Source organism: Eptesicus fuscus, chromosome 12, assembly GCF_027574615.1.
Source record: "Eptesicus fuscus isolate TK198812 chromosome 12, DD_ASM_mEF_20220401, whole genome shotgun sequence".
In the NCBI taxonomy this organism is placed as follows: domain Eukaryota; kingdom Metazoa; phylum Chordata; class Mammalia; order Chiroptera; family Vespertilionidae; genus Eptesicus; species Eptesicus fuscus.
Window position 1 is genome coordinate 33,804,652 of NC_072484.1, and position 288,358 is coordinate 34,093,009.

Genomic DNA, 288,358 nt, shown 5'->3' on the forward strand with positions numbered 1-288,358 from the left:
GTTGTCCTGTGCACCAAAAGGTTGCATGTTTGATTCCCTGTCAGGACACATACCTAGGATGCAGGTTCAATCCCCGGTCAGGGTACATGTAGGAGGAAACTGATCAAAGATCAATGTTTCTCTCACATTGATGTCTCTCTCCCTTCTTCCCTTCCTTCTTCCCTCCCCCCTCCCTCCCTCTAAAATCAATAAACATATCCTCAGGTGAGGATTTAAAAAATACATTTTGGCATATCCCTTTCATGCTTAGCAGCTCAGTAATGTATGTTTTTAGATTTTACCCACCACTTTTAGATTTTTTAGGGTTTTGTTTTTTGTGGGTCTTTTTGCAAGAGAGTTGTTCAGATTAGCTAATCCTCTAAACTGTTAACTGAGCACTCATCCCAACCTCCACCCTGGGCCTGTGCCCTAACAGGGAATCAAACCAGCGACCCCTCAATGCACAGGATGACACTCAACCAACTAAGCCACACTGGCTAGTGCTGATTTATATTTTTAAAAGATCCCTTTGGCCACTAAACAAAATGTGTACAAGGTGAAGGGGAATGGACTGATTGGAAACGAAGAGATCATTTAGGGAAGTATTCAGATTATATATTACTGTATAAAATATAACCCCACTTAGAGGCTTAAAACAGTGACAGTCAATTATACACTGAGTGGCCAGATTATTATGACCTCTGAATGCATAATAATCTGGCCACTCAGTGTATATCCTATATAATAAAAGGCTAATATGCAAATTGTCCCCTTGACCAGGAGTTCGACCAGCAGGCAGGCCGGCCAACCGCCCATGTCCCCTCCCTCTGGCCAGACCCCATTCATGCACGAATTCATGCACCGGGCCTCTAATATATATATATATATATATATATATATATATATATATATATATATACACATATATATATATATATATATATATACACACACACACACACACACACACACACACACACACACACACACTGAGTGGCCAGATTATTATGTGTTCAGAGATCGTAATAATCTGGCCACTCATTGTATTTCTCGCTGTTTGCCTAAGGCTCAGTGGGGACAGATCATCTCTGTTCCACATAATGTCAGATGGAGTGGCTTGACTAGAGAATGAAAGATCTACTTTTCAAGATGGCTCACTCACATAGCTAGAAGCTCAGGTGTGGCTGGGGACTGGGGGCTTTTAGTCCTCTCCATGAGCTGCTGGGCTTGCCCACATTATGATGGTTGGGTTGCAAGTTCAAGTGTTCAAGAAAGCAAGGTGAAAGGATATAGTGTTTTTATGATCTAGGCTGAGAAGCCATATTAACATCAGTTCTGTTGTACTCTATTGGTTAAGACAATCACAAAGGTCTTCCCAGATTCAAGAAGAGGGGAATTTGACTCCACCTCTTGATGGAAGAATGACAAGATTCCAGAAGAGCACATGGCATGGGAACTATTGTTGCTGCCTTCTTTGGAAAGTCCAATCTGTACAGAGACTGTTGAAGTTGAGTATGGCAGATGGTGGTGACCTGGACTAGGGAGGTGGCTGAAGAGAAAATGGAGAGGAGTAAATATAATTAAGAGGTAATGAGGAGGTTAAGACTTTCAGATGGCTTGTGTGAAGATTAGGGAGAGTCAACAACAGAAGACTTTAAAGCAGTGATGGGCAACCTTTTGAGCTTGTTGTGTCAAACTTCGCCAAAAAACTGAGCATAACTTGGGTAGTCTGTCACTTTGAGGAAAAAACATTATTTCGCAAATGTTTCATCCTCAGGAGCAGCAAATGTTTCATCCTCGGCATGCGGCCGCCTCAGCGGCCGTGTGTCATCAGAAATGGCTACGCGTGTCAGTGTGTCAGTGCCTACGTGATAGGTTCGCCATCACTGCTTTAAAGTGTGTGACAGTCTAAGATAACTTAGGAAGAGAATGTAGAAAAAGAAAATAAACCAAGGATTTGAGTCCTGAGTTAGAAATCAAGAAGAGGAGAGTAAGAGTAGATGATCATCTCAGGAAGCAGGACATTTGCTGTTGGGTGTTCGTTTTTTTTGTTGGTGGGAGGTTTTAATTAAGAGAGGGGTTTCCGGACTCCACCAGAGTTGCCAGCGACATGTTCAAGGTAATCCAGAGGTCCAGCCAGTCTGAGTCTGCTCACCTTCAAAGTCTACGCATCACAGAAAAAGGACTCAACTCACAAAGCTTCTGTGAACGTGAATGAGCTTTCACTCTACTCTGTTCCCGAAGTTCAGTCTAAATATGTGGAGGAGCCAAGGACTCAACTTGAAGAAAGCATCTCACATCTCCGACAGTGTTGCAAGCCATATACAAGTTGGTGTCAGGAAATGTATTCCCCAAACTAAGCCCAAGATGCAAAGTTTGGTTCAGTGGGGGTTAGACAGCTATGAATTTCTCCAAAATGCTCCTCCTGGATTTTTTCCAAGACTTGGTGTTATTGGTTTTGCTGGCATTGTTGGACTCCTTTTAGCTAGAGGTTCAAAAATAAAGAAGCTGGTATATCCACCTAGTTTCATGGGATTAGCTACCTCGCTTTGTTATCCACAACAAGCCATCGTATTTGTCCAGGTCAGTGGGGAGAAATTATACGACTGGGGTTTACGAGGATACATAGTTGTAGAAGATTTGTGGAAGGAGAACTTTCTAAAGCCAGGAAATGTGAAGAATTCATCTGGAAATAAGTAGAATACTCCAGGTTCAGCTCATTTTAGTCAGTTATAGGTAAACATTGGAAACGCCATACAATAAACCAGTGTTTCTACAGAAAAATGGAAGAGATGTCATTATTGAATGAAGTAAACAGGCTTTTTTCTTCAGGAAAAACTACACTAGGCCTCATTGTTACCTTGGTTGATGTCATACTACAAAGGGACTAATCTGAAATCTTTTCACCTCCAGATAATGTACATGCCTTTGAACTTCTTCTTCACACATTGCTATTTATGTACATAATTAAAATTCCAAGTTAAAAAAAAGAGAGAGAGGGGTTTCCTCTTAAACCAGACAGTAATCCTAAGCTCTCTAATTCTGGACCCAGGACAATAAAATAAAGCTTGGGGATGGGGGTGGGGGGAGATAATGGTGATGGTTTGAGCTGGGCTTTGAGGATGCTCATGTGAGGATCAAGAGGCTTTCAGAAAATCGAAGTATAGGGAACAGGAACCAGGGCAATGGGTTTGTTTTTTTCCCCTAAAGATAATGAGGAGCCAGGAAGGTGTTAACCTTAGCAGAAGGAGATTCATAATCATGGCCTAAGAATTTTTATCCCAATCCAGCATTTGATGAAGGAGGAACCAGAGGCCCTAGAGGGTTTCGCTACCCCTGTACCACTAGCCCACTATTAGTCACTTGAAAAAGACATTTGTCAATGAACTGGAAACAGCCTGATGCTGGAGCCATATAGATTCAGCATCCTGGCGCCACATCTGATAGATGGCAGCAGAGGGCAGCAGAGAGTCAGGGCTGCGGGGCCCTAGGTAACTGGCCATCCAGCCTCCGTAGAAGAAAGATGGGAGTCTAGAATGGTGTGGGAAGTGGGGATCCTTAAACTTGCCACTTCTGAAGCACTTTCTTCCCTTCCTTATATGAGGATTACACATCCATTTCAGAGGTGAGATTATTATTATGGTTACCATTATTATCCCAGCTACCATTTACTGAGCCCATCCCATCTCAGCACCTGCACCCCCCCAGTCACAGACCCAGCCAATGGAAAGAGAACCAGTTTTGGGGTCAGGCAGATTTGGCCTCAAACCCTGGCTCTTCCACTGACTCAAGTAACTCACTTCCCCTCTAAGTCTCACTTTCCACATATATGAAAGGGGGATAGTAAAACAAAAGCCTGGAGGGCTCTGAAAGAATTTTTAAAATTATATTTATTGGGGTAATCCGGCCAGTGTGGCTAAGTGGTTGAGTGTTGACCTATGAACCAGGGAGTCATGGTTCCATTCCCAGTCAGGGCACATGCCCAGGTTTCGGGCTCGATCCCCAGTAGGGGGTGTGCAGGAGGCAGCCTATCAATGATTCTCTCATCATTGATGTTTCTATCTCTCTCCCCTCTCCCTTCCTCTCTGAAATCAATAAGAATACATTTTAAATTTTTTATTGTGGTAACATTGGTTAATAACATTATATAAATTTCAGGTGCATAACTTTATACTATGACCTGAGAAAATTAAAGGGCCCTAATCCCCAACATATACACACACAGACCCAAAGTTGGGAGTTCTACACACTGCCCCGACCACCTAACCTTAACTGATTCCAGGAGGAGTCACCACTGTGGAGGGAGCACCCCTGGGCCCAGAGCTCACCCACCCTCATGTTGCATTCAGAACAATCCTTTATTCCTTTCTTCCCACAGATGTTTCACTCACACTCTTCTCTGCTCTGAAGTCCCCTCAAAAGCATTCGCCAGTAATTTTTCCAAATCACAGTAATTATCTCATTACTTTGATATTAATAGATTTCACCTGCCATCAAGAAGCCAACTGAAAAGTTCCCAGGCCTTATGTGTGGGGAGGGACTCCTGGAGTCAGCTTTGCATGAAAGCTGGCCTGGCAGCAACCCTGAAGTTCATTCACCCCACCTCACTTCCCTACCATCCATCTTTCCTCACTCATGCTCTTGCCCATGTCAGAGACAAGCCTGACTCCTGAGAAAGGTAGAAACCAAACTGCCCAGTCTCCAAAGGCCTAGAGTCATACAGCAAAATACACTGTAGAGGCAGCACCTAGAAGGTGATCTAGGGTTGCTGGTCACCCAGGAACTTCCCCCCAGCTATACTTCAAGACAGATCTGACTTGGAGGCACTACAAAGTTTAGCTAGAGGAGGAACGTCACAGATGACAGGTGTTAGGGGTATCCAGGGCCCACCTCCAAAAACTCCTTGGCAGACCTTCCCCAAGCTCCTACCCTTACCTCCCAATAATAACTAATATTTATTGAGTATGGTCCATAACCATTTGGAGGGGGGGGATAACTTACTTAATCCTCATAGCATCATTGTTATTGGACCTATTTTACAGGTGTTTTTTTTTTTTTTTAATTTCGTGATTGATTTCAGAGAAAGAAAAAGGAGGAGTGAAAGAGAGAAACTTCAATTTATGCATTCATTGGTTGCTTCTTGTATGTGCCTTGACAGGGGATTGAACACACAACCTTGGCATATAAGGATGATCCTCTAACTAACTGAACTACCTGGCCAGGGAAGGACTCTTTTCTATGATAAAGGTTTAATTAGCCCCATGTTAAATGAGGAATGAGAGTTTATGTAACCTGCCCAAAGACTTACTCTCTCAGTATCAGATCTGGAATTAATTCATGTGGACCTGACTCCCAAGCCTATTCTCCTAACCATGAGACTCTTCTGCAAGCACCCTCCTCTTTAGGCCTCAGTTTCCCTATCTGTAGTTATCACAGAGACCATTCATTGATGAGAGCTCACTGTTTGCCAGATACCAGTTTGCCACAATCCCTCCTGGCCCATTGCACTTGATCTTATTAATGAACTAGAGGCCTGGTGCATGAAACTCAGCCCAGCCTGCACCCTTTCACATCTGGGATTGCTGGCTCCTAACTGCTCGCTTGCCTGCCTGATCACCCCTAACCACTCACCTGCCTGCCTGATCACCCCTAACTGCTCACCTGCTGCCTGATGGCCCTAACCACTATGCCTGCCTACCTGATCGCCCCAACTGCTCTGCCTACCTGCCTCATCACCCCTAGCCACTTGCTCGCCTTCGTGGTTGCCCCTAACTACTCACTCACCTGCCTGATTGCCCCTAACCACCTCTGCCTCAGTCCCGCTGCCATGGTTTCGTCTGGAAGGATGTCTGGAATGATGTCTGGAAGGTCATTCGGCTGTCTGGTCTAATTAGCATATTATGCTTTTATTATTATAGATTTGAATCTATAACCATTTTAACCACGAAGTAACACTGCTTTAGTCATACCCACTCTCAAGTGGATAAGTGGGTTTCCAAGTCCAAGGCTCCCAGGAATATTGCCTAGGATGGGGGAAGGGACAATCTCGGCAGAAAGGCTGCCCAGGGCAAGGCAGGCCAAGGCTGACTGATTGGGCAATCAGAGACTAGACTAGCCAAGCTGGTCAGGGTGGGGAAGCAGAATAGAGGATCCTTTGTCAGGCCAGAAACTGCAAGGCTGCCCCATCCCCACCATCTGGCTCCAGCTACAGCCCAGTGATGCATGATGGGGAAATGGCGGGAGGGGGGGTGCTGGAGGCTGCCCACCTGCTCTGCCTCCTGGGATAAGCCAACCTAAGACCTCCCAGGCCCATCTGGCCAACACATCCCTGAGCCCTGACCACCCCTAGGGACTCCTTTCGACAGGCTAAAATTGGCTGGGAGTATGGCCAGCCTGTTGGGGTCACAGGTCACTGTTAATCTGCTAGAACAAGAGAGGACAGGCGGATGGGCAGGCAGCCGGTGTGGGCAAAGCCCTGGCAGTTCCTGCTGTCTGGTCTGGTGGCCCTGGAGGGAAATCTTCCTCTTCTGGGAGTCAGGGAAGTGGGCTAGAAATACAGGCCTCGAGGAAAATTGCAGATGCTCACATCTTGCTACCTAGCAATTTCACTTCTATATGGGGACTTCAGAGAAAAGTTGAGGCACATGTTCAAGGTGTCATTGCAGCCCTATGTGTGATAGTGAAACACTGGCAATAACATGATGCCAGTAGAGACCAGAATAAATATAAGAACCTAGACTATCTTTCTTTTTTTGTTAATAAATATATTTTTATTGATGTCAGAGAGGAAGGAAGAGGGAGAGAGAGATAGAAAGATCAATGATGACAGAGAATCATTGATAGGCTGCCTCCTGCATGCTCCCCACTGGGAATTGAGCCCGCAACCCAGGCATGTGCTCTGACCGGGAATCAAATCGTGACCTCCTGGTTCATAGGTGCACACTGAATCACTGAGCCAAAACGGATAGGGCTAGACCATCTTTCTTTCTTTTTAAAAAAAAAATTATTTATATTTTTTTATTGCTTTCAGAGAGAAAGGGAGAGGGGTGCCCTTGACCAGAATCAAACCCGGGACCCTTCAGTCTGCAGGCTGACACTCTATCCACTGAGCCAAACCAGACAGGGCTAGACCATCTTTCTTAATGATACTCAACTATTGGGTCTAAGAACTGAAGCCCCCATGTCAACATGACTTGATTGTTTGTTCCAGGAAATTCTTACCCTAGAAGGTAAAATTGTAAACCAATAAATAACTTCACTAATTGCCTCAGGAAATTCTTGCAAACCAATTTGTTTAGGCAAATACTTTGCTCACCTTGGCAAACACCTTTCTTGCAGTCATTGCTATTATTAATAACTAGAGGCCCAATGCATGAAATTCGTGCAAGAGTAGGCTTTCCTTCCCCTGGCTGCCAGCACCGGCTTCCCTCCGGCACCAGGACCCGGGCTTCCCTCCAGCCACCAGCAGGCACCCAGGACCCAGGCATCCCTCACAGCCCCAGCTTCATCTAGAAGGATGTCCGGTCTAATTAGCATATAGTGCTTTTATTAATAATAATAATATTGGGAAGAGCAAAGAATAATAAATGTGGGGGTGGGGAGAAGAATGAGTCTAGGACAATACCATATTATAGTTAAGACTCAGAAGGGGAAGAGGTAGAACTGAAGCCCAGACACAGTCACTCCAGAGTCCTCTGATTCCATGCAGCAGAGAGAGGACTATGCAGGTCCCAGACCTGATTGGAAGAAAATCTGGATATAGGACTGACTCAGCCCAGGTGTGCCTTTGAGCATTATATTTTCACCAGACTGTCTGCTGTTGAAACTCTGGTGTTAGTACTCAAAGGTAGAGAAATGGACCCTCAAAGGTTGTGTAACCAATTGAATGGCTAGGTGAAGGACAGGTTCCAACTCCCAACCTCTCCATCCTTCTCAACAGTATCCTTGTGCATGCTAATTACATGTTCCCTCCTCCTGGGCATTCTTCCTCCCTTACCTGGTTAACTCCCACTGAACACTGAGAATTTAGCTCCCCAGCTGCTTTCACAGGGAAGGTTCCTGATTAATTAGAATTTCATGGCTTCAGAGTTCTATTAGTTGGAATTCACAACCAGAGAATTCTATTGATTAGAATTTTATGGCACCAGGGAACTATTGATTAACATTACATGGCCCCAGAATTCTATTACTTAGAATTTTATAATTTGAGAATGCTATTGATTCTAATTTCATGGCATCTTAGTGTTCCAGCGATGCATGCCTCCCCCAGATAGCCACATAGGACACGCAGCTCTCAGCTCAAACTGCGACCAAGAAAGGAAGGAAGGGAGGAGGGAGGGAGGGAGGGAGGGGGAGAGAGAGAGAGAGAGAGGAAGGAAGGAAAGAAGGAAGGAAGGAAGGAAGGAAGGAAGGAAGGAAGGAAGGAAGGAAGGAGAGAGAGAAAGAAAGAAAGAGAGAGAGAGAGAGAGAGAGAGAGAGAGAGAGAGAGAGAGAGAAAGAAAGAAAGAAAGAAAGAAAGAAAGAAAGAAAGAAAGAAAGAAAGAAAGGAAGAAAGACTGTCACCTTCTCACCCTCACCTATTTCAAATTGTCTGTCTGCTACCCGCTCCTGCTTGATTTTACTCCACGGCGGTTGTCGCCACTTCATATCAAATACATTACTTACTGCTTCCTACACTAGAATGTAAGAAGCTCCACCAGGGCAGGGATTTTTATCAGCCTTGTTCACTGCTATATCCCCAGGGCTGGAACAGTGCTTGTCAGATACTCAATAAATATTTGTTGAATATTTATAAATGAATGAACTGCAGAATAAACTGTTGCAATTATTACATAAAGGTACCATATAATCATTTTTATACTTGTTCTAATCATTTTTTATTTGTTTGTTTATAATGTATTTTACTAATGCTTTAATTTTTAAAAATTTAGCCTGGCCAGTGTGGCTCAGTGGTTGAGCATTGAACTATGAACCAGGAGGTCACAGTTCAATTCCTGGTCAAGGCACAGGTTGTAGGGTCAACTGATCCCCGTTTGGGGGTGTGAGGGAAGCAGCTGATCAATGATTCTCTATCTTCACTGATGGTTTCTATCTCTCTCTCCCTCTCCCTTCCTCTCTGAAGTCAAATAAAAAAATATTTTTAAAAATTTGATTTTAGAGAAAGAGGAAGGGAGAGAGAGAGAGAGAGAGAGAGAGCGAGAGAGAGAGAGAGAGAGAGAAACATTGGTTGGTTGCCTCTCGCATGCACCCCGACTAGGGATCAAACCCACAACCTGGCTATGTGCCCTGACTGGGAATCAAACCCACCACCTTTGGTATATGGAACGATGCTCCAACCAACTGAGACACATCAGCCAGGGCTCTAATCATTTTTTTAAAATAATGACTGTCACCCTGGCTGGGTTGCTAGATTAGTTGGAGCCTTGTCCTGTACAACAAAAATATTTTAGATTCGATTCCTGGTCAGGACACATACCTAGATTGTGGGTTCAGTCCTCTGTCAGGGCTCTACTGGAGGCAACCAATAGATGTTTCTCTCTCTCTCTCTATCTATCTATCTATCTATCTATCTATCTATCTCTTTCAATAAACATATCCTCAGGTGAAGATTTTTAAAATTAAAAAATAAAATAGTGACTGTCAACTTATGCATCTACCTTCTCTAGCATGCTCTGTCTCACTCAATGCTTAATTTATGTTGTAAAAGGGATTATCTCTCCCCTTTCTCAATGTGCCTCTCTCCCTGAAACAGAGAGATCTCAACTGAGTTAAGATCTAGGCTCCTAGGAGAAGGAAAGGAATTATAATGAAGGGGGTTGGGGAAAGGTGAGTCTCAAAGATCTGGAACCTACTAATTTTTCAGACTTCCAAATATTACCATCACCTATAGCAGTGATGGGCAACCTTTTGAGCTTGGTGTGTCAAACTTCGCCAAAAAACTGAGCATAACTCGGGTAGTGTGTCACTTTGAGGAAAAAACATTATTTCGCAAATGTTTCATCCTCAGGAGCAGCAAATGTTTCATCCTCGGCATGAGGCCGCCTCAGCGGCCGCGTGTCATCAGAAATGGCTACGCGTGTCAGTGCTGACACGCGTGTCATAGGTTCGCCATCACTGACCTATAGGAAGCTCTCTCTGATGGCCAGATTAATTTGGCTCTCCTGTCAAGTGCTCTTTAACCTTTTGCACTCAGATGTCGAGTGTGACAGTTATTGAATGTATCAATAATTGAAATATTAAAAAATCCAAATAAATAAGTTTGTATGAAAAGGAACTCCAGTTTTTTATTCTACTGCCGCACTTTGTAAAATCTGGGGTGTTTAAAAAATGAAATCCCAAGTAGAATAAAGGAATCGAGAAAAAAGCAAGCGAGTGCAAAGGGTTAACTTCCAAGATCCCTGTTCACAGCTTTCTCTATCTTTTGTATTTAGAGATGTGCTGGATGATTGTTTGATATCTGCAGATAAGGACCCTATCTGCTTTATCTCTCATGCCTCTACCAGTGTCTGGCACACAGTAGGTGCTCCAGACCAATTTGTGGAATGAATGCATGAATACCATATCATACTCCTGCTGACAGGATGGATCAGGACCTGCTAAGGGAAAGAGCTGCCAAGGGTCAGGGAATGCTAGAGAGAGGAGGACCCTTGGGGGACTGTAAGTGTGGGTCCCCAGCCTGCCCTCAGGAGCCATCTCCAGGGTTAAGAGGTAGGGTAGGGATGGGCAACTTTTTCTATAAATGGACAGTAAAACATAGTCTGCCTGCTGTTGGAGCAATCAACTTTAAACAATATTTAAATAAGCATGGCTGTGTCTCAAAAAACACACACACAAAAAAAAAAACACACCAACCCTTACTTAAGGATGTTAAAGCTTAAATTTAATGTTTCACACGTCACAAACAACATTCTTCTTTGATTTTTCCAACAGTTAAAAAGTGTAAACACCTCATAAATTTCCAAAATCCCAAAATAAGGCTTTATTAAGTAGAAAGTAAGGATGGGAAACTGAGGTGAAGAAGTTTGCTCTCTAGTCTGTGACATTGGGCAAGTCACTTGACCACTCTGAGCCTTGGGCTCCCCCAGTGGAAAAGGGAGATAATAAAAAACTTTAGTTCCTAAGGTAGCCTAGAGCATTAACTAAGATAAAGCCTTTAGCTCCAGCCAAGCCAGGTCAGCATGAGCCACTTGATTACTATTGTTGATAATGATCATTATTATTATTACCAGGGGAACTTGGGGAGGAGCAAATGGAAGGAGGCAGGCAAAACCCCCAGCTCCAAATCTTGCACACCAAGAAGACCTCCAGAAAAGCTCCTAACCTCCCCTGTCTCCTGCCCTAAGTCACTCCAGATAGACCTCCCCAGCATTCTCCACCAGCCCACAGGCCTCAGCTGAGACCAGAGACGATGCCCATGGCAGCTGGCCAAGGTGGGAGGAGAGGGTCTGGTGTGGAGGAAGAGGGTTCTGATCAGGCCCCCTACTCATTGTCTAAGCCTGCCAGACCATCAGCCCGCTAGCCAGCTGATGTTCTCAGTTGTCGACACCAGCTGGCCGGCCCCACCCCCACCCAACACCCTTTCCTCCCAGGTCCCTCCCTGTCACTCAGCCTCCGCCCCCACCCACCCACAGCCTAGAAAGACTCCAGGTCAACCAGAGGGTCTGAGCTTTTGTCCCTCAAATATAGGCTGATTTGCATTCCTTTAGCAATTTGCACACCTCATTCATTTGTAGAGAGCTAGATGCTGCAAAGCCTGCAGGGACCTTTGGGTTTCTTTTATTTGAGTGGCGTTTTAGGATGTGATCTTGGGCGTTCCCTTTCACCTTCAGCACTTCCTTATTCTGGGACTTTGGCTAAGTGACTTTGCCACTCTGATCCTCAGTTTCCTCATTTGTAATAATAATACCTTTCCTCTAGAGTGGTTGTGGGAAGTAAATAAGAAAACACATGCAATGTACCTGGCACAAAGGATGAGCTCAACAGATGATAGCTGCTATTAAACATATTATCAGCATCCTAATGTCCTCCACATCCAAATGTTAAAACCTATGCTGTCCAACAAGATAGCCACTAGGTGCATGTGGCTACTTAAATTAAAATTAAATTGAATTAAATGAAATTAAATGAAATAGAACTTTAGTCCTTCAGTAGCACCAGCCACATTTTAAGTGCTCAATAGCCACATGTCCTGGTGGCTGTCCTACTGAGCAGCACAAATATAGAACAACTTCAATTATCCAATAAAGTTGTATCAGACTATGCTGATTCACACTCTGGATTCCCTTGAGCTTTTCTTCCTTTCTCTCCCATCTGCAGTCTTTTTCCCCACCCCCATCAAGGTAATGACCTTGGTGAGTGGGTGTTCTTTTGTTCTCTGCACCTGGGCAGGATGGTGGAGAACAGGTGTGGAGCTGTGCCCTGGAGCACGTAGGGGGTGGGCGCAATTGTCTATGTTGTAAAGCAAACAGCTGCACCCAACTCCGCTGCCACCAGCTGGAGCCTCCTTGGGCCCGGATGTGGATGAGGGCCCTGTCCTCACCACCTCCCAGAGGCAGTTTAAGGTCACGCAACACGTCTGGGCCTGGATGAGCAGTTTCCAGCACAGCTGACACCTGGGGAAGGTGTACCAGATGGGAGGCCCAGTGTGGAGCGGAGGGGAGGATTAGCAACCTCTCAGTGCCAAGGCTTAGCTGCAGCAGAGGCTGAAAGGAGTAAATGGGTCACATTCAGACTATTTCAAATTATATACACCAACCTTACTGCTGGAGTTTTAACCACCACAGCAAGAATTGTAAAACATTCCCATGTGATGGTCTATTACAGCGACATTCAACCAGTGTACCACAAGAATTTTTAAAACATGCAATACCTTACTATTTAGTCAGGGACACTGACCTCTTTTCCCTTAGACTGTCAAATTAAAAAATGACAACAGCCAACACAACAACAGCAGCCCTGTGTGAAAAATCAAAAGTTTTTTTGTCAGGTCGGCAAAAAATATATTTTTTGGTGTGCTGAAGAATTCAGTACATAATTAGTTTATGTGTGCCATGAGATGAAAAAGGTTGAAAATCGCTGGCCTAGCCCTGACCAGTTTGGCTCAGTGGATAGAGCATCGGCCTGGGGACTTAAGGGTCCCAGGTTCAATTCCAGTCAAGGGCATGTACCTTGGTTGTGGGCACAGCCCCAGTGGGGGAGTGTGCAGGAGGCGGCTGATCAATGTTTCTCTCTCATTGATGTTTCTAACTCTCTATCCCTCTCCCTTCCTCTCTGTAAAAAATCAATAAAATATATTTTTTTAAAAAAAGAAAAGAAAAAGAAAATCGCTGCCCTATTGGCATCTCTAAACCTGAAGTCTTGATATTGCTCCCAGGATGTGTCTGTTAATCCTGCAGTTATTCCCATCTAAAGGATTGCTGCCCCATCCTTCCAGCTGTCCAGCCCCAAACCTTAGAATCATCCTTCACCTTTCTCTTTCCCATACTCTAAGGAGCCATCAGCAAATCCTATTGAGTCCATCTTCAAAATTGTGGATGAAAAGGGGCCACATGCTAACCTGACTAGCTCAGTAAAGGCCTGTGTGGAGACCCTGCAAACTCAGAGACCTAAAGTAACCACAAAGGATAATCTGAAATGAAAACTTTTTATTTTATTTTTCAGGGCCCTTTTTGCTTTCATTTATTCTCAGTATTCTTGTGTTTTTAATAGGTTTTATCTTACTGTCCTTGCACAATACGGTAACAAATCATCTATACTAATAAAAGGGTAATATGCTAATTATACCCAAGGCAGAGGCAGTTAGGGGCAATCAGGCCAGCAGGGAAGGGCAGTTAGGGGCAATCAGGCTGGCAGGGGAGCAGTTAGGGACATCAGGCCAACAGGCAGAGGTGGTTAGGGGTAATCAGGCAGGCAGGCAGGTGAGTGGTTAGGGGCCAGTGGTACCGGATTGCGAGAGGGATCGGGCCTAAACCGGCAGTCTGACATCCCCCAAGGGGTTCCGAATTGGAGAGGTTGCAGGCCGGGCTGAGGGACCCTCCCCCTGTGCACAAATTTCATGCACCAGGCCTCTAGTCCTATCTAATAAAAGAGTAATATGCAAATTGATCGTACCTCCGCTACATCATCAAGCCACGCCCATCATCCAATCAGGAGTGAGTATGTAAATTAATCCATCCAAGATGGCTGCGGCCACGGAGCAAACAGGAGGCTTGGGTTTCCCTGGCAATGGAGGAAGCCAAGCTTCCTGCACACACTGGCCGGCCCAGGCCTCCGCTCAAGGCTACAAAGTTTCAATTATAGAAGATAAATAAATCCCAGATACCAGGGCCTCTGCTTGGGTCGCCGGGGGGCATGGCCGGCCTGCAAACCACCACAGGCACCTTGCCCAGGCTGCCCCACGCCCCAAGGGAACCCCCACCCTGATCCAGGACACCTTTCAGGGCAAAGCAGCTGGCCCCCACCCATGCAGCCAGCCTCTATCCTATCTAATAAAAGAGTAATATGCAAATTGACTATCACTCCAACACACAAGATGGCTGCCCCCATGTGGTCAAAGATGGCTGCCTCCATGTGGACACAAGATGGCCATCACAAGATGGCCAGCAGGGGAGGGCAGTTGGGAGGGACCAGGCCTGCAGGGGAGGGCAGTTAGGGGTGACCAGGCCAGCAGAGGAAGGAAGTTGGGGGCTACCGAGCCTGTAGGCGAGGGCAGTTAAGGGTGACCAGGCCTGGAGGGGAGGGCAGTTAGGGGGACCAGGCCTACAGGGGAGGGCAGTTAGGGGCAATCAGGCTGGCAGGGGAGCAGTTAGGCATCAATCAGGCTGGCAGGGGAATGGTTATGGGGTGATCAGGCTAGCAGGCAGAAGCGGTTAGGGGCAATCAGGAAGGCAGGCAGGTGAGCAGTTGGGAGCCAGCAGTCCTGGATTGTGATCCCAGGATCGGGCCTAAATGGGCAGTCGGACATCCCTCAAGGGGTCCCAGATTGGAGAGGGTGCAGGCTGGGCTGAGGGACACCCCCCGCCCCGTGCATGAAATTCGGGCCTCTAGTATATTATAAGATCTGAGCTGAAACATGCTTAATCTTTAGGAAGAAATATACAGCTGCTTTATTCTACTGAACGAGCAGCACTGTAAAAATACATACAATAAGATATGGTGGCCCTAACTGGTTTGGCTCAGTAAATAGAGGGTTGGCTTCAGACTGAAGGGTCTCGGGTTCAATTCCGGTCAAGGGCATATGCCCAGTTACGGGCTCGATCCCCAGTAGGGGTCCTGCAGGAGGCAGCCCATTAATGATTCTCTCTCATAATTGATATTTCTATCTTTCTCTCCCTCTCCCTTCCTCTCTGAAATTAATAAAAAATATATTAAAAAAAAAGATTTGGTGAACACTTGCTTCTATGCATAAGGAGTTATTGGCTCCATCCAATTCATAACCCAGCCCATCAATGGGAGACTTCTTTCAAAGAGCCAGTCTGGCTAAGACACTTCCCTGGCTTTTAAAAAAAGAACAACAAAACCTTTACTAGCTACCTGTTACTTGCAAGGTATAGTTCAAACCATTGAAGAGGGCAAAACTCCAAGACAGTACATAAAGCCTTAAGAATGCTTTCCAATCACAATGCCTTTTCTATTTTTTTTAAAATATATTTTATTGATTTTTTACAGAGAGGAAGAGAGAGGGATAGAGAGCTAGAAACATCGATGAGAGAGAAACATCAATCAGCTGCCTCTTGCACACCCCCTACTGGGGATATGCCTGCAACCAAGGTACATGCCCTTGACTGGAATCGAACCTGGGACCCTTGAGCCCACAGGCCGACGCTCTATCCACTGAGCCAAACCGGTTTCGACAATGCCTTTTCTATTAAAATCAATCTCAGATCTTAATGATTTGCAAAACCAGGTACTTCAAGAGAAACCAGTCCTGGCCACCTCTTTTTTCTGCAGCTCCTGGTACGGCTTATGTGCTTGTTTGGTGCGGACCTGGTACCTCTTTTGTTTTTATTATTATTATTAATTATTATTATTATTATTATTATTATTATTATTATTATTATATTTCCTGGTACCTCTTTTGTGAAGCAGTAGCTGAGGAGACTCGTCAAGACTGAGAACAATGAAGGTGGTGGGGCAGGATGGTTCTGGGGTGCAGATTAATATTAAGAGGCAGACACCACTTAGCAAACTAATGAAAGCCTATTGTGGACAACAGGGTTTGTCAATGAGGCAGATCAGACTCCGATTTGACTGGCAGTCACTGCACAGTTGGACATGGAGGATGAAGATACAGATGATGTGTTCCCCAGCAGACAGGAGGCATCTGATAAAAAGGAAACTGCTACCTTACTCCAGAACTTGGTTCCTCCAGACCAAGAAGATACTCTCAATTAGAAAACTGCAATTTGGTTCCACTACATCCTGATTATTACAGTATAGTTTTCTCTTTTTAAAAAATGTTTGTGATTGAAAGTTTTACCAATATCCCCCTTTTTTCCCATTGCCTCCCCTTCACCCGGTTCCTGCCCTGCCACGCTCAGGCCTTCACCACCCTACTGTCTTGTGTCCACAGGTAAGATCTTTGGTTAATCTCTTCCCACGTCCCCTCCCTACTTCCCTCTGAGATTCATCAGTCTGTTCCATGTTTCCATGCCTCTGGTTCTATTTTATTCACCAGCTTATTTTGTTCATTAGATTTCTTGTTCATTTATTTTTATTTTTAGATTAAATTATTGATAGATATGTATTGATTGCCATTTTATTGTTCATAATTTTTATATTTTCTTTCTTCTTCTTCTAGAATACCCTTCAGCATTTCATATAATATTGGTTTGGTGGTGATGAACTCCTTTAGCTTTTTCTTGTCTGTGAAACTCTTCATATGACCTTCAATTCTAAATGATAGCTTTGCTGGTAGAGTAATCTTTGTTGTATGTCCTTGCTATTCATCACTTTGAATATTTTTTGCCCCTCCCTTCTGGCCTGCAAAGTTTCTATTGAGAAATCAGTTGACAGTCCTATGGGCGCTCCCTTGTAGGTAAATAACTGCTTTTCTCTTGCTGCTTTTAAGATTCTCTCTTTGTCTTTAACCCTTGGCATTTTAATTATGATGTGTCTTGGTATGGGCCTCTTTGGGTTCCTCTTGTTTGGAATTCTCTGTCCTTCCTGGACTTGTAAGTCTATTTCTTTCACCAGGTAGGGGAAGTTTTCTGTCATTATTTCTTCAAATAGGTTTTTAATATCTTGCTCTCTGTCTTCTCCTTCTGGCTCCCCAAAATGAGAATGTTGGTACACTTGAAGTTGTCTGATAGGCTCCTTACATTATCTTCATGTTTTTGGATTCTTTTTGTTCTTCTGATTGGGAGATTTTTGCTTTCTCATATTCCAAATCACTGATTTGATTCTCAGAATCCTCTATGTTGAAACTCTGTAAATTATTCTTTATTTCAGTTAGTGTATGCTTAATTTCTGACTGGTCCTTTTTCATGTCCTTGACATCCTCACTAAGATCTTCAAAAGTCTCACTAAGTCCCTTGAAAGTCTCATGAAGATCCTTGAGGAACCTAATAACCATGGTTTAAACTCTGTATCTAGTAGTTCGTTTGCTTCCATTTCTTTCATTTGTGACATGTTTCTTTGTCTCCACATTTTGGTTGCTTCCTTATGTTTGTTTCTATGTATTAAGTAGAGCTGGTATGTCTCCTGGAATTGGTAGAGTGGCCTTATGTAGTAGGTGTCCTGTAGGGCCCAGTGGCTCAGCCTCCCGAGTCACCTGAGCTGGGTACTCTAGGTGCGCCCCTGTATGGGCTGTGTGTACAGTCTTGTAATTGAGCCTTGATTGCTGTTGGTGTCACTGGGAGGATTTGACCTCCAAGCCATTGGCTGTGAGGACCAACTGTGACTACAGTGGGAAAGCTGCTGTGCATGAAACACTCCTATGGAGCAGGACTTGCTTCAGTGGGCATTGGTGCTCACTGAGTCTGCCCCTTGAGTGTGTCACTTGTGGATGTGTAGAACTGTGGTCTGGTATGGTCTGAAGTTGTCCACTGGGTGCGCTGGTTCTAGGGGCTTCAGGGTGGTGCAAAGTCAGCTACTGCCTGGGGCCACCTGGCAGATGCTACAGAGAGATCTGCAGATGGCTGCTATTTGTATTAGGCTTGGAAATACCCAGGACAGGCCCAACTCTGAAGCAAGGCAGGCTGGTGCTAGTAGTAGGCCTTGGGCCTTTTATTGATAGGTTTGGGGCATGCTGACACCAGCTGCAACTTGTTTGAGAGATTTTAGAAAGTCTGAAGCCTGATCCAGGACAGACCATTCATATGGAAAAGCTGCTTCAAACAGCTTGGGTGGGGCTGCAAATTGGATGGGGCAGGGTCTCAGGAAATCATGAGGGCAGAGCAAACAGTATGAACCAGGCAGATGGAGACTCAGATATGGCCCCTGCCAATCAGCTCTTCAACAGGGGAGGTCCCAGCACAGGAACAATGACCCGTGAGCACTCCTGACTGGGAGAAAGCTGCCCCTGAGTTCCTGCCCTGATGCCAGACAACCCAGTTCCTCCCCATATGTGTCTGGGTCACCCAAAGCTGTCCAGCACTGGAGCTCAGAGGGATGGGGTCCAATTGCTGGCCCTTTAAAAGGAACATGTGGGTCTCCAGCAGCCTCCATGTCACTCAGCCACAAACCCCACTGCTTTTTACAGCCTGTAATTATGGGGACTTTTCTTCCCAGTTCTGAAACCCTGGGCTGGGGGGCTGCATGGGGCTTGGCCCTCATAGAGATGATCGCCTTCCCGAATAAAAAAAACAGTACAGTCATAGCTGATTTGGCTCCATGGATAGAGTGTCAGCCTGCGGACTGAAGGGTACCAGGTTTAATTCCAGTCAAGGGCACATGCCTGGGTTGTGGGGGGCATGCAGGAGGCAGCTGATCAATGATTCTCTGTCACCATTGATGCTTCTAACTCTCTCTCCCTCTCCCTTCCTCTCTGAATCAATAAAAACATATATTAATATATACTATATATATTTAAGAAAAATAAAAACAGTACAGGTGGGTGTTGGACCAGCCCATTCCGCCCCTCCTACCAGTTTCAATGTGCTTTCTTCTTACTCCTCTAGTTGTAGGACTTCCATTCAGCTAGCTTTCAGGAGGTTCTGAATGATGGTTTCTCAGTATTTTAGTTGTTATTTTGATGTGGTTGTGAGAGGTGGTGCCTACCAACATTTACCTATGCTGCCATCTTGGTTTTCTCTGAAATTTAAACTTTTTAAACTAAAAAGCAGTTTATGGTGGGTAGTCATGTCCCAGGCCAGTATCATCCCTGACAAAGGTCAATCTTTACTTTTTAAAAAAAATATTTTTTATTGATTTCAGAGAGAAAGGAAGAGGGCGAGAGAGATAAAAACATCAATGACAAGAGAGAATCACTGATCGCTGCCTCCCCCGCACTCCCCACTGGGGACTGAGCCTGCAACCTGGGCATGTGCCCTCAACTGGAATCAAACCTGGGACCCTTCAGTCTGCAGGCCAACACACTATCCACTGAGCCAACCCGACCAAGGCATGGTCAATCTTTACTTTAACTGAGCCTGTCTATTGTCTTTTTGCATCTACAATAACATATCGTTGGAATATCAAAGTAATTTCCTTTTTCTGACCCCTCAAAGCATAGGCTCTGTGGACACCACAATTCCCCTCACTGTTATTGAGTTAACTAGATGCCCGGTGCATGGAAATTCATGCAATGGAGGGGGCATCCCTCAGCCCAGCCTGCCCCCTCTCATAGTCCAGGAGCCCTCAGGGACGGGAGGCGACCTGGTGATCAGGGGAAGGCGATGCCCCATCACACCTCTGCTGCTGCCACTGCTGGCAGCACGAGACTTGGCCAGCCCTGGTTACCTGAGCCTCAGGCAGCCCTGGGCAGCTGGGCAGCCACCATCTGAGGCTTGCTTGAGCCTCGGGCCAGCCCTGGGCGGCTGGGCAGCCACCATCTGAGGCTTGCTTGAGCCTCGGGCTAGCCCTGGGCGGCTGGGCAGCCACCATCTGAGGCTTGCCTGAGCCTCAGGCCGGCCCTGGGCGGCTGGGGGGCTGAGGGGACTGGGGGACTCTGGAGACAGGCACGCAGAGCAGCCGGGCCCACCCAGGCCCGCCTTGCCGAACACCTGCTACCCCAGCGGGGCTGAGGGGACTGGGCGCTGCCATCTTATGGCCATGGGCGCCACCATCTTTGAGGGTGGGGCAGTCAATTAGAATATTCCCTCCTTATTGGCTGTGGGCGCCGCCATCTTTGAGGGCGAGACAGTCAATTAGCACATTCCCTCCTTATTGGATGTGGGCGCCACCATCTTTGCGGTGGGGTGAGGGTCAATTAGCATATTCCCTCTTTATTAGGTAGGAATGTTGACTGTTAACTCTCCTGCCCCCACCTAAGTAAAAGAAGTATATGTCTATCATTTTATTTTTCTTCAATACCAAAGGTTTCCCTGCTTTGCTTTCTCCTGCCTCCCTAATCTATTACCAATGGATTTCATGTAACCCACTTACGTCTCCTCTTTTGATTGTAGTGTATAAAACAAGGTGCGTTACTGTGATTTTCCAGAGCATTATTTCAATACGTTGAGATATGTTTCCCTGAATTTGTGGACAGTTTGGCTCAAATAAACTCACAAACATTCTTTATGGTTTGACTGTTTCTTACATTGACAAAATACATCTCAAATTCAACCCCTTCTTATCATTTCACTGCCTGCCACCACTCTGGTCTAAGCCACCATTGTCTCCCTCCAGGATTAATGGCAGCTTCCCACCTTTGCCTCCTCCAGTGTACTTTTTTAACATTAATTTTTATTTATTGATTTTAGAGAGAGAGGGAAAAACATCGATTTGTATTTATGCATTCATTGGTTGCTTCTCTATGTGCCTGAGAAGAGATCAAATCCAAAATCGTGGCATCATGGGAAAACTCTCTAACCAACTGAACTACCTGGCCAGGGCTGTGTTGAATTGTTTAAATTTGGGGCCAGAAGGGAAAGCAAATCAGACCCCTTTAAGGCACACTTGAAACCTTTTGCATTCTCTTACCTCAGGCTGTGACATACCTTCCAGGATCTCCAAATGGCAGCCTGGAGCCCAGCTGTCCTAGCCAAATCATTTTCTTTCCCTGTAGCCGGAACTTGCTGAAAGCGGTGTGACTGACAGTATAAAAAGCTCTGAGGGTGGGGTAAATAAAGAAGTGGTAAAAGGGGCCCTGGCTGGATTGCTCTGTTGGTTAGAATATCATCTGGATATTCTAAGGTCGTGGATTAGATCCCTAGGCAGGGCACAGGCAAGAAACAACCCATGAATGTACAAAAAGTGGAACAACAAATTGATGTTTCTCTCTCTTTTTCCAAAATCAAATAAATTTAAAAAAAAAAAAAGAAGAGGTAAGAGGGAGGAGGAGGTCTGAAAGACAGGCAGAGGTCATGTAATTAATATAGGACTTTATAGGTCCTCATTGGCAATTTAGATCTTAATTTTTATTTTTTACTGATGTTAGAGACAGGAAGGGGAAGAGAGAAAGAGAGAAACATAGATTTGGTTGCCTCCTGCACGAGCTCCAACCATGGATCAAACTGGAAACCTGGCTATGTGCCCTGACTGGGAATCTTGGGAGTATGCTCCAATCCATTGAGCCAGGCCTGCCAGGGCAATCTGGATCTTACTTGAAGTTCACTGAGGAGTCTTGGAGGTGTTTGTTATTTTTGTTTGTTTATTTTATTACTTTTTATTTATTTTTATTTATTTTTAATAAATCTTTATTGTTCATATTATTACATTCCTCTTTTTTCCCCTCATAGCTCCCTACCACCCAGTTCCCACCCCTCCCCATATCCTTACCCCCCCCACTGTCCTCATCCATAGGTGTATGATTTTTGTCCAGTCTCTTCCTGCCCCCCCACACACCCCTTTCCCCGCAAGGATTGTCAGTGCACGCCCTTTCTATGCCCCTGATTCTATTATATTCACCAGTTTATTCTGTTCATCAGGTTTTTTATTCACTTGATTTTTAGATTCACTTGTTGATAGATATGTATTTGTTGTTCATAATTTTTATCTTTACCTTTTTCTTCTTCTTACTCTTCTTAAAAGAATACCTTTCAGCATTTCATATAATACTGGTTTGGCGGTGATGAACTCCTTTAGCTTTTTCTTATCTGTGAAGCTCTTTATCTGACCTTCAATTCTGAATGATAGCTTTGCTGAGTAGAGGAATCTTGGTTGTAGGTTCTTGCTATTCATCACTTTGAATATTTCTTGCCACTCCCATCTGGCCCACATAGTTTCTGTTGAGAAATCAGCTGACAATTGTATGGGTACTCCCTTGTAGGTAACTAACTGTTTTTCTCTTGCTGCTTTTAATATTCTCTTTGTCTTTTGCTCTTGGCATTTTAATTATGATGTGTCTTGGTGTGGTCCTCTTTGGATTCTTTTTGTTTGGGGTTCTCTCCCCTTCCTGGACTTGTAAGTCTATTTCTTTCACCAGCTGGGGGAAGTTTTTGGTCATTATTTCTTCAAATAGGTTTTCAATATCTTGCTCTCTCTCTTCTTCTAGCACCCCCATAATTCGGTTGTTGGTACACTTGAAGCTGTCCCAGAGGTTCCTTACACTATCTTCATATTTTTGGATTCTTTTTTCTTTTCTGGTTGGGTGTTTTTTGCTTCTTTGTATTTCAAATCTTTGACTTGATTCTTGCGATCCTCTAGTCTGCTGTTGGATCTCTGTATATTATTCTTTATTTCAGTCAGTGTATGCTTAATTTCTAGTTGGTTCTTTTTCATATCCTCGAGGGTCTCACTAAATTTATTGGCCTTTTCTAGAAAATTCTTGAAAAACATTATAAACGTGGTTTTGAACTCTATATCCTGTAGTTTGCTTTCCTCCATTTCTGTCATTTGTGACCTGTTTCTTTGTCTCCGCATTTTGGCTGCTTTCCTGTGTTGATAGAGTGGCTTTGTGTGCTAGATGTCCTATAGGGCCCAGTGGCTCAGTCTCCCCAGTTACCTGAGGTGGACACTCTTGGTGCACCCCTTTGTGAGCTGTGTGCACAGTCTTGTTGTAGATAAGCCTTGATTGTTGTTGGTATCACTGGGAGGAATTGACCTCCAGGCCAATTGGCTATGAGGATCAGCTATGTCTACAAAGGGAGAACTGCTGTGCTAGAGACACCCTTGTGAGGCAAGACTTGCTTCAGTGGGGCTTTAGTGCTCACTGAGTCTGTCCCCTGAGTGTGTCCCTTATTGATCTGAGGAGTTGTAATCTGGATGTTCCCACTCTGACCACTAGGTACACTGGCTCTTGGATCTCCAAGGAGGTGCTAATTTAGCCTCTGCCTGAGGCCACCCAGCAGGAGCTATGTAGAGATCTGCAGATTCCTCTTCTTTGTTTGGGTTTTGAAGGTGGCCAGATGAGGCCCAGCTGTGAAGCAATGCAAGCTGCTGTGGGGCCTTGGGCCTTCTTTTGGATGTTCTGGGTCTCTCTGACTCAGCTACAGTTTGTTAGGTAATTTTAGATTTCAAAGGACCAGGCCATTCATATGCAAAAGCCTCTACGCACAGCTTGGGTGGGGAGGGGTCTCAGGGCAGAGCAAACAGCAACGGCTTCCCATCAGCCCTGCCCTAAGAGGCCCCCGGGTCTCAGTGTCCCTCGGTAATCGCTGTAAGAACCTCTGAGAAAAAGCCGCCCTCGAGTTCTGCCTGCTGCCAGACAGTCCAGTTTCTCCCTGTATGAGTCTGGGTCCCCAGAGTCTCGCTAGGAACTGGAGTTCAGAGCAGTTAGGAGCTTGTGTCTCCCTCCCACTTGAAAAAGACAGCTGAGTACTCAGTTGCCAGCCCTCTCCGAGCGCACGCCTCCATACCTCTGCCTTTACTTCCAAAGCTCCTCTGAGTGTCAGTGTGCTTTTCTCTTTCCTTCTAGTTGTAGAATTTCCACTCAGCCTGCCTTCCTGTGGTTCTGGATGATGTCCATTTTGTCTTTTAGTTGTAGTTTTGAAGTGGTTGTGCAAGGCAGCAAGTTCAGGTGTTTACCTATGCCGCCATCTTGGTTTCTCTCTTATTACTTTTTATTTTTTTTTTTTTTAATTTCTTTATTGATTAAGGTGTCACATATTTGTCCTCATCCCCCCATTCCCATCCCACCCCTCTCCCCACGCATGCCCCAATCCCCTGTTGAACTTAACCGTTGGATAGGCTTATATGCATGCATACAGGTCCTTTGGTTGAACTCTCCCCCTCCCCCCACCCTCCCCCTATCCTCCCCTATCCTCCCTCTGAGGCCCGATAGTCCGATCGATGCCTCCTTGATTCTGGTTCTGTTCTTGTTCCTCAGTCTATGTTGTTCATCATTTCCTCTAGATGAATGAGATCAAATGTCACTAGATATATACTAATAAGAACTGAATGTGAGACGAGCAATAATATTTATGCTTACAGGCAAATGAATCAATCTGTAGTGAGCTTCCCCCTGGACCAACAGTTCTTTTGAGACCCAATTTCGATGTCCAGTAGTTCCTTATGTGTACATGTCAGCACTGACCCCTCAGCTCTGGATGGTGGACAAATGGTGGTAATGGAGGTCCGACTCCCTCTGGTTTGGTCTCGGCCGAACCCAGGGGCACGGCGTCACCTGGACTAAGGGGCACGTGGCCTCACCCATACCCAAGGGGCGCGTGGTCTCACCCGGGCCTGGGACCCAGCCTCACCCGGATGGATCCAGGGGCGCACGGCCTCACCCGGACCCAGGATCTGGCTTCACCCGTACCCAGGGACGCTTGGCCTCTCCCAGACCCAGGGGCACGTGGCCTCACCCAGGCTTAGTTGCACAAGGCCTCACCTGGATCCAGGGACACATGGTCTCACCCAGACCCAGGAACGTTTGGCCACTCCCAGACCCAGGGCCACTTGGGCTCACCCGGGCCTAGGTGCACGAGGCCTCACCCGGATCCAGGGACACATGGTCTCACCCGGACCCAGGGACGCTTGGCCTCTCCCCGACCCAGGGCCACTTGGGCTCACCCGGGCCTAGGTGCACGAGGCCTCACCCGGATCCAGGGACACATGGTCTCACCCGGACCCAGGGACGCTTGGCCTCTCCCAGACCCAGGGCCACTTGGGCTCACCCGGGCCTAGGTGCACGAGGCCTCACCCGGATCCAGGGACACATGGTCTCACCCGGACCCAGGGACGCTTGGCCTCTCCCAGACCCAGGGCCACATGGGCTCACCCGGGCCTAGGTGCACGAGGCCTCACCCGGATCCAGGGACACATGGTCTCACCCGGACCCAGGGACGCTTGGCCTCTCCCAGACCCAGGGCCACTTGGGCTCACCCGGGCCTAGGTGCATGAGGCCTCACCCGGATCCAGGGACACATGGTCTCACCCGGACCCAGGGACGCTTGGCCTCTCCCCGACCCAGGGCCACTTGGGCTCACCCGGGCCTAGGTGCACGAGGCCTCACCCGGATCCAGGGACACATGGTCTCACCCGGACCCAGGGACGCTTGGCCTCTCCCAGACCCAGGGCCAGTTGGGCTCACCCGGGCCTAGGTGCACGAGGCCTCACCCGGATCCTGGGACACATGGTCTCACCCGGACCCAGGGATGCTTGGCCTCTCCCAGACCCAGGGCCACTTGGGCTCACCCGGGCCTAGGTGCACGAGGCCTCACCCGGATCCAGGGACACATGGTCTCACCCGGACCCAGGGACGCTTGGTCTCTCCCAGACCCAGGGCCACTTGGGCTCACCCGGGCCTAGGTGCACGAGGCCTCACCCGGATCCAGGGACACATGGTCTCACCCGGACCCAGGGACGCTTGGCCACTCCCAGACCCAGGGCCACTTGGGCTCACCCGGGCCTAGGTGCACGAGGCCTCACCCGGATCCAGGGACACATGGTCTCACCCGGACCCAGGGACGCTTGGCCTCTCCCAGACCCAGGGCCACTTGGGCTCACCCGGGTCTAGGTGCACGAGGCCTCACCCGGATCCAGGGACACATGGTCTCACCCGGACCCAGGGACGCTTGGCCTCTCCCCGACCCAGGGCCACTTGGGCTCACCCGGGCCTAAGTGCACGAGGCCTCACCCGGATCCAGGGACACATGGTCTCACCCGGACCCAGGGACGCTTGGCCTCTCCCAGACCCAGGGCCACTTGGGCTCACCCGGGCCTAGGTGCACGAGGCCTCACCCGGATCCAGGGACACATGGTCTCACCCGGACCCAGGGACGCTTGGCCTCTCCCAGACCCAGGGCCACTTGGGCTCACCCGGGCCTAGGTGCACGAGGCCTCACCCGGATCCAGGGACACATGGTCTCACCCGGACCCAGGGACGCTTGGCCTCTCCCAGACCCAGGGCCACTTGGGCTCACCCGGGCCTAGGTGCACGAGGCCTCACCCGGATCCAGGGACACATGGTCTCACCCGGACCCAGGGACGCTTGGCCTCTCCCCGACCCAGGGCCACTTGGGCTCACCCGGGCCTAGGTGCACGAGGCCTCACCCGGATCCAGGGACACATGGTCTCACCCGGACCCAGGGACGCTTGGCCTCTCCCAGACCCAGGGCCACTTGGGCTCACCCGGGCCTAAGTGCACGAGGCCTCACCCGGATCCAGGGACACATGGTCTCACCCGGACCCAGGGACGCTTGGCCTCTCCCAGACCCAGGGCCACTTGGGCTCACCCGGGCCTAGGTGCACGAGGCCTCACCCGGATCCAGGGACACATGGTCTCACCCGGACCCAGGGACGCTTGGCCTCTCCCAGACCCAGGGCCACTTGGGCTCACCCGGGCCTAGGTGCATGAGGCCTCACCCGGATCCAGGGACACATGGTCTCACCCGAACCCAGGGACGCTTGGCCTCTCCCAGACCCAGGGCCACTTGGGCTCACCCGGGCCTAGGTGCACGAGGCCTCACCCGGATCCAGGGACACATGGTCTCACCCGGACCCAGGGACGCTTGGCCTCTCCCCGACCCAGGGCCACTTGGGCTCACCCGGGCCTAGGTGCACGAGGCCTCACCCGGATCCAGGGACACATGGTCTCACCCGGACCCAGGGACGCTTGGCCTCTCCCCGACCCAGGGCCACTTGGGCTCACCCGGGCCTAGGTGCACGAGGCCTCACCCGGATCCAGGGACACATGGTCTCACCCGGACCCAGGGACGCTTGGCCTCTCCCAGACCCAGGGGCACGTGGCCTCACCCGGGCCTAGGTGCACGAGGCCTCACCCGGATCCAGGGACACATGGTCTCACCCGGACCCAGGGACGCTTGGCCTCTCCCCGACCCAGGGCCACTTGGGCTCACCCGGGCCTAGGTGCACGAGGCCTCATCCGGATCCAGGGTCGCATGGTCTCGCCCGGACCCAGGGACGCTTGGCCTCTCCCAGACCCAGGGGCACGTGGCCTCACCCGGGCCTAGGTGCCCGAGGCCTCACCCGGATCCAGGGACACATGGTCTCACCCGGACCCAGGGACGCTTGGCCTCTCCCAGACCCAGGGCCACTTGGGCTCACCCGGGCCTAGGTGCACGCGGCCTCACCCGGATCCAGGGACACATGGTCTCGCCTGGACCCAGGGGTGTGTGGGCTCTCCCTGACCCAGGGGCGCTTGGCCTCGCCCGGGCACGGGATCCAGCGTCATCCGGGTCCAGGGGCACTTGGCCTCACCCGGACCCGGAGTCCGGCCTCACCTGGACCCAGGGGCATGTGGCCTCACCTAGACCCAGGGACGTGCGGCCTCACTTATACCCAGAGGCGTGTGACCACACCCGAGCCCAGAGGCGCGCAACCCCGCCCGCACCCGCGTCTCAGTGGGGCCCCGTCTTCCCGATCCCAATTCCTGCCGGTCAATCCCCCCTCAGCAATTCCCCTGGCCATCCTTCCGGAGCTCCAGTATGGCTGCTGCAGAACTCGTCTGGCGGCGGCTCGGCGAAGCTCCGGTGCACCCGGTGCATGGCGGTGGGCCAGTCTGGCGTCGCTGTGTCGGCCCTTGCGTCTGCATCGGTGGCCGGTCGCCGAGCATGCGCACCTGGCCGCTTCCGGGGCGTTGAGATTCTTGACGGACTCAGAGGTCAGCAAGCGCGGAGTCTCCCACCCCATGTCTCATAGGGGCTCGTCTGTCCGTGCTTGGCTGCCAGTGGAGCCGTCCCCTCAGCCGGAGACCGCCGGGGGAACTGCGCCGAGCACGTTCCAGGCCGCTGTTGTATCGCCTGAGCCATAGTTCTTTTGTGTCGCCTGAGCTGTAGTTCTTAAAGTGTGGTCTTTGGGTCACCGGCATCAGCATCATCCCACATCCCCCTCTTTTATTCTAGTTGTAGAGCATCTACTCCGCCAGCCCTATGGTGGTCTTGGATGGTGTCTGCTCTGCTCTCTTGTCGTAGTCTCAAAGTTGTTGTGGTAGGCAACAATCAGGCTTCCGCCCTATGCCTCCATCTTGGTCCTCCTTTGTATAGTTAAGTCTTGATTGGTGTTGGTGTCACTGGGGGGGCTCTCTTTGTCTATAAAGGAAGAGTTGCTGTGCAGGAGATACGTTTATGGGCCGGGTCTTGGTGCAGCAAAGCTTTGGCGCTCACTGAATATTCCCGTTGAATGTGTCCCTTATGCACGTGGTTGAAATCTGGTGTCATCTCCCACAGACCACTAGATGCCCTCCTTTCTGGGTCTCCAATGGGGTGTAGATCAGCTACTGCCTTAGGCACTCAGCAAGGATTACAGCAAAAACTGTAGTTTCTTCCTCCTGTCTTGCTCACAGTTCTTATCTCCAGAAGTGAAATTACGTTTATTTCCCTTCTTTGTAGTCTTATGCAATTGCTACATTTAGAGCAATTAATATGTATTACTTTGGTAATCAGAAAAAATTATGCTATGTCACAAGTATAATTAAATAATAAATAATAAGTGCCATAAGCTTAATTTATTTTTATAGTAGTTCTTAATTATCCCTCTTTTTTCAACAATTTGCTGGAAAATTCCAACTGGGTTCAATGAGAATGATAAAGGCCTCCATTCTTTGCATCCCTTGTCTGTCTCTCATTCTCTTAGGTGCGCCCCCTTGGTACCTCCGTTAGAAGACCCTGCTGGCCGGGGCATTTCTGGCGCCCAACGTGGGGCCCGAGGGTCGGCCTTCTGGGGAACATTTGCACATCGGTCTGGCCGGACACCCTCTTGAGTTGCCGCGGAACACGCCGTGAGTGAAGACTCATCCCTTGATCGCCGCGGAGCTGCCCGTCCATGAGTATGATCGCAGTTGAGTTTTGCAGATGATCTTGGACTCCAGGAGAGGGAGGGCAGAGTGAACTGGAGCTGTGTCAGGAGAGCCCAGGGTTGGGGGCTCTGAGGTTGGAACTAGGAGGGCAGCCACCCTGGTTTTCCTGTACTGAGTCATTCTCTCATACTGCAGAGGTCAGCTTTCTCCATGGACCTTTGCTATCCAGGTGGTTTTGGCCTGGGGGAAGGCAGTCAATCTCCACACCCTGTGCAAAGAACTCTTGCCTCCTCTTATTACTTTTTATCAAGGAAAAAAATACATATAAAACAAATCCCAAGTGTGAATTTTCTTAAGCTCAACACCTCCCCACCTCTTATGATGGTCCAGCACCCAGATCAAGAATCAGAACTTCACCAGCTTCCAGAAGCCCTCTTGGAGTGCCAACCTATTTGATAGCCTTCCCCCAACCCAACGGACACCACTATCCTGACTTCTAACAGTATAAATTAGTTTTACTTATTCTTAGAACTTTACATATAAACTAGAGGCCCAGCGCACGAAAATCGTGCACCTGGGGGGGGGGGTCCCTCAGCCCAGCCTGCACCCTCTCCCAATCTGGGAGCCCTTGGGGAATGTCCCGACTAACAGCTTAGGCCCGCTCCCCACCAGCAGCTGGACATCCTTAGTGCTGCTGTGAAGGCGGGAGAGGCTCCTGCCACCACTGCTGCACTCGCCAGCCTTGAGACCGGCTCAGGGCTTCTGGCTGATTGGCACCCCCCCTGTGGGAGTGCACTGACCACCAGGAGGCAGCTCCTGCATTGAGCATCTACCTCCTGGTGGTCAGTGCGCATCATAGCAACCGGTCATTCCTCCATTCGGTTGATTTGCATATTAGCCTTTTATTATATAGGACTAGAGGCCCAGTGCCTGAAATTCGTGCACGGGGGTGTGTCCCCTTCAGCCCAGCCTGTACCCTCTCCAATCCAGGACCCCTCAAGGGATGTCCGACTGCTGGTTTAGGCCCGATCCCAGGGATCAAGCCTAAACCGGCAGTCAGACATCCCTCTCACAATCCTGGACCGCTGGTTCCTAATCGCTCACCTGCCTGTCTGCCTGGTCGACCCTAACTGCCCCCCTGCCGGCCTGATCGCCCTTCACTGCCTCTGTGTGCCTGCCCTTCCTGCCAGCCTGGTTGCCCCCAACTGAACTCCCCCCCACCCCGCCAGCCTGGTTGCCCCTAACTGTCCAACTCTTTTGTGTTGGCATCTTTCACTCAATATGTGAGTTTCATCTCTATTGTCTCTATAGTTTATTCATTTTCATTGCCCCTAACTGCCCCCCACTGCTGGCCAGGTTGCCCCCAACTGCCCCCTCACTGCCGGCCTGGTTACTCCTAACTGCCCCCTCCCCCCGCTGGCCTGGTCACCCTTACGGCGCCTCCCTCCGGCCTGTTCACCCTCAACTGCCCCCCCCCCCGCTGGCATAGTTGCCCCTCACTGCCCCCCCCTGCCAGCCTAATCACCCCCAACTGCCCTCCCTGCCAGCCTGGTTGCCCCCAAATGCACCCCCCCACCAGCCTGGTCGCCCCTAACTGTCCCCCTACCAGCCTGGTCACCTCTTACTACCCCCTCCTGCCAGCCTGGTTGCCCCCAACTTCCCCGCCCTGCCGGCCTGGTTGCCCCATGCAGCCTGCTGTTCAGTCGTTTGGTCGTCCCTCACTAACTCTCCTGCCGGCCTGGTCGCCCCACACAGTCTGCTGTTTCAGTAGTTTGGTGATCCCTCACTAACCCCCCTGCCAGCCTGGTCGCCCCACGCAGCCTGCTTTTTAAGTCGTTTGGTCGTCCCTCACTAACCCCCCTGCCAGCCTGGTCAAAGGCAGCCATCTTATGGGGGCATGATGGTCAATTTGCATATTACCTCTTTAATATATAGGATGGAGTTTGTAAATACTTTTTTGTGTTGGCATCTTTCACTCAATATGTGAGTTGCATCTCTATTGTCTCTATAGTTTATTCATTTTCATTGCTATGTAGTATTCCATTGTGTGAGTATAGCACAATTTGTCCTGTTGACAGACATTTTGGAACTTTCTGGTTTGGGCTTTTGTAAATAGTGCTCTTTGGAATGAACTCAAAGTGTCTGGAGGCTTTGGCTAGAAATAAGTGATAAAAATTTGTTCAAGGATCTTAGAGTTTACAAACAGCTAGGCATATACTCAGAAGTGCTCAAAAAAGAAAGAAAAATTAAGAGTTCTTATATAGTAAGAAGTACATGCTAAAGAAATATCAGTCTTGCATTCTTAGCCCTAAGGTTAGTCCAGGATGGTTATCAGTAAAATGTCAGGTAGTCTAGAAGATGGATGCCAGGTGGTCTGGTCACATCCAGTGGTTGGGATAATAGATGTCAGGTGGATGTCTGTTGGCCTGGATGCCTGAGTCCTTCAGGGGGTAATCAGAGGTCTGGTGTATGTCCAGATGTATATCCAGGAATTGATGCAGAACTGGGAAGTTCAAAAGTTTAAGTTCCCAGGCTAGTTAGAGCAAGAATAGTCTTTCTTCATGCCTCAACCTTCAGATGTTAATAATTTTAGCAGCTTGGTTAAAGTGACTCCATTTCATTTATCCTCTATCTTTACTCATTCTTAGCTCCTATAAACAATTGTGTACATGTGTTTTCATGCACACATGGTAGCATTTCTCTCCAGTATCTACCTAGAAGTGGAAATGCTGGGTCATAGAACAGGCATGTGTTTAGCTTTACTAGATACTGTTTTCCTAAGTGGTTGTACCATTGATACTACCACCATCAGAGTATGCGAGTTCATGAGGATTTTAGGCAGAAAGTGATACAATCTGAATCCTGTTCCACCATCAGAAATATCAAATGTTTGTTGGGTGACTGAGTGAATACACAAGCACAAGCTGAAAAGGGAGACAGTTCTGACTGAGGCTGGCCGAACTCTCCTGAGTGGCACTTTCTCATCAGACCCTTCCTGGGCCCAAAGACCAGACATAAACAAGAAAATGTCCTTGATGCTAAGAAACACACAGCCTATATGGAGGATTTAAAATTGTGTTCCAGGCTGGTGTGGCTCAGTGGTTGAGCACTGACCTAAGAACCAGGAGGACACAGACAGAACACATGCCTGGGTTGCAGCTCCACCCCAGGTAAGGGACGTGGAGGCAGGCGATCAATGATTCTCTCTCATCATTGATGTTTCTCTCTCTCTCTCCTTCCCCCTTCCTCTCTGTAATCAATAAAAATAATAACAAAATGTCTAAAGGAAGACAAAAAATTATATAAAGAGGCAACAAGAACCTCACCCTGGAGAGTGGAAGTCAATATAAGAGTAAGACATGGATTCTAGTGGTATTTATCAGTGAAGTCGCTGAGATGATGTGGCACTTCTGAGTCTCATGACTTTACTTAACCATCAGGGAACAATATTGGCCATTAGCAATGTGCCATATTTTCATCTATAAATCTGGAAATGTAAAATATTTTTAATACTCATTGTTAAGGGTGTTGGGAGATGAGCATGCTGAACCAATACTGGTAGAAATATGATTTGCTGAAACTGAAAATGTTGTTATAATTGACCCAATAATACTGTAGTAGGCAGTTAGGCATGAGCAGAGTAGGAACCATAGACCAGATAAGGAAGGTCACCAGGGAGGAAAGCCCTGTGTGCCTAGCAACAGACTACTGTAGGAAGGGACCTCCTCCCCAGAATGACCTTTCCTCCCCATCATATTGCTGATCATGCAGTTTAGACCCCCTGACCTTTCATATCCCTAGTCATGTGGTAGAACCTGTTAGAAGAAGCAAGGAGGCATCGATCAGACTATCGGGCCTCAGAGGGAGGATAGGGGAGGGTAGGGGGAGGGTGGGGGGGAGGGGGAGAGTTCAACCAAAGGACCTGTATGCATGCATATAAGCCTATCCAACGGTTAAATTCAACAGGGGATTGGGGCATGCGTGGGGAGAGGGGTGGGATGGGAATGGGGGGATGAGGACAAATATGTGACACCTTAATCAATAAAGAAATTAAAAAAAAAAAAGAACCTGTTAGAGTTGGAACAAGGAGACTGGAGAATAGCCTTATATGACTCCCTTGTGCAACTACTCTTTTACATTAAGCCCTAAAGATAACATCTGGGCCTCAGTTGTGTTTCAGCTCCAGGCCCAGAAAAACAGCAAAGCCAGGTGGGGTGACATCATGGCTGGCATCAGGACCAGCTTCAATGACTAATGACCCCCCTGTCCTGGCGTGGACCAAGACCCTGAAAGGACACACCTGAAAAGCTGATGAATAGTCTATTGAGATCCTCCCCTGAGACCTCTAGATAAAACTCTTGAAGAGGAAGGACCCATCACTGGAGCTCCATCTCTCTGTCTCTGGAGCATACCCATGCCTTTCCCCTCTCATTCCCCCAAGCACATTCGTTCTCTGTTTTTCTTTTTCCTAAGCTCCAAGGGCCCTTCTTTTACCTCTGTGACTTGTTTCCTGAACCCATTTCTTCTATGATGCACTTCTTGCACCTCTGTGACTTTCTAAATAAACTTGGTCTTACAGTTTGAGTCTTAGCTCTGAATTCTTTCTTAGCCAGAACTCAAGTACTGAGGTTGCTGGGCTGAGGTCCAGTTGCTGTTTTACATTCTGGTATTCTTTTGCCCCTAACAATACCATTTTGAAAGCCTACTGAGCCCAGCTAGCGTGGCTTAGTGGTTGAGCATTGACCTATGAACCAGGAGATCACGGTTTGATTCCCGGTCAGGGCACATGCCTGGGTTGTGGGCTTGATCCTCAGTGTGGGGTGTACAGGAGGCAACCAATCAATGATTCTCTCTCATCATTGATGTTTCTATCTCTCTCTCCCTCTCCCTTCCTCTCTGAAATCAATAAAAATATATTTAAAAATAAATAAATAAATAAGGTATATAAAGTATTATTTTTAAAAAGCCTATTGAAAGAATCAAAAAAGAGGAAAGTGTAAGACATAATTTATAATAGAAAAAAAGAAAAAGAAAAAAGAGCCCTAATGGCTATTCATTTCAGATTCTACCAAATATAGAATGTCATGTGGCCATCTATCAAGTGATATTTATGAATAATTTTTAGTGACATAACAAAAATGCTGACGTCTATAATAGTGAAAAAAGAAGCAAGGCAGGATGCAGAAATGTATTATCAGTATGATCTCAGTTATATAAATACCCATGAATAAAAAATAGTTGAGCCCCGGCATGGTGGCTCTGTTGGTTGGAGCATCATCCTGTACACCAAAAAGGTTATGCGTTTGATTCCTGGTCAGGATCATACCTAGGTTTCAGGTTCAATCCCTGAACCCACAACCTGGGCATTGCATACAGAAAGCGACCAATCAATGTTTCTCTCAGAGGATGTTTCTCTTGCTCGCTTTCTATTTCTCTAAAAATCAATAAACATATCCTCAGGTAAGGATTAAAAAATAGTTGAAAAAAAGTAGCTGAGGGGACTCTTTCCCCCTCTGCACGTGGGAGTCTGTGTTGTGAGATTCTTTCCCCCTCCCCACGTGGGAGTCACTATTTGTTTTTCAATAAATTTCCACCTTTGCTATAAAAAAAAAAAAAAGTAGCTGAGAAGGATATTTAGTAAAATGGTGAAAGCAATTTATTTATTCATTTAAATTTTTAAATCGATTGTTAGAGAGAGAGGAAGGTAGAGGGAGAAAGAGAAACATCAATGTGTGAGTATAATATAAATCCAATCGGCTGCCTACGGCGTGTTGCCTACGGAGGATCAAGCCCGAAATGGGAAACGGAACAGGCAACCCCCAGGTGCACAGGACGATGCCCGACCAACTGAGCCACACTGTCCAGGGCAGCAATTTATTTTTTAGTGTCAAGAATTAAGAGTGGTTTTCATTTACTTCTTAATCTTGTTGTGTAGTAACAAATTCCTCACCATTAGTATGCTCACATTCCTCTCACAAACAATAATGAATTTTAATAATAGAACCTGTGGTCAAGAAAGTCAACGTGTTTATCTCTCCCTCTAAGCTCCGGGCTTCTTCAGACTCCTAGAGAGAAAAGGCCTTGCTTATTGGAAAAGCCCCACCCATGCCAAATACTTCTCTGGTGCACAGAAAGGCTTTCTAAAGTGCCATCGCCATTACAGGCCCCTACTTACACAATAAAGACCATACACCTTTAAATTAGCTTTCCTTACACTCAACTGGCCGGTCCTTGTGTGTATCATTCATTAGCAGAAGGGGCATGGCCAGGGCAGATGGCAGGCAGCATGCACTTCTCCCTGCCACCCATCTTTATCCTCTTTGTTACTGAAGAAAAACAATTACTTGGTTTGGACAAGAAACAGACAGGGCTCTAAGCAATTTCCTCAGGTCTATGGAGACTATAATTCCTTTACAAGGTTGTGAAAAGAATGTCAGAATTCAATTTTGTCACCTGAGACTAAACTTCTGACACAGGCAAACTTTATGGTAAGTCTCTGAGTCTCAGTATGATCATTATCAGTATGATCTCAGTGTCTTTAGCTGGAAAATGGAACAATTGCAAAACTGAAGTCAAATTGAGGTTGCAAGGCACCCAGCCCAGTCTCTGACTCTATTTTTTTTGTTGTTAATCCTCACCTAAGGATATTTTTCCTTTTTTTTTTTTTTAAGAGAAAGTGGGCCGAAACCGGTTTGGCTCAGTGGATAGAGCATCGGCCTGCGGACTGAAAGGTCCCAGGTTCGATTCCGGTCAAGGGCATGTACCTTGGTTGCGGGCACATCCCCAGTAGGGGTTGTGCAAGAGGCAGCTGATCAATGTTTCTCTATCATCGATGTTTCTAACTCTCTATTCCTCTCAGTAAAAAATCAATAAAACATATTTAAAAAAAAAAAAAAAAAAAGAGAAAGTGGAAGGGAGGGGGAGAGACAGAGAGAGAGAAACATGGATGTGAGAGAGACACATTGATAGGTGCCTTCTGCATGCACCTGGACCAAGGCGTGAATCTAGCCTGCAATCCCTTAACTGGAATCAAACCTGGGTCCTTCAGTCCAAGGGCCAACACTCTATCCACTGAGCCAAACCGGCTAGGGCACCCTGTCTCTTACTCTGTTTTTTTAAAAATATATTTTATTGATTTTTTACAGAGAGGAAGAGAGAAGGATAGAGAGTTAGAAACACGATGAGAGAGAAACATCGGATCAGCTGCCTCCTGCACACCCACTACAGGGGATGTGCCCGCAACCAAGGTACATGCCCTTGACTGGAATCGAACCTGGGACCTTTTTCAGTCTGCAGGCCGACGCTCTATCCACTGAGCCAAACCGGTTTTGGCTGTTGTTGTTTTTTTCATTGTTATTTTTTTTATTGATTTCAGAGAGAAAGGGGGGAGAGAGAGAGAAACATCAGTAAAGAGAGAATGATTGATCGGCTACCTCCTGCAAGCTCCATACTGGCGATGGAGCCCACAACCCGGGCATGTGCCCTTGTCCGGAATCAAACCCGGGGCCCTTCAGTCTGCAGGCCAATGCTCTATCCACTGAGCCAAACTGGCCAGGGTCTGTCTCTTACTCTTAAATGTTAGTGTCTCAGACCCTGTAGGCCTTAGGTAACCAAAGAATACTGGCAGTGAATGGAGGGATGGGGGAAGTTTTGGACAACTGGAAGACTGGACATTTTTTGCTATTACTACTACCATCTCTTTTTTTTTAATTATTGATTTCAGAAAGGGAGGGAGAGGAAGAGAGAGGAAGAAACATCAATGATAAGAGAGAATCATTGATGGGCTGCCTCCTGCACGCGCCCCACTGGGGATTGAGCCTGCAACACGGACATGTGCCCTGACTGGGAATCAAACTATGACCTCCTGGTTCATAGGTCGATGCTTAACCTCTGAGCCATGCCAGCTGGGTTGTTGCACATATTTTATCCCAATTTTTTGCTTGTGAAAGAACTTTGTCATTGTACATAGAGGAGTTTGGCATTTTTAACCTTTTGTTTTAATTTTAGTTCCTATTTTTGAGTCCTTGGAGGCAGAATAGTTCAGAGTAGCTCAAAGTAGCCGCGCACAAGCTGGCTGGTGGGAAAGCCCTTCCCATTTGTGCAGAAAATGAAAAATAATACCTCTTTCCTTTATTGTGAGGATTAACCTGATGGAATGTATAAAAACAGGACCTGAACAATGATAATAATGAAAACTAAACGATATTAATACAATGACCATGACATTTTGCACTTTTGGGACACAGTAGACCAAAAAGAAGTGACTTACCCAGTAACAAGCTCAAAGGCGTCCAGGCCTTAATGTGGAGAACTCAGGTGAGACGCTGTCTCCTTTCCCCTCCCCTAAGCTCCGCCCCTAGGACTCCGCCTCTGTCCCGGGGCCTCGCCGACGCTAGGGCCTCCGCGAGAAGCTAGGTACCTGAGAGGGAGCCTAGGGTGTGACGAGCGCGAGTGACGCAGGAGGGGCGGGTTTGAGAAGCAGGATGCTCCGGGATAGGGCGATAGGTTCGCGCGGAAGGGGCGGGGCAAGTCAGGGGGCGGGGTTTAATGGATGCTGATCTTTGGGCCGGGCTTCTGCGTGCGTGGGTCTGGCGGGCGGGAGCGCGCGTTGGGGGCGTGCCCGGTGGGCGGGGCGGAGCCAACGGGGGGGGGGGGGCGGGGCGGCGCGCGGCCTAACGGCGGCGGTAGCTGCGGGTGAAGCGGCTACGCTGGGGTTGGCGAGCTTGGCGGCCACAGGTCCCGCGGCGGCGTCTGTGAAGGACCCTGGCCGCGGGTGGCGGCGGGAGGCTCGCGACTGAGGCCCTTGGCGATGGTGGGTGTCCCTGGAGCGGCCGCCTTCCAGCGTAAGTGGAACGGAAAGGCGGGCGGCTGAAGGGGGGCGTGTGAGAGGCCTGTGGTTCCACGGGCGCGAGCTCCGAGAGGCCCCTGGCGCGAGGCCGGGGTGGGGAAACTGAGGCCCGAAGCAGGGCGGCAGATCCAAGGTCATGCGGCGGGCGGGGCCTTCCTGGGCTCCCGGGGCCGCCCGGGCACTTGCAGCGCCTTCGGGACGGCTCGGGGCTCACGGTGAGAGCGAAACTGTGTGGACCGCGGCCTCGAAGCCCAGGCTGGGCCGGCGTCCCTCGGACCTGCCCACGGACAAGGATTGTTTTGTTCTCCCGGCACTGGGGCCACTAAGTCCGGCTCCTGGGGGAATAGGACACACTCCTAATTTCGAGGGGCATGGGGCCTAGGGTGGCGATGAAGATGGTTCTTCCGAGGAGCCTGTAGCGTGCAGGCTCAGGGGTCGGACTGCCGGGATTCACATCCCGGCTCCCCCACTTACAGTTGCAGGCTGCGACCTTGGATCTCCACGAGCCTCACTTCTCCCATCTGTACAACGGGGGCGTGAAGATCACCTCCACTACCCCATCCGACCCCGGTGGTTGGGTTTTGTGAAGCCAATAGAGTGCTTCGGCACGTAACCCAAGCGTGAAAACTGTCATTGTGATCGCTAATAAACCTCATCCTGGGTGAACCTTACTCCAGAAAGCCCGGGATTGGGCTGTGGGCTGTATATTTAAGATTTTATTTTGTTTTTGTTTAGTCCTGTTTTACAATCCAGTTGATTTTCTTACCTCCATTCCCCCATTCCAGCATTTATCTAGTGTTCCTCCAGGAATTGCGAGATCCTTGGGTGAGGGGTGGGGTCTCTTAATACAATAAAATTTTAATTGTTTCTCGCCAACGTTTTTTGAGCAGCAGGCATTTTGCATTTCATTCGTTTAATATTTATTAAATAATCTATTAAGTAAAAAGTACCATTCTTGGCCCTGAGAATATAGCAGCAGACTAGATAGATCAAACTCGGACTTTGAATTTACTAGTAGTTGGGGGTGGAGGGAAGACATGGTAAATGAGGAAACAAGTCCATTTTGCATGCTTTCTCTCATTTAATCCTGGTGACTTATTTATGAGTTAAGTACTTGAAAATGCCCATTTTGCAGAGGATGAAACTGAGGAACAGAAGAAACCCTGCAATCTAATGTAGCCTCAAAGCTCATCTTCTTCAACACCTAAATAGGAGGCTTTACACAGCCCCTCTCCTTTGTGTGATACCCATTCAGTGCTGGATTGAAGAAATGCAAAGTAGTTGCCCCCAGCTGACGTCTCTTCATAGTCAAGTTTGCAGTTGCAGCTTTTGATAGTTTAATTCCTTCCTCTTGGAGGTTATAACTAAAGAAAGGCAGACAGAGGTGACCTTTAGGGCTGACAAAGGTGCACCACCTCTGTAATGAAAGAACCTTTAATCTGAACTTAAATTTTTTATGTCCAAATCTCTTTCATGCAGTTTTGAGTTTAAATTATGCTCCAAAGTACAATTTTTGATTCTATTATGTAACTAATGAGGACATAATATTTATTTATTAAATTTTTTTTGGTGTTTCTAAGGAAATTCTATATTCCTAGGCAGTGTGCTTAGTATATATTTTCTTTTAATCTGGAAGCATATAGTAAGTTACATTAAAATATTGAGAGGATTTTATTCAGTGAGATTCTCATGATACAGTTAGATTCAGCATTGACCATCTGCTAAGCACCAGGCCCTGTGCTGTTGTAGGGCTTCAAAGATGAATGAAAGAGCAGACTCTTGCCTCTAGAAGCTTACCTATAGTCTAAACATTTGGCTAATGTTTTTAACTTAAGTACTGGGCAGAGAGAATGTAGGAGCTCAGAGTCCCTGGGGGAAGTAATCTAGAGCAGTGGCCTCAAATGTTTTTAGTGTTCTCTCAGTAAATAGGGTTGAGTATTACACACACATTAGTGAATGCTTGTTTTAAATTACAATTATGGTGTTGACTGTACTCTGTACTATGTACATTTTTTTATCCTCACCTGAGGATATGTTTTGTTGTTTATTTTTTTAAATTTATATATATTTTTTTATTGATTTTAGAGAGAGAGGAAGGAAGAGGGAGAGAGATAGGAACATCGGTGTTTGAGAGAGAAACATCAATCAGCTGCCTCCTGCACACTCCCTACAAGGGACTGAGCCCAAAACCCAGGCATGTGCCCTGACCAGGAATTGAACTGGTGGCGTCTTGGTGCATGGGACAACGCTAAACCACTGAGCAACACAGGCTGGGTGGGAGGATGGAGATATGTCTTACTGATTTTTTAGAGAGAAGGGAAGGGAGAGAAACATTGATGTGAGAGAGACAGAATTGGTTGACTCCCATTATGTGCCCCAACCAGGGTCAAACCTGAAGCCCAGGTATTTATGTGCCCTGATGGGGAATCAAACCCGAGACCTTTTGGTATATGGGGGATGCTCCAACAAACTGAGCCACACTGCCCAGGGCTTATTTATGTATACTTTATAATGTGCAAAAATAGACATTTTACAAAAGGCTGAGCTAATACAAATATGGTTAGAGGTTCCAATATTGTCCTTACATCCCCCAGGGGGTAAATAATAACTATGCCCTCTGTGATGGAGACCATTGGTCTTGTAGTGAGACCTTCTCAACTCTGTTTATATTCAATTCGGGAGTTGTGGCTAGGTTGAAATCTTGGGGTCTAATTCTTATTAGCTTCGAGACTTTGAGCACTTTAGTTACTTAACCTTTCTGTGCACTTTATTTTCCTCATCTATAAAATTGAGATGATGAGAATTCTAACCTCATTTGTAGTTTTACTGTGATAATTGATAATATGTATATGTTAATATAATGTATTTTGGTAATACATGTAAAGTACTTATACTGTGTTTGACACATTCTATTTTGGGCGCTGTGAGTGGCTGAGGATATAAAGCTGCTTTAAAGATCTCACAGTCTAGTCCTGGCCAGATAACTCAGTTGGTTAGAGCAAAGGTCGCCAACCTTTCAGACCTCATGGACCACCAGTGGTCTGGTCGCCGACTGGTGGGTTAGAGCATCATCCCAAGGGCACATACAAGGAGCAACCAATGAATGCATAAATAAGTGGAACAGAACAACAACCTGGTTGGTGTTGCTCAGTGGTTGAGCATCAACCTATGAACCTGGAGAGATCGGTTAGATTCTGGTCAGGGCACATGCCCGGGGGTACCTCATCGATGATTCTCTCTCATCGTTGATGTTTCTACCTCTCTTTCTCTCCCTCTCCCTTCCTCTGAAATCAATAAAAATATATTTAAAAAAAATAAGTGGAACAAATAGATGTTTCTCTCTCTCTAAAATCAATAAATAAAATCTAAAAATAAAAAGATTTCTCAGTCTAGTGGGGACCCTGCACAGGTACACATGGATAATAAGTGCTTTAAGTACTTGAAGCAAAGGCTTTTGGGATTGCAGAGGAGGCGTAAACTAATTGTTCCTTGAGGGCCTAAGTAAGGTTCAGGTAAGGAGGTGACATTTGAACCATCCTTAGGAAGCAGAAGGGCTTTTTCCAGGAGGTGGAAGGGTTGATTTTATTGGCTGAGGGTACAGTGGAAATTTGGAGGCTGATGGGGGCTTGATGAGTAGTACTCCAGATCTGGACCTGCAGGGAACCTGACTGAAATGTCTATAGTTTGTTAGTAGGATAACAGTGAATTCTGGCTGGAGTTGTGCCTGGCAGGGGCCAGATGGCTAGAGAGCCTGTTCCAGAACTTTTCACAGTACCACAGCTCTTTTCTCTCTGGGGCACTTACCTCATTCTGCCTTCTTTTTTTTTTTTTTTTTTTTTTTTTTACAGAGAGGAAGAGAGAGGGATAAAGAGTTAGAAACATCGATGAGAGAGAAACTAGAGGCCCAGTGCACGAAATCGGTAACGGTTAGGGTCCCTAGGCCTAGCCTGCGATCCGGGTTATCTTCCGCCCGCTCACCAGTCCCCAGTCCTGCCCCGCCACCGCCGCCACCCACCCAGTTCCCCTTACCAGACCCCAGTCCCACCCCCTTGCCATCCACACCGGTTCTCTGTTTGTCATTCGGCAATCGGAGCCTGTGGTCTGGAGGGGAGGGACCAAAAGGTGGTCAATGTACCTCATAGCGACTGGTCGAGCAGTCGTTCTGGTCGTTACGCTGTTATGGTCTTTTATTATACAGGATATAACCCCCTAAATGTAAGTTCCTTGAGGGTTCTGATAGTATCTGCATTTTTGTGATTTTTATTTTGCCTAGCAAGGTAAGGGAAAGTTCATAAGCATGGGGAAAATCATTGGACCTTCAAAGAATTCTGAACAATTATGAATGGAATTGATAAATGACAATATTTACTAGTTAAAAACATGCTTACATAAAAACATGCTTACATATTTTATGGTAGATAGGCCCTGTACATTACTATTTAAAAGGGGTGAGAGCCCTAGCTAATTTGGCTCAGTGGATAGAGCTTTAGCCTGAGGACTGAAGGGTCTTGTGTTCGGTAGTGGTTAAGGGCACATACCTCGTTTGCAGGCTCAATCCCAGGCCCCGATCGGGTTGGGGCATGTGCGGGAGGCAATCAATCGAAGTGTCTCTCTCACATAGATGTTTCTCTCTCTAGTCCTCTCGCTTCCACTCTCTAAAAATCAATGGAAAAATATCCTCAGGTGAGGATTAAAAAAAAAAAAGGTGAGAAATGTCCTGTTCAGTAACTCTTTCCTTGTCTGGCACTTACCTATTAGGATAAAGAGATGTGAAAGTGCACCAGAAAGGCCTCTATGAGGTTGAATTAGGTGCCTTCCATTTGCTCTTTTAGATCCACTCTCCTTCCTTTCCCACCCTGTTCTTTGCCCTGGGATGCTGACTTACCTACATGGACTATTACTTCAGTGGGCTTCCTTTCCATCTGAGGTTGTGGAATTTAATTACCCTGATTCATTTTTATGGGTTTTGTCTTTGGCTGGCTATGTCCCTTGGTTGAAGATTGCTTTTCCACTAAACGTGGTTCTTTCCACATGACTCGCTCCTAGGTTTGTTTGGAAAGTTCTATTTCCTTTGTTCCTTGGGTTTAGAGGTGCTCTAGTCCCAGGGTACTAGACCTGTCCCTTGTGATTATCTTATATCCTGCCTGCCCCCACCTTTCTTTATAGTAACCTTATTAAAACCTCCATGAATTATCCTTACTGGAGTATGCTATCTTTCCTGGTGGGACCACAACTAATTGAAACCTATACCTTGTTAATAGGATAACTCCTCAAACTTTCACTCAAAGCTTGCTTTTATTCTGCACATACTTTAAAGGTACTTGTTTCAGCCCATCTTAAAGCAGCAAATCAGATGGAGAGGAGAAGAGCTATCCCAGATAAGCATACTGGCAATGAGAGACAGGGTCTCATTCTCTCCTGTGGTCCTTACCTACTGTGCCACATTGATGTGTTTAGTCACCAACTCCCCCTGCCCCCACCATACTATTGGGTAAGAAAAACAACGAAAAAAAGAAGAGAAAAATCAAAACAATGGAGTAAGAATAAAAGTATTATAATCTGTGACTATACAATCAAGACAAGTTAAATTGCAGTTAGTAGCCTGTCAAAAAAGGCAGATATGTATACGTCACAAGTGGTTTGGCATAATGGAAAAAGAATTTGGAAGCAGACTGGGTTTGAGGCCTAGTTCTACTGGGAAGTTTTCAACCTTTGAGACTCAGTTGTTTGTTTAATCTATAGTTGGGGTAATTCCTGCCTGATAATTATAATGACTAATATTAAATGTTTATTTTGGGTCTCACTGTGCCTTTTAATCCTTCACTTTTTTAGTTAGGTATAAATCCTTATTTTACAAATTAGGAAATTGATTCAGATGTCATAGAGGTAATAAATAACCAAGCCTATATTAAAATCTAGATCTTTCTGACTACAGAGCCTGAGCTCTTAACATTAAGGTAGCTCTTATTTAAAATGTGTTGCCCCTGGCCGGGTGTATTGTCCTATGCACACAAAAAGAAAAAGAAAAAAAAAAAGGTGGCTGGTTTGATTTCCAATCAGGGCACATAATTAGGTTGCAGGTTCAATCCCCAGTCAGGGCCCTCCCTTCTTCCCTACCTCTTTCTCTAAAAAAAACAAAAAACCAAAAATAAAATAAAATGTGTTGGGCAATTAGTAAATGGGAAAATCCAGTCCTCATTCCTGTACTGTGTCACTGTGAAGTTCCTACATTTTATTTTTTGTTGTTCATTTTTTTTTTAAGTTCCTACATTTTGAAAGGTCACTTAAGTTATAAAAATGCGGAGTTTATAAGGTGGAGGAAACAGTGCTTATAGGTATCTATTCATTACTGCATTACAGAACTTTTCCTGTCTGTTTTTTCCCTTTTCAGGAAGGATATTCAGAATCTGTTGCCTCATGTGTTATACATCCCACCCTCACCCCCCACCTCCCACATCTACCCTGTGATAGAGTTGAGTGAAATGAGCTGAAGGCTTTGAGAGTACACGTAATATTGTTACAAAACCTTAATTACTTAATTACCTGCTGTCTTGCATATTAATTTAGAATTGACATTTTAGTGAGTTCTTGTGTAGAATTGGGCATAAGTTTTCTTATTAGGAACAAAGTTATCCTTTGAGGGTTTTTTTAAAAATTAAAAAAAATTTTTTTTTCTTAAATTTATTGGAGTGACATTGATCATCATGAATATATATGTTTCAGATGTGCGTTTCTATGTTACAAGCTCTGTATATTGCACCTTGTACCCGCCACCCTAAGTCAAACTTCTCCAATCATCGTATATTATGATCCTCTTCTCCCCACCCCCTTCCCTCTGCCTTTGATGATGTTTTAAAGGTTTTTGACTTTGCTTATTTTGAGAATTGAGACTTACTAAATGGAATAATGTTTTAGACACTTGTTATGCTTTTTGGTCTTTGTCTTTTACTTTATTATTATTATTTTAAATATGTTTTTACTGATTTCAGAGAGGAAGGAAGAAGGAGAGAGAAACATCAATGATGAGAGAGAATCATTGATTGGCTGACTCCTGCATATCCCCTATTGGGGATCGAGTCTGCAAATTGGGCATGTGCCCTTGACTGGAATCGAACCCAGGACCTTCAGTCCGCAGGCGGATGCTCATCCACTGACCTATCCAAAAACCAGCTAGAGCTGTCTTTTACTTTAGAATACATTTATGCTGGTTTGAAACTGATTGGCTTTTCTACATAGCAATAGATTCTAAAAATAAGCAGAGAGACTGACTTTAAGCTTGTTCTTGAGGATTAAGCCTGTTGTGTATGGTATACAAATCTAGACTTTATGATCAGTTTATTTGAATTTAATTTAATGAGTACTTTTAGGCAGGAAGGATCATTTAAATGAGTACAATGAATGAATGCAGCACTAGGATAAAGATGAGTTAATATAATAAGCTTATACCGCTTCCAGGTTAAGGAAAAAATAGGAGGAAAAAGATAGGGAAGAAAGATTTCTCAACTGCCAGTTTTATCCTCATTCCTTAGTTTTAGAGCAGGGGTCCTCAAACTTTTTAAACAGGGGGCCAGTTCACTGTCCCTCAGACCGTTGGAGGGCCGGACTATAGTTTAAAAAAAAACTATGAACAAATTCCTATGCACACTGCACATATCTTATTTTGAAGTAAAAAAACAAGTTGGCAAAAACACCCGCATGTGGCCCGGCCGTAGTTTGAGGACACTTGTTTTAGAGTATTGTTTTGAACCTCATATTACAGATAGTGATTACTCAATTGTAAAGATTTACTTTAAATTCCTGAAAGTTTGAAAGTTAACGAGGGAGAATCTTTCCCCTGGTTATTGTTTAAGCTTTGGTAAGAATACCAAGAGGGGTCTCACTAGCACTGTACTGACTGGCCCCATATGCAATATGAGCTAGTGTAAGTACATGTGACTGAGCCTGTCTCTGGGTTTTATTATAGTTGGTTAAGTAGCTTTTTGCCTCTGTCTCTGGTTTCTGTCTCTGGCCCATTGAAGGCTTTGAGGCTATCTGGAATTATAGGGCCTGGGACACCATAAATTAAACTTGTGAACTGAATCTATTGCAGATATGTCAACTGAATCTGGCTTTTAAGTCCAGTTGAATTCTTTAAAAAAAGAGTCTTTGCTAGATTTTCTGTTGGGTGATTTTCACATAAGTCATTTCATATAATTCTTAGAACAACCATGGGAGGAAGTTAGTATCTCTGTTTTACAGATGAGGAAATAAAGCTCAGAGAATTAAATAAATTGCCCATGGTCACACAATTAATCAGTAGCAGATGCACTGTTTAAACTTAGTTCAATCCTGGTGTTGAGTTCATTCATTATACATTGAGATCTGAGCCCAGAACCCACTATTTTTTTAACTCTCTATCACATGGTTCCTTCTTTTTACTAACTAAACAAGAGGTTTTTAGATCTATGTTCAAGAGGATTCCAGAGCTCCCTGAAGATATTTGATTTTCCATTTTCGACAACTTTCCCTAACATCTTTTTTTTTAAAGAAAAGATGTTTTTATTGATATTTTCAGAGAGAGAGGAAGGGAGAGGGATAGAAAGATAGAAACATGGATGAGAAACATCGATCAGCTGCTACCTCCTTCATGCTCCCCACCAGGGATTGAACCTGCAACCTGGGCATGTGCCCTGAGGGAATCCAACTAGCAACCTCTTGGTTCATGGGTTGATGCTCAACCACTGAGCCACACCAGCTGGGCTCTAACATCTTATTAAAATACTAAGGGCCCAGTGCACGAATTCGTGCACCTTGAAAGGAACTGTGGGCCAGGAGGCTGTGGTGGGCGCAGGGGCGGGTCTTGTCCCATCCTCCACGCCCCCGCCCGGCCTCTCCTGCCATGGCCCCTGGTCCCCTGTCTGCTGGCAGCCCTGCTCCCACCACTGCCACTCACACGCACTGATGGTGCCAAGTGATCCGGTCCAGTGCCAGGTGCCGGCAGCAGGTGCAAGCAGCGGCTCTGGCACCGGGTGCAAAGTATTTTCAGTAACCACCAGAGGCTTGCCCCAGTGACAACAATTGGCACCCCGCCTTGGTCTGGTGCCCTAGTTCACCTGCTCCACCATCCTGTCGCGGCCGAAGCCCACTGTGCTCTGCTGCCTGCTGCTGACACCCGCCATGTTCCGTGCGCACCCCCTAGAGGTCATTGCATGTCATAGTGACCGGTTGTTCAGTTGTTTGGTTGTTCCGCTGTTTGGCCTATTTGCATATTAGGGTTTTATATTTAGAGATATCCTGTGGCCCTGGCCAATGTGGCTCTGTTGAGCATTGTCTCATGCACCAAAATGTTGATTTGGTCAGGGCACATGCCCAGGTTGCTGGCATGCAGGAGATAGCCAATCAATGTTATGCTCTCACATTGATGTTTCTCTCTCCCCCTCTCCCTCTCTAACAATCAATAAAAAAAATCTTTAAAAAGCCCTGTCCAGCTTTGCTCAGTGGTTGGAGTGTGGCCCTCAGACTGAAGGGTCATGGGTTTGATTTCCTGTCAGGGGCACATACCTCAGTTGCAGGTTTGATCCCTGGCCGGTCAGGGCACATGCAGGAGGCAACCAATCTATGTGTCTCCCTCACATAGATGTTTCTCTCTCCCCCTCCTCTTCCCTTCCCCTCTTCCTTCCCCCTTCTTCCCTCCACATCCTCCTCCCGCTCCCTCCCTTCCACTCTGTCTGAAAATCAATGGAAATAATATCCTTGGTGAGGACTTTTCAAAAAAGTCCTGCCCTAGCTGGTTTGGCTGAGTGTCGGCCTTAGCACTGGAGGGCCTCTGGTAGAGGGCGTGTGCCTCAGTTGCAGGCTTGATCCCTGCAGGTGGGAGGCAACCAATCATGTGTCTCACATCTATCTCTCTGTCTCTGCCCCTCCCTTACATTCTCTCTAAAAATCAATGGAGAAAGTATCCTCAGGTGAGGATTAACAACAACAACAAGTCTAGGAATGGGGATGTGATTTATAGGTCTTGTTCTTGTTCAGGGGTGTCCTGAATTGGTCTTAGAGATGAATTAAAAAAAAAAAGGTAGAAACTCTTCAGAGCCTTTACCAGTGCATCCTGTGTATTTACTGATCTTAGCAGTGAAGCAGATAGATGATGGCAATGAACATCGAAAGCCTAGGAAATGTCCATGCTAATTTTGCTAGGCCTTGTGAGGAACTGTCAAATATGGATCATCAAATATGGTATATGGACTATACAGTGAATCTTTTACTCTGTGGCTCTTCAAATTTGATTCTGCCCCTCTATTTTGTATTGCTTTAATTAAATGCAGAAATCAAAGTAAAATAACCCAGAGCTGGGTATCCTTTTGTCTGAATTTATAGCTTTGGAGTTGGCTAGATCTTTCAATTAAATTAGTTGATGGTGACAAATATGTAATCTGACTTCTCCAGCAGCTCAAGTGAAATGTTAATACCAGGCATTGCACAGCTCCCTTGACACACTACTTTGACCTTTTCCTCTCTTACAAATGTTTCCCTTATCCTTTTGTTAACTTAGCCATCTCCATTCAGACATCCTGCCTGCTTTCAATTTTTTGGGGCCATGTAAGAAGTTTTTCAAACAGCACAGATGTATTTTTTACCTTATATCCCTAGAGCTACACTAATCATGCCATTTCCTCTAATTTACATAGTAGTTTTTAGCTAGTTTACTGTCTCCTTACACTACCTGTTCCTCCCAACCCTCTCAATAAAAGCTAAAATAACTACAGACATTTTCCTCCACCAAAAATACACCATGTTTGTTTTTTTTGTTTTGTTTTGTTATCCTTAATATTAAGAAAGTGATTGTCTTTTATTTTGTTTTCCTCTGGAGAAGTGGAGCCAAGAGGAGGATGCAGGCAGAAAAAAGCAAGTCCTCTTTATGGCTGAGATTAAAGGTAGATGTAGTTTAGGAGAGGGAAGTTCTGAGTGGTGATGGAGAAGTAGGGGAAGAGGCAACTATTATCTAAGTTCCTCTGGCATTCATTCTCCTCTAGCAGTCTAGAGCTGCTTAGAGCTCAGCAGCTCTAGTTCTCAGAAGCTCTCCTTTAATCTTCCCTTGGTGGGTTGGTCTGGCCAAGTAGTTTAAACTATACTCTTACCTCTTCTTAAATATATTACCAAATACCATAAGCTGCTTTAGGAAAACAAATATATGCAAGGATTGTGATCTGCATTATAAAAAATACTTTTTATACTCCTTTTTCTTTTTCTTTAAACTTTGTATTTTGACATTTCAAACTTAAAAAGTTGCAAAAGTAGTGTTAAAATTCCTGTATGCCATTCTCCTTGAGTTCCCAAATGTCAACATTTTACTATATTTTATATATTCTTCTTAAAAATTTTTATTGATTGATAAGAGAGAGAGAGAAAGACAGTGGGAAAGAGGGGGAGGGAGAAAGAGAAACATTGATTTGTTGTTTCATTGATTGATTCTTGTATGTACAAAGTGCAGGGATCAAACCCACAACCTTGGCTTATCAGGAGTATCCAACTGAACTACCTAGCCAGGGCTTTATATTCTTTTTCTCTTTATATAAATACTAGAGGCCTGGTGCATGAAATTCGTGTGCAGGTATGGTCCCTAGGCCTGGCCTGTGATCAGGGCCATCTTCCCTGGCTGCCAGCAGCTGCCCCCCCCCCCACCCCCTACCCTTGGTTCCCCATTCACCATCGGGTGATCAGAGCCTGCTAGCCGGGGGGAGCGACCAAGAGGTCAGTCGTTCCTGCCTGCTCATTAGCCCCACGCCCACCACGGGTCGCCCTCTGTGTGTGGGGTGACCTGCAGGGCGGGGGCCTTGGCCTGGCACCACCCGTGTCACCCACCCCCCACCCCCAGTTTCCTGTTCACCATTAGGTGATCGGAGCCTGCCAGCCAGGGGGAGAGACCAAGAGGTTGGCTGTTCCACCCGTTCGCCGGCCCCACCCCCACCCCACCACCACCCATCCCTGGTTCCCCATTCGCCATTGGGTAATGGGAGCCTGCCGGCCGGGAGAAGGAACCAAGAGGTGGTCAATTCACTTCATAGTGACTGGTCAAGCAGTCGTTCTGCCATTAGGGTCAATTTGCATATTATCCTTTTATTATATAGGATACTAGAGGCCTGGTGCACGAAATTCATGCACTGGGGGGTGGGGTTCCCTCAGCCAAGCCTGCACCCTCTCCAATCTGGGACCCCTCGGGGGATGTCTGACTGCTGGTTTAGGCCCGATCCCTCTCACAATTCGGGACTGCTGGTTCCTAACCGCTCGCCTGCCTGCTTGCCTTATTGCCCCTAACCGCTTTTGCCTGCCAGCCTGATCACCCCCTAACTGCTCCCCTGCTGGTCTGATTAACACCTAACTGCTTCCCTGCCAGCCCGATTGCCCCCAACTGCCCTCCCCTGCCGGCCTGGTTACCCCCAACTGCCCTCCCCTGCCGGCCTGGTTACCCCCAACTGCCCTCCCCTGCCGGCCTGATCTCCCCCGCAACTTTCCTCCCCTGCTGGCCTGATCTCACCCCAAATTGCCCTCCTCTGCTGGCCTGATCTCGCTCCCAACTGCCCTCCCCTGCTGGCCTGATGGCCTGCAACTGCCCTCCCCTGCCGGCCTGGTCGTCCCCAACTGCCCTTCCCTGCCGGCCTGGTCCCCCCCAACTGCCCTCCCCTACCGGCCTGCTTGCCCCCAACTTCCCTCCCCTGCTGGCCTGATCTCGCCCCCAACTTACCTCCTCTGCCAGCCAATTTGGTTCTGATTGGTCGGTTTCTATGCAGCGTCAAAAGCTCCGCCTTCTAGGCAGCCATTGGCTCCTCACAGTTGATCCAGATTTGGTTCTGACTGGTCATTTTCTATGCCAGTCAGCGTCTCTGGTCCTATCAACAGGGCCTGATCAGAAAGGCTGGGCTGATCAGCAGCCCTGATGGAGGCCTGGAGAGAAATGGAGGCGCAGCTGCTGGACAGGCCCGGAGAGAAAGAGAGAGGCAAGTGCTGATCAACAGCTGCCACTGAGGCTACAGGTCAGATCCTGCTTCTCTCTTCGGGCCTGATTCACAGCCCCCTCAGCAGTCAGTGCTGGGTCACCACACCTGCTGCCATAGCAGTCAGTGCTGGGTCGCCACAGCAACCCAGCACTGACTGCAGGACTGACTTCCAGTTGGTCGAGCCTCCAGTTGTGACGGACACAAGGTTTTTATATATTGAGATTTTTTTTTTTAAGTATTGTTGAATAAATTACAGATGTGCTACCTCTTTACTCTAAACTTAGTGTTTATTTCCAATAAACTAGAACATTCTCTTATGTACTTAAAATATACTTATCAAAATTAGGAAATACAGCTTTGATACAATATTTCTAATATCCAAACCTTACTCAAGTTTAGCCATTTGTTCCAATAATTTTTTATAGGAAAAGATTTTTTTCTAGTCTAGGGGCCAGTCCAGGAACATATTGTATTTAATTGTCCTGTCTCTAGTCTCCTTCACTTTGGGAGAATATACTTCAGTATTATCTTTCATAACCTTCACTTTTTTTTAATGGTATAGGCCATTTATTTTGTGGAATGCCCCTCAATTTGAATTTATCCTCTTTTTTTTTTTTTGAAAAATTTTTTTTGAATTTGTCTTCTTTATGAGTAGGTTCACATTATACACTTTGGAAGGAATATTACAAAGTGATGTTTCTTTCTCAGTGCTTCATATCAGGAGGCACATGATGTCCATTTGTTCAGTACTGATGATATTAAACTTGATCACTTGTTTAATGCAGCTATTTTCAGTTGGTTTGCCCCAAGAGGCACACTGGTGTGCTGCAAGAATTTTTAAAACATACAGTACCTGACTGTTTAGCTAGGGCACTGACCTCTTTTCCCATATATTGTCAAATGGAAAAATGACAACAGCCAACACAACAATAGCCATCCAGTGTGAATGAATCAAAATTATACCTATTTTTTGTCAGATCGGCCAAAAGTATATTTTTTAGTGTGCTGCAAAATTTTAGTAATTAGTTTATATGTGTCGTGAGATGAAAAAGGTTGAAAATAGCTGGTTTAAGGTGATGTTTGCCAGATTTCTCCACTATAGGGTTATTATTTTTAACTTTTTAATTAGTAAGAATTATGTGGGTGGACGCTGAGCCCATATAAATATCTTTTCCCTCCAATTTTTATCCATTAATTTTAGCATATATTAATGATATTTTCATGAGTCAATTATTATGATAGTCATACTATGATTTTCTGTTTTTATCAGTTCTTACAAATCATTCTGCTGCAGAGCATTTGATTAAGTTTATTTATATGCAGGGTGGAACAAAAGTAGGTTTACAGTTGTGAGTACATGAAACATTCTTGTATTATTATTTACTAGAGGCCCAGTGCACGGATTCATGCACATGGAAAGGAAATTAATTAGAAGGTGGCCAGCAGGGCAGGACTGGTTGAGATGGGCTGGACATGCCGGCTGGCCGTACCTGGGGTGGTGCCGGGGCTCGAAGGGCATCTTCAGAGTGAGTGGGGTCTCTCCGGCAGGTGGGGTCCTTGGCCTGGCCTGCGGGGATCGGGCTGAAACCGGCAGCCTGACATCCCCCAAGGGGTCCTGGAGTGCAAGAGAGCACTCTGCAAAGTTGCTGTTGCTTGGCAGCTCCTGTTTTGAGCGTCTGCCCCCTGGTGGTCCGTGTGCATCATACCTATCAGCCGGTCGGCCGGTCACTTAGCTTTTTATATAGATAGATTGTATTTTTCATATGAACAACTGTTGTGAGTACACAAAACATTATTTTTGTATTATTATTTATTGTATTTTTCATATGAACAACTGTACTTTTGCCTCACCCCTGTATGTTTTTAAAACTTAAGCAATACAGGTAAAGTAAAAATCCCCTGCCTAGTTAAGTGAAATCATTCCTTTAACAACTGTATTGTGATCCTGTTAGATGCAGGGACTGTGCTAAGTGCCTTGGGGCTGGTAAGGTGGGTAAGCTTTTGTCCCAGTTCTCAAAGGTGTTCCAATTGATCTTTCCTTCTGTGTCCTAACACTTTGTCAGTTGCTCTTCTAATGAAAGCCTTGAGAACTGGATTTAATTAATCCTTCTGGGGCCAGTTGTATTGGGAAATAGTAAAGCAGAGATTCCTTCAACCAATGAGGCAGAGGATTTCTTAGGAAGGAGCTAGGATGCCAAACATGCCTAGAGCCCCTGAGCACCTAGCTGCAGCTGTGGGCATCGACACTTGGCTTGCTGGGAGTTTTCTTAAGGTCTCTAAATAATACATGCTGATTTAGTGGCTGTTGAAGTCTGAGGAATGATGTGGTAAATGAGGAGAGTTTCCATAAAAACCATGATTATTAAATAGTGATTTGAAATCCTAAAATCAATTCTTGATCATCTTTATGTGAATGCCCCCCCCCCCTTTTTTTTTTGCAGTATTATTTTAATTCATTTGCCATATCAGTCCCTTAGCTTTCTTTACTATGGTAGTTGAGTTCAATAAATCATTTATATGAGGGGCCTAATATTTGTTTTCTCCTGGAAAGACAGACAAGCAGCTGATTATACTAGAACGTAGACTATAAGAAATTATCATTACAATGACTCAAGATCATTGATTTTCTAAGATACTCTTGACTTCAAATACTCATTTACTTTTACAAATATTTTTTGAGCCCTTAGTCCCAGATGCTGAGGGAAATAAAGAGAGTCTAAAGCCTACTTCTAGAGAAGTTTAGATGTAGTCAGTAGTGGGGAGAGACAGATTGATTGAATTTCAGGTCTAAATGGTAAGCAGTGATAATAGCATGTTAAGAAGCACTCAAGATAGCCATTTGACCTAATGTGTGGGCATGCATGTGTGGCTGTGTTTCAAAAAAGACTTCTTAGAGAAATGATACCTGTCTTGCTCCAAATCTGTTTCTTGCTTTCAACAAATTTTTAAAAATTAATTTTGGACTGACATTGGATTTACATAATTCAACATTTAAAAGGTAAAATAACAGGTTCCCTCACTTCTGTGCTCCAGTCACTCTTCCCCTCCTTGGAGGCAACTAGCATTATCGCTTTCTTCTGTGTCCTCTTTTCAGGGATATTCCTGTAGGCCATGTAATATCATACATAAAAACTTCCTCATTTTACATTGTACTAGTATATCACTGTATGGTTCCACAGTATTTTTTTCTATAATCCACTGCTGATGGACATTTTCATGCCAATTTTGTGCTGTTACAATGTTGCATAATTTTGTAAAAATATGTCACTTCATAAATCTGTAGAATAAATTCCTAGAAGTAAAAGCGCTGGGGCAAAGAGTACTATCATGTAATTTTGATAGATTTTGCCAAAATACTCTCGAGATGGTATCAGTTTTTGTACTTCTACCAGCAAAGCATGTAAGGCAAGTTGGAGAATGGGGGAAGTTAAGACTGGACCAGGTTTGCAGGGGACTAAAAGTATTATGTTATCCTATCTAATAAAGAGGGAATATGCTAATTGACCACCACTCCATCACAAAGATGGCTGCATCCACAGCTGAGGCCAAGTTCCCATAAGGAGCCTTAACAAGCAATCAGCAGGGACCTGAGGCTACGCCCTCCCCTTCCCCCGTGGGGCTTGACAGGGGACCTCAGGCTGTGTCCCCCACCTGGCAGGGCTTGACAGGGGACCTCAGGCTGTGCCCCCCGCCCAGCAGGGCTTGACAGGGGACCTCAAGGTGCGCTTCCTGTCCTGGTGCTGGGCTAGGGGACCTCAGACTGTTCCCCCTGCCCCAGCGCCAGGCCAGTGGACCTCAGGCCGCGCCCCCCACCAGGTGGGGCTTGACAGGGGACTTCAGGCTGCGCCTCCCACCCTGGCACCAGGTCGGGGGACCTCAGACTGCACCCCCTGCCTGGCGGGGCTTGACGGGGGACCTCAGGCCGCGCCCCCCATCCTGGCGCCAGGCCAGGGGACCTGAGGCTACGCCCCCTGCCCAGTGGGGCTTGACAAGGGTGGGACTGGCCGGGTCTGGATCTAGCCCAAATGGGGGGGGGGGAGGCGGGCTGGCCGGGTATGGGTCTCATGCGATTTTGAGGCACATGTGGGTAGGCGGGGACTTGGCTCTGGGTCCTGTGGTGCGCCCCAGACTCTGACAGGAGGAAGGTTTTCATATACATTTTACTACTTTTCTTTCATCTCTGACACTTCTATTATAGAGAAAGGGCAAATAGCAATATTAAATTATTTCCTCTAATTAATCCCCTTTTAATGTGCACGAATTTCATGCACCAGGCCACTAGTTGGAGTATAAAGTACTAGGTGAAGAATGGCAGGAGCTGAGACTAGAGGAGCAGGCAGGGGCCAGGTTTTTATGCTGGATTTTATTCCTTAGCTAATGAGAGCAAAAGAAAGAATGAGGGAATAACATATTTAAGATTGTGTACTAAGTAGAGCACTTGGTGACCCATGAAGATGGATTTGAAGGGGCAAGACTGGAAGCAGTAAAATAATTAGATTAATGCAGTAGTCTTGTCAGACCATGAGTCTCAATTTTGGGTTTGGAAACTATTCTTTGTGACTAAAAGGGATACAGTGTGCTAAGGAAGATAGAGATAAATTTAAGAGAAAGAGCATATCTCATTGAAATTAGTAAGAAAGACTTGATTGAATAGTCAGTTGCATTTTGATGGATGTGTAGATCTCAGATTGGTGCTTATGCAGAAATGGGATAAAGGAAATAATTTTCGGGTCCTGATAATGGAATAAACTAGAGTGGGCAAACTTTTTCTATAAAGGGTAAATAATTTAGGCTTTTTGGAATGCATATAGTCTATCATGTATCCTCTTTTGTGTTTTCCCCTTCAATCCTTCAAAAATGTAAAAGCTGCCGTAACCGGTTTGGCTCAGTGGACAGAGCGTCGGCCTGCGGAATGAAGGGTCTCAGGTTCGATTCCGGTCAAGGGCATGTACCTTGGTTGCGGGCACATCCCTAGTAGAGGAGGTGTGCAGGAGGCAGCTGATCGATGTTTCTTTCTCATCAGTGTTTCTAGCTCTCTATCCTTCTCCCTTCTTCTCTGTAAAAAATCAATAAAAAATATTTAAAAAAAACTGTTAACTACAGTTCTTAATTGAAACAGGCGTTTAACTGGGTTTGCATGTGACGGGCGGGGGGGGGGGGGGGAGTAAGTGGTGGGGTGGGGATGGCGTTAGTTGCTAACTCTTGGAATAGCCAAAGCATCCAGGCTGGAAGGTGCAGGATATATTTAGTGAGTAAAACAGTACAGTAGTCCCTCTTAGTTCAAGGTTTGGTGTTTTGTGATTTTAATTTCTCGCGGGCAACTGTTGTCTAAATATATTAAATGGAAAATTCCAAAAATAAGCAATTCATTAGTTTTACATTTCTTGCCTTCTGAGTAGTGTGAAATCTTGCGCTGTCCCGCTTTGTCCACCCATTGTGAATCATCCCTTTGTCTAGCATATCCATGCTGTATACACTACCTGCCCGTTAGTCACTTAGTAGCCCTCTAAGTTATCAGATTAGCTGTTGAGGTACCTCAGTACTTGTGTTCGGTAACCCTTATAGTGGCCGAATGCTAGGCCACAATGCCTAGATCACAATGCCTATGCCATTTACCTCACTTCATCTCATCTTGTAGGCATTGTATTATTTCACATCATCATAACAACGGTGAGTCCAGTACTATAAAATACTTTAAAAAGAGAGACAGACCACATTCACATAACTTTTATTACAAGATATTATTACAGTTCTATTATATGATTAGTTATTGTTAATCTCTTACTGTGCCTAATTTATAAATTAAACTTTATCATAGGTATGTAGGTATAGGAAAAAGCATAGTATACATATGGTTTAGTACTGTCCACTGTTTCAGGAATCCATGGGGGGAGCTGTCTTGGAATGGATCACTCTCAGATAAGGGGGTGGGGGGTGGGAATCCCTCTCGCTGTCTTGGAATGGATCTGTAAAGGCAGGTTGAGGCAGAGCTGTGGGAAACTTTGAATGTTAGGCTAAAGAATTTGTCCCTAAGGTTAGATGCATTGTGGAGTCACCTATTGTATTGACACCAATGGTGACATTTTGCCTGGTACTGTAAACTTAACTGTATTACAAGCTATAAAAAGCCTGGCTGGCAAAATTGCCTTGTTTAGACATTTGTATTACATATGGTGCTGCTGATGTGGTGAATTGCCCTTGGCGTGAAATGCTGAAGTCTAATAAACTCACTGGGGCTATGAGTGTGTTAGTGAGTGACTTAACTCAGAATCAAGGAAGTAGAAGAATATTATAACTCAAAATTTCAGAAATTCTATAGTTATTGCTAACCTTCCTCACGATTTTTTTTTTCACTTGAAGTTTTGAAGAAGCGTAAGTGAAATGTACAGCAATTTAACTGATTGTTTCATTAAATAGATCCCCTAACTATATAATCTCTTAGTAAACTTTCCATTGTTTTAAGCCTCTGGTTGAAGGCAACTAGAAAACTGCTTTTCCTCTGGGGTGAGAGTCAGAATTACCTCGGGAATTTATTAGAATATCAATGTGACACACATATTATGATATATTCTGAGGGAGAATGCCTGGTATATTTTTTGAAATAGCCTATCAGGTGATTTTCTATCATGTGTTCCCCATTTAAAAGCCACTGTTTGAACCAATTCCTGTCCTTGCCCTTCTGCTCTTACTTTGTATCCAGTAATGCTGGTAGGGCTACATTTCTTTATCTTCTAGCACGAAGGAAGAGTTGACATGGAATTTTGCTATCCCATAAAGCAGGGGTGGAGGAACGTCCGGCCTGAGGGCCATATAAGGCCTGAGAAATCATTTGGTCTGGCCCTGCCAAGGCATCAGGGATGAGTTAATTAAATGTTTGACCAATATATAGCAGGCTGATTTTTTCCCCAAAAAATATATTTTTATTGATTTCAGAGAGTAAGGGAGAGGGAGAGACAGAAACATCAATGATGAGAGAGAATCATTGATCAGCTGCCTCCTGCGTGCCCCACACTGGATATCGAGCCCACAACCCAGGCACATGCCCTGAGCAGGAATCGAACTGTGATTTCCTGGCCCATAGGTTGATGCTCAACCACTGAGCCATGCCAGCCGGGCTGTGTGATGGTTTTAAACTTGTTTTAAGAGAAGGATCTCTCTGTATGTTTATTCATTTGCCAGATCAATTCTGTTTACATGTGAACCTTCTGGATTACAGGGAAAACAGGCAGATAGGCAAATAATCCATGTCAATTCAATATTAGAACTGATAGCAGTCCCACAGATTAAGGGGGAAACAGGGCTTCTTGTTTTATTAAATTTAGCCTGAATGATGACATTTAAAACAAGAAATTTTGGGGGAAAGATCTGTTAGTAACAGATGAATCAATTTTTTTTATTTAAAAAATTCCTTGTACCTAGGTAGACAGTATGTCATATTGAGAAAGGATCTTTAAATTGGCTTTCTCAACACTTGGATTCCAGTTTATAGGTGACTAAAGGTGTGGCTTTAGCCAATTACTTAATCTTATTTTTTTCTTGATTTCACAGATGAAGTGGGAGAGAGAGAGACAGATAGACAGACAGACACATCAATGATGAGAGAAAATCATTGATCAGCTGCTTCCTGGAGATCGAGCCCGCAGCCTGGGCATGTGCCCCAACCGGGAATCAAACCGGGACCTCCTGGTTCATAGGTCAACACTCAACCACTGAGCCATGCTGGCTGGCCAATTACTTAATCTTGAATAATATGTATATTTTTCTAGAAGCTTATCAAATATTGAATTATATTTTAAATGAAAAAATTTTTACTTATGGCTAATCATAGAAGGATTTTATGAAAATATTAGCTGTAATAGCTGTTTGGAAGACAGCTTGACAGTGTTTCTTTTTCTTTTTTTTTTAAATATTTTTTTTTTATTGATTTTTTTACAGAGAGGAAGAGAGAGGGATAGAGAGTTAGAAACATCGATGAGAGAGAAACATTGATCAGCTGCCTCTTGCACACCCCCTACTGGGGATGTGCCCGCAACCAAAGTACATGCCCTTGACCGGAATCGAACCTGGGACCCTTGAGTCCGCAGGCCGATGCTCTATCCACTGAGCCAAACTGGTTTCGGCTGTTTCTTTTTCTTATAATTTTTTTCTATCCAAACCTTTATTAAACAAAAATGCATAAATCATAAATGTATAGCTCAATGAGTTTTCTAAAAAAAAAAAAAAGAAATTAACAGCAACTACTTCAGAAGCCTACTTCTCTCCTGCCGGTTACTATCCCTCCTTCTCCCCAGGATAACCAATGTGCTGACTTCTATCACCATACATTAGTTTCGACTTAAAAAAAAAACCACAAAAAAACATTATATAGAATCATATACTGTGCATTCTTTTATATCTGACATGTTTTGCTCTACAGTAATGACACATGTGCTGTCAGTAGTTCATTCTCATTGCTGTATAGAATTCCTCTATAAAACAATTCCTCTATACCACAATAACATTCCTCTATACCACAATTTATCTGTTCTATTGTGTGTTTTTTTTGTTTTTGTTTTGTTTTTTTAATATATATCTTATTGATTTTTTACAGAGAGGAAGGGAGAGGGATAGAGAGTTAGAAATATCGATGAGAGAGAAACATCGATCAGCTGCCTCCTGCACACTCCCCACTGGGGATGGGCCCGCAACCAAGGTACATCCCCTTGACTGGAATCGAACCCGGGACGCTTGAGTCCGCAGGCCGACGCTCTATCCACTGAGCCAAACCGGTTAAGGCTATCTGTTCTATTGTTGATGGATGTCTTGATTGTTTCCAGTTTTTGGCTATTAGGAATAATGCTGCAAAGAACATTCTTCTATGTCTTTGAGTATATACCTAGGAGTGGAATTGGAGGATCTTTGAATGTGCATATATCTAGCTTTAATAGATAGATAACTGCTTGAGTTTTCCAGAGTTGTACTAGTTTATACTTGTATCAGGAGTCTTAACATTTTGCTGAGCCTCTACTTTGTACAAGGCAGTAGTAAACCAAACACAACCCTCTCACAGATCTTGAAATTTAATATGATGAAAAATATATTTTATACACACGTTTTAATATTCAGGTGGTGATAAAGTTTTAAGGTATGTTGTATATAGAGAGGAGGGTGATGGGGAGTAATATTAGATACAAAGGTTAAAAAAGACTGATCAAGCCCTGGCTGGTTTGGTTCAGTGGATAGAGTGTCGGCCTGCTAACTGAAGGGTCCTGGGTTCGATTCCAGTCAAGGGCATATGCCCAGGTTGCAGGCTCGATCCCCTGTAGGGGGCATGCAGGAGGCAACCAATCAAGGATTCTCTCTCATCATTGATGTTTCTATCTCTCCCTCTCCTTTCCTCTCTGAAATCAATAAAAAAAATATACACTGAGTGGCCAGTTTATTATGACCACCCCATCAGTACTTCGTTGGGCCACCTTTTGCCTTCAATACTGCGGCAATTCTTCTTGGCATTGACTCCACGAGTTGTTGAAAGGTGATGCGAGGAATCTGACACCATGCCTGATGAATAGCACTGTCCAGTTCTGTGAGATTTGATGGTTGTGGAACCAGCCGCCTGATGGCTCTTTTAACTTCGTCCCACAAATGCTCAATTGGATTGAGATCTGGTGATGGTGGGGGCCACCTAAGCAAGGTAAAGTCTCCCTCATGTTCTTGAAACCACTCCTGCACAATACGAGCACCGTGGCATGGCACATTGTCTTGTTAGAAGAAGCCATCTCCATTGGATACGCCATCAACATGATAGGATGAACTTGATCAGCAACGATACTTAGGTATGTTGTTCAGACATTGTTCCACACAAATTAAAGGGCCCAAATCATGCCAGGAAAACATGCCCCAAACCATAACACTGCCCCCATCTGCTTGAAGGGTTGTACTCATGCATGTGGGGTGCATGCTTTCATGCTGTTTCCTCGAAATTCTCACTCTGCCATCTGCATGATGCAACTGGAAATGTGATTCATCAAACCACATGACTTTTTTCTAATGCTCGACTGTCCAATCCTTGTGTTCCTATGCGAATTGGAGACGTTTTATCTTGGTAACTGCAGACAGCAAAGGTGTTCAAACAGGCCTTCGGCTTCCATATCCCATATGAAGCAGTGTATGGCTAATTTGCCTACAAACGTCAGGTGGTCATAATAATCTGGCCACTCAGTGTGTGTGTGTGTGTGACTGATCAAGTAACATTTGTGCAAAGATGTGAAGGAAGTAAGCTAGCCATGTAGATATATGGGAGAGGAACAGTCCAGGCAAAGGGTCAAAGCTTGCTTGATATGTTCACAAAACAGCAAGGAGGCTGGTATATCTGGAGCACATTGAGCAAGGGTAATAGTGGTAGAAGCTGATCTGAGGGAGGTAAGTAGGGGCCAGAACATACAGGACCTTAAGAGTCAAGGAAAGGATTTGGGGTTTTCTAAATGAGGTGGGAATCCATTGGAGGGTTTTGATCAGAGTGACATTATCTCCTTTACCTTTTAAAGAGATCATTCTGTTCTTGGAAAAAACACTCTAGTAGGACAAAGATGGAAGCAGGTGAATTTAGAAATTATTGCTGTAGGCCAAGAGTGGGAGGTTGGTGGTTTACGTAGATCAGAATGTTAATGGTGGAGGAAAGGAGAAATAGAGGGAATCAAGCTATTTTGAAGGTAGAGTTGATAGGATTTGCTTAAGTGGATTGGATATGGGAGTTGTGTGTCAAGGATAACTCTTAAGTTTATTGGCTTAAGTTGCTAATTTACTGGTTTGAGAAAAACTGGGGAGAGGTGAAGGCCCCACGTAGGTTTGGACTAGGGGTGGGAACCAGGAATTTGATATGGGATTATGAGATATCTGTTACATATCCAATTAGAGATGCTGAGTAGGCAATAGGATACAGAGTGGAAAAATTGGTTTACAGTTGTTCCTATGGAAATCAATACAATAAATAACAATACAAGAATGAACTCTTGTGTTTCGAGTATTCACAAATGTAAACCTACTTTGCCTACCCTGTATAAATGACATGGTGAGTGAAAATAGAGGTAGGGCCTAACATGGCCTTTGGAGTGATACAGAGGAAACAGATAAATTCTCTTCATCATTTGAACACTTTTAAAGCTCATTATTTAGAATTTAAATTGTACACACTTTTATTTTTTTGTGAGAGCTATTTGACATGAAAGTAAAATATCAGGAATTTATTTATTGAGAAAGTTCCTGGGCCCTGGTCCATGTTGCTCAGTGGTTAGAGTGTCGGTTTGGATTCCTGGTCAAGGGCACATACCTGGGTTGCAGGTTAATCCCTGTCCCAGGGTGCATGCAGGAAACAACCAGTCAATGTGTTTCTCTCACATTGATGTGTTTGTGTGTCTCTCTCCCCACTCCCTCTTTTCCACGCTCTCCAAAAACAAAATCAATGGAACAAATAATTTTGGGTGAGGATTAACAACAACAACAAAAAAGTTCCTTGGTTCTTCTTTGAATGATTCGTTACTGAAATTTACTAGACTTTGTATAAATTTATTCTAGTCATTTCTATTATTGTTATTTTGTGTAAAATGATCATTGCTGTGATGACTTAGGAAGATGAAGAAAGCTTTAGCTCTGTAGTGCTTCACATTGTATTTTAAAGTATATATGTAATACGTAATTTAAAAAATAATAGTTTACATGGGTATTTCACATAAATTATTTTTATTCACTGCTTACAACATCCTGTGAATTGAGTACTATTACCATCTTCACTTTATAGTTGAGGTAACAGACTGCATCGCTTGGGTGATTAATTGACTCATGGAGAACATGTCTCTATGGTTAGTAGTAGAGACAAGCTCTAAACCAGATTCTAACTCCATAGCACTACCACGTTCTATTTCTCAGTTATACTGAATGAATTGTAATTTATTGTAGAGTATCCTGCTTTGATGCTGTAATTTTTATTGAAAAATATCTTTTACAAAAGTAATATAAGACATTCATATAAAAATTGCAGCAAATAGAGTAAAAAGTAAAAAATCCCTTTTATGTCATTACTGAAAGTTGGTATATTTTCAGACTTTTTAAATTTTTTTTTATTTTTTTATTTTTTAAATTTCTTTATTGATTAAGGTGTCACATATTTGTCCTCATCACCCCATTCCCATCCCACACCCCTCCCCACGAATGCCCCAACCCCCTATTGATCTTAACCATTAGTTAGGCTCATATGCATGCACACAAGTCCTTTGGTTGATCTCTCCCCCCTCTCCCCACCCTTTCCTACCCTCCCTCTGAGGCCTGATAGTTCGATCAATGCCTCCTTGTTTCTGGTTCTGTTCTTGTTCATCAGTCTATGCTGTTCATCATTTCCCCTAGATGAGCGAGATCATGTGTCACTAGAAATATACTTATAAGAACTGAATGTGAGACGAGCAATAATAGTTATGCTGACAGGCAAATGAATCAGTCTGTAGTGAGTTTCTTTCTGGACCAACAGTTCTTTTGAGACCCAATTTCAATGTCCACCAGTTCCTTATGTGTACATGTCGGCACTGACTTTTCAGCTCTGGATGGTGGACATATGGTGGTAATGCAGGTCCGACTCTCTCTGGTTTGGTCTCGGCCGGACCCAGAGGCACGGCTTCACCCGGACTCAGGGGCACGTGGCCTCACCCGGACCCAGGGGTGCGTGGCCTCACCCGGACCCAGGTGTGCGCGGCCTCACCCGGACCTGGGACCCAGCCTCTCCCGGATCCAGGGGCACACGGCCTCACCCGGACCCGGGATCCAGCTTCACCTGGACCCAGGGGCGCGTGGCCTCACCTGGACCCAGGGGCACGTGGCCTCTCCCAGACCCAGGGGCGCGTGGCCTCACCCAGACCCAGGGTCGCGTGGCCTCACCTGGGCCCGGGACCCGGCCTCACCCGGATCCAGGGGCACACGGCCTCACCCGGACCCGGGATCCTATTTTCAGACTTTTGGATGCCTTTACACTTACCTGTAATACACAAATAGTGTTTTTCACAAACAAAATCATACTGTACATAATTTTGTGCAGAGTCTTTATAATTTTCAGTCCGATGGGAAGTCCACCAAATTGTTCCGTCAGATCTTTGTTTTAAACAAGAGCAAAGGCATTTATCTCTTTTGTTGTTTTAAGTACCTTGGAACAGATTTTATGAATGACAGCAACTTTCAGTATTGATTTGTTCAATGTTAGTAGTGAGAGCCCTTTAAAATCATCACACCTTTCATTTCAGAGAACTTTCCAAATGCTCTGTAAAAAGACAGATATATGATTGATTGCTTCATGGAGCTGCCAAGCACTATTTCAAGTCCTTTTCCCTTTTCCAGAAAGTGCTAAGTTGTCCATTTTGGAACATGTGATGCACCTATTACCTGTGGTTGTAGGAGATGATGTTTTCCCATCTGTCTGATAGGAATTAATGAACCTGTAACTAGACCAAACTGTCCTGGAAATGAAAATAGGTATTTTCTGCTATTGATGCCATAGAAGAAGAAAAGCTTCAGGTGGATCAAACTCTCCAGATTTTTTTTTTTTTTTACTCCAGATATTTTGGTGATTATTTCCACCACTGTAAACTAATACATATGACAGATAATGCATTTTGCTTTTAATGTAACTTTTAATGATGCAACCACCAAATATCCATGCTGTTAATACTTTCCTCAGAAGGAAAAAAAAATTGAACTGCTGTTGTGGGATAAGTTCAACATTTACACAAAACCTGCTCTGGAGGAGAGAGTAGACTAGGAATTCATATTGGAAAGATAACGAAATAGGTAGGCTCTTCATTGGAAGTGATTGTATGTGTTTCAGAATTCCAGAGTAATGAAGGTGAATTAATGTCAAGTAACTGGCAAATGTAGGCTGATATTAAAATAGTGGTTGAGGAATGAAAAATAACTGTATTCAGTGTATACTTTGGTGTCCATTTGGAAAGCTTGTTAAATGCAGTGTCTAGGATTTTACCTCCCAGAGGTTTAAATTCTGGAGGCTGGGAGAGGGCCCAGGAATCTGCATTTCCATCAAATTTTCTAAGTAATTAATTATCTTCCATATAGCCTGAAGACTAATTTGAAAACACTGCTTTAGGGCGTCTACACCATCTAAAACAAACACCATCTAAGTCTAATCAGAGGAAGAGTTACAGGGAGGAAAAACTTTCTATACAGGACAACGTGAGTAGAGTGATAAATGGAGATGTCTGAGAACATATTAGGGAGAGAGATATTAGATAATGCTGACTGAGGTAGGGAGGAGGAGGAGGAACTAATGTTTGATTTTTTAAAAATATGTTTTTATAGATTTTTAGAGAGAGGAGAAGGGAGAGGGATAGAGATATAGAAACATTGATGAGAGAGAAACATCGCTTGGTCTGCCTCTTGCTCATCCCCTACTGGGGTTCGATTCCAAAACTGGGCATGTGAATCAAAACCTGTGACCTCTTGGTTCATGGGTCAGATCTCAACCATTGAGCCACACTGGCTGGGCTGATGTTTGATTTTAATTTTCACTTGAGGAGTATATCTTTAATTTGATTGTTTTGTCTTCTATATATATTAGATAATGCTATGTTGTCTTTTGGTAAGCAAGCTCTCTTATCTGTAGTTTACTATATTCCTGGGACATCCTTAATTTCCAGTATTTCATACCATTTTCTCCATAAGCCATCAAAATATCCTCAAAAGTATGACTTCAACATACAAACTAACTCACAGACTATTGCATAAAATAATCACTTCATGAGTGTTTTTGTTTATTTGCTCAAGAAATAATCATTGGCTTTCTTTACCAATACTGATGAATCTTCCTTAATGGGGAGAAAATTCCTGAGGATTTAAGCAGAGGTTAAGTTAAGGTTCCATGTGGAGAATAAAAAAATTCTGGGTTGTAAAGTTTCTTAGGTATAAAACTAGGAAGAAATTCTTTTTCTCACACATTCATTTAGCACATTTACTTGTATTGATATTACCATTCTTAATATGAATCACTGATTGTTGGGCAATAATAAGACCATTTTACTTATCTATATACTAGAGGCCCGGTGCACGAATTCGTGCACCAGTGGGGTCCCTTGGCCTGGCCTGTGGGATCGGGCTGAAACTGGCTCTCCGACATCCCCCGAGGGGTCCCAGATTGCAAGAGGGCATAGGCCTGGCCGAAGGACCCCCACCGGTGCACGATCGGGGCTGGGGAGGGACGCGGGAGGTTGGCCAGCTGGGGAGGGACTGCAGAAGGGCTCCAGGGCATGTCTGGCCCATCTCACTCAGTCCCGATTGGCTGGACCCCAGCAGCAAGCTAACCTACTGGTTGACTACCCCATGGTGGCCAGTGCACGTCATAGCAAGTGGCTGAACGGCCTGAGCATATCATTAGCATATTATGCTTTGATTGGTTGAACGGCCGACCAGTCATATCATTAGCATATTAGGCTTTTATTATTTATACTAGAGGCCCAATGCACAAAGATTCATGCAAGAATGGGCCTTCCTTCCCCTGGCTGCCGGCACCGCCTTCGCTCTGGCCGGAGTCGCCTTTCTGCCCCGGCCTGGAGCCACCTTTCCACCTTCCCACGCTGCCCAGAGACCCAGAGCGGCTGGGCAGAACACCTGCGTTGTTGCCATGGCAACGACGTAAGTGTCCCGCCTTCCCCCGGCCGCTCCCGCCATCTTTTTTTGGGTTAATTTGCATACTCACGCCTGATTAGCTGGTGGGCGTCACGAAGGTATGGTCAATTTGCATCTTACTCTTTTATTGGTGTAGATAATAAAGAGGTAATATGCAAATTGTCCATTATGGTGTCACAGTAACGACCAATTTACATATTGGCAGACCAGCAGGAGGTTGCACGCGCAACAGGGTACTTGCATGAGGCTCACTTCCCTTCCCCCGGCGCTGGAGTCCTCTTTTTCTCCTGGGTGCACGCGCCCAACAAACACCCCCGCGACACCACACCCCATCCGAGAGCACTCTGCCCGGGGACACTACCAACCCCACTGCTGAGGTGGGGGTAGTAGCCAAGGGGCGACTGGTTCTTGGGGCGCGGTCAGCAGACACCAGGGGTGCGCGCATCGGCAGTTACCCCAGGAGGGGTCATGTACTCAAATTGAGAGGATGTGGACCCAACACCACGAAGGAAGGGCCCGGGCGCAACAACATAGAGTGCACAGGTGACCCTCACACCACAGGGAAGCCACCGCAGCTTTTTCCAGTTGTCCATTCATTCATCTGCCCAGTCCGACCCGGATGGGGGCTTGCATCCTGGGTGGAATGCCCCCTGAGGACAAGCCGGGCCCAACCGTGCCTGTGCAAGCATGTTTGTCGCCTGCGAATTCCAGAGGGGAGTGGACAGAGAGCTGCTCGAGGCGTGGAGCAGGCATGCCGGGTGGGGGGCAGGGGGCGGCAGGAAAGGCCTCCGTGTCCCCCCCTTCACTCAATGGGAGAAAAGCCTTACGTGCACATGAATGCACATGCGCGCGCATGTAACGCAGTGGTTCCCGCAATGGACACCTGCCCGGGCTGGCTGGACCCTCCCCCAACTTGGAGAGGGGAGGCGCAGGCCACAGTAGGCAAGACATAGCTGCGTTGTTGCTCGGCCCCTCAAAGCCAGTGCGAGAAGCACCTGAGTGCCCAAACAGAGGCGGCTATAGGTCCCAGAGAGGAAAGCAGTCAGTATTAAGGACGAAAAGTATAGAATTTTTAATTAGCCTGTAAAAAGAGGAAAAGACTGAGGGAGGAGGGGGGAAGATGGGGAAGAAGGGAAGGAGGGAGGGAAGAACTATATAAAGGAGTCAGTAGAGAACAGAGTTAAAGAAGGAAAGAGGATGTATGAGTGAACTGTAGGAGCTATAATGAAAATCAAGTATAGTTGTGTACTGGGGACAGATTTTAAAAGTAGGAGTAAGAAAAGCAAAAAGATAAATGATAGTGAATAATTAGGCAGGTAGGTAGATAGATATTAAAACAGTGGAAGTAAGTAGAGAAGAATGTATGGGAAAGGTAGGATGAGAGAGAAAGAGGGAGGGAAAAAGTTTTAAAGGGAGCCGGTAGAGCCTAAAAGGAGAATGGGAAGAAGGAAGAGATGGGGCAGGGAGCAAAGCAGGTCCGAGGGAGAAAGTGAAGAAAAAAGTTAAGGTGGGAAGGAAGGAAAAGGGGAGGAAGGGAAGGGGTAAAGATAAAGGAAAGAAGGCATGTGGGGAGGGAGGGAGGGTAGGAGAAAGATGGGAAGAATGATGGAACGGAAGTAGGAAATGAGGAAAGAAAAGTTTATAAATGATGAGTCACTAGGAAAAAGTGTTACATAAAGAAGAGAGAAAAATTGTGTGAGAGGGAGAAGCCAATAAGGAAGTCAAATACAATTGTGTGTGAAGGGGATAAGATTAAAAAAAAGAAGTTAATAGGGGTGACCAGGTCAGCAGGGGAGGGCAGTTAGGGGTGACCAGGTCGGCAGGGGAGGGCAGTTAGGGGTGACCAGGCCGGCAGGGGAGGGCAATTAGGGGGATCAGGCGGCAGGGGAGGGCAGTTAGGGGGATCAGGCCCGGCAGGCAGAGTGGTTAGGGCAGGCAGGCAGGTGAGCGGTTAGGAGCCAGAGGTTCTGGATTGCGAGAGGGATGTCCAAGAGGGATGTCCAACTGGCAGTTGGACATCCCCCGAGGGCTCCTGCTTTGGAGAAGGTACAGGTCAGTCTGAGGGACCCCCCCACCCCCGTGCACCGGGCCTCTAGTCTATATATAAAAGCCTAAGTGACCAGAATGATTGATCACTATGACACGCATTGACCCCCAGGGGGCAGATGCTCAATGCAGGAGCTGTCCCCTGGTGGTCAGTGCACTCCCACAGCCAACCTCCCACGGTCCCTCCACCCGGCTGGCTAACCTCCTGCGGTTCCTCCCCCCAGCCAGCAAGCCCCTATTGCCCAATCAGGGCTGGACCCTGGGCTGGGACAGGGAAACGGGTGGGTGGTGGCAGACGCGACCCCTTTCCCAGGGGGGCCGAGGGCCAGCTCCCTCCTCGGGGCTGGCGGCCAACCTCCCCTGCCCTATCCCTCCTCCCTGCTGGCAGGCCCCAATCAGCCTGCTGCCCGCCTGCCACAGTGGCTGCGTGGTGGAGAGGGAAGGAGAAGGGGTGGAGGCAGGGAACTGCATGGTGGCTGGGCGCCGACGACGGCGATGTTGGCATCCGGCATCCAGCTTCCATTCCTTCTGCGCCTGGCCCGGTGACCATTGCCTCCTCTCCAGCCCAGCCCTGATCGGCCTGGCCCCGATCAACCTGGCCTCAATCAGCCCTGATTGCTGGCCCAGCCTAGGGACTCCACCCATACATGATTTAGTGCACTGGGCCTCTAGTCTATATAATAAAAGCCTAAGTGACCGTTAAGGTGGAATGACAGGAATGACTGTTGCTATGACGCGTACTGAGCAGGCAGGCAGGTGAGCGTTTAGGGACGAACAGATAGGCAGGCAGAGTGGTTAGGGGCAATCAGACAAGCAGCAGAGTGGTTAGGGGCCATCAGGCAGTCAGGCAGGTGAGTGGTTAGGGGTGATCAGGCAGGCAGGCAGGTGAGAAGTTAGGGGCTGAACAGGCAGGCAGACCGGTTAGGGGCAAGCAGGCAGAGAAGTTAGGGGTGATCAGGCAGGCAGAGCAGTTAGGGGCCATCAGGCAGGAAGGCAGGTGAGCGGTAGGGGTGAGCAGGCAGGCAGAGTAGTTAAGGGTGATCAGGCAGGCAGAGCGGTTAGGGGCAAACAGGCAGGCAGGCAGGTGAGCAGTTAGGGGCGAACAGGCAGGCAGGCAGAGCAGTTAGGGACAAACAGGCAAGCAGTAGAGCGGTTAGGGGCCATCAGGCAGCCAGACAGACAGAGTGGTTAGGGGCCATCAGGCAGGCAGAGCAGTTAGGGGTGATCAGGCAGGCAGGCAGGCCAATGGTTAGGAGCCAGTGGTCCCAGATTGTGCGAGGGTGCAGGTCGGGCTGAGGGACACCCTCCTCCCCCGCCTCCCACACAAATTTCATGCACCGGGCCTCTAGTCTATACTAATAAAAGGGTAATATGCTAATTAGACCGGGAGACCTTCTGGACAAAGCCATGGTGGCGGGGCAGAGGCAGTGGAGGTGATCAGGCTGGCGGGGGGGCGGGGCAGTTGGGGGTAAGCAGGCTGGCGGGGGGGACAGTTGTGAGCAATCAGGCTAGCAGGGGAGGGCAGTTGGGGTTGATCAGGCTGGCAGGGGGGCAGTTGGGGGCGAGCAGGCTGGCAGGGGGGCCAGTTGGAGGCAATTAGGCCGGCAGGGGGGCATTTAGGGGTGATCAGGCTGCAAGGGGGCGCAGTTGGGGGCGATCAGGCAGGCAGGCAGGTGAGCGGTTAGGAGCCAGCAGTCCTAGATTGCGAGAGGGATGCAGCGGGCCACTAGTAGGATATAAAAGCCTAAGCGACAGTTCGACCAGTAGCTATGATGTGCAATGACCACCAGGGGGCAGACGCTCAATGCACAGGCATGGAAACATGGAACAGATTGATGAATCTCAGAGGGAAGGGGGAAGGAGGGAGGGCAAGAAGAGATTAACCAAAGATCTTAAATGCATACTAGAGGCCCTGTGCATGGATTCATGCAACGGGGGTCCCTTGGCCTGGCCTGCAGGGATTGGGCCGAAACTGGCAATCCAACGTCCCCCAAAGGGTCCAGATTGTGAGAGGGAGCAGGCCAGGCCGAGGGACCCCACCAGTGTATGAATCTGTGCACCGGGCCTCTAGTCTCCCTATAAATGTTCTAAATTAAGTAGTTTAGGAAGTGGTTAATGACAATCATATTTGTAACCTAGGATTCCCACTATTTATAATAATACTTTTTTTTTAAATCCTCACCCAGGGATATGTTTTTTATTTGGTTATTTATTTGAGAGAGGGAGGGAAGGAAGAGAGAGAGAGAAAGAGAGAGACATGGATGTGAGAGAGAAGTATTAATCGGTTGCCTTGTGTGCCCACCAGCTGGAGATCAAACCTGCAATCTTTTGATCAACTGAGCCACCTATAGCTATAACAATTTTTTTTACATTTTTGTGACTTTTGTTGTTGTTAATCCTCACTCGAGGATATTTTTCCCCCTTAATTTTTTAGAGAGAGTGGAATGGAGAGGGAGAGACAGAAACATCGATGTGAGAGAGACACATTGATTGGTTTTCTCCTGCATGAACCCCAACCAGGGTCTGGGGCCCAGGGATCAAGCCTGCAACCAAGGTATGTGCCCTTGATCAAAATTGAACTCAAGATCTTTGAGTCCTCGGGCTGACACTCTAACCACTGAGAAACAGGCTAGGGCTATTATTTTAACTTCTTTGACATTGTCGTATTGGGAATTAAAGGCATATTTTAGCATCCAATCCTTAAAAATGATGTTGATTTTACTCTGGGCAAAAAAATTGAAAATGCTGACTTGGGCTTGCCTGATGTGTAGCTAGCATTGTTCTAGCAAGTTTCATGAAATGGATGTACACGAAGCAGGTGTTTTACTTAAACTGCAGCTGTACCATCTGTGGGAGCAGGTGGACAGATTCTTTGTCCTCAGGAAAACACAGCCGATGAGACTTAAGAGAGCTAATTGATTAGTTTTTGCCAGCTAAGCACAACTTTTGCTTGTGCACAGTTGTTGACACTGGTGAGGACAATAGCAAAGTGAACAAAAAAAGGTGTAAGTTTGGCTGCGTGTGTGTGTGTGTGTGTGTGTGTGTGTGTGTGTGTATGTGTATGTGTGTGTTTTAAATATATTTTATTGATTTTTTTACAGAGAGGAAGGGAGAGGGATAGAGAGTTAGAAACATCAATGAGAGAGAAACATCTATCAGCTGCCTCCTGCACACCCCCTATTGGGGATGTGCCCGCAACCAAGGTACATGCCCTTGACCGGAATTGAACCTGGGATCCTTCAGTCCACAGGCCGATGCTCTATTCACTGAGCCAAACCAATTAGGGCTGCTGAGAAAGATAATTTAAGGGTTTTTTAAGTTTAGTTTTTATTTTTGTTTTTAGTTACTTTAGGATATTTCTAGCTCATTATATTAACTTTTGAGAGTTCCTTTAAGGATAGTTAAATATGTATAGTAATATGTGTATATAGTTTATGGCAGGCTCTTCTCTCTGGAGAGCTGGGAAGTAAGCAAAAGGGACTTTTCATTAGGCAAAACAGGGAGTAAAATAAAGGTCCTTGATCACATGCACTGAATAATAGAAGGAAAATATAGACTGTAAGTTATAGATTCTTGGAAGGAGAGATTAGAGTGCATTCATGACCTTCATTTCTATTTCACAGATGAGAAAACTAAGACCTAGAGAAAATACTTCCTCCTATACCAGGGCTTGGTTCCTTGGAGAATTGGGTTAAAATTCAAAATAACTTTAATTCTGAAAAATTGGATCAAATCCAGTGATATTTTAAAAAGAAATAGCAAAGTGAGTAAGCTAATTTAATATAGTGAACAACCAGCTATGTACATAATTTCAGCTCATCTGGGACTACGCACTAAAAATGAGCCTGCCGTAACCAGTTTGGCTCAGTGGATAGAGCATTGGCCTGTGTATTCAAGGGTCCCAGGTTCGATTCCGGTCAAGGGCATGTACCTTGGTTGCGAGCACATCCTCAGTAGGGTGTGTGCAGGAGGCAGCTGATTGATGTTTCTCTCCCATCGATGTTTCTAACTCTCTCTCCCTCTCCCTTCCTCTAGTAAAAAATCGGTAAAATATATTTAAAAATAAAAATAAAAATGAGCCTGTGTTACAGTGTTGTTTCAGAAACAGTCATTATACTACTGGGCTGAATGAAGGAGCCGAGAGTTTGCTCGATCATACTTAAGGTTTAATTTCATGTTTATGTACCTCAGTTTAGGAGATATATGGGGACAGCATTTGAGACGGTTCAAAGAAGATCCCAAAATATAATTAAGAAAAAGAAACTTCAATTGAGAAGTTTAAGAAGCTGGTGAAGAGAAAGCCTAGAGGATTGATAAGCCTTTAAGGATTATTTTGCAGAAATTAGCTAGATGTAAACTTAGTCCCTTTAGAACTAGTCAGGCAGGGGTAGGCACCATCAATTTTACCTTAGCCATAAGGAAAGTAGATACACATTGTGTATTCTAAGGAACAGCTACATCTGTGTCACTAGGAGCTTGTTTAAAATGCAGGCTCTAAGACCCTGTGAGGCCTTGGGTCCCAGGGTCATCATGAGAGTCAGGGTGCCAGGGGCCCTCATGAGATGTCAACCAGCTTCTTCTGGCCATGTTCCTGTCCCTTTCCACCCCAGTAAGTTTGGCATTGCTCCCACACCTACACCCAGCAATTTCAGAAGCTCTTCCAACTGCCCCTTCCTCCTGGGGAAAAAAAAAAGCAAGCTCTGGCCCAGATCTGCTGAATTTGCATTTTAATAAGACTTCCCCCCCCGCCCCCCTCCCCCCGTGATCCATATGTACATTAAAATTTGAGTTGCCCTGGCCGGTTTGGCTCAATGGATAGAGCGTCGGCCTGTGGACTGAAGAGTCCTAGGTTCGATTCTGATCAAGGGCATGTATCTCGGTTGCAGGCTCCTCCCCGGGCCTGGGCCCATGCAGGAGGCAATCAGTCGATGTGTTTCTCTCTGTCTTTCCCTCTCTCTTCCACCCTCTAAAAATCAATGTAAAAAATATCCTCAGATGAGTATTAAAAAAACACACAGAGCTGTTTGGAGTTAAACCATAGTCTTTGTAATGAATTAAGATGATTAATTCTCATTTTCCAAGAGCATTTTAAAAAAAATGGGGATTCTTACTTGGATGAGAGAAATAAGAAGCCCTTGACTGGGAATTGAACCTCCTACTCTTCAGTGTATAGAACAATGTTCCAACCCACTGAGCCACACCAACCAGGGCTTCTTTAAAATTCTTAACCCATTATTGCTCAAAGTCTCCTAAAAACCAATGTAATAGATTCATTTTAGAGTTCAAGGCCAGGATGAGCTGGTATTGGTGTCCTTGCTTGGAAAAAGAAAAACTGTGTTTATAACCCATAGTTTTCACAGTGGTCCCTACTCTGCCTTCCCTGATTAGAATCTCTTGTGCTTCATATTTAATTATTGTATTTTTACTCAGACTAATATTATTTCCCTTTATCATCTCACTCTACTACTTTATCCTTCAAGAAAGGTGTAAATATTCAAAAAATTAAAAACTTGTCGTGCCATGAGTCATGTGGGCTAAATTCTTAGGTAGGAAAGAAGGATGTGAAACCTAGGTAGACTAGGTGACCTTTAGATGACTCTTTGAAGTTTCTTCTTTTGTTCCCCTTTTCATATTATTGTGACTTTTGGATCCTTGAAAAGGGTGTTGGAATCCAGAATTTGAGAGTTTGAACAGAAAAGTATTCCCTCACTCCTGTTGCTTAAGGAACCATCTATATGACTATGGCTTTGGAATACTAAGGGTTTTCAGACTGGGTTTTTGAGTGATGGGAAACATTTCCCTTCTTTGTTCTCATTTTCTTCTGGAACTTGCCTAGATGGGCAAGCTACCAACTTGAAATGTTCTTATTTTCAAATAATGTCAAAAGAATCTTGTTGCAAATTTGTTTTTAAGCATTTTTTTCCTTATTTAAATGTTTAATTATATACCTTTCATTTTATTTCTTATCCGGGATTAATTTAATTTTAAAAACAAATAGAAACTATCAGTCACTCTTCTCAATTTAACTGGACAGTCTGTCTACTTGTGATATAATATACATCTTTACAACTTGGTGGTCCCAAGTTTTTTTTAAAAAGACATTTCACAGAAAGGAAAGAAATAATATGAAGAAATACACTAGTAAGCAAAAATATATGGGGAGGAAAGAGGAACATATAGCTTTGACACAACTCAAGAAACTGGTCTACATAGGAAAATGTGCATCCTGGAAAGTCAGGTGTGAAGATTTTAGAGAAAGAATTTATATTACTTGAATTTCCACTAGCAACATCCTGCAGTACTTATACTTCATGGCTCAGATACCTACCTCACTTGGCTCTATTTCTTCCTTACTGCTAGTCTTTACTTAAAGTAGTCTGAAAAACTTTGAGGATATAGCAAAAGAAGAAATATAAGATAACCACACATAATATTCCCCTTTTGGTGGCTACTTTAGATCTTTGTTACTAGAACAGTTTTTTAAAAAATATATCTTTATTGATTTCAGAGAGGAAGGAAGAGAGAAAGAGAGATAGAAACATCAATGAGAGAGAATCATTGAGTGACTGCCTCCTGCATGCCCCACACTGGGGATTGAGCCTGCAACCTGAGCATGTGCCCTTGACCAGAATCAAACCTGGGACCCTTCAGTCCACAGGCCAACGCTCTATCCATTGAGCCAAACCAGCTAGGGCACTAGGACATTCTTGAAGAAAATTTAAATATAAGTCTGTGGCTTTGCTGAATCAAGTTCCCCAGTTAATATTTAGAACCCTCAATTTGGGCTAATAGCATTATTGATGGTACCTATTATAGAGGGATAACTGAACAAAGTCTGGGTCTTAAAACTAGTGTTAAATCACTATCAGGGTTGAGAGGGGAAAATAGGAGAGTCTAAAATCACAAGAAGTGCAGATGTAGCTAAGACCCCTGACCTTCTGGATACACACTTCCTTCAGAGCCTTAAAAAAAAAAAAAAAAAATATATATATATATATATATATATATATATATATATATATATTTCAGAGAGGAAGGGAGAGAGAGAGATAGAAGTATCAATGAGGGATCAAGCCCTCAACCCGGGCATGTGTCCTGACCAAGAATCAAACTGTGACCTCCTGGTTTGTAGGTCACTGCTCAACCCCTGAGCCACACCAGTGGGGTCCTTCAGAATCTTCATCATTATAAAAGTTCTCTGCCATTTGATACTCTAGCATGATATTTTCTTCTGACACAGAACAGATCACCCCAAGGTTCATTGCGATTCTGGGAGAAAAAAGATATCTTGGCAGTGTGACTACCATGAATAAACAACTCTAGTGGCCAGTCTTCTGCATCTTCCAGGGATTGTTTCTCTCTAATTTTACTTAAATTTCAGACATTCAGTCTGCGATCAGTACCACTAGAAGCCAAAATAGTCTCATTTTGAGATGACCACTGAACCTGGAATATTTTATCCTTATGTTATGCAAAGGCAAGCAATTAAGTTTCACATTTCTCAGATCCCACAAGACAATAATCTTATCAGTCGATCCTGTGGCAAGAATGAATTCACTGTAAGGCAGTTCACTTCAGCTGTCTCTGGCTTGGTTTGGAGGTATTGTTTGAACGAGTATCCCAGATCATATGTTTCTGATAATCAGCAACTGACTCAAGACTCATGGAGCAGATGCCAGGAAACATCTACTGCTGTATGCCCTGTAAAGATGGTCTTCACATCCACAACTTTTCCTTCTCTTAGAACAGCACTGATATCCCACAGGCAGATGGTATAGTCATCTGAAGCATTAAATGCCCACTGAGATTTGGGGGTCCAAGAAAGCCATCGCCTTCCTTCCGATGTCCACTGAGATGCAAGTCTGGGTTGCACTCTCCAGGAGGATCTGGTTTAAAAGGCTGTTTTTTATTGTTGTTGTTAATCTTCACCTGAGGATATTTTCCATTGATTTTCTTTTAGAGAGAGTGGAAGAGATACAGAAATATTGATGTGAGAGAGACAAATCAATTGGTTGCCTCCTGCATGCGCCCTGACCAGGGTCAGGGATCAAGCCTGCAACCGAGGTACATGCCTTTGACTGGAATAGAACCTGGGACCCTTCAGTCCGCAGGCGGACGACACTCTATCCACTGAGCCAAACTGGCTAAGGCTAGAAGGTTGTTTTGTATAGTCAAAATCAAGAACAGCATTGGATGGAGTTTTTGTTGCAATAATGCAAGAGTTCTGTGGCATATAACAGGCCCTGTTTACTTAGTTTCTTTTTTTTTTTTTTTTTTCACTAATAGCCAAAACTTCCAAATTCTCCTTTCTCACTGTCATAGTGTGAAGCATCAAACTGAGCATTGTAGTTAGGGAGCTGCACACTGGCTATCACAAGGTGGGGTTTTGTTTGTTTTTTAAATTATTATTTTTTTACTAGAGGCCTGGTGCATGAAAATTCATGCACTAGAGGTGGGTACCTCAGCTCGGCCTGCCCCCTCTCACAGTCCAGGAGCCCTCAGGGGTGGGAGGTGACCCGGTGATCAGGGAAAGGCGACACCCCATCACACCTCTGCTGCTGCCACTGCCAGCAGCGCAAGCCTCGGCCAGCCCTGGTTACCTGAGCCTCGGGCAGCCCTGGGCGGCTGGGCAGCCGACATCCAAGGCTTGCCTGTGCCTTGGGCCAGCCCTGGGTGGCTGGGCAGCTGACATCCAAGGCTTGCCTACGCCTTGGGCTGGCTCTGGGTGGCTGGGCAGCCGACATCAGAGGCTTGCCTGCACCTTGGGCTGGCCCTGGGTGGCTGGGGAGCTGAGGGGACTAGGGGACTCGGGAGGCAGGCGCGCAGAGAGGCCTGCCTGCCTGGGGGCAGGCCCGGTCTTGCTGTGCGCCTGCCGCCCCGGTGGGGCTGAGGGGACTGGGTGCCGCCATCTTGTGGCAGTAGGTGCCGCCATCTTTGAGGGCGTGACAGTCATTTAGCATATTCCCTCCTTATTGGCTGTGGGTGCTGCCATCTTTGAGGGCGGGGCAGTCAGTTAGCATATTCCCTCTTTATTGGCTGTGGGCGCCTCCATCTTTGGGACGGTGTGAGGGTCACTTAGCATATTCCCTCTTTATTAAATAGGATTGATTTCAGAGAGGAAGGGAGAGGGAGAGAGAGACAGAAGCACCAATGATGAGAGAGAATCATTGATCAGCTGCCTCCTGCATGGCCCCTACTGGGGATTGAGCCTGCAACCCGGGGCATGTGCCCTGACCAAGAATCGAACAATGACCTCCTGGTTCATAGGTCGACGATGAACCACTGAGTCACACCGGCTGGGCTATCACAAGGTGGTTTTGTTCTTCCAATGTGCTTGCCCCCACGGCAAGTTGATGAATGCTGAAATCTTTCCCTTCTGGTCTGGTTACATCTGGAAGCCATGGTGCAGTTAAGCTGGGCCACTTCAGAGCATGTGGGTCATCACCAAATGATAAAGAAAAGAGGTGTTCTTTTTCCATATTTTGCACTCTGTTGATCACACATTCTCTACTCTGTTGATCACACATTCTCTACTGGCTGCTTCCTTGTTGACCATAGTGAACTGGCAAGCCAGGGGGATCCTGGGGCCTACCGTTGTGGGAGGGGCCTCTTTGCACACTTTAAAAACATCTTATCAATAGGAGAGAAGTGTGCGCTTAAAGGAAGGTTAACTTTATGCTTGCTGTGTTAGAAATGAACTGATTAGGTTACACCCAGGTAATGATTTCATGATATATATATATATATATATATATATATATATATATATATATATATATGGTATTTGAAAGGAAAGTCATATATATGACTGCTGTGCATAAGTCAGAAAATAATGTGGATAATTTTTTTTTAAACATACCTCACTTTTTCAAAGTGTATATTTATTTAATGGAGTTTTAGTAAATATACAAGGTTGTGCAACTGTGAACACTATACCACAGGCATCCTCAAACTACGGCCCGCGGGCCACATGCGGGTGTTTTTGCCATTTTGTTTTTTTACTTCAAAATAAGATATGTGCAGTGTGCATAGGAATTTGTTCATAGTTTTTTTTAAACTATAGTCTGGCCCTCCAATGGTCTGAGGGACAGTGAACTGGCCCCCTGTTTAAAAAGTTTGAGGACCCCTGCTATCCCAGAATATTTCATCATCCCCATTCTAAACCCCATACCCACTAATAATTACTCCACATCTTTTCCTTTCCCAGCTCCTAATCTACTTTCTGTTTCTGGATTTGGACATTTCATATCAAGTGTTAGAAATATTATTTGCTTGAATTGCATTATATTTAAATGCTTCTGAATTAATTGTCAATATTTAAAATGGGGGGGATACAATATGTCTTTTGGGATTGACTTCTGTCACTTAGCATAATGTTTTTGAGGTTGACCCATGTTGTTGCATGTATCAGTACCTTATTCTTTTTTATGGCTGATAATATCCTTTGTATGATACACAATTGATCCTTATTAAAAAAAAAAAATTGTATTTACAGCCCTAACCGGTTTGGCTCAGCGGATAGAGCATCGGCCTGCGGACTGAAGGGTCCCAGGTTTGATTCCAGTCAAGGGCATGTACCTTGGTTGCGGGCACATCCCCAGTAGGAGGTGTGCAGGAGGCAGCTGATCGATGTTCCTCTCTGATCAATGTTTCTAACTATCTCTCTTCCTTCCTCTCTGTAAAAAAATCAATAAAATATATTTTAAAAAATTGTATTTGCAAATTTGCCTACTTGCTAAAATTTATTTGTAAACCCAAAATCAATGTGCAGTGGTCATACGTGAACATAAACAGTGCAGTGAAAATTTTCAGTCACCCAACACTCACATTCCCAGCTAAAGTTGAACAAGGTGTTTCTCTGCCTTCTTGCTTCAGCTCTCAAGTCCTTTTTGTTTTTATTTTTTATTTATTTTTTATTTATTTTTGACTTTTTTTATTGAGGTATTATATGTGTACATATCTTACCATTACCCCCCCCCACCCCACACCCATACATGCCCTCACCCCCCAGAGTTTTGCGTCCATTGTTTATGCTTATATGCATGCATACAAGTCCTTCGTTTGATTTCTTATCTCCCCCACCTCTCCCTAACTTTCCCCCTGTAATTTGAAAGTCTGTTTGCTGCTTTACTGTCTCTGTTTCTATCTTTTTGTTCATCAGTTTATAATGTTCTTTACTATCCATAAATGGTGAGATCATGTGGTATTTTTCTTTCATTGACTGGCTTATTTCACTTAGCATAATGTTCTCCAGTTCCATCCGGTTGCTGCAAATGATGAGAATTCCTTCTTTTTTATGGCAGCATAGTATTCCATTGTGTAGATGTACCACAGTTTTCTGATCCAGTCATCTGCTGATGGGCACCTAGGCTGTTTCCAAATCTTAGCTATTGTAAATTGTGCTGCTATGAACATAGTGGTGCATATATCCTTTCTGATTGGTGTTTCTAGTTTCTTTGGACATATTCCCAGGAGTGGGATTACTGGGTCAAATGGGAGTTCCATTTTCAGTTTTTTGAGGAAACTCCATACTGTTCTCCACAGTGGCTGCACCAGTCTGCATTCCCACCAGCAGTGCACGAAGGTTCCTTTTTCTCCTCATCCTCGCCAACACTTGTCGTTTGTTGATTTGTTGATGATAGCCATTCTGACAGGTGTGAGATGGTACCTCATTGTTGTTTTGATTTGCATCTCTCGGATAATAAGTGACTTTGAACATGTTTTCATGTGTCTCTTGGCCTTCCTTCTGTCTTCTTTTGAAAATATTCTGTTTAGGTCTGTTGCCCATTTTTTTATTGGATCATTTATCTTCCTTTTATTAAGTTGCATAAGCTGCCTGTAGATGTTGGAGTTAAACCTTTATCAGTGATAGCATTTGCAAATATGTTCTCCCATGCAGTGGGCTTTCTTGTTGTTTTGTTGATTGTTTCTTTTGCTGTAAAAAAGCTTTTTATTTTGATGTAGTCCCATTTGTTAATTTTCTCTTTAGCTTCCATTGCCCTAGGGGCACTGTCAGTGAAGAAGTTCTTTCGGCATATGTCTGAGATTTTGTTGCCTGTGGATTCCTCTAGTATTTTTATGGTTTCCCGTCTTATGTTTAAGTCCTGTATCCATTTTGAGTTTATTTTTGTGTATGGTGTAAGTTGGTGATCTAGTTTCATTTTTTTGCATGTATCTGTCCAATTTTCCCAACACCATTTATTGAAGAGACTGTCTTGACTCCATTGTATGTTCATGCCTCCTTTGTCAAATATTAATTGAGCATAGTGGTTTGGGTCGATATCTGGATTCTCTATTCTGTTCCATTGATCAATATGTCTGTTCTTGTGCCAGTACCAGGCTGTTTTGAGAACAGTGGCTTTGTAATACAGTTTGAAATCTGGTATTGAGATCCCACCTACTTTATTCTTCTTTCTCAGGATTGCTGTGGCTATTCGGGGTCTTTTTTTATTCCAGATGAATTTTTGGAGAGTTCTTTCTAGGTCTGTGAAATATGCTGTTGGTATTTTGATGGGGAGTGCATTGAATCTGTAGATTGCTTTGGGTAGTATGGACATTTTAATGATGTTGATTCTACCAATCCATGAACATGGTATGTTCTTCCATCTGTTTACGTCTTCCTCTATCTCTTTTTTCAGTGTCCTGTAGTTTTCTGCGTATAGATCTTTTACCTCCTTAGTTAAGTTTATTCCTAGGTATCTTAATTTTTTTGGTGCGATGGTAAATGGGATTGCTTTTTTAGTTTCTCTTTCTGTAAGTTCATTATTGGTGTATAGAAATGCCATAGATTTCTTGGCGTTAATTTTGTATCCCGCTACATTGCCGAATTCATTTATTAAGTCCATTAGTTTTTTTATGGAATCTTTTGGGTTTTTTATGTACAATATCATGTCATCTGCAAATAAGGACAGCTTCACTTCTTCTTTTCCAATTTGGATGCCTCTTATTTCTTCTTCTTGCCTAATTGCAATAGCTAATACTTCCAGTACTATGTCAAACAGGAGTGGTGAGAGTGGGCATCCCTGTCTTGTTCCTGTTCTTAGGGGAAATGGTTTTAGATTTTGCCCATTGAGTATGATGTTTGCTGTGGGTTTATCATATATAGCTTTTATTATGTTGAGGTATGATCCTTCTATTCCCACTCCTTTTTGTTTTTAATCCTCACCTGAGGACACGCTTTCATTGATTTGGGAGAGAGGGAGAGAGAGATAGGGAAACATCCATCAGTTGCCTCCCGTACACACCCCAACTGGAAATCAGACCCACAACATTTTGGTGTACAGGACAATGCTCCAACCAACTGAGCCACCTGGCCAGGGCTCAAGTTCTTTTCATGGTCTATTTAGTGCCACGTTTTTCACATTTTTGTGCTTTTTGTTGGTTATTTTGCTGTTTGGAATGGCCCTTAAGTATGGTGCTGAAGCACCGTCTAATGTTCCTAAGCACAAGAAAGCTGTGATGTGCCTTAAGGAGAAAATATGTGTGTTAAATAAGCTTTGTTCAGACATGGATTACAATGCTATTGGCCATGAGTTCATTGTTAATAAGCCAACAATATATATTAAACCAGAGGCCTGATGCATGAAATTTGTGCAAGGGGCTCAGCTGCGGCGGTGGCGGCTGTCTTTGCCTCCGCTGCGGCTTTGTCTGGAAGGTCGTCTGGTCTAATTAGCATATTACACTTTTATTATTATAGACTAGAGGCCCGATGCATGAAATTCGTGCAAGGGGATCGGCCCTCGCAGCCACGGCAGCTTGCCTTGGCTTTGTCCGGAAGGTTGTCCGACTGTCCGGTCTAATTAGCATATTATGCTTTTATTATTATAGAAAGGTGTCTTTAAACAGAAACACATAAAACAAGGCAATGTATTGATCCATTGACGAAAATGTGGTGACTAGAGGCTCAAAGGAACCTACCACTATATTTCCCCTAGGAGCAATGATTCAGTATTTGCTAATTCAGTGTTTGTGGCTACTTTATGGAACATAACTACCGTGAATAATAAGATTCTGCTACACCACATTTTACTTAAACATTTATCAATTGATAGTATTTGACTTGTTTAAACTTTCTGGCTATACTGCTATAAACATTTCTGTACAAGTTTTTATATGGACATATGTTTTCAGTTCTCTTGGGGATATAACTGGGAATGGACTTGCTGAGTTTTATGGTAATTCTGCTAGATTACTTTGGAAGAGTGGCTGACCACTTTACATTCCCAGCAGCAGTATATGAGGGTTCCAGTTCTCCACATCCTCCCCAGTATTTGTTATTATCTGTCTTTTTTTAAAAAAAAAAAAAAAGTTTTTATTGATATTTAGAGAGGAAGGGAGAGGGATAGAAAGACAGGAACATAAATGAGAGAGGAACATCATCGATCTGCTGTCTCCTGCACGCCCCCCACTGGGTATATTGAGCCCGCAGTCTGGACATGTGTCCTGACCAGGAATTGAACCATTGACCTCCTGGTTGCTGGGTCAATGTTCAACTGCTGAGTCACACCAGCCAGGCTAATAACTGTCTTTTTTATTATAATCATCTAGTGGGTGGGAAGTGTTATCACATTGGGGTTTTGATTTTCATTTCCCCAGTGACTGATAATGCTGAGCATCTTTTCCCGTGCTTATTTGCATATCTTCTTTGGAGAAATTTCTGTTCTTTGCCCAGAATATAGCTTTTTAACGGAACCAAAACATCTGTTTGAATAAATTTATTTTATGGCAAAACTATAAATTTTAAGTTGTCAAAAACCCAAATTCAGAATTATAAATTAGCTTATTATCATAAGATGCTGATATATTATTGAGGGTACTCTTACCTCTTTTCACTAAGGCCAAATAAAAAATTTAAATGGATTGTAATAAAAGAAGTACATGTTTGAAGCTATATTTCCATGTGGGGAAGTCTGTGCTCTGAACACTACTTGGAGAGAAATTTATCCCAGTCTGCTTTTTTCGTGGTTGGAGTCCTTGAAAGTTCTAGTTCCACATCTTACTTACCTGGTTTGAATTGCAATATTTAGGATAAAAGTTGGGCCATGAAGCCACATACTCAAGTGAGTGCAGGTAAGCATTTGAATGATGGTCTAAGCCAGTGATGGGCAACCTTTGGAGCTTGGTGTGTCAAACTTCACCAAAAAATTGAGCATAACTCGGGTAGTGTGTCACTTTGAGGAAAAAACATTATTTCGCAAATGTTTCATCCTCAGGAGCAGCAAATGTTTCATCCTCGGCATGCGGCCGCCTCAGCGGCCGCGTGTCATCAGAAATGGCTACGCGTGTCAGTGCTGACACGCGTGTCATAGGTTCGCCATCACTGGTAAGCAGATCTCTATACCTATCATTATCTAAGTGTGTGATCATTCTAGTATTTCCTAATTTTATTTTATTTACTTATTTATTTCAAAATATATTTTATTGATATTTTTAGAGAGAGTGGAAGGGAGAAGGAATAGAGACATAGAATCCTCCATGATGAGAGAGGAACATCATCCGTCTGCTGCTTCCTGCACGCCCCCGAAAGGGGGTCAAGCCCGCAACCTGGGCATATGCCCTGACCGGGAATCGAACCAGCGGCCTCTTGTTTCCTGGTTTGATGCTCAATAGCTGAGCTACACTGGCCTGGCTCTAGTGTTTCCTTATTTTATAGGATCATTTGACAGTAAGCTGCTTTTGTTAAAACCCTCAGCTACTTTACCAGTTTTGTGGGACCATATTGAGCTAGCTCTCTTTATGTATAATCGATAAGGTTTACTAAATCCAGGAAACTTATTAAAAGTATTGGTCTCCTTGATCTCCTAGATACAATTATTATACACCATTTAATTTATATATGTTTTATAATAAGTATTTGGTTCTGGTTATTTAAATTTTATACCACTGAGTTCTGTATGTTGTGATTTGTCAAAATTTCAAAAACCAAAGAAAAAATATATTTAGCATATATTTCCTGAAAGGCAGAGAACTACGAATTCTGCATAAGTTTTCCAGATATTAAGCAACTTGATACCTTGTCAGAGGTGTATGGCCTGTGCACTCAAGTAACTGAGTGAGACGGGTTAAGATGAGGACATATGAGTGGAATAAAGGAGATGATTAGTAAAGGTTGCATGTGGAAAATGTCATCTGAACCAGGCCTTGAAGGATAGCTTTCAAAGTGATCTAAAGAAGAGCAGATCACCACTCAAATCTAGACATTTTTTATTGGCGTGATTTGTTTGGTTGGCTGTTTTCCCCTTTTCTCTGAGTCAGAGGATCCCAGATGAGGCCTTTGTTATCAAACTTTTACTCAAATGTCAGTTATTTCTGTTCCCTATTCTTGTGTGTGGTGGAATCAGGCATATGACTTTACAACTTTTTGCCAGAGTTGTGTGTATAACCTTCCTTAACATGTCCACTCTTTTGAGCAAGAATCAAGGCTATCTGACCAAGAACCATCATAATCAGTCTGTTCCATCCAATACCAAGTCCTGGGGCTAATGGTGCCACCAGTTGGCTTGTTTGAGAAAATTTGAACCTTTTCCTTTCCCCACTGGGAGTTTGTACTGCCTGTGGCCCATTATTTTCACGTTATGACATTTCTTTCATATTCATGTTTTGTTTTTTGTTAATAACCTTCTATTCCTCTTTCAATTTTAGTTTCGTTACTGCAGGAGATCTTCCCATCCCTCTCTCTCCTTTACTTTGTTCTCTTTGTGAGTTAAGAAAAAGAAAAACAAACAACTAGGTATAAGATTGCTCCCAGTATCTTTGGATCAAGAAAGAAATCAGTAATACTTAAAACTTTTAAAAATGAAAATAGAGATTCAGATATGACCCACAGTTTTAAGTATAGGGGAGAATGCTAACAAAGACTCAGAGGTGGGAAAGCACAGGATATGCTTTTAAGATGGCAAATGCTCTCATTTAGGCCAGAATGCATCTCACATACTGTTATTGTATGTATATCCTCATTTTGTGTCTGGGGATTCTGAAAATACATTTTTTGTTGGATTATTGCCACACAAGAAAAAAAATTCTCATCTGTTGCAATTCTAATTTGAAACTGCTTCATTCTGGATTCCTTATCCTTGGACCTTCCCAATAATTTATGTGGTCACATTGGGTCTGATCTGTTCCTGTGCTAAATGAAAGCACACAGGCACAAAACTGTGTAGGCATAAATGAGAGGCATATGGCAGTGGTGTAAAAGGAAGGAGTCTTCATATGCCTGGGTGGGCGAGCTGAACTAATAGCTACCAGCAGTTCTTCTGAATCAGACATTGTGGAGCCAAGAGTCTAGCATTTGGAATTCCACTGCCTGTGCAAAAGGTCTGTCTTTTATCCTTCAAACCACCATTTGTTAAATGGCTAATGACCCAGTGGACCTGTTGACAACAAAGGGGGAAGGCTGGCAAAGATCAAGTTTAAAGGGAAAAGGAAAGAAAAGTTCAAAAGTAGGAAAGTAAGAACAAAAACGGTTTGATCATATCTTCACCTACCCTTTATTATTATTTTTAAGCAATTTATTGTGGAGAATTTTGTACATACACAAAGTTGACAGAATAATGTAGTGAACTCCTATGTACTTTACCTCTCGGCCCCAGTCAACTGCAGTTACCACACTTAATGAAGGGAAACCAGAACTCTGGTGAGCCTTGGGTTTGGTTTCTAGGCCTCTCTAGATCTTGTCACTTCTGGCCTAATGCTATCACACTCCTATTTTTCCTGTTTCAACACCTGGTGTGTACAGAACACTGTGTTTAGGATTTGTGATGAGTAGATCAGTACTTCTAATAGCTTAAGGAACTAAGTGCTGTTGTTCAAGTATAGTTAGTCTATCAAGGGAGCATAGTGAAGAGGGGACTTAGGAAGGCTTTACTGAGAAGGTGGCATTTGTGTTTACTACAGGAGAGAGCAGCAAGGAGGTAGGATCCAGATAGCAATGTAAGCTATATTAGCTCTTTTCACTGAGCTGTTTATTTAGAATGTGATATTTTTGTTATATTTACAACACAAGATATATTTTAGACTAGCCTTTCCTCCTTGCTTTTTAGAAATACAAGTCAGGTTCAGATATTTTCTGCTAAATTGTGTATCTCCTTGAAAGCTTATTATCAAGATGAATTCTGCAAGGTGAATTATAGATTCTTTTGAGCAATACCATTTCAAAGCAAGTTGAGCCACATTTGATTAGATGCGACCTGTGAGAGGATGTGGGCTTTGTCTGCATCTCTTGTTTCAGATGTATTTATCAGTGAAATAAGCCAGGAGAGCAGTCTTTTGTATTTTAAAAAGCAACAGGCCAAGGGGAATATATCATAAATAATGTTATAGATTAATGAGGTATTGAGCTAACTTGGTACCTTCCTCTGCCTTGTGCTCCGTCATCTGCTATTTCTCAAGGAATTATTCCTTTTTGTATTTCAAGCCCATGTTTCTCACTGTCTACAGATGATGTTTGGTTTGGTTCACTGTCTTCTCATATCCAGCTGTTTCAAACTGCATGGGTCTACTCACCCTCTCCTGAACAAACAGTGCTTCTTCCTGACTCTTTCTTAAACCTTTATCACTTTTCCCTTGCATGTATTTTGTTTTGTTCTATCACTTTTTGAGAAATTCAGGTATCATGGACACACAATAAACTATATATATTTAAAGTATACAGTGTAAGTTTTCACATGGATATACCTGTGAAACCATCACCACAATCAAGATATCATGAACATATCACTCACTCCTATAAGATTCTGTTAGATAGGAAAAGGGTCTCAAGGTCTGGACAATTTTAAGTATTATGTCTTGCTAAATGTAAAAATGTGGAGGAGTATTTTGTAGATGCAGCTGTAAATAGGAGGAGCTGACAGGAATTCAACCTGATGCAAGTAGCCAACTGCAATCAATCAATCAATCAATCAATCAATCAACATAATTGACCAAATAATGTATATAAGCTTTGGCTGAGGCTCCCTTCCAAGACAGAGCTTTGGATAGGAATCTCCTGTCTCCTTTACTTGCTGCAAGTAAATGAAACTAACTTGTGATAACCATGTATTATTTTTTAATAGAGCACCCCTAAGTGGCAAACTCCTTAAGTTTGGTACCATTTCCCTGTACCCATTGTAATCCCTCCCTCTCTGAATAAGTTCATTCCATTCCCATACCCCTCGCTCCCTCCCTCCCTTTGGCTTTCATTCATCATAACTATTTTAAGATTTATATATCAGTAGTTCATTGCTTTTTATTGTAGTATTCTACTGTATGGATATATCTCGTTTGTTTATTCACCTGTTGATAGATGCTTGAGTTGTTTCCAGTTTTTGACTATTACAAATAAAACTACCTTTGTGAATACATAGGAGTAGCATGGCTGGATCACATAGTAAGTGTATAACTATTTAAGAAGTTGTCAAAGTTAATATTTCCATAATATTTTCAAGTGCTTATTTGGCATCCCTATATCTTATCTTCACTGGTAAAATGTCTGGTTAAGTCTTTTACCCTTTGAAACAAATTGGGTTTTTTATTTTCTTAATGAGTTTTGAGAGTTCTTTATATATTCTGGGTGTAAGTTCTTTATCAGATATTTTTGCCAGTCTGTAGCTTATCTTTTTCTTTTCTTTTTTTTTTTTTTTTTGTTTTTAAAGAGTTAATTTATGAGCAATGAAAAGAAAAGTAATGATATTCATATAGCTACAGTGATTCATCACGTGATTCGGTCTTCTAAGGTGTCAGATACTCTTTGCAGGAACGCCGGAGTTTCCTCTCTGACCCACGTGGTGCTGTGTCTTGAGTCTGTGGTGTTGGTATCCAGTGAATGCCCCCGATAGCTTAGCCTTGCCAGGAAGTGAGCCAGAGACACTTTTGTCTGCTTCAGGTGGCACCATGTTGCTGAGATGGTTCAATTTACTTCAGCAGACACTCAGGAGGTGACTCCACAGGACCAGGAGGCGCCTACACAAACCTAAGTGCTTCCTCTGCTCCTCCTTTTCAATGTGAACAACAAACCACACAACTTTCGCAGCATTTTGTTTCAAGGACTTTGGGCAAGAGAAGTAGGGAAGTTTCTCTGGTGACCTTTTCAAGGAAGGGACCCACTTGGCCGCTTCTCGTGGTTTATCTGAATTACCAGAACCACTGCTCTTCTTTGTGGCCATCATTGCACGTGGCCAGAGGCGAGAGGATCGACTGCGGAGAGACGCTCTTCTTTTCTTTTTTTTAAATATATTTTTTTAATTGATTTCAGAGAGGAAGGGAGAGGGAGAAATAGAAACAGCAATGATGAGAGAGAATCATTGATCAGCTGCTTCCTGCTCACCCCCTACTGGGGAATCCAGCCTGCAACTGGGTGTGTGTTCTGATTGGGAATCGAACCATGGCCTCCTGGTTCATAGATCTACACTCAACCACTGAGCTATATACCTTTGGGCCTTTTTATTTTTTTAGTCATGTTTTCTGAAGTGTAGAAGCTAAAAACTTTTTATAAAGTACAATTTATCAATTTTTTCTTTTATGGGCTGTGCTATACTTTTGTTGTATCTAAGAAATATTTGTCTAACCCAAGGTTACAAAGATTTTCTTATATGCTTTCTTTTAGGATTTGTATAGCTTTGTTTTTACATTTAGCTCTTTTGTCCATTTTTAGCTCATTTGCATATGTTGTTAGAGATGCATTGAAGTTCTTTTTAAAAAAAAAAAAAATGTGTGTTTTTTTTTAGCCCTAGCTGGTTTGGCTCAGTGGATAAGAGCATCAGCCTGTGGACCAAAGGGTCCCGGGTTTGATACCGGTCAAGGGCATGTGCCTTGGTTGCAGGCTCCTTCCTGGCCCAGGCCCTGGTCGGGGCTCATGTAGGAGGCAACCAATTGATATGTTTCTCTCACATCGATGTTTCTCTCTGTCTTTCCCTCACTCTTCCACTCTCCTTAAAAATCAATGGAAAAATATCCTCAGGTGAGGATTAACAAAAAATAAAAATAAATGATTTTTTAATATGTTTTTCAGAGAAAGGAAGGGAAAGGGAGAAAGAGAGATAGAAACAACAATGATGAAGAGAGAATCATCTATCAGCTGCCTCCTGCACACACACACCCCCGCCCCCCGCACTGGGAATTAAGCCTGAAACCCAGTTATGTGCCCTGACCTCATGGTTCATAAGTAGATGCTCAACCACTGAGCCAAACCGGCCAGGCTGTTTGTGGTACTGCCTGTACCACGTAGTTTGATTTACCATAATGTAAAGTCAGGTAGTGTTAGTCTTCTGAATGTACTCTTCTTTTTTCAAAGTTGTTTTGGCTACTTTAGGTTCTTTGCATTTCCAAATAAATTTTAGAATCAGCTTGCCAATTTCTACCTAAAAAGCATGCTGGGATTTTTATTGGGACAACATTGAATCTTTTGGGAGGGGGACTTGACATAGCAATATTGAATTTTCCCATTTGTGAACATAGTACATCTCCCTATTTATTTAGATCTTCATTAATTTTTCTTAGCAATGTTTGAAGTTTTGAAGTACTTATATATCTTTGTCAAATTTCTCTCTTAAGTATTTCAGTTTTTGATACCATGTAATTTTTTTTTTTTAATTTACTGATTTGAGAGAGAGAGAGAAGGAGAGAGAAACATTGATTTGTTGTTCCTCTTATTGATACATTTCATTGGTTGATTCCTATATGTGCCCTGGCTGGGGATCAAACCCACAACTTTGGCATACCTGAATGACACTCCAACCGAGTTACATGGCTAGGGCTCTGTGTTTTTTTAATTCTTGAAAAGCAGCAAAGGTGGTTTTGGGTTTTTTAAAAATTTGCTTTTTTTTTCTTTTTTAATTTTATTTTATTGTTTAAAGTATTACAAATAGTAGTACAACCCTAACCGGTGTGGCTCAGTGGATAGAGCGTCGGCCTGCGGACTAAAGGGTCCCAGGTTCGATTCCAGTCAAGGGCATGTACCTTGGTTGCGGGCACATCCCCACCAGGGGGTGTGCAGGAGGCAGCTGATTGATGTTTCTCTCTCATCAATGTTTCTAACTCTCTATCCCTCTCCCTTCCTCTCTGTAAAAAAACAATAAAATATATTAAAAAACAAATAGTAGTATATATATCTCCTTTTTTCCCCATTGACCTTTCCCCAGCAAAAATTTGCTTTTATTGATTAGAGAGAAAGAGGAAGAGAGAGGGAGAGAGAAATATCGATCAGCATGCCTCCCTCCTGGGGATTGAGCCCACAACCCCAGCATGTACCCTGATGTGATATCAAACTGGCAACCTCTCCATACACCGTACTACACTCAACCAATTGAGCCACATTGGCCAGGGTGGCCTGTTTTTATTTTTAATTTCAACTTTGATTGCTCATTGTAACTATGCAGGGTTTTTTTTTTGTATATTGATCTTAAATGCTGCAACTTTGCTAATAAATTCACTTATTTTAATAGCTTTTTGTGGATTCTATCTACACCATCTGTAGATAGTTTTACTTCTTTCTAATTATCAATTATTTTACTTATTTACTTAATACCAATATTGTCTCTGTTGTCACAACTTCAGAGATTCTGTCCTCTTCCATTCCCTCTTGTTATCATCTTGGTCCTAGCCATTATCATATCATATCTTTTTATGATATGATGAATCACTAATCACTAAATCATTAATTAGTCTCTCTAATACCAGACATTCTTATCTCACATCTGTCTTGCTTGTGGCTATGAAAATTTGTCTTCAGAAAACACTGATTTCATTCTGTTTAAGGGCACATCGTGGTTCCCATGAAGTCCTGATTTATTTATTTCTCCACATTGGGATCTTTTTCTTCCTGCTAATAATTGATTTGTGTTCACCTGTCCAACTTATTCTAGTCTAGTCCCCACCTAAAACAATACATGGGAGTGAACATTAGAGTTGAGATTGAGAATGTGGTTTAAATTCCTGCTTTGCCACTTAATATCCATATAATCTTTTTGTGGGTATGTTAATTCTCACCCAAGGATATTTTTCCATTGATTTTTTAGAGAGAGAGAAACATCGATGTGAGAGAGATCCATCAATTGGTTGCCTCCACCATGCAGGCACTGAGCCTGCAATCGAGCTACGTGCCCTTGACCAGAATTGAACGGGTAACCCTTCAGTCTGCAGACAGATGCTCTAACCACTGAGCAATCGGGTAGGGCCATGTGATCTTTAATAAGGTCCTTAACCTCTGGGTACTTACTATGTACTCATCTGTAGGAAGATACTAACATGAGAAGGTCCTCACAGTATGGTTTTGAAGATTAAAAGAAAGAACATAGAAATCCTGGCTGTGTGCCTGGAACACAATGTGGGTAGTCATAAATATTTAGTCTGACACTATTGTGGGCACTGAGTGAATGAATGAGTGCTTGCTTGCTTATCCTGTTTCTGTAACAGTTGTTTATCATGTTATCCCATCTCAGGATACCCTCTTCATTTTCCAGATCCTTTGAATTCTTCTTCACATTTCAGGGTCAATGAAGTCTACTTCAGTTACTCATTTTCCTCCATTCTTTACATCCCTGTTTAGTTGCTGTCTTACTGAATTAAGGACTGGAACTTTTTAAACATTGTATTCCTCGAAATGCTTAGCACAGGCATATCATAGTTTCTAAAATAATTAGTTGAAAGATAAATATCACATGATCTCACTCATTTGTGGAATATAATGAACAATATAAACCGAATAGATCCTGAGACATAGGAGCATCGAACAGACATAGAAGTGTCAAACCTCAGAGGGAAGTCAGGGGAGGGTTAGACAGGGGAGTGAGCAAGAGATCAATCAAAGGACTTGTAAGCATGCACATAAAGCATAACCAATGGACACAGTCAGTAGTGGGGTGAGGGCCTGTGCTAGGGGGCAGGAGCAGGCAGGGAGAGGTCAATGGGGGGGAAAGGAGACATATATAATAATTTCAACAATAAAGAATGTTAAAAAAACACACCAAAAAACAAAAAACAAAAATAATTAGTTGGTTCTATAGTTAATTTAGAAGCAACTTTATAAAGTTTGGGTTTTGGAAGGGATGAGATTAACATTTTAGGGGAAAATAAGTTGAATTTTATATGATATAATGGAAATGGTAGGAATATTTTCTCATCTGTTTAATGGTTAGCTTTAAAAGAATAGTAATTAACTTTTTAAATTTTAATTTTGGTCATCACATTGAGTTGTCATGCAACAGGATGGAAGTTTGGGGTAACTAAACCATTTCTTCTCTTGTGCCACTTTGTAAAACATTATTAAAAATCACATTGTTCCCCTGGCGGTTAGCCCAGTTGCTTGAATGTTGTCCCATGCACTGAAAGGTCATCAGTTCGTTCCCGGTCAGGGCATATTGCCCAGGTTGCAGGTTCAGTCCCCGGGTCCTCGTGCATATAGGAGGCAACCGATTAATGTTTCTCTTTCACATCAATGTTTCTCTCTCTCTCCCTCTCCCTTCCTTTCTCTGGAAAATCAATAAAAGCATATTGTTTTTAAAAATCACATGGTTTCAGCTGAAATAGACTGTGTAGTACTTTAAAGGTTACATATACTGTATATTTACAGTTTAAAAATAGTAATCTGATTAGTATGCACAGAGAAACTTCCCTTATAACACGCTATTTGAAAAACAGCTTAAGACTTTTCAGGTTCCTTTAAAAAGTTCTGTAGTGCCCAGTACCTGTGGCTCAGGGCACATGCCTGGGTTTCAAGCTCAATCTCTAGTAGGGGGCGAACAGGAGGCAGCTGATCAATGTTTCTCTCTTATGGATGTTTCTCTCTCTCTCTCTTTACCTCTCCCTTCCTCTGAAATCAGTAAAAACATTTTTTAAAAAACCACTTATATGGTGCCCTAGCCGGTTTGCCTCAGTGGATAGAGTGTCAGCCTGTGGACTAAAGGGTCCCAGGTTCAATTCCGGTCAAGAGCACATGCCTGGATTGTGGGCTCAATCCCTAGTGTAGGGTGAGCAAGAGGCAGCCAGTCAGTGATTCTCTTTCATCATTGATGTTTTTTTCTCTCTCTCTCCCTCTCCCTTTCTCTCTCTGAAATCAATAAAAATATTTTTTTAAGAAGTTCTGTGGTAAGACTGCTTATTAGGAAAAGATTTATTGGACTATTTAATATTACAAAATAAGGGGCTTCAAACACAGAAGATGATACAGGTTACTTTTATTTGTTATGTTAAATATACACAGTAATCATTCTAAACTGTTAGAGTTTTCCTTAGTACTTCGCAAATAAAGTATGGTAATAAAATCTTGACATCCAGGATACTTGTTGAAACATCTAATTGCCATACAACTGGCCAGTAACTCCTGATCACTGTTCACATTGTATTCTGAAATTGTGCTCTAGGGGGTGTTGTTCACATAGAATATAATGTGGAAAGTAATCTCTAAGAGTTGTGCAAGTAGCAGGTATTAACGTAAGGCCTTTGGCTCTGATAAGTCAATAAAGCAGTTTGAATATTGCTGAGAGCTAGAATTCAAGATGCATTGAGGGACACTGGAAAGGGTAATTTTCTGACATCTTGGAGGTCTGGGTGCAGGAACCAAGTCACCAACTAACATCTAGCCTTCCCCATGGTACCATGAAGAACTTGATTAGATGTCTCTTTCATGGCTAATTTAAAAAAAATATATATGTATATATTTATTGATTTTAGAAAGGAAGGGAGAGGGAGAGAGAGATAGGAACATCAATGATGAGAGAGAATCATTGATTGGCTGCCTCCTGCACGCCCCCTACTGGGGATCAAGCCCGCAACTCTGGCATATGCCCTTGACTGGAATTGAACCCGTGACCCTTCAGTCCACAGGCCGACGCTCTATCCAGCTAGGGCAGGGTGATCTTACAGTTATTTTAATATTCTAGTCCCCATCTGGAATCAGAATTTTTACCTAGACTGCTCTTTCTCCACCTATCCTATCATTTCTTCACTTATCTTCTTAGTGGGGCTAAACAGGCTACCCCATTTAAAATTGCACCCTGCCTTCCTCATCCCCCTTTACCATCTTATCACTTTCTAACGTACTGAATATTTTAGTTACTTATTTTGTTTATTGTCTGTCTCCTCTTGCTAGAAAGTAAGTTCCAAAGAGGACAGGGATTTTTGTCTGTTATTTTAATTTATTTATATATCTCCATTGCCTAGAACATTGTCAGGCATGTGGTAGATGCTCAATAAATATTGGTTGAATGAATAAATGAATAAATGAACAGAATAGGAAGCAAACTAGACATATTGTTCCTGATCTCATAAAATTTACAATTTATAGTTTGCTTTTTCCTAATGAAGTTACCCATATTTTTCTTCCTTTGTTTGTTTGGTTTAAATATGTGTCAATCAAAATATTTGTCAAATAATAAGCATTTAAACTTTGGAAAACACTTTCTATTTTTTATGTGTTTTTTTTTTTTATTTTAGAGAGAGGAAGGAAGAGGGTAAGAGAGAGAAACATGGATGAGAGAGAAACATCAATCGGCTGCCTCCTGCATGCCCTCACTGGTGATCGAGCCTGAAACCTGGGCATGTACCCTGACCAAGAATTGAACCGGCTACCTCTTGGTGCATGGGTTGATGCCCAACCATTGAACCACACTGGCCAGACTAGAAAACACTATTAAAAAGAATGCTATCTTGTGTTGTGCTTTTAATCACATAAGAACTATAAAACATTAAAATAGAAAAGCGATGTGCCAGAAAAGGTGATGACATGACACATTTTTTAAAAATACTGTTAGGTTACCTTGGATCTTAATTTATTGCTGTGGAGCACTTAATTACAAAATGTTCTATTTCCTTGCAATGAAAAGCAAGTTTTTTGGCTGACAGGTAGAATTCATAAGCCAAATGATTTTAACTCTCATTAGGGTTCTTTCTTTCTTTTATTGATTTCTGAGAGGAAGGGAGAGGGAGAGAGAGATAGAAACATCAATGATGAGAATCATTGATCAGCTGCCTCCTGTATGCCCCCTACTGGGATCAAGCCTGCAATCCAGGCATGTGCCCTGACCAGGAATCAAACTGTGACTGCCTGGTTCTTAGATCAATGCTCAACCATTGAGCCACGCCGATCGGGTGGGTTCTTTATTTCTTTATCCTTTTGCAGTCTACCATTAAAAATATCCTAAATTCTATTTAAACCCCAAATTCTATGGTAGAAATCAAATATGGAAGACTTTTGAACAAATATCCAGTGTTGAAGCAAACATAAACATAGATATCATATAGATGCCAACTGAGGAAATATGACTAGACTTAGTCAATAAATAAATCTGTTAACATAATCTGCCATGTGCCAATTTAAATAATGAAAGCATCACTGCAAAAGGCTGTTTTGTTAAATGTCCTATAAGGCCTGTGTCTTCTGTGCAAGCCTACAACTTAATAATAATCCTATATAGTAAAAGGCTAATATACAAATTGTCCCCTCAACCAGGAGTTCAACCGGGCATTCAACCAAGGGGTGGGGCTGGTCAGCCAACCGCCCGCAGCCCCTCCCCCCCAGCTGGCCCACCCCTGATCAGCGCCCCCCCACCTCAATCAGGGGTGGGGCCAGCCAGCCAACCTCCTGCGTCTCCTCTCCCTGGCCGGTCCAGACCAATCAGCCCCGATCAGGGCGGGCCAGCTGGACCCCACCCATGCACGAATTCATGCACCGAGCTTCTAGTATTCTACAAAAGCCTATTATGCAAAGTGTCCCCTCAGGAGTTCAACCGATCAGGAGTTCGATGGCTCGTTATGATGTGCACTGACCACCAGGGGGTGGCGCGGAACAAAGGAAGGCCCTGGTCAGCAGCTGGGGAAGGGAGGCCCTGGCTGGCAGCCAGCAGCCACTAGGGACCCTATCTGTGCATGAATTTTGTGCACTGGGCCTCTAGTTGGGAAATAATAAGACTGAACTTTCTGCCTCTTCAGTTGTTTAGTTGAGGGAGGAGATAGTTACTTGTACATGAAACTTTAATGGGACTGCTAATATATCTCCTCTATTTGTGACTGACACTTCTTTTTCCTGAGTATTCACCATGATTTCATAATAAACACTTCTGTGATGGCTTTTATATTTTAAGAAATTAAGATAGCCCTAGCCTGTGTGGCTCAGTTGGTTGGGCGTTGTCGTGTACACCAAAAGGTGATGGGCTCATTTCCTGGTCAGGGCACATACCCAGGTTGCAGGTTTGATCCTTGATTGGGGCATGTGCGAGAGGCAACCAATTGAAGTTTCTCTATCACAACTTTCTCTAAAATCAATTTAAAAAATTAGGTAGTTAAGGTTATAAAGCTTTGCCTTAGGGGCCATACCGTAAAAACCAAAGTAAATACATTTTCAGTGTATGTGAATTTTGAGTTTCTATTTGTTTACTTTGAAAAATTATTTTAGCTCATTATGGTCTGTTTGGATGTATTTCTTTGAAGTGAAAAGTTTACCACATATAATAGCAAAGAAAATTAAGTTTTCGTTGCCTCTCTGTTTAGTTTCATTTCAGAGCTAGAATTTGTTAAAAGTGTGAAATATTGCCTTAGCCGGTTTGGCTTAGTGGATAGAGCGTCAGCCTGGGAACTGAAGGGTCCCAGGTTCAATTCCGGTCAAGGGCACATGTCTGGTTGCGGGCTCGATCCCCAATGGAGGGTGTGCAGGAGGCAGCCGATCAATGATTTCCTCTCATTGATGTTTTTATCTCTCTCTCCCTCTCCCTTCCTCTCTGAAATTAAGAAAAAAAAATTTTTTTAATTAAATAAGTAAAAGTGTGAAATGTTAGGCTTTCAGAGAATTTTAAGGGAATGTAGTAAAAGTAAAAATTTCTATGAAAATACACAAGGATAATTGGAATGAACTGAAGAATTTGTAGGGTTTTCCAGCAGAATATATGAATATCTGTAGATTCTATTCTATACTTACTTTATAAAAGTAGGAGCTATTAACCTTAATATTTTGTGTTTTCAACAGAGAAGTTGATTGTATGCTTGAAATACTAAATGGTTTAATTTTTCTTATGTCTCATGTTTCTTACTCTTTCATGAGATGGGAAGTAAAAAGGCTGCTTGACAAAAATTTAACTTAGATGTAAGATAAAAATCTGTGTAGGTGCTTTTGCTTTTTGAATGGAGGCATTCCAACAAATCTAGTTGTAAAAATCTCTCTGAAGTGAATTTTTTTCCACTAAAGTTTATTATAAACCAGAAACACCCTTCTAAAATGTAAAAAGAAGAAATAATCCCAATATGTAAAATGGGAAATTTATAAGTAAAGCAGCATCTCTGTATTCTGGTTGTTGTATAAGTGCTAGGCCTCTTTGAGTTTTAATCTTCACCTGTAAGTTCGATTTTACCTTGAGAACTTGGAGTTTTGATCTCTTAATTAGTACTTCTCTGGTCTTTAGACTTTAGTTTCCCTTGGGTAATAGATAGGCTTCAGCAATAGGGTTATGTTTTGTTTTTGTTTTTTTTTGTGTGTGTGTGTTGTTGTTGTTTTTTAAAGAGAGAGAGAAAAAAAAACATCAATCGGTTGCCTCCTGTATGCTCCCTGACTTGGGATCGAATCCAAAACCTAGGTATGTGCCCTAACCAGGAATCAAACCCACAACCTTTTGGGATACAGGACAATGCTCCAACCAACTGAGCCACCTGGCCAGGGCAGCAATAGGTTCATGCATCATAGTAAGACTCATGTTTTAGGCTATTCAACCTCAAGATTTCCATATATGTAAAAATTCTATTTGGACTTAAGAATGAACTAAAAAAATGAAACTGTGATGGTACTAGGAGAACATAGCAGTGTATGGTGTGGTTTGTTTTTTTTTAACTTTTATTGATTTCAGAGAGAAAGGGAGAGGGAGAGAGATAGAAACATCAGTGATTAGAGAAAATCATTGTTCGACTGCCTCCTGCATGCCTCCCACTGGGGATCGAGCCTGGGTTCGATTCCTTGGTTGCAGGCTCCTCCTAGGCCTGGACCCTGGTCAAGGCACATGTGGGAGGCAACCAATCAATGTTTTTCTCTCACATCAATATTTCTCTCTTCCACTCTCTCTAAAAATCAATGGAAAAATATACTTAGATGAAGATTTAAAAAATAATAATAAAAGTTATAAAAAAGGGCAAAATTGGACTATATTTTCTCCAGCAATGTTACTCAATAACTACAAATTAAAATAACCCAAATGTCCATCAGCTGGTATGTGGTATGTTCATCTGTTGTTGAATAAAAAGAAATGAATACTGCCTTGGCCAGTGTTGATCAGTTGGTTAGAAATCAATCCATACACTAAAGGGTCACGGGTTTGATTCCCAGTCAGGGCACATACCCAGGTTGTGAGGAGGCAGCCAATCATTGATGTTTTGATCTTGCTCTCTAAAATAAATAAAAACATATTTAAAAAAAATTTTTAAACCAACTCCTTTGGGAGCATTTGAGATCTTGCTTCCTAGCATGTCCTTAGTTTGACTCAAACTCATAAAATAAACTAAAAAACAACAACAAAACCCCAAACCAATCTCTTTATAAATTCTATTGTAAAGCAACCAGGTAAGCAATTCTGTTCAATGTTCTGATATATTGCAGTGTTGGTTTCTTGTCCTTTATTTCATTTACTTTTAAAATATATTTTTATTGATTTCAGAGAGGAAGGGAGAGAGAGTGAAACATCAATGATGAGAAAATCATTGATTAGCTGCCCCATACTGGGGATTGAGTCCACAACCTAGGCATGTGCCCTTGACTGGAATTGAACCCGGGACCTTCCAGTCCACAGGCCGACACTCTATCCACCTAGCCAAACGAGCTAGGGCTATTTTATTTATTTTTATCCTCCCCTGAGGACATGCTTAGAGAGAGGACGGGAGAGAGAGAGAGAGAGAGAGAGAGAGAGAGAGAGAGAGAGAGATACAGAGAGAGAGATACAGAGATACATCCGTGTAAGAGAGAAACATTGATTGAGTTGCCTTCCGTAGTGCCCCCAACCAGGGATTGAACCTGCAACCCAGGTATGTGCCCTGTAATTAAATTGGAACCTTTCCATGCACAATACGGTGCTTAACCAACTGAACCACTCTGCTGGGGCTGTCATCCTTTATTTTGAAAAGTACATGGTGTATTGACTGATGAATCTCAAAGGGAAGGTGGGGGTGGGGGATAGGTGGAGAGAGATTAATCAGGGAGCTTATATGCATACTAGTGGCCCAGTGCACGGATTCATACACATTGAAAGGAAATTAATCAGAAGGTGGCCGTTGGGGCAGGACTGAGCAAGACAGGCTGGACACGCCCTGAAGCCAACCTCCCGTGGTCCCTCCCCAGCCTGCCGCACCTGGTGCGGCGCTGGGGCTTGAAGGGCATCTGTGGTCACCGTTCACCGCAGGTGGCAGTAAACCAGATTCGGGGCCGACAGTACCCCAGCAGCAACATAACCCATGGCCAAAGATGGAATCACACAGCCCCATGAGGAATCTGGCTCTCTCCTCTCTGGTTCCAGGGTATGTCACCTGAGAACAGCAGCTGCCAAGTCATCATAGCTCAGCACCTCCTGCGTTGAGCATCTGCCCCCTGGTGGTCAGTTCATGTCATACCTACTGGACGGTCAGACGGTCGCTTAGTCTTCTATATATATAGATATTCATAGGCCATGGACACAGACAATAGTGTGGGAAAGGCAGGTGGGGGGGAGAGATTGGAGGGGCAGGGTGGAGGAGGTCAATAGGAAAAAAAGGGGGGACTTCTGAAATACTTGCAACAATAAAAATAAATATTTTAAAAAGTAGATGGTCTATCAGTTCATGATGTGGTCAGTGAGGTAAATGAGTATGTTAGTACCACAGTAAACCTTATATCACACTTTAATTCCTTTTGTCTGAGTTTCTTAAAAAAAAAAAAAAAAAATTGTCCCTATTCATCTGCTAGCTTCACCCATAATTTGGCACACTGTTTACAGAAATCACTGCTTTTATTTTTCTTTGTATTGTGGAAAATATCAGACATAAAAAATGGACTCTCATGGACTTCAACACCCAGCTATCATAATTAGCAACTTGGCTTCTCTTGAAGGAAATCCTAGACAGCATATAAACCTATCCAAAAACATTTATGTATATATCTCTTAAATGATAAGCATTAAAAAAAATCACAAATCTATTATTATACCTTGAAAGCTTAAAATAATTCCTTAATATAACTAAATATCTAGTGAGTCTTAATATTTTCCCATGTATTTTTAAAGTTGGTTTGTTCAAATCAGGATCCAAATAAGGTTCACACATTGCATTTATTTCTCTTTTAATATGTAGGTTCCTCTCCAACTCCCTTATTTCCCCCCCCCCCTTTTTTTTTTTTTACAGATATGGGTTGTTTGCAATAGATTTTCTCATATTTTGTATTTTACTAACTTTATTCCTGTGCTGTAATTAACACCTTTCTATGTTCCTTCAATGTTCTATAAACTGTTTATTGAATCTAGAGATTCCATCAAATTCAGATTTACATTTTTTGTTGTTGTTAAGAATGCTTTGTAAAAAAAAGAATGCTTTGTAGCCCTGGTCAGTGTGGCTCAGTTGGTTGGACGTCGTCCTGTGCATTGAAAAAGTTGCAGGTTAGATTCGTAATCAGGGCACATGCCCAGGTTTCAGGCTTGATCCCCAGTAGGGGGTGTGCAAGAGGCAGCTGATAAATGTTTCCCTTTCACATAAATGTTTCTCTCTTCTCCTTTCCTCTCTCTCTAAAAAATCAATTTAAAAATAGTTATTAAAAAATGCTTCATAGGTGGTAGTATACTTCCATTAGGAGGCACATTAATGTCCATATATCTTACCTCATTATAGTGGCAATTAATTATTACCTAGATCAGTGATGGCGAACCTATGACACGCGTGTCAGCACTGACACACGTAGCCATTTCTGATGACACGCGGCCGTTGAGGCGGCCACATGCTGAGGATGAAACATTTGCTGCTCCTGAGGATGAAACATTTGCGAAATAATGTTTTTTCCTCCAAGTGACACGCTACCCGAGTTATGCTCAGTTTTTTGGCGAAGTTTGACACACCAAGCTCAAAAGATTGCCCATCACTGACCTAGATTAATGTTTTCGTATGGGATTTGCGAAATGATACTGCAACTATATAATTTTTAAATTTTAGCTAGATTATTTCATTAGGGATCAATTTTCACCAACTCTCAAGAGATACAGTTTATATAGGAAGGCAGGTAAAATGCTCAATTCACTAGTTTCAGAATAATGAATTGGTTCTCTAGTTTCTTTCAAAAAGGGGTCAATTAGTTTTTTAATAAGTACCATTATGAACTTACGAATTTAAACATTTTGCTGTGTTTAAATCACACGTTATTTTTCTTGATGCTCAAATGATCTCATTTTAGTTAGTGGGAGCCTCTTCAGGTTAGCTCCTAAATCCTTTGGGCACAACTCCAGAAGCTTTATTTTTTACTAGAGGCCCAGTGCACAAGATTTCGTGCCCTGGGGGATCCCTCAGCCCGTCCTGTGCCCTCTCACAGTCTGGGACCCCTTGGGGGATGTCTGCCTGCTGGCTTAGGCCCGCTCCCCAGCAGGTGGACATCTCTCTCACAGTCCGGGACCCCTTGCTCCTTACTGCCTGCCTGCAGTGGAGGTGGGAGAGGCTCCTGCCACCGCCCCTGTGCTCGCTAGCTGTGAGCCCAGCTTCTAGCTGAGCAGCGCTCCCCCTGTGTGAGCACACTGACCACCAGGGGGCAGCTCCTGCATTGAGTATCTGCCCCCTGGTGGTCAGTGCATGTCATAGTGACCAGTTGTTCTGCCGTTTGGTTGATTTGCATATTAGCCTTTTATTATATAGGATAGTTGGTTTGTTCAAATCAGAATGATAGCTTTATTACTTTCTGGTATAAGTTTTGTACATTTCCTGCTCCATACCAGGAGTCAACTTTTCTAAAGAGCCCTGCTTCCTTTTAGTGGAAAATGGTAGTTAGGATACATAATCTGGGTGCGAGAAGTGAAAGAACCACCTCTTTTTCCTTTTTAAACAGCAACAAATATTGTCTGATGCAGTTCCTATGGGTCATAATTTTGGGGGCAGTTTACTTGAATGGTAGTGACTATGTATATGTGCAAGTTGATGTTGGCATTGGCGACTGATTTCAGTTCCTCACCATGTGGACCTCTTCTTAGGACTGCCTGGGTGTCTTTATGACCTGTCCAGAGCCAGTGATCCAGGACAGCCAGTAGCATCTTTTCATTTCATTTCCCTACTAGACAATATAGGGTAATTTAAGGCTCTGGCTCTGGACCCAGACTATCTGGTGCTGATAATTAGCTATGTAAATTAAGTAAGTTACTTAACTCTTTGCGCCTTACTTTTTCTGTAGCTGTAACATTGAGATGATAATGGTCCTGTATAATATAGGGTCTTTGTAAAGAGAAATTAGAACAGTCTCTGATACTTAGTGAGTACCCATAGTAAATGCTCAGCCTGCTGCTGTTGTTATTACAACTCCTCGGACGAACTAAAGACCTGAAACCTAGTCAGTAACTTGCCCTTGACAAAAATCGTCTCTCTTCCTATTTGCCCAAAATTGCCATGAGAGAAAAATTGTTTACAGATTCCTGATATTCCTACTATGTTAGAAGATTAAGGGTTAGAGAACTGATTGTGTGGAGGATCTTTCATTCTTAATCTGTGTTCATGAAGATTTTAGTGCAGGGTGTGTGTTCATGTAATGTGGCCCAGGAAGCAGCCAAGCCTCCCCTTGCCCTCCTTTTATTAAAGATCTGTGTGATTTATGTTTTAAATCCTCACCCAAGGATATGTTTCCTACTGATGAGAGAGAGGGAGAGAGAGAGAGAGAGAGAGAGAGAGAGAGAGAGAGAGAGAAACATCCACCAGTAGCATCGGTTGCCTCCCATATGTGACCCAACCAGGGATCGGACTGCAACTTACTAGTAGGTATGGTCCCTGAATGGGAATTAAACCCACAATCTTTTGGTGCACAGGATGACACTCCAACTAACCAAGCTACCAGGTCAGGGACCCTTGTCTCCTTATTAAAAAAAAAAAAAAAATATATATATATATATATATATATATATATATATATATATATATATTATTGATTTGAGAGAGGAAAGAAGAGGGAGAGAGAGATAGTAACATCAATGAGAGAGAACCACTGATTGGCTGCCTCCTGCACTCCCCCTGCTGGGGATCGAGCTCACAACCCAGGCATGTGCCCTTGACTTGAATTGAACCCAGGACCCTTCAGTTCGCCGTCCGATGCTCTGTCCACTGAGCCAAACCAGCCAGAGCCTTGATCTCCTTTTTTAAAAACTTCTGTTTTAAAGTATAAATTCACAGAAAGTTACCAAAAAAAGAAAAAGGTACAGGGAGATCCAGTGGACCCAATGGTAATATCTTGTATAGCTAAGTACAGTATCAGTTTTCAATGATCAATTTTCACTTAGCAGAAATTGACTGAGCAGCTATTGTATGGTAGGTATTTGGGAGTATAAGTGATTAAACTCTGACCTTGAGCAGTTCAGTCCTTCTCTCTGGGTTCTCTTTGTTACATTTCTAAGAATGTTTTGTGTGTTTTTTTTTGCTCTTCATTTTTGACTTGCATTAGCAGTTAAACATTATGTTATTAACATTCCTGTTTGTCTTGTTTTAAAACAATTTTTGCACTGTGTCCCCATTTTTCATTTTATAATCTTTACAGCATCAGAACCACTTTGCCTGCATTGTCTTATTTTAATCATGTGCCGGTTTTGCAGTGCTACCAAGTCTAGATCTGAGAGCAGCTTGTGAATCATTTGCATACATTTCTGTTTATATTCCCCAAATTAATTCACAACTTTACATTTTTCATCTAATTACATGTTCAGAGTGGTTGTTAATAATTCATTTTAAGAAGGAATTTTGTCATGTAGGATTTAAAAACTGGCCTAAAGAGCAGAAGCTGTTAAACAATAGCAGAAACCAGACAATATGTAGGCCTTTAAATAGTAATTGTTAAACATTTGAATGTTCCCCAAAATGAGTCTGCCTCTATGTGTGTTTCTACATATTATTCCACTAGGGACTTGCACAGATAGGTTTTGCACAATATCCTTGCTGTTATTGTCAGCCATAAACAAATTACACGTATTTAACAAGTTAATGTCAGATTGGCCAGGAGCCACCGGGAGGTGTGTACTTAGTGACATCAGCTGGCAAAGAGCCCTAGTAACAGGGAGGGTTGGAAGAGTAGGAGGGAGAGAGAGATCGAGAGAGACAGAGAGACTGACTGTATCTGGGGATTCTGGCAAGGTGAAGAGCTGGTCTGTTTGGCAGGACCTTCCCATCTGGGATCCATCTGTGTTTCCCTGGAATGGGACAGGCAGCTCTAGTCAGTGAGAAATCGCAGATGTGAGAGAGCTGACACATGTCCAGCTAATGGAAAAAGGAGGAAGGCTGATTTCGGATTGGGCTTTGAAGATTAGGAGGAGAAAAAGAGGGGATTTTTAATATTTATTTCAAATAAATTTGGTATATTAAGAATCTGGATTGTTATAATTGGGCATTTGGGGTAAGTATATTTTAATTTAGTTTTGGGGGCTAACGTGGGCAATTCTCTGCCTTTCAAAGCTTTTCATTTATTTCAGATTATGATATGCATGTTTTTTGATATTTGATAGTTCATAATTTAGTTATTCAGTGTTGTTTTGCTGCTTCGTTTTGTTCCTATTTCTGTATCATTTTTCATTTGCCACTCTTATTTGAAAGCCATGCTTTTTTTAATGGACACTTGAATCATATGTAATGTATGAATTGTATGGTTAGGGAAGTAGTCCTACAAATATTTCTTTAAGTATTCCATACCAAGTCTTTCTGTGATGTTTTGATGGAAATTTTCTCCGTTAGTATGCAAAATACAGATAGGCAGTGTTAAAATGAATGGCTTATAAAATACTCTTATTGTTAGATTTTATTTCAACGTATTCAGGCGAATAACAACTAAAATATGTCACAGTAAAACTAACAGTATTTTTTAAATTTTAATGTACTTAGCTTTTTTCCCATTACATTTTACCCCTATGCTGTTTTCTTTTATTCCCACAAAATAAACAAGTAACATCAACAAATCTGACTTGAATGGTAAGTTTAGAGTAGTTTTGTCATGCAGTAAATTCAATGCACATAGCTACTGTGTTCTTTGTTTGTGATGCATAATTTAGCCTTTTGCTATTTCCATACATTGTATTCATGTTTGCAGGCCTCCAAATCCAGACAACTATGAGAAGAGCATGGGTTTGGGGGCTACATATGCTGTACAGCCATTATTTACTAGTTCTCTGATCTCAAGCAAGCTATTCGTTCTCTTTGAGTCTCTATTTTGTACTATGCCTGCCTCATGTCATTATTGGGGGAAATTGGTCTGGCACATAGAAGGCATACAAATTAGTTTAAGAAGTTTCTAGATATTCGTTATTCTGCTATGATTGGTTCCTTAGCCATTTGCATTTTTAACTTCCAACTCGGGTTAAGAATGGGTCTTGACTATATAACTTTAATTTTCAGGGTACTTTCTCTTACTGTACCTACCTCCCAGGTTATCTGTATGTTGTTAAACCTCACTATGATAAGAAATTATTTGGAAAGCATTCTAAGTATTCTAATGCAAATCAGCCTCTTATATTATGTCACAACTTCAAAAAGTCAACAAACAAGAATGAGGTACTGAATTATACTGTTTTGTGACAAATACTGTTTAAATTGTAATTTTTGCATTGAAAATCTTACTAGTTCTTAACTAGGAACTTTAAAAAATACTTTTATTCCTTAGAGCTTTCCAATCTCTTATGTCAGCTGGAGGGGATTACAATACTTTTTTTTTTTTTTTTAACTTTCTAGTCAGATTTCTTGAGGTGGGGGACACTTTTTAAATGAAGCTTTTAATAAGTATTCTCTTATCCAAATGGACTGACTACATAAGAATTTTCAAGTTTGTGTTTTGATAGGTGCAATATTTAGCATCTTTGGGGGCTTGTCTGAATATTTGAGAAGATATAGTGCTTATACTGAATTTACATGATAATCCTTTAATAAGCGAGTAATTTTCATTGCACCTGAGACTACATTCTCCTATATAGTGTTGAAAGAAAAGGTCTTAATGCTAAAGTGTAATGTAGGCTGGAGTCTGCTGTGAAGGGGCTAAAAAGGGATTTGCATACTGCTGTACCTCCATTCTAGGAACACTTTTGGTGCTAGAATTTCAAGAAGCATAAAAAATGATAAACTAGCCCTAACCGGTTTGGCTCAGTGGATAGAGCATCAGCCTGCGGGCTCAAGGGTCCCGGGTTCGATTCCGGTCAGGGGCATGTACCTTGGTTGCAGGCACATCTCCAGTAGGGGGTATGCAGGAGGCAGCTGATTGATTTCTCTCTCATTGATGTTTCTAACTCTCTCTCCCTCTCCCTTCCTCTCTGTAAAAAAATCAATAAAATATGTATTTTTTAAAAATGATAGACTATGCATTATAAGATGTGAAGATCCAATGAATGCAAATACAAATAGTTGATAAAAAGTCCTACTAGGGCACCTGCGGACTGAAGGGTCCCAGGTTCGATTCCAGTCAAGGGCATGTACCTTGGTGGCGGGCACATCCCCAGTAGGGGGTGTGCAGGAGGCGGCTGATCGATGTTTCTCTCTCATCAATGTTTCTAACTCTCTATCCCTCTTCCTTCCTCTCTGTAAAAAAATCAATAGAATATATATTTTAAAATATTTAAAAAAATAAATATTAAAAAAAATAATTCCTGCTGAAACAGGTTTGGCTCAGTGGATAGAGCGTCAGCCTGCAGACTCAAGGGTCCCAGGTTCGATTCCAGTCAAGGGCATGTACCTTGGTTGCGGGCACATCCCCAGTAGGGGGTGTGCAAGAGACAGCTGATCGATGTTTCTCTCCCATGGATGTTTCTAATTCTCTATCCCTCTCTCTTCCTCTCTGTAAAAAATCAATAAAATATATTTTAAAAAAAATAATTCCTAGGACCACACAGTTCAGGAGAGTAGTTGCTTGTTACTAATGTAATAACCAAGATATCTTTGAGTTGAACACTGGAGAAAATCATAGTACTTTCTGAAGACTATGAAAGTGTTCGGAGAAGCTTTACTACTATGAAAAGAGGAAACCTAAATTGGCTTCAGTGAATGTCCCAACCAAGGATTTTTTTCATAACAAGGAGGCCATGTTGGATTGAAGGTATATAATGCAATAATGTCAAAGTGGAGAAATGAGGATACTGACATTTAAATTGCATCTCTGGAACATCAAGAAAGAATGCTTTGGAGTTTGAATGAACATATTATATACCAAATCGGAAGAATTCAAGTGAATCTGAAAGATTGGTTGGTATTTTAAGGCCATTCAATGTCAGAAGTGTTCATAAGTTCCCAGTGATGATCTATGGGAAATATTAGGTTTGAAAGGGATCTTAAGGATAATCTAGTCAAATGCATTATTTTCAAGGTAAGAAAAATTAAGGGAATGGAAGTGGAGTAGTATAAAGTCTGCCTGGCCCAGAGTTTATACCTTAATAGGTGGCTGAGCTTGGACTTGAATTGTCTTCTGTGTATCCAGGACATTTTACTTTACAAACATTTTTTGATTACATGTTGTGTGTGATAATATGGTAAGGGATAAAAAAAAAAGTCAGAGAAGATAAAATATATATGAACACACAAAAGTGGAAATTACTGCCAATTCAGGGAGTTAGAACTATTTTGGAAGAGGTAGCATTTAAGAAAGCATAGTGGGTGGATGGAAAGATTCACTTTCCACCAAACTCCTCCAGTGCTTTAAATCGGACTTTTTCAAATGCATAGCTACACAATGTTAATTTCTACTGTGTTTTCAATTATACCTAGCTATTGTTGCTATCTTTCCAAATCCAAGAGTAAGTGTTTGTTTCTGAGATACATATCTATATACATGTACGTATCCCGATAGCCCCCTTTTTAAAACTTGTGATTTATACCAGGTAGTTCCAATATTTTATTTTTTGGTTAATCCTCACCTGAGGTTATTTTTTCATTGATTTTTAGAGAGAGTGGAAGGGAGGAGGAGGAGACAGAGAGAAACACCAATGTGTTTCCCTCACATTGATTGGTTGCCTCCCGAGGGATCCAGCCTGCAGCCAAGCTATGCACCCTTGACTGGAATCAAACCCAAGACCCTTCAGTCCACAGGCCGATGCTCTATCCACTGAGTCAAACCGACTAGGGCGGTAGATCTAATTTAAAAAGGTTTCTACTGTGATGGACTGTGTGGGATATTTCATTTTCCCCTCCAAGTTCAAGTCAGTAAATACAGGAATGAGTTGTGGCTGTAACTTGAAGAAAAACAACTCACTATAACTCGTTTTTGTATTTTCACTGGTTGATGGGCTTTCCAAACAGCATTTAACTTTAGTTTTTTGTTAATCCTCACTCAAGGATATATTTTCCATTAATTTTTAGAGAGAGTGGAAGGGAGGGAGGGTGGGAGAGAGAGAGAGAGAGAGAGAAACATCAGTGTGAGAGAGACACATCAGTTGGTTGCCTCTCACATGTGCAAGTCAGAGATGGAAACTGCAACCCAGGTACATACCCTTGACCAGGAGTCGAACCTGTGACCCTTTGGTGCAAGGGCCAATGCTCTGTCCACTGAGTTATACCAGCTAGGGCTAAACAGTAGTTAACTTTTAAGTCCTATGTGGCATCACATTTATTCTGGGACGTTTTAAATGCCCATGGATTCACTTTTTTTAAAGCATCCCCAAACCAATCCTGAAGCAGCTTGTTAAAGATGTCTGGCAAGGTGGAGTGCAATTCTGCATAGAACACACACACACACACACTCTCTGCAATTGCTTCACATAGTTGGAGTTCTGAAGTAAATACAATGTTTTCATTTGGTTATAGTCAGAGGAAAGACAGTGAAAAGACTGTGTAGGCTTTGGCACTAGGGTGTGTAACCATGAGCTGATTTAACCTCCTTCACCTCTAAGCTCAAATTTTCTCACCTGTAAAATGGGAGTAAAAATAGCTGTTTCTGTGATTTCTAATGATTAAGTTAGAAAGTAATAAGCATGATACTTGCTGCATGAATATTCAATAAGATTTATCTTTTCATATGATTTTTCTTAGCCCTCCCTAAACATCGAAGTCACAATGTGGTTTTTGCATATTTTCAATAAATCACTCCTCAGACTGACAGGGAACCAACCTTGTTTCCTTAACTAATTCCTAGTCATGGGAGAAGGGTTTGTGTAGAGAATGTAGCATCCTTCAAAACTCAAACCTGTTGCTGTGTGGCAAGCTGTTAATGTTTAGGGACCTTCATTACTTATCCTGCTGGAAGAGCTGGGGGATGGGCCGCTTTGTGGGTGACAGATGTGCCCTGTGCTGCCTGCAGGCGCGTGCCGGCTCTCTCCCTCTGCTCCCAGCACCAGGTGCAGCCATTGTTCTGGCTGGTCTGTCTTCATCCGGCCTCGTCTGTTACTCTGCTCTTTCTAGCTCATTGTTTCTGTAGGAAATTAGCATTAAAAACCCATCTGAAACCCCCATGTCCCTCAACTGCAGGTGACTGTTATTGGCCCCAGCTGCCACCCTTGCGCTTGATTACTTCCATATGGGTCTCTGCAAAGAAGTAGTAGCGATTTATTGATTTCCACCACAACCCCCACCTCTATTACTCAAACTATAATACCCTGAAATCTATTAGACCCCCAATAGGCTGTATAGCTCAGTTGGCACTACAACTGTGATGAACGTTTTACAAGCAAAACTAATTACACCCTCTTCCTCCCCCTTTACCACCTTCTACCTAAATATTAAATGTAAAAAAAAAACACCAGAGTGTCATAAGTGGAATAGTAAATCTTTTAGATGTCTGGAGATGAATCTTTCTTAGTAAAGCTTTTAGACTTTGGATGGGCTTTTATGGAAAATTTTAGTCACTGCTTTAAATATTTTATGCCACACCCATAATATTCAAGCAAACCATGATCCAGAGGGCCCCTAGGGTGGGGATGGGGAACACAACATTTTTGGTCATTTGCTTTTCTGTTTATTAAATTTAATCCGGATGGGCAATTGTTAGAAAAGGGCCTTATTTAAAATGATAATATATTTTGTGGGAAAACTATATGCAATTAGAATTAGTTAAATTCTTTAATTTTGCATTATTGTGTTGTTTGCGCAAATTGTTGTTCCAGTTTATTTATTGGGATAAATACCATAAATAGGAGTTCGGTGTCCTAGACATTTTTTTTTCTTCCTTCATCAGTAAACAAATTAAGTGTTCTATTTTGGTTATTGGTCTAAATCAAGGTTGTGATCTCAAACAGGTTACCAGGCTTAAAACCCCAAATTGAAATAGTTATTGGTTACTGGTTAATTATATTGTGATCTTGACAAAGTCATATCCCTAGCCATCAAGAGTATCTGGTTCCAGTAGCCTTTGTGAGTAAATAGTCCAGAAAATCAAGGTGGAGATAATTAAGTAAGATTTTTTGACTGCTGAGTGTTTAGCTGTGCAAACCAGTTTTAAGTCTTGAGCTTACAACATTTCAAATAAAGCTATTTAAGTTAACCAATTTTAGTATTTTGGACTTAGCTACATGGTACTTATATCACAAGTAATTATGGAACAGAATGCCATTTCTGTTGGAAATGCCCTTTGCCTGTCTTCTTTTTCTTTTCTCTTCTGGAATTTGGAGTTTTAAAAGGTCCTAGAATTTGAAAAGCCCATGATAGCCACATTTTACGTGATCTCTCAGATGTAGGCAAGCCTCCAGGTAAAGCCATATGGTTACATTCATTTTTTATTTTTTATTTATCTTTATTGTTGAAATTATTACAGATGTCCCCTCGTGTGATTACATTTAGAACAGGTTAGGAGTTTCTGAAGAGTCTTTTGTGAGCTTTCTAATTTGCCACCTCATTTAAGCAGTGGAGAAATGGAAAGTTAGGTCAGGAAAGGGGATAGTTGAAATTTAAAACTGAGTTTTCTGACTAAAAATTAAGTGTGCTTTCATTTGAAGTTTGGAGCGAGTAAAAGTTGGGACTGATTGTAAGCATGATATGGCTATAGATATTATTATCTTGAGGTGTGGATACATGTGTTTTTAGTTTTTCTTTTTGGTGTTCATGAAGTACTGGGTTTTCTTTTAGTGGCCAGTCTGACAAATATGCTTATTTTATCACTAGAGGACCAGTCCACGAAATTCATGCATGGGTAGGGTACTTAGCGGCTGCCAGCTACTGGCTGGGGCCTTCCTTCGTTCTGAATCGCCCCCTGGTGGTCAGCACATGTCATAGCAAGCGATTGAACTCCCGGTCGCTTGAACTCCTGAGGGAACACTTTACATATTAGGCTTTTATATATATAGATGCTAGGCACTGTGGGAACAAAATTGAATAGGAAAAGGAGTTTGCAATTTAGCATGAGACATTTTCTGTTCAGCCCCAGGAATGGCGTGAGGTAAATTGTCCCTTACCAATTCTAGAGCTAATGCTACAGAGCCTAACAGTAGCTTTTTTTTGTTTGTTTTAATGGGAATGGCAAAGCATTCTTCTGTTGGCCCAAACAGGGAAACATGGCAAATGACCAGGTGTGCTTTGATTGCCCAAATAACAATTATGGTAGAGATTCTTCAACAGGGCTGGGACTAGAGTGAGGCAAATGAGGTACCTAGGTGAAAAATTTGAGGCACCCATTGCCCAGGTCACCCCTTAAATTTGGGCCCTAGGCATCTCACTTGCCTCATGCCTATCTGAGCCCTACTCTTTAAAGTAGGAGGAGGATGGCAGGCTTGATGAAATTGATTTAGAAATGTTATTTTCCATCTTTATTTTGGAAAGTGAATAAAATTAAAGTGTTTCCAGCCAAGGAAACCATCTCTAACACCTGATCTTTTAAAAGTGGAGCGGGAGGGCCCAGGAGAATCAGTGGATTTGTCTTGGGAATTTTGTGTTTTGGGAGTCAGTTTCAAATGCTATAGTACGTATATTTGAAGGTCCTTCAAATTTCTTGGTTTCTTTTTAATGTGCCACTTTATTTTCTTGACATTCTAGACAAATCATTATATACACTGTACTAGACAAATGAAAATAGTGCATGACTTTTAAGATAGACATTAGGGGATATTCCATACTCTACTTTTTCTGCTCTTTAAGAGATGATTGCTTAAATACCTTTTAACTGCATTCTGTAATCTCATCTTCTTGTGGCTTTAACCACATCTGTATGCTAGTAACTACCAAATTTAGAATAGCAAATACTGCCCTGGCCAGGTGGCTCAGTTGGTTGGAGCATCATCCTGTGCACCAATAGGTTGTAGATTCGATTCCCAGTCAGGGCATATACCTAGGTTGCAGGTTCGATCCACACAGTTGGGGCCTGGGAGTCAACCGATCAATGTTTTTCTCTCACATCCATGTTTCTCTTTTTCTCTCTAAAAATAAAAAACAGCCCTAGTTGGTTTGGCTCAGTGGATAGTGTGTCGGCCTATGGACTGAAGGGTCCCGTATTCAATTCCAGTCAAAGGGCACGTACCTTGGTTACAGGCTCAATGGTTCACATTGATGTTTCTCTCTGTCTTTCTCCCTCCCTTCCATTCTCTCTAATAATTAATGGGAAAATATCCTCAGGTGAGGATTAACCAATAAATAAATAAATAAAAATATTTAAAAAAATATTTTGGTAAGGACTTAAAAAAAGAGAGAGAAATAATCTCTTTAAAAAAAAGAATAGCAAATACTTGAATTTTCTTTGAATTCAATTTAAAAATATTATTTTATTTGGTAACTTTGGTCTATATTCAGTGGTTATTTCTATATTTGGACTTACGAGTATCAATTTTAGGTTATTTTTTCCTTTCCTTCCTGAGATTGAAAAGTATTTCTTTTTTGTCTGGATATTGTATTTACCTTATTTTGATGGTTCTTTGTGTGTGTGTGTGTGTGTGTGTGTGTGTGTGTATTTTTAAATTGATTTCAGAGAGGAAGGGAGAGGGAGAGATAGAAGCATCAGTGATGAGAGAGAATCATTGATCGGCTGCTTCCTGCATGCCCCACACTGGGGATCGAGCCCGAAACCTGGGCATGTGCCCTAACCGGGAATCGAACCACTACCTCCTGGTTCATAGGTCAACATTCAACCACTGAGACACACCGGCCAGGCTCTTAGCTTTTCTTTTGTATTTTTTACCTTATGTCTTTGTATTGCATTCTAGGTGATTTACTCAGCTCTATCTTTTAATTTGCATTTTTTAAACTGTCTGATATGCTCTTCAAACTGTTCATTGGGTATTTTATTTCTAGAAATTTTTACTTAATTCCTTTACAAATATGTTTTAAGAAAACCTGAGTCCTGTTCTTATCATTTAAAAAAATATATCCTTAATCACTTTTAAAAAATTAGATTGAGGTATAATTTATGTACAGTAAAATTCACCGTTAGATGTACAATTTTATGAATTCTGACAAATAGTACAATCATGTAGCCATCACCAATCAAGGTATAGAACATTGCCATCATTCCCTTGTGCCCCTTCGTAGTCGACCCCCATGCCCTCTCATCCCAGAGCCTGGCAAATACTTCTCTGTTCTCTGTTCCTATAATTTACCTTTTCCAGAATGTCACTTCATCAAGTATAAATTGTCTAATCACTATGTTGTACATCTGAAACTAATACAGTATTGTATGTCAACTATAATATAAAATATATTTAAAAATATAAAATGAATTCTATGGTATGTAGACTTTTGTATCTGGCTTTTTTCACTTAGCATAATACATTTGAAATTCATCCATGTTGTTGCATGTATCAGTAGTTTGTTTTTATGGCTGAGGGGGTCTCCTAGGAGAGGAGTTTTGCTTTCCCATATGAATTTTAGAATAAGGTTTGTAGATTAGTGATATGACATTAATGTTATTTTGGTATTTGTACTGTGCTTATATAAGTGAATATCCTATCTCTTAGCAATTACACACACTAAAATATTTAAGGGCAAAGGGGGAATGATGTCTTTAGCTTACTTTCAAGGGGTCTAGGCGAAAAAGTAGGTAGGTAGGTAGGTGGTAGAGTGGATGGATAGATAGATAGATAGATAGATAGATAGATAGATAGATAGATAGATAGATAGATAGATATGATAATGATAAAAGAGGTAGGTCAGTTAATTAGTGAAGGGATGACACTCAACCAACTGAGTCACACCAGTCATTCTTTGAGATTAAAAAAAAGTTTTTAAGTTGAGGTAAAAGAAATACAGCACAAAAAACAGAGAGAGAAAGAGAGAGAGAGTATGATAGTGAGTGATCAATTTAGGCTGTCAGAAACAGTAAATAGAGCTGTTGTCTGAGAGTTATCAGATGGAAGAATATTACAGACAGAGAAAAGCAGTGCAAAGGTTGTATGATGGGAATGAGCTTGATGTGTTCAATGAATATAAAACGGACACTGTAGTTATAAGGTAGTAGAAAAAAGAAGATAGAGAGCAAGAGGGATAGCTTCTGTAGAGCTTTGTAAGTCAACGTGAGGAATTGGGGTTTTATTATAAGAGTGATGGGTAATTGAAAGTTATTAGTGTGTAGTAATGTGCTCTGATTCATATTTTATAAAGATCACTCTTCTTGTGGTATAGAGAAAAAATTGTAATGGGGGCATAGCTGAAAGCAGCAAGAACAGAAATAAAAAAACGAATTTGGAGTAGGTTTGTGGTAGTGGAAGATAGAAAGGAGATGATTCGGTATGTTTCGAGGTAGGTTGAGTTTTCTGAACTTGTTGATAGATTGCATGTTGAAAAAGGGAGAAGACGTCTTTCAAATAATTGTTCACATCTGCCCTCATTGTTATTCATCCATTCAATCAAATATTTATTAAGTCCCCACTGTGTGCCAGGCACTGTGAAGTTATATCAGTGAATAAAGCAAAGACTCTAACTTCATGGAGATTAAGTTCTTCTGTGAGAGTCAGATAGTAAAGATGATTAATAAGTAATATATAAGTAGTCTAAATTATGTTTTATATATATTTAAAATGTTTTATAATATGTTACAAACATGAGAAGTGCTAAGGAGAAAGGGAAAAAGTTTTAAGAAGATCCATGTCCAGCTGAGGAAGGTATATAAAATAGGGTAATTAAGGAGGGTGGAAGGATGATGACTTTGAGCATGCAAGGAGATGATGGTTATAAAATGTTTTAGCACTTCTTGTGGCACATTCTGCCTCTCGCTTTTTTTGTTGTTAAACCTCACCCAGGGGTATTTTTCCCATTGATTTTGAGAGAGACTGGAAGGGACAGGGAGAGAGAGTGATAGAAAAACATCCATGTGAGAGAGACATAATGATTGGTTGCCTCCTTCACTGCCTCACCAGAGCCAGGGATCGAACCTGCAACCCAGGTACATGCCCCGACTGAGAACTGAACCCCCCAACCCTTCGGTCCATGGTTGACGCTCTAACTGCTGAGCAAAACCAGCCAGAGCTGTGTCTCTCACCTTTTGAGCATACATTACAATGAAGATCAAGGATGAAAGTTCCTTGTGGGGTACAATCTTGTGATTCATTTATTTGAGAAGAGACAGGAAATCACTAAAATGAAAGGCTAAAGAATTTTGAGTAAGGTAATAGGTGTTGGTGAGGCATGGAAAGGTGCATGTGAAACATTCGTATATTGTAGGGGATTAATAACAAAAACACACTCCTCTAGCCCAGCCAGTGTGGCTCAGTGGTTGAGCGTTGACCCATGAACCAGAAGGTCATAGTTCAGTTCCGGTCAGGGCACATGCCGGGGTTGTGGGCTCGAGTCTCATTAGGGGATGTGCAGGAGGCAGCCGCTCATGATTCTCATCATTGATATTTCTCTCTCTCTGTCCCTCTCACTTACTCTCTCTGAAATCAATAAAAATATATTAAAACAATAACACACTCCTCTAAAAACAATTTGCAAGGTCTTTTTACTTTAACATTCATCTATATCCAAACAGGTTTTGAGGTGGCATACAATAAAAAACATTTTATAAACAACTCTTAAAAACCAGCAGAGGGTCAGGACTGAAAGAATTTGGAGAAGGATCCTAAGTGGAATAAAGCTGTTGCTACGCAGCCCTATACTAACCTTTCAGACAAAATCAAAAGGAAAAACCCTGGAGTTTTACCTTGTTCTCATCTGGTTAGAGAATGCATACCTAGGAGAGTCTTCTATCCCAGCATAGTGAATCAGGAAAGATGTTCAGTGAGGAAATGATACCCAGGTCAGTTCTTCATGTTTGAATAAAAGTTAACCTGTAGGAGATGGAGAGAAGAGTTCCAGTAAAGCAGGGGAACCTTTTTTCTGCCAAAGGCCCTTTGGATATTTATAGCAACATTCTTGAGCCTTACAAAATTATCTACTTAAAAATTAGCCTGCTAGCCCTAGCTGGTTTGGCTCAGTGGATAGAACGTTGGCTTTCGGACCGAAGGGTCCCAGGTTTGATTCCGGTCGGTCAAGGGCACGTATCTTGGTTGCAGGTTCGTCCCCGGCCTGAGCCCTGGTCAGGGCTGGTGCAGGAGACAACCAATCAATGTGCTATTTCTCTCTGTCTTTCCTTCTCTCTTCCACTCTCTCTAAAAATCAATGAAAAAATATCCCCAGGTGAGGATTAAAAATAAAATTTAGCCTGCTATATTTGGTCAAACATTTAATTAACTCATCCCTAATGCCTTGGGAGGGCCAGACCAAATGATTTCTCAGGCCTTATATGGCCCGCAGGCCAGACGTTCCCCACCCCTGCAGTAAAGTATGTGGTTAAAGTGGAGGATAATAAGACTGGAGAGTTAGTGAAATGTCTAGATTATACAGTGTATTCTATGCTATGTTCAGGAACTTAGACTTTTTTCTGTAGAAAACAAGGTTTAAGACTCACAGTTTGTTTTATGCTCTTTAAAAAAAAAAAAACGAACAGGGAAATGTGACTTGGCATTTTGGTGAATTTCAAGGAAGCAGTCTCAAAGTCAGGGAGACCATTTTGAGATGATTACTGTCATCAAGGCAAGAGAGGAAGGTCTGACTTTTGTCTGTTGTAGATGAAATAGAGAGGGCCAGAGGACTTGAACTTGGGGTGGTGGGGGGGGGGGGAAGTGATACAAAGTAATGACTGATTTTAAAATGAAAATGAAAAGACTGAGCTAATCAGTTAATGTTTTTAATGTAGCCTATAAATGGGTGTTTGTGCATTCAAAGGGAGGTTTAAAATGGGTGAATAAACTTGGGTACTGTATGTGTTTCATTAGACATTTGGCAAAATAATTTCTAAAATATTTCTAGCAACTTTATTTTCATTTCTATCTGCAGAATGAAAAAGTAAATTATGGGGTTCTTTCTGATTAAATTAACAGACCATATGGTGTTTACACAGACTGGGAGCTATGGGAAGTGGCTGTTATTTTTCTCTTTCAGGATATGATGCTTTACCTGATACCAGTATTCTGAAACATTTATTTTGTAGTGAACAGTATGTGAAACACTTATTTTAGTCGTTGTATTTTTCTTGGTGCCTCAATTGATGTCAGCATTAGTATAGTGTAATTGTCACCATTAATATAGTGTTTAATCCTATTTTTCTGTTTAGTATTTTTAAAATTAAATCTTCACTACTGATTTATATAGTGCTTTTTAACCTTTTCACATCATAGCACAAGGAGAAATTGATAAATTCTGATTGGCCATCCCAGGCTGAGGAAATCAGTATCTCAGTATACCCTAATAATCATTCACATCTCTCATTTGTTCCTTAGCACACAGCTTGGGAAGTTCTGCCTTAATTGAAAAGGTATAAAACCTTTCTGTATTGCAATTTAGTTAGTTAACTCAAATTAGGAAAGAGTTATAGTCTATACTATGTATCAGTTATACTAGGTAGGTGCTATGGTTAAATAGAGAGCTCAGGGAACTCACATGGGCTAATGAAAAGATAGGCACAGAAACAAATTATAGGTGGTACAATATGATAAATGACATTGTACAGATGTTTATAAGGGGCTGTGAGTGCAGATATGGAAGAGGTTGTTAATTCTTTCAAGGGGCAGTTGAGTGCCTGGGAGGGCTAATGAAGAAGTGAGATTTGAATTGAACCTTAAAGTAGGAGTTTCCTGAGTACCTAAGATAGGGAAGGCAGGGCAATTTAGGGAGAGGGCACAGCCTGTTTTATGTGCTTTAGACCTCTTTAATTTCTATCAGAGATCTCTAAAAATATAAGTAGATATTGAAACTTAGAAGTTTTCTGTGATGGCAGACATGGTTATTTGCCCTGCCAAAGTGCCCATCTACCTTCCATTTATAATTGTTTGGATTCAGTCCCCACTATAATATAGTCTTATATTTGTACTGTGCTTTTAATTTTCAAAGCTTTTTATCTTCATAACAGCCCCCCAAGGATAGGAAATGAAAACCAGGTGGTTGTTTCTATTTTTATGGAGAAAACTGAGACATCATCATTATATCAACATCCCCTCCCCCCACCCCACCCCTCAGGGTTGTTCATTAAAAGGCAAGAATAGAGTATCTTAAAGAGAAATTTCTATGATGACTATCATCAGTTCCCAGATAAGGTCTTTTTTCTCTGCTTGAGTACAAAGGGGGCTGTCCAACAGAAATAACCTCTTTCGGTCCTCTGGTTACAGCAGCGATTCTCAACCATTTTTATCTCATGGCACACATAAACTAATTACTAAAATTCTGCAGAACATCCAAAGATATTTTTTTGCTGATCTGACAAAAAAAAAAAAAAGATATAGTTTTGATTCATTCACACCTGACAGCTGTTGTTGCATTGGCTGTTGTCATTTTTTTTATTTGACAATCTAAGGGAAAAGAGGGCAGTGTCCCTTATGAAATAGTCAGGCATTGCACGTTTTAAAAATTCTTGCAGCACACCCGTTGAAAATCACTGGGTTACAGCTATAGTGCTGACTGATGAGGCAGCGACCAGGAGGGAGCCAGCAAGGCAGACAGCATGGTTGCTGATCACAGAGCTAGCAGCCTGACATCTGCAAGCTGCAGTTGTAGCCTTTTGCTACAGCATATTCATATTTCTGTTCACACTGGTGAAGAATCCCAGGGCTTGGAGGAAGAATGCAAGATAAACCATTCCAAACTTATAATGTACTTCATCTCTAGGATTATATTGTGTATTGGGTGGCGATCCCATACTTGGTTCCTTCCCCCAGTTCATTTATTTCCATGTTTATTCCATTTTTCCTATACCGATTTTAGTTTAATGCCAAACTAAGATTGTGCTATCTTAACAGATGAATTGAGTAGGTGCTAATTGCGTCACTGAAATGTTTGCCAAAGAGACTTTATTTTCTAGCTGATTTTGATCTGCCTCTATCCTTTAGCTGCTCTTGGAAAACACAGTAGAATATCTGATTATGTTTTAGGGTGTCATTATTAAAATAGTTTTTTCACTGAGCCATGACAGCTATTGACCCTTTATATTTGTATCTATACAAAGAATATTTTCCTTTTTTTTTTTTCTAAAGGTACTTGGATTTTTTGAATTAGTGAAGAAAATAACTTTTTGGATTACTAAGTTTGATGTGCTATACTGGGAAGAAAAGGATGATTTTTATATGAAGCCAACATTTTCAAACTATAGCTGATTTTTTCTTACTCCTCAAGTCCATTCATTTGACAGAATGGGCCTGCTTTGTCAGAGACTCTCTTGTCTTGTTGACATAAGTGGGTTCCTACATAAGAGCTTCTACTTGTCAGTCTTCTAACTTCCATAGAGTCCCGTTCAGACTTGTTACATTTATATATTTTTGAAGAAAGACATGAACTGTAGAAGAAGATGAAGTATCTTTGCACTATGACCAGTGTTTGTGTCTTTTATTAAATTCTTGGTCACACTGTACAAACAAACCTCATCAAGTCCTATAATAATTCACTCAGCATCTTTCAATTTAGATTTCTTTTGCTATAGTTATGGGCACTGGAGTCCAACAGAGTTGTCACTTAATTTAAGCTATATGACCTTGGGCATAATTTAACAGTCTTAGTTTCTGATTGAGTAAAGTGGTATTGTCTTGGTGTAAGAGTGCTTAGCAACATTTTTTGCACGTACTGTAATAAATGAATGTTATAATTTACAAATGAACAAATGGAAATGGAAAGTAATGGTAGCCATTATTATAGTTACTTCTTAATTTATCATTCCCAACAAGAAAGTCTTGTCCAACTCAGATCTTGGGTAAATTGGAAACCTGCTTCACTATCAGCATGGACTTAGAAAGGTGTATAGTGCTCATGGGCATCTGAATAAAGGCTTTTAAATCAGTTTTCCTTTGTTAAGCAACTGGTCACTTTTTAGTCATCATTAGAATAAATGGCTGCATAATACAAATAACATCAAAACATCATAAGTTAATATAAGAATAATGCAAACACTTGCAGAAACAATATAAGACCAAAAGTAAATGGCTTCCCATTCCAACCTCACATTTCCCCTTTACAGCTGACTGCTTTGATATTTGTACACCTATTTCAAAAATTGTCCATATCACCAAAATTTTGCAATGTTTTCTAAGGGACTTTATATGATTGAATTTGTTTATATTGAATATTAGTTTTCTTGGGAGTATTAATTTTAAAAAAATAGATCTGGTAAAGAGTTGAGAAGTCAAGGCTATAAAAGAGAGGTAATTGGGGCTAAAATTGAATATGGAAATGAGATAAACAATTCCTATTTATTTGTAAAATAACCATAAATGAATGTTATTAAGTGAATTCTGCTTGCACCCATTTGCTACTATATTTTCCTTCGAGCTTTTAGCACTTCCTTCATACTGCAAGGTTGTGGAGTTGCTATACTCTGCAGAGACCCACGAGGCTGGCACAGCAACCCTCTCCTTGCAGTGCCTACAGCTATCATCCAAAGGGGCCAAACACATGGCATTGTAGTGAATTTCCAGATGTCATTCTCTCTGTTTGGATGACTTGGAGCTTAAGAAGGATATTTGTTTTTGAATAGGAGCAAAATTGTTACTTTGGCTTAAGGCCCACTCTGGCACCATTCCCACATCTGTTATTGATTAGATGTGAATGCTGGTCATTCAGGATGCAGGAGTGCTAGTCTGATTATCAAGCTCATCCTTTAGGATAAAATATTGCCAGAAATTTGAAGAATGGCATAAATAATCTTAACACTGGCTATACATAGCTGTTATATAGTGTTTAATTTCATGGCTATTGTACAGAAGTTTAAATTGCATTAAAATTTTTTGATAGTGATGAAAATAATCATAACATTAACCGCAGAAACTGCTCTTAGAGAGGGGCAGTGGAATAAGTGGTAGAAGCCTTTTGTGCTGATATATATATATATATATATGTAAAATATGTGTGTATGTATATAATTTATGTAATATAAAATGCAGATATTTTGTTTAATCCAATGCATTTTCATAGTTGTCTACTTTGTGTAACCCAAGTCTTAAACAGAATTTAGAATACTTAAATTTACCAGAAAATTCCTACATACCCTCCTGTAACCAATATCTCATTTCACCCCTGTATTTCTATTTCATGTAGATGTTATCATACAGTGTGTATTCTTTAATGTCTGCCTCTTGTGATTTTAAGTTTCATACATGTAATTGTGTGAATTATTCCTTTTTAACATTGTAGTATTACACTGTATGGATGTAACTTAGTTTATCACTGTAGATGGGCATTTGGGTTGTTTCCAGTTATTAGCTGTTATGAATAGGGCTGCTGTAAACAATCCTGTAGTTGTGAATATGTATTTTAATTTCTCTTGAGCTGGAATTATTCAGTCATTGGGTAAATAATATGTTTAAATGCTAAACAGTTCTCCAACAGTCCGAAGTGGTTGTATCATTTTATATTTACCTGCAAAGTATGAGATATGTTCCATATCCTCCTTAACATTTACTCAGTCTTTTTTATTTTGTTTTTTACATTAATCTGTTTCATCTCAACAATCTCTCCAAATCTCATTTTTAAAAATTAGGTTATTTGTGTTTTTATTGTTGATTTGTCAGAGTTCTAGTTACAGTTTAGATATGAGTCCTTTGTAGATTTATGAGCTGTGAATAATTTTTCTTAACTATGGCCCATGTGTCCATTTTCTTAATGGTGTCTTTTGATGTGCAGAAAACCTTAATTTTCATAAAGTCTAATTTATCAATTTAAAAAAATTTATGGTTGTGCTTTTTTTGGGGTAACCTGTTTAAGAATTCTGTTTGACATGAGGTCAGGAAGATTTTTCTCCTGTTCTTTTTATAGAAACTTACTGTTTCTAAGTGTTAGTGTACCATCCATCTTGAATTAGTTTTTGTGGAAGGATTGACGTAGTATTAATTATTTTCACTTGAATATTCAGTTCCAGCAATATTTGTTAAAACGGTCTTTTTCCCCAGTTGAATTGATTTGGCATTTTTACTAAAAATTACTTACCATTGAGTATTTTGTCTTCTACCCTAGTTCATTTGATATTCTTTTGACTATTCTATGTCTTATTATCATGTATAACTCTTTACTGTCTATCCCTCTTGTCCTTTTGTTTTTTAATGCAGAGATATTGTTGAATTTCTAAAACTTTTACAAAATTGGGGGTATACACTTTATGTTTTTATGAAAAGTTGCGGAGTAATATTACTACAATATAATGTCTCTTTTGTGTTTAAAATAAAGTATATATATATATATGTGTGTATATATATATATATATATATATATATATATATATATATATAGTGTGTGTGTGTGTGTGTATGTGTGTGTGTGTGTAAGGGTGTGTAAGGGTGTGGAACCAAAAAAAAAGGCATGGAACAAATTACTTTAAAATAGAAGAATGTTTTGGGTTATCCCCCATTAGAAGCAAAGCCAAAAATTACCTTGTTTTTATTTGGATTTATGTTAAAGTTGAAGTTCTAGTCCTAATTTCACATTCTGAATGTTTTTTAACCTAATAATCTTAACACTAGGAAAACATGATCATTTCTGTATAATCCACTAAGAAATACCTAAGAGTTGACTTAAACTTTTTTTTAAAGAGAAGGAAACATTGATTTGTTGTTTCATTTATTTATGCACTCATTGGTTGATTCTTGTTTTATATCTGTGATCAATATTGTAATTCAGGTTCTTTGTTTTATTTTAATCCAGAGGAACCAGAGGTGTTAGCCTATGTTTTAAAACTCACATTTGGTAGTGGTACAAACAGCTGTCACACTGAATAATTGTCAAGTCATTATGAGGGTTTCTGTTGTTCACTAATCTGTAGGTATAAATCTTGGTTTTAACCACATGTAATTGGTAAAAATTAGTTCTTGGGAGAGTTTATGCTGTGTAGGCCATCTGTTCCTTGTTCTCAAAAACAGAATGAAAAGTTAGCCTTAAAATTTGCAAGCCAGCCTGGCCAGTGTTGCTCACTGTATTGAGCATAATCCCATGCACCAAGAGCTCACTGGTTCAATTCCTGGTCCGGGCATGGGCCCGAGTTGCAGGCTTGATCCCCAGTAGGGGGCTTGCAGGAGGCAGTCAATTGATGTTTCTCTCTCATTGATGTTTCTGTCTGTCTCTTCCTCTCCCTTCCTCTCTATCTAAAAATCAATAAAAACAAAATTTAAAAAGATTTGCAGGCCAGTGAACTAAGATGGACGTTAGGAAGGTAGGATGAGTAAAGTCTCTAGAGGAGGCACTTGTAACTTGGAATCTGTATTTAGACATTCTAGATTGGTTGCAGAAGCTTTAGTGTATGTGGATATACTCTTCATTTGGTGGACAGGAGTCTTCGATAGCTGATTCTCAGTGGCAGCCATGAAACAACACAGCATCTTAGATGATTAAAAAAGTGATTTTGATTGGCTCGATAAGATTCAATGAAATCTTCCCTTTTTTTGTGTGTGTCCCACTCCCAATTTACTTGAGGTCCCCTCCTTAAACTCTTATCACCCAGCTACACCATGAATTCTTGAGGATTGGAATTGACTTCAGAGAGGAAAGGAGAGGGAGAGATAGAAACATCAGTGATGAGAGAATCATTGATTGGCTGCTTGCTGCACACCCTCCATTGGAGATCGAGCAGTAGCCCAGATATGCCCTGATTAGGAATCAAACCATGACTTTCTGGTTCATAGGTCAACACTCAACCACTGAGCCATACAGGCTGGGCTGGTTTGCAGTTTAGAACAGGATTATTAACTTTGTTTCCTGGTAACAAAACAGATGAGAGGGAGGGAGGGAGGCTTAATTGCCTATTTTATAGTTTTAGGTGTGTTTATTTGTTTAAGCATTTACTGTATACCAAAAAATGATATTCTTTAAACTCATAATAAGTTTTGATAGATTACTGACATGCCTTTGGTCATACAACCAAGTTGTTGAGATTGTAACCTAGGGCAGTTGGTCTAAAGTAAGAACATGTTTTTAACCCATCTATTGCTGTGCAGGTGGAGAAGGACTGGGGCCTAGGACTTTTGACTTTCAGATCTTGGTTTTTCTGTCATGCTTTCTATTTCAAATAATCTGTCCCATTGTTCCCTGATCTTAACAGCTTGTCAAAATTTTGGTTTCAAAAATGAGGTCATTGTAGCTAGATCATACTATTTGTGTGTGAAGAAAGACTTAACGTATTAGGAATGCTTGGCAGCCCAGTGTGTGTCTTATAATACTCTGCAGCAAAAAAAAAAAAAAAATTTAGTGAGAGATCAAATGAAAATATTTTATAAGCAATGCTCCAGAATGATTCAAGGAAATTGGTATTTACCTGTTATGCCCAGCACGTCCTCAGTTCATTTTCAGGTTCCTTACTGTGAACATATGTATCAATTTTTAATGAATAATTGTAATCGTAACTGCATTAGGAAGCTTTCCTCCACCCCCCCACTAGTTTTGTACTGGATGCATTTCCCCAAGTGTTGAATGATTTTCATAATTATAATTTTTAATGTCTTCACAGTTCACATTGACATTCAGGTCCACCATTTAATTAACCATTCCCCTGTTGTATAAATTGCTTTTTCCCTGGAGTTATTTTCTTAAGGGCAAATTCCCAGGAGTGAGTTTGCATAGTGAAATGGTACAAACGCTTTTCTGGCAGAAAATTTATGTTTTAACCCACTAATTGAGTGTTGGTACTTCAAAATACATTTATTTCTGTACCTTTCTTCTCAGTACATTAGTAATCGCATACTGTAACTAATGGAAAGTAACAAGCATATAGATAATCTGCAAAACCTTACGTTTTGGACTGGAAATACATCATTATTTTCTTTCAAAATTCACTATCTCATTTTGTTATGCTTTGGTGAGTGATGGAGGACTGGCTAAGGAAATGTGGAGAAATTGAAACCTTGGCCATGGTAAATTGAAAGTTAGAAAAGAATGATTACTCTTTATGGTTGACTACTGAAATATAAATTTAGCCCTATCTGGTTTGGCTCAGTGGATAGAGCTCGGCCTGCAGATTGAAGGGTCCCAGGTTCAATTCCTGTCAAGGGCACATGCCCAGGTTGCGGGCTTGATTCCCAGTGAGGGATGTGCAGGAGGAAGCCGATCAATGAGTCTCTATCATTGATGTTTCTGTCACTCTCTCCCTCTCCTTTCCTCTCTGAAATCAATAAAAATATTTATACATAATTCTTTTGTCATTCTTTGCATACGAGTCTCTATTTGTACCTTTGTCGCATTCCTCTAAAAAGGTAGCTAATTAATGGATATGATACTTTACACTGTGTAAAAGGACCACTACTATATGCTCATGTAATATCAGCATTGTGGTGAATTATTATCATTGTTATCCTTTATTTTAGAGATAAGTAAACTGAGGTTCCTATTGAGACCGATTCTTTACCCAAAACAGTGAAACCTGCTCATCCTTCCTATCTTTCTCTGAAGGTGTTTTCATTTTTTTTTTTTTTCTTTTCTCTCTGAAGGTTTTAGACAGAGACTGAATTCATGGAAGCCATTTGTATTCTATAATATGAGTTTAAAATAGAGAAAATCTTAAGATTTTTCCATGGTCAATAATTTCTAAATAATCAAAAGTACTTAGTGGTAAGAGCATGAAGGGCCAAGGGGACTCATAATCTATACTAATAAAAGGGTAACATGCAAATTGGTCAGGATGCCCTCACAGTAACAACTGAACAGCAGGCTGCGTGGGGCAACAAGGCTGGCAGGGGGGTTAGTGAGGGACAACCAAACAACCAAACAGGAGACTGAGTGGGGCGACAAGGCTGGCAGGGGGGCAATCAGGCCAGCAGGGGGGGTAGTTGGGGGCAACCAGGCTGGTAGGGGGGCCATGAGGGGCAACGAGGCTGGCAGGGGGGGCAGTTGGGGGTGACCAGGCCGGCAGGGGGGGCAGTTGGGGGAGACCAGGCATGTGGGGGACAGTTGGAGGGGGAACCAGGCCAGCGGGGGGGGGGGGCTGTTGGGGGCAACCAGGCTGGCAGGCAGAGGTGGTTAGGGGTGATCAGGCTGGCAAGGGGGGCAGTTAGGGGCGATAAGGCAGGCAGGCAGGTGAGCAGTTAGGAGCCAGCAGTCCCAGATTATGAAAGGGATGTCTGACTGCTGGTTTAGGCCCAATCCCCGGGATCGGGCCTAAACCAGCAGTCGGACATCCCCCGAGGGGTCCCAGATTGGAAAGGGTACAGGCTGGGCTGAGCCCCCCTCCCCCACACACACACACAAATTTCGTGCACCGGGCCTCTAATAGGGAAATAACAATAGAAAGGCAGTTCTGAGTCAGAAAAAAGTTGTGTGATTTGATTTTTACTTTTTTTTCTTTTTCTTAGAAAGTTATATTAGGGCACAGAAATTCAGGATTGTCCTAATTTGGAAGCTACAGACTTGATTGCTAGCTTTTCAAAAGTATACAGGAGAAACCTCCTAGAATTGTCCCAACCTAAATCTAAACTTCACTACTTAAACATGTAATACTCTTTGCCTTTGTTGATTGAAATTAATTTTAATTACATTCCCTTAAATGGACTTATATGGAAAAACATCTTGGATGTTTCCAAGACCAAAAGTTGAATCATTTACATGTATTTCATTTTTAACTTGTTATGTCTGGGGCTGTTTGGGATTTAAAGCCATTAATCTTAACTCATGATTTCTGTCCCAAGACAAATGAGAGGCAGATGCTCACATCTGGACCATTTGTTGCAAATGTTGTTTCTTTCACATAGTTTAAATTGTGTTAGAAATTTTTGATAGTGATGAAGTCAGGAATTTAGAGTAAATCTTTGGGTCTTCCTATTGAAAGGGGAAGATAGAAACTTCCAACTCATTGTAGACATATAGACTCAACTATTATTTTTTGTAGATATTTTAATTTAAAATATGTGTTGTTTATATTTTAGCTTTGCTCAAGTGTTAATTAAAATGATGAACTTTTGAAAGGAAAATAAACATTTTAGAATATATTCTGTAATTAAAATAGAAAGCTAAGAGCAAATAAGTATATATATTTTAACCAAAATTGTACCATTGTCATTCAGCTTATATTTCTTTGCTCCATCACTTCTGTCCTGTTTGAAAGATATGTACTGCATTATCTTAGCTTACTGTAAAGAATGACACTATATTTAAGAGTAATACAGCCTAGCCGGGCCAGCATGGCTCAGTAGTTGAGCATTGATCTATGAACCAAGAGGTCACAGTTCAATTCCCAGTCAGGGCATATGCCCAGGTTGGGGGCTCAATCCCTGGTTGGCGGGAGGGGGGGGGGACGGGGAGAGATGTTCAGGAGGCAGCTGATCAATGATTCTCTCTTATCATTGATGTTTCTATCTCTCTTTCTCTCTGAAATCAATAAAAATATACATTAAAAAAATAAGAGTAATACAGCCTAATCAATCAAGGTGATCTCATAATGCAGGGATGGTTTAACATTAAGGAGCTGAAAGGAGAAAAAAATCATTTCTATAAATAGATCCCTTTCCCTTCATTAAAAAAAAAAACCTCTTGATTAAACTAAAGACTTATTTCTAATTTTAAAAAATTAGTAAAAAGCAAGTTTGTGGTAGATGGAAACTTCAAGGGTGTAAATGCAAAACATATGGCTTAAACTGGAGCTGAAACTTAAAAATGGTGAAGAACAGCAGAGAAGACAGTTGGGGGCTGTGGAAGAGGCACAGATTAATGAATCTGACATAGAACTAACTTCAGGGTTGGAAATCATATGTAAGAAGTCCAGCCAGGCAGAAAGAGCACAAGAGGCTAAGGAGACACCTTTCCTAGTCTTTATCAGTTGTGGGGATATTTATCTGATACTGCTTCCTCCAGATTCATTGTAATAAAACATCTGATTTGCATATGCATCATACATTCCCCTAAGATTTAGGCCCATAGAAGATCAGTTATGGTGAACTCTATTTTGAGCTTACATTCTGAAAACTATCCTATCTTTAATTGCTTATCCTGAACATTATGAGGTCATTATTGTTCAGATTTTCCTCAAACAGACAAAAAAAGATAAATTTGTTTCTTTGGTATTGGGTCTGTGCTAGTTTGTACTATTTTTATTTCATTTGATTGTTAACAGCAACTCTAGCAGTTGGACAGTATTGACTGCATAATTATAAATAAGAAAACTGAGACTGAGGAGAAACTATTCCCCCTATTAAAAGTAGCAGATCCTTAATTTGAATCCTGATTTGTCTGAATCCAGAGACTGTTTTTTCTATCACTGTATCATATTCCTACATCATAGCTGTCTAAGGAAGACCCAGAAGGCAGATCTATTACCAATTAGTGACCATTGCTAAGAACCATTTCTAAGCTGTCCACCAATGGAATGTGCTATCTTTGCAGTAATAAGGCAAGCCTACCTCTCAAGCGCCCAAAGTTCCCTAGGAAAAACTGGATATCAGCCATTCAGGTAGTTTGTCCAGAGGCTTCCCATCTCCAAAGAGAGCTTGATCTTTGGTCCCTGGTAATTCCAAGTCTGCAGTTCTGTTTTGGTGGTTATTCATCCCAAAGCAGACACTGATGGACTGGCTGGCCATTCTTCACACTGGGGAAACATATGAATCAGTTTTTCAAATATTAAGGGAAATGGAACCAAATGGAGCCTTAGCATTGGCAAACTCTTTTTAAAGTTTGAAGAATAAATATGTACAGAAAAATTATATCTTTGTACATCCAACTTAACTGAGAATGGTAATGTGATTTATTTAAAAAAATTTAAGTCATTGTTAAATTAACTTGATGGTTACCTTACTAATACTTGAAAGATGGTACTGGGCACATATGCCTTTGCCCTGGACAAGCATTTTTACTTAATAGAATATAATTAAGATAGCACAAGTTAACAGCCTTTTAAAATTTAATATTTTTCAGTCTGAAAGAGTAACAGCTGTGTGTATAGGGGGGAGGATAGATTTAGATAAATATAGCATTTTGGGGATGGAAAGGCCTTATGGAGGGAGTTGTATGCACAAATGATTTGATGTCTGTATTAGTCTGTGATATTCCCCACCAATTTAAAAAACAGTTATTCAACTTCTTATATAGTTAACACATTTCACGGATATTCTGTACTAATAATCCTATCTAATAAAAGGGTAATATGCAAAATAACCATCACTCCGTCACAAAGATGGCAGCGCCCATAGCCACAAGATGGCGGTGCTCAGTCCCCTCAGCCTCGCTGGAGTCCCCCAGTCCTGGGGAGGCTGCTGCTGAGAGCGGGCAGCGTGAGTGGCCTGGTGGAATGCTTGCTTCATTGCCGTGGCAACAGAGGGCCTCTGGGCAGCGGGCGCGGAGTGGCCAGGGCAGGATGCTTGCTTCATTGCTGCAGCGACGCCCCGACTGTGGAGGGCCTCTGGGGAATGGGGGGCCGGCCTGCAGCCTTCGCGGCCAGGCGCAGGCCTGGAGAGGAGACTGCGGGCCCGCCTCCCACGGAAGCATCGCGGGTCCCTCCCTGCTCCAGTGGAAGCCGCGGCTCCCGGCAGTGCATTGCGGTTCCCACCGGCTCTTGGAGAAGCTGCAAGCGGCCTACTGCGCGCAATATCACGCGATGGGCTACTAGTCTATACTAATAAAAGGGTAATATGCTAATTAGAGTGGACATCTTCCAGACAAAGCCACGGCAGCTGCCTCTGCCAGGGCCGACCTGAGGCTCAGGCAAGACGCGGATGGCGACTGCCACTGCAAGGGCCCAAGGCTCAGGCAATGAGGGCCGGGCCGAGGCTCAGGCAAGCCGTGGTGGCTGTGAGGGCCAAGGCTCAGGCAGCAGCAGAGGTGTGATGGGGGAGTCACCTTCCCCTGATCAGTCCGGTCACCTCCTGGAGAGGGAGGCCAGAGGCAGCAGCAGCAAGGGGGTAATGGGGGTGGTGCCTTCCCCTGATTGGCCAGTTGCCTCCTGCAAAGGGAGGCCAGACTGCGGCTTAGGCCCGCTCTCCCCAGCCCCCTGGAGAGGGCCTAAGCCGTCAGTAGGACATCCCCTGAGGGCTCCCGGACTGTGAGAGCGGGCAGGCCGGGCTGAGGGACCCCCCTTCCCCTCAGTGCATGAATTTTCATGCACCAGGTCTCTAGTAACATTATACTAACTTCATTATATGTGTGATGATGCATTAACCCTTTGCACTCGCTTGCTTTTTTCTCGATTCCTGCTACCGATGCTAACCGTGTCGAGTCACACTCGACATCCGAGTGCAAAAGGTTAATAGTACGTGTATTTTTGAGGGGTGATTTTTTTTTTTTAAAGGGATACTGATGGATTCATACTTTGTCTCCTTAGTGTCAAGTAAAGTTGTTTGATTTTTTAATATGAATGAGACAGTCTGTGGCCTAGAATTTGAGTAATCATAACTTGCCTATACTTATGCTATTAATATTAACATCATACTTCAGCAGAACTAAATAGCATAATTACCTTTTTTGTCTTTTTTTCCTGATCATTAACTAATAATCGTTATCAAATCACTATTCTTGTTTATAGTGTTCTAGGCTTGGTGACAGATGATGAAAACAGAATCAACAAATTGGAACAAAAGTGTTGGGGAAAATTGAAGTATATCTAGAGAAGAGGGAAGGAGTTCTAGAAATGGAGACAGTATGATCATAGGATGACCATGACTTAATGGGGATATATGTAGACTATTCATGAGAATGGATGCTATGCATGAGTATTCAGCAACTGAGAATTGTGAAGGTCAGTCTGAAGAACAACAGAGAATAGGGATTCTTGATGAAATGGGTTCTTGGAAGGAGAGTGCAGAATAGGTTGAATCCCAGAGAGAGTCCAGTTAGAGAAATGAGGGGCTAATCTAAGACAGTGGCTCTAAGAGTAGAGAGGGTTGAGGATGGTTATGAATAGGTAGAAGTTGTGCTGATTTATTGAAAATAAACAAGGTTGTGCTGATTTATTGAAAATGGGGAGCTGTGATAGAGAGAAGATTATTCAAGTTCAGTCACGCTTTTAGGATGTGCCACTTTTGATCATTGTGATTTGGTGTTGCGTGCTCTAGGTGCTACAGGTGTGGTAATGATATAGAAAAGGCCTTTGTTTTCCCAGAGGTGGGCATCAATCACTTGCCTGATTGTTGTGATGGTAATAACTGCAATGAAGAAAATAACTAACATCATGGAATGGTCTGGTAAGGATAGTGTAGTAAGTTTAGTTACTGAAGCTCCTTCTGAGAAAATGATATTCGTGCTGACATCTGAATGATAAGGAATCAGTCATGTAACAACTTGGTGGAAGCCAATTCTAGGCCGAAGGCACTGAAATAGTAGTTCTCTTGGTGTATTTGAGAAGTAAAAAGAAAGGTCAGCATAACTAGTGCATTCTGAAGACAGGATAGGTCAGCGGTCGGCAAACTGCGGCTCGTGAGCCACAGTTTGCCGCTCTGTTGACTAATGAGTTTGTCGACCACTGCGTAAGGCATTACCCTTACCCAGAAGTTTTGACTTCAGGTTAAAGACATTAGTACATTATTAAAATGTTTTTTAAGTGTTTTTCCCTAGCAGTGGTCGGCAAACTCATTAGTCAACATAGGTGTATGAGATTGTAGAGATAGGCATGGGCTAGGTCAGCAGTTCTCAAACTCATTGGTTTCAGGATCTCTTTGCACTCTTTTTTTAATAAACATTTTTTATAGGAAACACACCACATTCCCATTGGAAATTTAAAAATTTTAAATATTAATTCCTTTAAAATAATAAACTTGTTACATGTTAGTATAAATAACATTTTTATGAAAATTGATTTTCAAAGCAAACTTTAATAAGAAGAGTGGCACTGTTTTACAGTTTCACAATACTCTAATGACTGGCTTAATAGAATATAACTGTTTTCTCATATCTACTTCTGCCTTACCTCTCTTGTACTATTATTAATTATGTAGCCACTGGGGGAAAAATCACTATATACTCATGGAAGAGTAAAGAAGGCAGATAACCTCTTATTATTATGAGAATTGTTTTGACCCTCCAGGTGAGGGTACACCCACACCCATCCAAAGGATCTACAGAATCCCCAAGGGTTCCCAGACCACATTTTGAGAAATGCTAGATTGATATTTGTATTTAAGCCAAAGTAAAGAGTCTGTGTTTTATGTAAGAGCATTGGGGAGTCATTTGAGAAGTTTAAATAGATCTGTGAAAAGATCTCTTTGAAGTTTTAAAATCAGCACTTTTGGCTGCTACATGGAGATTGGATTGAAAGGGACAAAAGCAGAAGCAGAAAGAATAGTTAGGGGGCAGCTGTAGTAGTACAGGTGAGAGATGACAGTGGCTTGAGCTAAAGTAGAACAGTGGAGATGGGATAAGTGATATTATCTTCTATATATATAAAAGCCCAATATGCTGTCGACCGTTCTTCCGGTCGCTATGGTAAGCACTGACCACCAGGGGGCAGATGCTCCAACCGGTAGGTTAGCTTGCTGCTGGGGTCTGGCCGATCGAGACTGGGCGAGACGGGGCTGGACATGTCCTGGATCCCTCCCATGGTCCCTCCCCATCTGACCAACTTCCCGCGGGGATTGGGTGAGACTGCCCCGATTGGTTCCGATCGCTGGCCAGGTGGAGGGGCCCCACCTGTGCACGAATTTGTGCACCAGGCCTCTAGTTGTGATATATTTAGAGTTGACCTGTCAGGATTTACTGAAGTATTATTCCAGAAGATTCTGTGTTCCAAAGAAATTGTAGCACAGATGCATTAGTAAATGAAACCAGAGAGACCTAGTTTTGAATCATAGGAAAGCTGTGTGAGAAATTTATATCATTTCTCCCTGTCTCCAGAAAAAAATGTAAGAAGGAATCCATTTGACTAAGAAGGACTAGAATTAACTTATTCTCTGACAGCCTCAGTTCTCTGAGTTATCTGACTTTGGCTAAATATGTTTGGCCAAAGCAGTAATGCTGCACAGTGTTAAGATTGAGATTCAGTAGATTGAGACTGCGGGTAGGGATAACCTCCATAGGAAGGCAAGATGCTAATCAAATGTAATTTTAAGTCATTTGTGTTCATGTGAGAAATATTAACTTGGTGGAGACTTGAAACAGATGGTGTGCAGTTGGAATAGATAATATATTATTCCAAATAAACATTTGCTGGAGCTGGGAGGCAACAATCCATATTTCACTTTTCCCTATTTACATTATCAAGTCAGCTAGCTGTGTTGCTGCTGCTTTTAACTTGCATTAAGGTTATCAACAGCGTTTTGATGTTGGCAGGCAATTATAACATATCTTTAAATATTAAAATCATTAGCATTGGAAGAGATCCTTTAGTTACTTTCAACATATTAGTGGCATACTGATTGTTAATACATTTCTGATGGATAGCTATCTAACAATATCTTATACTTTAATAGTATAAAAGAGTACTTTCTTAGTTGTTACTTTATTGGCCTTTCAACATCTTTCCCCTCCCCCTTCCGTGTTATAGATGAGAAAAGCAAGGCTCTGGAGTGACTTGCCCAAGAGCCCCTAGCTGACAAGTTGGCAGAACAATCAGGATTCATTCACATATTTTAGTTTCATGCCCAGTGTTCTATATTCTACATAAGCTTGCCTTTGACTTGTTAAGGACATAAATATCCAGCTGGTTTACAATTTGGTTCACTTGTCAAACTGCCCTTTTCATCTTACCAGGTGTACCGGTTAATAATGCGGATTTTTTTCAATAGATGGAGTTACACATATGTTGATATATATGCTATTTGATATGTATGCTATTTTGTTGTATTGACAACAAGCTTCAAAACTTCATATGTCAAATTTTCTGAAAGTGTTAACATCATAGATATTTTTACACTTAAAAATGTTAAATTTCGTGCCAAAAAAAAGAGCATTTGCAGGAAGTTTTAATTCATTACTTTATTTTGAAGAAAAGTGCTGCTGAAAATCATCGTATACTTCGGGAAGCTTATGGTGAACATGCTCCATCTCAAGATACTTATAAACGCTGGTTTAAACGCCTTAAAAGTGATGATTTCGATGTGAAAGACAAAGATGTCCAGGTCAACCGAAAAAGTTTGAAGACCAACAATTACAAGCATTATTGGATGAAGATGTGTGTCAAACTAGAAAACAACTTGCAGAAAGATTAAACGTTGCTCAGCAAACAATTTCCAATCGTTTACAAGCAAAGGGAAAAATTTTAAAGGAAGGAAAATGGGTGCCACATCAACTGAACGAAAGACAAATGCAAAACTGAAAAGTAATCAGTAAAATGTTGCTTCAGCCTCACGAAAGAAAGGTTTTTTTTGCATTGAATTGTGACTGGTGATGAAAAGTGGATTTATTTTGAGAATCCCAAACGCACAAAATTATGGGTTGATCCAGGCCAACCATCAACATCGACTGCAAAGCCATGTTCAGAAACAAGACAATACTCTGCATTTGGTGGGATCAGGAAGGTGTGATGTATTATGAGCTTCTAAAACCAGGTGGAACCATTAATACTGATCAATACTGACAACAAATAATTAATTTGAACCACACTTTGATTGTGAAACGGCCAGAACGGGCTAGAAGACACAGCAAAGTAATTTTGCTTCGTGATAACGCACCATCACACATTTCAAAACCAGATAAAGACAGGTTAAAAGATCTTGCCTGGGAAGTATTAACCCTGGGAAGTATAAGTATTAAAATACATATATTTATGTATTTTATCTGCCATATTCACCAGACCTTGCTCCTTCAGATTACCACTTGTTCCGATCATGGCACATGCACTTTCTGAGCAGCACTTCAAAACGTACAAAGAAGTGGAAAATTGGGTCTCTGAATGGTTTGCCTCAAAACAAGATAAGTTCTATTGGGATGATATCCATAAATTACCTGAAATATGGGGGAAATGTGTAGCTAGCGATGGACATTACTTTGAATAAAGCACTTTTGATGTTTCTCTTGAAATTATCATGTTTTCTTTGATTACAAAATCCGCATTATTAACGGTACACCTAGTATGTTTTGCTGCATAAAAGCTTTTTCATATTTTCTATATGTTCTATTTTAGCTAAGAGATAGTCTTAAATTGGGGGAGGAAGGAAAATTTTATATTAACTATTTTATTTGGCCTAAAGTACTTTAGCCATTATACTTGTTTTGTCCCAATTAAATTCTGGAGTGAGATTTGTGTGTAGTCTCTTAAAATGCTTTTGTATCCTTTGCTACAAATAATATATTTGTTCTAACCTTTTTGTAATTATATTCTTGTTTGCTGATACTTTGACAAAAGTGAACGTTTTAAAATAATTGGTTTTTAAAGATATTTTCTTAACCATAGGCTTAATCCCTATAATCACCTAAATAGCTAGAATGTATTCCTATGTGAATATTTATGTATTTTATCTTGAAATCCAGAGGGCCTGCTACTTGGCTTCTGGGTTTTTCCCCCCATTTTCTTGGCTGCTCATTTTCTTTTTAAAATTTCCTTTTCACTTTTATTGGTATAATTGACATACAGCTCTATGTAAGTTTAAGGTACACTCATAATGACTTGACATAGTTTTTTTAGATGTTTTTATTTTTTTAAATTTTTTCTTTATTGATTAAGGTATTACATATGTGTCCTTATCCCCCCATTGCCCTCCCCTCCCCACCCCCTTATCCCACTCTCACAAAAAAAAGGCTAAGGGAGTTTATCACTACCAAGCCAGCAATGTAAGAAATGCTAAAGGGACTGGTGTAAAAAGAAGAAATAAAAAAGGAAAAAGGAACACAGACACAAAAAATAAAAATGGCTACAAACAAGTACATATCAATAATAACTTGAAACGTAAATGGACTAAATGCTCCAATCAAAAGACATCGAGTGTTTGAATGGATAAAAAAAATGATCCATATATATGCTGTCTACAAGAGACCCACCTCAGAACAAGGGACTCAACACAGACTGCAAGTGAAGGGATGGAAAAATATCTTTCAGGCAAATGGAAATGAAAAATAAAGCTGGGGTAGCAATACTTATATCTGACAAAATAGACCTCAGAGTGAAGGCCATAAGAGATAAGAAAGGCCACTTCATAATATACTAAAGGGATCGATGCAACAAGAGGATATAACCCTGATAAACATATATGCACCCAATGCAGGAGCACCCAAATACATGAAAAAAAATTGGAAAATGTCAAGGGAGAGATTGACAACAATACAATCATAGTAGGGGACTTTAATACCCCACTAACATCACTGGATAAATCCTCTAGACAAAAAATCAGCAAAGAAACAGCAATCCTAAAAGAATCATTAGATCAGATGGATTTAATTGACATCTTCAGAACATTTCACCCCAAAGCCACAGAATATACATTCTTCTCAAGTGCATATGGGACATTTTCAAAGATAGACCACATATTGGGTCACAGGCAAAGTCTCTCCAAAATCAAGAAGATTGAAATCATATCAAGCATCTTCTCAGACCACAATGGCATAATATTAGAAATAAACTACAATAAAAATTTAAAAATTTCAAACACTTGGAAGCTGAATAGCATGCTATTAAACAATGATTGGGTTACCAAAGAGATCAAAGAAGAAATCAAAAACATCCTGGAAACGAATGACAATGAAAACACAACAATCCAAAATCTATGGGACACAATGAAAGCAGTCCTGAGAGGGAAGTTTATAGCTCAACAGGCCTACCTCAAAAAACAAGAAAAAATGGTAGTAAATCATCTAACTCTACAACTTAAAGAATTAGAAAGAGAGCAACAAGAAAAGCTTAGAGTGTGCAGAAAGAAGGAGATAATAAAGATCAGAGCAGAAATAAATGACATAGAGACCAAAAAACAATACAAAAGATCAATGAAACCAAAAGCTGGTTCTTTGAAAGGATAAACAAGATTGATGAACCTCTAGCCAGGCTCACCAAGAAGCAAGGGACTGCTCATTTTCAATCTTTTTTTTTATTATTAAAGGTTAATGTCTCCTTCCAGACCATTTCTTTTCTTTTAAATATTTTTTAAATATATTTTTATTGATTTCAGAGAGGAAGGGAGAGAGGGGTAGAGATAGAAACATCAATGATGAGAGAGAATCATTGATTGGCTGCCTCCTGCACGTCCCCTACTGGGGATCGAGCCTGCAACCCTGGCATGTGCCCTTGACCGGAATCGAACTCAGGACCCTTCAGTCCACAGGCTGACATTCTGTCCACTAAGCCAAACCAGCTAGGGCTTAAATATTTTTTTAATTGATTTTAGAGAGAGATGAAGGAAGAGGGAGAGAGTGATAGAAACATCAATGCATCAGCATCTATAGGCTGCTTCCTGCTTGCCCCATGCTGGGGATTGAGCCTGAAACATGGGCATATGCCCTGATTGGGAATCAAACCATTGACCTCCTGGTGCATGGGTCGCCACTCAACCACATGGGCCAGGTTCAATCTCTCTCTCTCTCTCTCTCTCTTTTTTTTTTTTTTTTTTTAGTTTTTTTTCCTCTCTTTGACCCCTAAAAATTGGAGTACCTGAAGATCAGTCCTTGAACCTCTATTCCAGGCGTCCTCAAACTACGGCCCGTGGGCCACATGCGGGTGTTTTTGCCGTTTTGTTTTTTTACTTCAAAATAAGATATGTGCAGTGTGCATAGGAATTTGTTCATAGTTTTTTTTAAACTATAGTTCGGCCCTCCAACGGTCTGAGGGACAGTGAACTGGCCCCCTGTCTAAAAAGTTTGAGGACCCCAGCTCTATTCTATACTCACTTCCTCTAAAATAATCCAGTTTCAAGCTTTAAATAGCATCGATATTTTCATCAGTTGACAACCTTTAACCTTTGCACTCGCTTGCTTTTTTCTCTATTCCTTTATTCTACTCGGGATTTAATTTTCTAAATACCCCAGATTTTACAAAGCACGGCAGTAGAATAAAAAACTGGAGTTTCTTTTCATACAAACTTATTTATTTGGATTTTTTTATATTTCAAATACATACGAGCTGCTACCGATGCTAACCGTGTCGAGTCACACTCGACATCCGAGTGCAAAAGGTTAATCCGGAGCTCAGACTTTCCCACCCCAGGCCTCATCTCTATACTTTTATATCCAGCTGCCTATTCCAACATCCCCATTTGAATATCTACTAGGCATTTCAAATTTAGTCCTGGTCTCTACCCCTCCACCCATTTTCCTTTCATATTTCACCCTTCTCAGTAGATGGCAACTCCATCCTTCCAGGCTAAAAACTATAGAATTGTTCCTGGAGCTCTATCTTTTATTTCCTTTTGTTTTATTTACTGTCTATCCTCAGCAGTAAGATATCTTGTAATTACTCAACTATTTTTGAATGAATGAATGAGAGAATACTAAAATTCAATTCAGGAAAATCTGGTCAACCTCCTTAATCTGCTTTCTTCATCATTCCCACCCCCACTATTGGGCTGAATTGTGTTCCCTACAAATTTATATGTTGAAGTCCTAATACCCCAGAACCTCAGAATGTGACTGAATTTGGAGACAGAGTCTTTAATGCAGCAATTAAATTAAAATGAGATCATTAGGGTGGGTCAATATGACTGGATATCCATATAAGAAGAGGAAATTTGGACATAGATTATGTATGAAGACACAGGGAGAAGACAGCCACCCATAAGCCAAGGAGAGAGGCCACAGAAGAAACAAGTCCTGTCAACACCTCTGCCTTCCAAAATTTTGAGAAAGTGGGTTCTGTAATTTAAGCCACTCAGTATGTGATACTTTCTTAAGGCACCTCTAACAAACTAATAAAAAAATTTCATAAAAATAACTTTTTAAAAATTCTAGTTTATGAAAATAACACCTTTCTTACCATATCCCTTTTTCTGTCCTTCTTTCCTGTCTTATACTTTCCCTGTGAGTGGAATTATCCTAAAAGGGCATTGGTTTAGAATGAAGATGGACATGGTTAGCTGAGCCTGGCTCTCTAGAATTGGGAACAGAAAGCATCTGCAGAGAAATGCAAAGCACAATTTTCTGTGGAACAGTATATAGACAAATTTTAGAGCATGGGAAATAATGAGAGTTAGGGTCTTGTAAACACGTTATAAATATTTGACTTTACAACTAATCTAAAAAAACGATCTTGAAGAAGAGAAATTGAATAAACTATTAAAGTATGATCAAATATTTAGTGTATAATAGTTAACTATCCATTCTTAACACTGAATATGGAGTAAAAGTCAATAGGGAAAAAAATCAGCAGGCATAATTCATTTTATTTGTTTTTGAAACATAACATCTTTTTAACCTCTTATAGCCAAAATTTTCTTATTTTTATACTGATAACTCACAATTTTAGACCAGACTATTCTTTTCAACACCAGACTTCTGAATTTATCAACCGGAACATCCTCTTGGCTATCACAGAGGCATCATGAAAGCAGTATGTTCAATACATATGGAACTCTTCATCTCTCCCCTTAAACATAGTTCTCTAGTTGCCTCTATCTTGGTCAGTAATTCCAGATGTTACCCCAATTTATCTTCCACATCTAATCATTCAACAAATCCTTTTCTAACTCTATCCTGTTCTAACTAAATATCTCTGAAATCCAACCCCCTTTTACCATGCCTGTTGATACTCCCTATCTCAGGCCACAATCATATCTCACTATAACAACCTTATAAGTAGTCTTTGCCTGCACTGTGACCTCACCATTTCCCCACTGTAGCCAGTGACCTTTTCTTATAAAATATTTCAGGCTTACAAAATAAGAAAAAAGTACAGTATAACAAACACTCATGTACCCCCTTTTTGCTTGTCAGATTTTAATGTTTTGTTTAATATTTTGCTTCAGAGCTTTTAAAGAAGCGAAACATTAGAACTACAATTTGTAACTGTGTCTGATTCCGTCCCTTTCCTTCCCTTTACAATAGTCATCATCCTGAATATGTTGTTTATTATTTCCTTGCTTATTTTTTGTTCTTACCTGAGGACATGCTTAGAGAGAAGGAGAGAGAGAAAAAAGAAAAAGAGAAAGAAACATTGATCAGTTGCCTTCTGTAGGTGCCCCGACTGGGGGTCTGGGAATCGAGCCTGCATCCCAAGTATGTGCCTTTGACCTGGAATTGAACCCACGACCCTTTGGTTCATATGCTGACGCTCTAACTACTGAGCCAAACCAGCCAGGGCTGGAATGCAACTAATTTTTAAAAGATTGGGCTTTGCTCTAGTAACCTTGTTGAACTTACATATTAATTCTAATACTTGGGTGATAGATTATTTTGGTTTCCTGTAAAATCATCTTGTATGTACAAAATGATCATTTAATTTCTTCCTTTTCATTTTCTTTTAAAAAAAAAAAAATGTTGCCGAAACCGGTTTGGCTCAGTGGATGGAGCGTCGGTCTGCGGACTGAGGGGTCCCAGGTTCGATTCCGGTCAAGGGCATGTGCATTGGTTGCGGGCACGTCCCCGGTGGGGGGTGTGCAGGAGGCAGCTGGTCGATGTTTCTCTCTCATCGATGTTTCTGGCTCTCTATCCCTCTCCCTTCCTCTCTGTGGAAAATCAATAAAATATATTTTAAAAAAATATATGTTCTTACTGATTTTAGAGAGAGAGGAAGGGAGGAGAAAAGAGTGAGAAACATAGATGAGAGAGAACATAGACTGGCTGCCTCCTGCATGCCCCCTATTGGGGATTGAGCCCAAACCTGGGTATGTGCCCTGACCAGGAATCAAACAGGTGATCTCTTGGTGTGTGGGTCAACGCTCAACCACTGAGCCATATGGGTCAGGCTATTTTTTATTTTTTGCTTTTTTTTTTGTTGTTTTTTTTGTGTGTGTGTTTTTGTTTGTTGTTGTTTTTTTGCTTATGAGTCAAACATTTCTGCTTTTGGTTGTGCTTACTCATTCACATGTCTTCAGTCAGCTAGCTGCAGATCAGACTCATTATGTTAGGCTCTCACATGTTTGGGGATCAGCCAGCTTTAGCTGGTACAGCTCATTTCTCTCTGCTCCATGTGGTCTCATCGTCCAGTAGACTAGTTGGGATTTGCTTTAATGGCAGAACCTGGGTTCCAAGACAGGCCTAGAACTGGCACTCTGTAACTCCCATCACATTACCAAAGCAAGTCGGAGGGCTTGGCCTGGTTTAGAAGATAGGAATAGAACCCACTTCCTGATGCATTGCAAAAGGGATTGCTACAAGAGAGGCCATTATTGGGAGCATTCAGTTTAATGTAATTATGTTACCTTGTATATACATGGGGATTGGGATAAGAATTTTTTAAAATATATTTTTAATTGATTTTAGAGAGGGAAGGGAAAGATAGAAACATAAATGATAAGAATCATTGATTGGCTGCCTCCTGCACATCTCATACTGGTGATCGAGCCCGCAACCCACGCATGTGCCCTGACCGGGAATCGAACTGTAACCTCCTGGTTCATAGGTCAACCTCAACCACTGAGCCATACCAACTGGGCTAGGATAAGAATTTATATTTATGTTTGCTCATTTGTACCAGGAAAGAATGGAAGGATACATAAGAAACCAATTAAAATGGTTACCTATGGGGTGGAGTATGTAGGGACACAGGCCAGGAATATTTCTTTTTATATTGATTTTGAACCATATAAATGTATGTTTATATGTACAAAAAACATAATTATCTACCTTCGGCCTCTGCCTCCAAAGATCATTCTCTTTAAAACTTTCCAATTGTTTTTTAGTTAGGAGTCTGATTTGTTTTCAAGAAATGTGATTTTGCCCAGCTGATGTGGCTCAGTGGTTGAATGTGATTTGCAATGACTGTTAATAAATCACAAGGACAAACTCTAGACACAGTAGGAATAGTCCTACCTGAACCAGTTTTCGGACACGGTCAGTTATATGTTGCTTTCTCTCAAGTTTGAAGACTGTGTGACGTTAAAGTTGTAAATACTTCATCACAAGGGAAATTAGACAAGCACTTTGAAAGTGTTTTTACTCTTAATGTGGTATACAGGGATATATAGAATAAGTTTAATCAATTTACCAGTCATTGTTTTTATCAATGTTGTTTTTATATCATGTCTTTGTTGTTGTTATATCATGTTGTTATTGTTATTTATTAATCAATTTATATATTATTTTCATATACATCTTACTAATTTTCTTTAATCTCTGACACTTCTATTATAGAGAAAGGGTGAATAGCGATATTAAAATATTTTTTCTAATTAATTACCTTTCAGTGTGCATGAGTCCGTGCACTGGGCTACTAGTGTTGAAAATTTGACCCACGAAGATTAAATTATTTGATAAAAATTCATTAGTAACAGAATGAGGATTCACAGCAAATCTCTTAGTCTGTGTACTCATGCTTTTTCATTGCTTGAAACATGAGGAATAACTAGTGTTTCAGGTTTGTGAATAGTGACCTGAACAAGAGATATGGGTAGTTTTAATCTGTAAATGGTACTCTGGGGGCTAAGTTTTACCCAGTATCTAAGTTTTTACTTGGCATATTATTTAACATTCTGCATTTGGGCAGCTCTGAGTTTTTCATTCTGCCAAGTACTGAATGTTAAAACACACCTCATTGCTAAGCCCTCTTCAGGCCTTTGGCGCCCTTGCTGTAAAGGCAGGTGGTCTGAAGAAAGGCTCCCTCTAGGTTATTGCACACCATACACAACACATAACAGTGCGAGACAACTGTCAGTTCCTTCCTTCCCTACCCCCCGTCCCCAATCCTCCAGAAAGCTGGGCCCCAGATGGAAGTGCTGGAAATGTGTCAACTTTTCTCTGAAGGGCATTGAGAAAATACTGTCAAGAAGAAAAAGGCAAGCGCAACAGCTCATTAGTCCACTAATCAGATAAGACAACCATCAATTTTACAAAGAAAATGTCCTGGACAGAGAGAGGGGGAAGGCTGGCAGAGTGTTGCCCACATGGCTCTTGGAGAGCTGCACATTTTTGTTGGGGAATTTGCAATTTCGGGGCATTGCTTCCTTGATTGACTTCCTGCATTCATTATATTTCTTCCCAAAAATGTGGCAAACTGCAGCATTAAAAATAATATTTGGGGATATTTTCCACATTAGACCATGCCCATGAATGTGCGAAGATGTGCCTATTGCCATGTCATGAATGCTCTTATATGTATTGTGTTTACAACTGTGATGCCACTGAAAGAAATCTTTGATTTAACATTCTCATTTGAACCTTTGATGTCCATTTCTTGTACTTTACTTGAATTTATTGGAGAATAAATACATGGAACTTCAGTGAAAAACTTTGAATTACTGAAAGGCAAATAGCTCAACTTAAAGGTGATTATGGTAGCCTTGGCTCTGTTATTAACCAAGTATATAACAAGTTCCCTTTAATGGGGAAAATTACTTTGAAGATATTAAAATATTACTCTTCAGAATCAAGTCTTTTTTAAAAATAATTTTTATTGATTTCAGAGAGGAAGGGAAAGGAGAGAGATAGAAACATCAATGAGAGAAAATCATTGATTGGCTGCCTCCTGCACACCCCACACTGGGGATCAAGCCCGCAACCCAGGAATGTGCCCTTGACTGGAATCGAACCTGGGACTCTTCAGTCCACAGGCCGATGCTCTGTCCACTGAGCCAAACCAGCTAGGGCTCAAATCTTATTTATATGAGCTCAGCCCTAATTCTAATGTCATTAAGTATAATCTATCAGATTTATCTTTTCTGGAATTGGTTGCTGTCTACTGTTATCAAACACTGCTTATGTATGATCCCCATGGGTGAAGTAGCCTATGCTTGGTTTAGAATCATCTCTACTTTTCATCTTTTTGAACAAATATTATAAGCGACATTTATATGCCTGATGTTAAAGATGTTGAACCCACTTCTTTTTTCTTATTAGAGTAGTTGATATGTATAAAAATTTAGTGCTTTAGCCCAGGACAGTATTGCTTGATGGTTAGAGTGTCCACCCATACACTGAAGGGTCCGGCTTCGATTCCTAGTCAAGGGCACGTACCTAGATTGCAGGTTCTATCCTGTTTGCAGAAGACAACCAATCAATGTGTCTCTCTCACATCAATGTTTTTACATATGTTTCTCCCCCTCCCTCTCTTCCACACTCTAAAAATCAATGGAAAAATATCCTTGGGTGAGGATTAGCAACAACAACAAAAATTAGTACTTCACTCATTGTAATTTATATACAACTGATTATATTGTTTCTATGCCATGCAGTTGACACCTACTGATCTAAATAGTTCCCCATTAGTTTTTTTCCCCCTATTAACTTGATTCACTTATAAAGAGAAGTTATACAGAATGTAGTTGAAATCAGCAGAATTTATAAACTGGTTTCTTTCTTTCCCAGCCACTATCCTCACTGTTAACTTTCTAGTCTCATCAATCTTTGACCTTGTTGTCTTGTTTTAGTTTTTTAGGATTGCTGTAGCAAAGTTCCACAGACTGGGTGGCTTAAAACAATGATCTTCTCTCATAGTTCAGGGGGCCAGTGGTCTAAAATTAAGGTATCAGGAGCGTTGATTCCTTCTTGGGGCCTCAGAGGAAGAATCTATTCCATACCACTCTTCCTGGCTTCTAGTGCTGGCTGATAATCCTTGCCATTCCTTGGCTTGTAGATGCATCACTTAATCTCTGCCTCCATCATCACACTGTATCCTCTCTGTGTGACTGTGTCTTCACGTAGTCTTCGGTTTGTGTGTATCTCTTCAGCTCTTCTTATGAGGGTTTCATTTATACAGTAGAGCCATTCCTACGGCGCGATGTAATGCGATTTTCACCGTAAGTCAGAACCCACCTACATGAGCACCTACGTCACTCACATGGAGCACATACATAGCAGTAATGAAGTGAAACGGTAAAAAAATTTTAAAAGAAAGATAACAATTCCTGACATTTTCTTGTGGTAAATAAATAATAAAAAACATAAAGCACATATGCACATATGTCAAAATGACGGAACTTTTTTTATATATAAATAAATGGGAGATGGCGACATAACCACAAAACGACGTACGTCGAGTCCTACGTAACCCAAGGACTGCCTCTATTGGATTTGGAGCCCACCAGATAATCCAGGATTATCTCCTCCTCTCAAAATCTTTAACTGCATTTTCAAAGACCCTTTTTCCAAATAAGGAAACATTTACAATTCAAGGGATTAAGAGGTAAATATCTTTCTGGGGACCACTATTCAGTCTATTAAACTAAGCATTTTCTTCTCAGTCCTCTAGGAAAATACCAGTATGTTAGTATTTCAAATTATTGTCACTATTTTTATTATTTTATAGAAAACTCTGACCTCCATTTGTTTTATTCTCTACAGTTGGTCCTGAGAAAAGGGTGCCAGCAATGCCTGGATCGCCTGTGGAAGTGAAGATACAGTCAAGATCCTCACCTCCCACCATGCCACCCCTCCCACCAATAAATCCCGGAGGACCCAGACCAGTGTCATTTACTCCTACAGCATGTGAGAACTCTTAATTACTTGAGTTTGTGGTTCAGAGTGACATTTGTATCTATGTGACTGACTCCCATTAAGCCTTCTGCATATACCATTCACAAGGTTTTCAAAATGGCTATTAAAAGAGATATATATCAGAAATGTATATCTGATTATTTCTTTTATAGATTGCTTTTGCCCTCTGAGAATAGTACTTAGCTAATTTGGGCATTTGGAAATTTAGTAGTCCCAATATTTTTTTCATACTCTTTGTCTGGGAAGTAGGTGTTTTAAATTCTTCAGTTCTAAAATAATGAATTAAAGTTAGATTGATTTATAGGAATTAAAGTAAGATTCATAAAGTTATTGAATTATTTCTAAAAGTTTTCCAGGACTATCATGCTAAGTCTCTTTACAAAAAAGAGAATATTGTATTAGTTTGCTAGGGCTGCCATAACAGAATACTATAGTCTAAGTAGCTTAAACAACAGAAATTTATTTTTTAAAAGTTCTAGAGGATAGAAGTCCAAGATCAAGGTGTCAGTAGGTTTGATTCCCCCCCTTCCCCCCCCAGACCTCTGTCCTTAACTTGAAAAAGCTGCCTTCTTGCTATATTCTCCCATGCCCTTGCCTCTGTGCCAACACATTCATGTTGTCCCTTTCTCTTCTTAAGGACAACAGTCATAATGGATCAGGGACTACCCATATGACATCAATTAACCTTTAAAGGTCCTATCTCCAAATATAGTCACATTCTGAGTTACCGAGGGGTTAGAACCTCAATATGGGAATTTGAGGGGGACACAATTCAGCTAATAAGAATTATATTAGCCAATAAGTCTGAGGCGTTCAACTTAAGTAGTCATCCAGGAAATGCAAACTAAAACCTAGTGCAATACCATGTACACCCATAAGAATGTTCAAAGTGAAAAGAATTGTCAAGTGTTGGTGAGTATGTGTGGAGCAACCTGAACACTCATACATTGTTTAAGTATGAGAAAATTGTTTGGCAGTATCTTCTAAAGCTGAATTTCCACAAATTTTATAACTCAGCAAATTCAGTCGTACATACATATTAAAAAACAAACAAACCAAAAAGCCTCAATTTAAAATCTGAAATCTAGAGAGAGACACACACATCTAGATTTTAATTTGTGTTCTGTCTTTCCATGCCCATGTTACATCCAGTTCACATTGACCCTTACAGACATTTTGCCTCATAAAGCAGAAAATTCATATTTGGGTACTACCCATCCATATCAAGTTAGAGCAGTGTACTAGGTGCTATATGCATTTTCTTATTTAAATACCATTGCACAAGCTTGCACACTATTTTTGCTTAAACATTTATGTTTTCTGTGAAAATTATTTTTAACAATAAGAGAAGGGAGTCTAAGAGGTACAGCTTTAATAGTAGCTTTAATTTTTATTTTGTCAAACATTTGAAATTGAGTGAGTGGTAACTGCAGCAATCTGAGCCAGAGTGAAAGATATTAATTATGATATCTTTTTTTTCTTAAATTACATTTTCTGTCTCAAAGTTATACACCTTAAATATAAGTACTGTCTTGAAATGAAACAGATCCCAAGCTATCATTCAGATTTCAAGATACAGATGGGGATATGTATATATAAATTTGGTCCTTTTTACCTCCATATTTGTGTACTTGGGGGTGGACATGTTTTATTTCAGAATATGTAATCATATGCTTTCACTAAAGAGGCCATGAAAAAACTTGTCTGGGCAACAGAGTGGCTAAAAGCACAATAATGTATTATTCTAATGGGCTGCTTCAAAAGAGGGCAGCTCTCCAGTGGCAGTTGACCTTTCTGTGAACACAAAGAAATCGCAGACCATTGCAACTAATTTTCAGGATTGCTGAGGCTGAGTGTTGAGCTTTCTTTCCAGTAGCTCTAGTGATCTTTTTAATGAAAGACTTAGAAAAGTAAGCACTCTTTTTTCCTTAGACTGTTAGTCTTTTAAGCAGTGAGTCATATTCAGCAGAATTTTCCTGAATACTTAATATTTCTAGCTAATGAACAAAGCTAAAGTATATATAGTATACACAGCTTAAAAAACTTAGCTAATTTTAGTATACATGAATGTGTAAGAATATTAATCAAGAAGTATACAATAGCCCGGCTGGTGTAGCTCAGTGGTTGAGTGTTGACCTATGAACCAGGATATCAGGGTTTGATTCCCGGTCAGGGCACATGCCCAAGTTGTGGGCTCTATCCCCAGTAGGGGGCATGCAGGAGGCATCCAATCAATGATTCTCTTTCATCATTGATGTTTCTATCTCTCTCTCTCTCCTTTCCTCTGTGAAATCAATAAAAATATTTTTTAAAAGTGTGCTATATATTAAGGCAATGCAAATAAGTATAATTTGGTAAATAACGTAATGGAAGCATGTGTAACACAGAGAAGAATTACTAAATCTACCTTACGGCAGAGTCTCAAGGAATCCTTAATACAGGTGTCATTTAAGCTATATAGGATGAAGAAGAGTTTACAGATCAAATTTGAATAAAGGTCACTCAAGAAGTAGCAATAGTATTGGTCAAACAACTATGACTGGCTTGGAGGAAGAAGGGAAGTGGGAGATTTTTCATGATTAACAAGTTGGCAGTAGGCAAAATATAAGTAAATGACAGTTTTCTAAGTTAGGTAAAGATTAAATGATTATGTTCTTTAAGTTTGGCTTAAGTCTTGACTTAAATTGTTTCTTATGTTTTTAGACACAGTTTTATATTCTTAGATTGGGTATGAGTAAGTGAAAATCTCTTGACTCTTAGACACTAGGTAATTTTAAATTTTTCACTCTTTAATGAAAAAGGAGATTTTTACTTAATGCTGGTAAGAATTTAGCTCTAGGATTGTGTACCAAATTAAAACTATCAAAATATGACTAAGAATAATGGGAAAATAGAAAAACTGGAACTAATCACATGTATTCTAATTTAAGCCAAAATGTAGAATGGGAGTGTCCTGTGTGTTGTCTAGAAAAATACTTGATTGAATGAGTATTTGGAAGTGTTAATCTAGCACTGTCAAGGCAGAGAAAAACTGACTCTGATGGACATGAATATTCTGAATAGCCAAAGCGATATATACCTTACTGCAGGAATAAGTCATCAAACCTATAGCCTAGGAAAAACATTTTTCACAGTAACAACTGTTTTCTGGTGTGTCTTGTTCACATGCTATATTCTAATAGACTGCCTTAGCTTCTTTGGGACCCTAAGATTGACGAGATGTGACATAAAAGATGAACACCAGTGTCCATTCATTGGAAATATATTCTCCCAAATTTATCTCATCCAGTAACTTTGCAGGAAGTCTTAAAACTACCTGCGCTTGCCCATGGCACCAGTAGAGTTAGATGTCCTTCTCTTTGCTGTAGTAGCACTCTACTCTTCTGTTTTAACACCTTTTATGTTACTCTGTTATCATTTTTTTTACCTGACAGTATGTCTCAATCTTGTTGGGTAGAAATAGTGTCTTGTGTACTCTTAACACGTGCTTTACAAAATTGAAGTGAATAAATGAAGGAGAATGCAAACAAGAAGAACGTATCAAAGATTCTTGTGTTTTGCATTGAGTCTTTCATTTGGCTTTCTTTTAGTAAGCAATGGCACCAACCATTCTCCTCCTACCCTGAATGGTGCCCCATCACCACCACAAAGATTCAGCAATGGTCCTGCCTCTTCCACGTCATCTGCACTAACAAATCAACAATTGCCAGCCACCTGTGGTGCTCGGCAGCTCAGCAAGTTAAAACGCTTTCTCACCACTCTGCAACAGTTTGGCAATGACATCTCACCTGAGATTGGGGAGAAGGTTCGGACACTTGTTCTAGCACTGGTGGTAAGTACAGCATCATTGTCAACAGTTGCCTGCGTATATGGCTCAAAACTGAAGCCAGCAGAGAAGTTGTACATATTTCTGCTCACTCCCAATCCTGTAGCAATGTGGCAAAATCTACAAACTAGATTAGTTATTAATATAACTTGTATAAAATTGTTGATTTGTGGATTTCAATCGTGTATAAAAATGTTTTTCAAGCCCAGCCGGTGTGGCTCAGTGGTTGAGCATTAACCAATGAACCAGGAGGTCACGGTTCAATTCCCTGTCAGGGCACATGCATGGGTTGTGGGCTCTATCCCCAGTAGAGGGTGTGCAGGGAGCAGCCAATCGATGGTTCTCATTGATGTTTCTATCCCTCTCTCCCTCTCTCTTCCTCTCTCTGAAATCATTAAAAACATATTTTTTAAAAAAAGTTTATCAAAGAACAAATCTATAATGTTTACCTAATAGTTTCTTATGCTGTTGATTTAATTCCATTAAGAAACTTTGAATATGCCTTAAAACTGAGTTTCAACAAGCCACTGAGGTTCAACCAAATTAACAACAGGCTTTGTTACTTAATATATTCAGTGCCTGGTGCATTGTTTCCAAGCCAGAGAAAAAGAAAAAGTATCGAGCTTAATTTTCATAAGAATAATTTGTAAAATTATAAGTTTCATGATTTAAATAGTATCAAATAATAATAAAGAAGTGTTCTACAGCTCCTCATGAAAATACAGTTTCTTTGGAGTTTTTAAGGTACACACAGTTTTTCTTTCAATACTGAGTGTGGTGAACCCATGGTAAAAGGGAGTGATTTTCTGACAGTGATAGCTGGGTAGGGTTTGTCTCTCAGTGTAGATAAGGGAAGTTCTGCCAGTTCCCAAAGTTTGTAAATTCTTCAGGATTTATTTCCAGTAAAAGCACCCCATGCTCATGCATGTTAGCCTCTATATGTGGTAAAGATGAATCACAGTATTAAACTTTCATGTTGCACTTTTCAGAGTGTAATCAGGGACCCCTGGGATTCTCTCAGACTGTTAGAAAGCCCAAGAGGTAAAAATTATTTTCATGATCATACTAAGATGTTACTTGCCTTTTCACTCTTATTCTCTTGTGAGTGTATGATTGAATTTTCTAGAGGTTGTTTGATACAGAATGTTGCAACAGATTAAATGCAGAAGCATCTTGAAGAACCCAGCTGTCTTTTATTAAGCTAGATATGAAAGAGATTTGCAAAACTGTAACAGTTGTGCCATTCTTCTCGCTACATATTTTTGGGGAAAATATAGCTATTTTAAATGGATTAATAACATTTTTCAAATTCTGTCTTAATTTCTAAGAGGGTTGATAATTGATCAACGGAACCCAAATAGATTAGAGGGATTCTGAGAATATAAAGTTTAAGAACTGCTACCTTAAATGATTCTTGGTCAAGTATGGGTAAAAACAACTTTCATGCAACGCAAAAAGCAGTAAATGATTAATCATTTGAGATTCAATCGCTGTTGTTTAATATAGCTGTAGGTTGTTTATTTTCATTGCTGTGTGTTTTACTGTAGTAGTATGCCACAATTTATACTTTTTATACCCCATGTATGGAGGTTCACTGGAAGAATTCCCAGGACCTAACATAGAGTCATGCTTATAACTAAGATTTACACTGAGTGGCCAGATTATTATGATCTCTGAACACATAATAATCTGGCCACTCAGTGTGTGTGTGTGTGTGTGTGTGTGTGTGTGTGTGTGTGTGTGTGTGTATACACACATATTAGAGACTCAGTGCCCAAGGTTTTTACTGTGGTCTGGACACACAGGCACTCTTTGCCTAGCTGCTGACAGTGGTTCTCAACCTTTCTAATGCCGCGACCCTTTAATACAGTTCCTCATGTTGTGGTGACCCCCAACCATAAAATTATTTTCGTTGCTACTTTCATAACTGTAATTTTGCTACTGTTATGAATCGTAATGTAAACATCTGTGTTTTCTGATGGTCTTAGGCGACCCTGCTAGCGGTTCTCAACCTGTGGGTCACGACCCACAGGTTGAGGACCGCTAGCAGGGTCGCCTAAGACCATCGGAAAATACAGATATTTACATTACAATTCATTAACAGTAGCAAAATTACAGTTATGAAGTAGCAACGAAAATAATTTTATGGTTGGGGGTCACCACAACATGAGGAACTGTATTAAAGGGTCGCGGCATTAGAAAGGTTGAGAACCACTAGCACTTAGCAAATTCCAGACTCCCAGAAGGAGACCATTGTTCAGCATAAACCAACTTGATTGCAAACATAGTCCAGGCACAGTGAACCACCCTCATCAATTAGGGAAAGTTTTTTGTTTTGAAAAAACAAAAGTGTTATTGGTCAAATGTTACAGTACTATGGAAGAAATCTTATTGGATCTAGACCAATAAAGTTGGCCTTAAATGTCAAAAAGAGTTTGAACAAAATTGGAAGTAAAGCAGACATCAGAATATTATGACAATTCCAGCAACAAATTAAGTAGAGTCTATGCTTAAAGATTATCCTACCTAATAATAGACAAATATGCAAATTGACCGCACCTTCGCTATGCCCAAGCCATGCCCACCAGCCAAGCCGCGCCCACCAACCAATCAGGACGAGTATGCAAATTACCCCAACAAAGATGGCGGATAATTTGCATATCAAGACAGCTTAGAAAGAAGCCAAGAGATGCTGAAGGGAGCAAAGCTGCGGAGAAGCTAGCAAGCCGGGGGGAGGAGAAGGGAGGAGCGGAGGCGGGGCCAGGGGAGAAGGAAGGAGAGCGGGGCGGGCTGGTGGAGAAGGCGGGCCGGGGGACAAGGGAGGAGTGGAGGCGGGGCCGGGGGAGAAGGAAGGAGAGCGGGGCGGGCTGGTGGAGAAGGCGGGCCGGGGGAGAAGGAAGGAGAGCGGGGCGGGCTGGTGGAGAAGGCGGGCCGGGGGAGAAGGAAGGAGAGCGGGGCGGGCTGGCGGAGAAGGCGAAGGCGGGCCGGGGGACAAGGGAGGAGAGCAGGCGGGGCGGGGTAGAGTGCAGCAGGAAACCCTATTGCAGGATTTTTTCTGCAACAGGAACACTAGTTTCAATAGTAAAAGAAAAAATAACAAACCTCATTTGCTGACCCCAAAAGAAACCCCAAAACATGCATCTTTTTTCTAGCTCTGAAAGTATAAATAGTAATCGTCTCTTAAATGGTCATGCTTTGGTTAACTTTTTATTTCCCTTTTTTAAAAAATATTCTTTATTACTTAAAGTATTACATTTGTCTCCTTTTTCCCCCATTAACTTCTCCCAGCCACTCCCACCCTCCAGCCTCCTAGTGTCTGTGTTCATTGGTTATGCTTATACGCATGCATACAAGTCCTTTGGTTGATCTCTTACCCCATTCTCCCCTGCCTTCCCTCTGAGGTTTGACAGTCTGTTCGATGCTTCTCTGTCTCTGGATCTATTTTTGTTCATCAGTTTATGTTGTTGATTATATTCTACAAATGAGTGAGATCATGTGATATTTATCTTTCTCCGACTGGCTTATTTCACTTAGCATAATGCTCTCCAGGTCCATCCATGCTGTTGCAAATGGTAAGAGTTCCTTTTTTATAGCAGCATATTATTCCATTGTGTAGATGTACCACAGTTTCTTAATCCACTCATCTGCTGATGGGCACTTAGGCTGTTTCTAAATCTTAGCTGTTGTAAATTGTGCCGCTATGAACATAGGGGTGCATAAATCCTTTCTGACTGGTGTTTCTGATTTCTTGGTATATATTCCTAGAAGTGGGATTACTGGGTCAAATGGGAGTTCCATTTTTAATTTTTTGAGGAAACTCCATACTGTTTTCCACAGTGGCTACACCAGTCTGCATTCCCACCAGCAGTGCACTAGGGTTCCTTTTTCTCCACATCCTCGCCAGCACTTGTCGTTCGTTGATTTGTTGATGATAGCCATTCTGACAGGTGTGAGATGGTACCTCATTGTCGTTTTGATTTGCATCTCTCACATGATTAGTGACTTTGAGCATGTTTTCATATGTCTCTTGCCCTTTGTATGTCCACTTATTTCTCATTTTTAAAAAGAGCTGATATTATTAGGATGTGGTAAAATACACATAAAATTTACCACCTTAAAGTAATTCGGTGGTATAAATATATTCATTGTTGTATAACTATCATTACTGTCTGCCTCTTTTATCTTGCAATACTGAAACTCCATGCCATTAAACAATAATTCCCCATTCCTTCCTAACCCCAGCTCCTGTCAATCACCAATCTACTTGGCTAATCTGGGTTCCTCATATAAGTGGAATCATACAGTATTTGTCTTTTTATGGCTGGCTTATTTCACTTTGCATAATGTCCTCAAGGTTCATCTATGTTGTAGCATGTGTCAGAATTTTCTACCTTTTTATAAAAGGTTAAATAATATTCTATTGTGTGTATATTCCACAATTTGTTTATTCATTTATCTGTTGCAAGACACTTGAAGTGCTTCTACCTTTTTGGTTAGGAAAAGTTTTATTTATATCAGTGTAGGAAACTGTTTATCAGTCAAGTTTGTAGATAGCAGCCAATGGCTCAATCTTGCAGGCTTTTCTAAGGTTACTCATTTTGGATCTGTTATGTTAATGTTTTTCTGTATAGGGGCTATTACAAATAATGTTGCTGTGAGCATTGCACCAGACAATGGAATTAGAATTTCGTAGGGAATGCATATATACAAATTTAGTATATAAGGCCAAATGTTTTTCTCTAATGTTATACCAATTTGTACTCTAATATACTGGTATTTTCATTAAGCTCAGTGTCTAAGTCTGTTATAATAGAATTCTGTACACTGAATGATTTAGAAACAACACTCACAATTCTGGAGGCAGGTAAGTCCACGATCGAGGTTCTGGCAGATTCAGTGTCTGGTGAGAGCCCGTTCCCTGGTTCATAGATGGCTGTCTTCTCACTGTGTCCTTTTGCAAAGGGGCAAGAGAGTTCTTAGGGGTTCTCTTTTATAAGGGCACTGATGACCTCCCAAAGGCCCCACCTCCAAATTCCAACACATTGGGGATTAGGCTTTAACTGTATGAATTTTGAAGGGTCACAAACATTCAGTCTCTAATGGTATTAAAACTATATATTTGGGGAAGGTGCAGGAAAAAAGGTTTGTAATACCCATTTGTTATTTTAAAAAACACTCAGCAAATCAGTTGTAGCAGGAACTTCTTTAATCTGATGATTGTTTTATATATATATATATATATATATATATATATATATATATATATATAACACACACACACAAAATATCTATAAGCAAGTTTCATGTTTTATGGTGAAATTTTGAAAGCTTTCCTTCTGATATTAGGAACCAGATAAGGATGTTTCCTCTATTCAGTAATCCTGAACATTCTAGCCTAGCAAATAGGATATAAGGATTAGAGTAAAATAAATAAAACTGCCATTATTCATAGATTAAATAATTACCTTATGTGTGTTGCATTTGAAATTACCACTTAGTTCTTTTTCTTTTAGTTTTGCTACCAGCTTGTCGAAAATGTATTCTAATTTGGAGGAAAATGGACATCTTTAGATTGTTATGTTTCTCTATTTAAGAAAGCTTTATAAGTCTTTTATTGAAGAAAAGAAGAGTAAAAATTTTAGCAGGCATATGTAAATGGAACAGTTGTTCCATGTGGAGGAGACTTCATTAGCTAAGTCAGAAAAGGCCATGCAATTAAGTACCTGGAGTTTAGTTCACTTATGTTTCTGGTGTGTAAGGTAAAATGGTGGTAGTCCCTAACTATACCAAGGAGCAAGCATGGACATTTTTCACTGCAAGGTAAAGGGAAATGTTCTGTATTCCACCTACTTACTTGGAGAATACACATTCTGGAGGTTGGCAGTGTTCTAGATATGTTAAGCTAGGCAGTTCCTTTGACCAGTTTCTCTCCTTGAAATTCATCCTAACAAAATAATAACCTGCACTAAGATAATTTATTCAACATTATTTATGGTGACTAAAAATTGAAACCAGCTAAATGTTTTATAAAAGCCTAAGTTACAATATATCAGATTAATGGAATATTATGTGGTTATTAAATATCAAGTCTGATTCAGAGGCACAACAGAAAGGTATACTTCCTATTCCTCCTGACAGCAAAAAATCTTAGACTTTATGTACAGAACAAAATGAGACTGAAAGATGGAGTGAAGGCCAATGACTGATGACCTTGGGACCCAAGGAAGTACACAGCAGTGAGTTTCCTAGGTTTTACATTTTCATCGTATATCTGAAGAAGCTAGTAACCTCCAAGATACAATAGAAAATCACATGTTCAATTACCAGACCATCCATACTGAAATGAAAAAATATAACCAATGGACAACAACTAAGCTGACACAGATGTTGGAATTATATGGCAAGGGTTTTAAAGCAGCCATCATAAAAATGTTTCAATTAACAATTACCAACACAAATGGAAAAAAAAAAGAGGTCTCCATAAAAAAATAGAAGCTATAGACCTGGCCCGTATGTTTCAGTGGTTAGAGCTTCAGCCTGCACACCAAAGGGTCACTGGCAGATTCAGTGTCTGATGAGAGCCCATTTCCTGGTTCAGTGGTTAGAATGGGGCCAGGTATTGAGCCTGTAACCCAGGTACGTGCCCTTGACTGGAGCTCTTTAGCTGGACACTTGGTTGGAAGAATGGTTTTAAGGTGAACCTTCGCAGAAATGGGACAGGTGAGATGTTTCTGATCCCAACATTGAGTTTCTGCTTTGTCCCAGGGTGACCATGAAGAATATGATCTTGGTCCCTGCTGTCTAGTTTACAGTCTAACCAAAGACAGGCCGCACATTAAGAGTCACTGCTGTGCCTCTTGACAGCCAAGCCTCACACACTCTACAGGCAGGGACCCCATTGAAGAGTTCATTCCATCTTAAAGACTCAAGTGAATGTCTCCCCCAGAACCACACTGCTAGCCAGGGGCCCAGTTAGGATTTGAACTCAGAGCTCTAACATCAAGCCTGCTATCTTACCCACTACATTAACACATCCAAATCAAAAAAGTAAAAATAAAAAATTATATCAGGTAAATTTTTTAAAACTCACCATTTGGTACAAGAGGGACCCTGTATCCACTTCACTTGGTCCCTACACCAAGTGTCCAGCTGGGTAAATAACTACCCATCAAACAGTCACAGTGCAGGAGGTGCCCTTAGATCAGCCTGGCACCTCACCACCCTGCTATAAGAGATGGAATCTGGAAACATCATGATGAATGAAAGAAAATGGAAAGAATAGAGATATAAGGGAATGAAATAGACTTTCCTTCTCCTCTGGAGTTTTCTAAATTATGTGTTGTGATTGAAGCAAAAATTATAGAATTGTCTAATATGGTTGTCAGTACATCTAAGGGAAATATTTAAGACAATTATATTATAAACCCAAGAGGATCAAGGTAGATAAGGTTTGTACACTTTTGTATTCTGATTGCAATGGTGATTTACATGAATGCAATAAAATGGCCTTTAACTATACACACATTTTACCAATGTTAGTTTCTGAGTTTTAATATTGCACTTTAGCTATATAAAATATAACCAGTGGGGGACCATGGATGCAGGATGCATAGAAACCTACCTATCTATTCTATTTTCACAATTTCCTGTGATTATTATCATCTCCATTTTAAAAGAATAAAAAATTTTGTCTGGTCACCTATCTCTACCCATTGTCTTCTATGACTACTATAGGTGTTGCCCTTGCAATCCATAGACCAGATCCCCTAACATTGTGCCTTTTTACATTCTCTTTGTTACAAGCATTTTCCCAAGGTTGCAGCTTCACTTCTTCAGATGACATGTCTGTAATCCTTCTTTCTCTATGTACCAGCAGTGTCGTTGTGTACTTCAGTCATGCTGTAATGACTAGCTTACTTACATGTTTTTCCACTAGACCAACAATTTTCAATTGTGCCACAAGAATTTTTAAAACATGCAATACCTGACTATTTAGTCAGGGGTACTGACCTCTTGTCCCTTTAGATTGTCAAATAAAAAAAAAAAATGACAAGAGCCAAGACAACAATAGCTGTTCAGTATGAATGAATCAAAATTATACTTTTTTTGTCAGATTGGCAAATAATATATTTTTTTGGTGTGCTGCAGAATTAGTTTATGTGTGCCCTGAGATGCAAAAACTTAAAAATTGCTGCACAAGACTGTGTTATGGGGGGATGAGGACAAATATGTGATACCTTAATTAATAAAGAAATTTTTTTAAAAAAAGACTGTTGGAAAACACTATGCTTTTATTTATTAAACTAGAGGCCCAGTGCATGAAATTCGTGCACTCGGGGGGGTGCCTCAGCCCGGTCTGCGTCCTTTCATAGTCCGGGAGCCCTCGGAGGATGTCCAACTGACAGCTTAGGCATAGGGAGCGGGACTAAGCTGGCAGTTGGACATCCTTAGCTCTGCCGAGGAGGTGGGAAAGGCTCCTGCCACCGCCGCTGTGCTCACCAGCCATGAACCCAGCTTCTGGCTGAGTGGTGCTCCCCCTGTGGGAGGGCACTGACTACTGGGGGCAGGTCCTGCATTGAGCATCTGCCCCCTGGTGGTCAGTGAGTGTCATAGCGACTGGTTGTTCTGCTGTTCAGTCGATTTGCATATTAGCCTTTTATCATATAGGACTAGAGGCCCGGTAAACGAAATTCATGCACTTGGCGGGGGCAGGGAGGTGGTTCCTCAGCCTGGCCTGTGCCCTCTTGCAGTCCAGGAGCCCTCGGGGGTGTCCAACTGTCTTAGTGCTACCGCAGAGATGGAAGAGGCTCCCGCCACCACCGCTGCACTCGCCAGTCATGAGCCCGGCTTCTGGCTGAGCAGCGCTCCCCCTGTGGGAGCGCACTGACCACCAGGGGGCAGCTCCTGTGTTGAGTGTCTGCCCCCTGGTGGTCAGCATGCATCATAGTGACTGGTCGTTCCACCATTTGGTCAATTTGCATATTAGCCTTTTATTATCTACTAGAGGCCCGGTGCATGAAATTTGTGCACGGGGGGATGGGGTTTCCCCTCAGCCCAGCCTGCACCCTCTCCAATCCGGGACTCCTGGCTCCTAATCGCTCGCCTGTCTGCCTGGTCACCCCTAACTGCCCCCCCACCGCCGGCCTGATCGCCCCTCACTGCCTCTGGGTGCCGGCCTAATTGCCCCTAACTGCCTTCCCCCCCCCCCCCCGCCCCACCAACCTGGTCACCCCTAACTGCGCCCCTTGCCAGCCTGGTCGCCCCCAACTGGCCCCCTCTGCTGGCCTGGTCACCCCTCACGGCCCCCCCGCTGGCCAGGTGGCCCCACGCAGCCTGCTGTTCAGTCATTTGGTTGCCCCTCGCAGCCCTCCCACCGGCCTGGTCACCCCACACAGCCTGCCTGTTCAGTCATTTGGTCATCCCTCACTAACCGCCCTGCTGGCCTGGTCACCTCACGCAGCCTCTTTGTTCAGTCGTTTGGTCGTCCTTCACTAACCCCCCTGCTGGCCTGATCATAGGCAGCCATCTTTATGAGGGAGTGATGGTCAATTTGCATGTTACCTCTTTACTGTGTAGTATAATAATAAAAGTGTAATATGCTAATTAGACCGGACATATCCTTCTGGATGAAGCTGCGGGGGCTGAGGCAGAGGCAGCCGCCGTGGCAGCGGGGACCGAAGCAGAGGCGGCCACCGTTGCAGGCGGGGTCTGAAGCAGAGGCAGCCACTGTAGCAGCAGGGAGCCGAGGCATCTGCAGCGGCGGGGGCTGAGCCCCTTGCACAAATTTCATGCATAGGACCTCTAGTATAGGGTAATTGAATGAGAAGGAAGTAGTATAAAAGAACAGTGGCTTATCCCTCTCAGAGGATTGCCTTGCATCTATAGTACTAATAGCCCTGAGTTCGTTTCACTGGCCTAAGTCTATTTCTCTGTACCATACAGTTCCTCCTTTGTCCATCCACAAGAAAACTTACAGTCATTCATACAGTCTTTTCCATAGATTTACTCTACTTATTTTTACTTTTTGAAGTCTGATTATATTCACTGTAATAGGGAAATACTATCATTCTCTTTTCATTCCTCATTACTAGTACCTTTGGTTGTATTATGCAAATGTCATGTACTTAAAACAAGTACTAAAAGTTTTTTTAAAATCTTTAGTAGGAAATGAAGTAAACTGTTCAAATATTTTTATTTAACACTAGTGGCCCAGTGCACGAAATTCATGCACATTAAAAGGGAATTAGAGGAAATATTTTAATATTGCTCTTTGCCCTTTCTCTATAATAGAAGTGTCAGAAAAAATAACGGCCCACCTACAAAAAAAAAAAAAAAAAGTGTCAGAGATGCAAGAAAATTAGTAAAATGTATATGAAAATCTTCCTCCTGTCAGAGTCTGGGGCACACTGTGGGACCCAGAGTCAAGTCCCCGCCCACCCGCGTGTGTCTCAAAATCACATGAGTCCCAGACCCGGCCGCCCCTACCCCCATTGCATGAGATCCAGACCCAGCCAACCCACCCCCATCAAGCCATGCCAGGCGGGGGAAGAAGCCTCAGGTCCCCTGGCCTGGCTCTGGGTGGGGGGCACAGCCTCAGGTCCCCTGGCCCAGAGCTGGGGCGGGGGGTGCGGCCTCAGGTCCTCCAACCCAGGGCAAAGGGCACAGCCTGAGATCACCCCACCAGGCAGGTGGCGTGGCCTGAGGTTCCCTGGCCGGGTGCCAGGGCAGGGGGCATGCCTTGAGGTCCCCCATCAAGCCCCGCCGGGCAGGGTGCGGCCTCAGGTCCCCAGTCAAACCCTGCTGAGTGGGGGGTGCAGCCTCAGGTCCCCGCTACGGCCCAGCGCCATGCAGCCTCAGGTTCCTGCTGATCGCTCGATATGGGAACCCCGCCTCCGCTGTGGGCACAGCCATCTTGTGATGGTGTGAGGGTTAATTTGCATATTTATTATACCAGATGCTTAAATTTGATATACTCTTTTTCTCTTAAGGGAATTAATTTTATTTTTACTGAACATTGATATGATATATTTGGAAAATGCAACATAATTTCACATTCAGAATAACTGCTATTGTAATTATCCTTCCAGATAGTTAAAATACTGTGTGTGTGTGTGTGTGTGTGTGTGTGTGTGTGTGTGTGTGTGTGTGTGTGTTCTTTCCATAAATGGATTTTGGGAAACATACTATTCTGTTTCTGAGTTTTTTCACTTAACAGTAAATTACAGACACCTTTCTCATTAATTCATACAAATTTGTCTTGCCCCCCCACTTAAGTATTCTGTGGGGTATGATTATATTATAACTTTTAATTCAGTTTTTTATTGGTGGACCCATATGTTTTTCATTTCTTATTAAGCAATATACTGATGAATAATTTGTATGGTACATGTTACATTTTTGAACACTTGATGATTTTGTAAGTCCCAGAAGTGATAATTGTTCTTTCAGGGGAGCAAGAATTCAGATTAATGCCAAGTTCTTATTTGTTGGTTTGTTTTTAACTTGTTTTGTTATTATATTATGTTTTGGGGAGTTGATATAAAAGTATTTTGTGAACTTCAAAGAAAATAGTTTTATTTGTATACTAGAGGCCCAGTGCACAAAATTCATGCATGGGGGTTTGGGGGTGTCCCTCAGCCCAGCCTGCACCCTCTCCAATCTGGGACCCCTCAAGGAATGTCCGACTGCCTCGGACATCTCTCTCACAATCCAGGACTGCTGGCTCCCAACCGCTCACCTGCCTGATTGCCCCTAACCGCTTCTGCCTTGCCAGCCTGATCACCCCCTAACCACTCCCCTGCCAGCCTGATTGATGCCTAACTGCTCCCCTGCAGGCCTGGTTCCCCCCAACTGCCCTCCCCTGCAGGGCTGGTCCCCCCCAACTGCCCTACCCTACAGGCCTGGTCCCCCGCAACTGTCCTCCCCTGCAGGCCTGATCGCCCCCAACTGCCCTCCCCTGCCAGCCATCTTGTGTCCACATGGGGGCGGCCATTTTGTGTGTTGGAGTGATGGTCAATTTGCATATTAACTATTATATAGGAATTTCCTTTAGCAGAGGAGCTGAGAATACTACTTTTAAGTCAGATTTTTGAAAAATACAGAGGAAATGCTAATAACTTTCCTGGGAATACTAATCTACCAATGAGAGTCTGCCTGTTTGGAGGTACTCTGATTTGAAAACAACCTTTCAATGCAGAAGGCACGTGTTTGGTGTGTTTTTTTTTTTAATTTTGAATGTAGAAGACTTGGGGAACTGATGCTAAGAGATAGGCAGAACCTATGAAGAAAACAACTTCTGAAGGAATGAGGCACTGGGTTGAGTCTTTTAAGATGACATCCTAGACTGATCAGAATCTGTTCAACTGGAAAAATTGTAAATTTGGTTTCTGTGCCTGAGGTGTTGCCATGAACCCTGCAGTACAAAGGACCTGAGTGCCTGTCTTCACAGACAGTGAGAAAGACAGTGCCCTATTCTGCAACCCAGGCTGCTGACCTTAGAGGGGAATATAGATTTGGGGTAGTAAAGAAAGGACAGTCAAGGAGGCTGAACTTCTTTTATAAAGGAAATAATTTGGTTAACTTTTGAGAAGGATCTGAGATCACAATACTACTCTTGAAATTATACTTTGTGATTTAAAAAGGATTTATATGAGGACAGTGTCTATTTTTAGAGGTTGAACAAGGTTATTTATTTTTCTTTTCAGAACTCAACAGTAACAATTGAAGAATTCCATTGCAAGCTCCAAGAAGCTACAAACTTTCCTCTTCGTCCTTTTGTGATTCCATTCCTCAAGGTAATTTTTATGAGATAATTACTGAATGTAATTATTTATCTTAACATTTCCTCAAGATCTGCTACTGATCCCTGTTCTGTGATCTAAATTTGGGCAGCTTGTACATTTTCATATCTTTATTTTGGGCTGCTAGAAAAATGTGAGTGCTGTCTGCAGGTGAGTCTTATACTTGATGGAATTACAAAAGCCTTGAGTTGTGGTCCGTATGCAGATTCTGCTAATAACACACAGGAGCTCCTGTGAATGGACCAGAGGTATAGGGGTGGTATGGAGGCTGGGGTCTTAGCAGAACTAACTAGACACTAAATCTTTGGGTTGTGGCCAGAGTGTGAAGAAATGTGTTATCTGTGAGGAGGCTATCAGACAAAAGAGAGGCCTTTGCAGCTCAGACTCTTAACCCTAAGGCAGTAATTTTCATTTCATGGCACACAAACTAATTACTAAAATTCTGCAGCACACCAAAAGTATAATTTTTGATGATTTAACCAAGAAAATGGGTATAAGTTTGGTTCATTCACACCAGATAGCTATTGTTGTGTTGGCTGTTGTCATTTTTTTTTTTACAATCAAAGAGACAAGAGATCAGTGCCCCTACTAAATAGTCAGGTACTACATGTTTTAAAAATTTTTGAAACAGCCGAAACCGGTTTGGCTCTGTGGATAGAGCATCGCCTGCAGACTGAAAGGTCCCAGGTTCGATTCCGGTCAAGGGCATGTACCTTGGTTGCGAGCACATCCCCAGTAGGGGTTGTGCAAGAGGCAGCTGATCGATGTTTCTCTATCATCGATGTTTCTAACTCTCTATCCCTCTCTCTTCCTCTCTGTAAAAAATCAATAAAATATATTTTAAAAATAAATAAATAAATAAAAATAAAAATTCCTGAAACACACCGGTTGAAAATCGCTGCCCTAAGGACAGGAGAGCATGTGGGAAAGCACTGTATCCCCAGTTTTGTATAGCTCAATTCTCTGGAATTACTGTTCCCTGAAACATAGCTTTTGAGATTTATATGTAATATGCCCTTTTAAAAAATCTGTATTTTGAAATAATTTCATGCTCACAGAAAAGTTACAATATGATACAAGAAAATTTTTTCTGTACCCTTCACTCAGATTCCCCAGATGTTAATATTTTATCATCTGGATTATTATTATTCTCTTTGTCTTTAGATTTATTTTTTCCCCCCTCAGAAATGTTTGAGAATAAGCTAGAGACACATGATATATTGAATCACTTTAGTATAATTATCAAATTAAAAAATTAACATAGATAAAATTCTATTACTATAGACCCTATCATGTTTCATTAAATATTTCACTAATAATATTTACAGCAAAAGAAAACCTTTTCTTTTATTTTTTGGATCACATCTTGCATTTCTTTGTCATGCCTTTTTTTTTTTTCTTGTTAATTCTCACCTGAGGATATATTTTCCATTGATTTTTTTTTTCAGAGAGAGAGGAAGGGGGTAGAGAGAGAGAAACATCGACATGAGAGAGACACATTGATCTGTTGCCTCCTGCATGCACCCCTACCGGGGCTGGGGATTGAACCTGCAACCCAGGTATGTGCCCTTGACAGGGAATCAAACCCAAGACCCTTTAGTCTGCAGGCGGACACTCCAACCACTTGAGCAAAACTGGCCAGGGCTGTTGTCATGTCTCTTCAGTCTACTTAATCCTATCTAATAAAAGAGTAATATGCAAATTAACCACCACTCTGCTATACCCATAAGCCATGCCCACAAGCCACGCCCACAAGCCAATCAGGAGCAAATATGCAAATAAACACAACCAAGATGGCTCCAGCCACAGAGAGCAGGAGGGAGGCTTGGGTTTCCCAGGCAAAGGAGGAAGCCAAGCTTTCCCCCTGCCCTTGCCGACGTAGGCCTCCACTCAAGGCTACAAAGTTTCAATGATAGAAGATACATAAATCACAACAGAAATGGCAGCAGCCATGGAGCTGGAAAGAGCAGGAGGCTAGGGTTGCCCCCAGCGATGGAGGAAGCCAAGCTTTCCGCACACCCTGGCCTGCCCAGGCCTCTGCTCCAGGCTACAAAGTTTCAATTGTAGAAGATAAATAAACCCCAGATACCAGGGCCTCCGCTTGGGTCGCCAGGGGGTGTGGCCGGCCTCTGAACCACCACAGACCCCTCACCCAGGCCGCCCCCCCCCCCAAGGGAACCCCCACCCTGATCCGGGATACCCTTCAGGGCAAACCAGCTGGCCCCCACCTGTGCACCAGGCCTCTATCCTATATAATAAAAGAGTAATATGCAGATTGACCATCACTCCAACACACAAAATGGCTGCCCCCATGTGGACACAAGATGGCCACCACAAGATGGCCAGCAGGAGAGGGCAGTTGGGAGGGACCAGGCCTATAAGGGAGGGCAGTTGTGGGCGATCAGGCCAGCAGGGGAGGGCAGTTGGGAGAGACCAGGCCTGCAAGGGAGGGCAGTTGGGGGTGATCAAGCCTGCAGGGGAGGGCAGTTAGGTGTGACCAGGCCGGCAGAGGAGGGAAGTGAGGGGGGACCCAGGCCTGCAGGGAAGGGCAGTTGGGAGGGACCCAGGCCTGTAGGGGAGAGCAGTTGGGGGGGACCAGGCCTGCAGGGGAGGACAGTTAGAGGTGACCAGGCCTGCAGGGGAGGGCAGTTAGGGGCAAACAGGCTGGCAGGGGAGCAGTTAGGCATCAATCAGGCTGGCAGGGGAGTGGTTAAGGGGTGATCAGGCTGGCAGGCAGAAGCGATTAGGGGCAATCAGGAAGGCAGGCAGGCGAGCAGTTGGGAGCCAGCAGTCCTGGATTGTGAGAGGAATGTCCCAGATTGGAGAGCGTGCAGGCTGGGCTGAGGGACACCCCCCTCCCCGTGCATGAATTTCATGCACCAGGCCTCTAGTCTAGAATAACTTCTCAGTCTTTTATGATCTTGACATTGTTAAAGAGTACAAGATGGTTAATTTATAGATGTACCTCATTGTGGATCTTTTTGACACTTCCTCATGATGAGAATCATGTTATGCATTTTAGGCAGTAAATAGCAGCTAAGATATAACTTCTGTCAGGAGACATAGGTGTTAATTGGTCTCATAATTGGTGATGTTGACTTTGGTCATTTGGTAAAGACTATGTCATGCTTTCCCACTGTAAATTTTCTATTTCTTCCTATTAAATAATTTTTAAAACCAGGTATCACATCATTATGACTCACAGAGGAAAAATGAACCCATGTCAGAGATTTTATTTAGTTCATTATTAATGAATCAGTAAGGTGTTAGAACCAGTTCAGGGGAGAACCCAAAGAATAAATACATTTAAAATCAGTATTATTAATATGAATGGGCAAACAGAGGTATAATTGACTTCATCTACAGTGGGCAAGAGAAGTCAATTGAATCTCTACTGTACATAATTTTATGCAAGTCCATAGACAGTAATTACTTTGCATTGCTATCAGTTCTCTATAATTTGCAGAGTTAATGGATAGCATAAAGGCAGTGAAAGACTATAGTCAGATATCAGTGTGCTCTAGATCAGGCATAGTTTAAATACCTGTAACCCAAATCTAGCCTACCACATGGTTTTATGCAGCCTTGAAGAGACATTGTATGCATATATACATAATCCATGGACACAGACAATAAGGTGGTGGGAGTGGGGGCGGGCTGGAGGGGGCCAATAGGGGATAACGGGGGACATATGTAATACTTTCAACAATAAAGATTAAAATAAATTAATAATTTTAAAAGAATTGGTTTTACAAATGAACATTTGTAATTGATTTGGTAATAGGGAACACTATCTTTGAATCCCAATTAAGTTGTTTTCCTTAATCCACTCCCTTTCCAAATGAATTCCATTCTTTTCATTAGCCTGATATTACCAAAAAACTGTACTCAATTGTTTTTATATTTTGACTTTTGTCAAGATAGTATTTGGAAATTTGTTTTCCTGTCTTGTATATGTGTATCCACCTAACAGCCTCAATTATGCCCCTTAACTCACAAAGCCTAAATATCTGGCTAGTAAATATGTTCCTCTTATCTTCTTTTGCTTTACCTTCATTTCGTACAAAAGTGTAATGACATCAAGAAGGTGGGTCATCTGTCCTGGCTGGTGTGGCTCAGTTGGTTGGAGCATCAACCCATACACCAAAAGGTGGCTGGTTCGATTCTCAGTCAGGGCACATACCAGGTTGCATGTTCAATCCCTGATCGGGACACATGTAAGAGGCAACAGCTTTTAAAAAAAGAAGAAGATGGGTTATCCTCCTGAAGTACTGCTACTGGTTTTTTAAAACCTTTTTGGGAGCATAGGAGACATAGAGGAAAATGCAGGGGTCTCTGGCGAACAGCTAGAGTTGTAGCTCTGTTCTGACAGCATTGAAGACTCAGCCCCTCAGAGCAGCCTGTGGTGCCTTGTTCAGCCCTTAAACAGCTGTGCTAGTTCTATCTTGGTCTGTTTTCTGTATGTCAGAGCCAGTAGACAGTTATTTTCCCCAAGACTCTGGAATCATGAAGGATTTGTGCAATTTGTGTTATTAGGGAAGAATTAGCTTTCTTTCTTTTCAATTCATCAAAGGGTACATACATGTCACAGATGTAAAGATCTGGCATGGTATTTTTTCATTAAGTTTTTACAGTTGCTACAAGATTGAGGTTATAGAACAGACTTTAAAATTGTCTTATATCATCAAATTCCCTATTCTTAACTGTGTTATTTTGGAAAACAGCATGAGGTAGGTTGTTATGGAAGCTTTTTGGCTAGCATTTGGGTTTTTGTCAATTTATTTATGCTTTAAGCAGTCACAAATTATGGTGTCTGCTAAATTAACCCTTGGTAAAGGGATGATTACTTGCACATATTAAAACTCTCTTTTCACTTGTTCGTCTTTTTCCATTGGAATAAAGACATATGTTATGGGCCTGGTCTGAAATTTTTTTAAAAGATTTTTTTATTGATTTGAGAGAGAGAGAGAGAGAGACAGAGACATCAATGTATATGCCCCCACTAGGGATCGAGCCCACAATCTGGGCATGTGCCCTGACAAGGAGTTGAACCAGCAACCCTTAGGTGAAATAAGACAATGTCCAACCAACTGAGCCACATGAGCCAGGGCTGAATTATTTTTAATTTGGGGTGAAAAATATAATTCTTTATTTTTTTATAGAAAGAATATGAGAAAAATACCTTTATATGAGAAGGAATTAGAGTTCAATTGAACGAGTATAGAGTTTTTTATATGAATTATCCACACTAAAGTTTTTCTCAGTTTGAGGCGAAGGAAAAATAATCAGTACATGATTATTGTCCTTTTACAAAATAAGGAAATGTGCCCAATGAGGGTACCACACTGAGAAATCAGTTCTGCCCATGGGTTACCTGTGTATTATCAGAGCCTAGTCTAAGGCTTAATTCCAGTTATTCCCAGTACTCTTTTTAAAACCTCATGTTCCAACCAAGCTAGAATAATCACTGTTTCCAGAATTCCATGGCAGTTCTCACAGAGAACATGAAGGGAAGGTTAAGTAGTAGTCAGAAAAGAGAAACTAGGCCTTGTAGTAATAGATGGAAGAGTGGATTCCTCCTACTCCCCTGAAGGCATACTAATTCTCTAACTGACCAAAGTCTTCAAAAATGTGTAAGTCTTTAAATTATTATGTTCAACAAACCTTTATTGAGCTTTGTTTGACTCTGTACTAGGCCATAAAAGTAAATAAAGCACATTCTCTTCCTTAAGTGAATTTACATTTTGAGGGGACAAGAGATAAGTCAACTAGTCATTTTAAGTTCACTATAGTAGATGTCACTTTTACTCACATAGGCATGTAAAAATCAGACTGACAAGGAAAGAAAGGCTTTGGTCTTGTGTCATCTTGTTTGAGATCCTTTTGAGATGCTGGGCAATATTGTGTGGGGTCCAACACAGGGAAAACTGCCTTCCCGCCCCTGCCTCTTATTTTTCAAGGCCAACCTGCCCCTGCTGCAGCGAGAACTGCTGCACTGCGCTCGGGCCGCCAAGCAGACCCCATCCCAGTACCTGGCTCAGCACGAACACCTTTTGCTCAACACAAGTATCGCTTCACCTGCTGACTCTTCTGAGCTGCTCATGGAAGTGCATGGAAATGGAAAGAGGCCCAGTCCAGAAAGGTGAGCAGAGAAGAGCTTGTTCATCCTTCCTTTTTCTGGAACCACTGAGCTTCCTCTTTGCTTGTGAAAGAAAATTTTATTACTGTGGTTATATATAGGTGTGGACTCAGAATGCTTCTCAAATCTATAGGTGTAGCTCCCAGACATGAGTATTTTTTTTAAATGCTTCAGATGACTCTCTATGCCTCTGGTGAGAAACTCTGGTTTAGAGTATTCTATGTATCCATTGTTCCAAAACCATAAGAAACAAGCTGCCTAAGATATTTTTTTCTGTGTGAGGTTTTGTAAAAGTATAACAATTAGTTACTAATACATGTTAATGAATCACCATTATTTTGAAGGCTGACATTATTTTAATTAATTCTGGCTATTTCAGCATGAGTGTCTACCACAATATTTTATAGTTTGTCAAAGAAGAAATATTTTAACAGCAGTGGAAAATTATTATAATTGAAGCTAAATTACTAAAAGCCCAACCAATTCACAAGTGTATTATTATTTATTCAGCCTTTTTCCTTCAATGTGGAGAACTGTTTTCAATAACTGACCTCCACAGTAGCAAATTTCTAATCATTGTAGAACCCATAGTCCTCCATATTCTTATCATATTAAAAAATGCCATCATCTCCTTAGTCTCTCATTTTGCTTCATGAGGTTTAGATATTTCTGCCTTATTGTGAATGAATTTGACCTCTCTTTTTATGCTAGAATAAATCAGCAGTTTCCATTATCTCTCTGAAGACATTTCAGTTCATGTCTTATGTCAAACCTTTTCTTATGGTCTTCCTGTTTGTGAAAATGCCTAGCACAATGTAGATGCTCAAGGATATGTTTGCATGAACACTTGTTGATGGGCTCAGATATCTACTTACCTTTGCACAGGAGGGAAGACAACAGTTTTGAAAGAGATACAATTCCTCCTGAACCTCCTGCCAAGAGAGTGTGTACAATCAGCCCTGCTCCTCGGCACAGTCCTGCCCTCACTGTACCCCTTATGAATCCTGGGGGCCAGTTCCATCCTACACCCCCACCTCTTCAGCACTACACCTTAGAAGATATTGCAACTTCCCACCTATATCGTGAACCTAACAAGATGTTAGAACACCGAGAAGTTCGTGATAGACATCACAATCTTAGTAAGTGATGTAAACCTTTTTCTTTTTTTTTCTTTTTTTTTTTTTTTTTTTTTTTTTTTTGTCTTTCATTATCGATTTATAGGAGTTTTTAAATATATTCTCAATGGTAATTTTTTTGGTTGGTTTTATGTCATTTTGGGGGTCCCGCACTCTGTTGTGAATCATTGCCTTCATAGTGTACTCATAGTTCGTATGAATGTGTGTGTTTACTTGATAGAATTCTGTTTACTGTGTTCTTCACTCTATCCTCAAATTTAATCTCTAATTTCTAATAGGTCTAAATGGAGGCTATCAAGATGAGTTGGTAGACCACCGTTTGACAGAAAGGGAATGGGCTGATGAATGGAAACATCTTGATCATGTAAGAATCATATGTATAATTTTCATATTTATTACTTTTAATTCTTTTTTTAAAATTTCAGATAAGTGGGGTGTTGTTTTTTTTAATTTATTATTGACGGTATTACAGATGTCCCCCAATTTCCTGCTGTTTGCCCCCTTCCACCTAGTTCCTACCCCACCCCAGGCCTTCACCACACTATTCTCTATGTCATGGGCTATGCATATATGTTCTTCTTTTTTAATATGTTTTTATTGATTTCAGAGAGAAGAAGGGAGAGGGAGAGAGAGATAGAAACATCAATGATGGGAGAGACTCATTGATCAGCTGCCTCCTGCACACCTCCTACTGAGGATAGAGCCCACAACCCAAGCATGTGCCCTGACTGGGAAGGGAATACAACCGTGACCCCTTGGTTCATGGGTCAACGCTCAACCACTGAGCCACACAGCTGGGCTGTATATATGTTCTTTGGTCAATCTCTTACTGTCCCCTCTATTCCCCCTTCCCCTCCATGCCTCTGGACCTAACTTGTTTGTACTTTTAATTCTTAATATCACCAACAGTAATAGAGTATGTATGTTTCAAGTGAACTTAACCAGAGCCACAGTGTCTTTGCAATAAAAGCTGTTTTATCTATTACTCCCCCAGCTAAAGAGCTAAGCGTAACTCGCAAATCTTTGTGATCACTTCAAGTCTTAACCAAGTAAAGTCATGTAATAGAGGTTTGTGAGTTCAGATCCCAGCTTTGACACTTCCTATCTTTGTTGTTCACCATTCCCCTTTTTTTAACTCGGCCATAAAAATAATGAAATCTTACCATTTGCAACAACACAGATGGACCTAGAGGGTATTATGCTAAGTGAAATAAGTCAGTCAGAGAAAGATAAATACCATATGATTTCACTCATGTAGAATCTAAAAAAACAAAAACAAAAAACAAATGCACAAACAATACCTAACAGGGACAAACCATAGATACAGAGAACAAACTGAGGTTTCCAGAGAGGAGGGGTAGGAGTAGGGGATGAGTGAAAAACGTGAAGGGGATTAAGAAGTACAAACTTCCAATTATAAAATAAATGTCATGTAGATGTAATATATACCATAAGGGATATAGTCAATAATCCTATATAATAAAAGCCTGGGTGGTATCACACCCTCGCACAATATCATCACCAGATGGCCGCCACAAGATGGCCACATGCACAGCGGAGATGGAGCCCGGCGGCCGCTCTGCACTGTGAGGCCTGGGGGTCCCGCGGCTCCGCGCAGCACGGAGGAGGTGGGTCGCGGCAGGTGAGGGCAGTTAGGGGCGATAGGGCCGGCAGGGGAGGGCAGTTGGGGGGCAATCGGGCCAGCAGGAGAGGGCAGTTAGGGGCAATCAGGCCGGCAGAGGAGGGCAGTTGGGGGCAATAGGGCTGGCAGGGGAGTGCAGTTAGGCGTCAATTAGGCTGGCAGGGGAGCAGTTAGGGGGCGATCAGGCTGGCAGGCAGAAGCAGTTAGAGGCAATCAGACAGGCAAGCAGGGAGTGTGGTTAAGAGCCAGCGGTCCCGGATTGTGAGAGGGATCCCAGATTGGAGAGGGTACAGGCCGGGTTGAGGGACAGCCCTCCCGTGCACGAATTTCATGCACCAGGCCTCTAGTATTATAATAACCATGTACAGTGTCAGATGGTTACTATACTTATCATGGTGATCCCTTTGTAAGATATATAAATATCAAGTCATTATGTTGTATCCCTGAAACTAATATAATATTGTGTATTAACTGTAATTTTAAAAATCTATTTTTTCTTTGATTAAAACTGTGGTATTTGAATTTATAGGAGGGTTGTAATAATATGTAAGGTGCTTATCACAGGGCATGGTATGTATGAAATGTTAATAGATGGAGCTTCTCCAAAAACAAATGAGAATCAGAATGCTAGTCCAGAATGCAAGCCCAAGTTCTCTGTCTCGTTGTAAGAGAGGGTTTCCCTTCTCACTAAAAGGGAAGAGAAGATATAGTACTGCATTAAGTATGTATACAGTAGCTCTTTGCATCTTGAGTGATAAAAATTGTGTCTGAATGTTATTTCTCTGATAACATTCTTTTTAAAAAAATGTATTTTATTGATTTTTTACAGAGAGGAAGGGAGAGGGATAAAGAGTTAGGAACATCGATGAGAGAGAAACATCAATCATCTGCCTCCTGCACACTCCCTACTGGGGGATGTGCCCGCAACCAAGGTACATGCCCTTGACCGGAATCAAACCTGGGACCTTTCAGTCCGCAGGCCGGCGCTCTATCCACTGAGCCAAACCGGTTAGGGCTCTGATAACATTCTTATAAATCGCCAGCTTCATCAGATACCTTGGTGTGTTTATGCAAATATATAAGGTTTCACAATAGTCTTTTTGTTTTTAAGTATTGTTTTTATTCTCATTAATTTATTTTTATTTTTTTATTGTTGACAGTATGACAGATGTCTCCTATTCCCCCCCTTTACCCCCCTCCACTCAGCCCCTACCCATCCACCCACCCCAGGTCTTCCCCAGCATATTATCGTTTCCATGGTCACCATAGTCTTTAAAGGGCTATATTATAATGAGAGTCTGGTTACTTCAACCTTAAAGAATCCAGTGTTATTTTGAAATCCAAACAAAAAATAAATTGTGTGTACACATATTTATATACACTAAATATTTTAAAAGAAGCAGTAATAAAGGCTTTAAAATGTAAGCTTGATATTGTGTCTATAAGACACTTAAACCTTCATTATTTCTATAATTTGTTTACCTATCCTTGATATGCAACATCAGTGTTTGAATGTCTTCATCTCATCACTGCCTGACTTCTTCTCTGGTTCAGGCCCTGAACTGCATTATGGAAATGGTAGAAAAAACAAGGCGCTCCATGGCCGTTCTGCGGCGCTGTCAGGAATCTGATCGTGATGAACTCAACTACTGGAAAAGACGATATAACGAAAATACAGAGATGAGGAAAACAGGGAACGAACTGGTCTCCAGGCAGCACAGTCCTGGGAGCGCAGATTCTCTCAGCAGTGGTAAGATGGCAAGACCAGCTTTTTATATTTCACTTTAAAGGAAGGTAGTGCTAGAATGTGGAGTTAAAAAGACCCAGATGATTATGAAGAGTAAATGATAAAATATTTCAAGGACTCAGTATTTAGCATGTTCAAGAAATACTGTCTTTCTCATGGAAAATGAGAATATTTGTGATCTTGTTCTGTTTTTAACTCTCTGTATATGTGCTAGATGATGATAAAAAAGTATTTGGTTATTAAATTCAGCATGGCTGAATGTACTAGGTACTCTTACGTACATTGCATTTATTCCTCACTGTAGCCCTGAACATGTTTGCCTCACTTTCCCTTGTCTTTTTCCAACTCCACATCCAGGAAAATACTATTTTTCAACCTTTGCCTGCATGTCTCTACAAAAGGTTTTACGGTATCAAGCTGGGTTGTCCCTTTTCCCTGCCTGAAGCGGCAACTATTCTCTCAATCCAGGGTACATCTAGGATGCCAAATCTATTCCCTCAAAAGTGGTCCGTCACATTCACCTAATAACCGAAAAGGTGTCCTATCTAAAGATACAGATCAATGAGGGGCCATCTGATAGGCTCTTTCCCCACCTAGTGAGTTCAAGCTCCAGAGTCTCACCAGGAAAAATCTTTTATGACCTAGCATATTCCACAGAAGACAGTTGTTAGCCTCAAAAAGACAAAAAAATTATACAAAAAGATTGGGATCCCACAGCCCCACCTCATCCACAGAAGTGACTCTTGAGCCAACCATAAGTTAGCAACATTGTTTGGGAGATCTAGCACAGCAAGACATCAAAGAATACCTATAACAACTTGCAGAAATTTACCCAAAGTTCACCATCCAAGTCACAAACCTTCCATCAATGAGTCTGCATGAATGCAAAGTGAGATATGTAGTCAGGAGTCAGCTCTTCTCCAGCCAGGATTGCAATCTTTGCTTTGCATCAACCTCTACTCATTTTCACCCTTTTCTTGAGGGTCTAGCTAGGGTGAATATATGTTCTAATTTGCCTGGCAAAGTTCCAGTTTATCCTGTCTTAATAATTACTAGCACCTCCCTCACTCTCAAATGAGGACAGTTGGGATAATAAATTGTCACTCTAGGTTTTAGCTCTTCACATATCCAGTGTTTCATTCTCTCAGATTTCTCAGGGATATCAATTTGTCTGACTTGAACAGTATCTTTTAGTATCTACTTGATATTTTTATTTCACTGTTTTTTATACTACATATCCATTGCAGTGTAGAAGGGGAAACATAATTCATATCCTAAACTAATATGCTATTTAAAATGTGACCAAAACTACTTGTTACTGGTCTGTGATGATATGAGAAGCTTACCCCAGCATGTATCAGGCACCATTAGCTTCACTATGAGAAGAGTCCTCTGCACTAAACAGTGTGCTTAGAGACATAATTGCTTTGCGTTCTGGTGTAAGTCCCATATCTCTTCATGGACAACAAAAAAACCACAAAACAAAAAAACAGTTTGCAGACCAGCACTATGAGTAACACTCTCCTACACTGAACTACAGTATATTTTGAGGCCTAACACACACACACACACACCAAGGACTTTTAAATGACTAGATCAGTGATGGCGAACCTATGACCCGCGTGTCAGCACTGACACGCATAGCCATTTCTGCTGCTCCTGAGGATGAAACATTTGCTGCTCCTGAGGATGAAACATTTGCGAAATAATGTTTTTTCCTCCAAGTAACACACTACCCGAGTTATGCTCAGTTTTTTGGCGAAGTTTGACACACCAAGCTCAAAAGGTTGCCCATCACTGGACTAGATAATTCATGTTCTGGGTTATACAGAAACCCTGGTTGATTTTTATTGAAGTATTTAGTATTTAAGTGTTTGGGAGATTTGGAGAGAAAGTGATTGGAGACTGGATGATATTATTACTTTACTCACCTATATATATAAAAGCCTAATATGCTAAGTGTCCAACCGATTGGTCAACCATTTGGTCGACCACTCGACCAATCACTATGACCCGCACTGACCACCAGGGGCCAGATGTTCCAACCGGTAGGTTAGTTTGCTGCTGGGGTCTGGCCCATCGGGACTGGGCTAGACCACCAGACATGCCCTGGAGCCCTCCCATGGTCCCTCCCCGGCCAGCTGGCCCCAATCGATCCCATCAGGACTGGGTGAGACAGGCTTGACATGCCCTGGAGCCCTCCAGCGGTCCCTCCCTGGCCTCTAAAATATTTCTTCTAAATAATTTCCTTTCAATGTGCATGAATTTGTGCACCAGGCCTCTAGTTTAAAATAATGGAATATAGTTTCACAGTATTTTTCAGGAGCAGATTTTGTTCAGAGGGATGTACTTTGGTTTTTATTTAAGGATTCATAAGTAAGTGCAAAAATCATAAGGAAAAACAATGATTATCATAGAATTCAGGAGAATGGTTTCCTCTAGGAAGCATGGGGTGGAGGATGTAGGTGATACAGAGTGTGAGGTCTCATCATCTTATCAGCTGTTCTCAGAACAGGATTAATAATCTGGCTAGCATCATTTAAACAACACTGAGGCTTACCACTTCGTATTTCTTGGGGATTTTGTGTTTTTGGAAGTGTTTTCTTTCTTGATCTGGGGGCTAATGGGTGTTCACTTTACAATTTTTCATTAATTTATACATTAATGTTTTTATAAACTTGTTAGCCATTTAATGTTTTGGCAATTAAAAGAATTTTAATGAAAGAAACTGACTCAGCTGTCAATTTTTCCCAGATTTTCTGGGAATGTGATTAATCTGGCCATTTATTATAAGTACACATTCCAGGTCTTTCCCTGGAGGTTATGATTTGGGGACCAATGAATCTGAATATAGATGTTTAATGAATCCAGTAATCAGGCAAGTTAGAGAGAAAACGATTTTAAAAAATAGAGGTTCTATCAAACTCATATATTTAAATCATGACTTTCAGAAATGTTGAACAGAACAGAAAGCGAAAATAGAATAGTTATTGAAATAATTCAAAAAATTTACCATAACTGAAAGACAGTATTGCAGGTTGAACCATCCTACCAAGTAAACAACACAGTGGAAGAAACAGACTTATCAGTGTGCATCACTGAAAGTTAGAATAAATACAAATCTGAAGGAAAGTTACTGTAGCTTAGAATTCTGTACTCAACCAAAACAATTAACTGTTAGATTAACAACCCCTTTATTGTAGTGTCTACTATGATTGGGAAGGAAAATACAGGGAAGTAAGCCAGAAGGTGGAAGACATATAATTGATGAAATAGGAACCAGCTTGAGAAAGAGAGCAGAAAGGAATCCCTAGGATAGTGAGGGAGGGTCCCAAACTACAGTGGTACAGCAAGCCTAGAACGCGGCCAATTCAGACTGAATAGCCCAGAATGTGCTTGGTGGGGTGGGGGTAGAGATTAAAAGAATGAAATTCCTATTGAAATAACTAGTCAGTTAATAATGCCTGAAACTGGAAAAAAAATCAAGCTGTAGCAATACAAGAAAAATCAGCTTTAAAAAAAGACACTTTACCATTGTCAAAATAGAAAATATACATGACTTCAAAGATATGATGCTCCGATTTGGAAGACCTTTAAACATGAACACTGTGTTCTTAGTCAGGCACTTTTTTTTTTTAACCCTGGGTGCCCATTAGAACCCATGTAGGGACTTTTCAGAAAAGTCCTGAGACCCTGGCCCCACCTCAACTTTCCAATTTAATTAGTCTGAGATGGAGCCTGGACTCCCAGAGTTGAGAACCTTCCTTTATGTACATTATCATTTAATTCTCAGCAACCTCACAAGGTAAGTCATTTTTCAGTGAAACTGCATGGCTTATTGTAGAAAATACAGAAACATATAAAGAATTTACTAGCTCATTATCCCACACTGAAGACTTTTACCTCCATCCTTCATTTACTTTTTCCTAAGAACTAGAGCATTCTCCTACATAACCACAATACCATTAGTCCCCCATTTTTGACCCATTTATTTGCATTATCTGTCTGGCCTTTGATTACAGTAGCCTCTGAAACACTAGTTTTCTTAGTGAACCACCTGAAAATCTTGACTTCTGTCTCTGGCTTTGGGAAATATGAAAATGTCCCTAGCTTCCAGGCATTTCTTGAGTAAGCTGAGAAGTTTTAGGGTCAGGTGCATCTCACTGCTTACATTTGTCAGAAAAATAAAATGCTGAGGACTGGGCAGGTCCTCAAAGGATATGACCAAGGGCTTATTGATAACTGAAGTGGAGTGGCTTTTCCTTGATTGGTCAAGACAACCCACGTCCTCACAGGTAAACAAGTGTTTCTTCTCTCATTTCACATCCATGATTGCTTATCTACACACTCAAAACCCCCTTTTCTTACTGGCTTTCCTTGTGGGGGAAAAGGACTCAGTTGAAATTGATCCACCTTTTCCTTCGCTTATGTTACCTTGCCTCTTCCAGTCCTAGATTTTTCCCTGGTATTACATCAATCTCATACTTAGGTATGAGATTTGAATCAGGGACTTCACCTATGTTGAAAAGAGCCCTTCAGTTTTCTTTTCATTTCCTACAGAGCACAATATCATAAGAAGTATTAATACTATCAAAATGTTAAACTTAGGGATTCCCTTTTGGGATGATGGTAATGTTCTGGAAATAGATAGATGATAGTTGAATAACATTGTGAATGTACAAAAAATATCACTGAATGATACTTTATACTCTAAAATGATAAGTGTTACGTGTATTTTCCAGGATTAAAAAATCTCCTTGCCCTAGCCAGTTTGGCTCAGTGGATAGAGCGTCAGCCCCAGGACTGAAGGGTCCTGGGTTTGATTCCAGTCAAGGCCACATACCTCAGTTGCAGATGTGCAGGAGGCAACCAATTGATGTGTCTCTCTCACATCGATATTTCTCTCTGTGTGTCTCTCCCCCTCCCTTCCACTCTCTCTAAAAATCAATGGAAAAATATCCTTGGGGGAGGATTAACAAAAATAAATAAAAATCTCCTTATGCTCTCGCAGCTTGGGGGGGGATATGGAAGTATGTTCTTTGTGCAAATTCTCTATCCAAGACCAGTTTGCAGCCAGTTCCCAGGCATTCTCACGAAAACTAACGATTTTATAAAGCCTCTTGGGCAAATGTTTTGTGCCGGGCTGGCCTCCCCTGCCACACTGGCTGTTCTTCTGATTCCTCTTTGCACCATGGATTGGTGAGTGTTCAGAGCAACAAATCTACTTTTCAGATTAGCCTCAACAAAGTATAAGGAAATGAGGCAGGCCCTGGCTGGGTAGCTCAGTTGGTTAGAGCATTGTCCCGATACACCAAGGTTGCAGGTACCATCCCCAGTCAGGGCACACAGAAGAATCAAACAGTGAATGCATAAATAAGTGGAACAGCATATCAGTGTTTCTCTCTCAAATCAAATTTTTTTTAAATGAAGGAGTCCACTAACATTAAAAAACAATAACATTCAAATTACCTTAATTAGTTTTCACAGTTTTGAAAGCAATAGAACCATTTCCTTTAAAATATTATATTTTACAACCACAGTAAACATACATGATAAGTCACCCTCTACCCCTGTGTCTTTCCCAGCAACCCCTGGGATGCCTCTTTATGGTACATTTGACATGCACTGTTCTAGTTCAGACTATTTTCTTCACTGCTTGGTGTTTGTTGGTTTGTTTGTTTGTTTGTTTGTTTATGAGTGTTTAAAGAAATTTAGAGGAAACCTCCTTAAATCACATGTAAGGGTTCAGACCTGCCAAGAAACAAAAGCTATATTCTCTGACATACCTACAGAGCACTTGCCAGTGCCCTGTGCATGATGGGGACAGTTCAGTTCAATTTGATATGAAAACACACATATGTAACACATAAATATCTGTAGTTATTTATATTTTACGAAGTACCTTAGAAATACATATATGTTCAGAAGGGAAAATAAGGACACATTGATAAGTAGAAAGAAAGTGGAGGTCACTTTTAATCTCGCTACTTTGAAATACTGTTAATATCTGAGGCATGCAGGTGTATGTTTTAAAGGTAAAAATTAAGCCCTAGCCAGTTTTGCTCAGTGGATAGAGTGTTGGCCTGCGGACTGAAGTGTCCCGGGTTTGATTCCGGTCAAGGGCATGTACCTCGGTTGCAGGCTCGATCCCCAGGTCTGGTTGGGGTGTGCAGGAGGCAACCAACCAATGTGTTTCTCTCACATTGGTGTTCCTGTCTGTCCCTCTCCCTTCCACTCTCTCTAAAAATCAATGGAAAAAATATCCTCAAGTGAGGATTTAAAATTAAAAATTAAGTGTGCTGTTTTATAATCAGATTTTATCCCTTATCAGAATATTTTTGCACTAAATGAACATATATTTTTTAGTCTAAGTGGTAAATGAAAGATCTGATAAGTTTTTCATAAAAAGAAAACATGCCGATCATAGATAGTTTCTGACCCCATGCTACTTATCTCTCTTCTGTAGATCCTCAGCGGGAATTCAACAGTAGGCCAGCAACAGGATATGTACCTGTGGAATTTTGGAAAAAAACCGGTATGTGCCTATCTCCTTATAGGTTGCATGTACTCACTGATTTGTGCCAGTGTGCAGCACATATTTGAGGGAAAGGTGGTTGTCTCAGTACAACCTCCTCATAGAACTCTAGGCTCCTGCCTCTCTCCTCCAGCTTTCCCACACATCTGGATGTCCCTCATGTTACTTTGCAGGTCAAGAATTTGGAATGCCTCCCAGCAGTCCATGCAGGTCTCTTTCACATGCTTCTGGGTCACACTCAGACATTAAGTAACCAACTCTTTCTTCCCTGTTGATTGGAGTCTCTGTTTCTGGCCATGTAGCTTAATTCGTTTCTCCCTGTTCTGTTCACTAGTGTCTGCACACACTGTGCTCACACACTACCACATGTCATTTATTCTTCTCTTGAAAAAACTGTCTCTTTCCTTTCACCTTCACTGTCCCCAGCTTCATTCAAATTAGTTGTGGGGAGGCCTCGGTTTCTGTAAGAATAAAGAAGGTGGGACTGCCTATTGTGGTAAGATAGGGGTTTAAATTAATATCTCATTCTTAATATTCACCTCATCCAAATTCTAGCTGCCTTTTCTTCTTGCCTCCCTTTCCTAGTAACATTTATTTTTAGTCCAATATAGTTCTTTATTTTCTTCCTAAGATAAAATTTATTTCTACAAAAAGTTAATACCTGTCATTCAGAAAGACTTTCAAGAGCATCAAGAACATAATAAACAAATGGACAAAATATATGAACAGACAAATTATGAGAAATGTAAATAAACGTGTTGCAAAATGTTTACTTTTACTGGCAATCCAAAAAATTACCATGCACAAGATCTCCGTGGTAACTGATGATTTTCTACGTGGGAGGTACCTTTGGTTAACTATGGTTAAGAACCAGATTATGGCATTAGGCCAGCTAAATTTGAGTCCTTGTTCTAGTCTAGTGCCACCTGTGACCTTGAATTACCTTGAACAAGATAGTTATTCAAACTGTGATTTTTATTGATCCTTAAACTTAGAGGATAAATGTTCTTCAGGGCATTATTATGTTGGCTCAATAAGAGAGACTTAACATCTACCTGGTAACTAATAGGATATGAAAGGTAGCTGTGGTGAGCCACAATGAACTGTGTGGCTATCAAGAGTAAAGGAACCCTAGCTGGTTTGGCTCAGTGGATAGGACGTTGGCCTGCGGACTGAAGGGTCCCGGGTTCGATTCCGGTCAAAGGCACATGCACGGGTTGTGGGCTCAATCCCCAGTAGGGGTCATGCAGGAGGCAGCCGATCAATGATTCTTTCTCATCATTGATGTTTCTATCTCTCTCTCTCCCTCTCCCTTCCTCTCTGAAATCAATAAAAATACATTGTTTTAAAAAGAGTAAAGGAAGCATGGAGTTCAGTGCCAATCAACTCAGCATCATTCTTGCTTGGCCTTTGAGGTGAAAACTTTCCTTTCTTAAGGCTGGAGCAATAAAATGCAAAGTTCTATGATGATAGCCTAGAACCGTGGTCGGCAAACTGTGGCTCGCGAGCCACATGCGGCTCTTTGGCCCCTTGAGTGTGGCTCTTCCACAAAATACCACAGCCTGGGCGAGTCTATTTTGAAGAAGTGGCGTTAGAAGAAGTTTAAGTTTAAAGAATTTGGCTCTCAAAAGAAATTTCAATCGTTGTACTGTTGGTATTTGGCTCTGTTGACTAATGAGTTTGCCGACCACTGGGCTAGAACACTCTGTTTAAACCTCCTTTGAGCATAGGCCACATGCAAGAGCCAAGCAACAAGGGAGTTTCTTTAGGCTTCTGTCATCTTGTGGTCTCAGGAGGGAGGTCATTTACATTGGGACTTAGGGCTGAGGCTCAGATGCGTAGTGTGTTATTTGGAGCAGCGGTCGCCAACCTTTCGGACCTCACGGACCACCACCGGTTGGTGACCGCTGATTTGGAGTGTCCATCCTATAGAAACCATGCAGGGTGATGATGATGGGAGAAAGTGACCAGGAGCCAAGTGGGGTAATGGTAACTGGACACGGCTGTGGAAGTCCAGGGTTCCCGGCAACCTGCCCATTTTTCTCTACCTGGGTCAATATCATATACCAGCTGCCTCCTGTTCATTTATACCTGGATGCCCCAGGTATAAACGCAACCTTCTCTTGCCTCCACCCCAGCATTTTGCTTATTATTCGTTTTGTTGCATACCACTACCATCCTTCCCCTTTACCTTCACCTCCAGACCCCTAGATGCTACTGATCTCATTCTGCCTCACTCCTCTACTCTGTGCTACTTGCTTCTGCCTAAATTCAGAGACTGTTCTCTCTCTTCTTCTAAATTGTTGTCCCAGTCTCTCAATTGGTTCTTCTGCCTTCATTTTTTTCTCCTTGCGTAGAACCCTTTAGAGTTCACATTTTCTTTAGAAAAAGGGCCATGAGATGCAAGACTTTCCAAAAACTCATTTCCACCTCCCATCTCAACCAGGACACATACTCTTGTAAAGCTGACCACTTTCCACTTGTTCTCTTGGCTCTCGTAATGATACCTAAGCCACCTTTATACTTATCACAAACAGTTATGAGAATATAGACTATATCTTAGTCACCTAGCTGTCCCCAGTCCCAAGCACAGTGCCCACCTCCATCTGTATACTCAAGAAATGGTTGCATGAATGGACAAATGAGTGTAAGAATAAAAGTGAACACATATGTCATATGTTCATCCCTGTGTGTTTTTTTAAAAAGTCATCAAGTTTCAGTTTTGTCCCTATTTAGAAATGATGTGGGGTGGGAGGGAAAAGATTTATCGGCCAGTTGATTTTACTGTCACTTTCTTCTAGAAGAAGCTGTGAATAAGGTGAAAATTCAGGCCATGTCAGAAGTACAGAAAGCCGTTGCTGAGGCAGAGCAAAAAGCCTTTGAAGTGATTGCAACAGAGAGAGCTCGGATGGAGCAAACCATCGCGGACGTCAAACGGCAGGCCGCAGAGGATGCCTTCCTTGTCATAAATGAACAAGAAGAGTCCACGGAGGTCAGAGTTCTGTCAGTCCTGGGGCTGGGGCTGGGGCTGGGGCTGGGGCTGGGGCTGGGGCTGGGCAGCTGGAGTGAACCAGCCACTGCTTTCTTCTCAAGTGCTAGGCAGCAAGACAGAACCGTCTGCTCTTGAACTACATGATTATAATTATCCAGTACCAGAAGGGTTTTATTGCCCAATTATACAGGTAGTTATTTATATTCTAGGAAGTATCCTAAAAAGTGGGGCAAAAGTAGATTTACAGTTGTTCATATGGAAAATAATGCAATATTTAATTTTTTTTTCTTGATTTTTTACAGAGAGGAAGGGAGAGAGATAGAGAGCTAGAAACATCGATGAGAGAGAAACATCGATCAGCTGCCTCCTGCACACCCCCCACTGGGGATGTGCCCACAACCAAGGTACATGCCCCTGACCGGAATCGAACCTGGGACCCTCCAGTCCGACGCTCTATCCACTGAGCCAAACCGGTTTCGGCAAATAATGCAATATTTAATAAATACAATAAACTCTTTCGCCCTGGCTGTTGTGGCTCAGTTGGCTGGGCTTTGTCCTGTGTACCGAAAGGTTGCCTGTTGGATTCCTGGTCAGGGCACACAACCTAGGTTGCAGGTTCAATCCCCAATAGGGGGTGTGCAGAGGCAGCCAATCGATGTTTTGCCCTCACATTGATGATTCTTCCTCTCCCTTCCTCTCTCTCTGAAAATTAATAAAAGGTATTTTTTTAAAAAAGAATAAACTCTGTACTTCGTATACTCACAGCTATAAACCTACTTTTGCCCCACCATGTATTATATTCTTACTCTATTGGTTTTAATTTTGAAAACTCACCCTAAAACCAGAGTTTGTGGATTGCATGGTAATGATGACATACCCCTTCACTGAGTGGGCTTATGTACTGTGTGTCAGCCACAAAGCCAAGTGTGTGTATTGTCTTTTTGATCCTCACAATGACTCTAGGAGGTTGATGTTACTGGATTCCAATTTCACAAGTGAGGAAACTGTGGATTAGGGACTTTTCCCAGTGCTGAAGCCAGGGTGCAGGAGTGAGGAAATGGAGGCCCCTGTAGCATCTGGGCTGCTTGTAAATAGGGTAGTTCTTTTATGGGTTGAAGTGACAGATGGGGCACACCTGCCCAACTCTCCAAGACCCATGGCCCAGGACTTGGTGATGCTTCTAAGAGAAACAAGACACTCTTGTACCACAGAGGATAAAAATAAACTAAGGGGGAGAGGGCAAGAATAGCACATGACAAAAACACCAAGATGTTTTATTTCTAAATAGGTAGATTCCATCTACTAATTGAGAAATTAGCTATCTTTGGGACATTCTCTTGAAGTTATAAAAAACTGGGTATTTTAGTTGACTTGTTTTCTTTATTTAAAAAAAATGTTTTTTGTTAATCCTCACCCAAGGATATTTTTCCATTGGTTTTTAGAGAGAGGAAGAGAAAGAGAGAGACATTGATGTGTCACAATGGTTGTCTCCTGCATACACCCCGACCAGGGCCAGGGAACCTGTATTTGAGGTGCATGCCCTTGACCAGAATCGAACCCAGTACCCTTCATTCCACGGGCCCACGTTCTATCCACTGAGCCATCCACTGAGCCAAACTGGCTAGGGCTGGTTTGTTTGTTTTCTTAAACAACAGCAAGTTTATTTTATCAATCCTTTTAAGTGATCCCTTTCAATATAGCAATGCCAAGCACGGCGATGTAAAGACAAAAATGTCTAAATATCATGTGGCCATCACAGAGGATGTGGAAAATTCCTTACTGTAGCATTCTATAAAAGACACTGAGTTGTGAGAAAATAGTTTAATTTACCCTGTAGACTGTGCAGTGATACCAGGTTTCAGATGAGTGAATGGTTATATTGGTGAGAATGTAATTACTCCAAATTTTTACTTGCTGTCAGAAATGTATCCTGCATTATGTGATCAAAAGTCATTTTTTTTCATTGATGTCAGAGAGGAAGGGAGAGAGAGAGAGACACATCAATGATGAAAGTGAATCATTGCTCAGCTGCCTCTTGCACACCCCACACTGGGGATCAAGCCCACAACCCAGGCATGTGCCCTTACCAGGAATCGCACCGTGACCTCCTGATTCATGGAATGATGATTTGAAGGGTGACTACAATAATAAACCTTTCTTGTCTTACATCGTAGAAATGTCACAGGGAAAGGGAACACGACAATGACCTGTTCACCCTGGCTGCTCTGACACTGACCACAATGTTCCTGCGTGTATAGACTGATCCTGCCTCAGTGGGAAGCTATTTTCCTTACCTTGTTTTAATATGTTTCATAAATTATTAAATAAGCTATTTTTAATAGAATGGCAGCCACGGCGAAAGTTCCAGTGCTTGAGTACTCTGCCCCGGTTTGAGACATTCTTGCAGACTTGGGCAGAGGGAGTAGAAGTCTCCCGTCAGCTAGGGCTGCCCCGTTGGCCTGTTTTGACAGCAGCCCCACGCAGACAACCACTGAGGTCTTCCCCACAAGTGGTAATGTTCTGCCAGCGCATTGTTTGGAGTCAGCCTATCAGGCTCCAAAGTCTGACGTTCTCTGGAATGCAGTTTGCTTGAGCCCTAAGAATTACTTCAGCTTCCTATTTTGGTCCTCTGGTATTTGTGTCGGCAAGTTTAGGCAGTCCTTAGAGTGTATTTCCTGAGAAGCCTGTTGTGTTAGACAGGAGTATACTGCCCTTTCTAATGTTCTTTGAAACTAAACTTCTACATTGAGTATAGTGCAGGCAGGAGGTCCGGGTTCTAAACTTTGCATGACCAAGTATTTTTTTTTTTACTCACCTGAGGATATGTTTTTATTGATTTTTATTTTATTTTGTTTTTTTGCTTATTCCTCACCCGAGGACATGCTGAGAGAGGGAAAAACATTGATCGATTGCCTTCCATATGCATCCCAATCAGGGATCAAACCCACAATCCAGTTACGTGCCCCGACCAAGAATCCAACTGGCAACCTTTTAGTGCAAGGATGACACTCAAACCAACTGAGCGCTCTGACCAGGCTGTTTTTATTGATTTTAGCAGGAGAAAAAGGAAGACCGTATATGCCCTGACTGGGAATGGAACCCATAACATTTTGGTGTATGGAACAATGCTCAACCAACTGAGCCACACCGGCCAGGGCCAAGTAAACATCTTATAACCTTAGGCAAGTCCCTGCCTCAGTTTCCCATCTGTGCAACCCAAGAGGTGGGCCAGGTGGCCCTTTTCAACGCTTGCTGTCCCATTGTCACTTGAGCAAGTGTCCTGATTTCATGGGGGATGGTGTCTTCCTTCCCTAGGAGTGGTCAGACTGGGCCTTGTGATTGGCTCTGCTATTCTGGAGAACTTGGGGGGAGAGGGGCTGCTCAAGTCCTTCCAGTTACCTAAGAAATCATTGCCCCTCCCTGGTAGCTTCCTCTGGCCAATGCCATAAGGCTTTTCTCTTGTAAGTGGACCTGGAGACCTTGGGTGCAGAAAAATCACTTGTGTCACTACTGGAGTCACCACTGGAATCTAGAGGAAGGAGAGGAGTACCAAGGAGCAGGTTTCTACTGCCTCTCATGGCTGCTACTTGTAGCTCTCACCACGCCTCACCTGGCTCATATCCTCTCTCATAGAATTAGTGCATTCTCAAATGTGCATTCCTCCCTCTCCTGTGGTCTCTGCTAGACCCTAGCAGTACCCATCCCCCCTCTAGGAAAGTGCAAAATAGTAAGAAAACTTCCTGACCTAGACCCCTGGGCCTCTGAGTGCTGAGATACTGCAGGGGCTCCCATAAATAAACCAGAAGTTTCCTCACAACCCCCAGCTCACCTATGACAAGGCACATCTCTGAAAGGAGAATGGACACAGAGGAAGTAATATAACCATATCTGCTCCTGGCAGGTAACTTTTCTAAAAGATCAGGTGTTGTCAGTGAAAATATGGTTATTCCTCTGTTGGGAAGACCAAGAGAGGGAACCATGTGTGGTCTTAGGATAGACAGTTATGGTGGGGACGTTGGGGCAGAGTTAGGTGTGGTTGCTGAGGAATGAATCGTGAGTCAGTGCCTTCACAGGATGTGGGGCTTCCGCCTGCCCTGCAGTGATGCTGTTTGTGTGTTTTCACATCCTCCTCATCTCGCTGTCCCCTCCGTCAGGGTAGGTACTCTTCCTCTGTTTCTCAGGAAACTCGGAAAGCAGAGACAGGAGAATCAGGACAAGCACAGGTGTGTGTAGGTCCAAGCCCCCTCTTCTACAGGGCAGGCGATGAGTGACGACAAGCCTGCCCAATAGCCAAGCAACTAACCGATGTCTGTGCTTGCAGAACTGCTGGAACTGTGGCCGCAAAGCCAGCGAGACCTGCAGCGGCTGCAACATCGCACGGTACTGCGGCTCTTTCTGCCAACATAAGGACTGGGAGCGGCACCACCGCCTCTGTGGCCAGAACCTGCACGGCCAGAGTCCCCACAGCCAGAGCCGGCCACTGCTTCCTGGAGGGAGGTCGGCCAGGTCTGCCGATTGCAGCGTGCCAAGCCCAGCGCTGGACAAGACCTCAGCAACCACCTCGCGCTCCTCAACACCTGCCTCTGTGACAGCCATCGACAGCAACGGACTCTGAGCCCAGGCTCCTTCCCCCTGATGACCTCACGGCACCAGGGCTGGACCAGTGCAAGTAGCTGCTGGGTCATCAGCAAGAAGTGAAGTGGAGGCAGAAAAGAGTCCAAGCCCAGCAAACATTGCTTCACAGCCTCTCCAGACACCTGCCCCAGTTTCCCATCTGTGTCCTTGGGGGAAATAGTGTGCCGTCCTTTCTGCACACAGGCAGTTGGCTGGAGCTGCCTCTTCCATGGCTTTCTGGTTTGTTCCTCTCCCAGCTGGAGCTGGCGTGGCGGACGCCTTTTCGGTGTAGACCACCAGCTCCCCTCCCTTCCTCTTGAGGCAGCAGACTGTCATATGTGCCCGGCCAGGCTGGAGGCAGCTGGCCCCATGCACTGTCTCCTGCTCTACTGTCCTCAAGCAGCAGAGGCCTGGAGGCTGAGAGCAGGCTGTAGAGAGGGTCCTCCTGACAGGGAGTGGCCCCCCTCATCCCCAACAGCTTCATGAGCCCATTTCCACCCTCAGCAGATGCCACTGATTGGCCCCAAGGGGACTTCAGGGAGGCAAAAAGCAGCACTCAGGACTCCCTTGACCCTGCTGTTCAAACTTGTTAAAATTCTCAGAAACCACAGGAAAGTCACCATTTTAGTAAAAGCACCCATAACAATAAAAAATAAATAAAACTTCCACCAAGCATCACAGATCATCTTGGACAAGGTTTTCTAACCTGCCTGGCTACTTTAGTTGGGACCCAGTTTTCTCTCTCTCTGATTTGATTTTGCTTGTGCAGAAAAGTTTCCAGCACATGGATTGGTCTGAAGAAAAATGAGACTCAGGTGTAGATTAGTCTGTTCTCTGAGCATTTTGGCCAACTACTATCGTCAAGTTGTTGAATGGATCATCTGTTGGAAACTCAGAACCTCTTGTCACCGCTTGGCTGTTTGCACAGTCATCTTGTTCTGTGTCTTCTTATCTCAGACCACGCGTGTCCAGATCACAGTGTATATCGGTCTCTTTTTGGCATCTCTGAAGCCGCAGTTGCCCCATAGGATGTGATGTGGTGTGACTAGGACTCGCCTCACTAATCAGGGCCTGGTTACTTCTGAGCAGCCCTCATGGACCAGAAAGAATTCTTCAGACCTCATGGTTTCATGTCATCCTACATAACTGCATCAGTTTACTATTGGGCACACAATCTCAGATTCCCTTCTCGTGTGTTTGATACATACCCATTTTGAGCTAAGAAATTTTGTGAAATGTGAGAACCATTGACCAGTTTTTCTTCCTATCTTCAGGGAGTTTTCCAGCTATTGACCTGGCTCTCCAAATATGACATCACCTAAACCTGTTTTAAAATGTTAAGAACTGCCGCACACATTTCCCCTGACTTTTCTACTCTCCACCTCCTCGCCTCCAGCACCTTCTCTCCCCACGGAATCAGTTGGGGTGAGTTGGTCGACCCTGCTCCTGCTGGCACTTGAGAGCCCTGCTTTAGATAGCCACTTTTGTGCACTGATGAGAGTGAAATAGAAGCTCTCGTCCTACAAAGGGAAAGTAATCAGCATAGGTAGCATTGTCCTTGCTTTAAGAATTTCTAGTCCCTAACTGACCTTACCCAGGATGTTCTATCTTATAAAGAAACTCAATACAAGGCATCTTTAAAATACCTGTATTTCCATTGCAGAAAGTAAAGTATACACAGAGAAGGATTAACATTAATGTTACATTGATTTGGAACTCTAAGCTGTAGTACTTGTGGGGTGTTCTGACTTTAACAGGGATGAAGTCAGCACCCCAGATGGGACTTGCCTATATTTTCATAAAATACGGAATGTCCCCCAAGGAGGTCATGGGGCCTATAAATCAGTTTACAGCAAGAGGGTGTTTCGAGGTGTCCACTGGGTCTGTCCTCAGCTCACTCACTGTCTTTTCATTGGCAAATCAGATGAACACCTAGGCAGGTTCTTTAATCACTTTATATATATATATTGATTTCAGAGAGGAAGGGAGAGGGAGAGAAAGATAGAAACATTAATGATGAGAGAGAATCATCAATCAGCTGCCTCCTGCACGCCCCCCACTGGGGATCGAGCCTGCAACCCGGGCATGTGCCCTTGAAGGAATCGAACCTGGGACCCTTCAGTCCACAGGTTGATGCTCTATCCACTGAGCCAAACCAGCTAGGATGGGGTTCTTTAATCTTAAGTACCCACAAGACTAGACAGGGTAGATCAGATTTTTCTTGGTTGGAATAAAGACCAAAACCAACAAGATATTATCAGAGCTCGATGTCATTTTCTTAAGCTAAGGCATAGGTTTAGTTGTGCAGGGCCTAGCTGACTCTGTGGGCTGTGGTTCCAATGACAGCTTCGTTTTCAGAGTTTCTGTGATGCTATTCAACACTGCTTTGCTCATGTACTACCCAGAGTCCAAGCTGAAAACCTCGGCAGTATTTGGTCAGTTTCACACAGGGGTTGCAGGTATCTGTTCAAGGCTTACTATTTAGATGGAAAGAACTCCTTTCTCTAGCTTCCTGTCTGAAATCCTCCAGCTCTCTGGTTGGGATGGGGTGATGGCACTGGAGAGGCAGGGTTGAGTCTGAGTTCCCCACTTGATTTCCAGTTTCTGCTAATACCACTCCAGCTACCAGGTGAGGGGTTCACGTTCAGGCTTCCCACCTTCATCTAGTTGGATTTTAAATATTTTTATATAATCAGGTTTCTTAGAGGACCAACTTTTGTAGCTAATATTTGGGGGGACAAAAGGTAGAAGGGTTCGGAGTGATGGTACTGAAGATGTTATCAAAGCAGTCACGGGCTCTTCAATGTTACCCTAGAAGTCAAAAGCAAAGGTGACATATGTTGACCAGTGTCACCCCAATAAATTTAATAAATTTTTTTTAAAAAGTGACACAAGCCTGCCCAACGGTCAGAGCACATCTGGAGAATGAGGCCAGTGTTCAGGGATACTGACAAGCGATGGGATATCATTGTCCTACCCAGTGAAGAACAGTTGCAGGAACCAGAGAAGAGCAGAAGAGACCGGTGTGGGTGCGTTAGATGTTCCGAGGGATACTTGCGGGCTGGCCCCTCAGATCTTCAGTTGCCTTCTGTGTCCCCACTGCCTGCAGCATGCCTGGCTCTGCCTCATGGTGAAAACTGAGTCTGGAAGAAGTTTGTTCATTTCACCTGCGCAGGAATAGCCACCCACCTTCTGAGGTGTGAGCACTCCCCACTTTGGGGGGCTCTTCAGCTCCAGGGGCCATGGGCCCTAAGGTCACCGAGTGAGTGGATCTTTTCCTGGACCGTGCTGAGTGGTATGTGTGTCTCAATGGATCTAAGTCTGGAAACAAGACACATCTACCCAGCATGGGTACGTCCGACACTGGCTGCAGTGCCCATCCAGGCCAGTTGGTCTACCAGGAGCCCCTCCCTTCTTGGTGTCAATGTGAGCATCTTCAGCTTCTAGACAGAAAACCTACACTTGACTTTGTGCAGCCTGTTCCAAAGTCGAATTGATATCCAGTGCTGTCACCTGCTTGCAAAGAGTGTAGACCTTGTTCTAGGTAGCTCCAGAAAAGATTTCAGCAAGTGGATTTGAAGGTTCAACAACAAAAAATTGGAATTGTATGGTGGTGAATTCATAGGTGATGGCCAGCTGGCTGTTTGTCCTGGAAATTGTGGAAGGGATTGTGGATTGAATAAATCATTTAAAATAGAATATATCTTGGAGGCTTTCTTCAGAACTGGTTTCTAGACTCCCAGGTCAGTTGACCAAGCCAACTTTCTTAAATTTATTATTTTTTAGCTCTTTGCAGAAAACTGGGTGGTGGTGTGTTTGAACCAAATGTAAGAAAAGCCAGAGGAACTTGGGCTGTTCCCACATGGGCCAGACAGCCACTGTCAGGAGGAGTCCTGTCCGGGGTGGGGTGGGTACTGGGCCAGCTGCCCAATAGGGCCCTTCCAACTCTGGGTGCCTAGTTCCTGTGAAACCAAAACGTTGACTCCCTGCCTCTTTGCCCACATGCTTTGATATGCTCATTTCCAAAGATGATGGTGCAGGTGACCTTTTCCACCAAGGGCCAGAAGGTCAGGAGGCCTGAGGGCAGCGGGCCTTGCATCCTCCCTTCCGCAGCCACAGAGATGGTGCTTCCCCTGCAGACCCCATCTGGTCCGATCCACTACTGCCCAGCATACACTCATTGATGCTTATACCAAATAGGGCATGTGTGGCTAGTGGCTGGCAGGGACAGCCCTGTCCCTGCGTTGGAGTTGGCAAAGAAGCAGCAATACGCATTAGGTGAATGGCTGAAAGTGCTGTTTGGCTAAGAGGCCTTCGGTCCACTTTCATAGCTTTCCAAGTTCCTGATGAGGCTACAAAAGCTCCATTTGTAAAAGAAAGCCAATAATGTAAATAAAAAACTAAGCCTCCAAGCGTGGTTTTTTAAGGGATTCGATGAATGTGAAACCACCCACAGGATGCGGTAGGGTCTGGTTTTTCTGTGCTTTGTCATTTCTCTGATAGGAACTTTTGTTACTTAACTCTGTGCATAACTTATTTAATGTACTGTATAAACGAACCAAAACTGTTAAATATGTATTTAGTTTGTTCTACTTAAAGTAGTCAATAAAAAGGCTATATTCCTTTTTTGACTCAAACTGGAATGCCACTGGGAGGGAAGGTGGTAGGTGCACTGAGACATCGGACAGGCAGGCTTCTGCGTCCTCTCCCCTTTCTTCCCCTGTCTTTGGCGGAGCGTGGGAGTGGGAGTGGGAGTGGGCAGACCTCCAGTGGTCCTTGCTGCGGCCTAAAGAGCCACCAGAGGAATGAAAGCAGGATTTGCTAAAAAGATGGTTTCAGCCGCTAGGCCTACGGGAAGCCAGCTGAGGGGCCCAGGCCCCACTGGGCTGGCTGCTCATGCCCATGACTTCGCCTGCCCACCCAGTGGGCCTGTGGTTAGTGCCAATAACAACTTACAGACTCCCAATTCCTTGTTAATTTCTTCACCCTTAAGTGATTTAATAAGGAAACAACCACAGAAAGTTTGAAATGTTCATGTCCTTTTTATACTGATGTTAAATCATAAATAAGTTCATTGCCTTCCCGTTACCTTGCGGAATGGGTTGTATGCTTTAATCAAGGCCATAATTTTCTTAATTCTTCACCTCCTGTTGAGCAATTGGGTTGCTTTCCCATTTTCCCAGTCTGGCATACTGAACTGAATGTCTTCCTTTGCTTGATTTATTTCTCTGGAATAATTTTCTCAAGTGGAATTTCTAGAACTGTACGCTTCTCAGACCCTCGAAGCATATGTTCAAACTGCTTTCCCTGAAAGCCCACCAGTTTGCTGGGCCTCCAACAAGCCGATCCTATCTTCAGGGCTCTGAGATGGTCTAGCCAGCTGTGAAATGACAGATTTGTGCAGGTGCACCTGTGTTTATGGAGTCTTTGGCTATTAGTCCAGTTTCTTAGTCGGTGACCTGAGGCCTCACTTCCTAAGGTTCTGGCCCAGCCTCACTCTGTTGCCTGAATACCCAGCTCTGGCCTCTGCCCTAAACCTACTTCTAAGCAGTCTTGCCCAAGACCCTTGTTGGCACCACCAACTTCACAGGCCTCAAAAATGCATTGAGGGGTCGGTTACTAGATCTCAGAATAGGGAGAAGGGTCTGGCTGTGGCCTTTGCTCCAAAAGGCAAGGTGGGAGCTTAGCTGTGTGATCTCCCATGCACATGGGGACCAACTGCCAGTCTCCACAGCTGCCCAGCATTGCAACCCACCACCCAGATCAATTACAGGATCTCAGCCTTGTGACTGTCAGCTTACCACAAAAACATTTGGTAGCCAAGTCAGGAATCCACAGTCTGCCTTAGCTCTGGAAAAAAGGATCCCAGGGACTCTAATGACAATATAGTAAAATGCTGTGTTAAATTTCCTATAGAGCCCTAACTGGTTTGGCTCAGTGGATAGAGTGTCGGCCTGCAAACTGAAGGGTCCCGGGTTCAATTCCAGTCAAGGGCATGTACCTTGCTTGCAGGCACATCCCCAGTAGGGGGTGTGCAGGAGGCAGCTGATCGATGTTTCTAACTCTATACCTCTCCCTTCCTCTCTGTAAAAAAATCAATAAAAATATTTTTTTAAAAAACTTTTCCTATAGAAATGGCAGACTGAAAAATCTGCCATTGCCATAAACACCCAATTCTGGATAATTTTTTAAAATATTTTTTAATCTTTATTGTTGAAAGTATTAATTTTTTAAAATATATTTTTATTGATTTCAGAAAGGGAGAGAGAGAGAAATATCAATGATGAGAATCATTGATCGGTTGCCTCCTGCATGCCCCCTACTGGGGATCAAGCCCGCAACCCAGGCATGTGCCCTTGACTGGAATCGAACCTGGGACCCTTCAGTCCGCAGGCCAATGCTCTATCCACTGAGCCAAACCAGCTAGGGCAAAAGTATAAATTTTAATGAGTGTACTTGTAACTGCACCGCTGAGGTCACAGATAAGAAAGTGTAGGAAATCCCCAAGGGCCAGGAAAAACTTGAGTAAACTGAAGCCACAGAGGAGGTTGAATACAAAAAGAGGGAGCTTGTGCTGCATGGGAGCAAAAGAAATTCCGAGAAGTGAAGTTTGAGCGATTAGCTGCCTCACGGGAAACATGAGAGAGACTAGGCTTTGAGCTACTACAAGAAAACAAAAACCGGGACCTCTCCACAAGGCTAGAGGCAAGATCACTTTGGCTTCAGCCACAATGAGAAGGCAAGCAGGGAAAACATGCCTGTCTGCAAAGGGAACTAAGCAGAAAACCTCTCTGCCCCTGCTTGAAGAAAAAGAAAAAAAAATCTGACCAGAGGCTATTAAGTATGTCTGCTCCCTTCAGGGGTTGAGGTTCAGATTTTCATTACTCCAGAGACCAAAGAATCGCTGGGCTGAGGAATTGAGATGATTCTAGGCTTATAGTATTATCTCCAGGTGTCTGGCAGAAGCAAAAATGCAAATCCTCTAGAGAAAAATACCAAAATAATCATAATATTGCATACCAAAGAATTATAAACTATTCAAAAAAGTTACTGAACATCCAATGAAACAAGTCACTCTAAGCAAGAGTCAGCAGATCAATAAACAAACAATTTAGATCCCTGGGACTTCAGACGTTATCAGATACATAATATGAAGTAACTGAAACCTCAAGAAAAGAAATTGGCAAAAAAGTATGAGACTAAAAATAACTAGGCAGACAGCCCTCCCGGAGCCTGTACTCTGGGAGGGACAAAGCAGTAATCAAGCTCAAATAAAAATAAAACTGGGCAGATTTGAAAATAGAATTCTGGAAATGGCAATCACTGAAATGAATACTGGGTGCACTATTCATCAAACAGCAGATTCAATGAACCTGAAAATGAGTGAAGCGTTACTACATGATTCTTTGTCAAAGACAAAGAGAGGGAAAATAGGTTATTCCTTCTGGAAGGTAAGTTGCTAGGGGAAAAGCCTTTCAAATTTTACCAGATATGGAGTCACAGAGCCTGGTGAGTAGTGTTCCTCAGTAGGACGAGAAATAATCGGCCACAGGTGATGGTAAAAATTTCAGAATGAGCAAACATGCATCAATCTAAACCCACCTTGCTTGTTTCTAACTGCTGGAATTTCAGGGTTCTGAGTTGGGGTATCCAGACCCTCCCTCTGAAGGTTGGGGAAACCAACACCCCATTCCCCAGGACAGCTTCAGCTTCATTGCCTGGTGCCAGGTGCCCTCTTGTGGACAAAGCCAGACATGCCCCCTTTCCAGCCCTCCATCCACAAGCCAGATTCCTCTCCAGGGCACACACCCCAGCAACTTTTCCTTTCTCCTTTGTACACCTTTTCTGAGCCTTTGCACACCTTTCTGCCCCACAAGTTTAGCTAACGTTCTCTGGGTGCCTTCCTAGGAAGTCCCATAAATGATCAGGCCTTGGCCCCACCACCATCTCCCTTCTGAGGGCTGGGCGCTGGAGAGCCCCCCAGAGCCTGTGCTGTGCTCCCATGGCTCTCGCTTGCTGCCCCATCCGCTATCCTGCAGCCCCAGGGCGTAGCCTCACTCTTCCCTTTGTTGGAGCTACCACTGTCCTCCAGCTCTGAGCGGGTTTCCATCATCAGGATGCCCGAGATCTCTCCCAGCGCTATTCACGCTAGACAGCAAATAGCTGTTGGTGCCAGGGAACAGATCCAGCTGTGTGACCGGGAGCAAGGTACTTGCTCGTGGAGCTTCTATGTTTCTTCACCTGTAAACTGGGGGTGCTAATGATGCCTATATCACTGGGCTGCTGTGAAGTGAAATGTGATCAGATGCGAGTCGCCCTAGCACCCAGGAAGCCCCGTAAACAGAGGCTGCCAGACAACCTGCTCTTCTCTCTGCCAATGTGTGATTCCCAAGGATTCATCTTTGTCCCAGCATCCTGCCTGGACCCTGGTCTTACTCAAGTAGTATTTGTTTTGAGAATGACTTCGTGAAGTCCCACCGCATTCTCAGTTCCTGTTTCACCCCGTCAGAGGCTGTTAAGCGCACTAGGTGTGCGTATTTCCCATTGAGAGCTGGAGGCCAGTGGCAGCCACCTAGACTCTCTCTAGCACCTGGCCAGTCCCCACCCAGGACAGGTTCGAGTGTGTGCAGGTGAGTCACTAGCACAGGTGGGAGGCAGGTGCAGGGCGTAGATGAAAGGGTGGGGAGTGGCAGCTAGCAGGAGCCAGGAGCTCTACTAGCTTCGGTACTCTGACTATCCTTGGCCTGGGTATTATCACCAACCTGGGACATTTCACCATGCCCAGCACCTGCCACAAAGCAGGTGTCGGTGGCTGTTGAAATGAGCTGCAGAGCCACCAAGAGCAGGGTGTTGAGGGCAAGGCTTGAGAAAGGTAACCCAGACCTGATGGCTTTGACCTGCTACATAAATAAAGGCTAAGATGATGTTTCTGTAGTGAGCAGGGGAGGGAAGGAGAACAAAGGCCAAGAGTAGGGGTGACTGAGGTCATGAATAGTCCAGCTCATCTGGAATGTTTTAGGGACAGGAAGCTGCACATCCTGGGGGTGGGGGCTGATTATAAGGGCCTTGAATGCCGAGTCAAAAAATCAAACTTGACCTTGATACTGAAGGCAGTAGGGGGCCATTGAAGGGTCTTGGTCAAGGGGTGTGGTCACCATGGCAATGCTTTGAAAGCCCCTTCTGCTGTTCCATTATGGGGAATGGACTGTTAAGAGTGGAGTGGGGACAAGAAGCCCAATGAAGAGGTTGGCATAGTCTTCCAGGCCAGAGACTGGAAGTGTGGCCAGTGTGACTGGCCAGTGGGCTGAGGGACATTTCACCAATGTTTTGAATGCCCCAGGTCCTTGCTGGGTACAGGGGCATGGCCAAGAGACTGGAGATGGTGGCCAAGACTTGGGGGTAGGGGAATGGCAAGATGGAGATGGGGGCTTGCGAGAGTAAAGCAGTCCAGCCCCCCCACCCACCCACCCACCCAGAAACTCCCGTCTGGCAACCTCCTGACTCACACCCTCTGGTCTGGCCCCCCTGGCTCACCTCCAATCCTTTACCCTCCAAGATCCACCTTCTGCTCCCTTTGCAGTATTCCCACTGCCTATCTGCCTGAACATCTGTCTGGAGACCCCTCCTAACCTCTCACAGCTCAAAGCAAACATCACCATCTTTAAGAGGCCTTCCCTGACCCTCCCCAGCACCTCCAAGCCTTCAGCTAGGGAGGGACGACATAGCCCGTCTTTTTTTTTTTTTTTTTTTTTAAAGTATTAACTTTTACAACTCCACTGCAGAGAGAGGCAGGCAAGGGTGCAAAATTTAAGGAGACCCTTGAGAGGTGTCAGCTTGAGGATTTCAGTACCTGTGTTCTAACATGGCAATGGGAAGTTTTTTGTTTTGTTTTGAGGATTTGCTGTTGCTGTTTTTGTGGAGGAAGCGGAAAAATTAGAACACAGAACAGAAAGCACAATTATTTATCCTAAGTGGGCTTCTTCTCTAACAAAGACACTGAAACCCCCTCAAGCCCACCCAGAGCTGTGGCTCAGGTGCTGGCAGCAATTTCTAGGAACCGCCAGGAGTCTGGGAAGTGGGGAGGCAGGAGGGCAGCCTGGCATAGCGCTGGCCAAGGAGTCACTGGGGAGAAACCTCAGGGAAGACCCTACCTGGAGTCCCAGTCCAGGTCATCTACCCTGAGCTGCCACCATCTGAGCTGTACCCAGCGAGGACCTGGCACCACCGGGCCATTCAAAACACGGGTGAAATGCCACTCGGCCCACTGGCCAGGCACACCTGTTACAGGCTGCCACGGCTTCCCAGGATGAAGCACGTTCGAGGCCCTGCCACCTCCCCGCCTTGGTGTCAGCCCGTTTTCCCTCCCCAGCTGCAGCCCACAGCTGGCTGCTTTCAGTTCAGGGAGGCAAGTTCTCCTCCCCTCAAAGCCTGAAAACTCCTCACCAACACCCCCAGACAAGGTCGGAGGCCATCTTGTTCTTGTGGTGCCACATACCTCCCTTTAGAGCCCTCGTCGGTGTCAGTCATCACCCCCCATGCCCGCACCCCTCCCCGCAGATGGCTAGAAGGAAGGTTCCCCCAGAGGCTGGACAGACCAACTCGGCCTTTACTTCCCTGGAACTGCTCTATGTCGGGTGGCAGGGGTGGCCTGGAAGCGGGGGAGGAGAGGGAGAGAGGGAGGTTCTGTCTGGGGACAGGTTTCACAGAACCCAACTATGCTATCCGGGACCCTGAGAAGGCTCTGTGCTCAGTCCCCAACTCCACTGCACACCCTTTTGGCAAAGTGGGGGAGGAGGGGGTGAAGCTCGAGCCCCCGTGGGCGGGGGTTGAAAGCACAGATCATACTCACTCCCAGAGCCAGGGCTTGTGGGCATGAGAGGGCCCTGAATTGAGGAGACCTGGTCAGCAGCGATGAAGTTGCCAGCATCTGAGGCAGGGGAGCTTGAGATGGGAACGGGCTGATTTCGGAAGGAAGGCTTCTTGCCCCGAGCCTACGGTCAGAGATGCAAACCAGCCCCCCACAGTCCAGCTTTCTTGCTACGGGAGACAGGAGGCGACACCAGAAGTGACCACTGCCTTTATTGTCTCTCTGCTGGGGTTGTGGGCTGGGGTTCAGGTTCAGAGGTATCTGGGGACAACAGGCGACTCTAGCCACAAATTACTGCTACTGGGCAAGGTCACCTTGGGGCTTCCCATAGTGTCCTGAGTGTGGGTGGGCATGAACATGCAAATTATATGCAAATGACATGCAAACCAACCCAGGATCTTCCAGGTGACTCTGGTGCAGTGGAGGGTGCTGAAGAGTCAGAAGCTCGCAGCCCAGGAGGGTGGTGGGGATATCCAGGTTTTTACCCCACAGTGCAGACCCAGCTCAGCCTCAGGGGTCAAGGTTTGGGGTGGGGATGGGGGTCCCTGAGCATCAGCCCTGGTTCTGTTGCTGGTTGAGGAAGAGCAGAACTTGGCCCCAAGACAGCGGGAAGAGAGCAGGCACCCACGGGGCAGCCAGACAGTCCAAGGCTCACGCGGAGAGGGAAGGGATCTGCCCTGGGTCACACAACCAGGCAGAGGCAGAGAGAACCAGAATCCAGGCCTTCTGAGTCAGGTAGAGGCCAGAGTGCCTCAGAGACCAAAGCTACAAACAATAAAATACACTGATAAATAAAGAAATAGAAAGCAAGCAGACCAGTCCCTGATCCCTGGACTGAGGACTCTCCACCAGCTGGTCTTGGAGGCCTCTGAGAGCCAGACTCCAGGTCTAGGAGCAGCAGCATCCTTGGTCTCGATGCTGAATTGACCGTCCCGAAGCTCCAGAAGGAGGCAGGCAGGGCCACAGGGTCCTTGACTAATGCAGGTCAGGATCAGTTATTATTCATAATCCACCAGGAGGCTGGGGGTCAGAGGTTGGGGGTCAGAGGCCATAAGGGGTACACTGCCCCTCCTCAGGCCCCAAGGCTACAGAGAGGGTCAGGGCTTCAGCACACCTGGGAAGAACACAGTAGTGAGGGTGTCCGGAGCCCGCAGGTGGTCAATGAGGATGCGCTGGAAGGCCTTACTGCAGGCGGACTCCTGGTGCCTGGGGAGGGCCATGGAGTGGACTTGATCTTCCCCAAAGATCAATCCCACCCCAGTCCTGCTGTCTGGATTCAGATCCCAGTCCTTCCTCATACTATCTCTGAACCTTAGCTTTCTCTTCTGTGAAATGGGACAATAGTGTCTACTGTGCTAGATACTGTGAGGATTACATGAAGTAACACACAAGTGCTTGGCATAGGATGTGACACAATGGTGACGGTGTATATTCACTGAGCATCTTCTATGTACCTGGCTGTGTTCGGTTCTTTGCATATCATCTCATTCAGCTCAAATGAAGATGGAACTGTTATCACTCCCATTTTGGAAAGGAGGCCACTAGGGTACAGAGGGATTAAGTAATTCTTCTAGGTCACACAGCCAGTGAGTAGGAGAGGAGGATTTGGACCCAGGCCTGACTCACTCCAGGGCCCATACTCCATAAACATTAGTTGTTAGACGGCCATTCATACCTTCTCCAGGAGGACTCATCCCGCCAGAACTCGTACAGGGTGAAGGAGGCATTGTCTAGCATCTTCTGAGCAGACACACTGTAGAGCCAAAGAGATGACCAGGCCAGGCCTGGGCTGCAACCACTGCTGCCCACCCCGGCAGGGGTATCTAATGGGAACCTTGGCCCAAAATGCTCAGCCCCTGTGTTCCTCCCTGCTCATTCCCCGCCTTGGCCGGCCCACCAGGAGGCTAGGAACTCACTGCAGGCAATGGCTCTGGGCCCCTGTGAAGTCCACGTAGCAGTGCAGGGCCCGGGAGAAGTCCTGCAGGGCTTCTTCTGCCACGGGAACCTGCCTCTGGGACACGAGGATGTGCTGGCAAGAGAGGTGGCCCAGTCAGCCCGGGCAGCGCAGGACACAGGTGACGGACTGGCTGAAGCCGCCAGGAGGGCCCCGCCCTGCTTGACTTGCATCAGACGTGGCCTACCCTGAGGTCGGGCTCCTGCCCCAACATCCCGGACTCCATCCTCCTCTCCCCATCACCAAGGGTGCTGCCTTGAAGCAGTCATTGTCTCTCCTGCAGTATGCCACCACTTCTTACTGCCCCCTCCAGCCTCCGTCCACACTGCCCGACTCAGAAATGCAGAGAAGGGAAACTGATGCCCAGAGAGGGGCAGTGGTTTCTGTGGAGTCACAGAGCAAGGACCAGAACCCAGCACCTGCCTGCCAGGCCTGGGGGATGCGGGCTGGGCCAAAGCTGAGAAATCGGAGATGTGTGCAGGGCAGAGGCCGGGTGGGTAGCTGGCTCTGTGAGCGCCCTCACTTCGTGATACCCAGCCCCTGATACCCAGCTGCCTCTCCCTTTCCCAGACTCACCGAGTTGGGTCCCTTGGTAAGCTCCTCTTCATGTAGGGGTTCCAGGAGGGGGGCCTGTGAGGGACACAGAGTGTGGGTCAGGCACCCAGCATGTGCATATCTTGGGCAGATTCCAGGAAGGCCCACCCCCGTGGGGCACTGGCCACTCAGCTGCTCACCTTGCACTCGAGTTGGTCGATGAGCTCCTGGAGACGATTAACCTGGAGCCGCCACTGCATCTCAGCCTCTGAACTCTGCCCTGGGGTGGAGCCCATGGGGGAATTCAGGCTGGGAGGTCCCTCAGGATGAACTGAGGGGCAGTGGAGGAGCAGGCATTGGGGGCACTGCTCTGGACCTCCTCAGCCAGCCCTCCCACCCACCACAGCACACCTGCGTCAGAGGAGCCAGGAGACCAGGTGGGTGACCGGCTGACGCTCCACAAGGCCCTGCGCCCTGCCCGCCGGCTGCCACGGGGCCTGCTCTGCACCTTCACTCTCTCTTCATCTGACCTAAGGGAAGGGGAAGCACAGTGCACTGCCGGCAGACCCTCAGGGCCAAGGGCTGGGTCCCCCCAAAAGGACCAGGCTTGGGTGGGGCAAGACAGGCATCTGGGGATATGGAGGCCCTAGCTTCAAAGCCAGCCAGCCAGCCTCTCACACCTTTTCGGCCTCCCTGCCCCAGAGCAGGTAGTCTGCTGGAACTACCCGATGCAGGAAAAGCTGAGGGACTCGAAATGTGGAGATGCTGGGTCTTCATGAACTGGACCCGCAGGTCAACAGGGCTCCTCACATACCGTGGCCCACGGGTCTGGGCCTGGGCCTCCAGGGTCTCTGACGCCCCCTCCAGCGAGCTCTGCAGGGCTTGTAGCTGGCTCACTGTCTCCCGCAGTAGGAAGCGAGTCACAAACTGGTCCACCTTGGAGGCCCGCTCATACTCCTGGGGACAGAGGGGACATAGTCAGCACCTCTGGGCTCCAAGTATATATTTCTGAAGGAGGAGCCATCCCCTGCTCCTCCTCCCACCCCATCAGAGCCACAGTGGCATCGTAAAGAGGGCCTGCAGACCTGGCATAAACAGGAGGGCACAGGGACTAGGAGCAAGGCCTGGCCTCCCTTCCAGGGAAGTATGAGGCCAACTTGTAAGGAGTTATCTGCCATTCTCTGGGCCCCAAGGCCCCTTCCATATTGGGGCTACCACCTTCAGCCAGTAAGGCCCCTGCACAGTTAGGCTGGGGTGGGGGGTTGTGGATAGGGCAGGTCATAGGATATCCAAAGACCTATTTTGACACGAGGCAAAATGATGGTGTGATACGGCCCCATACTCACCAGTTGGCCACAAAGTCACAGGCTATATACACTGAGTGGCCAGATTATTATGATCTCTGAACACATTATAATCTGGCCACTCAGTGTATATATATATAGAGAGAGAGGCCCGGTGCATGAATTTGTGCATGGGTGGGGTCCAGCCAGCCTGGCCAGGGGGAGGGGACATGGGCGGTTGGCTGGCCTGCCTGCTGGTTGAACTCCTGATCGAGGGGACAATTTGCATATTAGCCTTTTATTATATAGGATATACACTGAGTGGCCAGATTATTGTGCGTTCAGAGATCATAATAATCTGGCCACTCAGTGTATGCATGCATGCATGCATTCACTCATCCATGTAACAGACATTTACTGAGTACCTTTTACTAGGAGCTGCAGACACAAGACAGCCAAGTTACTGTCCTAACACACACACCACAGCACTGAGCCCAACCTACATAACCAGCCTCCCTTTGCCCCTCCTAAAAAGGGCAGAGAGAGGCAGACCATGTGCCAGGCCCTCCAGAGCCATGGTCCAGGTGCCTGCTGTCCCTCTTCGAGGGGCCCCAGAGGCACTATCCATCAGGGGCTTTGCCTCCTGCCCATAATCTGCCTCAGTTCAGCCATCAGGGGGACCCTGCTGGACCAGGCTTATGCGGAGACTTATGCGGAGAGGCAAGGACAGAGGGGAGGATGGGTGAGCTGAGGGTGAGCACCAAGGCTCACCTCCCTAACTCACTCAAACAGGCCAGTGGTTTCTGATCTCTCTCTAGACTTCTGTCCTACCCCAGACTTCTGGCCATGCTCTGAGCTCTCTAAAATCCTTCCAATAAATTCCATTTTGGGCTCTTAAAATGACTGGTCAGTTTCTGTTGCTTGCAACCAAAGAACCCAGCTGACACAAACATCTAGTCTGTGCCAGGCACTGTTCCAAGCAGAATTTCATTTAATCCTCATAACAATTACAGAGATCATGATTGACCCCGTTTGCAGGTAAGAAGACTGAGGTCCAGAAGAGTTGATTACCTTGGCCAAGATCACACAACTAGTTAGGAACAGAGCCAGAATTCAAACTTAGGCCACAGAAATTCCTCTGTACTCATCACTAAGCGCCTTCATTATTGGACCCAGACCAATAATGAAACATTGCCTCATTTATGATCATTAGCCCTTTTACAGGCCAGAAATCACAGAGAGAGTGAATGGAGCCACGATTCACCTGTGGGTTCTGTGAGATGCTCAGAGCCTGGAGCTGGTGAGGTCGACCAATGAGGTCACAAAGTGGCCTCTCTGGGACAATGCTAGGGCAGGGGTCCCCTAGCCAGAGGGCAGGGCAGAGCAGCATGGGCCGTGGACCCAGTGTTAACCAGTCCTGCCATGGGAAACAACAGTTCCCACAAAAGGACCAAAGTGCCCAAGCAGGTTGGCAAGAAGAGGCCACCCGATGTGGACAAGGCCCTGGGGAAACAGCAGTTCTTCAGCCACTTCAGGCAGAAGCCAGGCGTAAGCAGCGGGTGGGAGGGGGCAGGGGAACATGGACAGATGGGCAGGCGGGGATGCTGGGAGTGTAGGCCTTGTGATCCAAAGTCCTAGGGCCATGGACTAGGAGGTTAGAGAATCCCTCCTGAGGAGGAGGGTCCCAGAAACGCACGTGGGTATGGATGGGGTCCTAAAAGCCCAGAAGAGAGTGTAGGGATTCCAGAGACCAGGAGATGGATGGGACTTGGGAGTCGGAAGGGTGGGCAGAAGGGGATTCTTACAACCTGGATGGATCCATGGGTGGAGGTCCCAGCATGATTGGCATCTCTGGGATACGAGCACCAAGGGTTTCCTTATGTCCCCTTTCCACCCCCTCGCCTCAAAACATGCTCCTTTCCCCCTCAAGTGGGCAGACAGGGATCCCAGAACGGTGGTCTCAGGTCAGCCTGGGTGGGTAAGGGTTTCCGAGAGAGGCGGGGGTGCCTGGTGATGGAGCAGAGTGGGGATCCCCCTCCCGGGCTTGGAAGGATGGCGGGGTCCCGGAAACGTAGAGGGCATGGTCTTGGTAGATAGGACCAGGGCGGGTCAGGGTCCCCAGGAAGAGGGCGGGCCACACTTTTCCCTCACCCGCTGCCCCTCCCCAGACCAAGATCGTGCTGCTTTTCTCCACGGACGAGCGGCAGCAGCTAGCGGAGGCGGCGGTGGGCCCGGTCGCATGGCCCGGGCAGCCGAGCGAGGAGTCGGTGGGCGTCCTGGTGGGCTCCCTGGCGGCGGCGCCCCCCAGGATGCGCGGAGCAGGCGACGGCGCCCAGTGGCACGAGGGCGCGCGTGCGGGAGCCCGAGATGATCCCGGCCGCCGACGCGCGGCGGAAGGAGGCGGGGCTCCGCGCAGCGGGCGGGGCCGGGGGCGGGGCCGGGGACTCGGCCAGGGCCGCGCGGGGCAGGCAGTGGCTCCGCGCAGCGCCTGGTGATCAACAGCGTTTCCGACCCCATCCAGGAGCATCCGTGCCAGCGGCCCCGAGCACCTGGTCCGGCACCCTGGCCCCACGACCCCCGGCCCCGACCCAATAAAGAGCGCATAGCAACCCTGGCTCCGGCTCGCTCTGTCTGACGTGTCTGGCGCCAGAGCGAGACCGGGATGAACAGCTTGAGCAATGGCCACAGTCGGGAGCCAACTGTTTTTCCCTTCCTCGTGACCCAAAAGTCAGAACCCCTGCCCCCGGGGAGGGGACACCCTACCACAGTGGAGAAGGGAGGATGTTCCCCTTCCCCCCACAACTCGAGGCCTGGGTCAGGCCTTGCCGGGTCTGCAGACCCAAGGGAGGTGAGCTTGAGCAAACCCAGGCTTGGCCACACCAGGAGGGGCTTGCTTCAGCTGAGCACGGCATCTCCAAGGCCCCAGCATTCACAAGTCCTCCTTAGGCAGAGCCACGGTCCCAGGCAAAGAGCCAACACCCGGGAGGAGAAGTGTGAGGGTCCTACTGAGAGCAGAGGTGGGGCCTGAGACTCAGTCTGCCTCCGAGGGGACCCGGGAGAGGCTCTTGACCCTGCACTGCTATCCCTGCTTGGTAACCCCCCGGGGAACTTAGCCACTTGTCTCCCATCCTATGCTGTTCCATCCTCTCTCCACATGGCAGCCAAAGGCTTCTTCAAAGTCACTACCCGTCGGGCGGTTCACTTTGCTCATAAGCTCGCACTGGCTCCCCACCGCCCACAGGGAAACACCCAAACCTGTTACTGGGATTCGCAAGCCCAACCCCCAACCTACCTTCCTCTCTGGGGCTTCTCAGTGACTTCTACCCTCACCCCTGCTCTGGCTATCTTGCCACTTGGGGTCTCCAAATCGAGGCTCACCTCCCTAACTCACCCACGAGAGGCCCAGCACGTGTGCCGTGAGCAGCTGCTTCTCTTCGCTGTCCTGGTCCCGAACCTAGAGCCTCCCCAGCCCTTCGAAACGGCAGCCTGCTTTCCACTGCTTTCCACCGGCAACCAACCTCAGGACGGCGTTCGGGGGCAGAGGCAGCAGGTGCAGGTCCCCGCTCACGAAAGCCACCGGCCCAGCTTCTGCTCAAGATGTGCTTCCGTTCCTGTCAGGGGCTCCTCCACGCTGTCTGCCTCGTGCTGGAGGTTTCAGGGCCCATAGCACCGCCCCTGCTGCTTGTAGAACTGACCCTTCCCTGCCATCCACATAATTACAGTCAGAGTAACCAAGTTCCTCCATGTGACGACACCGCCTGGCCATAAGCCCCGGGTCCTATCAGCCCCTTCCCTGGGACAGTAATTCAGGGGCCATAAGGGAACACGCACGGGCTGAAGCCAATCTTCAGAAGAATAAAAACACACACGGGCACAGTGCACATCCTGGGTTCCCTGCAGTCAGGCCCTGCTTCCAGTCAGCTCCTGAAACCTGCTTTCACCCTTGCCTTTGGTATCCATCGTACATACAAGATCCTTGTAATAAAATCCTTATTTCAGCTTACACTCTCGTGCGTGGGTCTGCAACTTGCCACCAAAATGGTCCTGAAGAGAATGAGACTCTGCAGAGACCAGGAGTGGCCTCTTTCCTGCGTGTGGAGATTTCTACCGTTCGGAGGAGGAAACGGAGCTCAGGAAGATTAGGACTTGCTTGCTGAGTGAGTCAGCTTCAGAGCTGAGTCAAACTCGGGCCCACAGGAGTCCCTAGGTGGAGGTCCCTGAAGGTCGAGTCCCTGTGTGGGCTCCTGGGCCCCTCAAGGATGGGCACACAGGTACTCCAGAGTGGCTGTGGGTCTGTGACTAAGGGCTTTCTCTTCAGCATTGGAGGGGGAGGAGGCCTACATTTGACCAGAGTAGATCTGACCATGTGAAGTGGTTTGGGGAAGGAATCATTGATTGTGCTGGGCAGTAGCAGCCAGACTCCTGGATGCCCAATTCACTGCCCTTGGCCCTGCCCTAGGAGAGAGGAGGGGTCCAGGGTGTTTTCATTGGGGGGGCGGGGGCCTGCGGAAGCACAGCAGGTGCTGAGGACTGAGGTCACAATTAGTCGGATCCAAGTTCTTTTCCTTCTCTGATGACCCCCTCCCATCTCCACAACCAGGAACTACTTCCGTCAAGCCCAGGTGACAGGTCCAAGACACTGCCTGGGGCTGGACTTCTGGGTTCCCAAGGAGCCAAGAGCTGAAAAGAGACATCCACTCTGGGCAGAAAAAGCGGTGCCAGAAATTGAGAAAGTCGTTACCTAGTCCGTTAAGGTAGGGATTTAGTCCCAGGGCACAGAGTCAAGAGCCGAAAGGCGGGCCTCCATCTCGGCCAGTGGGACAGAACCGCCTCTGGGAGCGCAGCTGAGCCCGGAAGGTGGCGTCGGTGTCGGGGAGGCGCCGGGCCCGGCCGCCCCCGCTGGGCCGCATCGCAGTGGTGGTGGACCAGGGATCGGGCTTCACCAAGGCGGGCTTCGCGGGCGAGAACCAGCCGCGTCTGGTGTTGAAGAGCTCCAGCCTCGTGCCCAGCTGGGACCAGCCCGTGCTGTCGGGGGTGCTGGGCTGTGAGCTGGTGGGGGGCGTGGAGCGGGCGCACCCCATCAAGCATGGCATGGTGGTGGACTGGGAGGCGCTGGAGGGGCTCTGGGAGCGCCTGCTGGTAGGCGGTCTGCGGGTGTGCCCAGAGCAGTGGCCGGTGCTGGTGAGCGACTCGCCCTCGGCGCCACCCTCGAGCCGCGAGAGGGTAGCAGAGCTGCTGTTCGAGGCCCTGGCAGTGCCCGCGTGCCACATGGCCAGCACTGCGGTGTTGGCTGTCTGCTCCACCGGCGCTTTCAGCGGGCTGGCCGTGGAGGCAGGAGCGGGGGTATGCCACGCCACTCCCATCTACGCGGGCCACTCGTGGCACGAGGCCACCTTCCGGCTGGAGGTGGCAGGCACCACCCTCTCGCGCTACCTGCGGGACCTGCTGGTGGCGGCGTGCCCGGACCTACTGCTGCAGACCCTCCCCCGGAAGGCCGTCACACAGCTCAAGAAGCGCTGCTGCTACGTCTCCCTGGACTTTGAGGGTGACCTCCGTAACCCTGCCCGCCACCATCCAGCCAGGTTCCGCTTGGGCAACGGACGCTCTGTCTACCTCAGCAGCGAGCGCTTCCGCTGCCCCGAACCCATCTTTCAGCCTGCTCTGCTAGGCCACGCTGAGCCGGGCCTATCGACACTGGCCTTCTGGGCACTGCAGAAGGTGCCGGAGACGCTGCGGAGGAGGCTGGCCGACACTGTGGTGCTGGCAGGGGGCTCCACGCTTTTCCCCGGTTTCACTGAGCGCCTGGAGATGGAGCTGCTGGCGCGGTGCCAGCAGCATGGCTACGGGGCACTGCAGCCACACCTGGTGGTCAAGCCCGGGCGGGGAACAGCGGTGTGGACAGGCGGCTCCATGGTGGCTTCACTGCACAACTTCCAGCGCCAGTGGATGACCCGGGCCATGTACCATGAGTGTGGCTCCAGGCTGGTGCACGAAGTCTTCCACTGAGGCACAGCGGGCCGGGAGCGGTGGTGCCCCAGCGGGCTGCAGGGCCAGAGGCTTAGCGGGCTAAGCGGGCGCTCTAGCAGAGGCACCCAGTGCCAGATAAAGGCATCAGGTGACCGGAGCGCGCGGAGTCATTGTGTGGTGATGGGTCACCTCCTCTCCGTTTCCGGGCCAGGAGGAGGTGGTCTGGGGCCCCCGCTGGAACCTGCAGTTTGAATTCCCCTAACTGACCCAGCCGCCCACGCCCAGGGCCCTGTCTCCATGGCAATAAGGAAGCTGATGCCCACACATGTGTACAGGCCACAGATACAGAAGTTGCCACAATACGCCAACCCCAAATGGTACAGTACCATTCAGATTCCCATCCCATGCCAGACCCCCAAGGGGGACCCTTTGAAAAGCTACTAAATCCCACGTGAAAGCAACCAGAGGGGAAGCACTGTCCTCCATGACCGTCCGCTGGCCGAGGGTGTCAGCTTCCCCTCCACAGAAAAATCAGGCACGAGGAAAGCCAGGCTTGCTCACGGCCCCCTCCCTGCCCCCTCATTAAAGCCATGGGACAAAGGGAAGTGCAGACATCTCTTAAAAGGAACACACAAAGGCATGGGCGGCGGGCGGGTTTCTGAAGTCACCACACGGAGGCCTGGAGCCCCGGCTGTGAGCACAGTTTCTGCCTGCGCACACACGTCCACACGTGCGCACACACGTGGGTGAGCACTTGCTGAATACTCCCTACCGCCCTCAGGCCAGGCTCCACCCCCACGAGGCTCTGCACACCAGCCTGGGCCTGTGGACACACGTGCAAGCACCCCGCACCCCCAGCCCATCCCTACCGCGTCCTAGGCACAATCCCCCACAATAGTTAGGTCTGGCCGATAATAAAAACCAGTAGTAGCAGCAGCTCCAGGGATTAGGCACTTACTATGTGCCAGGCAGCGTTCTGAGTGCTGGGGAGAGAGGAGGAGAAGACAAAAATCCCTGCCTTCATTCCCATTTACTTGTCACAAGCGTATGGAGGCAGGCTCTGGTTTTACCCCCAGCTTACAGACGAGGGAACTGAGGCCCAGGGAGGGGAAGGCACACAAACAGAAAGTGGGAGAGCCAGGATTTGAACCCAGCCCTCTAGCTCAACAGCCTAAGCCAGTGGAGGCCCCCACAGCACGGCAGACCCCCTGAACTCATTTGGGGCCCTGCCCCCATCATAACAGCTCTTTTGCTCACCAGCTTGGTGGTGTCCATGGCAGTGAGCACTGCACGGTTCAGGGACTCCAGCGCAGCCAGCACAGGCCTGTAGACACCCAGGTGTTCCGAGAAGTAGTCTGCGGGCAGAGAGGGTGCTCGAAGGTTCCCGCCCTGCCCCCACCTGCCCAACAGGGAATCCCTCAACAGCCAACCAGCCTCCTATGCGGAACCCAGCCCATCCTACTCTCTCAGGAGACCAGCAACAGCCCCTCACCACACCCATCCGTCCAGAGGTGCCAGGAGACAAGAGCTCCGGTGGGCTTACTCACCACACAGTTTCTCGGTTTCCAAATTGCTGCAGAGAGAAGAGAAGGAGCCCTTCAGACCCTCACATCTGAGCCTGGTGAACCGGGACTCTGAAGCGCAGCCAGCACAGTGCTGTTTCTCCCCCTCCCCACCCAGCTTAGCCTGACAACGAGGCAACGCCTGACTCCACCCCAGGTTAAGTTGCTCAGTGGGCAGAGGCTGTGGGGCGGGGGTTGGGGGGAGGGAACAAGGATACAACTGCCCCATCAAACACTCTCTGAGGGCAGAAACTCACACCCACTCTCGGCCTCCAGGGAAATTTCAGGCCAAGAGAGACTGACGTGGACGCAGGCCAGAGAGGAGCGGTCAGAGCTGGGAAGGGGGAGCCAAGGCGGGGAACATACGGAGAAGGCACGGGGTATTACTTGGTAGGTCAGGGAGGGCTTCCTATGGGAGGGACTGCCTATGTCAGGCCTTGAAGGACAAGGAATTTGACTGGAGTGTCTGGTGGTGAGGTGCAGGGGGGTGCAGACAAAGGGTCCAGCCCAGTCCTCAGAATGTATTCTTTTTTTTTTTTTGCTGTTAATCCTCACCTGAAGGTATTTTTTCAATTGATTTAGAGAGAGTAGAAGGGCAGGGATGAGACAGAGAGAGAGAAACATCTATGTGAGAGAGAAACAACTATTGGCTGCCTCCCAATGGGATTCGCAAGCCCAACCCCCAACCTACCTTCCTCTCTGGGGCTTCTCAGTGACTTCTACCCTCAGCCCTGCTCTGGCTATCTTGCCCCTTGTGGTCTCCAAATCGAGGCTCACCTCCCTAACTCACCCACGAGAGGCCCAGCACATGTGCCGTGTGCAGCTTCTCTTCACTGTCCTGGTCCCAAACCTGGTCCCGAACCTAGAGCCTCCCCAGCCCTTCGAATATGTACCCCGACAGGGCCAGGGATCGAGACGGTAACCTAGGGACCTGCCCTTGACCGGAATCGAATTTGTGACCCTTCAGTCCGAAAGCCAACGTTCTAACCACTGAGTAAAGCCAGCTAGGGCGCTCACAATTCATTCTCAGGAGATGAGGGGAGAAGGGAGTGAGAGGGAGGGACAGCTGCGTATGTGTCGCTCCCGTGTGAGGCAGCATGGGAAGGAAAGCACGCAAACTCGTGCTAAGGCTTGCGGATGTGGGCGCACACGTGGGGTGGTATGTGCGTGTCCATGTACCTGCGTCCCTGTGTGGGAGCAGGCAGGCCCCAGCTGTCCCCAGGCATCCCCAGGAAGCAGGAATGGCGAGGGGGGCACCTGTGGGCTGAACCACCGATGGTGACTCAGGTCTGGCTATTTTAAGGTCCTAGTTGGAGTGTGATGGGCAAGGCTGAAGCTAGGGAGGCAGCGAGTGGGTGGGTGAAACTTGGCACTGAGCCCTGACACCCCTCCCCTACATCCCCTCTTCTTCGGTCCTCTGTCCTCCAAAAGGAACCATCTACCCACGGCTCTTCCATCTCCCCCTTGTACTCACTCAGTGGAACGCCCATCAATGCCGCTGAACAGCTCCCGAAGCTCCCCAGCGCTGAGAACCCCATCAGCAAAGTAATTCTGGAATTCCTCAAATGAGAGCTTACCATCATCTGGTGGGTGGACAGGGAACAGAGTCGATATCCCTGACCCCTGGCTGCGCCCCTGCCACCAGGTCCAGGCCCCCCCAAAGGCCTCACAGCATATCACACCCACCCAGCCAGGTGGAATGCGATTCTGAGCTTGGTGGGGGGCCTGGCTGTTGGGGACAAAAGAGCAGGAGCCCCTAGAGAGGCCCTCTTAAGGCGACAGGGACCTCTGTGCATGTACCCAAGGCGGGCACTACGCACACGGCCTTGGGTAGGGACTCAATAAACGTTTGCCAAATGGAGAAGCAAATGAACAGCCCGGGACACAGCCTGGTCATGGCAGGGCCTCGATGTCACTTGGAGGACTTGGGGGCTGAGAGTCGCCTCACGTGCCGGCAGCCTGGCCCCAGGAGGAGGACAGCCTGTGTACTGTGAATGCAGGCCCTTCACAGAGAAGCCACAGGGAGGCTGAGGAGACCTTCTCACGGGCTGGGCACCGTAAGCAGCAGCAGACTGACTCCAGAGTGAATAACCTCCCGTCCCCGGGGGCATGTAGCAAAGGCTGAGAGCACTTGAGTGGGGCGGCCCAAGACACTGGGGAGCTGGCCTGTCAGGTCTCTAAGCAGGGGGGTCGGACAGAATGCCCTGATCCAAATGAGACTATGCGTCCTGATCAACGGATTGGGACAAATGGTCTCTACCAGTTTGAAGAGACCTAAGGAGAAGGGCCAGAGGGTAGGGACACGATCCTATTTCAAGGAGGCTGAAACACAGGAGGGTCTGAAGAGCCTCAGCTCAGATCCTCGCCTGGCCAAACAGGGTACAGCGGGCTGTTCCGGGTCACCTACGGGCAATCACCTGCCTGCGGGGTCCCCTGCTTTACTTCCAAGGTTTTCCTAGACCTGGGTCTGTGACTGCCCAGGACCCGGGGCAGAAGGAGCTGATTCCCTGGAGACAGCTTTATCATGCCCAGGCCCTCCTGACCCAGATAGTTGGTCATATGGAAAGCGACTGAACCCGCTAAAAATCGAAGAGTAAAAGTCCCCACAGGGCCTCATCCCCATTAGCCCACATGTCCCAGCCTCTCACCCAGGGAGCCTGGGACCAAGCATCATGCAGACCTGGGTTAAAGGATGTGTGACCTCAGGCAACCTGCCTTACCTCTCTGGGCCCCTGTTCCTTTGTTTGTGAAATGGGGTAAAAATCACAGTCATATACAGGAAGGTACAGGTACCTATCCCTGTGCCAGGGCACTGCATGAAAGCAAGCCTCTACTTTCAGCCTCTGGCTAAACTACATACCCTCCACTCTCCATCCTGCCAAACTTGGCTCAAAATAGCACTTCCTCCAGGAAGGATGCCTTGATTGATTCTCTTGCTTTGGGTCCCCCCAAATTTTTCTCCATTCTACACTGTGCCCCCAAACCCCCAACCCTCCCAAGCCTCCATGATGTCCCCCACTGTTCCTCCCACTGTGGGGCCCAGGGAAAGCCACACTCACCATTCTTGTCTGCTCTGCGGAAAACCTAGAGGACAAAGAGGCATGGATGGGAGCTGTGAGTGGAGTCTGGGAGGTAAGAGGCCCCTGCCCACCTTGACAGGGCCCCAGCGGGCCAGCCTTCCCTCCTGCCCAGCCTGGTCCCAACTGCCTGCCCAGCTCAGCCCTACAGGAGCTTTTCAATGAGGGGGGCAGAGGAAGAGCACACAGCAGGTCCAACTGCTTGCTCACTTTTCCTGCGGGGCTTGGCTTCATGGGGTGCTCCAGGCCAGCTCCTTGCACCCCCACCTCCCACACTGAGTATATCCTGATTTCTATCTGATGCATCAGCCCTTGGCAGAGTCCCAGCTTGAGGAAGATGGGGAAATGGGCCAAGATGCGGCCTGAGAATCCTGGACAACTGTCCCAGACTGAACCCCCAAATCTGCTGTGGGCCACGGTCCATCCCAGATTCTGCCCACTTTCGGCTATTTCCTTGTGTGCTTGTCTTTCCTTTGCCGGGGTCTCAGTTTTAGCCCTAGGACCTGACAGAGCAGACTGGGGTTAACCCTTCCAGGACTGGGGCTTCCTATGAGGCCGACTCATTGTGTGTGTGTGTGTGTGTGTGTGTGTGTGTGTGTGTGTGTGTGTGAAGCAGAGATGAAGGGCAACAGAGGCAGATAAACAGAAAGGCACAGAGACTCCAGACCACCTAAAGCAGCCCAGCAAAGGGGACCAGCAGCCTGGCAAGGAGAGGCAGGCCAAAGCCTGGACAGAGAGCCCCAGCAGCTCTAAGTTCTCAGTGTCACCCGCCTCTGGCTGTTTTCTCAGTATCGGTGAGTCTCAGGAATAAATCTAACTACTAGTCGAAAGTCTCAGAGGTCTGCCACTGGCTTGAGGTCACAGCAGCCCAGCATAGTCTGGTTGGGGCAGATGGAGATACTGGGGGGAGGGGGTATAAGAGTGCTAAGCTGGGAATGAGGACACCTGGGGCCACACCCTAGCATGCCCCTGCCTCCATGTGTGATCTTAGACATGCCCCTAACCCCTCAGGCCTCATTTTTTCCATCTAGGAAATGGGAGGGTCAGTCCCTTCCAGCCAAGAGGACTGTGGTCAAGGTGCTGAGTCACTGGGGGCCGTGGGGAAGGGACAGGAGCACAGCCCTTCCCACAGGCCAGGGCCTCTGGGAGCAGGAGCATGGAGAGGACCAGGTGGGACTGAGCACGGGCTGAGAGGTGGGGGAAGGGGCTCAGGGCAGTGACTAAGGCCAGGCTACTCCACGCTGGTGCCCGTGGGGCCTGCAGACCACCTGCCACCCACAAGAGGTGTACAGACCTCAGAGGATGACTTTGGGCAACACTGACCAACGGTGGGAGCCCACGGCCCCTGGGTCAGGTCTAACTCTGGGGTCACACTGGGTCTTATTCCTCCAGGCCCCCTTGCTGGATCAGCCCATCCAGGGGCTGCCATCGAGGGGCAGTGCACCTGCTCCGGGACCAAGTGTTGGTAGTCTTACCCCACCAGGCACACATAGACGGGGTGGGTGCGGGGAAGAGGAGGGGGGGGGCAGTGTCACTGAACCAGAGACAAGGAGGTGAGAAAGGATGAGACAGAGAACAGGCAACAAAGGCAATGAGATAAAGAAGGGGGACATGGAAACAGAGACAGCAGGATCAGAGAAAGAGAACGAGAGAGACAGAAACCCAGAGACAGAGGCAGGGGCAAGGAGAGAGAGCCCAGCGAGACACAAGGAGATAGACCTGGAGAGACACTGCCAACCCCCAGGGCCAGGAGAGCCGACGCCCCCTGCCCTCTCCCGACTCACATCCTGGAAGAGCGCGTGTCCCGCGGAACCGGTGGCTGGCGTGGGGGACCGCGGGGGCTGGGGCGCGGGCTGCCGGACCAGGCACACGGTGAGCAGCCCCGCGCACGCCATGGCGCCGCCGCCGGCTCTGGCTGGGCTGAGGCTGCGGCTCGAACGCCACGGCTGCGGCCAGGGATTGGAGATCGGGGAGATTGGGAGGGGGCGCCTGCCTATGGGCGCCGGCGCACACGCCGAGGGCCCCACCCCCCAGCCCCGCCCACTGCCCAGGCCGGCCACGAACAACCCCCCTACCCACCCCGGGAGCCGTGTGAAGCACCTCCAGGGCGGTTCCCAGGCTGGAAAGGGGAGCAAACTTCATCCCGAGTTAGAAAGTGCACAACGGAGATGCCGAACACCATTCACCTTGGAGGTTCCTGGACAGTGGCCACCGCAAAGGCACCTCGCTGGAGGTCTCCCCCACTGTCCGCTTGGGAGAGACCACACAGCCAGGAACAGAACGTGAGGGGCTGCACATGCCCACCGGTAGGTCCCACACCATTATAGGGCCGGCAAACCAGCCCGATACTGTGACACGCTGTGGGTAAAACCAAGTGAATTCCCCTGAGCATCTGTATCCTCTTCGCAAAATCGGGGTAATAGCAGACACTCCACAGAATTGTGAGGATGCAGACTATAAAGGGCTTAAAATAGGGACTGGCTCAAAGCCCACTTAAGGGTTCGTAAAATAGGTGTGTGGACAACCTTCAACTCCATCCTCCCCTCTACCATTCTAACCCCCCTTCCCACAATTAATTATATCTAAAAGATAAAACGAGACATCACTCCCCAGACTCATCGGTGAGTCTTGTCCCCTGAATAAAGCCCAACTGAACTTCTCTCCACCCGGGTCCTTACCGCAGACTCCAGCCAAACCTGATGCTGTGCCCTGCGCCCTCCTGCCCCAGGGCCTTTGCCCACACTGCCCTCTGCCTGTTGTGCTCATGTTCTCCTCTTCAGTTAACTACAGCTCCCGTCTCAAGCGCTCTTTCAGGAAGCCCTCCCCGATTTTGTGTGAGTCCCTCCAACAGATTATGAGAGCCTCATGAAAGGAGGGAACTTGTGTCCCCAGAACCTGAAAGATCCTGACACAGAATTGGCCAGTTGTGATTATTTGTTGCAAGTTTACAAATGCCCAGAAACATCTGGAAGGAACATAGCAGAGCAGCTTCTCTGGGGCTGGGGAAAGAGGGGGAGTTCCCATTATTGCTCCATTGGATCCGTTTTTAAGTTAGGACAGAAATGGTGGTGATGAAGCCTACCCTTCTTGGGGCTGTGAGGCTCAAATGAAATGAAACTAAGTAGGGACAGGGCGAAGGCAAGTAGAGAATGGCTTGTCCTAGCTGGTTTGGCTCAGCGGATAGAGCGTTGGCCTGTGGACTGAAGGGTCCTGGGTTCGATTCCAGTCAAGGGCACATGCCCAGGTTGTGGACTCGATTCCCAGTAGAGGGCATGCAGGAGGCATCCAATCAATGATACTCTCTCATCATTGATGTTTCATCTCTCCCTCTCCCTTCCTCTCTGAAATCAACAAAAATATATTTTAGGAAGAGAGAATGGGTATTTTCCCAGCAATCTTGACCTTTCCCACCCTCAGATTTGCTCCCAGTACACAATCCCAGAAACTGGCCCAAACACCATCAAAACATTTATTAAAACCAAAGCAGAAGGGAACAGAGCTGTTAGGAAGGCAAATCAAAGTGCACATTGGAGGATGGAGCAGAGCAAGAAGTGGAGTGGAGGGGGGCACTTCAAATGCCACAGGAGGGGCCCCTGTGGGCTGGGCTAGGGGAGAAGGCCCTTTACCCACCCCTCCTGCCCACCCTGTCGGTGAAGGTCCCCCACTCACCTCTCCCATCTCACATCCGTCCTGGGGGGCAGCTGAAGCCCTGCAGTAACCCCCTGGGGAGGGACCACCCCCTTGATCCACCCATGGCTGTCAGTCAGTCAGTTTCCCTCCCTCACTCCTTCTCCCAATAAATAAAACCGCTTAGGCCTCAACTCCTTCAGAGTGGGGCAAAGAACAGCTCAGGGACCCCTGCCCTCACTCAGGGGTATACGGAGTTGGGACATCAGCCCCACATCCCTCCTACCCTTTGCTGGTGCCCCAGGCTTGCCAAAGAGACCTTGATAAATAAATAACGCTCCATTAAAGCTTCAATCAGAAAAACCTTTAAGACGACAGAAGTGCTCTTGCTGTCCTGCAAACAGGCCAAGGCCTCACCACCTGGCCTGGTCAGCACGCAGGATTCGGGGGCAGGTGGCCACCCTGGGCCTTGTGGGGCCCCTGGAGCAAGGAGACCAAAAGTGCAGTTAGAGCCCCCACCACACACACACATGGACTCATGCACACACGTGGACACACTGGGACGTGTTTTCAATGCACGCACAGATGTGTTCACCTTCATTCCCCGGTACATGCACACACACATGCCCACACACCACTCACCCCGTGTACACACGCTGGGTATTGGGTGCATGCACACATACACCACAAACAGAATCCTTCCCTTTCTGGCTTGCTCAGCCTCTTGGCAGTAGCCAGACTCCAGAGCTATAAGCCTCTGGAGAGAGAGGAAAGGGGTATAAATTAAACATTTCCAATCAGGCTGGGAGCATGGCCAGGAGCAGGGGGCTCCAGGACTGCAGAGACAGGGTGGGCATCTCAGGAGGCCCTGGTCCCCATAAGCCCTGTCAGAAATCCAGGGGGGTGAGGTCCCCGAAGTCACAGTCGAAGAGGTCTCTGATGCCCTCGCCCTCCTCAAGGCCAAAGTGGTAGTCGAGGGCCCCATGCGGAGGAGACAGACTGATGAACTCCTCGGGGAGGAGGCTGGAGAAGTCCTCCCGCACATGCTCCAGGAGCGAGTCGGCTGCCACCAGTGGAGACAGGTGGTCTTCATCCATGGCAGCCCGCAGGCCACCCATCCGGGAAAGCAGAGGTTCTGGGGAGATGGGGGAGCATCACAGGCCGGAGATGCCCCAGCAGGGGGGGCAGAGGGGGCTGTTAGGCCTGCCCACCACCACCCTTCACCCACCCACCCACCCTCCCACCCTTCACCCACCTTGTTCCAGGCTGAGCAGGGGCTGGCTGGAATCCATGTCAGGGGTTGAGGGGAGAGATGATGATGGTGGCGCTGTAGTGGTAGGATCAGCTGCCCTGTCCTCCTCCCCAGTAGCTGCCCCTTGGGACGGCGTCTTCCTAGGGCTGATCCCACCTGCACTCTCCTCAGGGCACAGGAAAACATCGATGGGGCCTTGTTTGCTCTTAAGGGAGATCTGAAAGGCCTGTGTGGAGGTGGCAGACAGGGTAAACTGAGGCCCAGTTGACCACCATGCCAGCCCAGCCTATCCTGGTCAGACCTGAGATCTCACGCCTCACCTCTGAGGAGTCCACGGCTTGAAGCTGGGTCTCAGGAGGAGCCTTGATCACCATGACCATCTCCTCTGCGGGGTCTGCAATGCTACGAAGATCTTGGCAAGTCACGTAGGCCAGGGTTGGTGGAGTCAAGAACCACGTAACCTTTGACCTCTGGGGGCCACCCACTCAGACATCTAAGGTAGCACCCACACTTGCTTAAGTCACTCCTGCCCTCTCCATCCGTCACCTGACACATAGTTTGTGCTCAAGCCTATCTCGTGGCCCTGAGCCTCAATTTCCACATCTGTGTGACAAGTCCATTCTGGTGTTAAGAATTTATTCTGACTCATGATCACGTTGTCAATTAGTGTTTGTCTCCAAAATTTATAAACATAATTTGGGTATTCACTTAAAAAAAAAAAAAAAGCTTATTTCAAAATAAAGTTTCTGTTTTTATGAATGATAAAAATTTGTATCTCTAATCCTGAAGCTACAACCATGTATTGAATCACTGTACTAAGTGCTTGTTGTTGTTGGTACCAGCTTTTCTCGTTTTAATTTAGCAATTCTGGAATTGGACTTGTTTCTCCTTTTGGAGATGAAGCTGAGACTCAGAGAGATTAAGTAACCTGTTCAGTGTCAGTGAGTCAATGCTGAGCCAGGACATGCATGTAAAGCCAGAGCTCGCTCTCTCCTGAATCCAGGGCCCGGGATAGCCTCTCTAGCCTCACTTGGGTGGGGGCCCCGCCTGCCAGGCCTGCCCTCCACAGTCAAGGATATCGTTGGCTGTCGGCATCCTCAGAGAGCAGCCGAAGTTGAGTGGTACAGACGTGGATCAGGTGGTCTAGCTGCCGCTCATTCTCCTGCAGTTGCTGTAGGTCCTTGGTCAGTGCTTCAAGCCGCCCACCAATACCCACCGTGGCATGACTGCCTCTGTGGAGAGGCACAGGGAGGGTTAACAGCTCCTGCGCCCTCTGCCCAGGAGCCCTGACCCTCTGCACCCAGCCTGCTGCTGCCTCTGTTCTTTGAGACCCAGGTGAGCCCTGCTCCTCTCTTGATCTGGCTCCTCAGTTGGCAAACAGCAGAGGGCTGAAACAGGGCTCCAAGTCAGACTGGCATGGGCTTAAAGTCAGACCGGAATATCTCTGAACACCCACCTGTCCCTCAGAGGGAGCCGGATAAGTAAATGATGGCACAGACATGCCGTGAAATACTACATAGCTGTATAAAAGAATGACAACGCATTAGATGTATAGACATAGAAGTATTTCTAAAGCATTGTCAAGTAAAAAGAAAAAAGATGCAGAATAGAATGATGTATCAAAAACTGAAAAGGCACTGACCCAGTGATTCCACTTCTGGGTATATATCCAAAGAAATCAAAAACACTAATTTGAAAGAATATGCACATCCTTATATTCATTGCAGCGTTATTTACAATAGCCAAGATATGGAAGCAGCCCAATGTTGACCAGCAGTGGACAAGTAGGTAAAAAAGCTGTTGTGCATATACACAATGGAATATTACTCAGCCATAAAAAAGAATGAAATCTTACCATTTGCAACAGCATGGGTGGACCTAGAAGGTATTATCCTAAGTGAAACAAGTTAGTCAGAGAAAGACAAATACCACATGATTTCATGTATACTATGTGAAATCTAAAGAACAATATAAACAAACAAAACAGAAACAGACTCATAGATACAAACTGATGGTTGCCAGGATGGGAAACTGAGTGAAAAAGCTGAGGGGATTGAGAAATACAAACTGGTAGCTGTGACATAGTCATGGGGCTGTAAAGTGCAGCAATAGTCAGTAATATAATAACTATGTATGGTGCCAGGTAGGTACTGGAAATATCGAGGGAAACACTAAAAAGTATGATTGTTTAACCACTGTGCTGTGTGCCTGAAACTAATACAAAATAATATTGAATACCAACTGTAATTGGGGGCCGGGGGGGGGTGGGAGGAAACAAACTGAAAAGGCAGATTTGTCAAGGAGACGGAAGGCAGGATGACCGGGGAAAGACGGAGAAGGAAAAAAAACAACAATAATTAACAAGAATAAAACAGCTATGTTAGACAATCTCATTTCTGGCAACAGAAACCAGAATAGTGGTCACCTGGTGGTCTGAGGGGTGGGCAATGACTGGGGAGGGCACGAGGAAACTTTCTGGGCGCTGGAAATGCTTTCTCCTGATCTGGATGGGGATTACCCCGTTGAAGTCTGCCAAGCTGCACTAAGCTAGATATGCAAGATTTGTGTACTTTCCTGCATCTGCCACCCCAGGAAAGACACCTTTCCTCTCTCAGCCTGTTTCCCCAGTTATAAGATGGCAGCTACCACAGTGGGTCTCGCTTTCAGCTCCTCCAAGCTGATCTGACCTGGACCTCTGCCTTCCCTCCTGTTTGACGGGTACCTACAGCCACTGGATGTGGTTCTTGGACTTCTTGGCGATGAGCTGAATGCCCTCCAGGACATTGGTGATGTCGTAGATGCGCCGTTTCTGCACCTTCAGCACCTCAGCTGCCCAGTTCAGGTCGACAACACCATCAGCTGAGCGGCTCAGCAGCTCCAGGAAGCGTTTGGTGGTCAGATTCAGGGATGTCTCATAGCGCGACTTCTCCCCTGGGGATTTCACACCTGGGGCAGGGGACAGGCAAGACAGGGCCCTCAGCACCACCCACACATCCAGTTGGGCCAGCCTCCCTGGCAATGTAGGGCAGGAGGATGGGGGTGGGGGATTGACAGATGGCTCCTTCCCTTGGTGAGGCCAAGCAGGGAGGCCCTGTGGCTGCTGCCTGCCAACCACAGCATTCCTCTTCAGGCTGGGGAACTCCCCACCCCCAGGGCCTGGGGAAACCATGCCAGACAGACACTCCAGCTGCCCTTTGGGGCCCCCAGAGGCCTGGCTCAGGCCCAGGCCTGAGAGACCAGAACTTAGTTTGCAAGCATGTTTGTCTATCCACACCCCCAACCTGGGCCCAGTCAGGGAGCCTGCACTAGCCTGAGCTCTGTGGGTACCTTTTCCTGGGTGGCGGCCTCTCCCCCGGGCTAGACCGCTGCTCTCAGCCAGGTATTGATGGTCAGTTTCCAGGTCCAGCCTCCGCTTTACCTATGGCAAAAAAACAATGGGAGAATACTCAGTACCCAGGAGAGTGAGGCCACAAGAGACCTGGCTGAGGTTCCTGGGCTACCCCATCTCAATTTCCCTACCATGAAGCCTTTGAGTATTAGGGGAGATCCTAGGGCACACAATCCTGGCACACAGGATGGACCACTCACTGGAAGGCAGAAGACCCAAGTTCAAGTCCCAGCTCTACCACTACCTACCTGGGGGCTTGTGGTGGTTTTAAAATACGTTCTGTAAATTTTCTGATACCCCTCCTTTCAAAAGATGGAACCTAATTCTCCCCCCTTAAACAGAAGCCAGATCTTTCCAATGAACGGCGTGTGGCAGAAGTGACACACGGTCACTTCTGAGTCTGGATCAGAGACCCATGAGAGCTTCCTCCTTGCTCTTTGGGTCACTCACTCTGGAGGGAGCCAGCTGCCATGTCATGCAGGTCCTCAAGTAGCTCAAAGGACAGTCCCAAGTGGCAAGGAACTGAGGCCTCTTCCCAACAGCAACATGACTGAGCTTAGAAACAGTCTCCAACCCTAGTCCTGCCTTCAGACAACTGTGGCCCAGGCCAACATTTTAGCTGCAACCTCAAAAAAGACACCCTGAGCCAGAAGCACCCAGCTAAGTCTCCTCTGAATTCCTGACCCACAGAAACTGTGTGATGTTTATTTTAAGCCAGTCCAATACGGAACCCCTCGGGCAAGTCACCACCTCTCGGCTTTTATCTATGAACACGGCAGTAGCTGGTGCCCAGCATGTGCTTTGCATATAGTAAGTAGATCATTCCATCTTATAGACCAGCAGCACAATAATGGCCCCGTTTTACAAATAGAGCAACCAAACCCAGAGGGGCCTAAGGTCATACAGTCAGGAAGTGGCAGAGCCAGGGTTCCCTGATTTAGCTACAAACACGCAAGGATGGAGATGGCCCAGGAAGTCTCACAGGCATCTCAAACACATCCAAAACCAGACGTACCTCCCCTCGCCCTCCTGCCAACCACAGCATTTCCTGGCAAGGTAGGGCTGGAGGATGGGGGTGGGGTTCCCCAAGCTAGAACCTCATTTGGCCCTGCCACTGACCGCATGGCCTCTATTTGCCAAGAAATCCCATCACCAGAGCACTACCACCTCCCATCTGCACCTTTCAGCCCTCTTCCCCCTGGTCTCCCCGCCTCCATCTGTCCCCCTCCACCTTAGTGTCCTCATCTGTTATGGCTTCTTCATATGAACCTCTGCTGAGACATGTTTCTTCACAAACCTGTGCCTCCAAAACTTAGTCCATACTGGTCATTCCCTCCTTCCTGCCCTTCACACCTGCTCCCGAGGGCAGGTACCTTACCCCTTACCGAAGTCCGTAGGATCCTGCAATAGAGACTGCACCTCTCCTCCCTCTAAACTGCCTGGAACCCAACCTCTTCCCACATTGTCTCTCGCTACAAATTTCTACAGATGTGTGTGACTCACCAAGAAGCCAGGGAGTCCTTCAGAGGCAGGCACTGGGTCTAAATAATCTCCACAGTGTCTGCATGGGCCCTGGCATCAACAAGTGTCTACGGAATGAGCCTCCCCACATGCTGACGGACCCAGACACTCCCTCTCACACATTCAGGGATTCATTCCCGCAGGTGTCCCAGGGTAGAAGCGCTGACACATGCTGGATGCTTCCTGTGTACACCACGAAGGAACCGCTTCCCCTGCATTCACTCATCAACCCTCCAACCAGACTTTGCAGCTGGCGCTATCAAGACCTCCACTTCACAAGGAGCCATCCAATACCTCAGAGAGGTCACACAAGATAGTGAGAGGTGGAGGCAGGATTTCAACCTTAATGAGCTGGCAGAGCCCACGTTAATATTCACCACAGGCCCTGCCTCCCTAGAACCCAGTCCAGAAGCCAGAGCCAGGTCCCCAAAAGCCAACCAGAATGTTCCCCCTCGCTAGCCTTTCCCCTACTGCCTGAACCCTTAGCAGGAGGACATGCATCCCTTGCCTTCTCCCTGAAGGCAGGTCAATACCAAACTCTAAAACAAGGGCTCAAGCAGATGGACACCCATTTCTGCCAAACATTCTCGAGAGATCCTGGCATAGGGGTCCTGGAAGGCACAGAACACTGGTGACAAAACCTAATGATTCAAAAACCCACCCATGGGAGGGGGCTACAGAATCCGTGGTTCATCCAGACCCTGGAATATCACACAGCTGTCAAAGACTGAGGCAGGTCAACACAGAATCCTCTCAAAGACACTGACAAGAAAAACACTAGGGCAAAGGATGTATATAATCATTTTTTGAATTAAAAAAAAAGCTCATGAAACCATTGTTCTCTGGTTCCGTTTCTATTATTATAGAATGCATTTCAGGGGTAACCTAAGCATGGGAGGGAGGACCATGGGGCATTGTTATCTGCAAAGTGTGGGTGGTGCACTGTTTGAACATGGAAATAAAGGAAAAACTACAGTTTTCAAAATTTTAGAAAAAAAACTGTCATAACAACCTAAAAATAAAAATAGGCTTAGGAAAAGGAACAATGGAGTTGTGATTCTGCCTCCTTCAACTTTTTAGTCTCTTAACTCTTTTTCTATGGTAAATGTGTATTATATTTAGCTTTTTAAAAACCTTTTTATTGATATTTTAGAGGAAGGGAGATACATCGATGAGGGCAAAACATTGATCAGCTGCCTCCTGCATACCCCCTCTACTGGGGATCGAGCCCACAACCCGAACATGTGCCCTGACTGGGAATCCAACGGCAACCTTTGGGTGCACAGGATGACGCCCAACCAACTGAGCCACACCAGCCAGACTAGTTTGTTTTTTGAAAGCCATGACAACACAGTAGCGGTAGACAGGAAGGTCCAGGAGAGATAGCTGAGTTGCAGAGCCTTGTATGCAGGAAGTGCTCTGTGAATGCTCACTGGTGCAGAAACTGAGCCTGCAGTTTGTTTCAAGAGCTTCCTCCCAAAAACACCAATGCAGTGGGTCAGTGGAGGCCACAACTCATGAACTGGGGGGTTATTGGAGGGCAAAAGCTTCAGCTCCAGGATGGTGCCAGCCCCACTCCTTCCCACCAACCCTAAGTACTATGAGGGCAGAGGCCCCATACTTGCCTCTGTACCTAGTACCTCCTGGGTGCTCACTAATGACTGGTGAATGAGTGGAATGCTCAGGCTCACTGAGGCTGCCTCGACACCACTGGAGGTGAAGCAGAGGGAATGTTTCGTTGGCCAAGTCCCTGGCAGTCACTCTGAGCCTGGAATTCAGCTCCCTGAGGGCAGGACCCATAGCCCTGGGCCTGCTGAGTACTTGTCAAGTCAGCTAAATGGAAGTTATTTTCCAGGCCCCAAGATGGTACCAGCAGAAACAGGCCACTGGTACCCCCACCCTCCACCCCCACGCCATCACTCATTAGGAGGCAGGGCCCCTGGGCTTCCTTTAACTACTATTAACATCTCTAGGCGGCAAGGCATCCCAATGGTTAGGTTAACCGCTCAGGAAATTTGGACTGGTCCCACCAACTACTAGCTGAATAACTAGGGAAGATTCTAACGTCTCTCAGCCTCAGCGTCCCCATCTGTAAAAGGGGACCATTGTTGAGAGGGTTAAATGAGTTAATTGGGCAGAGTGCTTTGGCACAGAGCCTGACAAACAAAACAGTCTCAGAACAATGGTGCTTCTATTATTATTATTAGCATCTTGGTGATTCCGGAAGGAAGGCAGCACTGGGCATGGGGCCAAAGGGGTTAGAGGATGCCTCAGGGACCAGCTGCCACCTAGGCCTCCACCGGCAGTTGAGCAGCTTCCACCTCCTTGTCCTGGGCCCTGCCTCTCCCCTCCCACTTGCTCCAAGCCCCCTGCTGAGACCCTATCCAGCCTGGCCTGTTGCCCCTGCCTGCCAGCCTGTGCCCCACCTTCACCCACAAGCTTCGCCAGTCAAACTGGTCTCCACGCCCTGGCCTGCAGCCCACAGGTCCAAGCTCCAGGCCTCCACTCCCTTCTTCCCATGTAATTCAGCCAGCTCTTCTTGGCCCCCCAATCTAAACTGATCTTGAACCTCTTGTTGCTCAGGAAGCACTTTATCAAGACATCTCCTCGGGATGTTTACTCTCCTGGCACTGGAGGCCCCCTCTCCTGCTCCCAGAGGCCCAGCCCACCCAGTACTTTCAAGGGGTCTGCCTGCCTGATTAATGAGGTTCCATGGCAACCAGAGCCTGGGAGGGTAGAGGGTGGCAGATGGAAGGACAGGCAGAGGGAGGGGAATCAGCAGCTGGCCCAGCCACCCCGCCCTGCAGAGAAGGCCTCCCAGCCAGGCCTGTCCCCAGAGTCCCAGGCCTGCAGCTGGCAGTCGAGCATCAGGGCAGGAAGGAGGGCTTTCTCAAAGGCTCAACAGTCTGGCCCCAGGATGCTCCCCGCTTCACCTCCCCAAGTAGCCATGCCCACTACCAAGCCACAAGTTCTGATCTGAAGCCAGCAGGCCTCAGTTCAAATCCTAGTCTCACCACTTGCAGCCATATGACCCGGGGCAAGTCACTTTCCCTCTCTGGGCCTCTGTTTAGATGGGCACAGTGACAACACCGAGCTCACAGCCTGGGTTTTGAGCTTTAGCTGGCTTGAAGTCGGCCAGAGGCCTGGCATGCAGGCAGCGCCAGCTGAATACACGTGGGCCATTATTATTACTGAGTCTGACCGGCTCTGATGAGGAAGCTGAGGCCCACAGAACAAGGGAGCAAATAGGAACTGGCCCGAGGTCACCTCGAACCCTGGGGCGGGGCCCGGAGGCCCAACCCAGGCTCGGCACCGCCCAGTCCCGGCGCCTCAGCCCACCCCTCCCCCGACCCTCCAGCCTCCAGGCCCCAAACCGCGCCCCGCCAGGTTCGGCGCAGGGGGGTCCGGGCAGCACACTCGGCCCAGTGTCCTTGGTGTCCGTACCGGCGGGCGGCCGAGCGCCGGGCGCGGCGCGCTGGGTGTGGGCCGGGGCGCCTGCGGCGTGGCGAAGAGCAGCAGGTCGGGGTCGCGGGGGCCCGCGGCGCGCACGGCGGGGCCGGCGGGAGCCGGCGGGGCGCTAGTGTCCTGCGCGGTGGAGATGATGACGATCTGCGAGGAGTCGAGCAGCCGCAGCGCGCCGGCCCCGAGCAGGGCCTCCAGCGCCGGCGCGCATGGGCCGCCCGCGGGGGCCACGGCCATGGCGCTCACGGCCCGCGCGGCCCAGGTGGCAAGCGGCGGCGGCGGCGCGGACCCATGGCGGCAGGCCGCGGCGAGAGCTCGATCCCGCTCCGGATCCCGCTCCGCCCCCGGCCGCCGCTGCCTGCAAAGTCCCGGCCACTTTTGCGCGCCAAATCCTTTTTGCCGCGAAAGAGCCACGAGCCGCCGAGCGCTGCCACTATTGGCTGTCCAGGCAGTGACGGAGGCGACGGCGACGGCATCTATTGGCTGCTGCGTGCCGGGCCGGCGGCGGAGGGTGGGACGGGGCAGCGGTGCGAGGAGGGACGGCCAATCGCAGGACGGGGCGCGCGCAGGCTTTGTCGGGGCGGTGCCAGGCGCGTTCGCAATCCCCGCCCCCAGCTGGGGCGTCCCCTGCGCGGGGCGTGGTGGTCCGACTTGCGCTTCGACACTCATCACCCTGCTAGTCCCGTGGACACCTTTTGGACGGAACACCCAGTGGGTACATCTCATCGTCAGCAGACCCTACTTGACCCCCCAGACACCTCCACACACACCTGTAGCCCCAACGCTCTCTGCCACATCTCTAGAAATTGCTCCTCCTCTTTTCTGGGTTCTCAGGCCCACTTCCTGTGCCTCAGACACATCTCCCATCCTGAACTTGCCCCACGTATGCCGTTGAGTTTAAAATCCTACCACCGGCCCTAGCTGGTTTGGCTCAGTAGATAGCGTCCACCTGCGGACTGAAGGGTCCTGGGTTCAATTCTGGTCAAGGGCACATGCCCAGGTTCCGGGCTGGATCCCCAGTAGGGGGCATGCAGGAGGCAGCTGATCAATGATTCTCCCCATTGATGTTTCTCTCTCTTCCTCTCTGAAGTCAATAAACATCTATTTAAAAAAAATTTTTTTTAATCCTGCGTTCACCATATCCCTCTCAAAGTAGAAGGGGGTTTGCCAGGAAATGGGGAGGGTGTCCATCCCAATAACAGTTGGGGTTTTCCTGCAAGCCCCCTTTTATCTTCTACTGGGGGGGGGGGTGCCGCAGGCAGTTAGCTGGCCACCCAGCCTCCTGGTTGAACTCTTGGTGGAGGGGACAATTTGCACATTAGACTTTTATTATATAGGACTAGAGGCTCAGCGCACAAATTCATACATGAGGGGGGTCCGCCTGGCCCCACTTGGTGGATCAGGGCGGGGCGTGTCAGGAGGACCATGGCGGGAGGTTGGCCAGCCAGCCCCACCCCTGATTGGTGTGTGGGAGCCTTTCAGGGGGCAGAGCTGGCTGGGGGGAGGGGCCATGGGCCGATGGGGTGGTGGGAGCCCATCAGGGGCATGGCTGGCCAGGGGGAGGTGCTGCAAGAGGTTGGCCAGCCAGACCCACCCCCTATTGGTGTAGGGGAGGGGGCGATCAGGGGGGGGGCTGGCAGGGGGAGGGGCTGTGGGCCAATCAGGGTGGTGGGGACCCAGCAGAGGCAAGGGCTGGTGGGGGGAGGGGGGAGGGGGGACAGGGGAGCGGGGGGGGGGGGGGGGGAGGGAGGGGGACTGCAGGAAGTTGGCTGGCCGGCTGCTCCCTGCCATCATTCACTGGCTGCAGTGGACGTCATAGCAACTGGTCCATAAGGGGGTTCAGAATAGACAATGCACAGCTGATTGAACTCATTCATAGTCAACAAACGTTTTGAGAGCCTGCTCTGTGCCCCATTCTTAGTTCAGACCTTAACAAGCTCAGTCTAGTGAAAAAGGGAGGAGGGAGATCAAGAGGTAACAAATGTTTACAATCTGATGAGGAATTTCCACCATTAAACTAACTCCATGTTAGATCTCATAAAGGGAGGAGGTGAGGGTGCTGAGCATGAAAATGCATTGAATCCGGGAGGCCCTGGGACCTCTCCATCAGCCATTTACATTGCTCAGGTCAGCTGATTTGACCAACACTGTCCTTTCCTCTTTGCCAGGTCTGTGCCAGCACTGAGGGCAGAGATATGAAAGATTTGATCATTTCTATGAACTTGCCTGCCATCTGGTGGGGATGCCCCACAAAAGAAAAAAAAAAAAATAGACACAAATAAGGATCAAATCCCTAGGCCCAGTAGAAACATCACTTCCTCCAGAGAGCCCTCCAGGGTTAGTCACTTCTTCCACTGCCTGACGATGCCTCTCTTCTAGCATTGACCACACACTGTCTCGCCATCTGCCTTCCTTCCAGATTCCTCCCAACACTGGTCTGAGCAGATTCCTCCCAACATAGCTCAGAGCAGGCACTGAGAGGGATTAAGAAAAGAAACAGGCTGATGCTGGAGGCTATCTAGAATGTGACAGTAGGCCCTAGCCCCTGGCTTCAGAGTCACCTGAGTACTTGTTAAGTTTGGGCCCGCCCAGCCCTGCCAATTTAGAATCTCTAAGTGCCCAGGAATCTACAGTTGTACAAGCAATCCCCCACCTCCATTCCAAGTGATTTTTATGCACGATTACATTTGAGAACAAATTGATATATCTGTATAACCAAAATGTGTGGTGCAGTCTCAAATTATAGCCCCTTGAAGACACCTCAGCTTCAGTTCCTCATCTGTAAGATGGGCACATTGCCCTGGCCTCTTCCAGGGTTGCCATGAGGATGAAAAGCATAAGGGATCTAAAAGTGTTTTCTAAACTATGAAGTGGTTTAGAAAAACAGCAGGCGTTTCCTAAGCCCTTTATGAAATTATTCATTGCAAATCATAGACTGTGTCAACACTAGAAAAGACCATAGAGACTATAGGCCCTAATGGGCCTCACTTTTCTCATCTGTATAGTAAGAGGCTTCTTACTATACAGATGAGAAAAGTGAGGCCCATTAGGGGTAGGGACCTGTGAAGCCAGCCCGTGATAGAATCTGGCCTCCACAGATTCCCAGCTGAGGGATTAGCCTGTCTCCCTTCACCTCCACTGATAGAGAAGCTGCCATTAGAATGGTAAGTCTCATTCGAAAAAAAAAAAACAAGCTAGAATCTGCCAGAAGGTGAGAGAATCCAGCAACAATCCCATTCCAAATGGAGTTTCCTTTCTTCGCATTTTCCCAAAGGGTCTCAATAACAGTAATGTTCACTTTATATAGCCCTATCATGCCCAATAGTCATTCAATGAACACTTATTGAGCACCTGTCACGTGCCAAGCACTACACTGATCGCTGGAGAAGGAAGATATAGTTATTTTTGGCCCATTTTATGATGAGGAAACTGAAGCCCAAAGGACATGAGCTTACTTAGCAGGTGAAAAGTATATTATTCAGGCTTGGCAGGCCAAAGCCAGGGGTTTTCCAAAGCCCTGCCTTCTCCACAGTATTCAAGTACACACCCTCCCACGTAGAAGCAGGTGCCCTCCTTCCCACAATCCCTCTTCTCCTGCTCAGCAGAAAGGAGTGAATTCCCAGTGTGAAAGCAAGGGAGAGATAAGGGCCTTCTGTATCTACTAATACCCACTTGAAAGCAGCAACGGCCTGATAGATGGCACTCCTTGGCCCTAAGCCTGGCTGATCCTGATAAGGCTGTTCTCAATGTCAACAGTTCTCAGGCTGGCAGGCTTTCAAAAAATCCACAATTACGGGACAGCCACTTCCATGGATGATCTCCTTTCAACCTGATAATCCCTAAGTGAAGTTTTTTTATCCACAGGGTCCAGGAAGAAGGAGGCTCAGAGAGGGACACTCAAAGGTCAAGGTAACACAGCAGAACTGAGATGGGAACTTAGCCTGTTCCACAGCAAAACCTAGGTAGGGCCTGCCCTTCATACCCTGCCACCCTCTGTAAATACCCTAAGAGCTGGGCTCAGGGCTGTCAAGATTATAATGTGTGGTTTCCAAAAGGTATTATGGTAGATCATGGCTCAATTAATAGATGCTTACCCCTATCACCACTTCTACCAACTCCTACTCTATAGGAGTCCAAAGAAGTGGAAGCTCCTGGGCCCAAGATCCTTAGCCTAGAAACATCTTTCCCTTGATTCTCTCCAAGAGGCAGGATTGTGTAGAAATGATAGCATGAGCTTCTAAATCAAGGTATGTAAACAGGAACGTTGGTCTGTGTGACCTGACAAGTCAATTCACTTGCGTTGAGCCACACTCCTTTATTCTGCATATATTTATTGAACACCTACTGTGTGTCAGACATTGTGCTAGGTGCTGGGAGACAGCTGGAAGCAAAAACAGATCCACCTCTGATAGCTGGAGCTCATAGTCCAGTGAAAGAGTCAGAATTGTTTTTACGGACCTACACAATATGTTTGTTAAAAAGTTTGATAAATGACACAAATAAGCCGAAGGTATTTATTCCACATATGCCACCTCTCCTAAACATACAATGACTTAATTTTTGTTTATTGATTTTTAAAGAGAGAGGTGGGGGAGGGAGGGAGAAACATCAATTTGCTGATTCACTTACTCATTCACTCATTAGTTGCTTCTTGCATGTGCCCTGTTGGGGATAGAACCTGCAACCTTGGCGTATGGGATCAATGCTCTAACCAACCAAGCTACCTGGCCAGGCCCGTGGTAACTTAACTTTATTAAGGGCACAGAGACATCCATTGTTAAGTTCTGACAGAGGGAGGTGGGAAGTTCTGCAACATTACATTCGTCTTGAATGATCCCTTGTTGCTACACTGAGTTCTCTGACTGACAGTTTACTACCCCTGGACATGTTCTGTCATGGTGTCAGCTCTGGCTGTGTCTGAACACAGACCCCTTACCCATCCAAGAGGCCGGCTATCATAGGTTCCAACCTTGGAGTCATACAGACTACACCTGTGTAGCGTGGCTAGATGACCTTGAGTAAGTGATTTACCCTCCTGAAGAACTTTGCTTGCTCCATCAGTAGAACAAGGCCCCTTTACAGAATGGGTGTCAGAGCAAATGAGAAAACGGCAAGCAGAGTTTGCAAACAGGCCAACAGCTGTGATTTCATTTGCCTACAGAGTACTTTTTCTGAATTGTGAATTCGTTTTAAAAAAATTTTTAAATTGGGAAATGCTATATAAAAATTCAAATATATGTCTTTCCTTTAAAACACTAATACCTGGCAATACTAGCCAGGCCATCATGGTCTGAGCAGTTGCTGTCCCCCATTTAGCCAGAGCCTTGACCGTCTAGGCCACCAGAGTCCCTGCTTTGCTTGCCTCACTCAGTGACCTTACTTGCCATTCCAGGTATCTGAATTTGCAAACCCTGATGCCTGTGCCTGGCACAGAGTAAACACCCAATAAACGTTAACGACTATTATTACTGCCAAGGAACCAACCGGCACCAGCACGGCTCCTCTGCTTTGCAAGTGACTAAAGAGATGTGGCCATGGAAGAGTAGGAAAAGTGGGCATTCGTGGTGAAACAGAAGAGATGGGGTTTAGTGCCAGCCGACAGCTGTCTAGCTGTGTGGCCTTGGCCAAATCCTTGGCCATTAGTTCGGTCCATATGTTCAGTGTGGTGTGGGTCAGAGGGTCCAAGGTCCAATGTAAGCACATAGGTCTCAGGTCTATAAGCAAACCTACCTTCCCACACCCGTTTCTCGCTGAGCTCATGCTCTGGGGACTTCTCTCCTTTCCAAGCCTCACCCAGTGACTCTTCCTTTCATTGTATCGCTCCAATGTGTGAGAAGGGATTTTGCTTTCCCAAGGAGAGGGAGAAAATCAGACATAGTAGCTATGACTACCCTGACCAGAGGTGCAGTAAGTTGGTAGGGGGCCTGTAGAGCAGACGAGCTCAGCCTTTTTCATTTTTAAAATGGGGATGATGATAATGATAAGTTTCTACTTGATAGGGTTGTTGGGATATTAAATTCGTTATTCAAGTGCTTAGGACAGTACCTGGCGCATAGAGAGTGTTCAATAAATGTAAGCTGTTATTAAATTAAGAATGTGAGGTTGGCTCAGTGGATAGAGCGTCAGCCCTACGGACCCAGACTGAAGGGTCCTGGGTTTGATTCCAGTCAAGGGCACGTAACTCGCCAAAACCGGTTTGGCTCAGTGGATAGAGCGTCGGCCTTCGGACTCAAGGGTCCCAGGTTCGATTCCGGTCAAGGGCATGTACCTTGGTTGCGGGCACATCCCCAGCAGGGGGTGTGCAGGAGGCAGCTGATCGATGTTTCTCTCTCATCAATGTTTCTAACTCTCTATCCCTCTCTCTTCCCCTCTGTCAAAAATCAATAAAATATATTTTTTAAAAAAAAGGGCACGTAACTCAGTTGCAGGCTCGACACCCGGCACTGGTCTGAGCACATGCACAAGGCAACCAATCGATGTATCTCTCTCACATAGATGTTTCTCTCTCTGTGTCTCTCCCCCTCCCTTCCACTCTCTTTAAAAATCAATAGAAAAATATCCTGGGGTGAGGATTAACAACAACAACAACAAAAGAATGTGAGATGAATGACTGGCCTACATCTCTTGATTTTTTTTTTCCAAAGGAGACAAGAAAAACTGTTCTTGTTAAGCTGCAGAATGGGAGAGTTTTGTTTGTTTTTATCAAAAGAATTTTCTGTTTCATGTTGTCTTTTTTCTTTCTTTTTTTACTTTTCTTTTTCTTTTTTTTATTGTTTAAAGTTTTACATATGTCTCCTTTTCCCCCGATTGACCCCACCCCCACCTCCCAGCCATTCCCACCCAGGCAAGCCCCCACTGACCCAGTGTCTGTGTCCATTGGTTATGCTAACATGCATGCATACAAGTCCTTTGGTTGTTCTCTACCCCCCACCCCCCACCTCCTCTGGCATTTGTCTCTGGATCTACTTTTGTTCATCAGTTTATGTTGATCATTATATCCCACATATGAGTGAGATCATGTGATATTTATCTTTCTTCGACTGGCTTATTTCGCTTAGCATAATGCTCTCCAGTTCCACCCATGCTGTTGCAAATGGTAAAATGGGAGAGTTTTCTTGAAGTAATCCTGCACTGCCTCCCAAACTCCATTGGGCAGAGACAAGGAACAAAATACATTGAAGGGCAATGAAGGGTGTAGATGAGGCAATCCCATATTCCCTTGATTCTAAGACTATTTTTTTTCATATTTTAACATCTCTAAAATGCAGGTGTATCATACAATCAATGGCATGTCCATTTTTGCTCAGTAGCTTCTTTCTCAGGGGCTCAAAATAATGTTGTACCTCATCTTCGATGGATCTCAGAAGTAATGAGATATGGTGTACAAGAGTGCTGGGCACAGTGCCTGCCACGCCATAAGCCCTCGGATTAATCTCATGACCTTCAGCCTCACCAGCACATTCGAGGCTGGCCACGGTGGGGTGAGCAGCTTTTCTTTCTTTTTCTCATTTTCTCACTGACACCTGCTGACCTGCATTTGGCCCTGGGTTGACAGGCACATGGCAAATGCGGTCAGGAAAGGGAGTAGGGAGGGCTCAGGATGGGAAGAGAAAGGCTTTTTATAATATATTAGAGATTCAGAGAAGAGGAGGCAGAGTTTTTTTGTTTTGTTTTGTTTTAACAACAAAAAAGAATCCCTCCTGGAAGCCAGAGTTATATATATGCCAAACAGGCCAGGAAACCCAGCAGCCTCCTGGGGCTGGCAATGAATCCAAACAGGGGTCTTGTGTCCAGGCCACTGGCTGGCTGAGGGGCCATTGTTAGGGCCTGGCCTCATCTGTGAGGAGAGGGGTTGAAGGGGGAGGGGGAGTGTGTTCCCATGACTCCCTGGAGAGTGACAACAATTGGGGCCAGCTGGGAAGCCAGAACACCAGGGGCCTGGTGGGCGGGTAGCAGGCCCCAGAGGGGCCATGGAGGGCTGTAGGGGGCTGAGGAGGCAAGGTGGGGGACAAGGTGCGGGGGAAGGCCTAAGGAGGGGGAGCATGAGGGTTATTCGCTACACCCCACTTCCTCACCCCCACAGCTCTGGGCTGCTGAGTCTCCCCAAATCATGGCCCCACCCTGGTCCAGGCAGCCATAGTCTCTCACGTGGACCATTGCAGGTCTTCCTCAACAGATTTTTGCTGCCAGCCTGGCTCCCTACACTCTTCTCCACGTGTAGCTGGGTCTTTCTAAAATGTAAATTAACATCACATCACTCCTCTGCTTAAACCTGCCAAAGGCTGCCCTCATACTTAGAAGAAAACTCAAACCCTTTACTCTGGCCCACAAAGCCTGCCTGATGGACTTCGGCTCCAGTGCTCCAACAAGTCCCGCCCTGCACTCTGTCTCAGCCACTCAGGTCTCCTGCCAGGCCCTGGAAAGCTTTCAGCTGGTTCCCTTCTCCAGGTCTGTGCATTTTGCAGATCCTATTCTGTACACAGTTCTAGATACTTTCACTGTAGCATATTTGTGGCAAGCATTTCTGCCACAAACATTTTCGCTGTAAAACTCACTGACCATAAGGCAATTTTGTCATAAAAAAGATAAAATCACAACATTAGAGAGGACATAATGACAATAAAAAACAAAATTTTTTAAAAAGGACATAATGGCCCTGGCCAGTGTTCTCAGTGGTGAGAGCGTCGGCCCTCACACTGAAGGGTTGTAGGTTTGCTTCCAGGTCAAAGACACGTACTTGTGTTCAAGTAAGCCTTGATTTACTTAATAATGACCCCAAAGCACAAGAGTAGTGATGCTGGCAATTCGGATATGCCAAAGAGAAGCCATAAAGTGCTTCTTTTAAGTGAAAAGGTGAAAGTTCTCAATAAGGAACGAGAAAAAATCATATGCTGAGGTTGCCAAGATCTATGGTAAGAATGAATCTTCTGCCCTAGCCAGTACTCTCAGTGGTTAGAGCATCAACCCGCACACTGAAGGGTTTCAAGTTCAATTCTCAGTCAGGGGCGTACACCTGGTCTGTACACGAGGGCATGTGCACGAGGGAATCTACCTATGTGTCTCTCTCACATCAATTTCCCTCCCTCCCTCCTTTCCTCTCGCTCTAAAATTCAATGGAAACAATATCCTCCGGTCATGAAGAAGGAAAAAGAAATTGTGCTAATAGCCCTGGCTGAGTAGCTCAGTTGGTTAGATCATTGTCCCAATGGGCTGAGGTTGTGGATTCAATCCCTGGTCAGGGCACATGCAAGAAGCATCCAAGGAATGCATATATGGGTGAAACAACAAACCAATGTTTCTCTCTTGTTCTAAAAATCAATAAAATAAAAATAATTTTAAAAAAGAACTTTAAAAAAAAGAGAAACTTATGCTAATTTTGCTCTTGCACCTCAAACTGCAAAAGTTATGGCCACAGTGCATAAGTGCTTAGTTAATTGTAAAAGACATTAAACTTGTGGGTGGAAGACATGAATAGAAAACGTGTTCCGACTCATGACAATGTGTTGGGCCAGAAAGCTTTAAGCCTAAACAAAGATTTCAGAAGGGATCTCCTGAAATGAGTGACACCAAACCAAGGAATAGGTTTAGAATGAGAACTATAAAAATTACTAGAGAGAACCATATTCGGATAACTTGTATTGCAGTATATTGTTATAACTTTTCCATTTTTAGTTATTGTTCATCTCTTCCTGTGTATAATTTATAAATTAAACTTTACCATAGGCATGTATGTATAGGGTAAAACATTATATATGTGTGTGTATATAAATATACATATGATTGATTCAGTACTATCCTCGGTTTCAGGCATGCACTGCGAGTCTTGGAATAGATCCTCCTTGGATAAGGGGCAAATACTATAATATAAAAATGGGAGTAACTGCGAGAACTTTGTCAATGAAGAAATGAAACCAAACTAATAACTAGTTTAAATATGTGAAAGTCTGAAACCAATGAAAAAATGAAATTTACTAAGTCTGAAAACAATGGAGAAATGAAGCCAAACAAAAAACCCAACACCAAACTGTTAACCAGTTAGTTTATCTTTTACAAGACAAAATTGCCTGTGGCCAGTCACCCCTTTCTCCATCCACAACTTTGCCTGACTCTCATGATTCAGGTCTCAGAGCAAACATCACCTCCTCAGAGAACCTTTCCCTGGAAAACAGACCCTTTCGTTCTCCCTTCTAAGCCATTCTATTACACTGGTCTGTACTATTGACTTCATAGTACCTACCATTTTGGAATCATCTTATTTACATATTCATTTATAAGCCCCAGTTGGGCAGGAACTGGCTTCTTTCATTGCTGAATCCTAGTATCCAATATCACTGCGTACTTAGTACTTAGTAAGGGATCAGCCAGCATTAGCCATTATTTTCTTTATTCTGTGCTCTGGGTTTGCTAAACAATGGCAGCTGCCATATGGTCAGACGGGGAAGGTCACTCTTAAGTAGGAATTTTGAATCTGAAATCCATGAACTTGGACAGAAAAAAAAAATTACACCTATATTTTCACTACTCTCTGACTGCAATGTAACATTTTCTAAATGTTGGCAACAAACTTGAGGCCTATTAGCAGTAGCTGGGGCTTTATCACCAATAGAAGTCACAGCTATTTCCATATCCTGCTTCAGTTGCTGCAGGTATTGTGAGATTATTTGTGCTATTGCATCTATAAAATCATGGTAGTTTTGGACCATTGTTTTTTAATGAGATAAAAAAAAGAACATGTGGCCCAGCCAGGTGTGGCTCAGTGGTTGAGCGTTGACCCAGGAACCAAGAGGTCACCGGTTTGATTCCCGGTCAGCGTATATGCCCGGGTTGTGGGCTTGATGCCCAGTGTGGGGCGTGCAGGAGGCAGCCAATCAATGATTCTCTCTCATCATTGATGTTTCTATCTCTCTCTCCCTCTCCCTTCCTCTCTGAAATCAATAAAAATATATTTAAAACTATTTTGTTTATTATTTCAAAATTCAATGTACTTGTCCTTTTTAAAATCCTATGTATTTTGTTGTATATGTTTTAAAAACAGCATAAAGAGAAGGGTCCAAAACAAAAAAACAAAAAAGAGAAGGGTCCATAGGTTTCACCAGATGCCAAAGGGGTTCATGACACACATATATAAGGTACCCTAAAGAGCTGATGTGGTCTGTCCCTGACCCTTCTGTCAGCTGACATGCAGCCCACGAAGAGAGGCTGAAGGGAGAAGCCCGGAAGAGCAGTGAGAACAAGGTTTCCAAAAGAGACCCCATAGCCTCTATTTCCTGTCTTATTTATAAAATCGTGACATCTGCAGCAGCTTTGAGCAGAGACCTGGTACAGAAAATGGGGAGCCCTCCATTAGAAAGCCCTCTCTAAAAAGCCTGGCCACATAGCTCCGTTGGTTAGAGCATCATCCTGATACACCAAGGTTGTGGGGTTGGTCAGAACACGTACAAGAATCCACCAATGAATGCATAACTGAGTGGAACAACAGATCTCTCTCTCTCTCTCTCTGTCTCTCTCTTTCTCTCTCTCTCCCCTTCCTCTCTCTAAAATCAATTAAGAATAATACTCAGAAGAACACCCCGCTTTCCCTCTGTCCTCTGCCTAACCGTGTGGCTTCCAGATCACAAGACACTTTTCGGTTAAAATTAAACTCCTCACCCAAAATGCTCTCCAAGGCTGAAAGACACACTCTCTCTCTATGAATCTGGAACTAGATAAAGGGGGGGGGGGGGTGAGAGGGGATATGACTTTTTTAAAAAAAATAAATACTCTCTAATCTATTAAAACAAGAAACTTATCTGAAGTCACAGATTGTGGACATGTGGGGTTCGTTCCAGGAAGTGGAGCACAGCCCAATGTTCTGGTTTAAGTTTAAAGCCTGATTCTTATAAACCCAAAATGCACTCGTGGGAGTGGGAGAAGTGAACAATATAGAAAGAAACACCATCTCCTGGATCCTTTCTAGAGCCTGTGGAAGGTGGGAGCAGCGAGCATCATGAGGCAATTTCTTGGCATCTCAGCCTGTGAATCATTGCTCTCATACGGGTTCACTGAAAGATCTCTAATTTGGGAGCAGAGCAGCAGAAGGGCCCCAATTAACTCAGCTTTGTCCTTCCCCTTTCACTTGGTGATCCGTGAGCCTGAATGTTGGGTGTCGTCTATGATAAGGCTCAGGATATCTAGGGTGGTTCATCTTCATGCTCATTACAGTAAGAATCTGCCCAAGATATCTGGGGGGGTAGGGGTTGAGTTGAGGGAACCAGCTCAAAGAAAGAACTCATATCAGATTATTAATCAAAGAGAAACTAACAATGCAGAGGGCAGAGAGGAAATGCCAAAGTTGTTGAGATGACAGTGTAATGTAATAGGCTCTTATGAGACAAGGATAGGTGACTGTGCATGGAATATCTCCGGAAGGCAGTACTGGAAAGTGCTAACAGTGAGTGCCCCTGGCAAGAGAGGGGAGGAGCTTGGGTTGTAGGATGGAACCTGACTTTCCTATTACACAACTTTTGTACCATTTAAATTCTGTACTATGTGTACATATTATTAATTTAAAATTTATTGTCTACAACCCTGGCTGGTGTGGCTTAGTTGGTTGGGCATCGGCCAGTGCACCAAGATGGTTGGTTTGATTCCCGGTTAGGACATATGCTCAGATTGCGGGCTCACAGGCTCTCACGTCGATGTCTCTGTCTCTCTCTCTCTCTTAAATCAATAAAAAATCTTTTAAAAATGAAGTTATTATTTACAGTCCTGCATGTCAGAAGGCTTTGTAGGAATGTGGCGGGTGCTTAATAAACACACGTTAAATCACTGTGCTGTTTAAGGAACCAGCATTTATGGAGTGCCTACTGTGTACCAAGGGCCCTTTGGCAATGCCCGTTTTACTGATCTTAGGAAGGAGCCGAGTGGGGACTCCTTTCAGGCCTGCTGGAAGCCAGCACTCTGCTCCTCGGCAAGGTCCACACCGCCTTCCTCCCTGGAGTGAGCAGTTGGAGGCACCAGATGCTCTGGCAGGATCCAGAGAGATGCCATCTGTCAGGAAAACCTATTCTTAGAGAGCAGAGACAGTCGGTGGTGGAGCTGGCCAACCCCAGTGGCAGTGGGGGGATGTGGGCAGGGCAGGCGGCCAAGGCTTTACCTTCGGCTGGCGGGTAGGACAGGCTGAAAGCAGGGTATACTCAGTTCTCAGGACCATGCTTCCTTCTATGTTTGAACACTATTAGAAATAACAGCAAACATTTACTGAGTGATCACTTTATGTGTCATATTTAATCCTCCAGATCACCCTATAGGACACCTACTTTACAGATGATTGAAACACAGGTACAGAATAGTTAAATCACTTGCCCTAGGAAACAACAGAACCAGAGCTGAGCCCAGACATGGGCTTCAAAGCCTATGTCCCCAACCACCATGTTACACTACCTCTCAACCTGCCATACCAGAGGCCAGTTTTAGTTTGGGTTCTCCAACAGCAGACCCCAAGACAAGGATTTGAGTGCAAGTGGTTTACCTGGGAAGTGGTCCCGGGGAGCACTGGTAGGGGCATGAGGAAGGGAGACAGGAAAGGAGGTGTTATCGAGCAAGTGACCACTGTGGACAAGAGGGGCTCAGTCCTGCCGGACTGCCCTGGGAGCCAGAATGGAGCATGCCTACTGGGCAAGGGGGGCGGGACTGGGGCTATTTATCGGGCATTGATTGAGAGCTGTGCCCTGGATGTGTTAATCCTCCTGCACTGCAGGTCTGCTGCAGGGTGGCAAAGCAGGTGCCAGTGGCAAGTGATGGCCTCAGGCAGAAAGACACAGGGGTGGCTGTTGGAAAAGCTGGCTGGTATGCACTAACGTGGTAAACTAAAGGGATATGGGCAGGCCCCCCCCCCCCCATCTGCCATAAAACCCACTTGCTGATGACGACCCCCTCCCTTCCCCATAACCTTAGGATCTCGTTCACCCTCCACAGAATGAACTAAGGGACCTTCAAGATCACTTTCTCCAGGTTGGCAGTACAACAGCGTGGCTGAGAACACAGCTGTTAGAATCAGACCTAATCCCTGCTCTGTTACCTAACAGCTCAGCTCTGTTCAATTCAGTTTCCACATGTGTCACATGGGATAGCAGCTGGCCCCATATCATCCCCTACTACCTTGCTACTCAAGGTGTGGCTCAGACCAGCAGCAGTAGCAGCAGCACCTGGGAGTCTGAGAGACATGCAGAATATTCAGGCCCCACCCCAAACCCACTGAATCAGAATTTGCATTTTAATAAGATCGCCAGTGACTCCTGTGTACATTTCTACTAGTAAGTTCTAAAATATAAAGAGACTGAGATATTCCTATTAGGCCAAGGGACTCCAATTAGTGGGTCCATGGACCAAAGCTTCCTGGAGACCTGATGGATTTGTCCAGCTTGGTTTTAAAATATCGGACTGGCACCTGAGTCTCCAGTTCACCGCGACCTCGTCAGTCCCTACTACATAGCACCCAGAACATTATCACTTATGTCACTGTCAGGCCCCTGTAGGCATTTGAGTTTGTACCCCCTTCTGAAACAGACCCTAGACCTAGCTAACATTTGCATAGCTTAGCTTAGGTTTCTAAATTTAAAGTAAGGCACTTAAAAACACACAGGCTTTGAAATCAGATAAATCTGGGTTCAAACCCTGATAGGGCTACCATACTAACTGTATATCTTGGGCAAGTTACTTCCCTTCTCTGATTCTGTTTCCACATCTGTAAAATGAAAATCAAAATACAGACCTGTAAGGTCATTGTATGGATTTAAAAAGTATGTGCAAAGCACCCAGGAGGAAGTAGGAGCTCATTAAATGGAAACGATTAGTGTGGGTAGCAGCCGTTGCAGTTATACAAGTCCAACATGGACACCGGGTATTATTACAATTATCCTCATTTTACAAGAAACTGAGGCTCTGGGAGGTCACAAACCTTCCTCAAAATTACATAGTGGTGGGGTGGGGACTCCAACCATGTCCTCTAGCTCTATATCTGCAATGTCCACGAGGATTTTCTGTGATGATGGAAGTATTCTATATCTTCAATACAGCCACTACTAGCCACATAGGGGCTACTTACTGAGCCTTGAAATATGACTGGTCTAAATTGAGGTGTGCTGTAAATGTAAAACATATACTTGATTTTGATGACTTCACATAAGAAAAAATATAAAAGATCTTATTTTCATAGTAATCACATGTTGAAATGATAATATTTTAGAAATTTGGGCTAAAATATATCAAAATTAATCTCATCTGCTTCTTTCCACTTTTTTAAAATGTGGCCACTAGAAAAATTTCAATTACATACGTATATGACTGTCATCATGTTTCTATTGGACAGTGAAACTCTAGAGCCTCTCCAATAGAACACTCGAGAAAAGGAACTTAATATTTTGTAAAAACATATTTGCAAACCCACTGCCCACCAGCGTAAGAACAGTCAAAGAACATACCCACCAGAAAGAGATTTCAGGGCCCTCCTCTGAGCTCCATGACCCCTGAGGCCTAGAGAGGGGGTGACTTTCCCTGGTCTCACAGAAGTTAGCAGTATGCTGGAACCATGCGTTAGGTTCCTCAGCCTGATTCAGCCTCTTACTCCACCATTCAAGAGGACCTAATGAGATTGGAAAATTGGTGCTTTTGCTTTGGACAATGGAACCCTGGGTTAATAAAAGTTGGAGTCTGAGAGCCATGATCCTGGGAAAGCAGGATCCTCTGGGAGGTTTCACTGATGGAGCCAATCTCATGCCACAACTGGACACCGCCCAGAGCCTACTCAGGTAGAAGCCCCCATAAGCACCTCAGGGCTGCGTTACTTTGAGGGACGGCTCTTGTTGTAGATGAGGAAGTCCGAGATGTCGTGCCACACATTGCTGTCCTCGTACAGGTAGGTCATAGAGGACTGCAGCGAGGGCTGCAGCGTGGGCCGATGGTATTCAAAGAGCCACAGCACCAGCCCCCACACTAACGCGGTGAACAATGGGAATGGGTCCCACTTGGGTTCGGGAATGTAGCCCTTCTCCACTCCCAGGCGGCACAGGGCAAATAGGACGCGTGACAGCAGGTACATGTTGATCTGCAGGGAGGGAATGACAGGGGATTACAGGTGTGCACAGCCTCTGGGAACCTTCTGCCCACCCCCATGCACGGATCACTGTTTTTCAAAGTTGGTGTGCAGATGAAGTGGTATCAGACATTTTAATAGTACTATATTATTTATTTTTTAAGGTTGTTACCCACTTTTATTTAATTTTTTAAAAATAATTCTTTATTGCTGAAAGTATTACATATGTCCCCCTTTTCCCCCCATTGACCCCCCTCCAGCCTACCCCCCTGCTTCCCCCGGTCTTCAGCACCCTATTGTCTGTGTCCATGGGTTATGCATATTTATAATAATAAAAGCGTAATATGCTAATTAGACTGGACATCCTTCTGGACATCCTTCCAGACAACCTTACAGATGAAGCTGGGGCTGCGAAGGAAGCCCGGGTCCCGGGTGCCAGAGGGAAGCCGGTACCGGCAGCCGGGGGAAGGAAGGCCTACTCTTGCACAAATTTTGTGCATTGGGCCTCTATTATGTATATAAGGTCTTTGGTTGATTAACTCCCACCCACCCACCCTCCCTGCCTTCCCTATGAGATTCTGCACTCTGTTCCATGCTTCCATGTCTTTGGGTCTACTCCATTCATCAGTTTATTTTGTTACTTAGATTCCATCTGAGTGCGATCATGTGATATTTGTCTTTCTATGACTAACTTATTTCACTTAGCATAATACTCTCCAGGTCCCTCCATGCTGTCTCAAAGGGTAAGAGATTCTTCTTTTTTTACTACTGCATAATATTCCATGGTATAAATGTACCACAACTTGTTTATCCATTCATCTACTGATGGGCACTTGGGCTGTTTCCAGATTTTAGCTATTGTAAATTGTGCCGCTATGAGCATAGGGGTGCATACTTTCTTTCTGATTGGTGTTGCAGGTTTTTTAGGATATATTCCTAGAAGTGGAATCCACTGGGTCAAATGGCAGTTCCAGACTTAATTTTTTTTTTAATATATTTTATTGATTTTCCACAGAGAGGAAGGGAGAGGGATAGAGAGCTAGAAATATCAATGAGAGAGAAACATTGACCAGCTGCCTCCTGCACACCCCCCACAGGGGATGTGCCCGCAACCAATGTACATGCCCTTGACCGGAATCGAACCTGGGACCTTTCAGTCTGCAGACCGACGCTCTATCCGCTGAGCCAAACCGGTTTCGGCCAGACTTAATTTTTTAAGGAAACTCCATACTGTTTTCCATAATTGTTGCACCAGTTTGTATTCCCACCAGCAATGTACTAGGGTTCCCTTTTCTCCACATCCTCTCCAGCACTTGTCATTTATTGATATGTTGATGTCTGAGATTTTGCTGCCTATGGTTTCTTCTAGGATTTTTATGGTTTCACAACTTACATTTAAAAGTCTTTTATCCATTTTGAGTTTATACTGTGTATGATGTAAGTTGGTGGTCTATTTTCATTTTTTTGCACATATCTGTCCAATTTTCCCAACACCACTCTCTTGACTCCATTGTATGCTCTTGCCTTCTTTGTCAAATATTAATTGAGTGTAATGGCTTGGGTCAATTTCTGGGTTCTCTGTTCTGCTCCATTGATTTATATGCCTGTTCTTGTGCCTATGCCAGGCTGTTTTGATTATGGTGGCTTTGTAGTATAACTTGAAATTTGGTACTGTGATTTCTCCAACTTTATTTTTCTTTCTCAAAATTGCTGCAGCTATTCGGGGTCTTTTTTGATTCCATATAAATTTTTGGAGTATTTGTTCTAACTCTGTGAAATATGCCATTGATATTTCAATAGGGATTGCACTGAATCTATAGATTGCCTTGGTAGTAAGGACATTTTAAATAGTACTACTTTCGCCGAAACCGGTTTGGCTCAGTGGATAGAGCGTCGGCCTGCGGACTCAAGGGTCCCAGGTTCGATTCCGGTCAAGGGCATGTACCTTGGTTGCGGGCACATCCCCAGTAGGGGGTGTGCAAGAGGCAGCTGATCGATGTTTCTCTCTTATCGATGTTTCTAACTCTCTATCCCTCTCTCTTCCTCTCTGTAAAAAATCAATAAAATATATTTTTTAAAAAAATAAAATAAATAAATAAATAGTACTACTTTCTATCTTTAATTTATTATTCTTATTTATTTAAAAATTTTTAATTAATATACTTACATGGTTCAAAACTAAAAAGTAACTTGACACCAAAAATATCCTTAAAATTTTTTGATAAACTGGATCTCATCAAAATTAATCATTTTTTGTTGTTGTTGTTATGAAAGCCCATGTGAAGAGGCCAAAAAGAAAAGCTATAGACTGGGAGAAAGTATTTACAATATATATATATATACACATATACATATATATATATATGTACATATATATATATATATGACAAAGACTACTATCTGGAATACATTTTTTAAAAACTCAAAACTCAACAGTAAAAAAACACACAACCCAATTAGTAAATGGTCAAAAGACGTGAACAGATGCTTCACTGAAGAGGTTATACAGATGGGAAATAAGCACATGAAAAGCTGTTTAACATCACTAGCCTTCGGGGAAACGCAAACTTAAAACCACAAATGAGATGGCACTTCACACCTATCAAAATAGCTAAAATAAAAAAAAATAAGACAAACCAAACACTGGCTACAATGTACAGGAACTGAGTCACTTGTATATATTCCTGATGGGAATGTAAAATAGTAAGTCACTGTGGAAAATAGTTTGCCAGGTTCTTATAAAACTAAACATGCATGTACCATTTGACCCAGCAACTGTACTCTTGGGCATTTATCTCAGAGAAATGAAAACTAATGCTCACTCAAAAACTTGTACAAGAATGTTCTTAGCAGCTTATTCCTAATAGCCAAAAGTTGGAAACAACTCACAGGTCCTTCTGGGGATAAATGTTTAAACAAACTGTGGTATATCCATGCAATGGAACACCACTCAGCCATAAAAATAAATGAACTACTGACAGACTCAACAACTTGGATGAATCTCCAGCGAATTACGCCGAGTGAAAAAAGCCAATCCCAAAGACTGCATACTGTAATGACTCCACTTACATAACACTGTTGAAATGACAAGATTTTAGAAATGGAGGTCAGAATAATTATTGCCAGGAGTCAAGGAAAAGAGGGGAGGGGGAAGGAGATGGTGTGACCAGGATTCTTTGCCTTTGGATGTGAAATTTCTAACAAATATAAAACTGAGGAAATTTCCTCAAAACACAAAACTCTCACATGCACAGACTCCATAATTCCACGTCTAGGAACTTTCGGACAGACTGACACAAATGCAGAAAGATGTCCAAACAAAGATGTAGACTGCATGTGTGTGATGGCAAAAGGCTACGGACCTTATAAATGCCCATCGAGAGGAGATTAGTAAAATCAGGGCAGGACCATCCACCCAGCAGTGGAGGGCTCTGATATTAAAAAGGCTGAAGGACTGACAAGAAAGGTCTCCTAGATACATCATTCCATGAAAAAAAAAAAAAAAAGCAGTATGATCTCATTGGTGGGAAACTCCTGATATGTACACTAAAATAAGCACAGACAATTTCTGAAGAGCTACTCAAGATACAATTAAAGTGACTGTCCCAGGACAGTGGCTTGACAATTGGAGGAGGATGGAAACTTTCTTTTCAATTTATTTTCTACTTTATCATCATGTATCCCAAGCACCTAGACATATGCCAGGCACATAGGGACTGTTTAATCTGCATTTTTTAAAATGTGAAAATAAAACTGTTATAATTTAAAAATATTTAATAAGCCCTGGCTTGTGTGCTCAGCAGTTAGAGCGTCAACCCATGAACCAAGAGGTCACCAGTTCAATTCCCGGTCAGAGAACATGCCTGGGTTGCAGGTTCAATCCCTTGTAGAGGGCGAGCAGGAGGCAGCCGATCAATGATGTTTCTCTTTCATCAATGTTTCTATCTCTCTATTCCTCTCTCTCTCAAAATCAATAAAAACATATTTTAAAATAAATAAATAAAATAGAAATCTTGATTTAAAAAAAAAAAAGGTGGCAAGCTCAATTCTAGGTCTGGGTACATGCCCAGGTTGCAGATTGGATCCCCGGTTTGGGGAACGTGCAGAACATTGATTAATGTTTCTCTCTCTCTCTCTCTCTCTCTCTCCCTCCCTCCCTCCCTCCCTCCCTCCCTCCCTCTCCCCTCTCCCCCACACCCCTCTCCCTTCCTCTCTCTGAAATCAATAAAAAATAAATAGAACTTTAACCCAGAAAAAGGACAAGTTACAGAATAAGGCAATTCTTTAATAAATTTTGTTTTATGAAAATCATATTTCAGGGTCATTTTTCTTTTTTCTCATTTTACTGCAGAGTGATTTTCTTTAAAAAAAATAAAAACATCTTTGTCCCCAGAGAGCAGTACACATTGATTTTGGAAATCATAAAATTCCAATAAGCTGCTTGATTTACAGACGAGGAAACGGAGGGGGAAATGACCGTCCCAAGATCACAGTGGGACTGGTGAATCACCGATCCTCAGACTGGGAAGGGAGCCACGAGCTCATCTCCTTTGACCCCTCACCCCAACTCAAACCTGAACCATATCCCACCCCAAACCCAGGCAGCCCACACACACATGCCCGGGGAGGATCTTTACCTGGCTGTTGATGTTATTGTTCTCTTTAAACACCAGGAAGCCCCCGATGCAGCCAGCCAGGAACGAGTGCACCTGGTGAGTCTCCCCCTGCAGGTACGACTGCAGGGCACAGAGGGCCTTGTAGGTGAACACGAAGCAGGCCAGGTTCGAAGAGTGGGTGTACGTGGCCTGCAGGATGGCCCGAAGCTTCTCCCGGAGGCTGCGCAAAATTAGGGAATTACCATGAGCGCAGGCCCAGCCATTTGGAGGGCATTCACCCACTGGGCATGCAAAACTAAGCCACACAAGCAGCTCAGGGCCTCTAACATCCATGTCCTGAGGGCTGCTGGCATCCTTGATTCAGGCCTTAACGTCATGCCACTTCCTCAGAGAGTCTTTCCCCGACCACCCTACATAAAAGAATGCCCATCACATCTGTCCCCTGACCCTACTTTTTTTTTTTCCTTCATAGGTCTTATTGCCATCTGACTTGTATATGCTTGTTTATTATCTCCCCCACTCCCACCTCAAGCCAATGGAAGATACCAGAGAGTGGTATCTACAGCTGACTTGTTCATCCGTAGGGCCCAGAACAGCGTCTGACCAAGAGTAGGTGCTCAATAAATATTTTTTTTGGCGTGAACATGAGGAGAAATAAATGAATGAGGGAGTTAGTGCCTACTGTGTGCTGGATCTGGGAATATAATTCTGGGGGGAAAAGATCTGCTTGCTGCCCTCATGAGGTTTATGATCTAATCGGAGCAAGGGTCAAACTTTGACCTTGGCAAGAGATAATTGTGGGATCTGAAGGGTGAGGAATCAATGTGGTCAAGAGGGGAGAGGAGTTGCATCCCAGGCAGAGAGATCAGCAAAGATCCTGAGGAGGGACAGAGAGTGGGGAGTAAAGGAACAGAGAAAAATCTGAGCAGAGAATGTGTGGGCAAAGGATGTAGGGGATGCAGGGTAGCAGGTAAGGCCATGCTAACTTTTCTCCTTATCCTGAGAGAAACAAACATTTAAGTAGGGTAGGTAGTTGATTTATCCTTTAAAATTAAATCACTCGGAACCTGTCTGGACAGCTCAGTTGGTTAGAATATTGTCTAAGATTGTGGGTTCAATCCCTGGTCATGGCACATACAAGAATCAACCAATGAATGCATAAATAAGTGGAACAAGAACATTCAAAAATAAAAAAAATCACATGTTATAATGAATTTTGATTTCTTGTTAGAAGTAAGACAACAGAAGTTTTCAGGAGACCTAAAATTTTTTTTTGATGTTTTTTTTTCCCCTCAGTGTTCTTGTAAAGGTAGCATTTTTCAAAAATTAAAAAAATTAAATAAAAAATAAATAAGTAGAACAACAGCCCTGGCTGGCATGGCTCCATTGGTTAGGCATCGTCCAGTGCACCAAAAGGTTGCCAGTTTTATTACTGGTCAGGACTCAATTCCCAGTAGGGGGCGTGCAGGAGGCAGCCAATCAATGCTTTGCTCTCACATCAATGTTTCTCTCTCTCTCTCCTCTCCCTTCTTCTCTCTCTAAAAATCAATTTTTTAAAAATAAGTGTCCTGGTGACGGTGGCTCAGTGGTTGAGCGTCGACCTATGAACCAGGAGGTCACAGTTTGATTCCCAGTCAGGGCACATTCCCAGATTGCAAGTCGACCCCCAATGAGGCACATGCAGAAAGCAGATGAATGGTTCTCTCTAATCATTGATGCTTCTGTCTCTCTCTTTCCCTTCCTCTCTGAAATCAATAAAAAACATATATTTTTTAAATGAGTGGAACCACAAATCGATGAATCTCTCCCACTCTCTCTCCTTTCCTCTCGCTTTCTAAAATCAATAAAAAATTTGCCGAAAGCGGATTGGCTCAGTGGATAGAGCGTCGGCCTGCGGACTCAAGGGTCCCAGGTTCGATTCCGGTCAAGGGCATGTACCTTGGTTGCGGGCACATCCCCAGTAAGGGGTGTGCAAGAGGCAGCTGATCGATGTTTCTCTCTCATCGATGTTTCTAACTCTCTATCCCTCTCTCTTCCTCTCTGTAAAAAATCAATAAAATATGTTTTTTTAAAAAATAAAATAAAATAAATAAAAAATTTAAAATAAACTAAATTAAATCACTTGGGGGCAGTGGGAAAAACACAGGGAGAAGTACAGAGTGTACTCTGGGAGATCAATTCAGGAATGGTAAACCCAAGTGTCCTCGAAGCTAAATGAGGACCTTGGAGTGGGTCTACTAAGCTCTGTGGAAATGTCAGGTGAGTGGACACAGCCAGAAACCACCTGGTTCTTGCCCCACAGGAACATGGGCCCAGTGTTGCCAATTCTAAGACAAGTTAGATTTCCCAGTTTTTAAGTGTTAACACTAACCCTGCCTTCAAATTGTTTCTAGAATCTAACTATTTCTAATCGCCACTGCCATCAGTGTTACTCACCTGCATTATTGCCACAGCCTCCCATTTTACACTTACTTCTGCCCTTGGCACCCTCACCCATCTGTTCTTAATCTGGCAGCAAACTCTTCACTCTCACAGTACTAAAAGGCAGGGCAAATAGTACCATATCCCTGGAAAAAGCTTACAATTTCCTGTTTCACTTAAAGGAAAAGCCAAACTCCTCTTTAAAGTTGGACAGAATGGGCCCAGGTTACCTTCCTCTTTGTTCTCTCCCCTTCAAAACCCCCCACCTCCAGCGTCCTCAGATTCACCAGGCACGACCTCACCTCGGGGACTTTGCACTGGCTATTCCCTTGGCCTGAAACACTCTTTCCCCTAATGCCCATTTGGCCAACTCTTTCACCTCCTTAAAGTCTTTACTCGAATGTCACTTTCTCACTGAGGCCTTCCCTATTTAATTCTGCAGTATGCCTTTCCTCCAGCACTCCTGATCCCCTTTCTCTCTTTCCTTGTTCTAATTTTTACTTCCCACAGCCCACATCACCTTTTCACACATACTCTCCTTATTTACCATGTTTTTTCTTCTTCCACCTCCTGTTAGAATGCAGCTCTGTGAGGGCAGTGAACATTGTCTGTTTTGTTCACTGCTGTATCCCAGCATCTAAAACAGTGTCTGATCCACAGCAGATGCTCAATAAATATCTACTGAATGAATGACTGAGCTCAGTTTAAAAAAAAAATGAATCGGAGCACAAAAACCAAACCAAACACAAATAAATTTTAAAAGTAAAAATACAGCCCTAACCGGTCTGGCTCAAGTGGATAGAGCGTCGGCCTGCGGACTCAAGGGTCCCAGGTTTGATTCCGGTCAAGGGCATGTACCTTGGTTGCGGGCACATCCCCAGTGGGTGGTGTGCAGGAGGCAGCTGATTGATGTTTCTCTCTCATCGATGTTTCTAACTCTCTATCCCTCTCCCTTCCTCCCTGTAAAAAAATCAATAAAATATATATATATTTTTTAAAAAGTAAAAATACAAAAAGAGAAAATGTTGAAGCTGAATTTGACCAGAAGTCTGTCCATGTATGATTCTTATAAGGTCCAGGTGAGACTACATACATTAAAAACTAGATCACAAACTGTTTTCTGAGAAATGCCTTGAGGGAAGACTTGAGATATCAGAGGAAGACCAAGAAGTTTGAGCAGAGGGAGGTCATGGACAGTTTTCTGAGAACGTGATCCTCAGAGAACTGGGTTGCTAAGAAGGAAATAAAGGTGGGGTAGAAGAGGAAAGGGAGCTCCTGGCAGGGGGGTACTGCATGAGCAAATGTATGGATAGGAGCACATGTGGCCTGTGCATGGGATGACAGCAAGTCCTGTGTGCCAAAGACACCCCAGGGTGAACATGGGAGAACAGGGTGGGATGCAGCTGAGGCCAAACTGCAGACGGTCTAAAGGCCACACCTGGAAGTTGGGTTTCTTTGAAGGGGGTGGGATCCAGGGGAGTTTTCTAGCAGGGACAGTAGAATCAGAGTTGTACTTTAGGAGGTGGGTGTAGGGACAGGCTAGACCCAGCTAGGAAGCTACTGCAACAGCCCTGGCACTGAGGCCTGACTACATTTTCTCCCAGTTTAAAGGGTGTGCAGATGAGGCTGGGTACCTGCCACTCCGGAAGAGAAAGGTCATGACCAATGCGTGAGGGGCCCGGATTTTGGCTCCATAGCTGTAAAAACAAAAGAAAACAGTTACTACAGCATCACTGTATTAATGTTTTTTCTGGGCTATTTATATATATATATATATATTGATTTCAGAGAGAGAGATGGAAACATTAATGATGAGAGAGAATCACGATTGGCTGCCTCCTGCACGCCCCCCACTGGGGATCTAGCCCAAAACCCAGGCATGTGCCCTGACCAGGAATCGAACCCACAACTGGTTCACAGGTTGACACTCAACCACTGAGCCATGCCAGCCAGGCTGGGCTATTTCTTTGATCCCCTTGCCTCCCTCTCTCTCTCCCTAATCCTAGCATCATTTTAGGAAGGAAAATAATGCTAGTTTTTGAGTTAGGTCTAGGTTCAAAGTGGGTCATAGAGAGGAAATAGTACTTGGTGTCAAAGTCCTGCCACGTTTTGCTGTATAAACTTGGATAAATGACTTAACCTCTCTAAGCCGCCGTATTCTCATCAGTAAAAAGTATTCTCCATTTCAGAGTTGCTTCTGGCAGGTAAGGACATAGCACATGTGCAAGTTCCTAGTTCAACAAATGTTAATATCTCTTTCTTTCTTGTTCTCCTTTATTGGACTCGCCTTTCCCTCACCAAGTTCTCCAACCGCCAGGCCCTGATCTGACCAGGCTACAAGCTGTAAAAATCCATAGCATTCTCCTTGAACCAATGGTCATGAGCCATATATTGTTGTCACATGAGTATCTGTGAATGTTCACTATAGGCTTGTTTGAAATAGCCAAAGACTGGAAGCAAACTGGGGTCTATCTGCAGGGGGTGTTATTGGATAAATTAATAATGGTCTATCCATTCAGTAGAATACTGAACAGCAGTAAAAGAATGAGGCAGCTTGCCCAGCAGGTGTGGCTCAGTGGTTGATCGTCAACCCATGAACCAAGTCACAGTTTGATTCCCGGTCAGGGCACATGCCCGGGTTGCGGGCCTGATCTCCAGTAGGGGGCATGCAGGAGGCAGCTGACAGATGATTCTCATCATTGATGTTTGTATCTCCCTCTCCCTCTCCCTCTCCCTCTCTCTCTCCCTCTCCCTCTCCCTTCTTCTATGAAATAAATTTAAAAAAAAAAACATTAAAAAAAGAATGAGGTGACTTTATGTGCACTGCAGGGTTTTACCAGAGCAAGGTGTGTAACATGTAAAATTGTGTAAAACAAGAAAATCTTATCTAATAAAGAGGGAATATGCTAATTGACCATCACTCCATCACAAAGATGGCTGCAACCACAGCTGAGGCCAAGTTCCCTTAAGTAGCCTTAACGAGCAATCAGCAGGGACTTGAGGCTACGCCCGCCCCCTCCACTATGGGGCTTGACAGAGGACCTCATGCCGCGATCCCACCTGGCAGGGCTTGACAGGGGACCTCAGGCCATGCTCCCCACCCAGCGGGGCTTGATGGGGGACCTCAAGGTACACCCCTAGTGCTGGGTCGGGGGAACTCAGGCTATATCCCCCGCCTGGCAGGGCTTGACGGGGGGCCTCAGGCCATGCCCCCCACCCAGTGGGGCTTGACAGGGGATCTCAGGCCATGTTACCCACCTGGCAGGGCTTGACGGGGGACCTCAAGGCACGCCCCCCGCCCCATCTGGGGGACCTCAGGCCACGCCCCCCGTCCTGGTGCCGGGCCAGGGGACCTGAGGCTATGCCCCCTGCCTGGCGGGGCTTGACAAGGGTGGGACTGGCTGGGTCTGGATCTAGCCCAATGTGGAGGGGGGTGGCCGGGTCTGGGTCTCACATGATTTTGAGGCACATGTGGGTGGGCAGGGACTTGACTTTGGGTCCCCCTTTTAATGTGCATGAATTTCGTGCACCGGGCCACTAGTTCTTCTATAAATCTAAGAGTATTTCAAAATAAAACTTGTTTAAAAAGGTATGGGAGGAGAATGTATGGATTTGTCTATGTAGACAATATTTATGAAGGGAGACATGGGACTGCACACAGAGGCCACCGACAGGGAGGGGGACTATGTGACAGAAGGATACGGTGGGCAGAACTTTCTAGCATTTAACTTTTTATGGCTTTTCTGAATGTTATGTAATTAAAAAAAATAAACTAACAAAATAAAAATGTTAATAAGTTAAAGCTTATCTTCTCCCCTGCCTTGCAGTGGGCAGGACACCCATCCTGGCCCCAGAAAGCTCTCTGTCCCGCCTCATCCACAGCGATCTCTTTCTCTCCTGAACAAAGAAGCCTTCAGCCGCCTCCAGGTGACCAGGGCTAAAAGGACCCTTCCTTATGCCCCAGACACAAGCAGAACAGTTCCCCCAACTCCCTAAGTCTGCCAAGCCCCCTTCCCAAGGTCTTCAAATCAGGGTGAGCTGGTTACTACTGTTCACAGTGATAGATCCTCCCTTCCCCCAACTGATGGACAGAGTATGACGTAAACTCCACCTGCAGCCGGACATTCCTGAGCACCTTATATGGACTGTGTTAGGCCGAGGCATGGGGGAAAGACCACAGCCATGCAAGCACCCGCAAGGTAGATGGTGACGAAGATAACTGGCAGATAACTGGCCCCTTCCCAGAACCTTGGTAGCCTTCCCAAACCCCTGCCCGAGGCAGGAATTCCACATCTCTCATGCTCTCCACCCTCCCCTCACCAAACGGCTGTATAAAGGAAGTACCTAAGCCCCTGTTTTGGCGCGAACTCCCCTGGCCCACTCTCGGACCGGTGAGTTTCGCCCGGGAGCGCAAGATTAAAACCTCCCCCCTTTTCCATGGCCTGGACTCTGTGTCTTGTTTCCTGCGTCGCAAACCTTTCATCTGGTGCCGAAACCTGGGTGGGGATTGAGTGTGTATCCCATTTGGGGTACCCCTCCCCACTTGTTTCCGCGGAACCCTCAGGCTTCTTTCCAGCTCGGCAGCGTCAGTTGGTGAGTCCCAGTCCCTATTGACTCCTAGGGTCCTCCGTCGGCGTCTCTGTCCGTAAACCGCGGTCCGCGTCAGAGATTGCTTTCCGGGCGTAGCCCTCCGGACCTTTCCAGGAAAGGTTCTGACCCTGGGGGGTAGTGAAGACGTTCCTACTCCACCTCGGTCTCCGGCCTTTTGGCCTCACTCTGATCCCAGGGGGTCGGCGAGAGACGTCTCCCACCATCCCTCGGATTCCGTCCGTAGCCTTGGCTCAAGGATTGGGACGCTGATCCTTGGGCCTCGCTACTGACCCTAGGTTTCAAAATGGGCAACCAGAAATCCAAAACTGACTCGCAGGCGCCGCTGGGTGCCTGCTCACCAATCTGGCTAAGCTGGGCCTGTCCCGGGATCTGCGTCCTAAACGCCTCGTTTGCTTCTGTACCGTGGCATGGCCTCAGTATGAATTGGACAACAGGTCACAGTGGCCTGAACATGGGACTTTTGATTTTAACATCCTGACCGACCTTAACAACTTCTGCCAACGAGCTGGGAAGGGGCTGGAGGTTCCATGTGTCCAGGCCTTTTTCAATCTGCGCTCCCGTCCCTCCCTCTGCTCCTCTGTTCTCTCTGACTCTGTCCTCTGCTCCTTCTATTCTCTGACTCTTTGGATCCAGCTGCTCTCTCACTTCCACCCCTCCTCCTCCCGCTGAACGCTTTCGGCCCCCTCCTCTTCCTCCTTCTTCGCCACGGCTCCCTTTCTTCCCCGTGGCAGGTGCTTTCTCGGCAGCACCTCACCTGCCCACCCGCGGTTTCCGTGGCCGTGGGCAACACCACCGCGACCGTGCCGCTCCCTCCCGCGGCCGCCGCTGCGCTTTCTTCCCCGCGGCCGCAACCATCGCCGCCGCACAGCAGGAGAGCCGCCCGCCCGCCATCCCGCAAGCCGCTCCGAACAGCTGGCTCCCGTGCTCCGGGGTGGGGGAGCGGAGGCGGCAAGGGAGCAGACGTGGGGAGGGCGGGCAGTGCCGCTGACTCAGGCACAGGACCTCCCGGACAGCGACCGGGCTCGGACCCCCGAGCCCCCGGGTCCGCGGCCCCGCCTCCTCCTCCTCCTCCTCCTCCCCTCCGACTCGCCCGGCCTCCCTGCAACAGGGCTCCTTCCGCCCTGCCTCCTTCTGCCCTGCCGTCCGCTCCCTCCCTTCCCCCATCCTCACTCCCCGACCTCCCCAGGCCGTTCCTCATCAGGAACCAGGCTGGGTGTACCCACTAGATACCCCGGAAGGGCGAGAGGGGCACCGACATCGCGACCAGATGCTCCAATGCCTAACAGCCGGCCTACAGGCCGTCTCCCACAGGTAGTTAACTTTGACAAGCTGAGGGAAGTTACTCAGGGACCAGATGAGAACCCCGCAGTCTTCCTTAACAGGCTGACTGAGGCTCTGACCTTATATACTCGCCTAGACCCTGGGTCCCCGGCCAGAACAACAGTTCTAGCCACTCACTTCATTTCCTAGTCAGCCCCAGATATCCGAAAAAAGTTAAAAAAAGGCAGGTGGCCCTCAGACCCCTGTCCGGGATCTGGTGAATATGGCATTTAAGGTTTTCAATGCCGGTGAGGAGCAGGCAGAGTACGCCCACCTTCAACAGGAGATGAGTCTGCAAACCCAAACCTTGCTACCTTTGGGGCCAGCGGCAGCCACACATGGTCCATGAGGGACTGTGCGTGGTGGGGGTGCAACGAGAGAATGCTTCCAGTGCAGAAACAAAGGCCACAGTGCCCCCAACCCTGGGCTCCAACCCAGCCCTGCCCGGCGTGCGGTCAAAGCGGCCACTGGAAAAGTGACTGCCCCTGGAAAAGTGACGGGCCCTCTGCGTCTCAACGTAGAGGGGCTGTCCTTCCAGGTCATGACCCGCCGCTGGCCATGATGGAACTGGCTGAAGGCTGAAGATGGCAGGACTCGACGACCCATCACCCTCGCCGGGCCCCCAGGTAAACGCTCAAGGTAGCGGGTAAGCAGATCTCCTTCCTGATCATACGGGGGCTACGGCTCTGTCCTTGCCCTCCTTTTCCAGGCCATTGCCCCTTCCACGATTTCGGTCATGGGTATTGATGGCAAACATGCTCTGGCCTCAGCGCCTTCTCACCTCGCTCCTCCCTCCCTAGAGAACAACTTTCTTGCTGACACAGGCTTATCAGAAACTCAGTTCTGAATTCAAGCAGTTAGAGGCCTGTTCCAAGAAGTTTTAAAGTTAACTGTTGACAAGGATTTTAAAAGGACCCACTCACCTGGACGGTCTTGCCCCAGGGGCTCAGAGACAGCCCTCATCTGTTTGGCCAGGCCTAACAGAGCCCTCCGACAATGCTCATTAGAACCCAGCACTTTCCTCCAGTATGGAGATGATCTCCTTCTCTGCAGCCCCTCCCTGGACATGTCTCAGAGGCATACAGCTGGCCTCCACTGGTAGGATTCTTCCAGCCTTCACCCCGCAGCCTACCTGACCATACAGCTTGATCCCACAATTCAGGAATGGCAGCCCTGCCTCCGGGCTCTGGCTGCAGCTGCTGCTCTCACCACGGAGGCCCAGAAGATTTGCCTCCAGCAACCCCTACAGGTCTTCTCCAAGATCTTCTGTCACACCGGTCCTTATCTCTCCTTGTCCCCTCTCCCATGCAGGAACTCCATCTCCTGCTCCTGGAGAGTCCTTACATCTCCCTAACTCAGTCCCCAGCCCTGAACCCAGCCACACTCCTTCCTGCTGCCTCCACCCAACCTGCAGCTACCCCTGAGGGAGGCAGCAGGAACTGAGGGCACACTTTTTGAGTCCAGGTCCCATTCTCTATGTCCAGCCTCACAGATTGAGAGGCATCTCAGGTTTCTTTTTCCATTGACCTGACCACCTGTACTCCCCGACATACACTGCAACTGCAGGTCCACAAACCCCTCAAAAAGACCTCGTTAACCTAACCTTCAAGGTCTTTAATAATAGAGACAAGGAGACCCAAATCCAAAATCAAAGACGAGATCAGGCCAAGGCGGAGGCCCATTAGGAGGCCTTCCAGCTCCTAGCCACCACTCTCACGAACCCCAAACGGAGTGCCGGTCCTCCAACCGCGGGTAAGTCAGGGCTAAGCCTCCTCTGGGCCCTCCTTCAAATGCAGCAAGGAAGGACACTGAGCCAAGTCCTGCTCAAACCCGAGACCCCCGCCTGGGCCCTGCCCAAGGTGCGGAAGGGAAGGCCACTGGAAATCAGACTGTAGTCTGGCTCCTCCGGTCTGGCCTCAGCCAGTCCAGCAGGCCACCCTCTGGATCCGGTTTGGAGCTCCCAGACCCCCTGGGACTGGCCACTGAAGAAGCTGCCAGGCCCTGACAGGGCCCCACAGACTTACATCACCAGGACAGAGCCTCGAGTAATGACTGTGGTGGCAGGTAAGCCGATCTCCTTTATAATTGACACTAGGGCCACTTATTCTGCCCTCTCTGAATTCGCTGGGACCCTTGTCCCCTCCTCAGTCTCTATTATGGGGTTGACGGATTAGTCTCACAGCCATTAGCCACCTCATGTCTACACGGCATCTTACTAAATTCCCCCATTCACTCTTTTCCCATTCTACCTTGGTGCCCAGCCAGGGCTACCATGCATCCCCTCTTAAAACCCAGTTGTCCCAAACCACAGTCACCTACCTCAGTTTCACTCTCTTACCCCAAAAGGCCAAGCCATTCCTTGGACTGTAAACGCCTTATCTCCTCTATGATCATTATCTCTAGGAAGAATGTGGCCATTTGGGACTGAAGCAGCTAGAGGCCTGGCTAGCCTGGGAACTGGCTGCGGAGCCTGCTCCCTCCCCCATCGCCTTTTAGAAATACTGAATAGAAGGTCTGAGGCATGGTTATGCATTTTTGAAGGACATAGAAAGAAGGTTTGAAGGCTAATTTGAAATTGTGAAGGTTTTTGTGAAGGTTGTGCATGTGATGAGATGGAGAAGAGAAAGAAAAATAAAAAGAAAGAAAGAAGTTACTCTGAGCAAGAAAGTGAGGGTTCAGTCTCCAAGCCTGGCAGGACAAGGTTGCTGGATACTTCTTAAGCTAAAGCAGAATATTCAGTGTCTAACCTCTTATCCAACCATCCAGGTCCCTGGCTCTCACTACTCCTTTCCTTCCCTTTCCCTCCCACTTTCACTGCAATACAATCTCAACCACTCATCTGTCACCCCTTATTGGTAGCGCCATGGTGACTACCCTCTCAGCTTGGAGTGCGGAACTAGAAAAAGGAATCTCATACCCTTTAGCCCACCTCTTCTCCTTACACCTTTCAACTTGTCTCCATGATCAGGGATTTTTCTTCCCCTGTGGGGAAAACACATACATCTGTCTCCCTATCAGCTGGACAGGAACCTGTACTCTCATCTGTCTCTCACCCAATGTAGATTTAGCCCCCAATAATCAGTCTTTACCTGTCCCTGTAACCCATCATATCTGACACAAAAGGGCAGTCCAGATCATCCCTCTCCTCTTAACCCTCAGCATCACAGCAGGAGTTGGAACTGCCACAGGGAGCTTAACTACTGCTCTACCCATACTTTGAAACCCTGTCTGTGGATGCCCAACAAGGGGCAAAACTGGGAAAGCAAGAACCTCACCCCCAGGGTAACCTATTCTCCCCTTTCATATCACTAGTGAGGCAACTGAAACCCTACTCTTTTCCCCCCTAAAAGTAACATCTAGGTCTCAGTTGTCTTTTAGCTCCAGGCCCAGAAAAGCAGCAAAACCAGACAAGTGACGCTGTGGCAGCCTCAGGACCAGCTTCTACCTCCCAAGTGACTCAACAGGATCGCTCTCAAGACTTCACCAACCAGTCTCTTGGATAAATTATGCTGCTGCACTCCTCGTCCAGCCTCCCATCATTAGGCCAACTGGTGTCTATTCCTTTAATTTTGCTCTTTAGCCCCCTTTCTCATGCGCTGTTTTCTAGTCTTTTGCAGAACAGAATACAGGTGTTCGCCAACCAGAAGGTGGGAGAGATCTATCTGGCACTGAATTCAGAACCTAACACCAGAATCCTTGAGACCCCGGGTAGACGCCCCTAACGACGCCCCCTCTCAGCAGGAAGTAGCTATGGAAGACGGACCTTCATACCCTGACCCTGCCCGGTCTCTCAATTTTTTTTAATATTAGCAAAAGCCTGGAATGATAGATCCTCCCTTCCCCCAACTGATGGACAGAGTATGACGTAAACTCCACCTGCAGCCGGACATTCCTGAGCACCTTATATGGACTGTGTTAGGCCGAGGCATGGGGGAAAGACCACAGCCATGCAAGCACCCGCAAGGTAGATGGTGACGAAGATAACTGGCAGATAACTGGCCCCTTCCCAGAACCTTGCTAGCCTTCCCAAACCCCTGCCCGAGGCAGGAATTCCACATCTCTCATGCTCTCCACCCTCCCCTCACCAAACGGCTGTATAAAGGAAGTACCTAAGCCCCTGTTTTGGCGCGAACTCCCCTGGCCCACTCTCGGACCGGTGAGTTTCGCCCGGGAGCGCAAGATTAAAACCTCCCCCCTTTTCCATGGCCTGGACTCTGTGTCTTGTTTCCTGCGTCGCAAACCTTTCACACAGGATTACTCTGTGTCCTGAAAAGAGGGGTGCCCTCGATTTAAAAGGACTTAAAGGACATAAAATGACAGAGGTGTAATGTGATGTCCTGGAGGATCCTGGTCTGGATCAAGGCAGGAGAATATTTGGGGGACAACCGAAACAACTTGACTATTGACTGGACAGTGGTCTATATTATAGGATTAATATTAACTTACTAAATGCAATCATGATAATTCAGCCATATAAAAAAAAAACGCTCTTATTTGTAGAGATGCACCCTGATATATTTAGGAGTGTGACATGAAAATGAATTAAATTTTACAAAGTTCACATGTCTCAGTCATCCAGGACTGTCTCCCTAAATGGATGGCCTTTCTTCACAAGTAGCACACTCTTTCCCACTTCCAGGCATCTGTTCAAACCATCCCTTCTACCCAGGGTGCCCTTCTCCCCCTGGCAAAGTCCAACTCAGCCTTCAAAATACCAGCATCACCTCTTCTGTACAGCACTCCAATCACCTGGCATTGCCATGAAAGTTTAAAGATCAGTCTGCCCGTTGGACTCCAGGTCCTTCTGGATGGGCATGGTGTCTTAGCACTAACCAGTGTAATGGGATCACTGCCTAGAAAACCCCTGAATAGGTGAATTTGTTTCCATTTTCCAGGGGAGGAAACTGAGGCCAGAAGAGATGAAGGGCACCCAGCTTTGAAATAAAGGAACTGGAATTTGAGCCCAAGGGCTTGACCTTAGCAAGTGCCTTCCCTGGCTGGGAAGGTTCCTGAGATCACAGGAGGAGTTGAGTGGGAACAGGTGTACAAAGCCAGCACTGGGCAATGCCTGCTGGCACCAGGGCTTGTGTGACTCCTATTAACTCTTTTTTGTCCTAAGGATACCTTGCCAAAGGGAAACTGATGTTATCTCAGGGTCCATTCCACCCTCGTCACACCAAGGCACAGCTCAGCAGGAATCGACTTCTACCTGAAACTCTGGGTGCCCGTGGAAGTCAAGAGCCTGGGCATCCTGGGGTTTAAATCCTGGCTTGGAACCTGACAAAGTGACATAATCAAGAGCAATGAATTCACTTCTCTGAGCCACAGTCTTCTCATCTGGAAAATGGGGACAATGACAATTCCTACCTTGCACACTTACTCATTCATTCAATAAATATTTGAAAGTACCTACTATTTACCAGGTACTAAGAATATAACCAAGAACAAAGTAGATAAAAATGTCTGTCCCATGAAGCTTACTTTCTAATGAGAGACAGAGTATAAAAACAGGACACATGCCCAGCTGGCATGGCTCAGTGGTTGAGCAGCGACCTAGAAACAGGGGGTCACAATTCAATTCCCAGTCAGGGTACATGCCTGGGTTGTGGGCTCGATCCCCAGTGTGAGGCGTGCAGGAGGCAGCCGATCAATGATTCTCTCTCATCATTGATGTTTCTATCTCTCTCTCCCTCTCCCTTCTTCTCTGAAATCAATAAAAAATATTAAGGAGAAAAAACAACAACAACAGGATACATGAGTGAACTACTTAGTGTTAGATGGTGACAAGTACTATGGAGAAAAATTAAGTAGGGAAGCAGGTGGGGAGTTCAGGGATGGCCTCACTGAGGAGGTGACACAAACAGAGGCCTGAAAAAGATGAGGAAAGTGAGCCAGGCAGAATCCATGTGAATATAACAATAACAGCAGCCAACAGTAATACATATATATAAGGCATTGTGCTAAGCATTACATACATATTGACTCAATTCTCTGACAGTGTAAGTCCTATTATCATCCCTATTTTATAGAAATTGAGGCGTACAGAGGCTAAATAACTTGCTCAAGATCACACAGATAGGTGGCACCAGGATTCAAACTGAGGCAGTCCACATCCTTATCACCAGGCCAGGCTGCCACTCCAAGAGGATAGAGATCTCTGTTCAGTTTGTTCTCTGCTGCGTTCCCAGTTCTAGCACAATAGGCTCTCAATAAATGATAGCTGTTATGCACGAGGTTTGAAGGAGGTCGTGCTCCCCTCCAAGAACCAGGCAGTGGAAATTATTATCCCAAGACCTCTTCTGCAGGTCTGATAGCCAGGGTAGAATCAATCTGCCCAACAAGTACTGTATTTGCAACTTTTAAAAACATTTGCTGTCACCCCTGAGGCTTATGACCCTGAAGTCCCTGTGCTAGATGGGGATTTGGCGCCAGAGTTATACAGATGGGGAGTGAGAAAGGGGGTGTGAGCCCAAGGCCAGGTTAATGCGGGAGGCGGGGTAGCGGGAGCATAGGCAGAGGTCTGCTAGAGGCCAGCTGCCCTTTGTGCAGATGAGGCCACTGAAGCCAGAGAGGCCCAAGGGCACACAGCGGAGGAGGAGGGAAAGGGAGAAACTAGACTTAAAGCAGGGAATACAGAGACTGGCATGGGAGGTGGTCAAGGCAAGAGGACCAGGCTGCAAAGCACAAGGACCCGGAAAAGCACAGTGGGACCTCCGGCTCAGAAGACGCGCGGGACCCAAAATCCAGCGCCCACAGCAGACGGTGGACACGGACACCGAGACCTTCGGACACACTACGGCTGTTCAAGGGCACACAGAGCAGCGGCGCCAGGCCGGGAACCCGCGCCGCTGACCCGAGCCAGGCCGGTCCCCGAGCCCCCGCCGGACCTACGGCCCACTCACACGGCTCCGTTCCGGAAGCCTTTAAGCACGGCCAACGCAGTGTGGTAGCGACGCTTGCGCAACAGGGCGTTCACAGCCAGGAGCAGACCTCGCAGCTGCGGCGGGGCGGCCATAGCGAGGGTATCACGCCGGGGTGGAACGCGGAGTCCGCGGTGAACTGACAGCCCCGGGTTCCGGGGGCACAGCCCTCACCTACCCGCAGCTCGGAGCCGCGCCTCCGCATCTTTACGACCATAGGCTGTGTCTTCTGTCACTCAGATATGAAGACCCAATCATAGGGCACACGCACCTCACAAGGCTCACGCACTCTCCCGAAGAGAAGTCTGATTGGAAGGAAAGGAGGGCTTGTAACCAATCACAGTGGGCTCCGCCCGACTCGACCTAAGGAATGTTAGAAACGCTCCTGGGTTTGTCCAATCAGAAAGCACGTTCCTGTGCGTTTGGAAGGAGGTGTGTCACCTGTTAAGTTTCCAAAGTTTCGAAAGAGGGGCCGCCCTCCCGAAAGTTGGAATGGTGACACCGGGAGGAGCCAGCTTTACACAACATGACAGTTTTAATTGAGTAACAGTGATCCTAGCGATCTCTTCTGAGCATGAATCACTTGGCACCGTCAATGTTTTCCATCTGTTTTTAAAACCCGAACTCCTTCCTGTTAGGGTGAACTACCCCTAATCTCTCCTGCTTAGACATGTTTTCTGAAATATGTATTGTTATAAGCCTTTTCCCCTAGCTTGGGGCAGACGGCCGGCACCTGCAGAAGCAAGGTAAGAACTCCTCTCCGCCTGACTGACCTGTGCACTCTCCTCCCTGGCCTGCCTTGACTGACTCATGCCCTCCCCTTCGTTTGACCGACTGGTGCACCCACATCCTGACCTTACATTGCTTACTTCTACCCTATATAAGAGAATCTATTCGACACACTGGTCTCAGCCCGCTGTAAGGGACTGTAATAAAGTTTCTTAAACTCTCACAACGTCTCTTGGCCTGGCTCTTTTCCTCCTGGACCTAACACTTCCCAGGGCCCAAAAGACAAGATTCTGTATAAGCTGGCCGCTGTTTCCCTATCTAAACTCATGCCGTGTCACTTGCCTCCTCATTCGTTCCTCTCCAGCCAAACTGGCTTCCTTGCTGTTTCTTGAGCATTCCCATAACGTTCCAGGCCCAGTGCCTTGCAGTTGCTATCTCCCTGCCTGCTATGCAACACTTCCAGTTTTTCCCATGGCTGGCTCTTTCTCAACCTTCAGGTTTCAGCTCAAATGCCACCTCCTCAGAGAGGCCTTCCTAGATATCCCATCTAAAATAGCACTACCCACTCTCTGACTCATTATTCTCTTTTTATTTTCTTCATAAAACGTTTCACTCTTTTATCTTGTTTTCTGCTGCAACCCCAGCAATTAGGACATGGTAGGTGCCCAATATATGCTTGTTGAGACAATGTAGTTTGGGTTGTCACCTCCCAGAGCATTGATAAGTGACATCTATGTATGATGCTACTCTGTGGAGTTGTCATTGGATAAACAGGTATGCACTGAGTAGTAGTACTTGGGTCATGTACACTAGATCAGTGTCATGGAAGGATGTCAGAGGTCAGTGAAGGAGAAATTATGCTGGGCCTATTTTATCACTGAAACTGGAATTTCTTCCTTTTTTTCCTTCCTTTCTCTTTTTTCAGTATGGTAGATTGGTTAATTCAGGTAATCCTTCCTCTGAAAATAGTGGTAATCTATAATAATAAAAGTGTAATATGTTAATTAGACCAGACAGCAGAATGACCTTCCAGTCGACTTTCCCGATGACCACGCTATGACACCCACTGGCACCAGGCCAGCCAAGGTGGGTGTGATGTGATTGGTTGGGGCCCAGCCATTGCCCCATGATCGCCCTGCAGAGGGAGGCCCAGGCCACCAGCTGGCAGGGTGATTGATCATTCAGGGGGCTCCACGATTGCCCCAAAGAGGGAAGCCCAGGCCACCGACCAGCAGGCTGCAGTGAGTGGGCGGGGCCTCCCTCTGCAGGGGCATGATCAGATCAATTGCCCCAAAGAGGGAGGCCCAGGCTACCCCGTGGCAGCACTGCAGCAGTTGGGTGGGGCCTACCTCTTTGGGGCTATCGATGGAGGGGCTCCCGATCTGTGAGAGGGCACAGGCCAGGCTGAGGGACAACCCCCCCTCCAGTGCATGAATTTCGTGCACTGGGCCTCTAGTATTAAATAAAATATTAAAATATCCTCTGAAAAACACTGAAATGATTAAAGCCTGGGGAATGCCTAGGTAAATTATAGGTTGGAAACTGAAAACCAGTTAACAGAAATATTGGATTATTGGAGGACCAAAACTACTTATGATATGAGGGCATTTGCCAATATTGAACCTGTGAGTTTCAGTTCATTAGCTACATAGAGCAAGAGGGACAGAAGTGAAAGTCCAGGGCCTGCCCACGGTGGGGAGAACCTCCTCTTCACATTAAGCTGAGACCCCCCAAAGTATTTCACCCTAAAGTTTTATGTGATAAGAACCTACTGCATACCCCACACTATAAGCTCCAAGTGAGTTCAGATAAGTTTGCCTTGATGCTGAGAACAGTTGAAGGAAAGTCTAAGATCAGGGTGTTTACAGGTTTAGCTTCTTTTTTAAAAAATATTTTTTTATTGATGTCACAGAGGAAGGGGGAGAGAGAGAGAGATAGAAACATCAATGATGAGAGAGAATCATTGATTGGCTGCCTCGTGCATGCCCCATACCAGGGATCAAGCCAGCAACCCGAGCACGTGCCCTGACTGGGAATTGAACCATGACCTCCTGGTTCTTAGGTCAATGCTCAACCACTGAGCCATGCTGGCGAGGCAGGTTTGGTTTCTTTTGAGGCCTCTCTCCTTCACTTTCAGATGGCTAGCTTCTCACCATGTCCTCACATGATTACTCCTCAGTCGACTTTGTCAAATCTCTTTTTATAAGGACAGCAGTCATTGGATTAGGGCCCACCTGTATGACCTCATTTAATATTAATTGTCTCTTTAAAGGTCCTATCACCAAATATGGTCACTTCTGAGGTACTAGAATATCAACATATAGGATGTCAACATATGAATTCTGGGGGACACTAGTCAGCCCATAATAACCATTACGCCTTGCTGTCTCCTACCAATACCAACAAATCTAACAAGATGTCAGGGACAAGCTTTATTTTGTATGTCCTTTCTTTCCCTTGCAACTGGAGTCTGGTTTAAGCTGCTCATGACTTCTCCCGTCCCCACAGGGAAGTTATCATTTTTGGGGTGGCTGGAGCACTCATTGTGGAGGGGGACACTGGAAGTTTCTTAAATGTTCCCTCCTCCCTATTTGGCTCTCTGCCTGTAATTTCTACATTATTTACTCTAAGAGTCTCTAAACTGTTATTGGATTAGGTTCAGTGCCAACCAGCTCGCCCTGAGGGAATGGGACATGGAACTGATAAATTTTGGTAGAGGAAGAGATGGAGGTAAGGAGTCAAGAGTTTGAATCAGGGGAAGCCTGCTTGGAGAACCTCCCTGTAAGCTCATTCGGTTGTTCCATCAGTCCAGGTAGTCAGTCAACAAGCATATTTCCCAGGTTACCTCTGTGCCAGGACCTGAGTTCCAACCAGAATGGATGAAGGACCTCCTCTGCTAAGAGGGCCCCCTATTGAGGGGGTAGAGAAAATACAAACTTCCAAGGGCTAAAGATTATCACATGACAGGGGTAGTACCAAGAAACTCGAACAGCTAGGGAGGGATGGGATCTCATCCAGGGAAACCAGGGAGAGCTTCTTAGAGGAGGCAAGAAGACAAGCTTCTGTTGTTCCAAGATGACATTTTGACAAGAGAGAACAGCAAGTACGAAGGCCCGAAGAGCAGATATAAATCAAATACTTGTATATGCACCTGGATATATAAAAATATGTGGAGAGCTGCCAAGGCTTGGGTTGGTAGAATTGTTTGCTGTCCAGTGCCTCCCAATGGCCCTGTTCATCTCTCCTTCCTCATCCCCCTGTACCCATACCTCACTTGTTACCCTATTACTCCTTTCACAGTCCTTGGACTGCTTTCATTTTGACCTTAGGGCCTTTGCACTTGCCCAAGAGGCCTCTCTGTTCCCTTTTCTCCATCTGACTCATCTCATTTCTCTGGTCCACCTCCTCAAAAAAGCCATCCCTAACCACCCTTTCTAAAGGAGGCTCACCTCCCCCACAAAAAATTATTTGAAGTCATGTAACTTTTCTTTTTTTTCCCTTTATTTACAGCCCATCTTGCCTGCTGAACTATGACTCCATGAAGGCAAAGATTTTTATCTTCTTGTTCATGGTTTTGTCCCTCCTAGCATACAATAGGCACCCAGTAAAGATTTTTAATTAATTAAATTAATATGACTGTACTAATATATTGAATAATGTTTTTAAAAAGAACAGTTATATTGAGAAATTCTTGCAGAGGAGAGATAAGGAGAATCTGAGGCCATTGGATCTGGGGATGTTCAAGGAAAGATAGGAAGGAAGGAACACTGGCCTTATTCCTGCCAGAGAGGCAGTGAGAAGGGGGGGTTTAGGGCTTGAGGTGGGGCCTAGTTCTCCAAGGTTCCCAGGAAAGAAAGTGGGGCATGGAGTCTGGTAGGAGGGTGGGTTCTCTGTGAGGCACAGGGCTCACTGTGCAAAGGGGGAGACTAGAAGGGGAAGGAGGTAGTGGTATGGGGCACAGGGGTAGTGTTCAGGACAGGATGGAGAGTTTACTGGTAGAAATAAGCCTCGAGGCATGTGTAAGTGTAACTGGACAACCAAGGGGTCCAGGCTGTTCAGCCAATTAAACAGAGACAGAGTTGAATCATATATGAGCATTTATTCCAATACTGCTGGCAGTATGGGAGAGCAGAAGGTCATCCACAAAAATCTGCTCTGCAACCTTCCATAAGCCAGCTGCTTATATTGGGTAGAAGGACAAAGGTTACATGGGGAAGTAGGAATTATAGGCATGGGAAAGTACAAGTCATGCAGGCTGGGTGGGTGGGTGGGGAGGTTGGGGGCGTTTGCAACCGGCGGGCACCTCTGGATTCCAGACCAGATTACAGGCAATAGGGGCTGGAGGTTATAAAGAGTGGGTGCCTCCGGAACTAGATTTCAACCACGAGGTTGTAAATCTTTTCATAATTATAGCAGTTCTCAGAAAAGGAGGATGGACTGCATTCTGATGTTAGCTCCCATATCCCAGGGTGTACAACTCTCAGCCACATTAGAATGTACTTTCTCTAATCAGAACAGAACCATCATGGTTAGTCCTAATATACAAAGAGCCAGGGTCCATGACATCCAAAACCACAGAATGGACAACCGAATGCCAGGCTGTGCATACAGCAGGCTTGGGTGGGCGGGGACTGGCGAGCAGGCTGAACTGCTGACCTCTGGGTCCCTCCTGGGTCGCGGGCACCACGGCAACCCAGCACTGACTGTCACTGCCAAGGCAGGTGCAATGCAACTGTCACCACCAAGGCGGGTGCAATGCGATTGGTCGGCGGGGAGCGGGAGGGGGGGGCACCATTGGCCCATGATCGCCCCGCAGAGGGAGGCCCAGGCCACTGGCCAGTGGTGGTGGGCGGGGCCTCCCTCTGTGGGGCGATCATTCACGGGGCTCACTGACTGCGAGAGGGTGCAGGCAGGGCTGAAGGACCTCCCCCCCCACAAGTGCACAAATTTCATGCACCGGGCCTCTAGTATTTCTTATAATTATGGCTGGTCCCCAATATTCATTTCTGCCCATAACATAAGCAGAGGGTCTGTAAGGCAATTTAACAGGAACAGGGGCTGGTAGTGTACAGAGGAGTTTTGAATATATATATATATGTGTTATATATATATATATATATAACATTGTATATATATTACTTTTAGGAGTTATACATTTATTTAGCAAATGTAAGAAAATAAAAATTGTGATTTTTTATTATTGCTTTGGATGAGGCTAAAATATAATGAAAACATTTAAAGACAAATCTATGGTAGCCCAGTTGGAGGATTTGGCTCATGAGAGAAATCACAATTGATGGCATCTCCCTGGTTCCCTCCCCCCGCCCCCACCCCATACACACCCCAACTCTTTCTTTTCGTTCAAGTGTACTTCTTTGAAACCACTATCACACCTTGTAATTAAATACACACCTTGTAATTAAATAATTTTAAAGATTTCGTGCTTGTCTGCTCCTCCCACCCCTAACTCCATGGGAAAGCACCACTGTATTCCTGGAGATATTGCTGTATAAGACTCAGTGTATAGTAAGGCCTCGTGAGCGTCTGAAGACGGGGCAGGAGGATCCCTGTGAGCTCTGAATGGGCTTTCTGTGGGGCTGGGCTGGAGGTTGCTGAAGCGGGTATTGGGGGTTTATGTGACAGAAATGGGGTCCCTGAGAGGCAGGGATGGAGGTCTGTGTGAAGAGGAAATGGAGATCCCAAAAGGTGTAAATGGGGAGGGGGGTTAGGCGATAGCCATTGGTGAATCTCCGAGATGAAGAGGCTGAAGTAGCAGCCACGGTGGCTTCCACTGGGCAGAGATAGGGCTCCTGTGGGAGGGGAATGAGAAGTCTAGGACAAGGGATGGGCCTCTGATGCACAGTTGGGGCAGGGGTCCTGTGTTCATTGGGGGTCCTTGGGTGGTCCAGGTGAGGTGGGGAGGGGGCTGCAAAAGTGGGGGATACCGTGTGCAGTGGGAATAAGGTCCGTGTTGCGGAGCTGGCGGTCTCACATGCCATGGAGACGTGTGTGCGACAGAGTTGGAGTCAGGTCTAGTGTGGCGGCGGTGGGACGGTGTGCAAAGTTGGGGGATCCAAATAAGGCGGGTTTAGGGGTCCACATGCTCCGGTGACTGGATCATCGAGGCGGAGCTGGGGCGCCCCGGGAGGCTGGATTTTCCGCGGGCCATGGCCAGGTTCCAGGACTGGGGGTTCGGCGGCGGCTCCCGGGCGCCCCCTGGCGGCCCCGACCTCGCCGCCGCCGCCGCGGTTCCCACAATGCTCGCGTGGCCCCGCTTGGGTTCCCGTGGCGGCGGCGGCTCCAAGATGGCGCAGACGATCTTCGAGGCCCTGGAGGGTGAGCGGCGGCGGTGTCGTGGGAAGCGGCTGTTCCGCGTTGCGCCCCCTCCCGCCGCGCCCTCGCAGCGCGGGGCCCAGGGCGCGCGGCGGCCGCGGGGCGGAGGGCGCCGGGGCCGGAACAGCCGGGGGGAGGGGCGCGGGCGGGAACAGCCGCGGGAGCCGGGGCCCGGGTGGGAGCCTCCACACCGAACTGCGGTGGAGAGCAGGCTCAGTGGCGGGCGGGCCTCGGGACCGGAACAGCAGGACAGAGGAAGCCCTGGGAGGGAGCCCTGGGACCGGAACAGCCGGGGGAAGGCTGGCCCGGCGGGGAGGGGGGCCTCGGGCCGGAATGGCACCTGCTGCCGGCGGCCGCGGGAAGGGCTCCTGGAGGGAACAGCCGGGAGGGTGGGGCCGTCCGGGCCTGGAACCGCGGGAGAGGGCGGCAGCCTCCTGCGGGCCGTGGGGTGGGAGCTTTTATGGGACGGGAGGGCCTAGGCCTCCGGAGCTGCCCAGCCAGGCGTTTGACCATGAACTAGTATGGAGCCTCATGCTGTGACAGGTCTCAGTTCAGATCAGGAAAGGACAGTTGCCTCCTGCGTGCAATGCCAGGACTTGGTGCTCACAAAGCCAGCAAACACCAGGCGCCTATTTTATGCACCGTCTGGGGATGCAGAGTTTTACAAACTAAGACCAAGAAAGGATGGGTGCCACAGTTGTGCTTGGCTGGGACGTGGTGTCCCAGGCCCACACCAGCGGACACTGGGCACCGACTGATGGTCCTGTGCTCTGCAAGATCCTAAAATGGGAGTGGGCCTCAGGCACAGGGAATTGTGGGCTTTGGAGGCAGCAAACGCTGAGAGCCTACTGGAACTCGTGGAGGAAGCCTAGGCGACTTCAGGGTCATGTCATAGAGTTGATGTTGGGAGAGGGGGGTGGGGGTTGCAGACCCACAAGTGTTCTTGGAGGGGTGTGATAGGACGAGTATACACATAATTAGAGTCCAGACTGAAAGTAGGCCGGACTAATGGTATGTGGCTGAGGCTTTGAGCGCTGCAACTGCCCCGGAGATCGCAGCCATGTGCCTTCACTTCTTGGAGGATTGGAGTTCTCACCGTGATATAGGGTGTAAATCCCTACCCACCCCCCACCCCCTACCCCCGCCCCGCATCTACTCATTGAACCAGACAGTCCCTGTCCCATAGTCCAGTGGAGAACAGATAGAAATGATACAACGAGCAGTTATAGAATTACCATACGAAAAAGACAAACAGTAAAGGAAAATAACCTCAGCTGGCGTCACTGCTATGATGGTGATGGATGTGGAGGGCCAGGGTCAGTGGTGGTTCTCTCTGGGGGGGCCAATAGGATGGGGTGAGGCCTGCTTTCTCTTAGGTTCCATGGGATTCATCAGTGTTTGAATTTTTACTGCAAGAATGTGTTTGTGTTTGAATTTTTACTGCAAGAATGTGTTCGTGTATTGAGTGGTGAATAAATTAAAGAAAAAATCAGTTCTTAGGACAGTGTGATGCATGCTGGGCTAGGGGGAGGGTAGCAGAACTGTTGGGGATCTAGAGATGACCTGGGCAGTGGGAACCGTATTTGCAAAGCTCTGGGGCGAGAGAGGTCTTTTAGGGATTCACAGAAGTTCGCATGGGTGAGCAGCTAGAGATGAGGCTTGTGAACTTTATCTTGGACTCAGAGTGGAGCTAAGAAAGGATTTTCAGCAGGGGAGCAACACAATGTGATACATGTTTTATAAAGTTCACCCCGGCTGCTCTGAGGGGGCCAGAATAGCAGCAGGAAGGTGAAGGAGATGACTGCGGTTGTCCTGCTGAGAACTGATGGTGGTGTGGGCCCAAGGGACAGCTGTGGGGTTGGAGAGAAAGTGAATCTGAGTGATATTTAGGAGACAGATTTGCTGAAGGAATAGAAATGGGGGGAGGGAGAGGAGATAGGTTGAGGGAAAAATCAAGCGGTGCCCCAGAGGCTGTGGCTGGGTGGACAGTGGTACCCTGTTCTTGATGAGGATTACTGGAAGAGGAACAGACTAGGGGAGCAGTGATGACATTTAGTTTGAGTTCAGTTTATTTTTATTTATTGACTAGAGGCCTGATGCACGAAATTCGTGCAAGGGCCTTGGCCCTGGCCCCCGCCCGCTGTGGCTTTGTCCGGAAGGACATCCGGTTTAATTAGCATATTACCCTTTTATTATTATAGATTTTAGAGAGGCGTGAGAAAGAGAAACATCGGTTTGTTGTTCCACTTATTTATGCATTCATTGCTTGAGTATTGTATGTGTCTTGACCAGGGATTGAACCTGCAACCTTAACGTAACAGGATGACTCTAACCAACTTGCTCTGCCTGGCCAGAGGAGTTGGAGTTCAGTTTACTAGTAGATAGGCACCACTTTTTGAAAAAATATTTTATTATTATTACTTGTTGTTAATCCTTACCTGAGGATATTTTTTTATTGATTTTTAGAGAGAGTGGAAGGGAGGAAGGGATGGTGGGGGGGGAAAGAGGGAGAAACACCGAGGTGAAAGAGTCGCATCGATTGGTTGCCTCCCGCCTGAGCCCTGACCGGGTCCAGGATGGATAACTGCAACACAGGTGCATGCCCTTGACTGGGAATCGAACCTGTAACCGTTTGGTCTTTGGGCCAATGCTCTAACTACTGAGCAAAAATGGCCAGAGCTATTTTGAAATAATTTTTTTCTGAAGATTCACATGCAGAGCCCTAGTTGGTTTTGCTCAGTGGTTAGAACATCGGCCTGAGGACTGAAGGGTCTTGGGTTCAATTCCAGTCAAGGGCACACTCCTCGGTTGCAGGCTCGATCCCTGGCCCTAGTCGGGGCACATTTGGGAGGCAACCAATCGATGTGTTTCTCTCGTGTTGCTGTTTCTCTCTCTTTCTCTCCCCCTCCTTTCTACTCTCTCTAAAAATTGATGGGGAAAAAATATCCTCTGGTGGAGATTGACAAAAAAGAGAAAAAAGAAATAATACAGAGAGAACCCATGTACACTTTACCTAGTTTCCCCCAATGTAATATCTTGCAAAACTATCCTATCATATACAACCAGTCAACAACACACAGAACAGTTCCATCACTACAAGATGTTGTCCTTTTATAGCCACACCCACCTCCTTCCCCTACCCCCTATTCCTGATGCTCGGCAACCACCTGTTCTCCATTTCCAAAGTGTTTTCATTTCAAGAATGTCCTGTAGCCCTAACTGGTTTGGCTTAGAGGATAGAGCGTCGGCCTGCAGACTCAAGGGTCCCAGGTTCGATTCTGGTCAAGGGCATGTACTTTGGTTGTGGGCACATCCCCAGTGGGGAGTGTGCAGGAGGCAGCTGATCGATATTTCTCTCTCGTCGATGTTTCTAACTCTCTATCCCTCTCCCTTCCTCTCTGTAAAAAATCAATAAAATATATTAAAAAATAAAAAAGAATGTCATGTAAATGTAATCACATAGTATATAATCTTTGAGATTGACCTTTTTTCATTCATCGTAATTCCATGGAGATTTGTATACTGTTGTGTATATCAAAAATTTTGTTCCCTTTTATTGCTGGATATACCACAGTTTTTGTTTTTTGTCCCCCCCCCCCCAATATATTTTTATTGATTTCAGAGAGGAAGAAAGAGAGAGAGATAGAAACATCAATGATGAGGAGAATCATTGATCAGCTGCCTCCTGCACACAAACTGGGCACGTACCCTGATGGAATTGAAATGTGATTTCCTGGTTCATAGATTGATACTCAACCACTGAGCCACACCAGCTGGGCTGTTTTGTTTGTTTGTTTTGAGAGTCTTCTTTAAAGCTGGGGCAGTGAAACAAGGAAGGGCTTAGGATAGAGAAGCTGGAGAGAGACCAGGTGGGGCTTCTTTGATTCTCTAGAAATATGTGAGCCAAGGCGGGGCTGCTGTCAGCTCACTGGAGAGTCAGAGAAAAGGGGGGCTTGGAGACAGGTTTAAGGTGTTAGCCCAGGAGAGTGGCCGCTGCCCATTGCTGCCCTGGTTGCAAGTCACCTGGGGACCCTTCGGGTTTAGGAGATGCATGCCTGTGTGGAAAGAGGGGAGAGGGGAAGGGAGAGCGAGCCTGGATATATCATGGTTTAAACATTCACTTGTTGAAGGACATTTGAGTTTGTTTCAGTTTTTTTACTATTATAAATAAAGCTGCTCTGAATGTTCATGTACAGATTTGACACAAATGCTAACATACAATTTTGCATAAAACCTTAGAAGTTTTACTGAAGCTCATTCAGGGAAGCATGAGCTGCGATATTAGGGAGAATGAGTCTAGGGGTGAGTGAGGCTGCCCAGGGAGAGTATAAGAGGGGAAGGAGTATAAGAGGGGAGTCCAGACAGAAGGAACCCTTCAAAATAGAAACATTTCGTCCTGGCCGGCTTGGCTCAGTGGATAGAGCGTCGGCCTGCAGACTGAAGGGTCCCAGGTTCGATTCCGGCCAAGGACACATGCCTGGGTTGCAGGCTTGATCCCCAGTAGGGGGTGTGCAGGAGGCAGCTGATCAATGATTCTCTCTCATCATTGATGATTGATGTTTCTACCTCTCTCTCCTCCCTTCCTCCCTTCCTCTCTCCTCCCTTCCTCTCTGAAATCAATAAAGAAATATTTTTTTAAAATAGAAACATTTAGGGGGATACCTAGGAGAAGCAGAGAGTAAAGGAGGCTAGGTAGGAGCGAACAGAACAGAAAGATGGAAGACCCGGGAAAGGTGATGTCCTGAAGCCAAAGAAGGGAGTGTTTCACCTGATGCTGCCAGATGGTGGTATTGGTGGGTTTGTAGGGCTTAAGCCCCACTGGAGTGGGTGAAGGAGGATTGGGAGGTGGAGGATGATAGATGGCTCTCATCAGATCTTGATCTTTTTTTTTTAAATTTCTTTATTGATTAAGGTATCACATATTTGTCCTCATCCCCCCATTCCCATCCCACACCCCTCCCCACACATACCCCCACCCTCCTGTTGTCCCCAACCGCTGGTTAGGCGCATATGCTTGCACACAAGTCCTTTGGTTGCAGTTGCTTGATCTTGACAAAAAAAGATGAGAGAAAAAAGACGAGAGATGGAAACATGGGTTCGAGGAGGGGCATTCTAGAGAGACCTGTGTTCTGGCTCATGGGAACGAGGGAGCTAGTTGGTAGTGAGTGGTTTCTGAGGGAGCAGGAGGGGATGGATGTAAGGGCTGGCCTCAGGAGGGACACAGCCTGCATAGTAACAGGGAAAGGTGTGGATTCACTTTGGCTGTGGGAGCTAATGGTTATAATTTGCATTGCAGTTAGAAGCTAGGGCAGGTGTCCAGGTAAGAGCTGAGAAGTTGGGGACAGAGCATTGGCTGTGGGGACAGAGAGAAGGAGGCACCCTCTGGGTTATTTGGAAGGAAGCAACTTAGGTGTGACGAGGCCTGTCCTCCAGCTAGTGACATGGCTGGACAAGTTTACTACTGTGAACCTCAGCAGTGACAACTGATTGGAAAACATGGAAATAGTCTGCTTCTCAAGAGTCCCCTGACTACAAATTAAGATTATGCTATTTATTGAGGAACAAAAAAGACAAGCATGCATTGGAAAACAGGGGAAGTAAGGTTACCCAAGTGCAAACAGATTTGTGGGGTTGGTGGGGTGTGGACGGGGAAGACTTGGTGATTTTCAGAGGAGCTGTATTACTTAGGATTAGATCCAGCCATGATCAAGAGAGCAGCACAACCTATCAGTGGCTTAAATAGGCTAGAAGTTCATTTCTCTCACATGGGAGTTAGGAGGGAGACAGTCCAGAGCTATGAGGGTGACTGTGTTCTGCAAGATTCTCAGAGGCCCAGGATTTTTCCACTTTTTTGCCTTGCCCTGGGGCATGGCCCTTGTCCTCCTGACATGGGATTCTTATTTTAGGAAGCAGATGGAGGGTAGGACAAATAAGGGGGTTGAATACCAGGCAGCTTTTAAGAAAATTTCCCAGAAACTGCCATATGCACCCCATTGGCCAGAACTTAAACATTCCGTGGCTGCAGGAGTGGCTGGGAAGTGTAATTTTTATTCTGGAACCAGCTTTTGGCCAAAGTATTGGGTTCTATTGCAGTGGAAGTAGGAGAGCATGTATATCAGGGCACCATCACTGTCTTGGCAGTGGGGGCCTTGCAGTGGGTCTGGCTTGTAAAGGTGATGTCAGAGCAGGATGCTCGGCCCACCTTCCAAAGAGGTTGCATTTGTTTTTTCAGGAATGGACAATCAGACCGTCCTGGCTGTCCAGTCGTTGTTGGATGGTCAAGGAGCAGTCCCTGATCCAACAGGCCAGAGTGTCAATGCACCCCCTACTATCCAGCCGCTAGGTGAGTATCTGCTCAGGTTCACCAACGGGAAGGGTGAGTGGCTCCCCATGAAAAACAAGCGGTACTCATGAGAGGATGTGGGAGTGGACCTTCTCCCCTTCCTTCCAGGCTGGAGGCTAATGATCAGGCCGATGCCTTTTTCTGCTCATCTCTAAGAACACCCTCTCTCAATCACTTAGTGAATTCGGGGGTCATGACACCAGGAATGGCTAGGAGTCCTGATGCTTAGCAATGTTTGTACCTTTGACCCAGAAGTCGTTTCTCAGCCTCCCATCTATGGAAAGAACAGGCTGAGTCTGACTCTCTCCAATTTACAGGCCATTCCCCTAAGACAGAGAAGTTCTTTTTCTTTTTTTAAATAGGTTTTTATTGATTTTAGAGAGAGAGCACGGGAGAGGGAGAAAGAGAGAGAGAAACATGGATGGGCTGCCTCCTAGGGATTGAGCCCACAACCAGTGTATGTGCTCTGACCAGGAACGGAACCAGCGACCTTTTGGTGCATGGGATGCCGCTCAACCAACTGAGCCACACTGGGCAGGGCCAAGAACTTTTAGAGCCCTGTGTGAGAAGTGTGTTCAGTTACTTATTCCACAAACATATGTGAGTACTTGGGAACCATGTTGGGAACAGAGAGATACACACCTGGGTTTGAATCCTTGTTCCTGGCTCTGTGCCTTTGGGCAAGTGAGTTAACCTTTCTGTGTCCACGTTTTCACATCTGTGAAATGGGGATAATAGTCCTACCTCATAGAAATCTTGTGAGGATACTTGGGATACTTTTGTAGCTGTTATAAATAAGAAATGCAAGTTTCTTGTGGTTTTGTTATCAATGAGTTTGTGTTCTTATCTCCTGATATAAAAGAATTTAGACCAGGAACACTGATAAAAAGCAAAGGCAGATTTACTGAGACTCTGCCGAAGGTAAGAACACTGAGATAGGGCCCCAGGTTCTGCACACCAAATGTGGGGCGTGGGGAGTTTTATTCCTTGGGAACACAGAAGTTGAAGGGGTTAACAAACCATAATGTAGGTTGCCTGGCTTTTTCCTTTGTAGGAATGCTGGGGTCCCACTGAAGTCTGGGTACATGTCAGTAAAGCAAGGCATTCTGGGATTGTGCAAGACTTACTATGGGATGCAGGAAGGGACTTTTCCAACCAGGTATTGAGTTTGTCTAGGGTTTGTGGCTTGGCTTTAAATCTGAAAAACAAAAGAAGTCAGGTTAGCCCTGGCCGATGTAGCTCAGTGGTTGGAGCATTGGCACATGCACTGAAGGCTGTAGGTTTGATTCCCGGTTGAGGGCACATACTTGGGTTGCAGGTTCATTTCCCACCCCTGGTCAGGTGTGTGCAGGAGGCAATCGGTCAATGTTTCTCTCTCACATCCATGTTTTTCTCTCTCTTTCTCTCCCGCCCTTCCTCCCTTTCACTCCCCCTGAAAACCTATGGAGAGAATATCCTCCATAACAACAACAACAAAAATGATAAGAGAAGTCAGGTTAATTCCCGGGCCATTGTTTTATAGCTATCTATTGATAACTGCCATAGTTCTGGCTTGACTTAACTTGATGGAACAATTTTTGGGAACATTTTATTTTACCTGTTTTAGTTTATACAAGATTAAAGTTTATTTTTCTGTTATATGAAGTACTGATGGGCATTTGGGGTGGATATGGTGAGACCCAGATTCCTTTCTTGTGGCTGTACTATCCTCAACATGCTGCCTAGGATGGTTGCTCCAGCCTCTCACTTTCATTTCCACATTCCAGCCAACATGAGAGGAAAAAAGATGGAAGTGTGAGTCATACTCCTTCCAGTTAAGGAGAAGTTGCATAGACACTATACCTCTGGTCTTGTCTTATTGGTCAGAGTTCAGTCAGTCACATGACATGTCTAGCTGCAAAGAAGGCTGGGAAATACAGTCTTTAACTAGACAGCCATGTTTCACACTGAAATTTGTATTGAGAGTGAATATTGAATGACAAGTTGACATTTCTGCCACAACATGCCAAGTGCTTAGCACAGTGAGTGGCCATGACCCTCAGTAATGTGTCGTGTTAAGTAGCTAATCATTCATTTAGTTTTTAATTCATTCAGCAAACATCCACTGAGGGCCTCCTATGTGCCCAGGAGATACTATAGTTATGGTGAAAAGTAAGACATATTTTTTCCCTTGGGGTCTCACAGTCTGGTGGTGATGCGAAAAGTGTGATATGAGAAGGCACTGTGGCCACTGCTTTAGGAAAGCTTCCTAGAGGAGGTGACATCTGAGCTGAGCCTTGTAGAATGAGTTGGTCTGAGTGAGGCAGCTTGACAGGTGAAAACTGGATGCAAAGCCACAGAGGAGTGTGATCATGTGGCCTATTTGGCAACTGATGAATAAATTGAGGCAGGGTAAAGATTCTGAAGTTCTCAACTTTGAAGCGAACGCTCTTTACTATTTCCTGAACCTAATTTTTTGATACCTTCATGCACATGGCTGGATCTTCCCGTTGGTGCCTATGTGGTTTTGAAAGCTCCTAGGAAGCACAAAATTGGCACTTGACTCATGCACATGGAATCACAGAATGCTGTTAGATCTGCTGTCCTCCTGGTCCAGATGCAGGTCTCCTCCCATTTCTCACTGTAATACCTGCTCCTTTATTGCTTTTCTTTTGTTATTCTCCTCCTGCTGCTGTGTGGTGTGACCCCTAGATGATGAGGATGTCTTTCTCTGCGGGAAGTGTAAGAAGCAGTTCAACTCACTGCCGGCGTTTATGACCCACAAGCGGGAACAGTGCCAGGGGAATGCCCCGCCCCTGGCCACAGTTTCACTGGCCACCAACAGCATCTACACGCCTTCAGCAGCACCCACAGCAGTCCAGCAGGCCCCACCTCCTACGAATCGCCAGGTATTCATTCAATTGTTTATTCATCCATTCAGCAAGGTTTGTGGGGTTTTTTTGAGCACCCGCTGTGTGTCAGGCACTGTGCAGGCATTAGGGGTACAGTTATGGACAAACAGACCAAGTCACTGCCCTCATAGATTTGAGTGAGACAGACAGTACCCAAGCAGATTTGTAGAGATATGCTTTTTTCAGGATGTTAAATGCAGAGGGATAGAGGATGTCATGACCAGGGTAGGAGTTTTTGCCATTTTTGTATATGGTGCTTGGGGGAAGGTTCTGTGAAGAACTGACATTTGAGCAGAGACCTAAGGAGATGAGAGAACGAATCTAGCAACCAATTTGGGGAAGAGGATTCCAGGATATGTGGTCAGCAAGTGCAAAGGCCCTGAGGCAGTTGTGTGCTGGGAACAGCAAGGAGGTGAGAGTGGCTGGATCTGAATGAGTGAGGAGGAGGGTTGGAGATGATAAGCTCAGAGAGGCAACAAGGGGATCTTGTGGTGTGACCCCTAGATGATGAGGATGTCTTTCTCATGTGGGACTTGTGGACTTTTATTCTGAGAAATAGGAGCCATTGGGGGGTTTTGAGCAGAAGAGGGATAAGGTCTGATTTACACTTTAACTAGGTCACACTGGATGCTGTACAGAGAACAGAGTTTAATGGCAGTCAAGAGAGAAAGCCAGGAGTCAATATCCATGACTATATTGTACTGTTGTACAATAGGAGACTGTTGTACAAATCCAGGTAGAGGGTGGTGGCTTGATCAGGGTGGTACTGGTAGAGGTCGTGAGAAGGATGAGATTTTGGAAATATTTTGGAGAGCTTGTAGATAGATTGAGTGTGAGGTGTGAGATCAAGAGGAGTCAAGGGTGACTCCAGAGTTGGAGTTGCCATTAACCAACATGGGGAAAACGGCTAGGAGAAGATTGGAGGGGATGTTAGGAGTCCAGCTGGACATGTTGGATTTGAGATGCCCAATAGACTTTTAAGTGGAGGCCACTGTGAAGATGCAGACAGATACACAACTCTGGAGGTCAGGGGAGAGGGCCCGGCTGGAGGTATCTGGAGAAGCTTCCAGAGTCCTCAGTCAGGAACACAGTTCTGGAGCAAAGACACCCAGGGTAGGGTCCCTTAAGGCAGTGGTCACCAACCGGTGGTCCGAGGACCCCCGGTTGTCTTTGAGGTCTGAAAGGTTGGCGACCGCTGCCTTAAGGGATTAAAGAATCTTTATAAAGGGAGCTGGGCATGTCTCAGGATGCCAGGTCAAGGAGTCGAATTTCCCTGACTTCCTCCATATTTCTTTAAAATATTATTTTCCTTGATTGTAGTAGTCATAATTCTCGTCATCAAAATGAAAGCCTTCATGCCCAGGCCCATAGAACATGTAGATGGAAACTTTTCAAGTTACTACAGACATAAAACACTGAACACAGTTCTTTTTCTCACTCTTTGAATATGAGTTTAGTTATCAGAAAATATCCCCCACACACACCTTTTTTTTTTTCTTTTTTTTTTTCCAATAAAAGGAGAGGGAAAAATTCTTTCAGTCTTGGGCAGAGAAAATAACTTCAGAACACCAACAATTGGCCCTGGCCGGGTAGCTCAGTTGGTTAGAGTGTCATCCTGATACAAAGGTTTGGTCCCCAGTCAGAGCACATACTAGAATCAACCAAAGAATGCATAAGTAAGTGAAGGAACAAATTGATGTTTCTTTCTCTCTCCCTCAAATCAATACATAAAAATTAGAAAAGAAAAGCAATAGGTAAACAAAACAAAATACCCTTTCCATCTGCTGACTGGAGCAGTCACGGCAGGTTTGACACTCCCTTATAAGATCTGCCTTTCATCTTCACTGTTAACCTGAGAGCGTATTATTATTTTTATTATTCACTCATTTGTTTGAAGGCAATACATGTTTCCCTTCTTTGTAAAAGAATGTTACAAATCAAGTCCTCTTTGGCACTATTCCTCTCCCTTGCCCCCAGTAACTACTGATAGGTATTCTTCTCAACCTTTTAAGATACTTTCACATATTTATTTAAGTATCATAGGAATTATATAATAGTATTATTTTTGATTTTCAAAAATAAGAGTACATAATGTACATGCTATTATATAATTTGATTTTTCATGCAATACCTTTTACCTGCTGTATAGTATTCTATCCATGACTGTATTGTACTTTTTAATCCATTGAATTAAAAGAAACAACACTGTACAGAATACTCTTGTTCATGAACTCCCTGTGGACATGTGTGCTTCTCTAGGATAGATGCTGGAAGTATTATTTCTGGGTTGTAGGTAATGTGCCTTACAGGGAGGTATGACTTATTCCTCTCATTTGATAGATAGGGAAATGGAGGTTCAGAGAGGTGGAGTGACTTGCTCAGGATCACACAGCAGCAGGGAGCATCAGAGGTGGAAATGGAATTTAGTTCTGTGGGACTTCGGAACCCAGATCTTTTGCATCCTGCTCTCTGCTTCTTCCCAGAGCCTCACACATGTTCATGCTTCTCTTCCTCTCTCTCTCTCCCCTTCTCTCTCTCTCTCTCTCTCCCCCTCTCCCTCCCTCCCTCCTTCCCTCCCTTTCCAGATCTCCACGTACATCACAGTGCCCCCATCCCCGCTGATCCAGACCTTGGTGCAGGGGAACATCTTGGTGAGCGATGATGTGCTCATGTCTGCCATGTCAGCTTTCACATCCCTGGACCAACCGATGCCCCAGGGCCCGCCGCCTGTGCAGGTAAGAAGGAGGCTAACTTTTCACAGGATCTTATTCCAGGCCTGCATGTTGACTCCTACAGATTCAGAATTTTGTAGAAAGAAGGGGGCTTGGCCCCAGCTCTCCCCCATGCTGAGGAGGACAGCCAGCCTCCCCTTGCCCAACCCTGTGGTTGGGAAGGTTGCCACTTTAATGGGGACCCAGAATGTGACTTTGGAATTTCATAGCCACAGTCCAGCTATTTTGACTCCTGTTTTTATTCTTAACAAAAGTGTTCCATGTCCATTAGAAAATACACAAGAAAAGTAAAAAAAAAAAAATGTTTATTCATAATCTGGAAAGTAAAGTGATAATGGTAACTGACTACAATGTGCATTTCTTGGCTGGATCCTGGGTTGTGGGGGATGGAGCTATAAAGGCATTATTGGGAAAATTAGAATATGGAGGAATTTGAATATTTTAGATAATAGTATTAAATTTACATCCAACTAGAGGCCCGGTGCATGAATTTGTGCACGGATGGGGTCTCTCAGCCTCGTTGGCCATTGGGACTGATCGGGGCCAACCAGCTGTGGGAGGTTGGCTATGGGAGCACACTGACCACCAGGGGGCAGCTCTTGTGTTGACCGTCTACCCCCTGGTGGTCAGTGAGCGTCATAGCGACCCGTCGACCTGTCATTCAGTTGACCCGTCATAAGGATCGCTTAGGCTTTTATATAGATAGATTCCTGAGTGTGATGATTAAATTTTGATTATATAGGAGAATATCCTTATTTTTAGGAGATGTACAGTTTTGAGGAACAAAGTGTTATGATTTATGTAGCTAATTCTCAGGTGGCTTGAAACAGCAGATATATGTGTGTAATAACTGAGTGAATTAAATGAAATATGAAGAGTGTTCAATATGTTCTTTTTTTTATAGAGGTTTTTTAAAAAAATATTTTTTTATTGATTTCAGAGAGGAAGGGAGAGAGAGAGAATCATCAACAATGAGAGAGACATATCAAGTGGTTGTCTCCTGCATGTGCCCCAACCAGGGCCGGGGATTGAGCCTGCAATTGAGGTACATGCCCTTGACCAAAATCAAGCCCTTCAGTCTGATGCTCTATACACTGAGCCAAATCAGAAAGGCTCAATGTATTCTTTTTGCAATCTTTCTATAAGTTTGGAATTTTTCAGGATAAAAATTGGGCAATCAATCAATCAGTCACTCATATTATCTCTATTCAAAGAAAGCACTATCAGAATTTTGGCTTTCCTGACCTTGAATGCAAATAAAATTAGAAATAGGTTTAAAAAAACCATTTATAATATACACACCTATATAAATGGGCCATGTTAAATGCACAGTTCTGGAATTTTCCTTTCTTACTTTGCCTTTTGTTTAACCTCATTCTCTATGCCTATAACTGTACATCAATATTTCCCCAAAAGTTCATTGGAATACTGGCTCCTTGGGATTTTCCAATAAAATAAGGATCTCTGGTCAAACCAGCCTAAAGTGGAGGCATTCTACTTCTTCCCTTGCTTTGTCCCTGTTTTTTTCCTGCAGTAAAGAAATACTTTTGATTCTGTCATCCCAGATTTTTCCCAAAACCTATTTGACTGTGGAACCCAAGGAAGAGCAATTAAAAGGAGCACCCTTTATGAAATACTGCTCAGCATTATCGTTTTAACAGCTGTAAAGGATTCCATCATGTAATGGGTCACCCTCTACTTAGCCAGGCTTCCGTGGATGGACATGTAGGTTGTAGCCACTTTTTGCTGTCATAAATACAGCTGGAGTAACATCCATGTGTAGATATCTTTGTCCACCTGCTTGATTATTTTTGTAGAATAAATTTCTAGAATCCATGGCTGTGTTTCAGGGGTCCATAGCCACCCACCCATGTGGTGACTCCCTAGAAAAACTCCCAGGATTTAGGACGGTTGTACGCATGGCTGTGGTTTATTACAGCAAAAGGAAGCATAGCAGGGTCAGAAGGGAAAAAGGCACATCAGCTGGAGTCTAGAAGAATCCAGGTATAGGTTTCCAAAGTTCTCCTCCTTGGGGGATCAGGGAGAGGCTGCACAAAGCACACTTATTCTGCCCTAGCCGGTTTGGCTCAGTGGATAGAGCATCGGCTTGCGGACTGAAGGGTCCCGGGTTCGATTCCCGGTCAAGGGCATGTACCTTGGTTGCGGGCACATCCCCAGTAGGGGGTGTGCAGGAGGCAGCTGATTGATGTTTCTCTCTCATCGATGTTTCTAACTCTCTATCCCTCTCCCTTCCTCTCTGTAAAAAATCAATAAAAAAATATATTAAAAAAGAAAAAAGCACACTTATTCCTCCAGCAATGAAGAGCAACCAAAAACATGTGTGCAGTATTTCTGCCCAGGGAAGCACACCTAGGACTCTGAGACTCAGGCTTTTATTGGGGATTGGTCACAGATATCCAGCCATGATGATAAAAACTCTAGACGCCCAGATGGTAAGGAAGTGTTCACCATAAATCACATTATTTGTGCAGACAGTCTAGGTGAGTTGATATAATATGGTCAGTGCCCCAGTTGGGCAAAAGAGCCTTATCAACATAGGGAACCTTCTACAAGGCAGGTTCTCAGATGCCAGTTAAGAGCCAGTCCTATAAGCAAGCCTTTCTAAAGACAGCAACATTAGGCCTGCTGTGTGAACTCATTCCTGCACAAACTGGGCCATTTTTGCTGACTTTCACAAAGGAAAGGAATAGCAGCACCTAGCTAATGGCTCCTCTGAATTCTCACATAACTTCGTTTGCAAGCCCCCTCTCAGCATTGTCCTCTGCGCTGCCTTGGGAGTGGCCGTTCTTTCCACATAGCTAAGGCAAATGTCCTTCCTCACTGATAAGACAGCTGGTGTCAAGAGACTATGACGCTTTAATTTTCTCTTCTGATTTCAGAGCAGCCTGAACATGCATTCTGCGCCCAGCTACCTCACCCAGCCTCCACCACCCCCTCAACCCCCTCCACCACTGCCCCCACCCCCACCCCCTCAACCTCCACCCCCACCACCTCAGAGCCTGGGTCCCCCCGGGCGTTCCAACCCTGGTGGGAATGGCGTGGTGGAGGTGTACAGTGCCACGGCACCTCTGGCTGGAAGTGGAACAGTGGAGATCCAGGCATTGGGAATGCAGGCCTACCCACCCCTGGAGGTGAGCAGAGATGGAGTTTGGGGTGGAGGGGGAAAAACTGGTCATGTTCATTATGGGTAACCCAGACCTTTCCTAAGCACCAAACGTGTGCCAGACACTGCTGGAGATACCATGGTGGGGGGTTGCAAAACCAGATCATGTTGTGTACCACATCAGGGGAGAGAGAGACTTTAATCAAGACATCACTGCTGTAAATGTAAAATGCAAACCATGAAAAGGTAGTGTGAAATAGAGGGTGTAGCATACAAGCAGCCCTCAGGGAGTGCTCAGAACAGTCAGAGATGACCTGTTTGTTGGAAAGATGATTCCAAAAAGTATCTATGTATCTCTTACTTTTTAAAAAAAACTAGCAAGATATATTAGTTAGCTATGGCTCTGTAAGAAATATCCACAAAGCTTCAGTGGCATATAGGAAAAACCATTTCTTGTTCTCACATCTGTCGTGGTCAGTGTGGCAACTCTGCTGATCTTGGCTGGGCTCCCCCTGTGTCTGGAGGTTGGCTGGCTGTTGGCTGCTCTACCATGGCCTGGGGTGGGATGAGTGGGTAACCCATCTCTGCTCCACGCATCTTTCATTATCCAGCAGGTTAGCCAGGCAGTGGTGGAGATGCAGTAATGCAAGCAGAAATGCTCAAGGCTTCTTGAGGCTTAGGCTTGTAACACAGTGTCACTTCTATTGTTCAAAACAGATCTAAGGCCGGCTTAGATTTAAGTAATAAGGAAACCCTGCCAGTGTGGCTCAGGGGCTGAACATTGATCCATGAACCAAGAGGTCGCTTCCCGGTCAGGCACATGCCCAATAGGGAATGTTTCTCTCTCATCCATGTTTCTCTCTCTCTATTCCTCTCCCTTTCTCTCTCTAAAAATCAATAAAAAATAAATAAGGAAATAGACGCCATCTCTTAATGGGAAAAGCTGCAAAGTCACACTGTAAAGGGCATGGGCATAGGGAGAGGTAAAGAATTGAGGCCATTATGCAATTACACCATATAAACCATACTAACTCCCTGCTGAAGAGCTCTTCTGGGCTATAAGCAGTCTACTCTCAAGGTGATAAGAGTTCAGAATCTTCCTAGACACCAGTGCTAGGTGCATGGTTATGACAAAGAGCCTGCCTGCATTTGAGGTCACATTATCCCAGTCACCTTGGAGTCATTCCTACAGACAGACATTCCATGTCAGGTGGCATCTATATGTAAGGAGAACCACACAAGTGGGGAAATTCTACCTCCAACCATGTGATGTTATGAGAGCCTGCAAGAAGATTTGCTCTAGTCTGGGACTTGGTTGAATTAAAAAGGGAAAGTTAAGTCAGTGAGATGCTGAGAGGATGGTGGTGGCATGGTAGGCAGAGGGGCCAATACAGGGGGAGCTGCCACTTTTTAGTTTCCATGTAGAAGAGCGTAGTCTTTGAGGTTGGAGCCTGAGTCTTTGATTTTGCATCCTTAGCACTTTGCAGAGAACCTGGCCTATAGTAGGTATTTGAAATAGGCCTCTCTGAGTTCAGTTTCTTCTCTAAAATGGGAACTCCCCTTGCAGAGCTGTTGAGGATAATGAGAGCTAACCCAGTGGCAGTCACATAATTGCTCAGGAGTAACCTGAATGATGGGTGAATTCATTCATGTGACAAATATTTATTGAGTGTAGTATTGGCCAGGAAAATAGAAACCACTCTAGGTGTTTCTGGCAGAAGGATTAAATGCAAGAAGTAGGTGCTTACAAAGTTGATGGAAGGGCTAGAGAAGCAAAAGTCAGGGGTGGCGAGCATAACTGGTTTTCAGATTCACTGTTGTTGCTTGGCCCGGAGAGCCAGGGCACTGCTGCTGCACCAGAGGAGAGGAAACTGTAGGATGCTGTTGTGGTTGTTCCGGTTGCCCTGCTGTCCTTGCGGCTGGTTGTCAGGAAGGAGATGTAGAGTTCAGTCAGCTACTGCAAAGCTCATGACTAAATCCACCTGTCTCAACACAGCTGCTGGAGAGTGGTTTCTGCCTCCCTTCTGCCTTCCACATGTCATGCTTCTTGTGAGCAGAACCTTCTCTGTGTTCAGAACTGTGCTGGCAAGATAGTCTAGGACTGTGGTTTCAAGCTTCCCACAATGCATTAGTGTCATGATGTTAAACTAAGTTTGAATGGCTCAGAATTTATTAGCTAATTTCTTGTGGTCTCAATGTCAATTCTTGGTTGAGGGATGCCTGCTGGTGTGGTGTCCAACAGGGTTACTTAAAAAGTGGAGTAGCAGCCCTAGCTGGTTTGGCTCAGTGGATAGAGCATCGGCCAGCCGACCAAAGGGTCATGGATTAGATTCTAGTCAAGGACACATACCTCAGTTGCAGAGAAGCAACCAATTGATGTGTCTCTCTCACATCAGTGTTTCTCTCTCTCTCTCTGTCTCTCGCACTCCCACTCTAAAAATCAATGGGATAATATCCTCGGGTGAGGATTAACAAAAAATAAAAAGAAGTGGAGTAGCTGGTGGGGGCTACCTTTCTGACTTCCTGGTTCTTCTGTGCAAAAAGCTACAATAATAATAATAGTGGCAATAACAATAGATAATGTTTATTGAGTACTTAACTATATTTTAGGCACTATTCTAAACTCTTATTAGTTCATTTAATCCACACAACAACCCAATGAGAGGGGTACTATGATTAGCCTCATTTTACAGATGTGAAAACTGAGACAGAGAAGTTTAAAGACTTGCCCAAGATCTCTTAGGTTTTGTTTTGTTTTTTAATCAATGTTAGAGTCAGGATTTGAACCCAAGCAACCTGGCTCCAAAGCTGCTTCTAACCTTCTGACTTCATGAAGTTCAAAGGGGTTTTGGGAGTGACTGGGGTGACTGAGCTAGGTGGGGGAATTAGGAAGGTGCTGTAGGTGGGGAGTGGCTGAGATCAGCCAGGGCCGCTGTGAGGGTCCTCCTGGCTGGGGTGGTTTTCCCCCTCCCATCCCAGAGCTCTCTCCCTGATTCTGCTGTCCTTCCAGGTGCCAAACCAGTGTGTGGAGGCTCCAGTATACCCCACGCCCCCAGTGTACAGCCCCGGCAAACAGGGATTCAAACCAAAAGGACCCAACCCCACTGCCCCCATGACCAACGCCACTGGGGGCACTGTGGCCACTTTTGACTCCCCACCAACGCTGAAGACTCGACGGGCCAAAGGTGCCAGTGGACTCCCAGAAGGTGGGTCCACAGCCTGAGCATCTTTCCTCAGCATTGGCCTGTCCACAGGCTGCTTAGTTCTAGTCTTCCCTTTTATGATGATTAGGATTAAGTTTGTTTGCATGTAATGAAAAATCCAAAATAAGAGTGACTTCAAAATGATAGAATTTTTTCTCCTGTGCAAAACAAGGCCAGAGGTAGGCAATCAGGAGATCGTGTGCCTGTATGGTCACCAGGAACCCACATTTCCTCTCTTTCTGCTCTGCCATCCCTGGTGTGTGGCTTCTGTTATCAGGGTGCCTCACTGTGTAAGATGGTTACTAGAGCTCCAATCATTAATTTCATATTCTAGGCAGTAAGAAGAAAAAAAGGGGGCATCTGCCAGCTTCTAGCAGTTCTGCACGATGCTTTTGTTTACATCTCATTGGTCAGAACTTAGTCACATGAGCATATCTAGCAGCAAAGGAAGCTGGGAAATGTTCCCCTTAGGTAGAGCACCTGTGAGGAAAGAAGAAGGGGAGAATGGATATTAGGCAAGCA

General features: G+C 44.9%; 7 protein-coding genes, 1 long non-coding RNA gene and 2 pseudogenes across 17 annotated transcripts in view; 6 read left to right on the top strand and 4 right to left on the bottom strand.

Annotated features, from left to right (window-relative positions):
• Positions 1–2,089: 2,089 nt before the first annotated feature.
• LOC103293376 (MICOS complex subunit MIC26-like) lies at positions 2,090–2,900 on the top strand (annotated as a pseudogene).
• Positions 2,901–37,901: 35,001 nt separating this feature from the next.
• Positions 37,902–190,903, top strand: CBFA2T2 (CBFA2/RUNX1 partner transcriptional co-repressor 2). Of its 4 annotated transcripts, none has more exons than XM_028157933.2 (11): positions 37,902–38,061; positions 146,444–146,587; positions 150,187–150,428; positions 163,127–163,216; positions 169,183–169,364; positions 170,247–170,500; positions 170,776–170,861; positions 173,694–173,889; positions 180,353–180,421; positions 183,223–183,413; positions 187,735–190,903. In XM_028157933.2, the coding sequence occupies exons 1-11, from the start codon at positions 38,028–38,030 to the stop codon at positions 188,026–188,028; spliced, it is 1,782 nt and encodes a 593-aa protein (XP_028013734.2). In that variant the 5' UTR covers positions 37,902–38,027; the 3' UTR covers positions 188,029–190,903. The 4 variants fall into 4 exon arrangements, with proteins under 4 accessions (XP_028013734.2, XP_028013735.2, XP_054580442.1 ...); XM_028157934.2 differs by having other exon boundaries at positions 183,226–183,413; XM_054724467.1 differs by having other exon boundaries at positions 37,902–38,030.
• On the bottom strand, positions 57,755–88,878 carry LOC103304912 (histone-binding protein RBBP4-like; annotated as a pseudogene).
• An 8,698-nt stretch (positions 190,904–199,601) lies between the features above and the next one.
• On the bottom strand, positions 199,602–215,178 carry NECAB3 (N-terminal EF-hand calcium binding protein 3). Of its 2 annotated transcripts, none has more exons than XM_008149729.3 (13): positions 215,056–215,178; positions 213,254–213,278; positions 211,669–211,777; positions 210,180–210,205; positions 209,890–209,987; positions 202,197–202,339; positions 201,794–201,912; positions 201,583–201,662; positions 201,425–201,478; positions 200,811–200,923; positions 200,570–200,647; positions 200,009–200,100; positions 199,602–199,914 (listed from the first exon to the last, which is right to left on the bottom strand). In XM_008149729.3, exons 1-13 carry the CDS (start codon positions 215,164–215,166, stop codon positions 199,886–199,888), a joined length of 1,077 nt encoding a protein of 358 aa, XP_008147951.2. In that variant the 5' UTR covers positions 215,167–215,178; the 3' UTR covers positions 199,602–199,885. The 2 variants fall into 2 exon arrangements, with proteins under 2 accessions (XP_008147951.2, XP_054580444.1); XM_054724469.1 differs by having other exon boundaries at positions 201,583–201,713; positions 215,056–215,175.
• C12H20orf144 (chromosome 12 C20orf144 homolog) lies at positions 204,005–205,279 on the top strand. The gene is made up of 2 exons (XM_054724470.1): positions 204,005–204,213; positions 204,834–205,279. The coding sequence occupies exons 1-2, from the start codon at positions 204,088–204,090 to the stop codon at positions 205,158–205,160; spliced, it is 453 nt and encodes a 150-aa protein (XP_054580445.1). The 5' UTR covers positions 204,005–204,087; the 3' UTR covers positions 205,161–205,279.
• On the top strand, positions 206,925–208,784 carry ACTL10 (actin like 10). Its single transcript, XM_054724229.1, has 2 exons — positions 206,925–206,936; positions 207,523–208,784. The coding sequence occupies exons 1-2, from the start codon at positions 206,925–206,927 to the stop codon at positions 208,669–208,671; spliced, it is 1,161 nt and encodes a 386-aa protein (XP_054580204.1). The 3' UTR covers positions 208,672–208,784.
• A 1,554-nt stretch (positions 215,179–216,732) lies between the features above and the next one.
• On the bottom strand, positions 216,733–227,247 carry E2F1 (E2F transcription factor 1). Its single transcript, XM_008149726.3, has 7 exons — positions 226,504–227,247; positions 221,478–221,568; positions 220,877–221,096; positions 219,230–219,382; positions 218,471–218,585; positions 218,154–218,376; positions 216,733–218,033 (listed from the first exon to the last, which is right to left on the bottom strand). The coding sequence occupies exons 1-7, from the start codon at positions 227,245–227,247 to the stop codon at positions 217,786–217,788; spliced, it is 1,794 nt and encodes a 597-aa protein (XP_008147948.3). The 3' UTR covers positions 216,733–217,785.
• On the bottom strand, positions 221,552–262,649 carry PXMP4 (peroxisomal membrane protein 4). Of its 5 annotated transcripts, XR_008557834.1 has the most exons (6): positions 262,464–262,649; positions 251,265–251,327; positions 247,231–247,429; positions 242,330–242,605; positions 239,657–239,734; positions 239,259–239,563 (listed from the first exon to the last, which is right to left on the bottom strand). XR_008557834.1 is itself a non-coding variant. In XM_054724539.1 (5 exons), exons 1-4 carry the CDS (start codon positions 262,574–262,576, stop codon positions 242,342–242,344), a joined length of 639 nt encoding a protein of 212 aa, XP_054580514.1. In that variant the 5' UTR covers positions 262,577–262,649; the 3' UTR covers positions 221,552–221,568; positions 242,330–242,341. The 5 variants fall into 5 exon arrangements, 4 of the variants coding, with proteins under 4 accessions (XP_054580514.1, XP_054580513.1, XP_008147947.1 ...); XM_054724539.1 differs by lacking the exons at positions 239,259–239,563; positions 239,657–239,734 and adding an exon at positions 221,552–221,568; XM_054724538.1 differs by having other exon boundaries at positions 239,258–239,734.
• Positions 262,650–263,033: 384 nt separating this feature from the next.
• On the top strand, positions 263,034–266,837 carry LOC129150983 (uncharacterized). The gene is made up of 2 exons (XR_008557780.1): positions 263,034–263,227; positions 266,721–266,837. It is a non-coding gene; the product is annotated as an uncharacterized LOC129150983 (long non-coding RNA).
• A 2,671-nt stretch (positions 266,838–269,508) lies between these two features.
• ZNF341 (zinc finger protein 341) overlaps positions 269,509–288,358 on the top strand; it is a 50,411-nt gene continuing 31,561 nt past the window's right edge. The window contains exons 1-6 of one of the 2 annotated variants that reach the window (XM_008149723.3): positions 269,509–269,546; positions 275,776–275,886; positions 278,578–278,774; positions 281,363–281,512; positions 284,410–284,661; positions 287,644–287,839. In XM_008149723.3, the coding sequence (XP_008147945.2) occupies positions 269,516–269,546; positions 275,776–275,886; positions 278,578–278,774; positions 281,363–281,512; positions 284,410–284,661; positions 287,644–287,839 (937 nt within the window). In that variant the 5' untranslated portion in view covers positions 269,509–269,515. The remainder of the gene's footprint in view (positions 269,547–275,775; positions 275,887–278,577; positions 278,775–281,362; positions 281,513–284,409; positions 284,662–287,643; positions 287,840–288,358) is intronic. The other variant, XM_054723884.1, reaches the window with a different exon arrangement.

Coding starts and splice junctions, on each gene's coding strand:
- E2F1 (XM_008149726.3), bottom strand. CDS start 227,247: ATGAGATGTACCCACTGGGTGTTCCGTCCAAAAGGTGTCCACGGGACT. Junction 221,097..221,477: donor AGGCCGCCACCCAGGAAAAG/GTACCCACAGAG, acceptor CCCCTGCCCCAG/GTGTGAAATCCCCAGGGGAG. Junction 218,034..218,153: donor CCTGCTCAGCCTGGAACAAG/GTGGGTGAAGGG, acceptor CCATCTCCCCAG/AACCTCTGCTTTCCCGGATG.
- NECAB3 (XM_054724469.1), bottom strand. CDS start 215,166: ATGGCGTGCGCGGGGCTGCTCACCGTGTGCCTGGTCCGGCAGCCCGCG. Junction 209,988..210,179: donor GGAAACCGAGAAACTGTGTG/GTGAGTAAGCCC, acceptor CTCTGCCCGCAG/ACTACTTCTCGGAACACCTG. Junction 200,101..200,569: donor GATGAGTCCTCCTGGAGAAG/GTATGAATGGCC, acceptor GGCCCTCCCCAG/GCACCAGGAGTCCGCCTGCA.
- PXMP4 (XM_054724539.1), bottom strand. CDS start 262,576: ATGGCCGCCCCGCCGCAGCTGCGAGGTCTGCTCCTGGCTGTGAACGCC. Junction 251,328..262,463: donor GGCTTCCGGAACGGAGCCGT/GTGAGTGGGCCG, acceptor TTGTTTTTACAG/CTATGGAGCCAAAATCCGGG. Junction 242,606..247,230: donor ACAATAACATCAACAGCCAG/GTAAAGATCCTC, acceptor CCCTCCCTGCAG/ATCAACATGTACCTGCTGTC.
- C12H20orf144 (XM_054724470.1), top strand. CDS start 204,088: ATGGGAAACAACAGTTCCCACAAAAGGACCAAAGTGCCCAAGCAGGTT. Junction 204,214..204,833: donor ACTTCAGGCAGAAGCCAGGC/GTAAGCAGCGGG, acceptor GCCCCTCCCCAG/ACCAAGATCGTGCTGCTTTT.
- CBFA2T2 (XM_028157933.2), top strand. CDS start 38,028: ATGGTGGGTGTCCCTGGAGCGGCCGCCTTCCAGC. Junction 146,588..150,186: donor GTCATTTACTCCTACAGCAT/GTGAGAACTCTT, acceptor GCTTTCTTTTAG/TAAGCAATGGCACCAACCAT. Junction 169,365..170,246: donor AAGAGGCCCAGTCCAGAAAG/GTGAGCAGAGAA, acceptor ACCTTTGCACAG/GAGGGAAGACAACAGTTTTG.